The sequence below is a fragment of the Strigops habroptila genome, chromosome 6 (genome assembly GCF_004027225.2).
Source record: "Strigops habroptila isolate Jane chromosome 6, bStrHab1.2.pri, whole genome shotgun sequence".
NCBI classification, from domain to species: Eukaryota; Metazoa; Chordata; class Aves; order Psittaciformes; family Psittacidae; genus Strigops; species Strigops habroptila.
Genome location: NC_044282.2, coordinates 38,067,798 through 38,312,709, shown reverse-complemented (window position 1 = coordinate 38,312,709; position 244,912 = coordinate 38,067,798). Strand labels below are relative to the sequence as shown.

The following is a 244,912-nucleotide window of genomic DNA, read 5'->3' as shown; positions in this document are numbered from 1 at the left end:
TATTATAGATGCTATGAGGTGTCAATTTTCAATATTATGTCCTATAAACTGGATTATTCTTTTTTCTTTATGTCTATTTTGTAGGAGAATAGGATAACTCAGGTGCAAAGGGAGCTCAGGAGGTCTCTAGCCAAAAAGAGTATAAAGCACTGACAAGGAACATCTGAATGCTCATTGAACAAGTTCAGTTTTCCAGACAGCTTTTTAGCCATCTACGTGTCCACCACTAAGGCTGTCATGTCCCGGCATGGATATGAGAATGTTGTGGGAGACAGTGTGGAGGCAAGTAAGGGTAAATGACATCCACTGCTCTCCCCTTGTTCACAAATCCAGTCACTTTATCATAGAAGGCAATCAGGTTGGTCAGGTATGATTTCGCTTGGTAAATCCAAGTGCTGTTCCCAACCACCTGCTTCCCACAGGCAGGTGTTGGTTGAATTAACAAAAGACATCCCTGTCTTGATCCTTATCCACTGCTGGTTGCTTTCCTCCTCCCTGACCCCTGATGCTGAGCACAGAGGTCTGGAAGACCTTGTTGGTGAAGGCTGAGGCAAAGACATCACTGAGTCACCCTAGCCTTATCTGTACCTGCTTCCACCTTCTGTGCTGCCTTTTTGCACTGCAGGTCTGTTACAAACTCCCTGTTTAGCCACACTGGCATAAGATAAGTCTGCTTGTCTTCCTGAATATCAGCATGGACAGAGGTGGTTTTCACATACATGATGGCTTTCCCAAGCTCCATGTGTTTCCAAACTGTCTCCCATGGGATCCCTCTTACCAGCTCCTGGATAAGCTGAAGTCAGCTCTTCTAAAGTCCAGGGTCTGTTCTCTGGCACTGGCCTTCCTCAGTCCCCCACAAGATCTTCAGCTTCACTATTTCTCAGTCACTATAACCAAGCCTGTCACTGAGTATCACATCCCCAGCCACTTCTTTCTCATTTCTGTATAAGAGATCCAGCTGTGCATGACATTGATTGGCCTGTTTGGCGCCTGTATCAGGAAGCTATATTGGGCACCATCCAGAAATCGTCTGGGTTGCTTGCATCCTGCCCTTTTGTTTTCCAGCAGGTGTCAGGGAAGCTAAAGTCTCCCATAAAACCCAGGGTCTGTAATCCAGATACTTGCTTGTGTTTTTTAAGGAAGTTGTTGTGAGGAACATTGTCTACTTCCTCACGCCAGCCGTGTGGTCCTTAGCCCAGTCCCACTGTGATGTCACCCTCACTGACATCTCCTCCAATCCTCACCCACAAGTGCTCACCTAGTCCTGTTGTCCAACCTGTACAAGAGCTCCTCACACTCAAGCTGCTGCTTCATACAGAGGGATCCCCTTCTTACCTTCCCCGTCTTTCTGAAGAGCCTGTGTCCAGCCAATGCAGCACTATAGCCATGTGAGTTATCCCATCACATCTCAGTTATTTCTATGATGTCACAGTCTTATGACCTATATATATTTATGTGTATAAGAAAAATCTTGGGTTTGTATACTTTGTTACAAATATTTCTACTTATTTTCAAAAGAACAAAGTCTATATAATCCTGAAAATATTCTGATTGCAGTGTGTCAATTAAATAGAGACCAGTTCATGCTCAAAGTATAACACCTGTAAAGGACAACCTCACAGACAGTTTTATTAAATGGTAGTGTACCTTTACATTCATTGCTTACTCTGAATGAGACAAGTAATATAAAATTCTCTACCACTTCAGGCTATTTCACTTAACATTTGTAAATTTATTGTTAAAGAACTCTTGTCCTTGCTTCCTGGAGGAAAATTCCATGGCAGACAGGATCCTGAAGAGAGTCTGTGTGTGGAACTGGCTGTGGTAATGGAGGGCCCATTTTGTGATGTGAAAATAGAATGACTCATGGTAAAATACATTGGACCAAGCAGATGAACTCAATTTTCCTTTTCATAAAGGATTTTAGCATAGCTCAGAAGGACTGAGTAATTCTGGAGTTCTCCTGTTGAAATGACATCTCAGCTCAAAATATTCTGTTTATGTTTTGAAGTTCTCCTCCATTAATGCATATTGCCTCTATTATTTGAAATCATTGTAATTATATTTCACACTTGTCTGTTTCCTATTTGATGTCTTATCTCCCTGTGAAAGTACAGCACATGAAGTATACCATTTAAAATTATGTTTATATTGGTATGGTTAACAGGGAACTTCTTTATAAGGGGTTTTTGTTTGTGGTTTTTTTAGTTTCTTGTTACATTAAATAGCGATAAAGAGAGAATAGATTAAACCAAATGAATATATGGATCAGAAAGAATGCCATGCACTGCTTGAAATGGCATTAAGATTAGCTTTTGGATGAGAGGGTAGACTCTGTAAGAAAGAGCTGCAGGACTTCATGCAGAGAATTAGCATTTGCTTTACACAAACAATATATGGATACAGCTCATACAGAGCAGGCAGTTCAGATCAAGACTACACAGGAGAAACAACGGTTAATCTTTGTCAACTGCTAGCAACGGAAGGAGCCCTGTCAAGTTCAGGTCCTCTCTGTGGGAAGTAAAGACTCCTCAGAGAAGACAGTTCATTTCCTGAAGTTTGTCACCTAAGGAAGCCCAAAGAGAATGAAGGATGGTGACTAATACGGTGATGACTGTCCCTGCTGCAGGTTTAGTTGTTGATTCAACTACGTGTAAACCAGGTGAGAAGTAAATATGGGACGGGAAGGGTTGTTTGAAGAGCAGAAGAGGAGAGGAGGAGAGCTGGGTGGAGGCTGGTGTGAGTGGGCATGGCAGGAGGTGCCAGGTACAATCACCCTCCCCATGGGGACCTCTTCTACCAGGTCACCTTCTCTCTTGTGCTGGTAAGGGCTGCTGCCATACAGGCAGAGATGGCAGCACAGCCTCGAGGCTCAGGCTGTCACTTCTTAGCCAGGAGCAGGACCCTATGGTTAGTGCTCTGTCACACTACCTCTGGGTATGCACCGGGCTCCCATAGCAGGTACTGCTGGCTGCCTGATAGTTGCTGCAGTACTGAAGGGACTGAGTGAGCAGGGGTGGCTGTACTACTGGTCACATAGGCCTTAGTGCAAAGCAGCAGGGAAGGAAGGGGAGTTGAGGGAAGGGTAAATGTTTTTTTTTGTGCAGATAGAGGGAAACAAACGCCAAACAGCAGGATCATCTTTGGCATCAGGAGAAATCTCTACAGTTAAGTAACAAAGAGACTAGCCACTTCTGCCCATGGCACTGGAGAGGAACTGTGCTTATGCCTGTACGGATACCAACTTCTCCCAGTTTCCACAAGCAAATGCCCTTCCAGATTCACTGCAGTGGGTGGGGAAGGAAGCCTGGAAAGATTGAGGTGGGAGGAAGAAGCTTGTGGCTCAAGTGAAACAACTTGTAGGTGCTTCAGCAGGTTACACTTGTGAGAAAGCCAGTGGCATGTATACAATGGACTGCCAGACACAAATACCTCGTCCTTTTTTGCCTCTTCTCTCCTCTAACAGCGGACAGGCTGGTAACTGAAAAGCTGCAGACCTATGTGGTTCAGATGAGAGGGTAAGGTGAGAGGTAAAATGAGAACTTTTTTTGTTTTTTTAAATTCTCTTTATTAACTGGTTTACTTTACACCTTGACTTTTCTACTTCTGTTTCCTTTAAGAACACACCTACCTAGAAAAGAAACTCCTAAAAATATATTGCCTGCCTGAATCCATTCCTCAGTTGTTTAATTCCGTACTGAAGTATGAGCACCATGCTCATATCCAGCATAGCATATGAAACTAAATTAACACACATACTTACTGTAGAGTCAGAAAAGGTTTTATGTGTGTGTACATTTAAATGATTCCTGTTTATCTAAGAAGAAAGCTGTATTCTTTCTGCTGGAGGTTGCTTGTGGCCTCCTCTGGGAGCTTCTGTCATGCTGCTGAGTTCAGGTGGGTGAGTTGTCACACTTACGGCATTTTGTGCTACTTTGTCCCGGATTAGAGCAGCCTCAGCTGAAAGGGTTGGTCATGGGAGACACTTTCAAATATCCCTGAGCTCTGAAGACCAGGACTGTGCAGAGGCATGGATTACTCCAGCAACTGATCACCCAGGGGGAAGGAATAAACTTGGAAGCTGCAAGTAGCAGAATATTTTTAGCACTGTTGATGTGACATTAAGCAGGAACAAAGCAAGCAGGAAACACTGAATCCTGGTCTGTCCTCCTTTCTAATCCTGTCACTTAGCTTTCACCTTATTGAGCTAATGATACCTTTTCTTTTGCCTAATGCCAGTCATACAAAGGCACTGCTGGAATGCTTGAGGCAGGTTTTGGTTGTATCAGTGGGGAAAAATGCTATCTTGGAGGAGTGTCATCAGCTCATTTTTGGCTGGAGGTTATGTGGAACAAGGCCGTGCAATTTCATGCAGGGATTCAGAAGAGGAGGGCAGCAGATTCCTGCAGGCACTTGAATGTGATACTAGAAGAGGCTTTTTAGGAACAAGTAGCAATAGCATATTTGAACTTTCTGTGGTGGGGAAAGATAAGACTCCCTGTCTTATCAGCTGGATCAGCTGCCGCAACAAAGTCATGCAGGGAAATTCAAATGATTGCATTTTGGGGAAGGCAGCAAAGAAAGAACTATTAGCATGGAAAACCAGCCCCTGCTGATAATAGTTCTGGGAATATATTTCTAGGCACCGGAACTCTCTTGAATTCAGTTAAATTGAAAGATTGGTCTGTGGTGTGGTATTGTTTGGTACTTGCCTGAATGAGACCTATGTGTAGCTTGAAAGTTAGAATGGGTGAGAGACCATTTCCAGAAATAAGTTTGGATGTAGAGACCATTATTGATAAAAATCACATTTTCACAAGATATTTCTCAGGAATGTAGGAGTGAGTTATGGGTGATACTTGGAAAGATGTTCAGTCTGTTGCTGCTGCTGACACTGAAATTCAGGATGGACACTAGGAAAATCTCTTTGTTAGAAGTGTAGGGCAGCACTGGAACAAGCAGGGAATTTGTAGAATACTCTCCCCGGGAAATTTGCAGGACTCAACTATATGAAACCATGGCTGACTTGACCTTGCTTTGGCAGTAGACTTACCTTGATCTGGATGCTGGAATGGATGACCTCCAGAGGTCCCTTGCAAACAACTTTTCTTTCATTCTTTGATTTTGAAGCTGCACTACTGCATTTGTCACGAAACATGCTAACAGCTTTTTCCATCTGCAAGACACCTTTAACACATTTAACACGAATGCACAATGAGACTCTGCTTATCATTAAGACCTCCTCATTCCTGCATTATAAACAAACTGCTTTCAATTCACTGTCCTTTGAATTCTGAAAGCACTCAATAATGCAGCAGTGGCATTAAAGCTGTTACTTTGATATGAATTCTTGGAAATAGAGCTGCTTGACAATGAACAGAATAAAAGGAAAGAAATGATTAGTGAAAGGGAGGAAGAAGGTGGACGTTAAGTGAGCTAGCCTTTGAGGGCAACAGGTAGACAAGCAATAAAAAGCTTCTGTGTTTCCTTTGTGTTAACTATGAAATGTGTAACATTTCAGTTGTTTTGCCCATATTGCTCTCCATGGATACACCATTAGATTATGTTTAAAGGCTGGTAATTAATGATTTCTTGTCAACATAATTTTCCTAAATGCATTTTAGTCATGGAGTCTAAACATCTTGAGCACTAACTTAACCAGAAAAATCAAAGTCTTTCAAAGAAAATGATTGAAATATCAGGGCATCTGTTTCCTGCTTGTCTTTGAAATAAGGCAGCAAATGCTGTTGTGGCAGCAATGATGCAATAATTTCATTGATATTTCTAAAAAAGGTGAATGTATTAACTTTATCAGGGCATTTAATTAAAAATCTCTCCCAAGGGAGGCAGTGGTTACTTTTTCTCTCTTTTTTTTAAAATAAAAAATATGTTCATATAATGTACTTTTGTTTATTAAAGGAACTCTAAATAAAGCATTGAGTCTCTGTCAAGTGATGATTGTTTTTTTTCATTTCTCCTTGAGGAGAAGATTCAACTGGATGAGGAGAAGTGGGAGTAGGGTGACTGTGTATGACAGGAAAAAAGAAGTGTGTAGCTTATCAACTCACCGCATTGCGTGGTAAGTTCTGTAGTGGGACTCCGCAGCCTTCCCCGCCTTTCTAAGAGCCAAATATTGTGCCAGTCCAAGTGGAGAGAGACCAGGGAGCACATTATGGTGTGCCGAGGCAGGGGAGTCACTGTAATGCAGCCCTGCAAATGCCATCACAGTGTACACAGTACTGCACAGCTAAATCTGCAGGGCAATGGCTGTTCTAAAGTAGAAGGCTTTCCATGATGGTTCTGTGTTTTCACAAGAAATTTTTGTTCACATCTGTTTTTTTAATGTTTATCATGAAATAGATAGCTGAGCTATCAGTTGTCTTGTTCAGCAGCAAAAACTGCATCTTATGTTTTGGCTGTGGTCATCCCGTCATCAGATCTATTTGATGATATTGTTTTAAGACAAGATTGATCTTGGTTAAATGTCAGGGTCATACAGGAAACCTTTGTGCATTTAATACTTCATTGTTGAGAGTTAACTGGTAGCTTTTCCAGAGGACCAATAGTGACATGTAGTACATACTGCAAAATACTTTCTGATGACATTTTTACTACATCCAACCCTACCTCATAAACTTAAAGGGATTAATTAAATACAGATTGAACTAATGAAGATCCATTCTTGAGGAAAAGGGACAAAAGCAGATTTGCTGAGTTTAGATGAAAAAATAAATTTGTTCAATTGCTTTTAGTTTGTAAAGGATTCTGAATAGTGGAAAGCAACAGGCCAAAGCTTTTCACATCTTGAGCTGTATACAAATGAATGTATTCATACTACAGAACTGGCAGATTTACAGAAATTCAGAAACCAATTTCACATTTGTCTCTATGAAACAGAAATTGAATCATTGCCGTTCTGTCTTTGCCTTTTCATGTTTCTTGTCTTGATCATGAAGAAAATTTGGAAATCAAACATGGGAAAATTATAGGGATTTTTAAATGCTTTGTTTTTAAATGATGAGAAATAAATCAATTGGATTCACTTGAACCACTTAAAATCGAAGATTCTGGAAAGAGCCGTCAGATTTTTTTCCCCCATTGAGTAGATTTAAAATGATTTTCATAGTGATTCCATACATCTCATATAAGTTACTGACAGCACATTTATCACCATTTTACTGCTCCTTACAAATATAGCTGTTGGTGATAATTTTGTATGGCAAACACGCCAGAAAAAAATCATTAGATTTTTCAGCCTGAAGCAAGAACTAAATAATTTAATATCTTTCTTTAGTAACTGCATGTTGAAATACATACAGATCAAAAGCCAGACATCAACTGAACTGATAATCAAAGAGGTGATAATTCTTAGCAAAGCTCCTGAGTCAAAACTGTGCTTTTTCTGAGAAAAAAGCAAAATGTGAAGTATTTGTATTTGAAATCCCAGCAGAGAAAAGGATGTGATTTTTCTCTTTCCTCTTTCTCTGTTTTTCTTCAGCAGATAATGTTTTCACTTGTGATGAAACTGATCTCAGTTGAAAAAACTGCAGCCTTCATTACAGTTACATTGTTTGCAATTTATTAGGTGAACTAACACTGATATTTGTGTATAAAAAAAATTCCCAGGAAACTGTCACTGTTTTTTGTCAGGAGAGGAGTAGCTAAAGCTAAGATCCTAGTTTATAGTATCTTTTTCTGTGAAAGAAAGAGTATGTGCTGAAGGATTACGGTGATATAAATTATTTCTGTAATGAAGTCAACCTTCAGTTCCTCCCCAGTTTCTCAGGAGCAGAAGTCAGGGCTGAGGGGCTCCAAGGTTGCAAACCTTGCCAACAATTTGTGGTGGTGCAGTGCTGTATCATGTGGGAGATTGCCTGGGGTTTTCAGGGGTCCAGTACTTATGGCTTCTAAGAATCTACATCTGAAAAAATGCACTTTATATTCTGGAAAATAGGATTATCTGAGCAAATTTAATTTTCTTTTGTTTTATTGGCTTTATGACATAAATGCCAATAAATGGATTATGGGCTATTTATTTCTCCTCAAGTAGTGATTGTGCTTAGGGATCACTACCACCAGCTAAATCAGGATATGATATGATCAGAGCAGTTACCCTCAGCGATAAGTAAAATATGATAAAATGCTATCTAATATTTCATCCTTCTGTTTCGAATTGACTGTTTTTGCATTTTTCAGAACATGTGCTTCCTGACATATGCAGAAAACATAAGTCAAATGGTCAGGATGTCCCAAGAAAAGGAAACTTGGCATTTTCACCCTCCCATATATTGGCAGTATAGAAGGGATGAGTTCAAAAAACCGTTCAGCACACTGCAAAGTGCTCTCAGAAATTACCCACTGGCAGGAACGGGTGTAGGTGGCGTTTACTAGGGGCAAGTTAAAGCAATTTCTCTAAAAAGAGCAAAATTTGTGGATATCAGAGATTTTAGTGCTCCAGCTTCTTGAATGTAGAGTAAAATGAATCAGATAATATTCAGGATTCAAACTGGTTGTTTTGGAAACCAGTGGAGACTCTAAATAATTGCATAAGTATTAATAAAGTTTGCATCATCTTTAGCATTACTAATACTGTAATTTTATATGATGCATGTTGCAATTTCACCCATGAATCATCTACATCGGGGCCTCTGAGCTCAACATTAGGAGCAAATACATAACCAATGACTACTCTTGTCTCCTGAACACACTGCATATGCTATTATACGCTAAATTCTTCATGTGAATTCTTTGTAAATGTCTTTCAAGTCAAGTTCAGATGTTTATTTAGAGCTACTATTGAGTATATGGAAAAAGCACTATTTCATGTGAACTTGATTTGTTTCAGAAGACAGTAAAGAGCTAATTTTTTCCCTTCCCCTCATTTTTCATGACTAAACATCCCAACATTTGTTATAGTCTTGATTTCAATAAATAGTTCTCTAACTAAATGTATGTAATTTAAATATTTATAATTTACATATTAAATATGTAAATTTCATAAACAGAAAGTTATTGCCATAAATTAGGATTTATGTGTTGATTTGTACTGGAAAATGAAGTATATTTTAAATGGGTTTTAATGAAGTTTTAAAACTGTAATTATAAGTTTAAAGTGTATTTTTGCTGTTGCATTCATTTCAAGGGAATGAACATATCTGACAAAAATTGTCAGAAAGTACATTTATGTCTGTTAGCAGTGTATTGAAATCAGTTATTTAGAAAATGACGGAAATGACTAGCTAGGTATTATGTGGCGCAGTGAGTACTTTAGGGTATTTGGAACTATTAACCCACAAAGTAATTGAAAGCTACTTTTTAACATTTAAAAAGAGACATGGAACAACCATTTATTTCTCAGTGAAGGTTATTTGCAACAGCCTGTTATTCCTCAAATTTGTTTCATTATATTCTCACCTGTTAAGTTTACATTTTTGATCTATTAGCACAATTTCTCATCCTGCTCTGCCCTCCTCCAATTGAACAGCAATTCTGCACTGCCTAAAACGCCTCTGGTGCCTGGGTGTGCTCCAGAGTCCCTGCTTTTGTTATTTGGCATCTCTGTTTTTCCTGAGTGTTACATGTTGCCTATCAGGAGATGTGGTCTGTGATACCTTATTAATAATCATGGGCTGGCTTTGGGCATGAGATGAGCACCTCAATGTTGAGCTGAGCTAAGGCAGTAGCCCCTATGGACAAGCAATAGTGATAGGACAAGGGGAATGGCTTTAAACTGAAAGAAGGTAGATTTAGATTAGATATAAGGAAGAAACTCTTTCCTGTGAGAGTGATGAGGCACTGGAACAGATTGCCCAGAGAAGTTGTGGATGTTCCATCCCTGGAAATGTTCAAGGCCAGGTTGGATGGGGCTTTGAGCAACCTGGTGTAGTAGAAGGTGTTCCTGCCCATGGCAAGAGGGTTAGAACTAGATGATCTTTAAGGTTCTTTCCATCCCAAACCATTCTATGATTCTATGAATAATGGTAGCATAAATACCTAAGGATGTTTTAGTTCCTGGATTTATACACATGTGAATTTGCAGATGATCAAAAGGTCTGGACATTGAAAGGAGGAAGAGAAGAGGGGTTGAAAGGTTGAATTTAGAAGCACTTTTGAGGCATCAGTGCTGTTTTGAATTGCTAAATTGCTTTTGGTGGCAGCTTCAGTACTTAGTTGCTTCCTGAAGCAATGGAACTTAGCTAAATTATTTTAATCCTTCTTTGCATAGGCTAGTGAAATCAGTGCTGTAGGGAAATCCACTGGTGAAGTAAAAAATGGGGTGAGTCTGGGGGGGTGGAGTGCCTTTGCAGTCAGAAGTGCTGTGGCAAAATGTGAAAATTGCATTGTTAGTAACTGAATTAATCTGCTTGAAGTCCTAAGCAATGTGGTGTATACCACAAACATTTCAGTACTGCACTGCAGGTTACAGGCATAGTTGTAATGCATATGTTAGACAAAGCTTGGGAAGAAAGCTGACACGAAGACTGGAGAGGTAGGGAGTCCTAAGAAGCATTATGAGAAGGTGGAGAAAAGGTAATGAAAGTCAGAAATGGGAGAAATGGAAGAAAAGAAAAAAAAAGTAATTACTATTGAAAAATTACTATTGAAAAATTATTAAGAGGTGATGTGGGTGAGAATTAATAAATAAGTGTGAATAAAAAAAGATCAAGAAACATGGGAATCAATCTAATACTTCATCATTTGCACCTAATATTAAGTTTCCTCAACCTTTTGGTAAATAATGGTGTAGAATTCACAGATTACTTGGCAGAACACCTGTAAGTAGCTTGTAAGCATGGCTTAACAGGACAATAGACTTCTGCTAATGTGTTTATAACAACCTTTCCCACTGTTGTCTGTTAATTCCCCACTCGAAACTTATAAGCCTCTTCCAAGAAAAAGTTTAGTTGTGCTTTTTCACATATTGCAGGATAAAGGATTTCATTAAGGAGACTAAGACCTTCCTACTGTTGCATTTGCTTGCTGGCTTCATTATCACAGCTTTCCACATGACAGTGATACTAGGGACAACTCTTTTCTTTCTGTACAAACAAGTTTTGCCATTGACTCCCACACCTGAGCCTAGCTGAACTGTAAACAAAATTTCCCTCCTTTCCCTCCAGCACTTTTATATAAAGCACTTGACTGCACTTGTTACTCAGCCTCACCCAAATAATTATATGTTGATCTATATAACTAGACATAGATAGGTATAAAGGAGACTTTTACATCCCAGGATGGCCTATTCCAGTATGCTAGAAGATACATTTCTGCTCAGGAAGCCAGGAATGCTACTTTCCATCAGATTGTCAAGTGAGAATTCCCTAGATCTTTGCTTGATTTATTTTGCTATTATTATTTCCATGGTTAATATCTCTCCAGCATGTGCAGACAATCCTCTTTTGCTGCCGTTCTTTCAGTGAAGGGGTTGCCTTCTCACTCATGAGCACTAGGCAATATGTCACATTTTTGGTCAACTTCTTGTTCTCTCATGTCTTCTGAAGTGTTTACAGAATTTGTGTCACTCCAGCTCGCTGCACACCGGGCACATGAGACAGCCACACTGCTCCAGCCTGACAGGAGCTTTGGGCATAACAGCAAGAGTTGCCCTTTCACAGCTTTGCAATGCTTTTCAGTCCCGTGGTTGGGTCTTTATTTGACTCTAGAGATAACCTCACATTTTTTTTCAGCATCAAGAAGCCTGGAGTAATATTAGATAACACAAATTAGATTGTGCAGTTGCCCTAGTTGTTTGTGGGAACTGACAAGGTTACGTTTTGGTTCCTTTATTTTCCTTTCGATTGTCTTCTGTCACTTACAGCAGCAACAGGCTGACTGGTATTAATTTCATTTCTGACATATTATTATTATTTTTTTGGCATCTGGTTACCAGCCTGTTTCTGTCTGATAAATACTTGGGGCTATGGCTTTGTGCGGGTCTATGCACACACTTCATTAGAAGCACTCTGCTGATTTTGTTTGGATTGCTTCTGTGATTTAATCTCTGTAGGGATCCGAGTTTGCAGTTGAAAAATTTGATAACTCTGTGACAATGATTGTTGTAAGTACTGTGTGATTGGCTGCTAATACAGAGAAGAATGTAAGCACTGATTGTATTTGCCATTACAAAAAGCGCTCAGAGTCTTACTTGCTAGTGCTCAGTTTCATGTCTCTCTTTCTACAAATGCAGCCAGTTTTGATTATATACCAACCTGTTTGATTAAAAAACACCCAACCAAAACCCAAACCCAATAACAACAAACCCCAAACCACTGAAACTTCAGACATTTTCCTGAAGCTTACCACTACTAAACACAGGTTTACCCTAGCCAGCTGACTTGCATATTGAAATAGTCTCTGCTCCTGGTGCTGTCTGTTCTTATGGGCTCTCTATACAGGCTTGGCTGCAGCAAACCCAGGCAAAATTTGGAAAAATCCCTAGCAAAACAAACCATAAAACCCCCAGGAAACTTTGGGTGTGCTTTTTTTTTTTTTTTTTTTTTGAAGGATTTTCTTGTAAACTCCTGTAACTATTTTCTGGTTTTAGCAGCATTTGAACATTCCTGTTTTGTGGGTCTATTTCTATTTAGTTTTGAAATAATTAACTTACACTGATTGTACTTGAAGATAACAGTAATTCATAACTCTCTGGATTAGTATGGGATGAATGGAATAGTAGTTACTTAGTGCAAAATATTTTTAGGATTCTTGTGCTTATTTGGATCTTTCCATTTTTTTCTTTTTTTCCTCTGTAGAGCTGATTTGAAAGGACTCAAAAGAGATTGTCTTAGCCTAATACGAAAAATTTTCTTCCCTAACATACTTCTCTCAGTTATCTAGAAGTACTTAATGTGAACAATATGTATCAATTTCAGTTTGTCATAAGAGTTCAGATTTGGTTATGCATAGCAACAGTCACTGCTGAAATACAGTAGTTAAACTGATGGCTAATTTAAAGGAAAAGGAGGAGGAGAGTTTGTAATGGGGAGGAAAAAAAAGGGTATGCCATATGCAAAATATTTTTTATCATAAACAGGTCAGAACATATGTGCTATTTTGTGCTGCAATAATAGCTCATCACTGAGTTCCAGATTATTATTGGGAAATCCCCATATGTCTCATTCTTTAGAAAAATAGTTGCAGGAGTTTTAGGAGAGGGTTTTGTGTAATGGTTTGGTATTTCACTGCCTTGAAATGAAGAGGCAGGGTCAATGCAGTAGAAAGAAGCATTATAAAAGCCAGCTTTATCTCTTATTGTTTATATTCTCCCTTACCAAGATGGAGGTAAAAATTCAATTAGCAGCATTAGTCACAGATTTGTCACATTTAAGATTTTAGTTCCCTAGAAAAACACTCGGCAGTCAAGTTCTGCTGCTATTCTTAGCAATTTTTCAACCTTGCCCAAAAGGATGGAAGATGAGACTACTGCTGATGAGTCATATTGATGACAAACAGAATGGATAATGTCAAGTAGGTATTTGGCTCCTACATTAACTGCCCTCACCAGTTAATATCTGTACTGAAATAATGTATCAGAAATAAAGAATTGGACCAAGCACAAACGCTACGAAGTAGGATTGTAAAAGCCGGTGGGGTGATGGTTTGCATTTTGCATTTGTGCTTTGGGTGCGTTTCTTGGTGTGAAACTGATGCTTAAGCTGCATTTGGTAACCCTAGGAAAAAATGGTATGTGTGAGGCAGGGTTATATTTCATGGCTGGCTTACTTCCATAAAGAAAGTGGTGTCAATATTAGGCCAGTAAATAAGAATGGACATACTGACCTCATGGGTGGTCTATCTAGCCCAGTATCCTGTCCCCACTGTTGCCTGCAGGTCATGCTTAAGGAAAAGAGGTGTGGAGAAAAGGATCGATACTCCTATGCCTTCCTAGTCCTTCTGGCCCTAGTGTAAATTAGTGGATCAATTCACTGTGGATGTATTTTCTTGTTTTTCAAACTGTTTTTCTTTCTGGCATCTGGAACTTCCTGAGGCAGTGGGTTTCTTAATGTAATTATGTGTTATATGAAACCCTACCAGTTTCAATTGTACGATAAATTCATGTGGTGCCTCATGGTAATTTTGGTCTTCTACCACTTATACATGACATTGTAGTGAGAACTGACCTTTATACATATCTGCTTTTTGACACAATATTGGTTTAGGCATAGTCTTGCCCTAGGTAACACTGGCTCATGTTTGCAGGGAATCTTGCCTATGAATGGTCCAATTAATGTTGCTTGGACAGGATTCATGTCTCATCTTTTAGCTGTCTGTAACATACATCTGAGCGAGAAACTCATTGGAGTTTCTATTACAGTCTATTATAAAAAGACAAGCACAGGAATTATAGAACATGATTAATCTGATCCATATTAAATATTTACCTTTGAGTAGGATGAACTACACCTCAGAAATGCTGATTTCTCTATATTGCATATAAAGAGAGCACAACTCAGATGTAGATTTTTATTCTGGACACTTTTGCATTTGAACAGATGAATATCTGTCTTAGAGAGATCATTCACTAGGGAAGAAGGAATATATATAATCTTGGGAAACAACTGTGCTTTAGGAAATCATTCATGAGGTAATAGTCTGGTAAAGTGTATTTTACTTGCTGTCCTTCCTTGGACACCCTTTGGGCAGGTGGTAGCTAGGCCTTTTGGTCACAAGCTGAGGCACCTCCACAGTAGACAAAGAAATGGAAAGAAATTTCATCTAATTCAATATTCTTAAAACAAATTTTTTTTTTTTTTTTCTTAATACCTGACATGATGGTGCAGGATTTTATTTTATTTTTTTTTTTTTTTTGTGAAATTGCCTGTAATCTCAAAAGAGCCCATTCCTGGGATGATGTAAGTGCTTCATTTGGACTGTAAAGAGGGTTCTCAGCTCAGTGTGTCTTAAAAGGTTGCCCAGAACATTTTGATTAATGCTATCTTGTTTATGTTTGGCAGCTAGCAAAAGGGAGGAAAAGAGAACATGAAAAAAGCAAGGCAAAGTGAAGAAAAACACTTTGCTCCTTTAACTAAAGCAAGGTGTCAGGTAAATGTTATCCTCGCAAGCATATGGTATGCAGTGGGCTGGAGAATAAGAGATGATCCTAGGGCCTGGGGAAGAGAAGAATTGGTCCCTGCGCCTAGGAGGTAGTGAGCGTCAGCCTGCAAATGCCTTGTTGGTGTGCCTTTAGCTAAGAGCTTGCCATCTCAACCCCATTCCAAAAATTTAATCTCCCTGATGGCTGAAGAATCTGTCGCTGCTATAATGCATGTTGGCACAAACATACTGCCTTGCGATTGATGTCAAGTCTTTCCTGATCCTGATGCCAAATGCATAGTGTTTGATTCCATTAGGCAATTGGAAGTGATATTTTGATTTTAACTATTTTCGAGTGAAAAGGTAGCAGAGGAAAGTTAATCCAAGGGCATAAACCATCCTAGATTAAGCCAATAAGTAAGTGTTCAAGAACTTCTAGCATTTGATTTACCCTGGTTTTGCAGTTTCTGTAACTAACAGCAAATGACATTTAGTTTCTAGTAATACTTTCCAGCATTCTTGTGCTATGCTTTCTTTAAAACAAACAAAAAAGACATTCATGCCTATTTCTTGGTTGTTCTGGCATTTCAGCATTCCTTCCCACAGAAATTTCAGGTGCCAGCATGAGATTTTGGTACAGAAATTGTAAAGAAACTAAAGAAAAGTACCATTTTGAGTTTATTTAAGACCTATGCTATGAATTTTGGAAGTCAAGCTCTAGGTGTTAGAGACCTACAGGAGATTTTAATATTCTACTTGCTAGTCTTCTGATATAATGAAAGATATGAGTGTGGGTAGGCCCTGAGTTACAATCCTTTTTCTCCTACTAATATAGAGTCTGATCTTGCTTTAATTACCCAATATTCATTCCCTAAAATTAGAAATTTAGAAATTGTTATTTTAGTCGACATGGCTAGTCAACAGGTTATGATTCATCATCTCTCCTGAGTATAGACAGCTGCATTTACATCTCAACAGGTTGTCTAGTCTCCTGGTGTAGTCAGTGGATGGAAACAGGGACTTCCTGGACATTATTCTCTGCTGTAGTTTAAATGCCAATCTTACAGTGAAATGAATAATTTTTCCAAGAAGTGCCTATTCTCATTCCTTTGACCATAATGGAGCCTTGAACAAGCTCAAATGTATATGTGATAAGTACTTAAATTTCCTTAACTATCTGTACAGGAAACCGCAGTTTAAGTCTGCAGAAACTGGCTTTTCAGATTATTGCAATGCTATTTTGTTGCCTTTCAAATTATTGCATTCGTTGTTCAGAGTTATCTTTGATTTCGAACAGAGGTATCAGCTGACACACCAAATTTTAGATGGGAAGTTCAAGATATACATGATTGAAAATATAGAAAAAAACGTAGACTGAAATCTGGGCAAAGTCCTAAGAAATACCCAGTGACATTCCTACTCCTGTGAAAAATGTTAGACTATTCTAAGAGCCACTCTTTTTGATTGACAGCACAAGGCATTTCAGGCTGAAAGAGGACTTTCAGCATGTTAAGTATGTCAGTGGCATTTATTATCTTACAGACTTTTGTCTTTCATGAAGTCATTTACACAACCTGGTTAAATATTCTACTACATCCTGAATATTCTTTCCGGGACGTTTGGCAAGCTAACAAGGCTCTGCTCATATTTCTCATTTGAAAAATAAAGGATAAAATCATTAGGAAAACATTCAATTTGTACTGTTCATTTGCAAATTTAAGTACTGCAGTTTCCAAGCTGTAATAACCATAACTCCTTCCTGTTAGAGAACATTGCCATTTAGACACCACCACAGCAGTGGGATTGACCCGCACAGTTTGTATATTCCTTTATTCTCTAATCAAAGAGAATAGTCCAGGAAGGTTACTCTCTTTGCTGTATTTGTAAATTCAGGATGATCTCTATGATTTAGTAATTAAGAAAAGAAAAGAAAAAAATGTAAAGGGACATGATATGGCCTGAGAGAGGGCACTCATAAGTTCAGAAAAAAAATGACTGAGTGATAAAAGGAGCTATCTGTTTTCTCCCTCGAAAGTCTATTCTGTTTTGGGAAAATAGAATTAAGAAATACAGAGAAAAGGTCATTATACTGATGGGATGAATTACGTATACTTAATAAATGCTTTTCTCCCATTAGTAATTTGTCAGAAGGTGATTCAAAGTACTCAACTAGAATATACTCATAGATTGCACCAGTCAGTCCATCTTCCTTCAAGGAATCAATGAAAGCTTCATTTGGGCTGCAGAGAACTTTTCTACTCCTTCTTCATGAAAGCGAGGGACAGAAATATGTCAAAATGTCCCACTCTCATTGCTTAAATTTTGCTTCACTCCATAGTGTATATACACTGTTGAGTATGAATTGAAGCAGTAACATTATGCAGGAACTCTGCATAATTTCTTGCAAGAATTTACTGGAATTACAGCAACAGAGGAGCCAGTTGATTGTTCTCGTTATTTTTCCATTTCTGTTAGAAAATCATAATGCAGACAATTTCGTTCGAGAAAAGAAGTGCCTTCCAATCTAAAATCTTTACAGAAAGAGTAGCTTTTCTCATTTAAAACAGAATAATTTCACAAAGAACACTGTCTACTAATAAAGAAGTAAAGACATTCTTTTATAGAAAGGGGGAGGGACTAGGCTATATCTCACCTGATAGACCTATTAATGCACATGGCCATGCTGTGCTGCATCACTGAGAGTGATGTACTCTGAGTATCTCCCCAACAAGAAAATACTAGATATGTTAGATGCAAGGTTAAGCTGAAGTGTGACTTGCCTAAGGCCACACAGTGACAGAGACAGGAATGAAACTTGTAGGATGGCAACTGGCCATATAGTCCTTGGTGGCTGTCTTTGAGAATTATTTCTTTAGAAAGACATACAAACTCATGAACTTGGCCGTTATATTCTGAGAGGAGATTCATTGGCATGCAAAATCTCCTGGAAATGCTTTCAGAGACAGATAAGATGAAAATGGCACAAAGAGTTATTGAATAGCCTAGACTGGCTGAACAGCCTCTGTGCTTTTTGGTATCATAGCCCTTCATCTGCACAATGCATAGAGCATAGCTGGTTTGGGGTAGAGACAGTATTTACCTCAAGTTTTCTAACTGACAAGAAGTACAGAGCATCTCCAGGGCCCATTGTACACCAGTGGGCAGAAGCATTTGCTACTGTCATACCAGTACGTCATTTGTTTTTTGACTGGGTTTGCTGTTGGAGTCAGGTTGCTTTTCTTCATCTCCAAAACCCTGTTCTGAAGTTCCTATAGACCTTAGGATAATGTATCAATAATGTAACAAACCTTGTAATATTATGGCATGTAGATTATATTTAGTCTCTTTAGCCTAAAACAAATTTGGTCTCTTCCTATTTATTTTCCAGATTTATACCACAATTCTTTAACTAGAGATGGCAAAAGACAAAAAAAGCAAACAGCTCTTATGGACCATAGTTGCAAGCTAGCTTACTGCAGTGCAAGGCAAGGAAGTCTCCTACTCTGGGGCCTGAGCTGAAAAGCCTTGCACTTCACAGATATAGAATTTAAATGTCCCAGCCAAAATTCTGGAAAAGCTCATTTTTACTTCCCTGCAAGTCATGGGCATCTATCACCATAAAGGCATTCAAGTCTTTTTCATATTAAAATTTCCCAAGCACATCTATTTCAGCTTCAATGAGTTTGCTTTACAGTATAGTCTGAGTATTCTGATGCCTGTCTGAAACCACAGCCCCATCACAAATGCAGAAAGCAGGAGTTATTTTGACAGGTCTAAGCCCACCTCACAGAACAGAAGCGGGTGAGGTGGCCATTTCTGTTTTTCTGTTTTCCTTTCCAAAGGGAAAGGCAAAGTCATTGGCCCCTTTTAGAAGGCATCCTGCAGGGATCGGGCTGTGGGTGGGGGGCCTTCAGCATCCTGGACACCCAGCCATTGAAAAATTTCTTTAAAACAACCTTAAGGTGCTTCCCAAACTCTAAATTTCACCCTGTATTAAGAATGTGTCCTGACCGTCAGCGGACAAAAAGGGATCATAAATGTTGACTATTTTCTGAATAGAAAGCAGCTGTAATAGACAAAGGAATGAGCATTACCTCTTGCAAGAACTGCTTCTTTCCTGGTGGTTGGGGAATACTTACATGGGTTTAAGTTTCTTCTGGCACAATTTATTCAGAAAGTTTGTTTTAAAAGGAAACACAACTGTCTTTATTAGACACCAGCGTTAATGTTTAGTAATGTAACAATCTCTGTATTGTCAGGCTCATCCCTGGTGTAACGAAGAATAATTTAGCATTGCAAATACTTGTTGAATCACACAAGTTATAAATAGCTTATGAAGGATATTAATTGGATTTAGCAAGTGTTGCGTGAAAGGGTAAAATAATTTGGCAGAAAATAAACCCCCTTGCTTTCCAGCTGGTCCTCAGATATTAGAGGGGCTGGGTGCAGCTAGGTTTAGATTCTGAGTGATGCCCAATTTGCCACTATCAGTCCGGTTGCATTCAATATATTGAATAATCACGATTCCAGATGCACTAATAGTGCACTGCACCTTCAGTCTAATCGTGCTCACGAACTAGCACGGCCACACTGAGGGAGCTGGTCGCGTTCGATGAGAGATTTACGATTAGCTACTTAAACAGTGCAGTTTATTAAAGCAACAGATACAGGTTCTTGTGGATTGCCGGTGATAAATACACTGTCTGCAAAAGCACGTGCAAATAATAAGGTATACAACCGCGCAACAAAGTTATGAATAATACAGCCTGGCTTTAAAGTATAAAAGTAAAAAGTAACTCTATATAGAGATTTCTAATTTTCCCGGGGAAGCACTGGATACAGTGCAAGTCTTACCCAAAGGTGTCCCTATGGGGGGGAAGAAAGGTCCAGCCCGTCGACTGGTCCCGGGAGTCGAGAGTAGTCAGCTGATGGGGTTTTCCTCGGCTCGTCCACGATGATGTCTTCCCTAAAGCCCCCCCACTTTTTGGGTCATTTTTATAGTATTTTTCGCTTTCAAGGCGGAGCTTGAGTGACTCTAGTCATACATACCTTTATTGTTATTGGTGTAAATTTTCCTCGCTTCGCTTTTAAAGGTATATGCCACAAAAAATTCAAAGAGCATGCTCAAAGAGGGGTGGTCTCACTTTGGAGGCAGGTAGCATTGGAGGTGGAGGTGTGTTTTCGTATTAAAATGCATTATAATGAAGCAAAGTTCGCACAAAGGACAGCATTTTGTCAGAAGATGACAGGCCGTTGGCTCAGGGCAGCAAGTATGCAGCTTATCAGTTTTAAGTACCACCTAGTTCCCATCTCTGCTGGTGTTGGGACAGAGTTTGGCCGCAGAATCTCCACTCTGCTCCATCCTCCGTCAAGCAATGTTGCCACGGGAACCGCTGTGAAGTGAATTCCTGGCATACCACGTGCAGCTGCAGCTTACCCTGAAAGTCCGTTTTTCCTTTATGTGTGAGCCATGCTACATTTTTAGATATAAGTTTAATTTTCAAATCATATTCAGTAATCATCCCACAGCAAGGTATTTAGAAATGGGGTATATGCTAAAGGAAAACATTGTAAGAAATAAATAGTAGTTCTTACTATAGATTCATGAATATTTGAGATAGGAAATACCTTTCTGCACCTTACCTACTTTCCTTTCTTAGTAAAAACCTGATCTCTGCAGCTTGGCAAAGAATTTGCATTCCTATCCTTGGGGATTATTTCACAGAGTGATAGATGGGAAATATTTTGCTGCTCTATTTTTTTTTCCCCCACTGGTTCTGTGGTGTGGACCATTGAAGTCACAGGGAGATACAAGGGGTGGTGTCAGTTTACACCAGCTGAAGAAGCAACCCACAGTCCCTTCATCTTCCCTCAGATGAGTTTTACTCCTGTCATGAATTTCTCCTCAGATTTTTATGCCTTCCTGAAGCCATAGGAATCATCCTGTCTAGCTGTACAATTTCAGCTCTTCATAAACTTTGTCCCATCTTTAATTTAATGCTTTCTCCTAGGAAAAGTGGTGTCAGATTTTGTTTATTTATTTATTTTGGCTTACTACTGACAATTTATCTAGACAGTTTTAAAGAAATAAGAAGGGGTTCGCAATATCTTATAAAATCTTAAACTGCTGTGGCTAGAAAATCATTTACTACTTTCTTCCTGTGTTGATGTATAGTTTAGGATTTACCTACAAATCATGGGGACTGTGTCAAAGAGTACGCTGTCATTAGGATTTCCTTCTCTCAATGTCATACCATTTGTCAGGTTTGAGGCTATTTGGTTTATTTTAAAATTTTGTTTCATTACAATACTTACTGCATAGATCAAGTATGTTTTCTGGAATGCTTTTAGAGAATTAAGGTTCAAGAAGGTGCAGTAATACTTACACATATTTACATATATATAAACATGAAATTGATTCTGTTTGGAGATAATGGATAAACAGATCCCTGAGGCTATTGCCTTTATACTGTTGGTATTCTGTATCACTAGGAATGAACTTGGCTGGATGTCATCAAAAACCTTCACTTCCATAACAGGCAGAGAAATATAATTAATTGCTTTTGCAGTATTGCATACTGTAAGCTCAAAAGCTCTCAGTGTATTTTATTACAGTTGCAACTGACTGATGGAGATCAACCTTATGTTAATTACTGTAGATGTAAAATCTGGTCTCAGATGGTACTTAGTACAAAGACTACTGATGTAATTTATTCATACAAACTTAGTAAGTTTTTTTTTTAGTTAAGCAGTCATTTTAGAAACTGACAAATTAATACACTACTTCTGACCATCTATAATATTTATGGTGCACTTCCAGTCACCACAAGACATGCAAGCTGACTCCATTTAAACTCTTTAAAGCAACTTCTTCAAGTAATAATATTATTAACAACTTTATCAGTGATTTGAGCACCTGTCATGTGCCTTACTTAGCGATATGGATACTCATGCCAAAAATAATAACAAAAAAAAAGGTGGTTGTTCTGGAGGCTCATGTAAAGAGGAAGTTATAATGCATATTTTACATTCAATTCAGAATGTCTCATAGTAATAATGTTTAGCCTTGTTAACAGTGTAATCTGTCTCATAATTTGGGAGGATTTTGCCAAGGATTTGTCTAGGTCTCCATTAGGAGATCCCACTACAATAATTTCACAGTTAAAGGAAAATTAGTATGTAAGTAGAGAGAAATCACATGACAGAACACAAGCCAAGTCCACCCTGTGCTTTGTTTTCTCATTAGAGAAAGCAAAACCAACAGATTTTCATTTGATTTTCTATAAACATTTTAATCAAAGTAGTTTGGATAAAATTTGAGGACATGTTGTTTCTTCACTGAAATCAATAGTGAAAATCTCAGAGGCACCTCTGGTCCCAACATTTCGATTACCTCTCAACATTTCCAACACCTCTGGTCCCAACATTTCCCAACACATCTTCTCACCTCAGAGCTCATTCACTGATCTGGGCAGATAGATTTCTACATCAGCACCCTTCCATCTGAGAGACACATGGACATGCTGGTTAGTGACTGTGATGTGAGCTACCACTACTGTAGGCAATGTTCACTGGAGCTTGTTTAAGTAGAGGTGAGATACCAAGGAGTACTTCCAAGTTGTTAGAGATTTAGGCACTAGTCTTTCCTGAAGGTGATACTTGGGCACAGAAAACCTACTGTCATTCATATGAATTTTTTTAAGGGGTATTTTTATTTTATGAAGGCTGTCACAGCTGGAAAACACTAGTTAGGCTAGAACGATGCTACACAAGTTTTTTCTTTCCTTTATTGATAATGAAAAATGCAACATATCTCTTGCATATTTATGCTGGGGTTCTTTAAGTCTTACAAATTCTTCTCTGGGAGTAAGTCTGTAAAATGATTTCAAGGTCTTGCATAGATTATCAAATATTTCTACTACACTGCCATTATTGTATTAGTAGGTGCTACATGTGCTACTATGAAGCTGAGGTATTTTGCTAAGATAAAAATAATTTGAATGTCCAACTGCAACCACTGTCAGTCTTTACAATATCTACAATTGGAGGAATCAGTTTGCTCGTAATGCTTGGAGGTTTATTATTTATTCATCAGCTTCTTAAGTTAGATAGCCTTGGTATCTCAGCTTACTGTAGCAGAGCATGTTGATTAGTGTTTTCTAGAAAGATTTGACATGTTAGGTTGATGTTGTGAGAGAGAGGTGGGTAGCATATGTAGTGCATTGTCACTATACATTTTAGCTGTTGACAGTTAGAGAAGCAAGCTGACATTAATATATCTTGATAAGTGATACTGCTATTACTAGTGTCACTTTTATCAGCAACCACACAAAACATTGACCTAGGACTCTGATTTGATGTTATAATAAATTTGGCATGTATTAATACACATATCACATCGACTTCTTTATGACACATTCCTTGACAGGAATACGATTATTATATATTGCTTCAGTTCAGTTGTTAACATTGCCCTTAACATCTCCCTCTATCTATCCCTATCTCCCTCTATTTCCCTCCCTCCCTCTATCCCTTAATGATAGAGACAGCATTTATTGGTTTGGATATGAAATGTTTATAGGTAACATTTTCTTGTGAGAGGCTGTCAGGCAATTAATTTCATTGCCAGAAATTCAAGATGATGTGAGCAGAGTCAATGTCTTTCAAGGCTTTTTCCTCTTTCAAAGAGTACAAACCCATTTTGGATGTTTCATTCAAAATTAAATGCCTGGAAAAACATACATTTTCTGTTGAAAATGGAATTGTGGTATTACTTATATAACTGGCACAGGCTCTGAATGGATGATGGAAATCTGAGCTGGGAGGATTTAACTTGCGCAATTCTACGATGACTCTAGATGCCACTGGAATTCATTTGTCCATAGACTTTTACTTCATTTTCACCATGTGGGTACTGTGGAAGGATGAAGCAAGGCGGGGTTTTCTTTAGACTGGGACCTGTGAGTCATTTGGGGTGGAATCTCAATGGCTCTTAGTCCAGTGTTGCCTTTGCAGCATTAATCTTTGGGTGCTTTGGAGTCTCTTGCAATCTCCAGGCTGTGCTGCATGCATGATCTCTCTACAGCTTGTGGGACCATGTTTAAGGGAAAGGGTGCAAGTGCCTCTCAGCATGTGGATGGAAGCCCTTTTGGTGTGGAAGATGACTACAAAGCTGTACTGTACTTATTAAATGAAGTGACATTCTACACAATTAGCTTGAGCTTTGCATGGCTGCTGACCCAGTCCGGCTCAGGTCTCCTGAGCTCAGGAGCTTAAGGGGTCACTCTGATCTATCTGCAGTAATCACCCAAAGTCACGATAGGGAGCTGCCTCAGGCAGCCATCAAGAAAAGGCAGAAAAGAGCCTAAACCCTGGCCCTTGAAAGTGGTGAGTATCTGATGTTGGGCCACAGGGAAGCAGCTTGCCTTGTTCAGCATTCTCAGCTGTGACTCTTTCCGAATTTAGGCCTCTAAACTAGACACCAGCTTCTTATGAGCACAAGACTATAAAAACACCCATGCCGGAACAACCAGAGTCCCATTTTGTACAGTTTCTTGTCTCAGGCTTTGGCTGGTAGCTGTTACCTAGAGAAAAGTGCAAGAAAGGGGCAAGCATAGGAACTGAACTCAGGACTCCTAATTTGCAGGAGAATTCCAATACCTTATCATTAGGCACAAGGCATGTGAGTGGGTTTCTCCAAATGAAGTTCTTTTATGTTGTTTAACTAATTGAATACTCACTGGGCCAGAGTGGGGAAACTAAACTGTCCTTTTGATTCCCATGTCCTGGTGATCAGCTAGTGCTTAGCTGCTTCTGCATTGCTCTAAATATTATTAACATGGATGTTTTTGTAGTGTTTCTATGTGTTTTTAAATGAATCCATCTGTGCTACTTCATACTAAATTAGTTTTTGTTGGTATTTTAACATTTTTTGTTTCTATATGTTCTTATTATGGGCTTTTTTTTTTTTCTTGAATGATTCAATTTTCTTCCAATAATTTTAAGAACCTTTTAATGGCTCTTAAAATATTCTTCACTCTGAACAGAATTTCGTTTTGTGTTTGAAAATCTTTTACATATGATGGCAAGAACTAACAGAAAACTAACATTTGGTGGCTTTTTTGTGCACCCCTATTTGCTGCTATGTGAGTAAACTGCATTCTTTACATATTCCGTTAAAATGTTGTTCCTTTATTTTATCTTCATTTTTATATTTCATTTTTCAATAATCAGATTGTTATTTCATAAAGAAAAAGAAAGTTTGTGCATTGAGTCAGCACTCATTACGCTCCCAAAAGGTGTGTGTTTGATAACCTAGTAGACATTGTGTGGGTGCTGCAAAAGTGTGAACTCAGTCTGAATAGAGAAGAAATATGAAGCTTTACCAGAGGGTTTATCTTGCCCATCAGTTGCTATGAGGGGTACAGTCTATAAAAATTCTTACCCAGAATATGCTTTCTAAGCGTGTATTTGTGTGCTGGTTGTTTTAATGTGGTGACAAACAGCTAAAGAGGAGAGCTAAATATATGAGAAGTGATGGAGAATTCAATGGTTCTGACTAAAAAATCCTGCCAAAGAGTTTTCCGTGATGTTTCAGGCTTGTTTTATCAGATATGAGAGGTCACATGGTTGCAAGTGTTCGATTAACATCCAAACAAGCTATCCGATGTTAGTGGAGACACATTCTCATGCTGTCCACAGGAGAAAGTAATGGTAGGCTATTTAAATAAACACGTTTTCTTCATGGTCATTTATTTTATTTTGCAGTCACAGATGTCCAACAGCCTATAGATGGTTGATTCACTATCTGTACCTCCGTTGACAGATAACAACCTTTTAAAATAGACTCACAATCATGTGCACATGCTCCAAGAGAGATAAGCTGAATTTGGATGAGAAAAGCAACTTCTGAAGTGTGCCACTTAGATAATTATGAGGGCTGAAACAAGCCGATCATTTAGAATTTGATCTTCTGATATGATGCAGCATAATTCTTGTGGGACTGTGCCTTTAACTGGTCTTCATGTAATGAAGTATATTTTAAAGTAGGCAGGTGCAAATGTACCACAGCATGGATTTTTTGTTGTTGTAGTTTTTATGTCATCTCAAAAACTTCATAAAAAATGGCTCAAAATCTACATTTTTCCCAGGTAACCATTAAAAAATATAAAATTTCATGTGAGTAAGGCCTGAGTTAATAGAACAACTATATAGCCTGCTGACATAGCTATCTGCAAAAGCAAATCTCAGATTCTTGACACTTCACCTTCACCCACTCAGCGTTCTCCTGTCTTTCATTTTAAAACACACACACAGACAGACACACACTTTCTACAGAAAGCATGCCAAAAACATCTTAATCCTGAATACTCTAATGAATGTTTAAGGTTCTAGTAAACCAGAGGGACAGTGTAATGAATAAGAAATAATTTGTGCCTTATGTAGCAGACAACGAACTCTGAAGCAGACCTGATTTTGGTTTTGTGGCAGAAATCCTCTGTGTAAGCCTTTTTTGCTGTTGAATTCTGCCAAAACCAGCTGTGAGCCAGTGCAGCCTTAAAGTTTGTGTTTATTTATTGATAGTAAGAAGCCAAACAAAAATGCCTGCCAATAACTTCAAATCTATCTGTGACCTCAAATGCATTACTCAAATGCATTGTTGTGGAAGAATAATAAAGGCCAATGACAACCCCTCAATCCAGACCCTTTATCCGCACTCTTCTGGCTTCTTTGTGAGCTTCAGGCGCTGCAGTGGATCTTGGCTGCTCAATGGCAAAAGGCAGGTGCCAGAGTGTGATGCAGAACAAAAGGTGCCCCCTCAAAGTTGCCTAAAGCTCCTTGCTCGCCCCTCAAATCCTTCACCCAAGGCCTTATCATCAGGACTTTTGTGCTCATTGCTCCCCTGACCGTAGGTCCTATCACTGATATAATGTTCAGTGACTGGGTTTGACATTCCTGGCTAGGAAAAAACTTCATCTGAAGGAAAGTTTCAACATTTAGCAATTTGTTTCTTGATGCTAATGGAGAGAGACATCTTTCAAAGCTTATGCTGAAAAACACATCTGAGAAAGAGACATCTGAAAATAGCCTGGTAGCTGGGGTATTCATCGGTGCTGTAGGAAACTTGAGGTAAGTTTCCATCTTGTCCTGCAAAGAGAGGCATATTCAAAAGCAGTTCTGTCTCTCCATCCTGGTGTTTCTACTAGTCACTCCATCCTGGATTCAAGGAACCTTCCAGATGAAAAGTAACTAAAAGCAAATATATTCTGTTAAGAGATTTTGTTCAAGCAAATTGACTTTTTTATGTGGAAGAAAATACTTAAAAGAAAAATTCCTTGTCCTTTTCAGAACTGCAAAGGACATGAGATTTCCTATGCATACTGGCAATAGAGTCAGCCGAGGCAATACTACACACAACAAACACAGCATTTGACTTCTGCTGAAATTAAAGGCAACCTTTAAATTAAATTAAATTTTACCAGCTACTAGTATATTTGGTAATGTCCTATAAGGATCTTTTCTGGGAAGCAGAGTTAAAAATAAGTACTTGGTACAAGAGGGCTTTTGTGTCACTTCCAAAAATAACTTGTTTCATTTCCTTAACTTTCAAACTCTTTTCTATGTGCCAATTTCTGGCTAGTTAACAAACAAGACCTAATAGGCAGGGCAGATGCAAAATCGGAGACTGGAACTGTAAGACATGAACTGCATGAGGTAACTACTATTTTTGGTAAAATGCATGTCTTTTATTACACTTTCTTTAAAAGTCAGAGAACGGGTGTTTCAGAGAAGAGGACTGATCCTGTGGGCACATCTGCCTTGTGCTTTTCTTGAGTGCCTGAGCTCTCCCTTTGACCTGTAGTCTCTGCTGTAATCAGAACCTCAGCTGGATAGTGTTGGCCAGACTGAGCTCCTAATCACTTTTTTTTTCCTGAAGAAACAATCATAGTCAGTAGGAACATAAACATAAAACACCATGAAAAAGACAGAATTTGACATAAATAATACAGAAATGCCCTTTTCTTAAAAATAATTTAAGATGATTTTAAAATAACCTGCATATTTAATACAGAGCATGCATAAATGCAATTAAATTGGATTTGTCAATACATTGGTGTTAAGATGTTCTTGATACAGGACTTACAGTTTTAGGGTTTTTTAATTTTTATTTTTTATTTTAGTTTGAAAATAGATATGGTTTTGTATTATGTAAACCAGTGAAGCTGTTCAGAAGACATTATGAAGCTTTCAGATTGCATGATGCCTTGTGCATACAGATGTGACAGCTTTATTAAAAATGCTTGTGAATTCTTAATATTGTTCACAGGATTTAGATAATCTCTGGGATAAAGAATCCTAAAATGAGTAATTTGCTGAAACGTAAGAAGGATTTTTATGAAGTCCATTTCTGCTTATTATCTGTAAATCATCTAACTTGTCAAAACATTGGGTGAAAAAGTATTATATGAATTATAGGGTCTTACCTGTTGAATTTAAATGAAAGATTCACATTTGATGTCTGGTCTAATGATGCCTGCTCTTGGAAATTAAAACTTTGACTTATATTTCAAAACAACAAAGTAATAACTGAAACACTTAAAGTTTTTTAAATTTTATATTAACCTTGTAATTTACATAATTTGAATTGCAATATAATATTATTTTCCAGAGTTTTGAAGTTGACTTTAACTCAGAGTTGAGTCTCTTTTTGAAATAATGTACATTGTTATAATTGGGACGATGATGGTAAATGGTACTGCTCTATTGTTAGTAATGACAGAAATAATGTTTAATTGACATCCAAGATATATTTTTTTCCTCAAAGCAAAGATCAAGTTCAAAAATCACATGCATTTCAATTCAGTTCTCAGGTAAAATTTGAATTATTTCAAGTAACCCTCAGCAAAAAATGGTCCAAAGTGATAAAAAACATCAGCATATCGTTTGAAGTCTCACAGGACTCTCCTTAATTTAGACATTTTATAACACTACAGTAAGCAAGCAATATTCTCTCTGAATCTGGCAGTTCAGCTCTTAGAAGACTGCAAAGTCATCTGCTACTAAAGCAAAATGAGCAAAAATCTCTTTGAAAGGCTACAGAATTTTGGAATCTAACCTTACAGTTTAAAGAAGAGAGCACACAACACTCTTACCATAATCAAAATGCTAAACCGTTAGAGAAGAGGAGAGAATATATCCCAATGTGGCACATGTGAGTTATCTAACTTCATGCAGAGTTTAAGGGTAAGCAGTTCTCCCTGGTGATTAAGGTAGTTTAAGGATCTGTATGGAATATACTGGAATTACTGTCAGGGTCAACCTTGATACTGAATTTGGTTTGGGGTATTACAAGAAATATGGGCTTTGAAATATTTTAAGGTGATAAAAATGTTTATAAAATCTCTGCAAACGAAGTTCTGACAATAAACTCAATTGCTTCTTTAAAGTAAATGACAGTGTGCAAATCTTTGTTAAACTTGAGCCCTTTTTATAATACTGTGATCCTTTTAGTTCATAGTATCTATAAATATAGCGTTATTTACACATTTTCAGCTGAAAGTCTAAAGTATTTTTTATAACACTGACAAGGGGTTGCTTAAGTTTGAAAGACTCTTCTTTAGAAGTCTGACATTAGTAGCACACTTTATCATGAAGCCAAGCCTAAAACCACTGTGTTTTCTCACTTTTCTAGAAGTCAGATGTAAACTCTGCCATAATTCAAAGGTAGATTGCAAACTGGAAATGGAGAGAATGACAAAAGAAACCTAGGTGATGAAAGATTACTAAGAACAACATAGAAACACAAAGGAAAGAATCACTGGTCTCTAGATGTGTTAACTGACACTGAAATACAAGACCAAGAGCATAAGGCTAGAAAGAAGGAAAACCTGATTTTGAAAGGAAACAGCATCATTTATATATTTGTTCTGTCAGGAATAAGACTTGCAGGGCAAAACCAGAGCTTGACTTATGTAAAAATGGCCATCTGAATGGGATAGCCCTAGATATGAAGAGCTGTTTGGCTGGACTCATTTATGGGAGCTTGGGTAGATACCACATGTCACCTTCAGGTACAGAAACTGTTGAAGTGAGAGTTGTCCTAAATTAAGGCTGGCATATGCTAACTATACATGCTAATTTCACCCAAACTAGTCAGATAATGTCATGCAGATGTAGGATATTGAGCTTTTATAGAAATTAGTTACCCATGGACTGTCAGAATATTTTAGTATAGACAAGGTTATAGGCACTTAGTGCTGCACAGGAAGCCTGAGGCACTCTATAGATATCAGTTTTCAGGCTGCCCAGATTAGTTGGCTAAAGAAATTATGCTTGTTCTTGGTACAAAATGTACAGTCCACTGTTCTACAGTTCTCCATTTCTTTCTCCTACACTCTAAAATATCTGAGGAATGGTACATGACTCTATTTAGCTGCATGATTATGCCAGAGTGCAAAACTCAAAATGGTTTTTTTTTTCAGATAAGACAAAGTCAATTTTGTAAAACGACAATTTTTCACACGCACTCTTTTCTTGGAAAAAAAAATAATTTAGTTAATTGGAACAAGTGTAGTCATTTCTCTAAATAGATGAAATTGTAGGAAGATGACCCTGGTGCTGTGAAACGTGCAGTATTCTTGACATCTGGGAAAGCTCAAATTGAAAGTTTAAGGACAGCTGGTTTTTAATGATTAGCATGGAGAAGAAAACAATATCCTATGTTTATCATCCTGCTCTCCTGTGAATGTGTGGAAGAAGCCAACAGCCATTCAGCTTTACCTTTTTGTTTGTTAGTAGCTGAGTGCCAGAATAATTACTCTTTGTAACCAGCATTCTTCTGGGCCCACACAGACCTACTCAGAAATAGCTCATTAAAAGGACCTCTGAAAATCCTTGCTGAGAAGGGGAAAATGTGACCTCTTCTTCAGTTTTATCACATACATTTCTTCAGTACTTTTTTATGTTCATTTTTTATTTATCTCCCACTATGCTCTGCATACTACAGACAGAAGCCTGGGGAAAGAGGCATCTGAACTGTCAGCCCCCTGAGTTTTATTAGCAGAGGACAGGTAAGAATGCTTACAGATGGGCTCATATTGATTATTCATTAAATCCCTTGCGCAGATGACTGTAAAAGGTGGCGTGGCTTCTGATGGGAAGCCTATTGCTGATCACATAGGATGAAAGAATCCATTTTTTAATGATTAAAATACCAACAGCCTCCTCTTGTGATTGGTTAAAAAGCTGAAAATTTAGCATCTGACATTTCCAGAATACTCTGTGTGTCATTAATATACCATCAATGAGAACTCTATTCTCTTCCTTGTGGAAGGGAGCTGAGGAATCTGCGCTAGCTGGTATTATGAGACTTTCACTGCTATCTGTTGAAATGGCAGCAGAAAGAAAGGGCAGCAGAAAAAAATGGCAGCAGATAAACTAGCAGTCCTCAGTCTGGTCATATAAGAGTGGATATAGACTGTTTTAATTTGCTTTTCATTAAATCTATAAACCATATCTTTTTTTTTTTTTTAATACCTTTTTCCAATTGATAAAAAAAACTACAAATCCAGATGCCAGATGGCTTTTTGGATCTTGAAGATCATATTTGAGAGTATGTCGTGATCAACTGGTGAGATAAGCATGAAAGATGTGCTATTATCTGTCATTGATATGTGGGTGCTAGGTGCATAGCCTTTGAAAATTTAAGCTGTACATCTCAATTTGTTTCTTTATATCCTTTGAATACCTGCTCCAAAAGCATAGCTCTTTAGCAAGAGAAATGCCCAAAGAGAAGATGTAGTAGTTTGGGAATGGAAGTATCTATTGAAAATGTCATGCTTCAGAGATTTAAAAGAAATAAAACCAGAAGTTTTTATAATAATAATAATGGAAGAGTCCGAACACAGGAGGCAATTTGACAGGAGCTGTGCTGCCAAGAGCAGATCGCATCAATGTTTTCTTTCCGCCTGTTAGATCAATTATTTTTAAATGAAAAGTTACTTTCCAATTAAACCAAACTCAGCCAAAATGTTTTAACACTCAAATCCCCTTTACCATTTACAGTTTTCAAAATTGAAAATATTTTTAAAAACTAACCTGAAAAAAATATATATGTAAAAAATAAATGTACTTTTAACATTGTTTAGCTGAACACAGATGAAAGAGGGAAATGAGAGGTTTTTCCTTACTGAAAGTGTTGGAAGTGAGAATGAATTTGAGCCTGAACCTGTAGTCTTTCAGGTTTGAGGAGAATTTTTTTTAGAGTACGTGCTACAATACTAGGTGACCATAGTATAAAGGGTCATGGTTGTTCATTTTTTGCTGTCTGACTTGGATGATAGAGGTGTTCACACTCTGTGTTGTAGTGTTCTGGATAGAGTTATACCTGGGGAAAGAGAGAGACACTGTCAGTGCTGTTGTATAGGCCAAAATACTGCTAAAGTGCTCTTGGTAACAGCAGGTTTGTAGTGAAGCACTTAGAGCCCTCAATCCAGCACTTCCTCATGAGAGTGCATGAGGGATTTCACATACAGCTGTTAACCTGGAGCTGTTTAAAGCATAACTCAGCTGCTAATGTGAGGCTGTACTGTCTTCCTTCAGTTGTGTGTAAACAAATCAGGAAGACAGTTCTTCAAAAGTGAGCAGAAAAGTCGCACAAGTGGGAAATGCTCAATCTCAGCCACTGCATCCAAATCACTGATAAGCCTGAAGGGTGTGGTGAAAGACCAGATACCTTGTGCAGCTCATGTGTACTAAAGAAACACATAGAGAGATGCAAAAATTTGTGGTAAAATTAAGTGTTAGCAGTCTAATAACAGTTATAATGTTGTTAATTCCCTTTTTGCTGACAGGTGGTTGAGTTGAATAAGGCAGTCATCAAAACCAATATTTATCAGAACACTTTTTATTAGCCAAGCTATTATCATTGATAGAATGAAGCTGTTCTTATTAACAGTGGATAACTATTTACACAGTGCATTTAGTTACTCATGCAAGTCTCTTCTAAGCTCATGCACTAACTCATAGCTACCCAGCTGGAGCCACAACTGGGAGGGCAACCCTTTGTACAGAAGCAGAAAGTTCTACTGCCATGCTTTTGGCTTCTAGGCAAATTGTCATAAACTTCATTTAGGGGCCTCTTGTTACTTTTTGTGTACAATCCCATATAGTCCATGTAGAGCAGCTACAGCACTCTTGGACGGGGTTCAACTTGTTCACTGTTGTGATGCCAGTGTGTCCTGGTGGTCTTGGGCAGATTGGGCTGACTATTGATATTATGAATTCATCATTTCTTGCGTATTCAGCTGGAGTTTATGAGTTTAGAAAAGACTTTCATGCACTACCTCTCATACTTACCCTGTCTTCAATCTACTGTTTTCTCTTATCATCTCTTCATTGTACTGTTCACACAAATGCACACAAATTCACATATACAGGTGGCTTATATGATGATTACTAGTCCAGCCACAGCCATTCTCAGACTTAAAGTCCAAATAGTCCAGTTATTACAACTCATTCTCAATAATTACATAGTTCAAACTGACCTAGACAAACTTTATTTTTACCACTTTTTTTTCATACTCGTTATGGAAGCTGCCAACATCTCTAGCTGTTTGCAAGGAGGTGTATGAAGTTGATGGTGAGGCTTACTTCCCCTGCACTTCTAGCCCACTTGAAGTTATTTTTCTGTGTTTGCTAGCAGTTCACTTACTTGTGTTTTCTTTATTGGCCAACAATTTCTATGTTGTATACGATTTCTATCATGTTCGTTATGTTTTACACATGCTGGGTACTGTTTTTTTTCCTTCCTCTATTGTCCTTAATACCAGCACACAAGGCTGCATTCACGTAGTGAGTAATAACTGGTTATTAATGATTTTTGCTTGTAGCCCTAGGGTTCCTATCCTATACTTTCAGTTTCCAGGCTTCTGCTATTATCTTGTGCTTGTACTTTTGGAGGCATCTGTTAAAATACTCTGGTTTTCTTCAGAAGCCTTCAAGCTATGGTTTCTTCATAACATGACATATATTTTATTAGAACATATATATCCTTTTTCTGGAGTCACTCACTAGTTATTTCACTGTACAAAAATAATGGTCCATTAGATGTCACATGCAGGGGTATGTATAGGCACAGATGTGATGCTGGTTTCCACCTCCTGCAAAAATATGTTGCTTGCAGCAATATCACTGGTTTCTTACCAAACTTGATTTATGATGCGTCTCTGAAAGGAGAACTGATGAGGTGCTCACCTGTGGTAGCAGCACCACCTGAGCTTGATCATCCTCTAGTGGTGAGGGCAGGACTGGCAGTGCTCAGTGGTGTGATAGCAAAACCTCACTGCACGTCAGCCTTATCTACATGAGGAGGGAGATGATCTATCTGAAATCCCTCTGGCCCTCAGCCACTCAGACATCTCGAGAAACCAAAGGAAAAAAGGCTGATGCATGTTACTGTTAAACTGGAGTTCCTTGCTAGCATCATCCCACAAGACTGATCTCTCAGCTCTGACGTAGGGATTTGTTTCTATTCCCAGTGCTTGATTTGAAACTTCCACCTGTTTACTGATAGATGCAGCTTTCAGGAAAAGAAAATGAGGGGAGTTATGTCATCCACATTAATGAGAATGTGTTCCAAGACTGCTGTGAGGATGACAGCAGCATTCTGGAACTCTCAGCGCTGAAATTGCAATAAACTTTTATAGGAAAAAGAATAAATTCAAGTTAACTTTCAATTTCTCACTGAGTAATTGAGATGGAGTTGTTCAAAAAAGGACTGGCAAAAAAGGACTGGGATCTATAGTGCCTTGCTGCTGTTATACTAATGTGACTAAGCATTCTGCAGCCTTTTGTTGGGTGGACATTGTACAAGCATAGATTATGTACATCAGAGTGTGTGAATGTCTTTGTGCATACACTAGTATGGGTATTCTACATACAAACTCTGAAGTCCTTTGACCTTGTAAGGACCTAAGTTTAGGTGCAGAAATTTTTATGTATCTACAGGCTCTGGGCTTGGTCTGAAGTCTCCCATTTCCCACAGAGTCTTCTGACTGCTAACGTATATCATAAGCGGTCCATGTGCATGCAAGACAGCACCATTTATTTATTTTCTTTAATTTTCATTTGCAATCAACCTTCAAACTTTTTCAGTCTACTTTCGCCAGTCCTTGACTTCCTTCTGTGCAAGACCAGATGGCAAGCCTGGCCATACTACAAAAAATCTTGTGCAAAATCAACAGCAATATTTTTGAGTTTTTTCTGATTGATCCATGCAGTAAAATGAATGCAGGACAGACAGAAGGAAATGGTGATCACCTGCTGAGGAAGTCGCTGGAGGCAGTCTGGGTGTGGGTGACCCCGATCACCCCTAGGGTCTAATGTTTTATGATAATTTAGTCAAAATGCATTTAGTTAAATCAATTAAACAGAACAGGCAAGGTATTTTACTCCCTCTTTGCAAAGGAGGAAATTAAAGGTTATCTTTACTTACTTTTCACCATGCTTAGCTGCATATGTGTAGACCAATATGAAAAAGCAATTATAGCCATATAAAGTCTGCTGGGCTAAAGAGCTAATTAAAATTATTATTGAAATTAAACACTTCAGCTGAATGAGCTTTTGCATTTTAAATAACAGATTACAATTTATACTATTATTCATCTGCTCTTTCTAGTGCTTTACACAGTAAGTTTCAAAAGATACTTGCCTGTGTGTGCATTTTGGTGTGTACTGCTGTACTAAAAGAAGGAAAAATTATTTGCTGAAGGTGATACAATGGGCACATCACAGGCCTGGGGGAAGTTCCTGGACCACAGCTGTCAGTGGGAATTTTGGTACAAACTTCATCTGGGCTGTAATTTCATCCTGGATTTTTGGATTAGAGTTAGCTTTTTCCCCTGAAGTTTCACAGATATGAAGTTGGTGTTCAGATGATCATCTGCTGCTGCTTGTAGAAGGTTTTAGATAAGCCAGAGCTCATATTACACAATAATCAGTTAATCTGTATTAGGTTATCGTGACAGCTATAAATCAGGATATGAAAATATGCTGAAGATTCTTACATCTCATGAACTGATAATTTCATCTGTAGGAGACTAGCCCTTTTCTCTGTCTCAAGGAGGAGATAATGTCTCTGTGTGCTTTGACTTTAGTCCAAGCACAGAAAAGGAGTTTAAGGAGAGGTTACACAACCCAGATCGTGTTTTCGGATGGCCCCTCTCTCTGGCTGGGTGAGTGGTGTTAGCTGTGCTCGCTTTGTGAGCTGTTAGCTCTCTCTGTGTGTTAGAGCTATATTTAGTACACAGGAATTGTGGGCATGTGAATTTATGCTCTGACCAAAACAGCGCTTCAGTCATGTTTCTATATCAAGCTGCACATGCTTATTATGTTATTATTTATGTATATATTTCCTTTTTCTGCCCCTTAAACAAATAAATAAACAGCATCAAAAGGAAGAACTTGATATTTCAAGAGTGAGGTTTTCTCAGGGCATCTTTTTATTAGTGAAATGACTTACATTAGCAAGTCAGTGGAAGAAGTGGTAATGCGAACCAGCATATTCAATTTCACTTTAGCAATCTTTATTCCAGAAGGAAATCCTGGGAAGCAATCACTGGCAGTGGAACCTCTATTTAAATTACAAAATATGTAATATGCTGAATGTATATAGAACATGCAAGACATTAAATGGAAGTGTTCATTTGTCTTCATAAGGTAACTAAGACAATAAAAATGTGCTCTACAAGTAAAGGCTGTAGAAGCTGTGGTAATGAAAACAATAATTGATATAATTTAAGTTACTATCCCTGGGGCAGTTGTAAACAGATAGTATTAATTATGCAACAAACCTGTTTGTAAATTGATGGTACAGGAAGTCATGGAAATCATCTAGAATAAGTTTCATTTTTGAAGCTATTCAGCAATGTGTACGCAGCAGCTTATAGACCTCAATGGATGTTTAAAGGTTATTGATATTACACTCTATAATTTATCTTCTTCAAAGAACTAAGCAACATGAAAGGATACAATTAAAAACAATCAATTATGTAATTGTTCGTAATGTTGATTATATAATATAAATCAGAATTTATCAGTATTAACTTGAGTAGGCATCGCATATGGTATTTTTCTGCCACTGTATCTCTATTGATTCCAGTAAATTACAGCAGGGAATATATGGCATTGAATTCCTTTTACTGTTTCTACTGGTTATGGGGAAAAGATGATAACCTGAATATGTTTGAATTTGAAGGTTATATATCATAACATAGAATCACAGAATGGTCTGGGTTGGAAGGCACCTTAAAGATCTAGTTCCAACTTCCCTGCCATGGGTAGGGACACCTTCCACTATACTAGGTTGCTCCGAGCCCTGCCCAACCTGGCCTTGAACACTGCCAGCGATGGGGCAGCCACAGCTTATTTGGACAACCTCACCACCCTCATAGTAAAGAACTTCCTAATATCTAATCTAAATCTATCCTCTGTCAACTTAAAGTCATTCCCCCTTCTCCTATCCCTACATGTCCTTGTAAAATGTCCCTCTCCAGCTTTCCTGTAGGCCCCTTTAAGCATTGGAAGGATACTCTAAGGTCTTCCTTGAGCCTTCTTTTCTGCAGGCTGAACAAGCCCATCTTTCTCAGCCTGTCTCCATGGGGAAGGTGCTCCAGCCCTCTGAGCATCTTTGTGGCCTCCTCTGGACTCACTCCAATAGGTCCATGCACTTCTTGCATTGGAGGCCCCAGACCTGAACGCAGGACTACAGGTGGGGTTTCGTTCCATTTCCCCTTGTCCTGTCACTACACACCCTTGTAAAAAGTCACTGTCCAGCTTTCTTGTAGGCTCCCTTAAGGTACTGGAAGGCTGCCGTCTACCCTCTGTAGGCTTCCTTCTTGTGTTGGAGTTTGTCCAAGAGCTCATTGTTCATCCATCCAGGCCTTCTGGCTTTTTGCCTGCCTTCCTCTTTGTTGGGAAGCATCGCTCCTGAGCTTGCAGAAGGTGATCTTTAAATATTAACCAGCTTTCTTTGGCCCCTCTTCTCTCCAGAGCTTTATCTCATGTTATTCTACCAAGCAGATCCCTGAAGAGGCCAAAGTCCACTCTCTTGAAGTCCAGGCTAGCTGGCTTGCTATGCACCCTCCTTAGACCCTAAGGATCTCAAACTCCACTATTTCATGGTCACTGCAGCCACAGCTGCCCTCAAGCTTCACATTCATCACCAGCCCTACCTCTGTATATCAGAATGGCTATTAGTAGATGTAATTAAATGCAGAAAATCCAAGCTGTTAATTTCTTTCAGCTCTTCAAGGGCAGAAACATCAGCCAGAGATATATAGTAAATTACATGAGTATACTAAAAAAAGTGCAAAAATCCTTTCTCTACCTTTAAAAAAGAAAAAGTATGTAATGGTTCTTTCTACTTCACATTTTCTAATTAATATTTAATTTTTAAAATGTCAAAGTATTTTTATCTATTTTTTGAATGGTTGCTTTTTCTGAACCAGTGTTATGATACTTGATTGTTGCCTAGGTTTCTGTGATGCAGCCTAGATTGCATGACCAGTTTTACCTGCTAGAAGTTCTTGTTTCTCACTTGCTATGAGTGAGCCTAAGAGGAAGGCATTCTTGCACACTGCCTCATGCAGTATCTGGCAACTTAAAACTTTCTGAAATGCAGTAATTCTATTGTTTTTTATTTCTAAACTCTAGGAAAAATAAAATATACTAGGGGAATATAAATAGTGCCATGTTTTAATGGCACCTCCCACCTGAAAAAAATATTCTAGCTTGCGCATCTTTTTATGTGTTTTCAAATGTTACCTTTGTCTTGCAAACAATTTTGGTGGTTATTTCCACAATGTGTTTAGGCCAAGTATAGCAAGGTTTTCTTCATTTATTCTTTATTTTTTCCACCAAAGCAATAAAATTGGAAGTGCAGGGTAAGACACAGTACAGAATTGGGTACCTAATTCTGTACATTGCAAAGTAATGATCTTCCCATTACTATGCAATGGGCTGGAGCCTCATAACTTGGCTTTTTGTTTGTATTTATTCATTATAAACATGCAAATAAAGTGCTGTGAGTTTAGCAGTGCTACCACATTTGACTGGAATTTTCTATAAATCTGTTTGTGTGTGGGCTTTCTATTTACACACTTCTCTCTTCCTTTTTATGAGGAATATTTTGTGCTCTGACAAAGAATACTCACTGATACAGAACAGTTGCTGTTAAGTGTCAGACAAGAGCATGAGAAGAGGGTGAGATAGAGGGGGAAAATGTTAGTAAAGATGACTGAGGTAGCCAGAGTCACTAGCTGCATTTCCTAATTAGAGATAGAAGATGAAAGCACAGCTACAGATCTGCGGGAAAGCAAAGACCATCTCTAGCTGATTTTGGTGGAGACCCAGGTGCTGTGTAAGACTGCATTGGATAGTGTCAGCCATACAGAAATCACTAATGCTAATATGATGGGTGCTCCTGCTTGTATGCAGGTAGTCCTGCTTCTTCAGGAGCACCTCTGGGTACAGCAGCTCCTTGGGTGGAGCCTGCATCCTGGCTGCATTGTAGGGACTGGTGGCTGCTCCCTCGTGAGCATGTCCTTGAGTACCGATGTTACTCCACTGACTTATATCAGGAGAAAGCACTAAGTGTTTACTGTGCTGGCTATTAATATTTAAAACCTGTGATGCTTCTTTATGAAAAACAGTGATCAGACTCAGGTACCTTGCCTGCTGAGAGAAGGACAGAGCTATGTTATTTCTCCCTCACATAAAATAACATCCAGAGATCCTGGTGCAGTGAAGCATTTAGCAGTCACTTTTTTTCTAGTGATTCAGGCTGTGCATCATGTACTTCAGTGCTTGGCCACTTGTGTGAAGTGGAATGTGGGCAAAGTAGGAGACCACCTTGCCCCTGCACCTTTGCAATCTCTAACTGGGTAGCAAGCCTGCAGTGTAACGTAACCTGCTCATATGTGTTTGTGAATATAAAGGCACAATTTTGGAACTGAGATGGCTGCCATTTATACAAATTTTTCACTTTCAAACAGGAAAAAACCTTATTCTTTCAGAATTCGAGGTGGACACATGGAAATTTGTTGTGGGTGTGTCTGAGAGAGCAGAGTTCTCCTGAATTGTGGAGAAAAGAGCAGTTGGTAGTGTTTGTAGAAACAACCTGCCCCTGTTTTGCCAAAGCCCTCCAAGAGACAGCTGTCAGTGAAATTAACGAATATTTGCTTAGATATTATTATTTTTTTAAACTGGAAATCTGTTTCTATAATTTTAATGTTCCAGCCACAAGATGATATATAAGGAGAATAGTGTGAATGTATTCAGTAATTCCACTCTGTTCCCTAATTACTATTTACTTACGGATGCAAATTACAAAGAAGCATAATGAGAGCCACAGTTCTCCAATTTGTTTCAGTTTAAACAGGCAAGCAAAAAAACAGAGCCCATGCAATAGTCCTGTTTTTCTGTATGATTCATTCCAGTTCAAGGCTCTGCATATTAATGTTCATTGAATACACAATTAATTGCCATAAGCTTTAAATCAGATGATAACAAAAAAAAAAAAAAAAAAAGGAAAAAGTGAAAATCTATGCATTCTACAGTTTTGAATCAGAAAGAACGATTTTTACATGAACAAGTAATGAGAAAGTCAGCATGTCAGGTTCCGTGGTCTGGGAAGTAGTTCCCTCTATTTACCTTGCCAAGGCCTTTGCAGTTCCTCTCCCTGGTATCTGGCAAAGCAACTGAGAGTTTTACCATGGTGTGGACTTCTTTTTCCTGTTCAGTATCTCCTGTGAAGGAGATGGAATAGATGGAAGAGCACTCTGGTAAAATTAAACATTTAGGTGAAATTGCCCTCTCTCAGTCTCTTCTTTCAGCGCATTCAGGCTCTATGTACACAGTCCTAGCAAGAATGCTAGGTGGGGAAGGAGAAATGAGCAGACAGACACACAATTAGTTGGTGCATGTGGCTGAATGACCTAAGGAAACCAGGATAAGATCCTTTCCTTGAATCGGAATTCATCCCAGATGTTGTTCAGAATTAGCTGCATTTGCATTGGAAAATGTAAACATGTTTTGCTTTCTTTTTGCAGAGCAAAGGTTTTTCAAATTAGTTTTAAGTTGTTAAGCAAATACTCTAGAGGCTGTAATATGTCTAGATACAGTGGTATAATTACATTGTTGTTCTACTAAAGTAGAGTTAAACAAAGATAAAAACAGCCTTGAAATGAATTGAATCTGGCTTTCTGATTCTGGTATGGAAAATGGAAAGAATAACAAATTATTGAACAAATTTTCTCCCGTCTGCTGTGCCACGCCACTAAGATATATAGCATATTGTTTGGCATAATCGAGACAATATTCTGTCTGGTAAACAAGACCCTAATATTACAGAATCATAGAAGCATAGAATAGTTAGGGTAGGAAGGGATCTTAAGATCATCTAGTTCCAACCCCCCTGCCATGGGCAGGGACACCTCACACTAAACCATGTCACCCAAGACTCCGTCCAGCCTGGCCTTGAACACTGCCAGTGACAGAGCATTCACAACCTCCTTGGGAAATCTGTTCCAATGCCTCACCACCCTCACTGTAAAGAGCTTCTTCCTTATATCCAACCTAAACTTCCCCTGTTTCAGTGTGAACCTGTTACCCCTTGTCCTACCACTACAGTCTGTAATGAAGAGTCCCCCTCCCAGCATCCTTGTAGGCCCCCTTCAGATAGTGGAAGGCTGTTATGAGATCTCCACACATCCTTCTCTTCTCCAGGCGGAACAGCCCCTACTTTCTCAGCCTGTCTTCATATGGGAGGTGTTCCAGCCCCCATCACCAACCACGTTGTTGTTTTTCATGTGCCTTAACATGGTTTCCAGGAGAATCTGCTCCAAGATTTTGACAGGCACAGAGGTGAGACTGACTGGTCTGTAGTTCCCCACGTCTTCCATTTTCCACTTCTTGAAAATGGGGGTTATATTTCCCTTTTTCCAGTCATCAGGAACATCACCTGACTGCCATGATATTTCAAATATGATGGACAATGACTTAGCAACTTCATTCACCAGCTCCTTCAGGACCCGTGGATGGATTTCATCAGGTTCGACGGACTTGTGCACATTCAGGTTCTCAAGAAGATCTTGAACCTAATTCTCTCCTACAGTGGGCCTAAGGTCTCCATTCTCAGATACATATATATGTGTATATATATATATAAAAAACATACTGTGACCCAATAAAAACCCACGACTGGTATGATTAATAATATGCTTGTAAGTTAGGTAGATAAATTAATTGATGTTATTTCAACTCTGACTAGAATTATCTTTATTTGGATAAAAAAGTTGAACTAATTATGCATTTTTTAGGTGACTTCTCAAGAATCTGGAACCAAACCACTGACCTTCACATTTGTACCATCCATTGGACGACTTCCAACTCATTGTGAGGTTGTGGATGTCTCTAAGTTCCTTGTGACAATTCCAGAGGAACCAAACGATCTGAGCGATCAAGAAATTATAAATAAGGTAGATTTTTGTTTGCACTAATTTTTCCACCCTTTCAAAGAATATAGATAATTTTATCCTGAGCATCACTGAACTGGTGCGCTTTCCCTTGAATTGTTCCTTGGCTTGTGCTTGATTTTAATTACCAAGCCTACCAGAGATGCAGAATCATTGCGCAAGAGAAGGCTGATACCTGCTCAACAGCCTGTTTCATCTTTGGCAGAGTTTGCACTGGAAGGAAACCCTTGCCCATCTTGATACTCCCCTCTGTCAGTTATGTAAGGCTATATTCTTGGCAGACAAACCGGGATGCCTTCCTGATCTTCATGGGAGCAAGGGTGGTGTGCAAGGAGTGTTATCACATGGGAATTGACCAAGAATTGGTCACTGGATCCTGGTTTCATCAAATTCCCATGTTGTGGCTTCCAGCAAAGGTGCCAATCCCTTTCATAGCTACATAGTAATGCATCAAAGTGGAAGCTTGTATTTTGTTTCTGGAAGCTTGTCCCCATGATTACTTATGACAGTGAAACCGCCAGCCCAGCACTGCTGGTACTCCTTTCTTTAGTAAGCCCACAGTGTTTGTTACTACTTTCCTGCCTCGCAACACTTAACAGTCTCTTGTTTTATTCCATGCTGCTTAAAAGGGAACTGCAGCCCTCTGGTTAATATTAATGCTTATGGTGATTCAGCTCTTCTGGAACAGCTCCTTCTCTGGGACATTGCTGGTGCTGCAGTTCTGGATGTTCTCCATGTCAAACTTTTCACAGGAGTTCACAGCCCTCTGATCTGGACATGTTCCAGCATTTCCAGTGCCCTGTCTGTCTAAAAAAAGGATTAGGTCTGGGCAGAGAATAGACGTACTTGAAGAGACATGCATTGCAATATTATCTTCAGGATGTTTAACTTAATAGTTACATTTCCAGCCACTCAGTGTTGGTTTTGCTGTAAGTAACACCCTGGGTAAAGCAGAATCAGGTTTTCCTCACATCTGTTTCCCTGTGATTCTCTGTAGGCAGAGAAAACTTTCCTGGCAAGTGAGCAGTACTGAGGCCTTCATAATGCAGTTTATTTCCTCTTCTAAAAAGTCTAGAATCTGAACAATATTTTAAAAACCAAACCAACATCAGATAATGAAAATAGCACTTCCATAGTCATATCCCCCTTTCTAGTCCAATATTTTTTTCAACAACTGAGCTCCAGGGACTCCTGGAACTGCAAGTGAAGTTGAAATTTGTAATTATTGTATTCCTCCAGCTGGATTAAAAAATGAGCCCCATCTACAGGCTTTCTTTTGCAGTCCACAATATTGCTATCCTTTCACCTGATTCCTGCTGCAAGAGAAATATGATTTACCATAGCAGTTTCAATATTGAATGATTTGCTGATCTGAGTGTCATATGCTCAGTTTGCACTACTCCCTCTCTCATCCAAAGCGTGCTTGAGAAGTTACACAATGGAAGTGGAAATTGCAGAAAATGCGAAGAACAATTGTAGTCTGTGCTGACAAGCTTGAAGATACAGTAAAGCTCGCTGACCTCAGATTCTTTGTCTGCTTTCATCAGAGAATGCCCTGGCATAAAGGCCTTTGTTTCTTCATTAATATGTATAGGTTTTGTCCCAGATTTTTCTGTCAGGCTCCTCTGAGGAGCATTGTCTGCACCCATCGATCCCACGGTTGGGATGCCTTCCCATCATGTCTGGCATAGTCTGCTCTGACAGCTCATTCGGCTTGACTGCACCCTCCTTTTTGGTTCCTGCACCAGTCCCAGGCTTGGGCCAGCATTGTGCTCAGAGTCCTCTGTTGCTCTGTGAAATGCTGGGAAGGCAGCCCTGCAACGTCGGCTGGGGGGCTGGAAGTGGGGTGCTCGCCGGGCAGGTTGTTTCTGCTGGGTGCTGATGCCCAAATTCCATTTGCCCTCTGCACTTTTGGTAGTGTAGTGCCAGCCACCACTGCAAGTCAAAAATACTTTGCATTTTGGGGGAGCGGAAATAAAATGCAGCTAATTGGGATTTTTTTCCTTCTATCTTTTGCAGTCTAATGCAGTCTCTGATGAGCTGGCCTTAAAGAGTGGGGCCAGACAAGACTGTGTGTTGGCCGTCCATACAGACAGCATTCGAACAGTTTTCCAGTCCCCGGTGTGTAATTCAAGCAAAGGAGAAATGCAGGAGAATGACCTTTTTAAGGCTGAGTTTATTCTCATTACGGACTCTGGTGAAGAAGATGAAGTAGCTGCTGCCTCGAACAACGCTCATCGGCCATCCAATGGCTATGGTCCCATCAGCGCTCAGCTGCTGGCCACATCCCATGCTTCCCCTGGAACTGGGGCAGGAAAACCTCCTGGTGATGGGCATGTTCCAGGTGCTGCGCTTTCCCACAACACTGCTGATCTGCAAAAACATCAGGTAACCTGTTCATTAAAATCTGGAGCAAACCTTTGCTTTTTAAAGCTTTCAAGACATGGATACAAAGTCAGTTTGTAAAGCAGCTTGGCCAATTTATTTTTTAATTAGCATTTTTGTTGGCCATTCCTGTCACATTTGGACGCTAAGGTATTTTCCCAACCCTTCTGACTTGCTGCCTCTCTATGGTTTTGGTGTATACATGGAACAGGTAATGAAGACCTATTGTTCTTTCCTTTAAGAGCAGCTCATCTCACGGCAAGTTAATCAGAAGATTTTAGATTCCTAGCTAGTCTAAATGGACTAAAATCAGTGGAGCCTGTTGATTATTTGAATTAGTAGCATCAGATTTTCCAGGCCTAGTTTTCGTTCTCAGCATGTGCTGCAATCCTTTATGTTTGTGAATGCTCCATTCTTGGCGGTGTTCAAGGTCAGGTTGGACAGAGCCTTGGGCAACATGGTTGAGTGTGACGTGTCCCTGCCCATGGCAGGGGGGTTGAAACTAGATGATCTTAAGGTCCTTTCCAACCGTAACTATTGTATGATTCTATGATTCTATGTTAAAGAGGCTGCAAAAAAATCCGTTGTTCTGATTGTTAGCACTGACTTTGCACAAGTGTAAAGAACTAATGACGATGAAAGGCCCATTTTATGCTGATCTTTTTAGGGTACATTTATTGATTTATTTAAATTTTAAATTGTCACTGGGACAATTCAAAAAAGGTCTTTAAAATGTTTCATTTTCAAAATGCATCAATCCAATTTACTGCATGAAAAGTTAATGTCTCCCATCTTGGAAAGAGCATGGATGGTTTTCAAGGGTGGAAACTCTACCTTTAGCAAAATTACAATATCCTTCATACATGGAATAAATTGAGACATTTTCTTTGACCTTGACAGGGTTTTCATAATTTGAAAATGCAATTCTTCATTGATACTTAAAAAAATAAGATTTAAGCATGGCTACTTCGTCTCTGAAAATGAATAGGACTTCCTATCTTCTGTTGAAATACTTGTGGTAGTCAATTTTTCATCAAATTCAATGTGAATTTTTGATTGAGGAAATTGTGAATAATAAATCCACTCTGGTTTTGGATTCACAGCATTATGAGATATCCATTTCTTCTGAGAAACTTGCAGTAAAGTCAGTGGAATTTTACCTGAGGAAGGTATAAAGGCACAGATAAATCTGTGTAGAGGAAGCAGCCCGTAAAAGAATAACTGTCCTTGGGAAATACAAATTTATTTCAGCAATGTTTGATATACAGATTCTGCCAGGCTTACTTGGGTAGTTTCTTTAAAACGTATTAAAGAAATTGGGTGGATTTTTTGTAAGACTATATAGAAAAAAATACTATGCTGTGGCTTTCTTAAGCTTTCTTTCTTAAGTTTCCAGAGGTTTTGTCAGGTTTTCCATAGTCTCCAGTGCTTCTTTCTGACTTTCTGGTTCTCAGGTCACAGGCTTGGTAGGGAATTTATTTTTTCCTATTATCAAATTCTACTGGGATCTTTGGGCCAGCATGGCTAACTGGCCCCAGGACCAGGTCTACATTGAATCAAATCTTCTCTCAGACACGAGTTTTGCCTTTTGGCCCCTCAGTTTGTCACACTATCCCTTTTTCTTTTTGACCTGCACGTTTCAGGGCCTTGCAGGTGTAAGTAACCACATTTTTTGTGCCCTTTCAAAGCAATGTGATCTCACAAGACCACTAGTCTTGTACCCAGGTCAGCTCTGCCACTTCAAATGTGCTGAAGATCTCCCGGACAAGGCTCAATACTAGAACTGTGACCTCTTTCATGTTTTTGGAATCATCATCCATGAGGCACCGAGATCTTTTTCAAGTTCCTTGATCCCTTTGTGCTAAGGTAACATTGCCACCTATTTCAACTTTCTTTATACATTTTTAGGAAACGTGTATCTGAGGTGCACCTAAGAAGAGAGAAAGGCTTGCAGTTGAATCACGGACCAAAGAAACATAAATCTACTTTGGTCGCTCCCTTCTGTTGCACTAATACAGTACAACTACAGAAGCATTTTAAACCAGCAGAGAAACTGAACAGAAAAAAAAAAAGGCAAAACAAATTCCACTGACCAAGTCATTTTATCTCACCTACTGGCACTGGTGAGGTTGTACCTATAAAACCATGCTCAGTTTGGTGGCCAGTCAGCCCCAAATTCAACAGACATGAAGAAGGGAATGGGGATCCAGCACAAAGCCATAAAGGTGGCGTGGGCACATATGAGCTGAGGCTAAGAGAGCTGGCTTTGTTGATTCCTGCCAAGAGGCAGCCAAGGAGGTATCTTGGAACAGCCCACGACTACTTGAAGGGCATTTACAGAGATGACAGAAGCAAAATCCTCTCTGCAGTGGCAGGTGAGACAGCAATGGCCGCAAACCAAATCGTGGCAGGTCTCAGCTGGACATGTGGAGAATCTTCCTCACAGGGAGGTGGTGCAGCACTGACACAGGCTGCCCAGGGGTCCTGGAGCCACCTCTGTTAGGGGCTTCAGAGACTTGGTGAGACACAACCACAGCTGACCAGACCTGCTGGTGTTGATGACAGCCCTGCTCTGAGTAGGAGACTGGACTAGGTGACCTCAAGAAGTCACTTCCAAACAACTTTGATTATGATTCTTTGATTCTGTAAATAAGAGGGTGATCATCTATAGATGTAGTTAATACTGTAATACAATAGCAGAATCTCTTCAGAAGACTTGAATAATGGCTTAATTATCACAGGATGTAAATGGTCAGTGGTGTTCAAACTGGAAGAAGACTGCTGCAAAATGTCTTTATCATACTCACAGGAGCTAATTTATCATCTGCTACCATGAATATTTTCCTAGCTGCTTATAAATCTTCCTTATTAATTTTTAATTAATTAGAAGTCATTGCACATCCTATTCTTTCATTATGGAGTTTCATATTAGCTCCTCATTTTCTTTTAATCCATTTTCTTTGTAAAGAATATTTATCTATTTTATTTTGGAATAGAGATTTCATTTGCTTGTTCTGCTTTGTTAGTTGATCAACATCCAGAACTCATTATCAAATTCAGGAGGCTACTCCAATTTATCAGATGTATTACTATGCTGCTTTTTAACTTGTTAAATAATTTTATGTTTTGTGACATATTTAAGAATATTTTTTCAGAATGATTAAATGTTGGTAAATTATTCTCACTTTCCAGTATTTTTTATTAATTAGCAGCTTTTTCAAATAGAGTTACAATTTCTTAATCCAATAGAATTTATGGCACAATATCATTGATATTAATTTTCGTATTCTGATATTTGCCTTGTATACATCTATTGGCTTTCCACTTAGAAATGGGACACCTTAATGCATGTATAAAATAAGGGGAAATCAGTGTGGTTGTAAAGGCATTCTGATTGTTGATATTTATTTCTATAAATCAATGCATAGCTTTGGCTCTTCTGACATTATCTTATACAGACAGTATCTTCAGTTTACAATGCTTTCTATTTATAGAGTATTATTAAGTAGGGAGAGCTCACTTTTTTAAGTTATAAGGCCTAATAGGGTTCTGATCTGAATATATAGCCCATATTTAGCCTTTTACATACAGGTTAGCCCTTAAAAGTCTCAAAAAGTCTTGCTCTTCTGTTACAGATTCTTCCAACATCTGCCTCTCAATTTAAAATTATTTGATTTGTTCTTATTTTTGTTTTGTGATGTATCAATATGATGTGACATAAAAATAATAACCCTAATAATCATAATAATAATTCCTTTATCTTATGGGGAAGATATTTTTATTTAAAAATATAATTCATAATCTGAGCCACAGCATTGCGCAAGTCATGTCTGTAGGAACTAAGTGTTATAATTGTCTTGTATAGAATTGCATAATATTTTCAGGGTATCAAACAGTAAATAAATAGGTGGGTTTATGTTTGTATGAAGTTTGTAGGGATTAGAGTAAATGTCCTTGCTTTCAAAATGCTCAGTCAAAAGTTAGGTGATAATTTCTAGCCTTCTGGTTTTACAGTTGACTTAGCTCACTATTTTATACTGATATGTTTTATTCATGTTGTGTATACCCCAGTTTTTAATTTCAGCATTATAAGGACTTGGAAGATTTTGAGAGAATTTATTTCTTTAGAAGCATAAAACTATATAAAAAGTTGATAATATACTTGTACACTCTAATTAGTTTTGACAAATCCTAATTAGAATAGACCTAAGAAAAAAGGCACCCATGAAAGAGCTCGTTACTGTTTTATTAGTGTATTGTAAGACTGTGGAAAAGGGGATAAGGTCTCTCATATTCCTGCAAACTGTCAAATGCACTGCTCTGTGAATAACAAGAAAAGTGAAAAATGAACTGGATGTCTGATTTAAGTAGTTCTGAGCAAATTTCTTGTTCCAATATCACAGTGCTTCAGAAGGTTTTTACTGAATAAGAAAATGAGTACTTGACTAGAATCTCATTTACAGAAAGACTACTTTCCACTGAACTGGTAAAGTGAGATGGGACGATATTACATTTTTCTCACTTTCTGTTGTGATTATACAATGTGAATGGTATCACATGATTCTGGACACTGATGGTACAACTGTCTTGGGTTTTACCTGAAATGAAAAATACAGTAGACTTGAACCTTGTTTATGTCAACAAAACAGAAGTTTGGATAAAATAACACATAACTTGTCTGACGCCTCCCCTGAGAGCTTTATCCGTCAGGCTGTATTCCCGAGTTTAAGACAGCCCTATGCTTTTAATCCACAGAGCAGTACCAATGGAAACACTGTGTGCATGACCACAGGACTGAAACGTGGGGTGCTTAACAGTTCCACAGGTTTCACCTATATTAATATTTCTGTTTTTCTTTTTTCTCCAGTTAATTTCTACTCTTTCCAACTCTGATCATCTTTCCTCTAAACCACCTGCTGTCCACTTAATTTCTCAAATTAATCAGAAAGTAGTGTGTGGTACCAAGGTTAACCTGAATCAAGCATCTTCGCTGGAAGACTCCTGTAACAACTGGCAGCCAGCAACTGGGTTTTCTGAGCAAGATTCATCTCTCTACTTTCAGTCTGCTTCTGCTCCCCACAGTTCACCTCCCCCCACATCTAAAACATCGTCTTCTGCATCAGGCAGTTGTTACTCCACTCCTCAATTGTATGATAACCTACAAACACCAAATGTCTATACATCTGGCTGTGATTGCAAAATGGGAGGCTTTACCACATCCTCTGTTCCAGCAAAGAGTCCAAGTCCTTCCCCCAGACCGCCACATTTAGCTGATATTCAAGTATCTTCAGCTCAGTATTTATCCCCCAGTTCTTCCAAAAGATTGAATGCTTTATCTCCTGTCCCTGTACATATAATAACACATTCACTATGTCCTAGCCCTAAACCTTTGTCTCCACCCTCTCTTTATGGCTCCTCTTCGACCATATGTAGCATAAATGAGCCTTTCACACCAATGTCATCTAGAGGAAATTTAGTGAAGTCAGGAGCCAGATCCCCTCTGCCAACCAGACTGACCCTCTTAACTGCTATTTTAAGATCAGGCTCTTCCCAGAGGAGACCAGTTTCTCCTGTTTCTTGTCCCACGTTTTCTCCTAGCCCCCTTAGTCCTTCAACACTTGCAATAGATCAAAAGTCCAAAACAACTTTCCCAACCCCCAAGAAATCTGTTTCAAGCTCTCCTATAAGGCCAGATCTTCCCAGTGGAGAGGAATATTGGCTTTCAGGATGGGCTCAGCATCAGCCTTTACCCTCCAAGCCTCATCCCACCCCTCAGTCAGGGTCTCTTTCTCCTAAAAGCCATGTTCCAGGCAGAACACTTTCTCTGGATTCTCAAAGTCCTCTGTCATCCCCCATCTTCTTCCATAGAAAATCAGTTGCCTCTCCAGGTTTGCAGTCCACACTGCCTCCTCCTTGTGCCCCAGCACCCCCTTCCCTTGCACACCCTATCTCTCCTTCCCCAGAAGGGTGGCAGTATGCTGCCTCTGAGTCCCGGGCACCTCAGAAGTCTCAGCGGGTACACACTTACTCACCCATCTTTACCTGCCGGTCATATCCTTTACTTTCTTCTACCAGTCTTAGTGGTGTATTCTCCCCCACCTTAGAAAAACACTCATCTCCTTCCCCAAGTCTTTTACATCCAGCTTCTAGATCTAAATCAAATTCACCTCAAACTTCTGTTCAGGAGATGAGTGCCTCCTCTCCTATCCCTTCAAGTGCCTCAAAGCAGTGGTCTCTCTCACGGCCTCATTCTACTGCACCGGTTCCACAAACTGGCAATACTAATTCCTACCCACTGCAGTTTAATTCTTCCTTGGTGAACAAAAGTTATAGGTCTAATTCATCCTCTCCAAGACCCGAGCAATCTGCCATCTCACCAGTGTTAAAGTGCAGATCTCCTGTCTCAGACAAGTCACCAGGCACACTGCCATCAAGACCCAGAGAGCTGACTTCACCACAGTCTTTTTCCCTGCCTCCTGACCATGAAAACATCAAACCCAAGGTACTCTCAGTGCATGCTTATTTTCTAAGTTCTTTGCCCCTGTAGGAAAAATCACATCCATGTTGCACAAGGCTAGTAAAAGAAATGAGCTGTGGAAAAAAAAGTTTAAAAAGGAACCATTTTTGTATTGATAGTAAAGATAGCGAAGACCAAATCCTACCATATCAGATTGCTATCAATGTGTTCTGTATTATGGGGAAGATGCTGTAGGAATCCTTTAGCATAAAAAACAAACACTTTATTCATGAGTGGGAGGAAATAGTGCTGAAACTGGATTTGTGTCCAGTAGCCCTGGTATACATTTGGTGCACTTATTTTTGAAGCTCACCTAAAACACTAGTGTGTCAAAAATAAACACAAACCATATTCTATACACCCATGCTAATGTAAATCCACATGTATTCCCACTGAAAGGAGCAGAAACCTGGTTATCTTAGGTGCAGGGCTGAGCTAGAAGCAGTCTAATCTGATTGATGTGAACTGACTGGTCCAGTGACAGCTGATTCCCCAGCACCTCATCCCACCTGTCCTCCCCACTCCCCAGGAGGCTGCACTCACCAGCCCAGAGGCATGGCTGAGCTCAGTCTGAGCTGGGACTTTGGGGCTGAGAGCCAGAAAGGGAGGACAAGGACAGTCTCTCACTTCTTCCCTTTCCTTTGTACTTCTCTGATCTTGTTGTGCTAGACAGCACATGAAGGAAAAAAACCCCAACCAAACAACAACCAACAACATGAGCTACTGCAAATACGAAAGTCTGACACTCAACGAATCAGGCACACTCCTGCTGTTTGTCCTCCACCTAAAGGTAGGGGAGTCCCAGTGGAGTGAGAATAAGCAATGACAATGACTGCTGCAGGAGGGCTTGGGAACCAGCCACACTTTAAACCTAAGGATAAATCTTAAGAATGGGAAGGGGGAGGAAAGAAAAGCTGATCAAAAAGCATGCAGCAGGTAGGTGAAAACAAAAGGAATTGCTATGTAAAAAGGAAGAGCTAGAAGACATCAGAGATGCAGAAGGCTTTCCAACCTGTTTTATCTGTGCACTTTGTGCTTCCTTTGTGCCTCCTTTTGCTCATATCTGAGGTCTGCCCATCTCTGAAAAGCTATCATAGTTTACTGATTTATTTGTTCGCAGCACAAAATTACAGCCTGGTCTGCCAGATCAAGTTGTGTCAGATGTATTCCTAACAACAGCTTGCCCATGGCAGGGGTGACTTGAACTGCTTGGAAAATGTTAATTGAAAATGAGAGGTTTAAATCAGCACAAAGTAGCAATTGTCATGAATAGTTCTTTTAAAAATCAAACAACCCAAGAGGAACTGTTGTGCCAAGCACAGCAGTACAATGTCGTTACACCCTGTCAGTATTACTTAATGAATCAAAAAGACAAATGAAATATTGTAGAAATTCCAAGAAAAAAACCCCAGGACAAAAATGAAAGGCATGACTGAGCCTGCAGATTGCAAAGCAGTTGCAGTTTCTGCTAGTCAGTGCAATGAGGACTGTGAGAGCCTCTGGCATAAGGAAATTCTCTGCTTGTGACACAGAGCTATTGCCTAGATTTATATTTGCAGAGGTTATTGATCCCTTTCTGTCCTCCCTACTGTCCTTTTCCTGCTAATCCTACTTCACCATGCGATCTGGTGACACTTTTGAAACTGCCCCAGCACCCCATGGAAACAGTGAGAGTGTCCATCAGTTTAACAGACTTGGACTGCTAGCCGGGTGCAATTTTTATCATGCCAACAAAGCTGGCTCCACCGGGGATGTGGAAGATCTGAAATCTCTAAATCAAATGCAGCTGGGTATTCAGTGCAGGAAAGGTATCTTGTGGCTTTAAATGTGAGGCTGAGATTTCATTTACAGTTAATAATAGTGTGCATTCAACACCCCCCTTTCCTCCTGCTCTCATTTATTTCCATACCTAGTTTATGGCATAGCTCAATGAGCTTTACTGATTTGTTAACAGTATCAAGCTCTCTGAAAACTCTCCAGCCTCAAATCCCAGTATATTTCCACTGAAAAGAAGAAAAGATTGAGGAGACATAACATTTAAATCCTAGGCATCATTTAGGTCTCTTTAGTGCCAATCAACTCAACTTCAGAACTAGACAAAAGCAAGATGCTTCATCTGATGACTGTTGATGCATGACAAAATTTTTGCATGTATGAATGTGCTAAGTGAATATCAAGGGAAAAGCACAGCATCTACAAGTGCTTGACTCTGGCATGTGTGATTTATCTCTCTTAATGTTGCTTCAACAGTGGTTAACGTTGAGACATGCTTTAAACCGATGAACTTTAACTGTTTGCATTTTTATATATGAACACGTGCTTTCGTGTGCTTTACATATTTATGATCACCAATGATTCAAAAATATGACTGCTTCGCAAAGTGAATATAAACATAAATCCACAGATCAGTGTGAACTTTGGGTGACCAAAGGCAATAAAAACCCCTCTCCCTGGCCTTTGCAGACACATTAATAGTGTCCTTATGGACCTAATATAGAAAAATTAACAGTAGGATGGAGCAGAGACACAAAATTGCTGATTCTGCAGGAATCTTCTGGCTGTTGTTTGAAAGCTCTTTGCAGTGGTTTCATGGGGTATCATTTCTACATATTCTTTGATTTTTCCTATTTGAATGTAGCACAGGAATGCATGTAGATCTACCCAAAACAGCTGGGGAACAAACTAACTAACAATATGGAGCTCAGCACAGCTGCAAAACCTACCACAAAGCAGGAAAGATTACTCCTGAGGAGCTCTACAGTACCAAAGTCGCTGATTTTGAGGCTTTATAGGTATATGTCTAGCACACTTTGCAATGCCCTGTGGGTGTCCTGGGTTATCATTTGAGCAAGAAAAGTAGGACAGTTCTCTCAAAACTCCCCAGGCTGATATTTGCCTGAGCTTTCATATTGGAGTTGGTTTGCTTCTGGCTGGACTATGGTACAAGCTGGCAGACCTAACTGCCCATGACTGTTTAAAAATACTGCTAGATTCCTGTGAACCAGATTATTACATGTATTTAGGCATTGAATAATAATTTTAAATAACATGAACTAATGAGTCAGTTAACATGTTCATATAAACGAGAAACTGAATTAAAGACTTTCCACGCATCTCAGACACTGTGACAATAGCACATTGCTCACAGCTGCTACAGTACCTGGAAGCAGTAAAGCACCTTTAAGTGGTATAGAAAATTTACTTTTTAACAACCTGATCTGCCTTCGTTTAGTTTATATAACAGTACAACCGCTTCAAAATGGTCACTGCATTCTCATCATATATGATACCCATCTCTTCATATGTAAAAGCCTGTGGGCTAGTAAAGATGTTGCATTTCATTTACATGCACGATTTTATAAATTTCTTGATTGAATATCAATTATAAGCAAACAAAGATACATTTTGTGGATATGCCATTTTTAATACTTGGAATTTTGGTCTTCCATCTTTACTTCAGTGAGCAGTATTTTATATCTTATCTGCATATAGATTTTGTACATAGATATATATATGAATGTACACATACTTATAGCAGAGTGTTGCTCTCTACATGTTTAAAGGGTAGGATTCAACTCACGTGACTTTTGACATTTGAAAGTTAAATATCCAAATACAATTTGGGCAATTCTATTATAGCTAATGGAAAGAATATGGCATTTTTATAGGATGATTTTATTTTACCTTGCTAGATGCATATTTTGGGATGAAATGAATTATAATGCAAAGAATCCTAGCTCTTAAACTCATGTAATGTAGAAGAATCTCATCAATAATTTTAAAACTACTGAATTCAACCTTCATAATTAGAAACGAAATGTTGAAAATATGGTTTCTAAAGAGTTAAAAATAACTGGTAAGCTAAAGCAATCTAACATATAAATTGTTTTAAAATAAGAATTCTTAAGGCTGATCTTTGAAGTTTTATATCCAAACCCATACATTTTGTATGATTTAGATTGCCAGTCCTATATGCTTTGTTAGAATGTGAAAGTTCCTACAGTTGTTTTGAAATATTTGTTTGGGTGGTAGAGTTACTTAGGCAGGAGATGAAAAGCTGTGACATGACTTAAATGACTTATCCACTCATATAAATAATTCAGCATTTAAGGATTCTAATCAATCTCATTAAAGCAAATCACAGAAATCCCTCTGACTTAGTGGTCCAGGATAAGACTGCACAGCAGCAGTTGTTGAAGTGCACGTACTGGCAGAAGTAGCTGTGCATTATCATATCAAATCACAAGCAAACTTGGAAAAACTTCACAGCCTCTCCAGATATTAATTTAAGGATAGTAGTCAGCAGAAGTAGTCAAAATCACTTTGGAAGTTATAAGCTGGTACAGAGAACTTACTTTGCCCTACTTCATTCCTAAAAGCAAAAGATGTACATTACAGTCCTTTAAGATCTTAACAGAAACACAAGATGTTAAGAAATAGCTTTCCTAGGTAATATGTTAGCATTGTATTGTTGCAACATGTGTGCAAGACAATTGGAATCGTCTTTCGTTCTGTCGTACCTTTCCCCTCTCTTCCCACTCTCCCCCTCTTCCTCTTCTACCCTGTTTTATTTTTCTTCCTGATTTCTGGTTTACCCTTTTAGCAATACAAGATCAAGACAAGCTACAAGGCATTTGCAGCAATCCCTACAAACACATTACTTATGGAACAGAAGGTTAGTGTTTGCTCAAAGACATGGGAATTGTGTTGTGTATTTGGCACCATTCAGCTTTATGCACATATTCTGACATTTCTCTGGGGGATATTGCAGAGTATAAGCCCTGGGAACTAACGGCTCAGGATTATAAATCCAACCATTTTTTAGGGTCAGTCACTTTCCACCAAAGATCAAAGCCTCCACTAATCCGAATTTCTGAAAAAAAATTAACTGTAAAAAAAAAAAAATGCCCTGAAGGAATTGCCATTTATGGCAACAACTCAAAGTCTGTTTTATTATTGGAAAGTGTCTGGACCACTGATTTTCTGGGATGTACCAATCATTAGGTCTCTGTCGGTTAATGGTTATTCAAAGACTATGATTATACTAGTAAATTTAACATCCCAAAATACACAAATTTGACCCGCCATATTGTTAAACTGTGGGAACAGTCCTGGACGTTGCCCTGGCCTCTAACTGCCATACTTCCAGACAACTTCCCTGAGCACTTCAACAGTTACCATGGGCCAGAGGTCTGTCCCCAGGATGTAGTTTTGGGTAAAACTCCTTTTCTGTAAGGTAGGATGATAGATAAAAAGAACAGTCTTTAGTGCATTTGTTTACTGCCAGAGACACGTCCAACAAAGGCTGGGTTGTATAGTCCTTATTTAGATAATGCAACTTTGGAAGTAAATTGAAAATTTAAATTTTGCATGAAGAGTTCAAGGTACCTACCAATGTCTAGTTTTATTCTGTCTCCTCCCAATTAGTTTTGCACAAAAGAATAGAATCATAGAATGGTTTGTGTTGGAATAGTCCATTAAGTCGAATAAAATTCTTCTGTGATTAAGCAATACATACTTAATCACTCTGACATCCAGTTTATAGCTTTATCAGAAAAAAACAGATTTCTGTCCAGGACCTAGTTCAGGAACCTAGCCTCTGATTAATTTCTGTAAGATTAAGCATTCCTAATTACATCTTCAAATGTGTATTCACATACATAGCTCAGCTAATTTCACTAGAAGTTTGCAGAGCCTAAAGACACTGGAGAGGGTGAACTTAACTGTAATAATTTTGAAGATGATAATTTTGTCCTGGTTGTGATCTAGTAGTTATTAGTTAACTGCTTAAAATAATTTTTTTTTTTCTAAAAAAGGGACATTCAATTATTTTCCAATGTTCTTTTAATTTTAAATGATTTTTTTAATCATTTGCATAAAACCTGATTCTTCTATTACTTAAACCTTGAATGCACTAATGAAATTTATGTCTGCTTTAGCATGCAATATGGTCCAATAGAAATGGCTCTGTAGAGGAAAATAGCTAATGCAGAGGATCCTACACCCCTACAGAATGTGTTTTGGGTGGGTTTTGTTTGGGCGGAGTGTCTGTTAGTGACTGCAAGCATTTGGTGAACTCATGATTGATTTAATCTGAAAGGCACCCAGTTTGTGCACTCCACCACTCTGTGCACTAAGCCAGGTAGGTGAATTAGAGCAGGGTATTCACTGTAAGACCACACTCCTGATGTAAACTTGTGGGTTAACGTCAGCCATCTGATTGTGCTTATTCAGAAGAAAAGGGATTCCTTTTCATGGTCTCACTGATGCTCTCTGGGGCATTGACTCACAATCCATATGTTAGTTATCCCCAATATGTAAAACTGAATAGTACATCTAATGCCAGTATCTGTGGAAAAAGTAATGACTCAAAAGACATCTCTGTTTAGATAGACATTTGGTTATCCACCACTTTATTGGAAATGCTAGCCTTCGTGTAGCCTTCAGTAGTAAAAGTACGGTCATGTAAAACTAATAAGAAATCAATTTTCTGCTATAGGATTTGCCTCCAGGAAAGGCTTTTGGCTAATTTAATTTGTAAACTGTATGTTTCAGCATGGCCTGACTACATGCTTTCTGTCATCTTGGGAATTATGGATAATAATCTCCTATTGATCTGTTCCAGCAGCAAATTACAGTGCTCCTAAGTTAAGTCCTGTTGTGCTAGCTGACATGCATTTAGAGTACTGGTCTTAAAGGAAGCATGAAGGAGCCACACACAGGCCCCATTGCACCAATCTGTAATATCCAAGTTTTCTCCTCAAAAATACTGGGGAGTGAACTGGGAAGGAACTCATGCTAGTTTGTAGTTCAATGACATAAATTATATTGCTCCCATTTTATGTAATGCATTTTATGCACTGGAGAAAAAAAGAGAGAGAGATTTTAACTCTTAGAAGAGAGTAAGATTTTAACTACATGAGTGATGTTTTATGAACATTAAAATCATGGTTATGGGGAGAAGTTTTCTACTGGTTTGGTTTTTTCGGTTTTTTTTTTTTTTTTTTTTTAGCAAGTAAGGAAGACACATAATAGCTGCAAGGCACGGATATTACTGAGCTGAATGCATGATTAGGAGTACATCATCTGCCTCAGGTGCTAAAAAAGTGTTTTACTATGCAATTAAACTAGAGATGCATATTGTCAGAAGTCAAGTTTTTCGACTATGTGGATAATTATATTACTTAATTTGAGTGGTCGTGAGACATAAGACACGTCAGAACTGTGATGCGGGTGATCCTAGTGACAATTCATATGCAGTATTAATTAGATTTCATGATAGAAAACTGTCATTGATATGTCATGCAAGTTACAATGCTTTGTCTGCCTCTAAATTGTCTCCTTGTGTCTAACTTTCTTTCTCAAGTAATTTTTTTCCTTTTATAAGTGTGTAGACGGTTTAATTTCAGCCAGCATTTTTCATCATCTTATGAAACCAGTAAGCTATCATCATCTTAATGGTTTTTCTAGAGATGTTCTTATCCTCCAGTACTCTTACTCCAAGCAAGTTTTTCAAATCTGTGCCCATCAGCAGAAAAGAAAAGGCTTATTGACTATGTATGTGTATACTTTGGCAACCGCAGAAGTGGCTTAATCTCATCAAATCTTGTAACTGGCATGCTTTCCAGCTGTTTGAGTTTGTATGAACTTGACGTTCTTCAGGTCACCTGCGCTCTGTTCAGAAAAAGCCCAATCCAGCACTACTTGGACCTTGGAAGATCAGGCAGTAACTTCTTTCAAAGGCAGAAGAGGAAAAACTTGTTTTTTAAGAATGTGTCCTTAGCATGATCAGGCTCTGTAAGGGAGTAGCAAGAGCAGGCTGCTTGACAGGGAAGGTGAACTGGGAGCCAGGGTGACAGCAAGGTTAACAGGACAGTTGTCCTCACCAGCAAGGGCATAGGTCCACAGTGCTTGAGCAAGGAGAGCAGAGATGGTGATAATGAGGTGGTGGTAACCATGGCCACACACCACTGCCATCATAGCAGTGCCACATAGCAATGGGGCATGTGCACTGAGGTAATGAACTGAGATAATGAACTCTTCAGCCCTGCAGATGATAGGATCCACTGGCTAGAAGAGGAAGCTGGACAAGTTTAATGTAGGCATAAGGCAAAAATTAAACTGAAAGAATTAACCATTAGAAAAATTTTCAGGAGACTGAAATGGGTTCCTTATCACAGAAATTGAAAAATCAAGACAAGACACTTTTCTGGCACTTCATACAGTAATTCCAGGCAGTTCTGTAGTTTAAAGAGGAGGTCAGACTAAGTGATCACTGTGGTTCCTTCTGGCCTTATTAATGTTGAGTCAGTGAGTCAACCCTCTACTGACACTCACTTTTGTATCGCTACTACAGTTACACAGATGTGCCACAGTCTAATTCAAAATTCCATTTCTAATCAGATAGTATTTAAAAAGTAATTAATCTCTTATATAAAGATCATATTTATCAATTTTTTATAAAAATATCTTTCAGTCAATATAGGTAGTGATGAAAAGTTTATTTCAGGGAGCCACAGGAAGACTCTTAACTTTAAGTAGACATCTCCTAAACCAGATCCTACTTGCATCCCATCACCTGTACAGCAGACTGCCAGCAGTGCAGTAAATTCTTCTTGTGGAGGAAAAAAAAGCAGAAGGAAAAAGAGAGTGTTTTGGTTTGGGGTTTTTTTTTCTTTTTTTTTTTTTTTAATGAAAAGAAGAAAATGAAACTAAGGAAATATGGCAGTGATCTGCTACATTGGAGACCTAGCTCTAAGTCCTTGCTTTGAGGAAACTCTTAGCTATCATATTATCAAATATCCACTGGTATAGAGACTGATCACGGCAAATGGAAATTCAAGTTGCTCCTTGAAATCATACAGCAGGAACTTGGAAGACCTTTTTTTCCTGCTTTCAGATGGTAGACCCAACTGCTGGACAATTGGCTATTATCAAGTATGTCAGGATCTTTCTGGACCTGGAAAGCATTTCTGACAACACTTTGAAGAGAATATTTTGATAAAACCCTCCTTAATCTTCCCCACACACTTCTGGTGTGCACTTACTAGGTGAATTTCTTGCATCCAGGTCACTTACTCATGTCAAAATGCTTCTCAAGGCTAGAGATAAATACCTAGTGGTATGAAAGAGAGGAAATCATTTGTGCAGTTGTAGAGTGATAAAGGACCTAGTTTGTCTGTAATAATAACCAACTGTGTCAATGTAGGAGCAGGCTATGAGCTCCCTCTTTTGAGCTCCCTCTTTCTTTCAAAGGCCTTGCAGCTTTTAGTATTAATTATTTTATATGAGGAAAGGTAGCCAAGTCTTTTCACTACCATCTCCTAGGATCTTCATGGAACAAGTTAAAGGAACTCCTGGTATGTGAAGTTCCATTATACAGAGGGATTTTTTTGCATGTGCTGAGGACTTAGGAAAAGATAGTGATGGGAAAAATACACAAGAGAAATAAAAGAAGAAACTTCTTGGCTTTTGCTCAGCTCAGGGTTTTCAAAATAAATTTAGCAGGAGGCTGTGTCACATCCAGGTTACAATATTCATTTTTTTCTCCTACGATTGTGGTTCGTTGGTGGATGAAACAATGTTTTAAATTTCCTATATGTTGTCAAGAGTTTTTATTCTAAAAAAATATTGATGATCCTGTTTGCATCATTTACCAGTATCTTTTCAGCTCTGATACAGCTTTAGCACACATATAGCTTGGGAGAAGGAGGAGGAAAGGTTTGTAGTTATCGCTGACGTCAATGGTGTATATGCATCACACCCCCGAAGTTGCCCTTTGCAAGGAAAAAAATTAGTGGTTCCGCAACTGACTATTTCATCTGAACATATTTAAATTCTGTCACAAACACATTTCATTCTCTAAATTGCACTCTTCTTTTGAACTGTGGTCTTACTGTTGTTTTTCATATATAATAAAAAAAATCGAGTACCTAAATAGGAATGTTCCACTTTTAACATAATATTGTTAGACCGTCAGCAGAGAAACTGAAGCTTGAATACTGTTGGTAACACTAATCAACAGTACTGTAGATAGCACTAATGCTTTAAATTAATCATAACATTATTGCATGATAACTTGAGTAATGAGTTCAGAAATGCTAGTTATATTTTTTTAATCTCACATTTTTCTCTATGTGGAAATGTAAAAAAAAGGCATTGCTGGAAAAAAAAAAAAGAGTTTTAATTTGAAAAGCTAACAACAGAACCTTTTTTCTTTGTAGAAGTGTTAGGATGCTTTTGGATGCCTAAAATCTAGTACTCCTTGTTCTTTGCAAGGCTAGAGCTGCTTAAATAGAAAATAAATAAATAAACGAGATAAAACAGTGAATGAAATTAGTTTGATCACTTTAAAGATTAAATTTTTCCTTCCCCAAAGAGTTCAAAAAGGAAGAAGAACACAGCAGCTTTCTCTGGCATGGGTCCTGCCTGATGGCCGTATATCAGGGGGACTGTGGAATACATAGACCTTCGCGCTAGGCTCACCTGAGTTCTTTAGTCAATGAAGGCTCCAAAATGCAAAGAAATTTGAGTACCCAATTTCTACTGAACCAGATGGGTGTTAGGTTCTGACAGAGACTTGTGTATGCGTCTGTAGTTCCTCTAGACAGTATCTTCCGGGTAGTTGTTTCTTACCCTTGGTTACATTCACCCTCTCCCATTGCTCTGGTGAAGTAAATATGAAACAGAAACGTGTTTTTTCATAACAATTACTTTATCATGCTCATTATCATACTTGTTTCTTTGAGGTTTTGCGAAGCTTAGCAATTTCTGCATTCTGGTCCCGTGTTTGGTTAAAATTTGTTGGTTTTCCTAACTTGCATTCAGACTCATCATCTGTTTAAAACAGGGTGCTTTGGCAATCCTGGCCCTAATAGGTACTGGAATGACTCTTCTACTTCATTTTATCGCTTCATTTTGTGTTTATCAGGAGGACGTAATCTCTACTGAAGCTGAATGAGGGACACAGTAGTTGAGTGTAATGCTGAGCCCTCTTTAGCTGAGCCCTCCTCTTCTATAGGACTGCCTGTTGATCTGAGCATTTAGCTGGGTAACAGTGATGAGACAGCAGAGTTGAGAAAGATGATCTTTTAATCTTCTGATTTGGGATAAGATTACAGTAATTTCTGTATGTCAAAAATCATTCTTTTACTTTTTTCCTTTTGAAATACAACTACTCTAAGGCAAACAAGTTTGTCTAGAGCTGGAGGGGAGGGAAGAAACCCATTTCGAAAGAAGCTACTCTTCATTTTTAATTACTGTACTCTCAGATAGAAGACATAGTGTTCTGTAAACGTGCTTCTGTTCAGGATCATTTGTGGATAGTATTAAAATAATCTTAAAAGTAAACTGTCATTAACTTTTCAGTTATGCATACATAGATGTATGCTGCAAGTAGCTGGACAGGAAACAAGAAAAAATGTACTGAGCAAAATTAAACTCAGAAATAATTACTTAAGTATATGCTTATTTATTTTTTTATTTAAAAATTCTGCCATTTTCCTACCAGCTCCACATATGCCTTCTGTGACTGACAGCCCTCATACCCCGCTCACTGAGATCAGTCCATTCCTACAGAATCCCACATGCATGAAAAAGTGTTTTACTGGAATGTTCTTTTGTTCTTTTATTATATATTTCTTTTTCCAATTAACTAGCAAAATGAAACTTCAGAAAAACAATGTGTTAAACAAAAAAATCCATAAACCCTGCAGGTCCCTCCCCTGTAGTCCAGCTTCACACATCAGCAGGCTTCCAGAGTAACTTTTGGTCTCGGCACGGAGCCTGTTTGAAAAACACTTCAAAGCAGAAATGGGTGGTGGCAGTAAGAGTGTGCATCAGAGTCTGGATGAAGATGAAAAGGGAACTGAGCACTGGATTTTGGCTTTTGAGGGTGTTCTGTGAGTTTCCTGATAAAGTCGGGTGATCAGCAAACGGATTCACACTGCTCCTAAATGTGCTTGGGGTACAGCTGTAGAAAAACAGGAGGTATACCCAAGCACAAGAATATTGTGGAAAGATTGCACACCTGCTTAGTGTGATATCACATATGTATAGCACATATTTCGTGTTATACATTTCTGATTTCAGGTTAAAATCCAAAAATATCAAGCATTGGTTTGTTGTAATATGGAATCACCAACCTCTTTAAACAGGAGGCACTTTCTAAGGAAAATGTCTACTGGAGGAAAAGAAAGGGTCTCCTATGTGCTTGGACCCCTGACTCGTCCACCTGCTTACAGCCTGTGGCTTTCCTCTGATGATGCACGACAGGCAGCCCCCTGGCCCCTCTTTGGCACATGGCACACGGCACACATTCACAGTGTTACATTTACTGTGAAGGAGGGGGACATTGTCAAAGGAGAAGACAATTTAAACTAGTAGTTTTTGATCTCTAAAAGCAGAGACAATTCACCGAACTTGAATATGCTCTCTTCCTCTCTGCAACCATGCAACCCCCCCCCCCCCAGCTCAGAATCAGAAATCGGTAACTTGAAGAAGCTCATAAGACCTGTAATTTCATCTTTTTCCATCTTTCCATAGTGAAACAGAAAGTGCCACCTTTGGAAACACAATATTGCAAAAATTATGTTTGCTTGGTTTTTAAAATTATGAACTCAGTATCACACCAATATCTTTTTAATTGCAGGCATTAGAAGAGCCAATCAAGACTACTAGTGTGACTGAAGGCACTGCTTTGGACACCCATTCAGAGGTAGTGCTGTTATATGACTTTCAAATCTCTATTTGAAAACAAAACGCAAATGTTAATTGAATGATTCATCCTCCTTTTTCAGATGTGCTCCCCTGCCGAGCTCAGACAACAAACAGAACAGCTGTGTGCTGTCATTGATCAAGTTCTGCAGGACCCATTGACTATGGTAACTCATCAGTATGGGGGATTGACTTTTTTTCTTCCTTTCCTTTTTTCTCATGTCATTAATAAGTTCTGTGTTGAAAATAATTTTACAGCGTCGATGTGAGTCTTCTCCAAGTTTTCTGCAGATGAGCACGGAGTCAGATGTTGGCAAGGTAGGTGAATAAGCCCATCCAGACACCAAGGACTCTTTGCAGGTAGATATCAAGGCAAGCAAAATCACAGTAGAGCCTATGACAACAGTAAAGCCTATAGCAATGAAAGCTGCAGCTGGGACATCCAGCATCAGTAGAAGTATCTGGTGGTTTAAAAGACATGGAAGGATAGAAACGTAGCCCTAGAGTCAAAGCAGTCTTTGTTGCAGGATACTTTCCTGAAGTTAGAAGGGGTTATGTTATGAATGAGGAACTGTTTATTAAGGCTTCAGAGGCTGGGATCCGCTATGAAGAAATCCTTCATACCTTGCCTTCCGTACTGCGACATCTCTGGCCAGCTCACAGATTTTGTCCCATCTATATGTCCTTACTACAGAAGAGCCAATGTTTCTAGCTTCAGCGATTGGAAATATCTTTCAGAACTTTTTTTTTTTTCATGTTAACTATTTATTTTCAAATAATGGGATAATTAAATGAATAAGTAGGCTTGTTCTTAAGGGCTGATTTCCTTTTAACTCTAGCCCCTCACAGTGGGGGGATGTCCACTGCATCCATTTACCCTGAATAACTCAGAAACATATAGTGAGAGGCAGGAATAACTTTCCATATTAGTGTTAAACTTTCAGTTTCATTAAGTTATATTGATGTGCCTTTTATGTTAAGGATGACTAACCAAGGGAAAGGGATCATACTCAGTTTGCCACAGGTAAATTTAAGTTGGTTGTGGTAGCTCTAGGGAAGTGAAAATGGCAGAAATCCAACTGGAAACAAGAGAAAAGGGATTTTTGGCATATCAAGAAATTAATGCATTCAAAATATCTTGCACAATGTCCAGTTCATCATGCAAAAATAGGGCATAGAACCAGCATTCCTGAGTGACTATGTTCAATATACACTTCAAATTTAATTTTCATTTATGAGATTTCTTCTTCTGTCAACAAACACGCCATGGTGAATCAGGCTTCAGGCAGCTGAAAGACAGAAACATAAGAGTAACATGAAGAAGCAGGCACAGACAGTTGCTGAGAGACTGTTTTTCAATGCCTGTGCAGAATCCAAAGTAGTTAAAATGCTGCTACTAAGTTGAGCTGTAGCATCCAAAACCTACTTCCTTGGGCAATTGAGAATTGAGCCTTGACCAAGTGGAAGGCATCTGTTAGCAGTCATGAAACCAAATAAAAAGGGCAAAAGGTGAGTTTAACAAGATGCAACATAGGGACCAAGCTAAAGTGCTTATAATAAAAAGCTTTAAACTGAGGGTAGAAGAGGGTCATAGACAGGAAGGGAAAAAGAGTGTATAAGTAAATGCCATAGAAATAACATGGATTAGTCAGATGAAAGCAAGTTCTTGCAAATGAGAACATGGAAAGGTGCCATTTCAGGTTATTTTGTGAGTTAATTTAACTTAAAATTCATGGGGCAACCGCACCTATGGCTATCTACTAATGGCATTTTGTTATGAGAGTTCTCAGATGTAATTTGAATGCCTTTAGAGTGGGATAATTTTTTTTAAGCAGTAAAAATTAAGTAATATTTTCTACAATGAACATATCAAGCAAAACTTTAAAATAACTTATTCTTATGTATTGCATTAATCTTTCTGGAAAACGAAAATTTCTTGAATTTGAGCAATTAATAACTTTGTCACAATGATGAAAATCTCTTTGGGCTACTTGTCAGAGTAACTCTTTGCTCTTAATATATCTATTTATTTTGTACAAGGTGTCAACAACACTGCAAAGAGCAGCTGGGCGTGAAACCAGATACGTAAGTACTTTTATAATTACATTTTGCATACAGAAATGTCTAATTTGTTTGCTTTTGCTACAATACTGAGTGAGTCTGCACGTGACAAATGGTGTTGACAAGTACAGAGAAGCGAGTGTGGTAGAGCACTGGCAATTGAGACTTGAGATATTTTCCCACTGCTGCAAACCCATCATGGCCAGAATCTCTTCACTGCGGTGTATATTGTTAAATTTACCTGTATGAATATGATGTTAAAACTAACGTGTTCACACACTTTGTTTTGGTTTTTTTTTTCTTCTCGAAGTGTGGGGCAAGAGCTCAGCTGATTGGGAAACAGACAGTTATGGGTGCTGAGAGGTGCAGTTCTTTGGACTTAGCCTAAGCCCTTTATTCTCGCCTATCTATCAGAATTTGGGGTTGACCCAAACTTTTCTTTGCAAAGTATAGAGCTGGCTGAAAACCCATAGTTTATCCTTAAGTGATGAGAAGCTGCTTTGTCGCTTACGCACATATTCCAACATATAAAGAAAATCTCTATATGGAGTCATCTGTTCCATTATTGAAACATTAAACCAAATTAACATTTTAATTCTTACTAGCATACACAGTTACTGCAGGTTGCATGTTTTACTTACAACTGATTTAGTCCTGTGGTGAGAAATCTCTGCTTACTATTCATCATTCAGCATTTCTATTGAACCTCAAGTCAAAGCAGTGCTGTCAAAGCAATAGAGGCCTTCCAGTTTTATGCCAGCACAATGCTTGACTGATCAATTCAATTTTGCTTCTTGAATGTGGTGGTATGCATATTTTGTTGCATACTGTGATTTTTGCTTGACAGATTGTGCTGGCTCATACTAATTAGAAAGAATATTGGAAGAGAGCTTTTCAATGAAATAAAAAAGTGTGTTTCAGATGCAGTTTGTGAGAACAGAATATATTTAATACCACTCCAGTGCACATCTCCAGCTTCCAAAACTGTGGCTGACATATACTATCAATTCAGAAACACTGTGTTATCCAGTGGAGCTCCTGCAGTGCTTGAAGAAGTTGATTGGAGAGATCAATGCACCAGAAATTCTGAATATCACCACTGCATGAATAAGCATATGGCCCATGGCTATTTCATATACATGCACAAACACTTTGCATTCATCACAATCACCTAGATTGGGGTAAATAGGGCTTCAATGTATACTCAGAAAAAAAAAGAAAAAGTAATGCTTGAGTAGGATTGTTCTGTTTTTCATAATGTAAAGTCAGAAGGATGATAAGGTTGGACTAAGGTCCCAATACAACTGATAGTATAAATAACATTGATGCTGTAAATTAATAAACAATGGCAGGTAAGAAATGTCAGGATTTGTATTTTGAGATTAGAATGTGATGAAAAAGTAAAATTTTATTGCACTTGGAAAAAAGTATCTCTGAAATGTTAATGATAGGCATTTATATTTGATTGTACCTAGAAATAAATTGGAAATGACAATACTTTAACTTCTCTTACCAATTGCATGTCATTGCGTAAAAGCTTCCATGCTGCTGTCCATGGATTTTTCTTCTGTCATAACTATAATCACTATGATATTGTAGGTAATACTGTATATATTTACCTTTTTTGCAGGCCAACCTTTACAAATCGGCACCTATTGTAACAGAGAGTCAGCTGGTATGTATTGCACACTGTGATACATTGTTTTTCAAAATTTGCCTAAGCACAAAATCGAAAGTAATTATTATTACTTTCTCAGTACTTTGAAATAAGCTGCAGTAAATATCCTCCTACAAAGCTGTGTTGCTTCTACAGACTTGTATTGCTTTCTTCTGTATTGAAACACCTGTTTCAAGTAACTGTAAATCCTGGCAGTACCTGTAAACCCATGGATCAAATGATCAAACTAGAGAGTCTTGCTGAATCTTGAGGTCTATGACAACTATAGTTCTCGGACTCTTTTAATATCCCACTTCTACAATTTTGTTATATGCAACAGTGTTCTGGCATCTGTTTTCTTCTTACACCTTGGCTTAAATCAAAGCTGGCTTAACTAGTAAAAAGCAATGGTAAAATCAAATAAAGCAAGGGAGATTATGCATCAAATATTCGTTTTAGCTCTGATCACAATTTAGTCCTGTTGGAGCCAAACTTTCTGAAGAACAGTCAGAAGAGAGGTCATGGTTCCTGTCCAAGTGACAGTGACCACAAATGGGGAAAAATGAGATGTGGATTAGCAATTTTTCCCATTGTATTTCAGCTAATGGAATTTTAGGGAATTCCTGAATCAATTTCTTCTGTTTAGTAACCTTTGACCACTTCTTCTTTAATGACTTTTTTCCAGTTACTTTTTGAATCTTGTTATACTTCAACATTCTGCACAAGTCTGTACAACATTCTGCCGCAATAGGGTTTACTTTTTAATTATGCATTGTGTGAAATAGTACTTTATTTCTTTGTTTTAAACCTACTACTTGACCTCAGTTCTTGTACTGAAACATCAAATTACCGTTTTTTCACTTTCTAAATAATAATTATGTTCTAGGTATTAACCATAATACCCAGTAACACCCCATCAGACAACGTTTTTATACAAAAAAGTCAAAATAGCGTAGTTGTTCTTTGAGAAGTGTGAATACTGTTCCATATCCTTGGTGAACCTTGCTGTCCTTTCCTGTATGTTTTTCAGGTTTTTGTTTTTGAGATTGGGAGACTAAAACCATAAACTGCTCTTGTCTAGCTCTGAACACAGTGGTCACATGATAACATAAGAGTATTGTTATTTCTATTCCTTTCTTAACAATTCCTAGTAATTTATTTAGTTCTTCCTTGTATTGAGCAGTAAGCCAATGTTTGCATAGTACTGTATACAACAAATCCAAGATATATTTCCTGAGTAGTAAGAGCTAGTTTTGGAGCTAACTAGATCTTCACTGCCTGTGTAAATTTACGATGTAGCTTAGTTTTCCTGGTGAAATGTATCAATGTTGAATTCAGTCAAGTTTCACCTGCCTTTTATCATTCATTCACTCAGTTTCATAAGATCTCTCTGCAACTCTGTGCTGATATTTTGTTTTTACTCTCCTGAACGATTTGGCATAGCTAGAAAACTTTGATACCTTACTGGCCACTCTTTTCTAGCTGACCTCTTATCCATAACTCAAAGTCCAGATTCCAGAGCATGTTCCCAAGGAACTCTATTAGTGGCTTCCCTGCAGTGTGAAATTTGAACATTTATTCCATCCTTTTCTTTCCTATCTTGTAATTTGTCCCCAGGAAATATTGTCTTTTACTCTGTAGCATTTTCATTTCCTTAGTAGACCCACTGAAAGACCTTCATCAAAGCCTTTGGAAAACCACATGCAGCGTGGCTGCATACCCACGAACATTATAATCTGTGATGCAGCCTCATTTTGTTATCCCTGGCCATACATTTAGGACCCGGTGGAAAAAAAACCCCAAACACTGAGCCTCATGTAAGATGTTGTGTGGTTTCTCACTTGATTTTCTGTAATGTGTGTTTCTAGATGCTGAAGGGCTTTCATATTGGTAGTTTAAACACAACCTACATCTGCCGTATCAGCCAGCTTTCTTGCATCATTGATTCTTTAAAATAACAGTAAAATATTTATGAGGCACAAGTGCCCTTTGAAAAGTCATTCCCTATTATTTGTTCAAAAATATACTAATCCTGTTTTTTACTATAATTTGTACTTACTGTGCACAACTTGAAATGTCATACATAGAGATTGGTGATTCCTTGTTCCCTTCAGGTTTCTGTAGTAAAACCTGCCCCATAGTTGCCACTTCTCATTCTTCTGGAACTGATTATGTCTGAAGGAGCATGTTAAATACCACAATTCATAGTTTGGAAATTTCACACTGGAATTGCTTTACAGCTTTATTTATTCCTTGCACTTTATTTGCTCATTTTATTGATTTGTTCTCAGATCTGTCTTACTGACACTGTACTTGAGACAGTTCCTCCAAATTACTTCTTTGCCAGTGTGAGAACCTCCGTAAGTCTTCCTGTGAGGAGAGCTGAAGTGAGGAATTGATTTTCAGCCTTGGACTCTTCTTCATGCATCTGTTTTATGTCTTGATTATATCTACTGGCCTGATAGCCTGTTAGTTGTAAGGAAATTTAGCCAATTTTTTTTCTTTTTCTTGATGTAATTTATGGTATTTTTATATTATGGGATAGATAATTTTTTTTTTTTTCTTTCTGTAGACTGTATTTGAGTACAGCTTTCTGCTTTTGGATCCTTTTCTTCCTTATTCTTTTTTTCACTTCTTTGCATTTCTTTGATGCTCTTTAAACATGAGTATTTATTGATCTCCTAAAGTCTTATAATCTGATGCATAGCTTCTCTGAAATGTTACTGTCTTAAGTAGCATTCAGATCACTTATAATGATTTAATCATTTTGGCAGCTTCTTTGATTTTTTTTTTTTTGTTTTTAAGTATTTTGATTATTTAACTATATATTTGAATTCACTTGTTTTAAACTGTGATCACTAAAGTGGAATTCTTGTGTGTTCAGACAGAAATCCTGTCTCTGAGCACATTGTGATCATTATGCATGAATGATTCTTCTTATGACTTAGAAATTTTGCAGGATTTATGATTCAGCTAATTACTTCTCTCTTGGAGTCTCTGACTAGCTATACCAGGGACTGATTGTTATGATGACCAGAAATGTATCTATACCTCTCAACTATGGGACTTGAATCCAACGGACAGGCGAAGCATTGGGCTTGCCACTGTGACTCTTATCAACAGATTTTCTACTCTTAAAAGGTGACTATGAATGATTTATGATAACAAAATGCAAAACCATACCTAGCACACCAACACAACACATAATATTGCCATCATCATTCACTGTAGCTTCTTTTTCTTTATATATTAAGCAAGTAAGGCAAAATTCATGTGGGACCAGTCTTGCATACCTTAGTACCTAAATATTTTAGGTTTACACATTTTAATGCTGAAACAGTCATTTGTGGGTTTTGAGTGTGCAGTGGAAGGGTTTATTACTGTTACCCCCTCCCTGCCACCAGCCTGGGCAGTGAGCAGTGCCTGGGCCAACCTGCTCCCTTTTCTGGTCCCAAACTTGCAAACTTGCTGCTCTGCTGGTTGCAGAATAGCAACAGAGGTGAGTGCCTTGTTCACACTACTCTTATTGTGTATCTGTCCCTTTTCTCCAGCTGTCGAGGAAAAGGCTCATCCCTGTACTGTGAATAGAATGGAAAGGGGCTAAATACGTTGATTTTAATTTTGGCTTAGTTTAGCGCACAGTATAGTACCAGACATCTTGCTGAAAATCTTTTTTCTTGAAATGCAATCATTTCAGTATGAACAAAAATAAAGATAACTTGTATTTCAAACAGGTGACTCCTTATTCTCTGTGCTCTGGTGTAAGACCTGATGCTGCTTCAGTATGCAGGCGAAGAAAGTAATTATCTTTCCTTCTTAGGCTTTCAGTGATGTGAATGATTTACTCTTTAGCTGGAGGAACAGGAAATTCTTTTAACTATAGTTATATGCCTTCACACCTTCAAATGTACTGAAGGAGAACTTTGTTATAGACTGATACACTGCTTGGAATGTTTTATTGCAATTTTGCAAGTGTAAGCCTCTACAAAGGAAAATAAAAAGAAAGTAATATGTTCAATTACATATTTCCTTTTGTGAAGACTAATTTGTAGCAGAAAGAAATAGAAGGGGAATATTTTAAGGTGTTTCACAGTTCAACTAGACAAAGCCTCTGTGTTTGTATTGTTAGGGCAAAACCCATCTTTTTGCTGACAGTGGAAACTGCAATGCTCCTTCATGACAAGGGAGCCAATTCCTCACTATCTGAAAGCAGGTGTTCTTAACAGTTTAGAGAGGCTTCTTAGGTAACTTTGGCCTCTCAGTGCTGATAAAAGATGACTGCATCAGCCAAGGCATGCTGCATCACATACTAGCCCCATCTGTCCCACGGTCCCTTTCCCCAAAACTAATGATTTTGTTGGAAAGGACTGGAAATGGTTCCTCTGATTACCCCAATTGAAGCAGAAGGCTTCAAAGACTGCCAGAGATTATTTGTACAGAAAATAAAGACTATGCAGGCAAACAGATGGACTTGGTGATTGCTATTTGTCAGGAGGGCTCTGATGGACTCAAAGTGGAAAGAACGAAAGATGGCAGCTAAGTTTTATGACAAGGCTAGCTCTCCTGTTTTGTTATGTATTTTTATCTGATCATGTCTTTGTTAATTATTTGTCTGGTTGTCTCAAAGGCAGGCTGCTTCAAAACAGCACTGCATTGTTAACATAAAAAAGCCAATTCCTCGTTAAACACTAAGAGGCAACCTCCTTGTTTACAGAAAAGCTATTCAGGTATCCAGAACAACTTAATGTCTGTGTAGTGACACTGAGCACCACGAAGAGTGGCTGCAGTCATTGCTAGCTAACAAAGGAAGGTCTGGCTCTACACTGGTAATCTCTGAATACTCCAGATAAGGGGAAGTGACAGTGATTTAGACAGGGAAAATGTGAGACTCAGAGAATTTTAGGCCTCTGCTGAGGGGAACGGGGTTGCAGCTGGGACCTTACCCACCAGTTTCAGCAAGATTTCAGGGACGACCAATGTCATGATAACAGAGGGAAAAGATAGAGTTGAACATACCCATACACCTGCAGATGAGAAATTCAGTCTTCTGACTTTTGAGGGAAATGTCTTACAAGGCTCTTTTTTATACAGCCAAAATTCCTTCTGTCCCTGAAGAAGGGTGGCCATGTCCATACTGTCCATACTATCAAGACATGCCCTGGCCCAGCCTATCCTGCTATTTTTGACTGTGTGTTTGCCAACCTGAGCCAAAACCATGCCAGGGAGCACCCTGACACCAAATCAGTACAACTCATTATGGGTCAGCTCTGGAGCCTGTGTCTTGGCCCTGTGTAATTTGCTATTAGAGGAGTAGCCATATAATGGCAGTCCATTGCTATGATAACAGCCTTTACCATTTTTCAGTGCTGTTTTAGGAAGACCAACACTTCCTTGACAAAACTAAGTTTTAGCTTGTTTCTCAGCAGTGTCAGTTGTGCTACCTGCTATTAAAGGAGAAGTTCAAGTTTTTAGGTTTGGATCAAAGATTTTATATATTTTGTCAGGGAGCTAATCGAGTATTTCATATTCTGGTTGCTGGCTGATATCTGCCACTTTGTTAGCAGAGTCAGACATAAACATATGACTCAGTCACCACTTGAGTGTGTGATGTTGTTTAGAAAATGCTTCTTTAAAAGCATTTCTACAGAGTGCTTTTGGAAGAGGTTTCTTACATAAGGAGAGTAGCTTATCTTTGGTGATTTCAGGTACCTCAATAGGCTTTTAATTGCATGGTTACGTGGTGTGGAGGAGTGCTAGTAGGCCACAGGTCCTTTGTCTGTGTGATGATGACTTGATAACAACTGTAGCTTTCTTTTTATTTTTATACTTACCTTCCTGTTGAAAGCCAGGACCCTTTCCCTTTTGCAAACTCTTCTCAGAAACCTTGGAGAGGAAAATAAATATTTTATAGTGAATTCTACAAAGAAATAATCATGAACTACGGACTATAAATTTATTAAATGAACACCGCAGCTTTCACTAAGTTGACCTTTGCAGTGAAAGAGTTTTTAATGCAACTTGGTAGTTATTACTGTTTTTAAAATGTGAATATCACCTCATGGCTGATTTTTTGCTTTCAATTGAATATGTTTCTTCTTATTTGATGAGGCAGATGAAAAGGCCCCAACCTGGAAATGAGGGAGGGGGATAAACCACAAAGATAAAGGAAGATATTTTGCAGCCTGGTCCTTGCTCTTCCCAGGTGTGTTGTGCTTTTCCACTCCTCTGCCACCTTCACCTCAGCATCTGGGCACTGCTTTGTCCTTTCCCAGGGTAGAGGCAGAAACACAAGATGTGGAGACATCTCTTGCCTCCTGTGCCCTCCCCTCTGATAGGCACCCCTTTTGCCCTGTCCTTGCTGGATGCCTGCAGATCTTATTTGAAGGTGATCCATAATTCAGTTTACATGATACATCCAGCAATCTCAGATGCCGTTATAGTAAGCATCTCTTTTTTTTCCAGATACACTGCTTAAGTGTATTGCTCTTGTAAATAGGCAGTATGGTGTCATTAAATGTACATAGTCTGAATCTTATAAATAAATCTAATAGCGAATCAAGTTTCTTCTTTGCATTTTTATACCCTGCTGGGTAGTGAAGATGTGGAGCTATGACAGCACCTCTTTCTCAGTCCCAGCCGGGCAAGCTACCCCTCTGGGCTGCAACCACAGAAGGAGCTCAGCAGCAGTCCTGTTGTTGTCTGTATCAGTTGTGACAAAGACTGCCCATTTTCTGTGGGGTAGCTGTAACAGAGAAGAATAGAATTGACTTATTTAAAAGTTTAAATTCAATCACAAATCCCTCCAGGACTTCAATACTTACCAAATTCCAGTGAGAATGTAAACTATTTTCCTTCTTTTCTTTGTTTACCGAACAGGTTGTATATTTTAAAATTATCCCGTAGCCTCCATTTAGAGTTTATGCCACAATCCATCATGTCGGACTTTACAATAAGAATTCTGAAAATCACAGATGTACTAAATTGACAAGTCAATACCCAATTTTTTGGTTGGCTGGTAGCTATCTAAGATCTTTTTCTTGATTAAATAATCAGATCTGTCTGAAATGGGGGGTATCACACATCCATGCTAATTAATGCCTCTAAAACGGCACTTTTCCAAGTGAACTCTTAAAGATACTGTCACTCAGTTGCTAGGGTGAGACGCTCTGGTGCCAGCGTGATCCGCAGCGAAGTGCTGTAGCATAGAGCTCAGCAGGGTTTCCAAACTGGGGGAAACTCAGGGGATCTGGGAGAGCTGCCAGGATCTTGCAGCTTGTGTGACAGTGGCTGACAGGACTTGGGGAGGGGGGCTGGGAGCAATGACAACCAAGCCCTGCCATGTGTAAAAGAAGCCCTTAGGGAGCACCAGTGACCAGAAATGCTGCCAACAGTGCAGGCAAACAGGGCATGAGGGAGTTCACGCGAAAGGCTGTGCAGGAAGGTGCTGAATCTCTGCCAGCTTGACCAGGGAGCAGCGGTATCTACCCTGCAGAAAGCCATGACCTCTCTAAGCTCTGCATCCACCACAATGGACGCAGCTGCCCAGGCAGAGCTCCAGTGGGAACAGGTTGCCACCCCGGTGTCAGCTGTAGCCTGTGCCTTGCAGTTACACCAGTATTGTACAGCAGCAGTGACCAGACCTATGGGAGGTGCGTCCAGGTAAAGGAATTGCTCTCCTTAGTGACAGAGCTCAGGGAGGAGGTGAGTAGGTTGAGGACTATCAGGAAGAGCTAGAGATCTAGGCTGCCAGAATCCCACTCTGCCTTCTCTGAGACATGCCCAGCAGGCAACAAGATGTACGATATGGAGGATTCCCTGTCCCCTCTCTGCCTGGCTGAACACAGTGACTTAAGGAATCGGGGGAAATTGTGATGAGTTCCTGCCCAGTGCAGTTGGAGCATCCCCTCTGTGACTGCCCCACCTGTCCAGGTGCTCCTGCATGATGGGTGTGAGGCTCTGCAAGTGGAACCAAACAATAAGGAGGGTGATAGTTCATCTATCATGGAGGTGTCGCCAAAGTCAAGTTATCCTGCATCAAAATTGCTTCCATAAAGTTAAAAAAGATGGGTCACTGTCATAGGAGACTCCTTTCTGAAGGGAACAGAAGGCCCAATACACAGACTGCACCCACTTCTTAGGGAAGTCTGCTGCGTCCCTGGACCCTGGGTTAAAGATGCAAACAGAAAACTTCCTATGCTAGTACAGCCTTCAGATTATTATCCATTATCAATTTTTCAGGTAGGCAGCGAGGAAGGTACAACAGGAAGTCCAAGGGCAACCAAGAGAGTCTTCAGGGGCTTGGGATAACTGGTTAAGGGATCAGGAGCACAAGAAATGTTCTCCTCCATCCTACCAGTTGCAGGGAGTGAGGAGGGAAGAAACAGGCAGAGCCAGCAGATCAACACCTGGCTCTGAGCCTGGTGTCACCAGCAGAATTTGGGGTTCTTTGATCATGGGTCAGTCTATATAACACCAGTTGTGCTAGTAATGGATGGGGTTCACCTGTCTCAAAGGGGAAAAGATCTTTGCACAGGAGTTTGCAAGGCTCACTGAAGGATCTTTAAACTAGATTTGAAGGGGGAAAGGGATAAAACCAGGCTTGCTAGAGATAAGCCTGTGGGTGGCACGCCAACGTTTGAGAGATGACATGCAAGCGAGGTCCTTTGGTCTGCTGTATCAGTGGAGGTAGGAGATGAAGATCCATGTGGCAGCAAAGACAAGGGGTTATTAACATGTTAGAAACCATGGAAGCACCTGAGAATGGTCATGTAGGAATTAGGGCTTCTTCCCCTTAAAAGGTAGTGGGATCAATAGCCCAACTGATGTGCATCTACACCAACGCAAGCAGCATGGGTAGGAAACAGGAGGAGCTGGAAGCCATTGTGCAGCATTAAAACTGCTATGATTCTATAAAATTCAGCATGCAGTCACTGATATTATTCCCCAGAAAGACTTTGCCCAAATCTATTGCCAAAGCCTGAAGCATCACATTGCCCTTCCTTGTTTCACAGTTACTGTTTTGAGGAGCCCAGAAAGGAATGTGCAGCATGAAAGCAGATGTGTGGCTGTGCATAAAGTGAGATTTGATGAACTTATCAAGATGCAGCTGAACAGCTAGCATAAACAGCCAGTAAACCCCACAAACCATAGTCTGACAACCCAGCATCTATTTTTGTGTTGATAGTAAACAGATGTCAGTGGTGAGGTTCTGGGCTTAAAAACAGCTCTTGCCATTTTTGTCCACAGTCAGTAGTAAAAATAGGCCAGGCAGCATGACACCTGAATAATTTCGGTGGTGAAATAAGTTACTGATAAAATTAAAAAAATTTAGTCAGTACAGCTGCGCTGGAATTGACTTGTCTAACAAATAGTCTGTAAACTGTATTTTATTTTATTTTTCTTCCATCTCTTTTTTCCTGGCTGTGCTATGGGTCAAGACAAAACCTGGTGTCATTCGTCCGGTGCTGGTGAAAGGAAAGAGTGCAGAGCAAAAGGAGGAGCCCTATCAACCCAATCCTTTTAAAAAGTACCTTGAAGAAATCAGTGATCAAAATACTGAGCAGGTGAGTAACTCTCACTCTGAAGGATTCTGTAGCTTCATCTAGTTTTCTTAAAGATGATGGAATAATCTTAGGTCCTTATTTTGTCCTGGTCTTTTCTTTTTTTTTTTTGTGAAGTTAAATGATTCTCTAAGGGGCACTGGCTCCTGGAGGAGAGTCTCCAGGCTGGAGATGGGCAGCTGGACTTTCTACAGGGTCATTTTTGTCATGTGATCTAAAAACCTGCATGTTGAGGAAAGGACCTTTTTACGATGTGTGTAGGAAACACTGTACGAAAGAAAGTAGAAATCCTGTGCTCCCTTGTCAAGCAGGTGTCTGGATCAGCTCTAGTCGAAAGTGCTTCCTCCATTTGAGGTCCAGACCTGAATCCTCTCTAAAGAGAAATGAGGACAGCAAGGACTGGGCAAAGTTCATTCTTCCTTCTCCATGGGAGACTGGAGAGGAGTCTCAGTAAGTTTCTGTGTCACTCCCCTGCCCATTGCTACCCCAGGTCCATATTCATGTCCTTTCACAGCTTGAGAGGACAGGTCTCCTACCACATGTGATAGGCACTAAAATTCAGCCCATGGGCCAGCAAGAGTGCTGTCTTCTCCCACAGACCTCTGCATAAAGCCACAGGGTCACTTTGTAAAAACACATCTTGAAGTTTGCTGACCTATAGAAGGCATTGCCTCAGAGAAACCCCAGATAAATGGTTCTGTCAGCCTTTTCTTGTGCATTCGTGTTTGTACATTTTTGTGAATTAAACCTTAACTGCGATACATAATCTGAATGTCCTTGTAAGAGCTTATTATTAACTTATCCGGCATGTTTGGAATTTTACATCTGTAGGGTAGTGAAATGAAACCAATAGTCCTCTTCAGACACGAAGTGAATGAAATACCTTACTACTCAAATTTCTCTTCTATGTCTCTCACATTAGAGACTTTAACAATGGAAGTCCTCTCTTCATTCTTTCAAAACTGACTTTTTTTTTTTTTTTAACATTTTCCTTTTGTTTCTTCCCATTTCTCCCCATAGTTCTGACTTGCTGTAGGACAATCCTAGCATTTCTCAAGAGTACCACAGCATTACAAAGAGAGGAAGATTTGTTTGTACTATTAGTGGGTTCCAGCAACACATATGGGTGGCATCAGAAGGTTTCTCACTCTACAGATTTTTATAGAATGTAGAGTTTCCATAAAACGTAAGAAAAACATAATAAAAATTATGATTTACAATTTGTCTCTGAACTTTCAATGCTGAGAGTGAATATTTGAGTTCAGAGAAGACACATGAGTTCATGGTTAGTTTTTCACGCTTTAACTTACTGAAAACCTTCTCGTGCCAAGGCACTGTGCTGCCATTCACTGGGATGAAAGAGGAAAAGAGCTGACCTGGAGCTGTTGTTAGGCCATGTCAGTGGGGCCTCTCTGCAAAGGCAGGGGCAGCTCATACCTTCCTTTCGTCAGGGCTGGGCACTGATTCTGCTGGCTATAGTTTCACTGATGAAGGAAGGATGCAATCACCAAACTTGTATTTTTAGACAAATACAAACACAGGGTTATTGCCAAAGCCTGAAGGTTTCTGACATGTGAAGCTAATTGTGAAAATCAAGTCTAAAGTACTTATGGTACATATTACTGAAGTACTGAGGATGCAATAAGTCCAGGAATAAATGTGGTAGTTATAGCAAAAGCCAAAATTATTTTACATAAAATCTACATGTTAAAATGAACTAAACATATTGCACACTGACTTTGGTAGGTGGAAAAGTTAATTTGACGATGAATATGTTAAGTTTTGCTTGTGGTAAGAAATACCACAGGTTGCTGTAAAATGCTTGTTACTTTGGGAGATGTCTATAAAGACGACTGTTCTGAAAAAGGAAGTACTTGGACCCGTATATAGGTGGATTCACTGACTTAACAGAAACCATTTTTTTTTGTGTGAGAAATGGTTAAATGATTCTAGTGGTGGCGTAATACAACAATTAGTTTTACAATAATAGGCAGATCTGGGGAAAATGCTAAAGTGGTGGTCATGACAGCATGTTTATGATTTCAGCTTTTGCCTCTCAGAGTAGGTTTATGGTGCTGACATAAGTCTCTTGTGAGTGGAGAAAACTTGGTTGCCCACATGAGGATGTTCATAATCTTATAGTATCTGTGAAACTCTCCTCAGCAGTTTTAGTGCCTGTAAGAGAGTGGAACTGGGCTCGGTGCCCAGACAACAGCTTGAAACTTGCAGTGTTCATCTCTAAGCATGGGGTTTTTAGCCTGTAAGGACTCTCAGTCTCCTTTTTCACGTGCTCTCACTAGTTAGCATTTTTGGCTGCATAGTGGCTGGCTTCCAAAGAGTGGGAGGTGTTCTCATTAATATTACCCCAAAATCAGGTAAATTGACTGCATTCATTGGATGTGAGGGCTGTGGATTAAAACCAGGAGGCTAGCAGTTAGGCTTTCTGCTTTCTGCAGAAGAGATGGTACTAGTGCACTTGTCCTCAAATAAGAGTATCTACTTCGGCTGAGGGCAAAACTGCTCATACTCTTACTGATTTTCCCTGGATTTCTTTGGAGATTTTTCCAGTCCTGCTGGGAAAAAACATTTCTGTTCTCTCCCTATCTCTGTTTTTTCTTTTCCTTTCTCTCTAACAGCATTGCTAATAAAACTCTCACTATGTGATGTTGCTGCCCTTTTTCCACCCAGCCCATCTTGAAAGGATAGATTTTTTCAGGCTGCATTGTCAAGGATGGTACAGACTAGATGAGGTTCCAGATGGCATCAGCTTTATTGTCTCTTTTGACTTTTCTTAGCCCTCTTCAGTATCTCCTCTCCCTGCCAATCTTCCCAGTGTGACACTGAGCACTGGTGACTATGTGGGTGACATTCAGTTTGAGACATAATGATGCAGCCAGCCGTAACTACTGACCTTCAGCTTCATGTCCCTGTGTTGAACACACATTTTTTTGCACAACAGAGAGTAGCTTGTTTGCTTTTCATTTCATTAAGAAAAGTCCCTGTGTGGAAAAGGCCATTTGCCTTGTAAAAAAAAATAGTAATTTTTGCTTAACAGGCAGCTGTTCTCACACAGATAATCCACAGTAGTGGATGCAGACAAAAAGAGATTTCTGAATTAGTAAATATCATCTGGAAAGGATGTTGCTCAGCTCACAGAAAGCTCTTCTTATATGTGTTCTGGGTACACTGTGTGTAGACTCACACTCATGTGCCAATAAAATTTATAAACAAGGGAAGAATTTCATTTTATTTTGGCTTTTTCTCATGTTAGCTTTTTCCTGAGGACATATGCAATTTGTAACACTGGCTGTTCAGTTGATACCCCCCCATCAAGCACTTGTTACGGACAGTGGTACAGCCTGAGGTTCTGATATGAGAGTATTAAACTTTCTACATTTTTAGATACCCTTACTGGAGATAGTAATTTCCCCATTATGAGAAAGAATTCTCTTCCTCTTGCTTAGTACATTTCAGTAATGTTTCAGAAATTTTGCAAATATGCGCCAATTTGTTCAAAAAAACACCATAAAATGCACTGAAGTATATGTAACTCATGGGCAGTGCTGATGTGACTGATGGTTGCATGAAGATTTTAATTGGAAACTGGGGAAATAAATAGAATCTTTTTCAGGGAAAAAATAGGGCATCTTATTTCACATTAAAATGAAAACAACTCATAATGCACGTTAGAGAATTCATGTGCTTTCAAGTATATATTAACAAGAATGTACATAGGCTCCTTTGTCATTAAAAAAAAGTAAACAACTTTGGGCAATGGAAGAGCAAGATAAAGATGAACTAAGGAGATATTAGTTACACTTGACATGAAGTTATGAAGCCAGCTTGCCAAGGTTTTTCATTAATAAATAAGTAGGGCTGGTGCCTCTGAGGAGGAGTGGCAGGAGGCAAGGTCTGTGTGAAGTGTCTGCTGTCTGGTCCCCTTCCAGCCTCTTGCTGCTGCTGAGCTCTGATCCACTTGTTTGCTTACTCTAACTCTTTTGGCAGGTGATACATTAGCTTTTGCTGGAACTCATCACAGGCCTTGTCACAAATTTTCTGGGTCTGGAGCTCAAAGGCACAGTGTACAAGGGAGTTTCTGGTCTAGACTTAGCCAGTCAAGTGGGTGAGAATTTGGGATGAATTGTGTCAATGGCCTTGACAAAACCTAAGCACAAGATTTGTGCCAAAACCTGGGTATGCCTCCTTCACTCACAAATTTTTAAAAAACTTCTTTTGTTTTTATTTTTTAAAGGATTTTGTTCTTTAAGTGCAAACCCCCATATGTATTGTTTCTTATTTTGGTTTGTTTTTGGTTTTTTTTAACCAGAAACACTAATTACTGCTGAGAACTTGCAGTAGTGAAATACACTGTGCATGCATCTTCACTGGTTTAAATGGATGAAAAGGCTTGTTATAAAGCCTGAAATGCTCCAGCTAGTACACAGATAAGTCAGACTTTCTTTTGTACTCTTAAACACTGTTTTTGGATTGATTTTGTTTCCAATCTACCCTCCCAGAAAATGTCCCAAAACATGGTTATGCAAGGAGATGCACTGGTCATCGGCCAAAGTGTAGCTGGTTTAATGGGTCATCTATAGCAGGTTTTTTTCGTGTGTGCTTTCATGCCAATGAAAGTGTTTAGTGTAGAACAATTATATTGGCATGAAGGTAGAGTGTCTTTCCTAGTTAATCATCAAGCCCTGTGAAATATAAAAAAGATGCAAGGTGAGCACTTTGCTTTCTGTCCAAAGCTTTTTTCTTGCATCCATTAATCTTTTTTTGTTGAATTTTCTTTTTTTGGGGTTTGGTTTTTTTTTTTCATAGGAGATTGCTCTCCTACACCCTCTGTATCCAACTAAACTGATCCCTCCAACTGAGTCCAGTGCGTGTCCTCCGTCTGTCTCCCTTGCTGTCTGTCTAAACCCTGGACCTTTCAGCCACTTGTCTTCCATCATGTGTGATGTTCATGAGAATCCTTATAGCCCTTACAGTCACAACTATTTGTACAATAAGGTGAGCATGAAGTGTCGTGCGATTCAAGAGCTTTTTCAGGCTTTTATCCTTTGAATTCCAGGCAAAATTCAGGATTCAGTCCTGGCAGGTGCTCTGGGGGTTGCATCTCTAATGAGCTTGTGTATCCAGTGTCCCTGGAGATATTGCTGCTTTTCCTTCCCTTGGAACAGCTTGTGTCAGGGCTTGCTTCCTCCAGACCAGACAGGACAGGGCTTCCATTACTCCTTATTCAAGCTATTTGCTCTCCAAAGGAGGAATAATCTAATTCATCCCTCATGCTCTGATTACGTTTGACATTTACCCATACTAAAGTAATGGGCTATTTCTTTCTCTTGGGGTCTGAGGGAAAGGAGGCTAACCTCAGACAAATACAGGCTTTTCCAGTGACTTTATCTGTCTTTCTGACAAGCAGTTGTCTCTGTCCCATACGTAGGGAACCACAGCCTTGCTGACATTGGTGTCTTCATGAAGAAGCTAGACAAAATCTCTGTGGTCCAAAGTGTGAGTGACAGGGCTGGCTAATGAGCTTTGTAAGGTGAAAACTGGGCCCTGTGTCTTAACTGAAATCTTTTCAAAGAGCAGCTGACACAAGGTGTTTACAATATGCCAAGAGAACTCCTGCCTGGTGTTAGAAAAGCATTGGTTGTGGAAAACTATAAAAGATGCTGTTTGGACCCCCGAGATGCGTTCCTCTCATGTCCTCTTTTTGTAACAGGATCTGGCTGGAAATGCTCAAACCTTGATTCCTGGAGAAATAACCTCACTCTAAGATGTATAGTGTGCTTTATTTAGGATGCAAGAGGTTAAAACACAGGCATTAGGTGCTGTATCTTTAGGCTATGTCATGGTTTCCTCTTCAGAAGAAGCACAAGGTGAAATACGAATTACTATTTTCAGACAAATTGGGAGCCAAAACTGCTTAAAAGAGAAGTTATCACCTCTGCAGAGAATGTATGTTGGTCAGCCACTGGACTTTGAAGAAATGCCTGGAAAAGCCTTTTTATCTCCATTGACTAGAAACATAATTTAGGTTAATAGGCAATGTCAACAGTGTCCAGAGTTGGCCCCTCCGTCCTCTGAAATGTATAAAATTTACCATTCTACCCACTTACTAGGGTGGACTAAAACTAAGACTGAAATCAACTTTCCATTCTGTCTTTGAGTCACCTTGAACAGAAGAACCTTTTCACATCTGCTGGACTGGGTTTTGGTTTGTTTCAATTTTTACTAAACCAGACTGACATACTTATTTAGGCAGCAATGATTTTATGATTAAGTATTTTTCAACAAGTTTCCTGGTTCATTGCAGGGCATTCAGATGAGCAAACAGTTCATACGACCATTGAAGCCAGCTTTTATAATGAAAATGGGTATTTGCTTTTGCTGATGAAAACACTGCTAGAAACTCAGAAATCTGTATAGGAAGGTGAGTGAGTTGTCTAAAGATAGTAAGGTAGTGTAATTTTTTGGTGTATCATGTTAGCTGTTTTCTCAAACAGGGATAGTCTTGCTGAATAATTGCTGAAATAAGGAATTTTGAAGCTGCTCTGATTTCCCATAACACTGTGCACCCAAAACTCTTCTCTTGTATGCAGAGGAAGTAGGACAGTCCAACCTGTATATTTGCATTTCACCCATATGGTAATGATTATGAGGCCTTTTCATCCACAATTTTTTATCTCAAGGAACTTTTGCCATTCCAGGCAACCTTCGTGAGCTTTGCAAACTGATAAAGTTGAGTCTGCAACTTTCCAGGATTAAGCATCGTCATCCATAGGTCAGAAGTCACTGAAGAGTGTTGTATTCTGTCAAAGAAACGCTTAGACGATCGTTTAATTTTACTTCAAATCCTTCTACATCAGCATTTTGAATTGTTATGTTATCAGGGAGCTAATTGGGAGAGCAGTGTTTGAGATGAGGCCCAAGTACTGACCTTTCAGCAAAAAAGTTCACACATTCCAGCTTCTGGTTAATTTTGCACTGCAATCCCTCTTGCTGTGTAAGTGAAATAGGCTCCTGACTTTGGTCAAAACCACACCTAATGATAATGCTTGTCTTTCTCCAAATGCATGCCTTAATTTAGTTAATGTAGGAAGTTCTCTCTTCCACCCCATAAGATTTAATGAAAATACATGGTAATCTATAATGTTAACTATGACCAGTACAAAAGATTCAATAATTTGATCTTCTGAAGCAGGATTAGTGAGAAGGACAAAGATTTTTGAGACTAATATCTTTTTTGAGATTTCTTTGAAGAATTTTCAGTGTAACTCAATTTACCATTGATTGTTTCCAAATGTTTACAATAATTCTAGTTATTCAATTCTTTGCAATAATTTTGAAGATGAAGATGAGGTTAACTGGTATAAAATGACACAACTCAATTGTCAGAGGTAGGTAAGATTTTTAAATCATTACTGGTAGTGCTAGTAAGTACCTTTTGTAAAACGTACTGTATTTCTGAACATGTAGGCCCCCTTTAGGTACTGTAAGGCTGCTCTAAGGTCTCCCCTGAGCCTTCTCTTCTCCAGCTAAATAAGCCCATCTCTCTCAGCTTGTCTCTATAGGAGACGTTCTCCAGCCCTCTGATCATTTTTGTGGCCCTCCTCTGGATTCACTCAAGCAGGTTGTCCTGGGACAGGTACATGTCCCTCTTGTGTTGGGGGCCCCAGAGCTGAAGGCAGTAGTCCAGGTGGGGTCTCATGAGCGCAGAGTAGAGACCTCCGTCATCCTGCTGGCCGTGCTCCTTTTGACGCATCCCAGCCTGTGGCTGGTTTCTGGGCTGCAAGAGCACATTGCAGCTTGTATGGAGCTTCTAATCAACCAACACCCCCAAGTCCTTCTCCTCAGGACTGCTCTCAATCTAGTCTTCACTCTGCCTGTAGCTGTGTTTAGGATTGCCCCGACCCAGGTGCAAGACCTTGTACATGGCCTTGTTGAACTTCATGAGATCTGCATGGATCCACCTTTCAAGTAAGTCAAGGTCCCTCTGAATGGCATCTCTTCCCTCCAGTGTGTCGACTGCATCACACAGCTTGGTATCGTCGTGAAACTTGCTGAAAGTGCACTCGATCCCACTTTCCATGTTGCTGACAAAGATGTTAAACAGCACTGGTCCCAGTACCGTCTCCCTGAGGAACACCTTTTGTCATTGATCTCCACTTGGACATTGAGTCATTGACCACAGCTGTTTGAGTGCGACCATGCAGCAAGTTCTTTATCCGCCATATGGTCCATCCACCAAATCCATGCCTCTCCAGTGGATATCATGTGGGACAGTGTCAAATGCGTTGCACAAGTCCAGGTGGATGATGTCAATCACTCTTCCCTTATCCACCAATGTCATGGCCCCATCATAGAAGGCCACCAAATTTGTCAGGCACGATTTTCCCCTTGTGAAGCCATGCTGGCTGTCACCCATCATTCCCCTTATTGTCCATGTTCCTTAGCATGGTTTCTAGAAGGATCTGTTCCATTATCTTGCAAGTCCCTCAGGTGAGATTGACCTGCCTGTAATTCCCTGGGTCTTCCTTTTTGACCTTTTTTACTATGGGCGTCACTCCCTAGGTAGGTGTGGCCCAATGCTTTGGGAAACAGAATAACCAGACTTAAATACGGGGCTAGTTTAATACAAAGAGAAGTTTATTTACACAAGAAGTAAATATTCACCACTTACTTACAATATATTGTTAATCTGTTTTGGTCTTTAGTATCAACATTCTTTGGTAACCAAAGAATGATTAATTTAGACCATATTCACATAATCAATATTTAATATTTGAGTCAATATATGTTGATAAAACCCCTGACAATATTCGCCCCATTTCTGGCAATAGCCCTGTCTTGTGCACCACCCAACTATAGTCTGAGCTATTTATGTTTTTTAAGATAAATTATTTAATTTATTTTCATATATAATTGAAGTAACAAAAAACACAATACAGTAAACACAGTATCAGGTGTTGAAATTTCGAACTGTTAAACCTGGTCTGTAAACAACATCCAGACATTATGGGAATTTCTTTCCATTCTCTCCGAAACCTGGCCCATCATCTCTGTAAACTCTCTGGCGTTCCCCCTCTTCACTCCTCATTCTCTGGGATAAGGGATAATATGCAGTGTGACTCACTTGTTGCGTCTCTAGCCATCTAGTAAACACATGGTCAGTGTCCATATGGTCGATCCATATATATTATATGGTGCCTCCAGGAAAAAGAGGAGGGTCATAGTAGTAGGGGACTCTACTTTGAAAGGCACAGAGGCGCTCATCTGCTGGCCTGATCCAGTCTCCAGGGAGGTGTGTTGCCTGCCGGGGGCTCGGATCAGGGATGTTGCTGAGAGGCTGCCTGCTCTAGTAAGTCCTGCTGACTATTACCCCCTTCTAGTCGTCCATGTGGGTGCTAGAGATATAGACAGCAGTTGCCTGGAGGACATTAAGAAGGACTACAGAGCCCTGGGAGAGGTGGTTAGGGGCTCTGGAGCTCAGATAGTTTTTTCATCGATTCTCCAGGGCAAAGGGGAGGACCTTAAAAAAGCTAGGCGTGTCTGGCAGGTTAATAAATGGTTAGAAAGCTGGTGCCATAGTCAGGGGTTTGGCTATTTAGAACATGGGGCTCCATTTGGGAAGCCAGATCTACTGGAGGCTGGTGGAGCTGGTCTGACAAAGAAGGGGAAGAGCTGTTTTAGTAGGAGGCTTGCCAGGCTGGTCAGGAAAGCTTTAAACTAGATGTGTTGGGGGAGGGGAGCATTGATCCATCCCAACATTCCTGGTCAGTTGCCAGCACCTGTAATAAGTGCTTGGAGAGATGTAGAGATGTTCCAGATGCCCCAGCCATTGAGTCGGCTTCATTTGGAGCTCGGCTAAGGTGCCTCTATACAAACGCCCGTAGTATGGGGAACAAGCAAGAGGAATTAGAGATGTGTGCAAGGCTACGTGAATATGATGTCATTGGTATCACAGAAACATGGTGGGATGGCTCCTATGACTGGAATGTCGGAATGGAAGGTTACAGGCTGTTTAGAAAAGACAGGCCAGGCAGACGGGGAGGGGGCGTTGCTATCTATGTCAGTGATAGGCTAGAGAGTATGGAACTCTGTCTGGGGATGGGTGATGAGGTAACAGAGTGTTTGTGGGTCAGGATCAAAGGGAAAACAGCAACGGGGGACATTACAGTAGGGATCTGTTACAGGCCGCCTGATCAAGAGGACTCTGTGGATGAAGCGCTCTACAGACAGATAGGAGCAGCCTCACGCTCGCAGGCCCTGGTCCTCATGGGGGACTTCAACCATCCTGACATCTGTTGGAGGGACGGTACGGCCCGGCACAAGCAATCCAGGAGGTTCCTTGATTGTGTGGAAGACAACTTCCTCTTTCAAGCAGTAGAGGAGCCGATGAGGAGAGGTGCCATGCTGGACCTTGTGCTCACCAACAGGGAGGGACTGGTTGGAAATGTAACGCTCCAGGGCAGCCTTGGCTCTAGTGATCATGAGATGGTTGAGTTTGAGATCCTCAGGACGGTGAGAAGAGCGTGCAGCAAGCTCACTGCCCTGGACTTCAAGAAAGCAGACTTTGGCCTCTTCAGGAACCTCCTTAGTAAGGTTTCATGGGATACAGTCCTAGAGGGCAGGGGGGCCCAAGACTGCTGGCTGATATTCAAGGATCACCTGCTACGTGCTCAAGAGTGTTGCATCCTGACTAGAAGAAAGTGCAGCAGGAGGGCCAGGAGACCTCCATGGATGGACAAGGAGCTGCTGAGGAAACTTAGAGGGAAAAAAGAAGCTTATAGAAGGTGGAAGCAAGGACAGGCGGCCTGGGAAGAATACAGGAGCATTGCCCGAGAAGCTAGGGACCAGGTTAGGAAAGCTAAGGCCCAGCTAGAATTAAGTTTGGCAAGGGATGTAAAAGATAACAGGAAAGGATTCTATAGATACGTAGCAAATAAAAGACAGGCTAGGGACAATGTAGGCCCTCTCCAGAAGCTATCAGGAGAACTGGCTACCATGGATTTGGAGAAGGCTGAGGTTCTTAATGACTTCTTTGCCTCAGTCTTCACCAGCAAATGCTCTGACCACACAACCCAAGTCTTGGAAAGCAAATGCAGGGACTGTGAGAACGAAGACCTTAGGCCCACTGTAGGAGAGGATCAGGTTCGAGACCATCTTAAGAACCTGAACGTGCACAAGTCCATGGGACCTGATGAAATCCATCCACAGGTCCTGAAGGAGCTGGCGAATGAAGTTGCTAAGCCACTGTCCATCATATTCGAAAAATCCTGGCAGTCAGGTGAAGTTCCCAATGACTGGAAGAAGGGTAATATAACCCCCATTTTCAAGAAGGGGAAGGTGGAAGACCCGGGGAACTACAGACCAGTCAGTCTCACCTCTGTGCCTGGCAAAATCTTGGAACAGTTTCTCCTGGAAAACATGCTAAGGCACATGAAAAACAACGAGGTGGTTGGTGACAGCCAACATGGCTTCACTAAGGGGAAATCCTGCCTGACCAATTTGGTGGCCTTCTATGATGGAGCCACGGAACTGATGGACAGCGGCAGAGCAGTTGATGTCATCTACCTGGACTTGTGCAAAGCATTCGACACTGTCCCACATGACATCCTTGTCTCTAAATTGGAGAGACATCAATTTGATAGATGGACCACTCGGTGGATAAAAAACTGGCTCGATGGCCGCATGCAAAGAGTTGTGGTAAATGGCTCGATGTCCAGTTGGAAACCTGTAACGAGTGGTGTCCCTCAGGGATCGGTGTTGGGACCGGTCCTGTTCAACATCTTTGTCGGTGACATGGACAGTGGGATTGAGTGCGCCCTCAGCAAGTTTGCCGATGACACCAAGCTGTGTGGTTCGGTTGATACGCTGGAGGGAAGGGATGCCATCCAGAGGGACCTTGACACGCTTGTGAGGTGGGCCGATGCCAACCTTATGAAGTTTAACCAAGCCAAGTGTAAGGTCCTACACCTGGGTCGGGGCAACCCCAGGCACTGCTACAGGCTGGGCAGAGAAGAGATTCAGAGCAGCCCTGCAGAAAAGGACTTGGGAGTGTTGGTTGACGAAAAGCTTAACATGAGCCGGCAGTGTGCACTTGCAGCCCAGAAAGCCAACCGTATCCTGGGCTGCATCAAAAGAAGCGTGACCAGCAGGTCGAAGGAGGTGATCCTGCCCCTCTACTCTGCTCTTGTGAGACCCCACTTGGAGTACTGCATACAGTTCTGGTGTCCTCAACATAAAAAGGACATGGAGCTGTTGGAGCGAGTCCAGAGGAGGGCCACGAGGATGATAAGAGGGCTGGAGCACCTCCCATATGAAGACAGGCTGAGAAAGTTGGGGCTGTTCAGCCTGGAGAAGAGAAGGCTGCGTGGTGACCTCATAGCAGCCTTCCAGTATCTGAAGGGGGTCTACAAGGATGCTGGGGAGGGACTCTTCCTTAGGGACTGTAGTGGTAGGACAAGGGGTAATGGGTTCAAACTTAAACAGAGGAAGTTTAGATTAGATATAAGGAAGAAGTTCTTTACAGTGAGGGTGGTGAAGCACTGGAATGGGTTGCCCAGGGAGGTTGTGGATGCTCCATCCCTGGCGGTGTTCAAGGCCAGGTTGGACAGAGCCTTGAGCCACATGGTTTAGGGCAAGGTGTCCCCGCCCATGGCAGGGGGGTTGGAACTAGATGATCTTAAGGTCCTTTCCAACCCTTACGATTCTATGATTCTATGATTCTATATGTTATGTTTCTATGTTGTATTTTGCTTCATCTTCCACTAGAGGGCAAAACTTACTGCCATAAATTCTTACAATCATTTAAAATATGTTTTAAATACACTGTTGAGAATGGATACAATGTGTCAGTGAAAGGCATTGCTACCTTTCCCCTGAACTTTCATTAAATAAGTCTTCCCTTAGAAATGGGAAATGGGACATGGGAAAAAAAAACAACCCAGAATGATCACCTGTGTCTTTTATTAGGGATGCTAGATATGGTGAGCTCCTAAAACCAGAATAATTTCATTTGCTGGTTCAGCGTGTAAGAAAATAACAGCTGTCTCTATCTGAAATGCTTTATCAAAAAGACACTGAGGTCCAGGTTGTTTTTGTTTGAAGCTCCACCAAGTGCCTGAACCTTCATAGCTGATAGAATTACACAGATGCAGCTGAAAGATAGACCTGGCAGCGTTTGTAGTTGTAATTGTTCAGAGTGATGGAATCCATAAGCTGTGGCCCAAATAATTTCACAATGTAGTTTTAGCTTTGATGGGAGGAAGCAGTATGAACAAAGCTATTGTGCCTATCCTTCTGCTTGGAGAACAGAGAAGGCTCTCTCTCCCGGGCACAGGCTGTTTCTGAGGTAAGAATGTTGCCCATTCAAGTGAACCGATTCTGGTTTTGTTTGCCCTTTTATCATCTCCCTTGTCCTCTCTTTCTCTAATCTGCCTCCAGGCACCAGGTGCTGCTGCTCTTGTTTACACTCCTTCGTCTCGAATAATTACGTGAGTTGAACTTTTTATTATAGAAAATATAATTTTCCTTTTGATTGGAATAAAACAGCTCAGGAAGGTGGACTTGAGTACAACTGTTGCAGTGATGGAGAGCTTGTGGTAACATTCAGCACTATGGTTAACTCCAAAGAGTGCTGCTTCTGGGATTCCTTCCAGTTTTTAGCAGAGGGCTGGGTGGAAGAGCACAAAAGATCTGCATCTGGAATACTATGTCCAGTTCTGGACCCAGCAATTCAAAAAGGGTGTGAACAGACTGGAGACTATCCAAAGGAGAGCCACAAAGATGATCAAAGGGCTAGAGAATCTGCCCTATGAGGAAAGACTAAAGGAGTTAGGTCTTTTCTTCCTGGAGAAGAGAAGGCTAAGAGTGTACCTCATTACAGTATTCCTGTACTCAAAGGGTGGCTACAAAGAGGATGGAGGCTTCCTCTTCACGAGGAGCCACATGGAGAAGACAAAGGACAGTGGGTACAGCTTGTATTGGGAGAGGTTTCATCATGTTGCATGAAGAATTTATTCACAATGGGAACAGTCACTGGAACAACCTGCCCAGTGATGTGGGGAGTCCCCATCGCTGGAGGTTTTCAAGATGTGTTTGGACAGGGTGCTAGGTAACCTCACCTAGGCTCCCTTTCCCCAAAAAAGGTTGGACCTTTCCAACCTGGGCTGTTCTGTGATTCTATGATTCCTATGGGGCACAACTGAAGTAAATATGTGTCAAGGCAGAGAGCATTAGATTTTGGGAAATCAGCTGTCATTTTGAAGGAGAAAGGAACTACCTGCCCAAGTGAAAAGGCAGGGGATGAGCAGGTGTAGCTCCTTCAGCTGGGGACTGTCTCTCAGTCTTTACTGACTCTCAAGCTGCCTCTTCTTTCTGTCCACAAGGACTGAGAACATGATTCATGTACACCCCTGTGAAAGTCTCTCTGTCAGCTAAATATTTAGCAGCACTTCCTTGAAAATGGATTGGAAGGAATTGGCTTTTTGCAAGAAGTACAAGAATTGTTAAAAAATTGCCATTTCTGTATCTGATCAGACATTACTTATAAGAGTAAAGCTCTAAGCTTGCACAGGACAAGTTTTCTTTAATGTCCGAATTTGGACTCAAGCCAATTTATTTTTTTTTTTCCTGGACCTAAATGGAGCTTTCTTGAAATCACTAAATGTTGTTGTGTCAGCCTTCCATAATCACTTTTAGATATGCAGGCTTATAGGTAAGCAGAATATTTAAAAGGAATCTTTCTTATTTTTGAGATGAAATCAGTGGTGTTTACTTCACCATCCAATCTCCTACTCATTGGAGTTTGTGTTTGATTAATAGTAGCATAGTGGGGATTGATATTCTGTGAACACGGCAGCCTTTCAAGGTTGCCATGGAAAAGTACCTTTCTCCCCGACATCATCGCAGATGCTTTTATTTCTAGAACAGAGTTTCTTTCTCTCTTTTGAATGTTGATATTTAAATGCTGTACTTGTGTAGGTGTATTGTGGTTGATCAACCTTCTACTATCTGTGATCCAGAAAAATTGCTTTAGTGTAGAAAAAGAAATCAGGGGCAAACAAGCCAGTTCATTAGTGCTATGCTACAAATTGGACCTCCTCATTGGGAAAATGTTAATGATTAGTATTGTTGTGACTCCTTTGTAGATCCTTTGATGGCATTGCTTGGGCTTAGTGAGTTATTTAAATCATATCATACTTAAATGACATTTCTATCATTTTGGGCTTGGTTTGATAATGCCTGCAGAAAATATCTCTAGAGTTCTTGCTCAGCTCATTCTTTAAGGGAAGGCATTTCTCCTAGAGCACTTTAGAAGGATCATAACCTGGTAATCGATTGCTTTCTTTGAAGCCATCAAATTAGCAACAGAACATGAAAGTAACTTCGGCTCAACAGGAAACACCGCAGCATGCACTTAACGGGAAGATGTCTTAACTCTGGTACTGCCTGAAAAGAACTCTCCTACCTACTCCTTCAGAGAGAGCTTTTCCAAAGGAAAAGAAGGAATTGATTACCATGTCTCACTCCTTTTGGCCAGGGTAGGTAGGCAATTTTGAGAGCCTTGCTGTCTTATTTCCACCGTTAATGGTAAGACCCTGGTGTTTCTTTGGTGTACTTCATTTAGAAAACATGCACACAAAGAGTTGTTTTCCTGAACATGGTTGCATCAGACCCCAGCAGGCACTTTCATTAGAAATCAAAATGCGCTTCCCAGTGAACACTGTGCCCAGAAGTGTCCTGGTTTCTTTGGAGCCTACTTACAGCCACTTCTGCTGCTTTCTGCCTTCTCGTTTATACAGGTTGTCTCTGCTGGGATGGCTTAAACCAGTCTCAGGCATCAAAAAATACTTTAAAATGCTTTTGTTTCATTCTTAAAAATCTCTATGTAATATAAAACTTGATTTCAGTCTTATCCATGGCTTTCTATGATGATTACATCTAGTCTTCTGCATAATGTATTTCAGCCAGAGATTTTAAATGCATAAACCAATATCAAATATAACAGAAATTCTGGCCCTAGCTAACAATTACAAGATATCTTTATCTTAGCCTTCTGCATTTTCAGATTAATATGTGAGCACACATCTTAGGAGAACAACCAAAGGAAACACAACAGACCAAATACAACACACCTAGTATCTGTTTCTAATGATGGTGAAGGGGATTCTATGACATGCCCATGGGGGTGGGGGCAAGTTTGCGATAGATTGGAGGCTGCTTCTGGGATCCTGATCCATGACTGGATTTGGACTGGATACAACTCCATTTCTAAGGGAATTTGAAAGCATAGAAAATGGGAATGTTAAGAAATAATCTCTATTAATGATTTGGCAAATGGGAACTGCAGTGTGAGGACGTGTCTTTGCTTGTAATATAGTAATAAAAACAAAAGACAAAATTACAAGGAACATATCATACTCAGAGGTAAATGTTGTTGTTGTTAACAACAAAAACAGAACTATGCCATTGAGTGAAAAATATCAAAAAGATTTAGTTGGCATGTAACCTGTATGAGACACAGAAATAATACTTGTATGCTTTTTATTAAAGACAGTGAGAAAACAAAGTCTGAAGGAAAAAAACCCCATAGCTAATGGAAACTATCCCAAAACACCCAAAGCTGTAGAGAAATTCAGATCTTAGATGTCATCGAACACATATGTTTCTAGACAATTTCCTGCTGCTTTTTTAGATTGTAAAAACTATTCTGAGGTATCAAGGAAAAGTAAACAGTGAGCTGACTTAGAAACTCTGCATTTTAAAGGACAAATTGGCACAATTAGAATTCACTTAACTGTTATGGCAGGTATTGATATAATGAGTACTCTGAAATACGGCCTTAATTAACTCCTTTTCCAGTTACGTTAGAAAAATGTATAAAATATAATTAGTTCTGTGAAATTCCAAATATGTACTTAGAGTTTTAATTAAAGAAGTCAGTATTTATGTGTGTTACAAAGATGTTACGAACTTCAAGGCATTAGTGGTTGGTTTTTTTTTTTCTTTTTGGCTATGTGTTCTGAATTTTGATGAAGTGGTCATATACAGTAAGTTGTAAATTACAGTACTAGCTTTCTCCTTTTCTCAGTTAAACAGTGGCTATAATTTTAATAATTATATGATAGCAGAATACAATCTTACTACAAATTTTAATATAGCCAATGACAGTTACGCATATATAGTCCTGAAAATTCAGTCAAAGTTTGTGGTTTGGATATACAGTAGCTAAGGTCAAAGATCATTGTTGCATGAAAAGCTTACTCACAAAACAGGACTTATTGAGTTTTGCAGCTAATCTGGGAAGAAAATTTGTGGGTGGAAGGTCAACTCTGAAAATTAAATCCATTTCATTTCACACTCTCACCTGGAAAGCAGTTAAAGTTCTTTGGCTGTTATCAGTCAATGAGCAATGATCCACTTCCTGGGGCAGGGAAGTATTGTCACTTCTAAGCAATGACTCAGTTTCTGTGAGTCCATAAATAGTTCACAGTCAGTATGATGAGGGAAATTTCAAACACTGGTGTTGTTGGAAATTCTGAAATGTTCTTTCCAATATAGATGGAAATCTGAAAACATTTAAATACTCCAGAAATCAATATGCATCATTTGGGTCATATGAACTAACTCAATGCAGATAGTTCTAATCCATGTGATTAGAAGATGTTTGTCTCTGCTGCCTTACCCTATAGGTGTGCAGGTTGTGGTTTTCATTCCCCAAGTCTTCGTTACAGGCCTGGTACCCTGGCTGGCCACAAGCTCCTGTAATCACCTATAGTGAAATTAGCCCTGTGAGGAACTGCACAGCTTGATTAACCCACAGCAGAAAACAGAGGCTCTTATCATGATTGCCACAAAGTGAACTGATAGTGAAATATATTAGATTATTTTATGGAAGTGATATAAAATGAAGCATCCAGGCCAGAAAACACAATATTTCAGTTACAGATGGGATTTCTTACAATTAAACACTTCTTTTTAATTTTCTAAATGACTAGTGAGAGTTTACAAAAGATCAAAATATTTTGCTGAAAGCTTCTTTTTTTCTGTTGTTAGTATTTTTCATTGAAAAATCATTTTGGCACAAAATCCCCAGCCAATTCCATCGATGATTAGCCCTGCGTGAGATGTTCAACTTGGCCTAGAAAAGGCAGCCCAAGGAAAATTAATGCACTGCTGCACTTGTGTGCATCTCCCTCTCTCCAGCTCCACTTAAAGATAAGGAATCCCTACTGCAAAGCCCTGTAACTCCTCCAGCCTCTGGTATTCTGATACAAGTCTTTCAGTCTCACCCCATTCTGTTGCCCTTCAGGCCTGTGTCCTGTGAAAACCTGTCAGGGAACCATGTCTGTGCGTGAGTTGTCTGTCTTGTGCATGTACTTATCAGTATCTGGAGAGAGGCTTAAAATCTTCAAGTTAGAAATGCACAATTGCGGTACTGTAAAACAATGATTTGCAAGTCAGTCAGGACATTCTATTACATAGGTGGCTGAAGGCGTGTTACAAATCTTTGTTGTGAACAGCATTTCTGCTTTACATTTCCTTTTATAGAGAGGTGAAAAGTGCAAAAGAATTGGGTATTTAACTGACTGAATCTTTGAAATGGATTTTGTACCATGTAATTTCAAGAGAGACTAAATTATCATAATTATAAATTGTCCCTTTACCTTACATATTTTATCTCCCCTTAATTGAAGGTAGTCCTTGCTCTGCTGCTATGGGTGTTTTACCATTTAATGGTATCCTAGATTTCATGTTCTTGCATTCAGAAAAAGTAGTTATCTATAAAATTGTTTTATTAAAAAAAAAAAAAGTTTGCTTGTTATACGTGTATCAACAAACATTTTTAGTCTTTGAGAAATTAGTATTTTTTCATATTTTGAAGACATGACTATGTTAGAGTACCTAATTTATTTCCAAAGAAGTGGATTAACTTAGTGGACTTAACAGAGTAGTTTGAAAGAATAGTGTATACATGAATGTTCTCTGGTTACTATAGTTGAAACATTCTCATTTTCTATGTACCTTATCTCTCACTGGTTCCTAAGAGTTTTAAACTTGTGCCTCAATCAGCAAAGGTTGCAAACCCTCCAGAGAGTCACTAATATTTATGAAAAAGGTCTTACCTTGAGAACACTCAGAAAGCTTTATATTATTCAGAGGCAGCTGCGATTCTTAGCACAATAAAGATAAACTGACCTTTTAAAGCCAAGTATGTCTTGCTGATTATTCTACAGAGCTAAATGAACAAAGGTCTAACTAAGATGTTATATAACCACCTTTTTTGTAAGCCTTGGCTGAATCTGAAAGAGGTTATTTTGGCCAGGTATATAATTTCTCTTTGATCTTACATGCTGCAAATACCTATATATTGTCAGGATATCCACCCTCTTCAGTACAATTTTTGCAGCCACAAGAGCAGATTTGCCTATTATTTTTCTCTTTCACTGTTCTCAGAAAGAATAAGGAAAATATCACAATATCAGAAAATGGACAGATATCTGGAAAGTTAAAATTATTAATTAACCTTGTAAGAGTAATGTAGAATTTTGTAACTGGCAAAGGCAATAAAAGTACAAATTATAAAAGCAGTATTGTCATCTTCCAACATCAACGGATGCAATTCTTTTACATTTGCAGGAGAAAATAGGGCTTCTTGCCAGCTGCCTTGACCTGGAGTTGAAAGACTGCCAGTGACAGAGCTTGATGAGGTCTCATTAAGACAACACACTCATAAAAAGTACATAGTCCAAGCTGAATTCATACTTCAGAACTTGTGGACATGAGCACATTCCTATATGACTCTGAGGGATGATAGTCACACAGTGTCTAGTAAGGTTATTAATCCCACCTCATTCGGGCTACCTTGCTTTCTGGTACTTTTAAGTTGACTGTCTGGTCTGATTTTGATAGCTCATCTTTGCAGAGATGATCATTCTCTGTGAAGATCTGTGAGGATCATAAGTTGTACTATGATTTAAGTACAAGGCTGAGTTTAATCAGGTAGGCTATCTGTTTTGTTAAGTGTCCTCCCAACACCTCTGGCTAACCACCATGCAGAGAAGACAACATGGAGATGCCAATGCCCTCCTTTAATACTTGCCCAGACAATGAGAAACCTGATTACAGTGCTTATCTCATCCTGCAGAGATTCAAACTCATTCTCTCTTTTCCAAGAGTCCACTCCTTACCCATGGAGCTGCAGAAAGAAAATGCACTGGGACAGCAAGTTCCATCTTGTTTGTGGGATTAGCTTGGTGTGCATTCAACAACACAAGAATCATATACGTAGGGAAAAATAATGGAGGAAAGAGTAAGACTGTAGCCTCTTGATCAGACTCTGGGAGGACAGGCATGGGACTTCTTCCATGGCAAGGCTGACACATTTCAGATTACACCGACACTTGATAGAAATAACACAGAGAGAAGGCCTCCAGCTAATTAGGATGAAATCACCCAGGCCAAGGCACTCAGCTTCTTTACAGCTGGCAGAGGCATACCTGTATGATTTCAGGAAAAAAAACTAACACCCTCCTTGCAGGGATGGAAGACTAAGCATTATTTCAGCAGAAAGGAGGCAGCACTTGGCTTGTGTGCTTCATATTCACTAAAGTACTGCTTAAAGTTTTTTATAAATGTAACCATACGTGAGTTCCTTAAGACTAGACCCCATGTCATGACAAAATCAGGACTCCAGACACCTGACTATAGAATGTATAGACTTTTCTAAGATAACTTCAGGGGGTTTATGTCAGAGAAGCCTTGTGCAAACAGAGAACTTTATATTGTTCAGCTTTTCTCCAAGTCTTCAGCCTGTATTAACTTTTTTCCCCCATTACTAATCAGTGAAATCCTTGTTTGCCTCTCACTTGTCTTCTTTCAATTAAGCCTCTCCAAATTAGTAAATGTTAAGTGTGTCTGTCCAGAAAATACAGATAATTTTCCCTCTCTACGGAGACTGTTACATGTGCTGGGTCCTTAGATTAAAAGAGGAAATAAAGGAAGCAAATATATTTCTTGGATTAAAAAAAAAAAGATCATTGGTTTTGTCAGAACTAAGGAGGAACTTGAGACCTCATACTCAAGGAACAAGGTAAGGCAGAATTATGACTCAGAGAGGCATTTCAGGTCAACATGATAGGCAATGAATACTAGCAAGAAAGGCCAGGATGAGATAACACTATAAAAGTGCATTTTTCATTGATTGGTCTCTGTGCAATTTGAGAAAAAGAGCTGTTGAATTCTCAGATCACTACCTGACTAGGGAGCTTTTCTTTATCGCAACAAGCAGCGGACAGTTCTCAGAGAACTTAGCTGCACATCTGAAAGTAAATAGAAAATGACCAACACTTTTCATTCTTCTCTTTGTGATTGGCCCTTCTTTCCCTGGAACAGGGAGATGCATATTCTGGTGAGGCAACAGGTAACGCCAGGGTTTATTTGAATGAAATAAGCTTGCCATGACACTGCAGGTGTTGATAGAACTTTGTACCTGTGTATCACTAAGGATTGCCCATCCTTGGTAGCTGCAGGGTGGTTGGCTTGGAAACAGGACTTTGGTCTCCTGCTTTAGGCCATTAAATTCCACCTGTGTCTGTTGTGAAGAACTGTGCTGCAGTAGCGGCATGGTATAAAGTCTAGGGGCTGTGCTGGCTGAAATCAGGAGCCAAGTATGCAGCAGAGGGAGAAATGTTGCTGATGAAAGGATCTAGGCTTCTTACTCCTTTCTTATTCTTTATTTGCCTAAAATTATTCCCTTGTCTACATTTACTGAAGGAATAAATAAATGTGGTGCCTAAAGTTATTAATTTGCCTTTTCATTTGGGTTAACAAAAGAAAAAAAAAGGTAAAATGAGTCAAAGCTTCTGTAACTGCTGCTCTTATTGCTAGAGTTGATTTCTGCTTTGCTGAAAATGAATCAGGCAAATTTACAAAGAGAGAGAACAATACATAGCAGATCCATAATATAATTGCAGAAAATTAGAGTAGATTCCACTTCTGTATCCTTCTTTACATATAGGGCCAGTTTAGCAGCTCAGTTTTGCTTCTCAAAAAACACAGTTTCAAAATTAATCTTCTTAGGACAAGAGCAATATCTTTTTGAGCAACACATCATTTGTTAATTTACTATTTGATCTAAATACCAAAACAAAGTAATGCCTTTGATACATTGAAAATAGGCTTTTTCCAACCTTGTTTTCATAGAATTCTAAAATATCCAAACCCCAACACTTTCAGCTAGCTTTTCTCTAAAGAGGACTTGTACTCTCTGTCACCGTATAGGAAAACGTCACAAGCTTATGATCTTAACATAGCCTTTATAAGCTCTGGCTTATCTATTTACCTGTATTCTAATTAAAATCATATTGAAATTGGTGCAGTTGTTCACTTGAGTCACATCCATCAAACTTCATTGCTCAGATGCAAGTCATATAATACTCAAAACACTGGAAAATCACTGTGATCTCAAACTCCTTTCTGCACATACTAATTACTGTTAAACAGCATTTTTTAGTTAAGTGTTTGTATGATTCATGTCTATGAAATTTAAGATTAAGGAGAGCTCTTTTGGAGGAGGTTTAAGAAGAGGGATATTCAAAGAGACAGAGATACAGTTGCAGTTTTAAATAACTTTACATGCATTATCTCATATGAGATGTATTATAAGGCAGGTGCCCTTGCTGTGATTTTTACTTGAGATCCCTCCTTCAGGTTGGAAAGTGATCTATCCCTTCCCCACCCTTTTAATTATGGGAATATGGTATAACAGAAAACAGGCCATACCTTGAAATGGATTTTCATACAGATAAAGAGTAGTAAAAGGGAGCCTGTTCAGCAGGAAACCCGTTGAACACAAATAGGATTTCATTGCCTTGCTATCCTTTGCAGGACTGAGGGTATTTGCTGCTTTCATTATTAAACTGTAGTGATAGTTTATATAGAAATTGAACTGATAATTAATTTCTTTTTCCTGTTTTTAACCTCATGCTCTCTCCAACCTGTGACATCTTGGCCTGGCAGCCCAGTCATCCCACAGTGCCTATCCCAGAAAATGAAACACTCAGCTCTAAGGAGGTAATCAGTTGATATTTAACTGGGTTAAACCTTTGCATGCTAGCTTTATCTTTCATTTATGTAGTTTGTGCCAACTTGGTGAGCAAAAATGTGCTGAGCTCCCAAGTGTGCTTTTGTCCATTGCGTGGACTAGATAAACATTAATTGTTCTTAATAATTAAGAATAAAAAACATCAGAGTTGTTTTGCAGACTGTGTTGCTTACGGGAATTTGGAGTAACCCTAGGACTTCCACTTCAGGTTCCTGATATGTGCTGCTGGGATTTGTTAGCAATCGGGTTTTGTTAAATTATGTTAGCAATTGGGTTTTGTTAAATTATGCAGTTAGCCCCATTTAAATCACCCATTCCTTGATTTGCAGTCACTGTCATAGCTTCTGTTCTAAACACGACAGATATTTCTGTTCTAGATACGACAACTACCAGAAGAGCTTAGGAAAATCAGTGATTGAGAATTTCATAAAGGACTGTCAAGAAAACATAAAAACATATAGCTCAAGTTTGCCTAGTATCAAAAATCAGTACCAGTTCTATTTGTCTTTGAAGAAGGACACAAATCTTAAAATCTAAATTCAGTGGCCAATTCCCTACTGCTTTTACATATCTAAACTCTAGGACCAGAGTGGTTACCACCCTCGATAATTTATTCAGTAAGAGCAGAAGTGATCTGCTACACATGATCAATTTTCTTTTGAGGCAATGCAGATAAAAATTAAAAAGGTTCTGCTGGTACAGGCAAGTCTTTTTTCCGAAAAGGTCATGAACATGAAGCTGAATTATAGCCTCTTTGTTGAAATAAACATATGTAATTTAACTAACTATCATGTTTTTTACTGTAGGCTTTTGAATGTAATAGAATATCTTTATTTAAAGGACATTTTCAGTATAATTTTATAAATTTGCATAGGAATGCATAACTTGCAACCAATAATAGCAGTATTAGTTCATTAATGCCACAAGAATGAATTTTTTACTACCAAGACCTCTTTTGGTTACTGGGTGCATGCTCATAATTATTTCACAAGTCTTTTGATGAGTTTAACAGTATAGGTAGGAATGATAATTACATTTTTGTAACACAGTTTATTGCAGCAAAATGAGCACTTAAATAAATGAAATGGATGTTTGGCAATAATGTTTACTGAATGAGTAACTGCCTTGTTGTTTGGAAAAGTATCGAGGGAGTTTTGAGGTCAAGTCCTTCACATGTTGGAAGCAGTGGGTTTGCCTGAATTCCGAGTTTGTTGACAGCTTGTCAATATATTGTCACAGTTTATCTCAGTTTCCACTGGAAAAAAAATGTTTAAAAAAAAAAAAGGAAAAAAAAAAAAGACATCTCACTTGCTGGGTGGATCAATGGACTGATGTTCTGTACCGGGAATATATGGGGCATGAACATAGACTTCCCGTGCATTTCTGGTCTCTCTGTGCAGGATGTCAGAGTCTTAGAGCTACTTCATATCTCTTTTTGTTTGAATCTCCATCTCAGCATTTCAGCCTCCTCCCTTTTTTCTTGCCTTTGACCTTTATGCTTGTTTCTACACCATCAATCCCCTTTCCTCTGTGTCCCAGGAGCCACTTCTCAGTTCTCTCTAAAGCAGTTGTTATGGTTTCTGCTCTGGATCTACCCAAAGAAAGCCACAGGATGATTTCACAAAGTGAAGCTATAAAAAATCTACCTTGCTGAGCTCAGATAGGTTGGTTATTTATCCATGTCATCTGTAAAGTTTCTAAACCATTATTGAAGTTAAGGTACTTCATTAGGAGGTGGTGTGTGCCACTGAACAGTTTTGAGGATAAATTTGTTGTTGAGCTGGAAAAGATTTGCACTATGTCAGGCACTCTAAAATGTATATATATATATACATATACATCATAGAGCCACAGGATCATAGAATGGTTAAGGTTGGAAGGGGCCTTAAAGATAACCTAGTTCCAACCCCCTGCCATGGACAGGAAGACCTTCTACTAGAGCAGGTTGCTCAAAGCCCCATCCAACCTGGCCTTGAACACTTCCAGGGATGGGGCAGCCACAGCTTCTCTGGACAACCTGTTCCAGTGCCTCACCACCCTCATAGTGAAGAACTTTTTCCTAATACCTAATCTAAATCTCCCCTTTTTCAGTTTAAAGCCGTCCCCTCTTGTCCTATCTTTACATGCCCCTGTGAAAAATTCCTCTCCAGCTTCCTTGTAGACCCCCTTTAGTTACTGGAAGGCTACTTTAAGGTCTCCCCTGAGCCTTGTCTTCTCCAGGCTGAACAAGCCCAACTCTCTCAGCCTGTCTCTACAGGAAAGGTGTTCCAACCCTCTGACCATCTCCAACAGGTCCATGTCCTTCCCATATATATATATATGTGTGTGTGTATTTGTATGTGTATATATGTAAGTACGCATGTGTTTATATATATATATGCAGCCTCTGATGATGCTGCTGATTTTCCTGTGTTTTAAAAAAATTATAGAGGAAAGCAAACAGCTCAATCCCCATCTCTCATCCTCTCATCCACATCGAAGGAGAGCTTTGTAGATCTAATGGAAAGTCAGATATTTTAAAAAATACTTGTTTTAAGAAACAAGACTAATAATTTAACTGATGCATTAGTAAAATCACTTCAGAAAGTGAAGCATCTCACGCTGTCATAATAAAGTTAGACTACCATGACTGAAATAGTCTTAAAAACATGAGATATTCTTAAAAACGAATTGACAATGACAACAAAAGTGCAGAATTTCTTTGGTTAGAGGCCAACTTGGTCTGTTCCAAGGCAAACAAAATATATAGTACTGTCTTCAGAAAGTTCCCTTGATTTTGAACAAACACTTTGAACAGTTTTAACAAGCAATTTAATAAAAAACTTAAATGTACTCCAACAGTTGGAACATTTGTACAATGACCTTTAGAATGAAATTGTGGTTACGTTTATAAAGACTAAAGACAATCAATTGGAAGAAAGAAGATTTGTCAGGGCTATTGTCAGTACTCTTTGTATTTCCATTGATTATCATCTTACTGGGTGACAGTTATTCACCATGCATCATTATTATGTTAGGTGGAGGCAAATAGCTTTAAAGTTGGAAAAGAGTGTCAAATACCATTTGGTTCAGCTGAGCAAGCTGAGTATTTGTGCTGGTTCCCTGGGCCCTGTCACTAATATGTGTTTTGTAACTGAATATGTCTATACAGGTGTAATCCAGTCCACATATAGCAGGAAGAATTGTGTCAGGCTCACCACAAGCTGGTCAGGAATTAACATCAAGAGACGACACATTTTCTGTTTTCTCTATTACATATCAAAGAAAGTCTTCTCCAGTGAACTTTTCAAAGTACTTGCATAGGGAATGTAATGTAATTTCCCACACTTCCCCCTCCCTTCCCAAACCCCGCTCCCATTTTAGATCTTTTTTAGCAGGAGGAGGTGACCAGGGTACACCATGCTGGCCATGTTGAGGCTGAGCAATGTCTTACCATGTTTAGGAAGGGGCAAAAAAGACACAGATTCCTTCAGATATGTTGTTGTTGAGCTGTCTCTGAAGAATCCCCAAATTTTCACCACTTTTCTCTTTTATGTGTTTGATTCTTCAAACCTGTGTGTTATACTGCTTTCCTTTTTTGGTGCAGTGAAAAAAACAAGGTAGGCCTTGGTTGATGATTTTTGATATCACAACATATTTCAGGCACCTGTATTGTTCCTTCTTGTTTAGGAACCTATCTAGGAACTGTTTATACTGAATTTAGACTTTATGAGTTTATGTAACTCACAGGCGTCCACCTAATTTAATATTTCCCTTTTATCAGTGAAGTCCTGTTTGGATAAACTGATTAGGAAAAATTCTGTCAAGTTATAAGCCCAGCATTACTCCTACTGCTGTAATAAGAACTTTAGATCTCTGTCCTGTAGTCTCTGCCCTCACCAAAATGCTCTTCTGTATCTAAAATTACATATAGGCTCATACTGATTCTCCCACAATGTTCCTCCCTCAGAGCTAAAAACACAAGGAGAAAAAGTCAGTGTGATTTATGCAATTCCAAAAAAGATTGGGCAGATGCTCTGTGAAATGCAAGCACATCCTTGACCTTTAGGAGGGAGTGAGAGAGGGAAAGAAAGGAAGGTGCTGCTAGTTTCTGCTTAGTAATTTGTATTGCTTTCCTCAGAGCAAAGTATTCCAGGGGGAGGGAGGAAGGGGGAAAGAGTTACCTTTGTATTCAGAACAGCATTCTTGTCTTCATGCAACTTTTGCTTCAATCTGTAACAGCATGAAGCAAATCAGATCTGTCACTTCCCTGCTAAAGCAGGAAAATAAATAAGGGACATTCTCCTCCTTGCAAAATCCTTCTCTACAGCCAGTGTTTTTAATTGGAAGAGATCTGAAGGATGCTCCCTTTAAAACCTAACCAAGACATATAGCAGTAATTTCCAATACCCACTGTCTTCTTTTCAAGTAAAGCTAGTGTTTGCCCAGGTTACGATGTTATAATCATTCTCAGAATTGTACTGAGTCAGAATCTTACTGAATCAGAATCTTTAGAAAGAACAAGTGGCATAAGTTCCCATATAGTCACAAAAAGACATTGCATGCAGGTTGACATTCATAAAAAGACCCCATGAGAAGAAGTTGATTCCATTGACTTCAATGGTGACAGGATTTCACTGATTGTCTTTTGTGCAAGAAGCTCCTTTTTGTTTTTTTTTTTTTTGTTTTAGTTCGGTTTTGGGTTTTCTTTGGGGGGAGGAGAGGGTTGGTGGGTTTTGGGGGTTTTTTTATTGTTTTTTCTTTTTTGTTTTATTTTTTTACAAGAAGTAACAATTTGCCTTGCTCCATTTTAAACTGCTTCAATAGCAAGAGCCCTTGAAATCTGAAATTCTATGAAAATGAAATGTCAATAAAGTTCAAAGTTCTGCTATACATTGCTCTTAATCTTTATTTTCTAAAGGAGTGTTCTTGGTCAGAGGTCAGCGTTAGTATTAATCATTGGTAGATTCTACATATAAGAAGAAAATGCACCCATTTATGAAATAGTCCTTGTAGTAAAGGATTTATGTAAGGGTTTTTACATTAGACCAAAGCTCCAACACCCAACAAAAGTGGCACGATCAGAGCACAGTGATGTTCTTCCAGTTAAAAAAACCTGTCGTTGTACCCTGGATTTACAAAGAAAATCCCAGAGCTTACGAAGTCCCCCCCCAAAATTGCTTGGCAGCATGATAACCAGGGAGCAGGGATGGATGAGCATGGGCTGTGCCCATAGCAGAGGCTTGCTCTCCCTTGCATCTGGTGGGAAGATACGAGGGCAGGGTACAGTCTGCTTTCTCCTCCAGGTTATCCTGACAGCCTGAGTGAGGCTGCTGGTGGTGCTTGGGTATTCTGGAATGATCCAGCTCTCGTGTAACATTCAATACCTTTTCAACTTACAAAGAAGACGCCTGTCAAAGCAAGAACCGGGGTATGGTAGATACCTAATAAACCTAGAGGCAATTATATCAGAAGCCACTCGTACTCACATGTTCAACTCCTTTGTTCAACCACTTTCTTCCATCTGGTACTGGGACAGGTCCTACCCTGACATACTGGGGCAAAAGACTGTTGCTCCTAGTGCTTTCCTTGGAGACATAAACATGGGCTTTCCACCTGTCACATCAGAGACACACTGTTCACTTTATACTTTCAGTCTTGCACAAAATTACAGCCGTCCTCCAGACGGTGGAAAGATGTAATAGACTAGTGCGGTAGAGTATCGCTGCCAGCTCCATAGCTAGCCAGGCCACAGAGTATGCCTGTGTTACACTGCGACACAGCCAGCATCAATTCTGTTCCCACACCTGGGATGCAAGGTCAGAGCGATCTTTACAGCACTGCTGATTTGCAGAGTTTATGAATTATCTAATGAACTAGGGGACATTAGATGATTCATAAAGAATGCTGCACATACTGAGTCTAAGCATAGAGATTAAGCCAGCAAATAGTCAGGCATAGGGCAACAGCAATACATATTAAAACAACTCTTGGATAATACAAATTAGAAAATCCTTTGGTGCTTTGATGTCACTTAAGTCCAAAATGAGAACTGTTCTCACTTGACCTGTGATATTCCAAAATATTTTGGAACAAAATGAACAGTACCTCTCTGAAGTGATATTGTCACCAACCATTAGTTTATTTTGAGCAAACCAAAGACTGCAGCCCTAGGCTGTCTCCATATCATCATAACAGTTCATTTAACTGAAAATTTAATGACCCATCAAACGAGCATTAAAATTAGGAATAACTACTTTTACTAAAGGAATAAGAATTTCAGCTGTTAGCCGTAACAAATTCTTTAACCTGCTAAACGGGTGGGTGACTAAGTGGGAACTGTAAATTGCAGTCTTCTGATATTTATAAGTAGAAAGGTAGGTCAAAACAATGCACATTTGTAAATTCTCTAACAAAAAACTTGAAATATCAGCAGACATACTTTCTATTTACTTTATTCTTCAGCAATGCTTTAAGTTTTTTAATTTTTAATACTTTATATGTACAACAGGAAATTTATGCTTGCAACGGCTATTTGGGCAATACTTTTAGCGAGCTTCAATGATACTTCCTTGTTTTAAGTAAATTATTTCAGTTATAGCTTACTGACATGAAAGGGCATATTAGATCACCACGCATTAACAAGGAAAAACATTTTATGCATTTATAGGATTTTATTTCTAATGTGATAGCTATAAAAAGTATTACTGTAAATGTATTACTTATATGGTAGATTTACATTTAAAAGTCTGAAAGCATATATAATAAAAATTAATAATAAAAATGTGATACAGGGAAAGTATGAAATGTCAGTATGTAATTTAAACGGCAATTTTAATCTGATTATATTTGGCTTAAAGAAGGAACTCTTGTATTTTGTCCCCTTTAAACAATGGCATATTGCTGCATAATAGTTTTAGAGAAAAAGAGCTTGTCCTGAACAGGTAGTCAGAACACAGTTGTAGTTTGAAGAAGCTTTTTTGTTATTCAATACTTACGTAATGCATAAGTAATTAGAATGACAGAATCATAGAATTGCAGAATGGTTAGGATTGGAAAGGACTTGAGATCACCTAGTTCCAATGCCTCACCTTAGACCATGTCACCCAAGGCTCTGCCCAACCTGGCTTTGAACACTGCCAGGGATGGAGCATTTACCTCTTCTTTGGGCAACCTGTTCCAGTGCCTCACCACCCTCACAGTAAAGAACTTCTTCCTTATATCATCTAATCTGAACTGCCCCTGTTTTAATTTAAACCCATTCCCCCTTGCCCTATCACTACAGTCCCTGATGAAGAGTCCCTTTCTGGCATCCTTGTAGGCCCCTTTCATATACTGGAATGCTGCTATGAGGTCTTCACACAGCCTTCTCTTCTTCAGGCTAAACAGCCCCAACTTTCTCAGCCTGTCTTCATAAAATTATTTGTAGTGTTTGACTGCTCATGATAACAAATATTTTTCCTTATGGCTAGTTATAATTCCCCAGTTGTTGCCTCCTTTCCTTTCACCGTGCAAATCTGAGCTGTCTATAAACCCTTATTAAGTAGCTGGACAGGGAAAACAGATACCCCTTAACCTACTCTTCAAGTTAAACAAACCATGTAGCCTCCCCTCAAGTATCATATGCCTTTCTCAGAAATCAAGGAATGCTCACCACCATCCTGATGGTCCTCCACTGTGTTTTTCTGTTTGCTTGACTTAAACTCCTTTCTATTGGGAGGGCTCAAAAACGGAAACTGCGTTCCAGATGCAGCCTCACTAGTGCCTAGTAGAGGGGAATAATAACTCTTGGCTATGCTCTAATTACTGCAACTGTAGATGAGATTATCCTTTATCACAAGAAGGGTGGACTAACCCACATTCAGTTTGGTGCCAATCTGACCTCAGGTCCTTCTCTGCAGAACTGCTAGCAAGCCAGTCAGTCACTGGCCTGTACCTTTGCATGAGGTTGTTCATTTCCTCCGTTCACCTCGTCCCCCACGAGATGCAGGATTCTGTATTTGCCCTTGTTCACAAAGCTCCTGCCAGCTCATTCCTCCAGTCTGGAAAAGTCCTCTATGTGGGAGCCATACCCTCAGTATATCAGTCTCTCCCTCCCCTCCAAGTTAGCAACATCCAAAATTCCTGGCTCTTCTACCACCCAGGTCCACCCATGTCACCCTAACATCCTCTGAAATGCCATGTGGAACAGAGACTTTGAACTGTTGACTACTATCTTTTTAGACAAGTAGTCCAGCCAGTTATTCATCCATGCTGTAGACCACTCTACTTCTTGGTTTGGATACCAAGTTGCAATAGGAGACTGTGTCAAAAACCTTGTTAAGGTGGAGGAAAACAATATCCATGCTGTGATGCATGGTTGGCCACATGCTCTGTCCTTCCAGGATGTGGTCCAAAAGAGAATTGACTCTGAAATGTCCTCTAATGTGCATTTAGCCAAGGTGATGCTTGTCTGTTGAAATTTGCTATATGCAGTGCACTTCTTTAAACATGTCAATGCCTTAAAAATCATCCCCAGTTCAGTAGGCATAGTTATAAATTAAGAGTGCAGGAAACCAACGTTTTTAAAAGGCACTGTGCCGTATGAAGCTGTCCACCAATGTGTAGTACTGTACCTGCTTAACATACTGCAGTTTTTATTCTCCTCTCCATTTTGTTTTCACCTTTTAATTCCCTTTTTCTTACAGGTTGCCAATGAAAGAGGTTCTGTTTAGCTATAATGGTGAGTATTACTATTTTTTGGAGTTGATTACAGTCACACTCGAAATAGGTAACTACATCTTTACTCTCACTTTAACAAATTTTTATGGTTCTGTTTAAAATGATAGGATATTTTAGCTACAAAATTAATGTTTGGATAATCAGCTGGCTATATTTGGTGAGTGATTTTCCATTAATAATTACCAATGCAGAATAACTCAACTTCTTAACATCACAGAATAAAGTCACAATTGAATTAATTCTAAGTGGGATGCAATCAAACAGTTGGAAGAAATTGAGGTACGGTCTGGAATTAGATTGCCAAGTAATGTTGTAATGTTATTGAAATAAGATTAATAAGATTAATATTATTTTATATTTGAGCACATAACCACATAGTGCTATTAAAATGAATGGTTTGCCAGAGTTAAACAATACTATATTGGAAATCATGAAATCACTGAATAATAGAATGGGTTGAAGGAACTTTAAAGATCATGTAGTTCCAATCCCCCTGCCATGGGAAGGGACACCTTCCACTAGACCAGGTTGCTCAAAACTATTATTGAGAGCAGATATAATGTAGTACTTAATGGGAGAGGTCAGCAAACGGGTGAGAGAGAAAAGACTGAAATGTTTAATACCTTTTTTTTGTTCCAGTGCTCACAAAATAGGTTAATTGTGAGTAAAATTTTAATTCAGTTATTATTAAGAATTTGGGAGTAGGGTCATGAAAAGAAAAGGAAAGGAATGCCTAAAGGAATACTGAGATAAATTGGAGTATTCAGGATGGCACAGTCTAATGAAACCTACCCTTTTAATACTTAACCAAACTGATTTCTCAAATACTAGTGATTAGCAGGATGAATAAGTTCCCAGAAAACTGGAGAAAGGCAAACACAATGTCATATCTAACAAAGGAGGAAAGGAAAAATCTAAAGAATTACAGAAAAGTCAGCCCTAATAACATTTCCAAGGCACTGGAACAGTCTTAAACAACGCATTTGTAGGTAACTACCTAATAATGAGATAAGATGACTTGCTCAGGCACATGTTAGAAATAAATCCTATCAAGTTGACCTCATTTCCTATTTTGACAGCAAAATAGATACAAAGGATGTGTTTGACACAGCACATCCTTGACACAGGCTCATGTGACATTCATAAGCAAGCAAAGAAGGTACAGACTAAATTAAATCCACATAAGGTAGATATGCAACTGATTGCAAAGCTGGACTCTGAGAGCAATCATTTACTGCTAAAGTGAGAGAACATCTCACACAGGCTTCCACAATGCTGTCTTCTATCTCTAGTACTATAAAACATTGCCATTAATTACTTGCTCAATCACATGGACATGTAAGCATACCAAATTTACATATAACGCCTATTTGGAAGGACTTGCAAGAAGCTTGGAAGGCAGGATTAGAATTCAAAAATTGTCGCCTTCGAGAAATGCTTAAAATCAATATGATAAAATTCATTGGAGACAAATTAAAAAAATACATAAAAAGCAAAACTGAAAAGTAGTTACAGTAATACTGCTGGAAATCCCTGAAAATTGCAGAGGACCACAAACTGAATCTGATTTGAAGAGGTGATGTTCTTACAAAAAGTTATATTCCAGGGAGATGTTGAAGGGAGGGTTATAATATGATGGAGGCAATTACTTGTCTCTGTTCAGTATTAGTGAAGAATCAGTTGCATGGGATGTGGGAAACAAATGGGACATTTAGGAAAGTTCTAAAGGTTTCAGTGTCTTCACACAGAAGATCAGAAACAAGGAGAGAGTAGAGACACAGCAGTTTATATCTCTTCATAATGGACTGTTACAAAGGGATATTAGAATCATAGAATGGTTTGGATTTGAAGGTACCTTAAAGATCATCTAGTTCCAATACCTTGCCATAGGCAGGGACACCTTTAGAGCTTTTTTTCTGTCAAACTGTGAGTTACATTTGTTAGTTAGATCCTCAGGTTGTATAAATTAGGAGAACTAAGTGACCTCAGTGCATGTTATACAGTTTATTAATCTGTATTTTTGACAACTTGCGTTCATGTGAAAACTCTTCTTTTGCAGCCCTGGATTAGGATCAAGAGCTAAAACTGTAGAGTATTTTGAGGACTGTTTCTGTTCTGAGAAGGAATCCACAGCACAAATGTTATTTAAAATACCATTAAAAAAAAAAAAGGCTTCCAGTATGCTAATTGCAAAGCAGTAATAACCATCAAACTCTTTCAAGAGATTATCTTATGTACTAGCATAATTAACCCCAGAGATGCACACATGAACATGACATATTTTAATATCATTTTCTGAAGTGCTTGCTGTTTTAAGAGATGCCTGATATAGCACAGCTTATTTTCTTTAGAAATAATAATAAATGTTGAAATTAAATAAAGCTGTATTTTTGTTGCAAAGTGTTTGTTGCCATTCTTATTTTCAGTAGTGTAAATCTAGCTCCACGTATTTCAAGCAGCTGAGAATGAGTGTCAGCATTGCTGGAAGAGAACACTCCCATGCTCTTAACCTTGGTCACATTTTGTCACCACGCACTTAGTTTTGTGAAATAATCAGGGAATTATTCACATTTGTGTCAGCACCCACAGTAATCAGCATGCACAGTGATTGTTCCCTGCCATGCAATATTCATAGTCATTTTGGCCAGGCAGTGTCTGTGCCAGCTGGAGAATGCAGGCAGATTTGCCAGCTGCAGTCCTGGCCCACATGGAAGAATCACCACCTTTATCTCCAGTTTATTCTGCTTTTTTATTTTTACTCTGTGCTGCTCCCTCACAATGCTGCCTGAGCCTGGATCTTAAACAATTTGCTTCCAAAATGCGTTCTAAGTTGAAGGAAGCAGACTGTCTATGCTTGCATGAGTCAATTACCTTCTTCCTGATCCTTTGATCCTTTGAACAACAAATCACCTCACAGGTATGTGCGTGTTCAAGACCTTTGCGTCACAGCCCTGTCTTGGCGTACAGCAGCATTTTGCCTTCTGACACACTGCTATGTATTGTGGTTAAGATTAATATTTTAATAAGAATTGCTGCTGCTTTCATTAAAATGAATGTGATGAACTAATTTATAAAATATTATCATCAGTTAAAACATTAAAACTAAAACCAGTTTAAACGGAATAGTCTTCAGGCTACTCAGCCTCTTGCACTATTGGACCTGGTGTAATTTCAATCCAGCCAGCATTTGAACTCTTGAGTTGTGGAACTGTGAGAACAAAAGTTCAGCAGTCAGTGGGTCTCTATCTACAGGTAAAATATACATTTTTCTCTTAATACAGGGACACACACATCCTTCAGAATGTCATGAACAGATTGATAGAAATATAAGGTTTGATTTTGTATTAGTTTCTTTTCTTAATGGAAAAATAACAGAAGTTAAGTGTGTTCATATTGTGGATAACATACCCATTAACCAGATGGTGGAAAAAAAAAATATTGAGAAAAGCATTTCAGTGAGTTCAAGAGAGAGTTCCTGGGGACAGAAATGAATATGTATAGGTAAATATAACAAAAGAAGTATTGAAAAATTTTAAAAATAGATATACATTTTTAGACCTAAACACATCTAGAACTATAAATGTGTTATAAATACTGTGCAAGATGTAATAGATCTACCCATCAAGGACCTAATAGTATTTTGTGTTTTCAGTAAAGCACTGAAGTGGGAAAAATTCATGTTTAGAACCAGTGTGATCTGCGTGATTCTCAAAAGTTGTAGCAAGCTTTCCTGCCCATTTTTTCAAAAGATTTGCTCTGTTCTGAATTTGTTCCAAACCCAACTTTCTTTTCCTCTTGAATTCCATTTTTGTGAAGCACAAATGCCATCTAGCATGTCTAGCCAAAAGAATAATTTCCATGGTATGGATTAGGTTTAAATTAGCACAGGTGATAAACTGAATCCCACAGGTGGAAGGAATACAAATAAGAGAAGGAACTACTGGGATTATAGGGAGGGGAAAAGAGGAATTTTTTCATTGACCTCTGGGTTTGTAAGTTTGTTCATCTATGCATATTTTAAAAAACAGTTGCCCTACCTGTTCAGAAAGCTTCTGTCTATAAATGGAAAATGAGAGTATATTGGCAATTGCGGTCTAAAAAGTATCTGAGAAACCAATGGAAAAATTATTAAGAGAAAAAAGTCTTTTAAGAAGAAATTGTAAAGAACAAAACTCAACATGGAAAATTGAAAGCTTTTCTAGTAGTACTATAAAATTAATGGATGTTTCAATAGTACAATATATTTAGACCAAGTTCTGCTGCCTTTACCCTGCTTTTGTTCATTATTTTTCTGGTAAAATGCACATTTTTGTCAGGATCACAATGTCTGCCTACATTTAGGGCTTATGGTCCCTTTTTCTCCTCATCCTCTCTGGCAGTCTGATACAATGTGTTCACTGTACCCTGTGAGTGCGTGAGGTGATTCTGTTGCCATGCGCTACAACTCAAACTGGCAAAAAAAAATACTTATTAAAGTTGGCCCAAGTGGTCAACAGGAAGATTTGCCTACCACAAAGCATGTATCTGAGCAGTGACATAGGCCATGGGAGGGCGGTCCAGAATTCATTACTTCAGAAGATTTGGTTGCTGGATCAGACTAAGGGCAGCCCTTTGCCCGAGGGTTCAGTTGTCTGGGATCTGAAGTCTAGTTTGGTGTAGCATCTCTGTGGTCTTGGCTCAGTTTTAATGAGAAAATTGCTTAAATAGCAGGAAGTGCGGAAGCTAAAGCTATGCAAAGGGAGGGAAGTAAAAGCAGAGAGAAACATTTTATTAAAAAGGTAACATTAACAGCTCAAGGATACAAAAGGAAAAAATCTATACCTTAAGGTATAAAAAAATCCTTAAAAGCAAAGATCAGAAAATGGCAACTCAGCAACACCGAGAATCATCTTGTTATGAGAATTAAGAAGCCAAGTCTTTCCCCGCCTGGCCGATGCTTACCCTGCACAAGCTCACTGGCTGCCTTACTGAGGCTGGTGAGTATACTAATAGTGGCTATCTAGTGTGTGCATTAGCAAAGGCATAGTTGTTTCATATGATTAAGTTGCATATATCATTCTTGCAGCATCTCTTTGTACATTATAAAAGATGTCTGAACAAAAATGAGCTGATGATTTCTACTTAGGACTGCTCTCACTTATCCAAGGAGTTGTATCTAGTTATACACATGGTGATGCTAGGTTATTTCTACACTAGTCAAGTCACACACCCCAAAACAAATGGCATGGTGTAGCTTACAAGTTTAGGGAAGAACCTGTGCAAGCTAGCTTCTCTACAAGTAGACTGGTGACAATCGCCTTGCAATAATGCCAAACTTGATATGTATCCAAAAGTGCCTATAAGCCTGCCTGATGTTAAGACTAATAGTAGGCATATGGACAATATGTTCAGGTTTCTAATACTGGTTTGGGAGGCTACCTCTGCCTCTGCCCTTGTCAATCTACTCATGATCAAAAGAAGAGTTTGGACTTGGAGTGCAAACATCCACTGCTGGGATCAGACAGAGTCACATGTTTGAGATGAACACCACTATGTACACTTCTGCCATGAAACACCTGCACAACACCTTCTGAGAGCTCAAACTGACAGTGGAATACAGTATGTTCCCCTCGTCACCTCTAACTGGTTGGTGAGGTTTGGGATTGGCAAGTTTACTGCAAGCATCACCTCTCTGAAGCTGTGTGCAGCCATGCACAGGCTAATCTGTCCACAGTAATCTACACTGACAGCATAACAAAGGTGGCATGTGGTCCATGATGTGTTAGTTCCACTGCCAAGATTTCCATGCCTGGTTGTGTCTCGTGAGAGGTTCCTATCCAGATATAAGCCACAATAACCACTCTTACCTGTTCTGCAAGCCATAGTGAAACACTGTTTAGGAGAATGCTTGCAGCTGTGTGGTTGCATGCATACTGTGTTGGTTCATGCACGGTTTTCCCCATTCTTCACATGTATTTACTTGGCTGAACCCAGAGAGGACTGACCTCAGGGCAATGCTGGAGTATGGCCGGCAATAAGAAGGACATGGCACCTGCTGCCTTCAGATTGACCAAGTGATGTTGCTGGGGTGGGAAGCATGTGTGGTGAATTACTGTGTTGAGAAGAGTGTAAAGGCTATGAGGCTGTAGCAACCACTTAGTACAATGTAGTGCCTGTAAAGTCACCTTTTACCTGGGGCTGTTGATTGAGTGCTTGAGCACTTGTGTGTGTGAATCTGTGTGTGTGACGAATGGGATTTCTTTGGCATGGGCAATTGGGGTCAGTTTCTCTACCTCTTACTTTGACCCTAAATCTGTTGATTTAAATCTCTGTGGAACTGGGCATGCTGGTCACAGAGGCAAGTCATACTGTGGCAGGACTCTAGTTAGACATCTGATGAGTTATATCGCTTAAACCACCATTATTCTAAATTACATGTAAATCTGGATTAGCATCGTAAGAATTGAGATAGGTAGCCTGAAATGTCTGAATTAAAAATGGCACTGCTTGATACTATGCCAACGACCCACAGCCGTGAGCTGCCAGGCTGTTGTCAAACAGGGTGAAAGCAACCACATTCCTGCTCCAAACATATGGAGACCAAAGTGACAGTGAGAAAAGCACTTTAACACGTTGCTTTTCTCTGCATAAACACATCTAGGAGCTAGCCACTCGCAGTTTGGGAATCTTATTCTGCCATTAGTACATAGGAGAGAGAAGACATTGCGGGATAATACTTTAGGTGAAGCGTTTTTTACTGGATTACTTACATTGCACTGCAGCCATTAGTAAGAAAGAGTAGTAAGTGCAAGCTATGGCAGTCATTACAAATTAGTGATATATTTTGTGCAAGTAGTCACCAGTCAAATTTCGGTTTGAGTTCAAAGAAAAGGATGGCCTGTATCATTGCAGAGTTTAACTTGCAGATAAGCAATTACAGGGCTTCTCTTATGCATTGTGTTGTGCCTACTGGCAAATGACTGAATTGGGGTCTGGTGTCCTGGTTTCTTCCTAAATGTGCCGAGAGTCACCTCATTTTTCTGGCACAATTTAGCAGTACTGCAATTCTCCTGGATCTGTGCACAAACCTTGATACCAGTCTGCTTGCCGCAGTCAGAAGTGAAGGTGTTGTGGTCTTCTTTAAGGGCTTGTCCATCCTGGAGGTGACCTTCAGCACCCAGAGCCTCAGTGACCACTGCTATTTCCTGTGCTCTGAAGATGGTTAGAAATGAGATTCTTGTAATACTCAATAGGCTCTTTCAGATAAATATGAGACTTTTGAAACAAAGGCTGTGGAATAATCCTGCTCCAGCTTTAAAGAGATTCTTGGGCAATTAAAGCTGGTTTTTATCTCTTACTCCACCAGTTCAGTGATACTAATATTTGAATTTCTGTACAATGTGTGGTGTTTTTTGAAGCGCAAGGGTAGAAAACAGGTAATGCTGAAACAGGTACAAGTCAGATATTTTTGTATTTAACTGTAGAGACTAGAATTAGGACTAGGACCCTGGCTCAAAAGCTTAGCAGAGCTGCTATGCTTGGAATAGGTTAATCTTCAATAGAGAAAAAGGATCATGTTTAACTGTTTCTAAATAGTTTCAGGTAAATCAATGTATGCTTTTTTACAGTGAGCAGAGTTACTTTGCTTACAAAGGAAACTACTGAAATAAAAATATTTGCTGGATCACAATAAAATAGATTAATGGTTTTGGCTTTTTTTTGGTTTGTGTTTCGTTTTTGATTTTTTATTTTTTTAAGGTTTGAACACATGCCAATAACTGTGAAAAAGTAAATTTTATCAAGTTTCAGCAGTTTCTTGTGTCACAAAACAAAGCTGTTTAGAAGTACAAGTTACATTTTTCCCTCTCCTTTAAAAGAAATCTCATTCCCGTGCAAACTAGCTCATTTCCAAGAAAATTCCTTGCCTCTGGTTTATCATCAGCAAGTCTTCCAAGTTGAAAATTAAAAACAAAATATCAAACAAACCAAAATGAAACCAGAGGTCTATAACTTAAAACACAGATATGCTTGTTCGCTTAATCCGACTGGCTGGCAACATTTATCACAGATGGTAGCTTTTTTGATTTCTTGTGCTTCCAGAGCAAGGAGATAACTTTGTAAAAATATTTCCAAAGATCTGTGCTAACAAAGAAGATGTGCATTTTGACAATGTCAGTGCAAATCACGAGTCATTCTCTTGGAACTGATGGAGCTTAGACATAAGGAAAAGAACTGGATTATCATTTCTAGTGACCGCTTCACTTGTGTTTCCACGAATATGTCTTTTCCCATTTTCCTCATGTTATGTTTGATGTAATATAGCAGCCAGTGACAGACTTAAATGTTGTCCAGATTTCTGTCTCATAAATAAAACTTTATATAAAAACCCCACACACACATTGTGTGATGTACAGTGATTGCATGTTGCTGACCTTGGCCTTTCTATTAACTTCCATACAGAAGATTGCTTGCAAAAGAGCAAAGTAAAAATTGTGTGGTTTGATGCAATTTCCCCTCATTCACAGTTCTTTAGCTCTGGTGGGGACAGTGTGGGAGGCAGGTCCAATACAAAGCACTGCTGGCAAGAAATGGTATTAAAGACTTGAACATTTTGATTACAAGCCCATACATATAAACATACACACACACATATGCACATTAAAACTTAATGTCTCTGCTATTCATGGTAATGCATCCAAACCAGCTGTGCTGCCAGCTGTGCTTTCAAAAGTAGCTATCCTTTGATCCTCTGACTTCCTGCAGCACTGAAAAGCCTAGCTGAACTCACAAAGGGAAAGATTCCCTTCATTCCCTAGAAAACAGTCTGCCATCTCCTTCTCCAGGTTCCTCTCATTTACTACAAAATGGAGACAAAACGATGACTAGATTTTTCCTCTGCTTATTCAGCTTTGGAGCCTTCAATCGTCTTGTAATGATTCAGATTTGAAACTATGATATTTTTTGCAATTTAGCCTTACATGTTATCTCTGTTAAGAATGTCAAAGTTCTTTGCTGCTTTTATTTTTTATTCTTTTAAGTTTTGGCAAAAGTACCATGCGTATTTCTTTATGTCTGATGTTCAAAAACCTGGAGATCAGAGATCAAGTAATAAAGGCTGTTAGATTTATCTTTTGATATCTGCTTTGGTTTTCTTTGTGGTTTTATAAATACAGCCATTTCCTTTTTAAATAAGAATGGACACTCACCAGTGGGTATTTATTATGCTTTCAACGACTGCCAAGTTCATTTTAACTAAAGAAATGTCAACCTTCAAGGAATATCTTTGGGTAATAGATTATACTGAATCTCACCTGACTTTTTTCTGAATTCACACACAATAAACCAGTGCAAAATGAAGCATATAAAGCTGACCTAGATCACTGGAAGCAAGATTGAAGTGGGGAATGCAGGATACATTTAATGCAGTGATATAGCTCTGCATATCAGAAAGGCAAATGTAGATGAAATTACAGGTAAATGAAGCCAGAAGGAAAGCGAGCTTCCTTTGACTTACTCCTGATATTGTTTTGATTTCAGAAAAGTATAGAACTAAAATATTAGACCATGTATATTCTTTATATTCTGAAAACTTTACTATAAATTTTCCCACTTGTAAAAGAATGCACCCAACGTTTCATGAAGATTAATACATAGTTATGGCTCTGTTTCCTGTATCTCTCTATCCTGGGAAAATAAATCAGTTTACAACGAGACTGACTAATAATTAACACATACAGAGTCTTCCTAGAAAACCTTAGCCTGTAGATTTCTGCTCAGACTTCTTTCTGAATACTAACTGAACTAATTGCATGTACAGTAAATGGATATTTACTGCTAAAGTGAAGCACAGAGAGCCTGAAATAAGGTTGCTAGAGGTGAAAGAATGTGTCTCAAAAGTCAGATATTGATCTTATATTGCATTGCAAGTGAAGTTTGGATGGCAAAGCAGCTTGACTCTAGCAGAAATTTCTCCCGAGGACTTTACCGTGTTGAAGATGATGGTTCTGCAAAGTGGAAAAGGCTAAAAAGGAGTCTGTATCAGGGAAGATCCTGCAGGGTACGAGGCTGTTGCACAGGAAGAGATGATGACTGCAGCTTTAATATTGTCTCCAGAGCAGCTATATGTTACTGTGACCAGTTCTGTGCCTCAGGTTCTCCTGGCCCTGTAGACTGCTGTGCTGACTACTGGGATGTCTGTGACCACCGTGTTGCGCCCACCAGGTCAGATGAACCTTGGCCACCTCTGACATCAGGTAAGCATAGAGAAAATGTTCAGTTGACATTAGTGCATCATGATAAAAATATACTTTGAAGCAAAATTACTGATCAGAGTGCATGCATCCTAAAAATGTGACTAAAGACATAGTGGAGAAAGACAGTATGAAACTGAAGTAAGAATTATACTTGCTGTTATTTCTGTGTCTCTAGCAACATATTTTTAGCATTGGTTAAATTGGTTAAATGATATTTTTGTTGGACAGAATTTCTGTTTTACTTGCAACTTCTCAGAGACAACCTCATGGAGTTAAAATTAATGTAATCTCAACATTTTCAATAGAGCTTCACAGCTCAACAATAGGTGAACAGCAAGCTCTAAATTATCGTATCCAACAGTACATACAAATAATCAAGAAAACTGAGGGTTATTCTGAATTATACTGCTCTGAAGTATTATGCAATGGTTTTGATCCAGCATAGCTTTCATGTGGGACAGCACAGCAGCAGGAGTAGGTAAAGGGATGTGGTTAGATCAAGGATTTCTGGCATATTTTAGTTTCTTACTAGTTAGTTTGTAGTGGAAATTCCTCCGGGACTACTCTAAACTAAGTCTATTTTTTTTTAGAACTAGAGATTGCAAAAATATGGTCTACAGACAGCTGGTCCTCCCTTGGTTCCCTTTTATGTCAAATCTCTGCTGGTGAGAAAAGCTTAGAATTGTGGATTCTACGACTACGTAGTTTCTTGCTATTGGTACACCAAACCTGGCTGAAAATTTAGAGACTGTACCAAACTTTCAAAAGCCTAAAATCAACAAAAATGATACCATGACTCCTTAAAATTAACTATTTCTTCACAATAACCCTACAGCTTGCATTCCAGCACTCAGACCACAAACTGTTCAGAAGGCTGTGTTTGTAAGCCAGGCATGCAGCCAAAATATGATAAGTAGGAGTGACAGAAATGCTGTAAACCAACTTTGATTTTCCAAAGTGTTTCTAATCACCTAAAAGAATGTCCTTTATCTATGTAAAGACATTTCTTTCATATTTGTTTGGCGCAATGATGCATGTTATTTCTAGCAGATCAGGGGGTTGTTGTCATAAGCTCTACATAAACATTTAGCAGCATTTCTGCTCCAAAGCTGACAGCCTGCAGCTCTAGTTTGATGTTTCATGGAAACAAATCACTACGAAACCTGCAGCATTTTTCCATGTGGGACCTGCATGGAGGTGTACCTTTAAAAGGTATAACAGAAGGTTTAGATAAGGGAATAAGTGAGGCGTAACATGTTTACTGCCTTTCTTAATCCAATTTTTGTATGTGTGTTCAGTGTTTTGTAACACCTGGACTGTACATACCTGCAAGAGGTAGCAATTATATTTACTCTGTTTAAGCACCTCAAAACAAGATCCTGTTTTTCTGATCCTTAAAGTGCTTTATGAAAAATCTGCAGTTTTTTTAAAATCTCTTTGTTGGATATTTTTTATGTAAATAATTTGGGGGTAAAAGGGGAATAATAAAGCAGCCAAAATGTGGAAGGAAAAAAAAAATCCACAACTCTAAAGGAACTTTCTAGAACTGGAATATCTGAGGAACAGGGAAGAGAGAATCTAATTGGAGGGAAAAAAATAGAAAAAAAGGACTGAATGCCTGAAGATTAAGCAAACTATGAAACATTTTTAGAAATGACGTAAGTGTATTAGCTGACTTTTGGCTACTGAGATTATACTTCCGCCTTTGGATAAGAATTAGTTAAGCACCAGAAGACCACTTATGCCAAAGTACTTTTCACCTGGAAGATTTTGATCTTTTGGTTGCCTGTGGTTTTGCTCTCAGTGTTTTCTGAGTCATATTTCTTTAAATAAAAATAAACTGAAGTGCCTTACTTGGGCTGGAATGAGCAGCAATAAAACTGCTCCATGCTTTATTTCTGGATTGCTGTCTATTCACTGACTTGGTGTACGGCAGCAGTGAGCTACTTGGCTTTTTCCATGGGTGTGCACTGTGTGGAGGGCCAGTTTTGGTTTAACTGTATGGAACTGCTTTGACTTTGCCTTTATGAGCCCAGCGTTCAGTGTTTTTTGATGTTTTTCCTTGTAGTTTCACAAGAAACTGTGCACATGCCTGCCTTAGATACCAAATAGAAATTCTGGATTTTTAAAATTATTAATATTTTAATTTTTGTCATTAGAAGAACTGTTATAGTTTTATTTATTGAGTATATTTATTATTTATCTTTTTCTTTCAATTACTCTGATGGTACAAAAAAACCCTGTCAGATTCAACACACTGGGTCTCACTCTGGTGGTGGTATAGAAGTGACATCCAGAGAGTTTGCAAACTGCTTTTGCACCACACAATCAGGATCTGGTCTACAATTGAAAAAACCTGGAGACATTTCTCTGGCAGAAGTACTTACACCAGTACTGGGGGCAAATTAAGCAAGACCTGTAAGGGTACAGGAATGCTGGACTGTGAGGGAAGTCCTTGTTCATCAAACATGGTCCTTCCATGATTTTCATATCATATAATCCCATTCACAAAGTCATAAGGCTGCATCTTCAAATTAATTAATTTCCCACTTAATATTCCAACTGAATATGATCACAGCCGGACAATCTTGCTGTGTTCTCATGCAGACAGTGTCTTTTAGCTTAGATATCTCTGCCCTCTGCCACTGATGCCTCAGGCAGCATTCCCTTCCCTCTTAGTCTTAATTTGGCTGGACTAAAGAAACTGTATGGTTTTAATCTTCAATCCCCTAAGTATTTACATTATTAGAAAGATTCTTCTATACTTGTCCAGGTTTGCATTTTTTCCCAGGCATGGTCGGTGAAGCCTGCCAGCAGAGCTCCAGTGAGTCTCCGTCCCTCAGATGCTGCATCAGTACTTCCTTCCCTTGATATATTTGAAGTATCTTGCTTGATGCCTCCTTCCAGCTACTGCCTGATGCTGATTTTGTGGCAGACTGTGACAAACTGTGACACTTGAGTAATTCACATCATGTATTCTCTGAAAAATGCTCTCAGCAGAAGCGGAATTAGAGCAGACACTTGGGACGTTAGACTGTGTAGGTGGGATGTCTGTCATACCTGCTCTAACATAGCCTGCTGTATGACTAACAGGGAAAGACAGGCACATATAATTAATTCATCATCTCTAGTCTACTTTGTTATGAAATTAGCTACGGCTAATGCCAATAAGGGATATTTAGGCAGCCGAGGCGCACATGGCAGACAGCCCTCACCATGAGAGGGGTATGGCCTTCCTCACACCTGTGGTAGGGAAAAAGCATGATATACTACTGTAAATGCAAGTCAACACTATATTAATATGAAACATGGTCTAAGCTTCTTGAAAATGGAGAAGAAATCAGAACTTGAGGGTTCTGGCTTCAAACCTTTTCAGTGGGGGAGGAACCACGATCTCTACCTGGCTAGTAAACAAAGACCCATATGATAAATGTACAATGTTAGCTATAGACTTGATCCAAAGCTCTGTGCAGACATTCTTCCAGGCCAGGCTGGATGGAGCTTTAAGAAACCTGGTTCAGGGGAAGGTATCTCTGCTCATGGCAGGGCAGGTTGGAACTACATGATCTTTGCAGTCCCTTCCAACCCAAACCATTCTGTGATTCTGTGATTCTGGATCTTTGTTTTATTGAAGTTTTGACAATCAAGCACACTGAAGAAAGAGTTTGTGCAGAAGATTTTAAAACACACACAAAGTCTTTTCTCATATAACTGTTATCCAAGAAAAAAATTAGGAAGCATGCATTTGTTTGGAAAAATTATCACTCAATTTAGGTTTTACATTGGGTTTGGAGAATATATGAAACACATGTTTACTTGAAACATAATTGATCTACCTGTTTTTCTAAAAGAAATTAAACTGGGAAGGAAGAAGAAGATATTACAATAGGTTTGGAGTGGTTATTAGTTTTTAAAATTCTATAACTGGAAAATCTTATTTTTATTTTAATTGAAAAATGGAAATTTATTTTTATTAGAAATGGATTCTATTGAATTTTATTACAGAAAAATAACTTTATTTGAAGAATTATTATTTTTACATGTAAGATAATTTTTCAGTGGGTATTTTGAATCTGTTGCTGATTTTATTTACTTTGAATGATAATGTACCTGGTAAAATATTAAAATACATCAAACTGCCCTCATTACTTGGAAGAAACTGGGGAAAAATGTTCCTTTCAACTAAATAATTTCTGCACATTGCATACAACTAATTAACTCAATAATAGCAAGAGTTTTGAGTTAATTCACTTAAATGATAATTTTTTTCACACATCTGTATGTTGTGTTGGCAGGTTGTTATAGAGCTGGCCGATATTACGGAGAAGGAACAACAACTAAAGACAACTGCAATTCCTGGTAATGTTTTAGAGAACAGCAAATTGAATTTTATTTAGCATATTTCATGAAAGATGAATTAAGGTAGTCAGCATCCTTAAATTCATACTAAACATGTAATCAAATCAAAATAGCTGGAAGAGGAGTGCTGTACTAAGCTATTGTAGAACTAGATTACAGTCAATTTAGAAGAATGGCAAGAGTTACCCCATGGGCTTTCTAATTAACATATAAAAATTAGAGTATTAAAATCTCCACCTCCCTCGCCTAATTCTGCTCCTGCTCAGTCAGTCTGCCGGCTCTGACTTAAGTCAAAATGGTTTCAGGCTAGACTTGCCTGAATGCAGACAAAACAAATACCATTAAAGTTTAGGGGATTATTTTAGGATGTCTTCCTCTGTTTCTTTGGCATGGGTGATGAAACCTGACATTATTTCACAAAGGAAGAATATATATGTATATTTATGTAGGAAAGGGATGAACTGTTTGAGCACCCCTTTCCCTGCTTTGCGACAGGAGCAGGTGGTGCAGGCAGGGGAGCTCTGCTGCCAGTCCTGGCAGCTGGCTGCCTGAGCTGCCTCTCTGCTTTGTTGCTCCAAAAACCAGCTCTGCACCTCCAGCCTCAGGGAAGCCCAGGCGACTTCAGCAGCACCCAAACAGAGCTGGGGCCCCCGCTGCCCTGACTATAGCCCAGGGTCCTTGGAGCAACGTGTCTACTGCCACATGGCTCCGTTCTGGATTTCCAGAGTGAAGCTTTCTCAAAAGGTCTCATTTACAGGACATTGTTTTTTACACCTGGTTTGGTCTAACAAAGATGGAAGCAAAATTTTTCAAATACAGCCTTTCCCATAAGCTGTAAACCTTCCCACCTTGTTCCAGTTACGATTCATTAGGTAGTGAAGTAGCAAGAAGTAGCATCATGTTTTCATAAATACTGTGCGACATTTATATTGTTAACACTTTCGTTTTTCTATCCATCTTCCTTCTGTTGTTAAAGTGCATATTTTTCATTTGACAATTTATTTTCTGCTCAGTGACACTCTTTCCCTTTCAGCAAATGCTTGCAAAGTCTCTGGAAGTGTTCAAAAGAAATATGCCTTGTTCGCCAAGACTTAATTCAGCACATTAATTCTGGAGACTATGGGTGAGAACACTTTTCATTTAAGGTTTTGTTGTAAACCACTGTATTGCTCACTGTACGTATGTGCAAATTGCAAGTTATGCAATCCTCCTCACCCCTCCCTCCCCCTCGTACATTACAGTGGGTTGACTGTAAGTGTACATCTGTGAAAATTTCCAAAATCTCTGGCAGATTATCAATTTTAAATGGAAAAACACCAAAAGTCTCATGCTGGTAAGAGTCAACATTGTAAACATTTATCTAAAGCTTTCTCCAAATGTAGTACAATTTCTTTTCCTCCCAAAATGTTATTTAGACAATATTCCCTTATTCTTCACTTTATTACTTGGGATAGATATTTAAAGTAATTTTTTTCTCCTCCCTCAAGAGCACTGTTCCACATAATGCGACTCTAGGTAATGTTGGAAGAGGAGAAGATAGGCCAAATGGGGACCAAGGTATCAGAACTTTGTGAGGCTCGGTGTTTATCTTACTAGCAGTTCTTATTCTCCCCAGGTAGTGCAGAGGGATTAGAGACACCCCAGTGCAGGAAGTGTGCTGTGGTATCCTGTTGACTATTTCCGGATAGATATAGGGGTTGCCTTCCTAGAAGCTGAGGTGCTAAATTCACCACTGAGCCCACCCAGATTTCAAACAGTGATTCAATGCTAAAACATTTTGTACTTCATGAGAGACGTTCAAACCAACTGATTCAGGATAAAAAGTTAAGTTAGGCACCCAGAGCCCTTCATCTGCCTCTTGTCAGTGGTCAGTGGTAAGGTTTGCCACAGGGTGGTTAAGCCCAGCTGAGATATGACTCAACTTCTGCAGGTGCTTGCACTCTTTACTGACTACAATGAAGACCAAGAGTAGTGAGGCTTCTCATTTCGGCAGCATGAATCCTGCCTCCTTGCTCCACATACACAAGCAAGAAAGAACTGGGTAAAGATAATGTTCTCCCCTGTGGTCCAGCTATTTTCTAGTAGTAACAAATTTCAGTGTGTTCTGAATGTATATGGCTTCAAGGTAATTCTTTTTCCTGTTGTGCACACAGTTTGCAGTTGACACTGCAATCTCAGTCGAGTCTACTTGAGAGTAGGGAGAGGATAATTAAACAGCCATAGAGATCCCTCTCTTTCAACCTGGCTATTGGTGTAAAACTCAGGCACAACGTGTCAGATGGGCTTTCTGCTTGGTCCAACAGTGTCTCGCTACTGGTGTGCCAGAGCTTGAAGGCAATGCAGCTCACTACATGAAGCTGTTAGTTCTCTGTGGGCATCTGACCTGAAGCATAATTTGAGCATAACTTCAAGACAACACTAACTGTCATGATCAAGCACCTTGTTTTCCAGTGTTTCTCTGAAGTATTGCTTGCTTGTCTCCTGCAGGCTGACATGATGCTGACCTCAAATCACCAGTTTCCATACACTGCTGCATTGCTCCATCCTACACTCATTTGCAGTGGAAGAGCCTGTACTAAACTATAGAGTCATAGAATGATTAGGGTTGGAAAAGACCTTAAGATCATCAAGTTCCATCCCCTCTGCCATGGGCAGGGACACCTCACACTAGACCACGTTCCCAAGGCTCTGCCCAATCTGGCCTTGAACACTGCCAGGGATGGAGCATTTACCTCCTCTTTGGGCAACCTGTTCCAGTGCCTCACCACCCCCACAGTAAAGAACTTCTTCCTTATATCTAACCTGAACTGCCCCTATTTAAGTTTAAACCCGTTATCCCTTGTCCTATCACTACAGCCCCTGATGAAGAGTCCCTCTCTGGCGTTCTTGTAGGCCCCCTTCAGATCCTGGAAGACTTCTAGGAGGTCTCCATGCAGCTTCTCTTCTCTAGGCTGTTTTGTCATGTGTATTGAATACAAGGTTTTGAAATGTAAGTGGAAAGATTTATTTCTGGATGTTATTGTTAGTGGTGTTCTTACAAAGAAGCAAGTTATTAATGTGAATGGTATCTCTAACCTGGGTTTTGGTTATTTGTTTTCTGTCTGTGAGGAAGATGGAAAGCTGCCAACTACACTCAGTTCTGGGGAATGACAGTGGAAGAAGGTTTCAAAAAGCGCCTGGGCACCTTCCCTCCATCTCATTCCTTGCTGAATATGAAAGAAGCTCCAGTAAGTGTACAATTGTTAATTTTTAAAATAACTTTATCACATGGAAAAATAAATGTGGACAATTATGAGATTATGATTCAGGGATTTAACACTAATTATATATGCTAAATGCTTCTGTGTTGAATATGAAGCTCACAGAATAGTTCTCTAAGCCACAGAGTGTGTGGTCCTATTGATGGAAATCAAACAAGGAGGAGCAAAACCAAATGTTAACCCTTGGGAAGCTATGCACCAATATTGACTTATCATTGTAAATCACAGGTGTTTGAAATCTTTGCTTCTTTAGGATGCTTCCATACTATTGTCTCCGTTTGTTAATCATTGCACACATAGCTGTAGCCATTAAAAAAAAAAAATGTCTGGGCATAATTCATTAGCGCTAACAGCTGAGACTAAACACCAGTCTTTGAAAGAAGCTCTGAAAGCCCATAGGATAGAGCAATGTAAAGATGCAGTAAAAGACTGGGGGTTTAGCAAAATGGAAGGAAAAATGAAGAGAAGACTGGGAAGATGAGATGATTCTCTACTACCAGCTTTCTAAATATCTTTGCAACAGCCATTTTCACAGCAGCCTAATTGAATTTCCTATTATATATTTATGCTCTTATATTTAGTTCTGCAACAAAGCAAATATGCATTAAGTTGTGTAAGTAGGATAAGCAATTAAAAAAGAAATGCATAACTATTGAATCTGGAACAGGTTTTTAAATTCTTTGGATCAGTTTCTTGGCTTCTTTCTTAGAAGAACCAAAATTGCAGTACAAAGCTAACACTTGACAGGGAATTTGGGAGAAAGGAGAAAGGCCATGTGCCTCTGCAACAATTTTAACAATTCTAGCCCTTTTACTTGATGCAGACTGGTTCTTTGTTCCACATAGTCATCTTCATGCACTAGCATGGTGAGGTATTGGGTTGTGGCCCACACTGGCTATCTTGCTCAAAATTACACTATGGAGGGTTATCAGAGCAAGAAGTTGGCAGATATTAAGCTTTGGAGTTTTGCTTTTTGTGATTTGCTAGACTATTCCTAGCAGCCACAGAAGGATCCACTTCAGTTCAAGATGGTAAGTCAAAATAAGACAATGACATAAAAGAGTTTAGTGCAAATTTAGTAGGTATCTGCTACAAATTACCAGTTAACTGCATTGAGGCTAAAGATAGTTGGGATTGATTTGTTGTTGTTTTTTTCCTTGAGGAATGCAGTGTGATGCTTATATAGGAGAAGCAAAAAGTGGATATCGTGTACCTAGTTCAGAGATTGACATCCACATTACTAGATATTTAGTTAGATGAGACAAATCCCACCTAGGAAAACAAGAAAGAGAAAGTTACAGAAATTGTGTATGATATTTCCTCTTTTCCATTCAGTTTGGGGTAGCTGCTCACTCAGTGGTCCTGCATTATGTCCAGCCTATTTAATCATTGTTATTAAGTTTCCCGTAGCTTCTTTGACAGCTATGCTACTTGAGGTCTTTGTTCCACTGATACATTTCTCACGCAAATTTTCTCTACCTGTCATATTTTTACAAAATCTGTGAGCCACAACCCAAATACCTTTGGCCCTGCCAGACACCTGAGGAGCTTCAGTGCGTTATTCTCTAGAAATCCAGCTTTGCGCACTCATGCATTTGGCCCTCAGGAAGTCCTACATATTGCTGGACACACAAGATTTGCACAGGATTCTAAGAAATATTTCACTGTACTTACAAAAGCTAAAAATACAAAATAGTAATCTCTAAGTTTCTCAGTTTCTGGACAATTCTCTGAGCTTGCAGAAAATTACTTTGAACTGTAATTGTACATTTCTATTATTTGCCACATTTTAATACTTCACAGAAATATTAAAAAAAAAAAAAAAAAAGGTTTTATTCACTTATAGCCAGCTCCATAGCTATCGTCACTGCATGATCAGGCAATTTCATAGCATGGGTTTGACTCAGCAGGGGTACATTGGCAGATTCTTCCAAATGGCAAACCAGCTGTAGCCATGGAGTTAACTCCCAGGTGCTATTTAAGATAAGTATCTTATCAGATTTTCAGAGACTCTTGCCCCTGCTTCACCTTTCACAAACTATTTTCTGTCACTGCTATTTGGTGAAGCATGCTAACACATTTACAGAGCCCTAAGTGATAAAAAAATAAAGAAGTGAGTTTTCATGACAGTGTTTCCGTTAAGTTTCACCTGTAACTAGGTGACAACTTAGAAGAGAGTAAAAAGATATAAATGACGATATTCAGGAATAATGACTTTTAAACTTTTTTCAGATATTCTCCAGACCTTAATAGCTTGACCTTTAAGTGGCTTTGCTGAGTACTAATTCACCTGCAGGCCAATGTACTAGTTACTTATTGTGGATAAATTGGCAGTAATTAAATATTCATGTATTCTCTGGGATTATTACTGCCTTTCCCATTTTGCAACTGAGAAAACTGCAAGTCATTTGCCCAAAGTAATATACTTAGTTGATAAAAATGTTACAATTAGTGTTCAGAAAGTTTGGGCTCTGTCCTGTGCTGACCTGATTAAAACCCGGTAGGGTTGCTAATGTAGAAAGAGAACCATAGTTACCCATTCATTAACTACAACTCTTTTTTTTTTTTTTCACTTTAAATGAAAATAATTTCTTCAGCATGCTGCTGATCTACTATGTTACTCTTTAGAGAATAAACGACAGTTTCTGGCTGTTCTGATTATTTTCTACTGTCTTTGGAGGATGCTTGAGAAAAGCTTCTTTGTATAGGAAGGGCTGCTTACACAATTGCATGGAAAAAAGGATTAAAGAATGTAAAGCCCTTTTGTGTTAACCATGTTACATTTATGGCAGAGTCCTAGTTATCTGCAGTCCTGAAAGGTTTAGTTGTAGAGTAGAGGCTTTTCCAACTACAAATACAGCTTCTCTAACATTACTTCAAATTAAATGGTGTGACAGAGCTACATTTCATCTTAGGGAAAACACAAACTTCTTGACGTTGCTTATAGAGCTCTTAAAAGCTCTGCTATTAATAAAAGACTATAACTGCTCAATAAGGTGATGCTTATGTCTGGAAGGGTAGTTTAATGTGATGTCACAATAGAATACCTAAAAGACAATGATATGGAACAAGAACTAAATCTGAACTGAGTACCCTCTGCTGCAGAGTATGCCTAGACCTGAACATAGACTGGCAGCTAAATACACCACTAAAACTGTTGTGACTCCTGACAGAACTGGAGCTCCTGATAGTCTCATGTGTGTTGTCTGAGAAGGCATTTTGAAAGTGTTTACTCACTGCAGGGGATAGTGTAACCATTCTTGAACATCTGTGTAGCACAAAAATAACTACCATGCCTTTAAATCACATTGTGATATATGTTTAGTGATATTCTGTCAGTACGTGTTCTGGTAATGGTGGGGTCGGAACCTGTCAGCAACAAGGTACTCACCTAAGTGCCGTCTTACAAGAAAATGGAATACATAGTTTAGTAATAAGGCACCATTTTGTGTTAAGTATCAAAGAACTTGTAAATAAAATGTGAAGGTGTAGAAGGTACACCAGCTATTCCACAGATATATGGCTTTCATAGTAAAAAGAATCAGCAGTTGTAGATCTCTCTTTCATAAACTGAAAGTCATGCATGCCCCTTTTGTCTTCACAAACCAAATAATGTACAGAACCTTTTTCCTATTTAAAAAAAAAAAAAAAAAATTGCTTTCCCTCAGAAAAACTATTTCCACATTTGCAAATTCAGTAATCTTCAGCCTTTTTTTCTCTGAAGGGCCGTCTAACTCTTCTGAAGTCGTAGCTGAAGTATGAGTGTTCTTTTACATCCACTTACCTTCCTGCTTTGGCCTTGCTTGACTGCAGGGAATACATATGGAGGTTTAAAAATAGTTTGCCACTCATTCACTTTGCTGATTGCATTGTGCTATATGATGCGAAACAATTGTCTAGACTTAATATTTGTCACAGAACAGCAGTGCTTCTCAATATCAGGATAGGAATTTCTCATATAAAAAGCTAATATTTCTGGCTACAGGTCAATCCTGCATTTCTAAATGATAAGGCTGAGGGTTAATGAGGGATTTGCTCTGGGATTTACGATATGAGGCTTTAAAATACTTTGGCAGTAGTTTAGGAATACATAAACTAACACATTTTTTCAGACCAAAGATCTATTTAGAATTTTATTTTCTCAACTGCCTCATTTGTAACATTGTAAGCAGTCACTGCCCTCTTAAGCGTGCTAAACAGCCTTTGCCAAATTTTGCTTGTTTACTGGTTGATAATGAGCAGTTTTATCATTTAAAAGAAACTCTATTTGTCTAGGATTTCACCTATATGATTTATCTCATCTTTAGAGTAAATCTTGTGCTTGTGCTTGCTCATTAAAAATGAACATAACAATTTAGCAAGATATTGTTTAAATTAGCTGTTGCTTTGTGTGTGTCATTTGAGGTTGCAAGTCCCATGCATGTAACAAGCTCTTGAAAAATCAGACTTTTGAAAGTGATTAATCAATATATTGAGATTAATATTTTAGCAAGATTTAAAAGATTACTGGTTTTTATGGTTGGAGGTAAAACTTTCAAAAGCACTTAAGTGACTTAACAGTTTGCAGTGTACTTTAATGGTATTTAGGTCTCTGCCAGCATCTAACATAATGAACATAGAAGCACTTGAGTGTTGCCAGGTCTAGGCATGTCCACAGACTCTATCAATCTCTTGGGTCGGTATCCCAATTTAATGTCAGATACAGAGCTGAGGTACAAGTTTCTTTTATCTCTAGCTGCTTCTCAGTCATGGGTTTCTGTGGGAAATCCAGGTGTACAAGCTAGATGGAGGCAATGCTGTTTCCTGGCGTACACAACAAAGTGATCTGGATACAGCCAAAGTGGTAAAGTTTGGTTCCCCAGAGTGTCCTTAAATAGTTTGAAAGAACTGAGCTCAAGTGTTTAAATCATTTTAGGAACAGGTATGTAGTCTTATAAGTCACACAAACAATTTAGAAAAGTGGTTCAGCAAGGACAGAGTTAGCAGACAAGTAAATAAAAGTAAAATAAAGGAATTTGAACAGCATTGAAGCTACTGTGCTTCAGGATATGAGGCTGCTTATAAGAAAGAAGCATCAAGGAATGTTTTGCTTAGGAACAGGTTATTGTAATTTGTATATTGTATTTTCCTCTGAAACAGATACTATCAACAATTGTTTGAGACAGACTGGATGGACTAATATTGTCATTCTGTGTGGCTATTCCTATTTCCCTGCACAGCAGAAACAACCATTCCATAAATTTCAATAGCAAAAAAACCCACACCCAAACATGGGTCAATGGTTTTGGTATGTTGAACACAGAGCAGATTAATAGCAGTTGTACCAGATGGTTCTTGCATATGCAGATATACTAAGCTTGGAGGATATAAAATGAAGGTTGAGAGATGAAGATGCTAAAATTGGCTGTCCAAACGGCTTTAGTGAACAGACCACGAATTTTCATCTACTCAACATTAGAGTGCAATGCAAAAGGAAAATCACTGATTTTTATTCTGGAATGAGAATAAGTGCTGGAGATTGAAAAACCTCTGTGCAACAGACAAATCAATGATACACAATGATCAATGATACACTGACACTTCCCCCACAGGGTGACTAAAATTTCCTACCTACAGCCATGTGTCAAGGAGAATAAGGTAACAGGTAGATAGCTTCACTGCTGTTTGTAGCAGAAGGCTTTTCTTTCCAAAAATGCCATAATTAATTATATGGGTCATAATTAACATGTTTCATAGGGAATTGCTGTTTGAGATAAAAATCGGAGAGAAACTAAAGAGGTTATTCAGGTTGGCAGTTGTGGAGCTTAGCTTTCCAGCTCAGCTAGGGGAGTGCCAGAACCACCTACTCTCAGGGGGTCCACAGCACTCAGCCATAGGGTAACCATCACATTGGTGCTCGGGAAGCCACACGTGCCAATGTTTTGGGTTTCCTCATTTTAAAATTTAAGAACTTTAAAAACAAAATTAGGGTAAAATTTAAAATAAAAATAGATATTGAAGCGTATACAGATCTCCTACATTTTGTTTTAGGGAAATTCACTTCCAGAAGAAAAATTTCCTGCATTTTTTGCAGCCACTTATGCATGGCCTGAATGGATTCATGATCCTCTGGATCAACAAAACTGTGGAGCATCCTGGGCTTTTTCAACCGCAAGTAATATTGGTTTTTTTTCTCCTTTAAAAAAAATCTTTGATGTTAGATGTGTGATGAAAATTTGTAGTGATTAGTAATGAAGTAGCTTCAGCTTGTTGTTCACTTTTAATCAGCAAATAGGAACATTTAGAACATCATAAGATCATCAATTTCTACAGCTTTCCCTATAAGTCGTCCCAAAGTCTTAAGAAGTCAATCTAAGCTGTAGAGCTTTGATTACTTTTCATAAGTTCATGTAACACAGGGAGGTGTTTTGGTGACAGAAAGTAGAAAATAAATTGACTAATGCACTTTTTTGTAATTGATTGATAGAATGAAAACCTGCATCCCTTTCTTGCACAATTGCATTCTTAACTTGAAAGCTTAAAACAGGTGGGCTTTATTTTCTTCTTTTAATGTATGTTTACATTTGTGCATTTACCATTGTCCAACCCTTACTATTTCAGCAAATTAAGTATAACCTTTTCAATAATTTTATGAAAAGAAGACCCTGAAACTGCTCAGGTATTTGTGGAAGTAACTGTTTTCAGATTCTGCAGGCAAAGAAATGTCAGTAAGGCAATTCAACTGCATGTGCTGCAACCTCTGTTTTTAGGAGAAATGGACACAAGTGTTTGTGTCACTTTCTCGAAAGATGGTACAACGATCATTTACAGTCATTTTTCTCATGTTGCAGTAAATCTCAGTATATATTGGTACATACAAAAAAGAGAAGAAAAATTATGCAATCAGTCTTTATGACTTAATCTGACCAGTGGGTCCTCATGGGTGCAGGTTTCTGCAACTGCTTCTTTAAATCAGAGCAGTAAGAGAATGAAAGGAACATTTAGTTCAGCTAATCCCAGCTCCCTGGCAAAGACAGACTGAAGGCATTCTGTTGTCAATATGTCTTGTCCAGTGTAGTTATAAAAGAGAAAACCAAGAAAGGTCATAACAGCTCTCTGGACAGATTATTGCAAAGATGAACAGAGCTCAATGAGGGAAAGTTTTTCCAGATCTTCAGTCTAAATTTTCCCTTTCACAATTGAATATTTTGATCTAAATTCACATAATTCTTTTCAATGCTAAATACTATGAGATGCATTCCCATGTTGTTTAGGTGCATCTAGCATTTTCAGTCTGAATTTTCAATACTTCTTTGTAAGATTAATTGTTGCTCAATGAATAGACAAACACTACTGTATCATTTTTCTTATCATAAGTAATTCCTATAAGTATTCCAAAACTCTTCAGTAGAAAGTTTTTACACCTATGAAAACAAATTCACCTTCATGTCACACCTCGCAAAAGCAAAGAACACAGTCGCTGTCAGCTGCCATCAGTAGATTGGCTTTTCTGAAATCTTGTCCAAATTTCGCTGAAGTTAGTGTTGATTTTGATAGGGCTTTAGGTTTCCAGGTGGGTGTTTTTTATTATTTTCAGGTTGAAAAATAAAGGCTAACAATAATAAAAATATAATTTAAGCACAAGTAATGACCACGATTGGGGCTTAATAATTGTTTCATTGTCACTCGTTAAAGAAATGAGAAGTAGCTTAATTTCACCTACAACTGAATTAACCTAGTCTGCCTTCAAATCAGTGCATAAACATATTAGTACTCAGAGTTATGACTATCTGAGTTCAGACATCTAAGGTCTATCTCAGAAGAATAGTTTTGTGTGATAAGGGAGGGTGGTCCAATGAATCCCACTTCTACACATTATTATGAGCATTTCCAAATATTCTTTGCACTACAGCCAATACATACTTTCAGTCTTGAATTTTCTTCTTCATAGGACTGTTCATTTTTGCCTATCTTTTTTTCCCAACTAAAGGAAGGGAAGGTAGAAAAGAAAGAAGAGAGATTTGGAGATTCAGCTGCAGAGAGGTGGGGGAGTATTTGCGTCTTCTGCTGAAGTCAACCAGAAACAAATATGCATTTACAAACATACAAGAGACTATCAGACTAAATTATGTAAATGCCTCATCTGATGTTTAGATATGTGGGACTTTATGATAACCAGTAAATCTATTGATTTGTAATATTACAGCGAAGTTGCTCATGATGATTTGCAGTTTCACAATCCTCTCTTGAAAGTCTGTACAGATCATATCTGTATTGTTTTGTAAAGATATCTGCACAGTTAGAAAATATTGAAGTTGTGTTTCAGTCCCTATTTCACAATCACCAATGTGAAGTTGTAATTATTTGGTTTTGATAATGGAAAATTTGTTTCAAAACAGGTGTTGCAGCAGATAGAATAGCAATTCGTTCTGATGGTGAGATCACAGACAACCTTTCCGCTCAGAATTTGATCTCTTGCGATACCAGGAATCAACATGGATGTAGCGGTGGAAGTATTGATGGTGCTTGGAGATATCTGAAAACACACGGGTAAATATTTAATCTATCTGTCTAGGTTATTTTAACTTGATCCAGTTGCTTAAATTACAGTATTGCTTGTGTTACAATGATGATTTCTGACCTTTCAAAAAAGAGGCATTTACCTTTGCCCTTGGTCAGACTAAGCATATTTCTTCATCAGGACTATCACTTTCTCTCATTTACACCTTCTTTAAATCACCTTTATGAAACCCAGGAACTACCAAGCATTTCTGAAGAAGTGAGTGAAGATTATTTTGAATGAGGGCTCTCAGTGAGAAAACTCTGCAACCATCCTGCTTCTGTTTAAGCCTCATTACATCTAGATGTTGTTATTAGCTGTAATACACCTGGGGAAAATGGTATCCTCTCTAACAGCAAGACAAACAAGAGATGTTTTTATGTCAAAGACAGTACTGTAAGGGGCTCAAAACTTCTATGGTTCTTGGGCTACAGGGTTTTCACGTTAAACAACCTTGAGTAAGCAGCCAGTTGTATGGACAACATTCTGTCTTTCTATAAAGCAAATAGTAATCACCCCATCCCAAGATCGTGCCAGAATGCAATACTATAGCAAAGAATATATGTAGATCCTTCTTCCTTCAGGCAGGACTATGCAAAGTTAAGAGCTCTCAAGCCCCACATGAACAGCTAGATGCTTTTTAAAATGATGCATATAGAATCACAGAATGATTTAGGTTGGCATGAACTTTTGGAGGTCACCTAGTCCGACTTTCTGCTCAAAGCATTACTAACTCTGAAATTAGATCAGGCTGCTCAGGCCATATCCCCTGCCGTATTGTTATATGGAGAGTTTACATCAAGTGTTCCTCTGTCTTTCTGTCTCAGGGTTTAAATGCTACAGGTTTTAAGAGTGAGACCCTTTAGCTGGGTGATTACTGTGGGCACTAATGGATTCAATCGAACAAAGGCCTCTCAGCAACTCATGGGGGCTTTACCTCATGTGCAAACACTTATAACTTAATATTTTATAACTTAATATTTTAACTAACACTTTTCTGTAAGTAGAAGAACAGACTCCTTTTAGTCAGTAGCTCCTGCTCCTAAAAGAGTAAATACTCTTTCTCACTGGATTGTTTGCTTGTTTACCATGTTGAGGGCAGGAGCACAAGAATTGCCAGTCTAAATAAGATAAGAGATCCATTTTAATGAGTATTATCTCCACGACAGTTGGAGCAATCTAGTTTTAGAGGAAAAGCCATAAAGACTGCAACAATAGGAAAACTGCCTAGTCTTCTGTTCCCTCTGACTGTCATGCCTGCACAACCACCATAACCACATAATAGTAAGATTCTTCCTATACTAGAAAGCTGTATTTCTTTTACCTGAAGCAGTGTGGTTAGTGACACTGCCTGTTCTGCAGAGGCAGATTAAGTATATAAGGGTTAGCTTATTGCTATAAGGAAAATGTGGCAGGCTGAAGCTGTATGGGGCACTTAGTTATCAGCCGAACTGTACCCACGCAGGAGCTTGTGCTGGTGTAAATGCAGTAGTGAGAAGATTGCTCCCTAGCTGACCACAGAGAACCAGTGTGAAAGCGGTGTGCAGAGCAGGCTTTCTGACTCCTGTAAGGCCGGAAGCATACAGACAGGGCAACTGAGTTCACCAGAGCACACCTGGGTACAGTCTTTTCACCTCCAAAGTCCCCAGTACTTGCATTATTGCTCAGTCACTGGAGATGCCTTGTAGTATTCACCACCTTCTTGCAGCTGACTGATTAAAGAATCTGCCAGGCAGCTGTGAGAGCAACCACAAATTTTTGGAGACTATAGATCTCCAATAAATCTCCACAGTCTGAGACTATTTTCTTAGTCATTCATCCAGCTTTCTTGTCCCCATATAGCCTGCTGCAATATGTACAACACCACTGAGCTCTTACAGACCTTTGTTTGCTATCCATTGTTGTCCCTGATCATTGATTCCTCATCAATGTACTACACATGAAAATATCTCTACTCAACTATTTTTATAAACAACATTCTTAAATCCTGATTTTCTTTCCTCAAGTTCAAATGATATTTCAAGTCCTCTTCCCACAGTTCCAGACACAAATAAACACCTCAGGGAGAATATTCAAATATTTGTGAGGACAGATAGTGGAAGAATACAATGGCTATACTGGATCTGAGAAAGGGTCCATCTAGCCCAGTATTTTGTCTTTGACAGTGGCCAAGAGCAAATAATATAGACAATAACAAAAAACAGAATAAACATTTTTGATTCACTGGATTGATAATTGAATCATTTTTGTAGCTGAAACTCCTTAATACGTAACCATTTACCTTTGACAACAAAAAAAGGTGTAAATTCATTATATAAAAGTCTGAAGTGTCTTTTGAAAGAGCCCTGTTAAATAGTGCTGCTTCCTTCTACTCTCTGGTAACTCTTTTTTTTATGAACCAATTGCAATCAATTTTTTTCATTATCTCCATTCCTTGCAATAGGGAGAAAGCACATTGATTTCCTTTGTGGGCTTGTAAATTTTCACAGCAGGTGTTCAATGCTGTTTTATATCTGTTTTCCCGATTTCTGAAGTATGCTTATCTCCTGTTTTTGATAGATTTTGGGGAAAATCAAGTGCTGACTTAGGCTATCCTCACAGAAGTCAATGAAAGACCTTCATAAAGCTCAATGAGGTTAGGCCAGTCCTGAGACCTGATGTTTCAGAATCACTGAGCACCCAATTAATAGTGAAATCTCTCTAAGTGGATCTGAATCGCTGTTAAACTCACTATCTCTGTCTTTCTCCATCAATCAAAGAACAAATCCATATTCTATTTCTATTTATTAATCATTTTAGACATTTCAGTTACAAGCCATAATTTGGGAGGAATCAGTGTTCTTTGAAAACACCTATTTTATCTACTAAGGGAAATTAAAAGACAGTCTTTAAGAATGAGGAAGAATTATTTCATTTTCAGATAGTAAAAAGGTTGCACATTTGAGCACAAATACTGCTTCTAATCAGAGCTTGATCTGATTTGTACCTTGGGCTTTTAGCAATTTCCAGGTATGATAAGGATGTTATTGTTCTTAGTTTTGGTCAACTTGCTAATAATATAATCTAATATTTTAGATTATGTTCTCACCTCACAATTCAAATGTATAAATATGGTAAAACCACAAAAAATTTCACTAGATTGAACATATAGACATGACTTCAGATAAATTCTGTCAAGAATGTAAGAACACACTGCAGACTTTTGCTGCTTCTCTCTGAATGCTGCTTGCTCGTGGTAGTATTTTCCTATATGTGTATGTATACACACACATAAATGCATTTACATTTAGTTCTGTTTTTCCTCTATGATTCTTCTGGCAAGGTCTTCTTGAAATGTTTTTAATGTTTACCGTTCTGATGCTTCAGCATGTACAAACTCTTGTTTCAGTAAAGAGCTGTTAAATTCTGCTAATTATGACTGCAGAATATGGTTAGTGAAAGGATTCAGAAGTGACTGTTAGTCCAGAATCATTGTGTTTGGATTACCACACAGTTCCAGTTTGCCAGTGTGTCACTTGGTGCTTCACTCTTATTGCCATAGAAGTAAGACCCATTCATGCAGAACCTGTGACAACTCCAGAGCCTAACAACCTAACAACTTTGGGTGGTCAATCCCTTTTCATGTAGGCAGAATTATTGCTTCTGTGTGTGCTGGTCTAGTTAAGGCAGAAAGAATTTGGTAAGCAAAGAGACATTCTCTTCAGGGTCAATTTTTATACCACCAAATGTTAATGGTAAAATGCCATGTCTTATTCAAAGTAGCTGAAGCGTATATGTGCTCATCTTGTAAAATTCCTGGCAACTAAGTACACACAGGCAAACATAATTTCAAAAAAAAAAAAAAAAAAATACAGTTTTCATTTCTTCAGGTTCAGATAGTTCAAGATAATTGGTGAGTTACTTAAGTGCATACCCTTTTTATAGGACTGCCTATTTTAAAATATTATAGAATTTTAAATATTATAGAGCCATAGAATAGTTAGGGTTGGAAAGGACCTTAAGATCATCTAGTTCCAACCCCCCTGCCATGGGCAGGGACACCTCTCACTAAACCATGTCACCCAAGACTCCATCCAACCTTGCCTTGAACACTGCCAGGGATGGCAAAATATTCTGCTTCAGTGAGCTATTTAATTAGACTCTTTAAAAGGAACCCTCTTATAAGCCTCCATAGCATTGTATAGAAATGTGTATATTGTTTTGGAAACATATAGCAGTACAAAGTAGAAAACTAGAAGGTTGCAGTATCTGATAAAAAGGATGAAATAAGTGGAAGATTCAGTGTGCCTGCGAGATTGTTGGTAGGTGCGATTTAAATACATGCTTTATTTCTTTCACTTTATTGAAGTAAACAGGATGTCCAGTTAAGCCAAGCAGTCAAAATGGCTGAACAATTCATGATAAGCTACTTGAAACAAACTTACTGTATGAAACAGCAGTTTATTTGATATGTTGTCAAGGTAAATAATTAAAACACTTCCTTACCTTTCCTTGAAACCACCTCTTATTTTCATTGCCCTTCTTCATTCTTGGATGCAATGAGGGCTCTTAACCTATGCTTCAAATCTCATTTGATCTGACACTTTTGGATTTTCAAATCCAAAATTAATATGGGTTTAAGTCACAGGTGAGTTATGACAACTCCTCCACAATCACTCCTCTGTCAACGTCAGTTAAATGCCTTTAAGTCTTTGAAGCCTGAAACTAGAAGCATGTTGGACAGATGAAATCTTTGTTATTCAAAGATTTTTCCTTGTTTCATTTAAAAAAAAACAAACCAAAAAAACAACAAACAAAAAAACCCAATATGTAGAATCACAGAATGGTTTGGGTTGGAAGGGGCCTTAAAGATCATCTAGTTTCAACCCCCCTGCCACAGGCAGGGTCACCTTCCACTAGACTAGGTTGCTCAAAGCCTTATCCAATCCGGCCTTGAACACTTCCAAGGATGGGGCAGCCACAACGTCTCCGGGCAACCTGTTCCAGTGCCTCACCACCTTCATAGTAAAGAATTTCGTCCTAATATCTCATCTATATCTGCCCTCTTTCAGTTTAAAGCCATCACCCCTTGTTGTATCCCTATATGCCCTTGTAAAAAGTCCCTTTCCAGCATTCTTGTAGGCCCCTTTGTAGGCACTGGAAGGCTGCTCTAAGGTCACCCCTGAGCCTTCTTTTCTCCAGGCTGAACAATCCCCACTGTTTTCACAGGAGGTATGTATTTGCTATCACACATTTCCCCCATGATTCTTTTCATAAACGGATTTTTGTCCTTTTGAAATCCTTGTTAGAATAAACTGCCCAGTGATTATTTGACTTAATATTTTTAAATTAATATCTTTGTAGAATACAGAATTTAATTTAAAAGTGTAAAAATGACTCATATTTTCTGTATATAAACTCTAAAACCTTGAAATTGAAAGCTTTACTGCAAATTTATAAGAAGTGGTAGGAAAAATTAAACTGCTCTATGTGTGAGCAAAAACTTTCTAAGCATTTAGAAAACAGTTTGAGATAGATGCTTTTCTGAAAAATAGCCATCATATTTTCAGGAGATGTAGATACCCCTGTGATATCATGGCACAATCTGTCATTTATTTTCCCTGAGAGGCTCATTGCTGTCAATAACCAGGAACTGACAGAAGGAGCCCTGTGGCCTGAGCCCCCTGGGATAGTCCCCAGGCTTTTGTGCACACTGGATGTCACATGTTTATAAGTCACAAAGTTTGTCTCTGTTTGTTCTTTGGTCCACATTCACTCCCAAACACAAATCTGTCTTTCCATTAAGGGTTAGTCTGAATGTTACTGCAAAATAATGAAGTTGTAAAATTGCAGTAAGTCCCACCTCTCTGATACCTACCCACTCTCACCTGTTTTGTCATGTATTTTGTCAGTGTTCCAACTTGAAATAAAACGGTAAAAATGTTTAAGCAAGCTTCTTATCAACATTTTTTTTTTTTTTTTAAATATATGAACAGGGTTGTGTCCTATGCTTGTTATCCTTCATTTTGGAAGAGTCACCTGAAGCCATCAGGTGAAAATCACTGTTATGTGTCAAGTGAACACGGAAAAAACCATACAAATGGGCCATGTCCTAATGCTTTGGCAGAATCCAATCAGTTATACCGGTGTGCTGCTCACTACAGGGTCTCCTCAAAAGTAAGTTCATGCTGTTCACCCATTGTCTCACTCAGTTTTCTCCGCTGGGGCTTGAAAATTATCTGGCATATAGAAATATGTTCACTTTACTTGAAGACTAGAGCTGTGACTTTTTTCCTGTGTATTACCCTTGTATTTTCAGAAGAGTTCAAATTCTTTATAGCTTCTCAGTTTTACATCATGTCTTTAAAGCTGCTGCTTCTGGTACTTATTAGAGATAGAAAAGAAAGTATGCAGTCATAACCGTGTGTTAGTGCTTCTTATACATGTTTTGGAAAGCTTTATTCATTCAGCAAACCAAATATTGTCTAGCAGAAATACAAGAACAATGGTACATTCATATCATCCATATATATATTATGTACACAATGATAAATTAGTATGAGTTTTAATTTTATGTAATAAAATGTTTTATCTTCCCTTGCCCTCTCTGCTGCTGCTCTCACTTTCCTTCAGGAAACTGATATAATGAAAGAAATCATGGACAAAGGACCAGTGCAAGGTATGGTAAGTTTGGAAGATGATAATATTATTATTAGTTGAAGTGTGCAATGTCCTTTTATCAAAATACGAGAAAACACAATTTACATTCCACAAGGAGTAGAACAGACATATGCACTGTAGTTCATCCAGGGGCATTTGGTGGGCAAGTAGTGCCCCTAAAGGTGGCAACATAGTCCATGATGAGTAAAATGGCCTTGAGCTGGATTTGTTGAAAACCCGTGCAAAATTTGTGTGCTGGAAATGTGCCTTTTTCCCATGACAGATTCTTGCTTACTGATGAAATAGTAATTTGGGGATGTGCAGGAGGAGGTCAATGTTAGCAAAGCTCTGTTCTTTAGGGCTGATATTGGTTCCCCACCGGCTGAGGCTAACCCACCAAGCCTGTTCTTGTCTGAAGGCAATGCTTCAGTATATGGGCCCTCCAGCAAATTGTTCAGTGCTGGAATACTCCCAGAATTCCCTCTTTCAGAACCCAAATGTTCTTGTTGGTTGTAGAGGGCTACCAGTTTTGAAATTTTTTGCTGAATCCTGCAATGAAGATCCCTGACCTCTTAGAGAAATAAAGAGATTTCAGCAGGGAGTGAGGGACTGCAGAAATGTTGTTTAGCCTGAATACTCTCTGTTTGGAGTCGTGGATGGTGCTGGCAGCACCTGAAAATACAGGTTCCTGCTCACACCCCAGGCCAGTGTAATTGGAAAGGTTGAGGGCCGTGGGGTTTGGGGTGATGGAGAAAGGTCATAGTTCACGATGCTCACCCCTCTTGAAGTAAAACCAAAGCCTTTTACTTCAGGTGACTTCTGTGTTTCTACTGCCCTCAATTATATAGTAAATTATCATAACCTTCAACTTATTATCAAAATGGTCTTGATTCTTAGATTTAATTCATTTCAGTATATCATGCAGTTGAAATTACTTATTAAAGCTCTTCATGTGGGCAGTTGCAATTAATCTGAAGCTCAGTCTTAACAAGATCAATATCATCAGTCCTTTTTGTTCTACCCAATTTTATTTGCTCAAGGAAAATATTCTTTCCCATGCTGCATTTGATCTAGAAGTGAATGCCGTAATTTCTGCTGGTTTTAAGAAAATGAAAAAATTAGTATCCTCAAGATAAAATTTGGGACTTCTCTCTAATACTGCATTCATAGTCTATGTATATACAGTTTGCTGGATTAATCTGTCAGTACTAAATCTTCCACATAATCTACATTCAGCCATTTTTATGTTTTAACCACTCAAGAATTCACACAATTTTTTTAAATGTCAATGCTTTTTCAGAGAAAATGTCTATGTCAGGTTAAGGTAATGCATGTATTGTAGAAAAATCAAGATCCGAAAAAGAGTATATGACTGATAGCGTGTATGACTGAGTAAAATCACATTCCATTTTTTCTTTTTGCTATAATGAAATTTTTAAAAGAGTCCAAATTATGACTCAATAATTTGTCACTGATTCTTTCTTCTATTTTCCTGTACTACAAATGCAATCAGTGCTTACTTCTAATTTTCAAATCATATATCTGTTTTTCCCCAAAACATCCTACAAATGATCTGCTACTGAAAGAGATTTTTCCACTATTTATTCACTTGTCATTCCTCAAGAAGTTACAAAGTGCTTATAGCCAGTCTTATCTAATGTACTAAGTAATGTTTAATAGCTGGAAAATATTCAAGATCCTTTCAAGATCATGATGTAGAAAGTCATCCTGTGCTGCATCAAAAGAAGCATGACCAGCAGGTCAAAGGAGGTGATCCTGCCCCTCTACTCTGCTCTCGTGATACCTCACTTGGAGTACTGCGTACAGTTCTGCTGTCCTCAACATAAAAAGGACATGGAGCTGTTGGAGCGAGTCCAGAGGAGGGCCACAAGGATGATAAGAGGGCTGGAGCACCTCCCGTATGAAGACAGGCTGAGAGAGTTGGGGCTGTTCAGCCTGGAGAAGAGAAGGCTGCATGGAGACCTCATAGCAGCCTTCCAGTATCTGAAGGGGGTCTACAAGGATGCTGGAGAGGGACTCTTCCTTAGGGACTGTAGTGGTAGGACAAGGGGTAATGGGTTCAAACTTAAACAGGGGAAGTTTAGATTAGATATAAGGAAGAAGTTCTTTACAGTGAGGGTGGTGAAGCACTGGAATGGGTTGCCCAGGGAGGTTGTGGATGCTTCATCCCTGGCAGTGTTCAAGGCCAGGTTGGACAGAGCCTTGGACCACGTGGTTTAGGGCAAGGTGTCCCTGCCCATGGCAGGGGGGTTGGAACTAGATGATCTTAAGGTCCTTTCCAACCCTTACGATTCTATGATTCTATGATTCTATGATCATGGATTTTTGGGCATATTGAATGTTAAGGAAAATGCATATTTTTTAACAATTGTGAAACAGTATGTGTGGCAATGAAGTTGAAAATTTTCTGCTATACAGCTTTCAAATTTGAATGACAATTTGTCTCTGACACACCTCATTGTTTTAATGGGTCAGGAACTGAGCAATTAGCACTTTTAGATGCAAATAATGAGACACTAGTTTTTTAAAAAAATCTGTTTTCAAATAACCTCAGTGAAGTTTCATCAATGCTTTAAAAACATTCAAATGGACAATCTAATGTTGCCCATTTGTCTTTTTTTTTTTTTTAAATGGACTTTAAGAAATGTTCTGATAGTTATAATGCTGATGAAGGAAAACAATCCTTCCTGTCACAGGAGTCAGTCTCTGTCAAAAGAAAAGGCAACACACTGTTGGTAATACACCAAAGTTTTGACCCTGCAAAGCTTATACTTTCAACTATTATGATATTGGAAAGAAAAGGGGTATTTAATTTGCTAACACAAGAAACAGATCTGGTGAAAACACTAGGCTACATTAATGTACAGCGCTACTCTTTATTTCCTTTTGTAGCAACTACTTTTAGTTTTTTGTCTCTTCATATGTTTTTGAAACGCAAATTCTTATTTAAGAATTTTATTCAGAGGAATCTGTAGTAGAATGAATTTTATAATCTGCTTCATTTATATATAGAGATCTGACAGCTCAGCATGACTGTGGTAGCTGATACATGAGTTACTGTCAACCTTATGAAAATTACTACCTCTACTGATTCATTAATAATTAATCCATTCATTTTGGAAAATACAAAGTCTCTTCTACATGGGAGGGAACAAAGCTGGCTGGTGGACTGTGATCATCTCATTCTGTCCAAGTCACAATTCATATCAGGACAAAGTCACAAAATAAAATATCTCAGTGCTTGATTTTGAATTATCATCTCTCTGTTTACCTTACACTTCATGTACCCAACCCACTTAATTCCAAAGACTGTACCATTATTTAGCTCCTGATTGCAGGGATAGATAGATAGATAGGCAGATAGATAGATAGATAGATAGACAGATAGATATACAAACACACAGGTATATATATATTTACATATACTCATTCATACACACATACAAAATGTAGATATGTAATAATGGATAAAATTCTCTCACATAGACTAAAGTTATTCTGGAAATACACTTCAAAATTTTCTATTTCATTTTAGTGGAAATAATTTAGATATGTTTCTTCACAGAGCCAAGAACATGTTTTTGACTTAGAGTTCCTGATAAAGAATAAATTGTTTTCTGAAACCGAATATATAGAACTTGATTTCAAATAACAATGTGATTTAGAAATAAAACTAGCTTCTTCTGTCTCAGTGTGATGATAGATGTGATCTTCTAACCTCAGACCTACTGTGCGAGAAGTGAATTTTGCAGTCCTTGCACTCACCTCTGTTTCTTTGACTCCCTTTGACCAAGATATCAAAACAAGATCCAGGGAAGATTTTACAGTAATTTTTTAAAAGATCGATCCCCTTCACTTCTCCTCTGACACCCTCACCTGGACTAAGGCCAGTGGGAGTCTTTTTTCATCTTTCTGTTCTTCTGTACTGTTTTAAAGCTCTCCCTCCACAAGCTTGTCTGCAGCTCAGAAACCTCAACAGCTGGTATTTTGCATAGCAGTGCAGGGACAGCAGCAGGAGTTAAAATCCTAGCTCTGTACAGTGGTGAGCCTGAGGGAAAGGAGGGAGTAAACCTTTGCAGAGAGCTCTAATGGAGTCCTGAGCTTGCAGCTAGAAACCAAGAATAAAGTTTGTGTTATTTTGCAGTGTTGCTGTCAGTATGTGTGAGCTCTGGTTCTACAGGCAGCTTGGCAAAAACTGTAACATTATTCATTAAAAGCATTTAACTATTTTTCTGATTTAAATGGTATAGCTGTCCCCCAGACTTGCCACCTAGGTAACATCATGGCTGTTTATTCCGCATGCATTGCTGTTGGCATACATTTTTTATGCGAGAGACCTCATTAGCAAAGTACATTTTTAGCCAGGATTCCCAGGCATATAGGCTCATTTGACCATGCTTTTAGCTGTTCTTTTTCAACCCCTAAAATTTGTGAATGTTTTCTGTGTTCAGCCAAGTACGATAGAGGCCAAGAGGCTGTAAAGATAGTTAATTTCCTTTGAGTTTAAACAGGTAGGAAAAAGAAATTTGAAAGTGTGTCAAACAGAAAAAACTGCAGCATGAGCTCACCTTAATGGATACTGCAGATCTATACCAGGCACATACGTCATAAATCATCCAACCACATAAAAACGGTCAGTACAGTAAAAATTGTGCTTGATGGGACTCCCAAAGTGCAAGACTTTAGGAAACTGGATTTTACTAATTCTCATGTTCCAAACTGTGTGGCAGTCTAAGATGTTAAAATCATGCTAAAAGTATGTTGAAGTTAAGCTCTTATGTAATCCTTCTGATTCACTGGAATTTAAAGGTAATGTAAACCTGGAAATATTTTCATTTCTCTGGATCTGGTAGCCCAGATATAGCAAAACAAATTATATTAAATGGAAGATCAAATGTGGAAAATAAACCAAACACATTTTTCTTATAAGACAAGTGAATGATATTCCTAGGAAATAATGAATAGAAATAAAATGCAAATTGTAATCTTCATTCTTTTGCATAAAATGTCAAGTCCGCCAAAAGTCTTACACTTTTATGGACACAAAGGAGGTTTTTTCCCACACTTTTAGCTGAAAGGCATAATGAACACATATACAATTTAGTTTTCCATAAGGAGATTGCTGTGTCCTTAATGAACTCTATCTGAGTTTCAGAGCAAGGCATACAGGTTACTCCACTATATTTCACAGGATATACATTGTCTGTTAAATACTTCTCCTGAATATGCAGGTGCTTGTCAGAACTGAGAATTTTGTACATGAACCTTGAAATTTGTTTTATTGAATTGGATTTCAATGGAACTGTAAAAAATTGTGTAAACCTACACAAAGCAATATTTCTTCTCACTGTACTGGAAAAAGTCCATGATAGGGAGTATTCATGACAGAGAATCCCAATTAATTTGGTAAGAAACCTTTGAGAGAACTCTGTTAGAATATTTCCCTTGGTTCACTCGCAACAGAGAACTTCTGAAATAAGTGATTTTAGGGTAACTACAAAGTACACTTACACAGTCCGACACACAACAAAAATCTCACTGGTAAAATGCTAGGAGCAAACAAGAATAGAAGCAATATTTGCTGACTGTGCTGATTTTTCCTGGTTTTCGTTGTTTGTTTGGTTTTTTTTTAGCTATAATGAAAGTGTATGAAGATTTTTTCCTTTACAAAGGGGGAATCTATAGACATTCCCAGAAAGCAGGATCTAGGTGGAAAACTCATTCAGTCAAACTCCTTGGGTGAGTAAAGTGTATTCTTTTCCCTTTTTCTCTGTCAGTTATGAATGCTATAACATGTCAATGACCAGTCTGGAACTCAAAACATTTCACTGCCAGAGGAGGAGCACTGTTAGCTCCCAACATAAAACTGTTGTTTCATTTTTGCATAAATGAGAATTTTAGAGAACATTGGAAAAAGGTATAGACCCAATGTCTTTTAATCTACTCTAATGTTTGAGCTAAAGCTTCAAATATACTGGTTTATAGAACAAAATATTTTGTTGATTAATCACAAATATTGCATGAACACATCAAATTGTGAATGAAACAGAGAATTTCCTCCAAACATGCCACCAAGCAGAATGCAAATGGAAACATAGAAATTGACAGTGACCTTCTAATTAACTAACACAGTTTACTGGCACAGCAGTCTGGGCTTTCTATGCCCCAAACAGAAATTAACTGCTGCTGGGGTGCTGCTGATTTTATTTGGTATGCACAACAAATGCACGCTCAGGACTGAAATTGCTGCAGAAGAGTGGATTTCCACTCATATGTAGACCAGTGCCACTATATTAAAATGACAAGTACCTAATAATGTGCACAATTGAATTACAGGACACACCACAGGGCTTTATTCTTTGACATTGAAGGAATAAGCAAGGATGAATTTATTAAATCACTGCATAAGTAGTTACATAGATAAATGGCTGGGGAGTCTCAAACAAATATTTTACAGGTGATCTAGAATATCAAATAAATAATGATTTAGGAAGATTATTCAGCATATCTTCAATGCGTAGTTCAAGAAAAAAAGTCACAAAATAAAATGTGCTTTGTGTTTGTGATCTTAGTGAAGATATCCTTGTAAAGGACATGGAAATGCCGATGACTGTGAAAACTGCTGGCTATGAATTACAAGAGTGTGCCTGAGAGTGGCACAGCAGCATTGTACTGACTCTATACTGTTACAAGAAGTATTGATTCAGACTAGTTAAGGAAAAGTTCCTGAAGTAAGCTTAGAGTGAATGTTGTGAAGCAATGAAAGAAAGAAATTGTAATTTAGTGTGGAAGAAATGGAAGACTGAATTAGTAAGACATTTATGAAGGACAGTAGTGGTATGTATTCATTTATGTGTATTTAAAATATACCTGAAGGCCATGAGAAACCCACAAAATTAAACAGTAAAATTTGCAATGCAATTTGAATATCTCAGTTGAGGAATGAGCTGCTGTGAGGTTGTGAGTGCCAGTGTTTGGAGGGCTATGAAGCATGCTTGGTGCAAGCATAAGGTGATGACAGCTATTCCTTCAGACATGCAGCCCCAAATATATGCTGAAAAACCTGCCACGGTGAATGATTAAGCAGGAATAGCACAGGGGGACAAAGTGATGGCTGAGGAAGAGAGAGGAGGAGGGCTATTAATGTGCTGATGTGGAGGCTGATTTAAATGGGAACTGGTAGCCTGTGCAAGGAAAAGAAAGCTGCCCTCAGGCAAGGAGACACGAATAAACAAAAAACTGAGCTCCCTGACTGAGACTGGTAGCTCCCTACAGAGGATTGTATGAATGGTCAGTGCAAAACACCGAGTAGGAGGAAAGCCAAGTGGTCTGATACACTGAAGAAGGACATGAGAAGTGAAAGAAGAAAACAGGAGGTGATGATATTTAAGAAACCTCAGCCTTGTTTGGAGTTTATTATGTGGGAAATGTGTTTACTTACTAACTTTCATAGAACATTGTTGAAGTATCCAGTGGATCCAACAGTATAAAGAAGTACCCATCCTTTCATTATCTGATGCGTGTGTTCTGACCTCTGAGAATATGCCATATAAAAATATCTGCAGAGGGGTTTAGCTGTAAAAATTGAATTAAAGTTTGACAAGTTGGAGGTTGTTTGAGCCCAAGGCTAGATGTACTTGAGTTTCTAGCAATGACAAATCCAGCCGTAAAGTGCGAATCTTCACCACTAAACCTAAACCCACTCTTTTGTATAGATTTTAATGTCTTCAAGATTAAACCATCACTTTTTCATGTCATTCGTTTGTATTAATTTGAATGTAAAATATCTGGCTCAGCTATAAAAAAACCCCACCCAAGCTATATGTGCTATATGTGGGTTTTTTGAGCAAAGAATAATGCAAACTCCTTGACCTACATTAAATAATTATGAGAATCTCTTCGAAGTTGGACTTCAAATAAAAATATTGATGATTATTGCATTCTGCTTAGCTGAGATGGTTCCTAGAGAGAGAAAAAGGATGACACATAGGGTAAAAAATGTGGGGGTTTTGTATGGGTTGGTGTTTATTTTAGTTGGATTTTTAGTTATAACTGCTTCTGTAAAACAGATCAAATATTTGTAAAAGGCAGACATAATAGTGAATGACCATATTGAACTGGTATTTGTAATCTCTCAGAAATATTTCTGAGGTCTTAAACTGCCCATGGATTTTACAACATATAAGGTCACAGAGTTATAAAATGAAAATAAATTTTGTGAAGCTGTTTCTACAAACCCTGAAATGCATATATAAACTAATTTATCATTTGATCATAAGGATTGTAAATGCATTGACTGACTTCCCTTGTTCTGCAACTTGAAATTGTTAGTTATTTTCTACCATTTGAAGGCTTCTTATTTATAAAATCAGCTCTGGTGGGACTATATGTCTATCTCCAGTGAGGGACTATGTGACCTCAGGCTCAGGGAGAGAGTGGGAAAAGAGAGAACAGCATGGAAGCAGGAAAGGAAAATGTGGAACAGCCAGCTGGAGGCTGTGGTTGCAGATAGCAGACAATTTAGGTTTGATCACAGTCTACATGGACAGTGAAATAGGGCTTTCAGCAATTCAAAGGCAGGATGGACTGACCCCATTGACATTTAGAGAAAGTAGGATCTCTCAAGCAGTTTCCATGTCTGTATTCCAAAGAGAGAGAGGTAAGCAGAAAAAGAAAGTAATGGAGATTGGGATTCATAATAGCTACTAGTTAGATTCCTATGTCACTGCTGAGCACCCATGGTTCCCACTATCTTCCATGGATATTCTTCTGCTCTGTCCTGGTATCTATCTAAAGATGAATTGAATTGCTTTGTTGGATCTTATTTCTTTCTGCTGACTATAAAAGAACCTGTGGAGTAACATCAGACTTACATAGCTAACATTAAAATGTTTAGGTCAAACTAGAGGAATCCCACTAGTAATAGAATCATAAAGTAGCTTAAAATCAAAATGACCATCTGAATGGTCATAACATTTGTAGTAAGATAGCGTTTTCAGAATGTCTTGTGTATGTATGCTTGTGTATATGTACACACACATATACATGGGCCTATGTGTACATACACATATATATTACAACTCTTAATGGCACCAGAATGAAAACAAGATGAAAAGGCACAATGAAACTGCAAATCGTAAGTGGGACTAAGGAAGACAAATGGGCCAAAGTTTGGTAATTTTAACTTTTTCAGCTGTGCTCTGTTATTTTAAGAAGACTAATGACTGGCATGTGAAACTGTCATCTTTATCTCAAGGTCTCTCAATAATAAAAGTAGACTGAATTCACATCAAAGATTAATTTGCTAGCAGATATTTGTCTCAGATCTATACATTTCACCTAAAGTTGCTGAACAAACCTGTCAAGTCTGTTCTATAGCAGAGCCTCCATAAAATAGGTGCATCTTTTTTTTTCAAGTCTTCTTTTCCTTCTACTCCTCTGGCTTTCTTAGTTCCACCTAGGAAAAGATGATAGAAGAGAAATGTAGTATCCAGAGGGAAAGAAAACATGAGGCAGGTTTATTAAAGGTGTAAAGGTGCCACATTCTATTCAGCATAGAGAAATTACATTCGCTTATATAGCTACAGTTCTAGTTCAAATATATCTCTTTTCAAAGTTGGGCATAGTGAAGTAAAGTATCCATCATTAATGTCTGAAGCCTGTTCAGACAATCTTCTCTCAGACTCACTCCTCTGCATCACTTTATTATTGTGCCAAGCTATGATATCTGACCCATACCTTCACTCAAAAAGCTGTGTCTGTTGATCCCCTGACACTGAAAAATTCAGAAAGGCCCTAAACCCCCAAGACTTTGGCTACAATCAGATCCACAGACTGTCACCTCAAGGCTTGAAGGGGACAAGAACAATTTTATTAAAAGTGTTAGATACCGTTCCATGAACAAGATAGATTTTTAGGTGCTTGGAAGGTGGTCAGAATGACAAAAGACTTTCATAAAAGGACATTGAGAGTTTTACATTAACTGGAAACACTTTTCCCCTTCTATTTTTATCAGTGATTCACTGGAAGCTTTAAATTCAACAGTGAAGCAGATTAAATGGCATTGAAACATCTATGCCCTGAAAAAACTTTGGTTGAATGTTACTTAACACGAAAAGCCACACTAATGGAGATAAAATTGACACATGAGGCAAAACCTTGTGTTTTAGTGTTGAGGAAATAGCCAGACAGAGCAATGGCACTCTGAGAGAGATTTAATACACGATTAAATGACTCACCTGTGCAAAGTTCAAAGGCTTGAAAAAGATACCAGTGACTCCTATTAGTGACATGTCATGTTTTGGCTTTGAAGACACTGTTTTTCTCTTCATTTTCCTCTTCACTTGTCCTCACTGAGCTTAGACTCACAATAACGAACAAGTAACATCTTAAACCACCAAAAGTCATGACCCAAATTAGTTTTTTCCTGACTGAAGAAATCTTGGGTTGAGTTCTCTTTTTTACCATGGGGGGTGGAAATCTACTTTGTTGATAGCACTTTTGTCAAACAATCAACATCAGATATTATAGTTTAAAAATTAAACAGCAACACCCCAAAATGTTTTACAACAAAAATAAATAAATTAGAAGATCATGAGGAAAAGATACACAGTGTCTGATGATTCATGGAGTTAAATCCATGAGACTCTCTCCAATATAATTCATTACAGTAGATTTGTGGGAATGATTTAACTGTTGACTCACTGATAATTTGACTCACATCTCATGCTGAAAACTCCAGACAAACCCATAGTTTCAAATTCCAACAACCATTTTCTAGAAAGTTTTATCTCATGGAGAACACTAGTCAGTGACCCCAACCACCTTCTTATTAATAAAAGATTAAGAACTAAACTTTTGTCTTATTGAGTAGATGAAAATCTTAGTTTTTGAAAGGTACTAGGATTTTGTGTAACAGCATGAAGAATAGGACATAACCTGCAATAGCTATACCTTTTTTTGTCTGGTAGTATTATATCAGTTATATGACCAAGTGTTCTCCTACAAAACACCTCAGTTTTGAAGCCACTGCTGATAAGCCTTTTTGTTGTGTTAGGTTATACTTCCAGTTTTTTTACTATTTTATTTTAAGATATTTATCAACTACTATGTTTTTTTCTGAAAATATTCTTTATACTTCTCTTGTGAATTATACTTCCACTGTACTAATATAGTTTCTTGAAAAAGAAACTAGGAAATGTTCAAGCAAAACCAATTTCCATTCTGTAGAAGAATACTGAAACTGTCTCCATATTCTGTTTTTTTAACTGTCAGGCAGTGCTGTGCATTCAGGGCCTACCCCTACAGAGCTAATATCAAGGGAAAGTTATTATGGAAAGGGACAGCTAAGATGCCTCCATTACACAAAACTAGATACAAAATTATGAAAATCCTTTTATGGAAACATGCAAGTCCTCACCCTTTTATCTGAAAGAGCACCAGAATTCTCTTCATAGAGTCAATTGGAGCTGGTTTCCTTTGAGTAAGTGGAAATACCTTGCTTACTTTTTCTCCTGAAGGGGAAGGAATGCAGTTCAGTGAAATTGTTTCTTTTTGTTCAAGGTTATTTTTGATTGAAGATCATAATGGCTTATTTTGGAAAAGCTGAGTCGTGCGTTTCTTACAGAAAATTTTTGTCAGACAGAAGAAAACTCCCCTTTTAAAATGTTTTTTGGTAATTGATAGGCAGACCTTCTCCTTAATGATTCCTTAAAATCTCTTCTTTTTCTTCTTAAAAAAAATGGAAATTTTGGAGGGGGTAACATTTAAAGCTTTTCTTAAAAATGTCAAAGGTGGGGGCTTTAGTGGTCTAAACCTTAGTAAGAATAACCCTAATAGATTCCCTGTCTCTGTGAGTAATGAGGTCCAGCATCTGTTTGCTTTTCAAATGTCACTCATTTGGAGTAAATATCAAGCTGGAATAATCAAAAAAGCAAGAGACAAAAAAGTGCTATTGGATTGTTTTGATGATCTTCCAGAAAATATAATATTGTTCTCTAATGGATGTTGTCCAAGAAAGTGTCAACTCACTTTTAAGTCTCTGTCATTTCCACCTGGGAACCAATTCCACTAGGAGTTAAGTTACTTCATTGCTGGGATACTTTTTTTCTTGTTTTCTTTCCTGGACTTCCCAATTTTCTATTTATAGATGCTTATATATGACAATTTCCTACTTCTGCTTGGCGTTTGAGCCCTACATTCATCTAGGTTGTTAGTGTCTATATATTTTGACTTATTATTTTCTCAATTTGTCACACAAATACCTGTTGCTATTGCTTTTTTTACCAGTAACATATCAAATTTAGTGTAGTGCTCCAGTCATATACTGTATAATTCTTTACTCAAAAGAGGCATGATCTTGCATACTTTTAATCCCAGCTTCTCATGCCTTCTTTCTAATATTGTTAACATAGCTAAAGCAGACTCCATGTCTATTTTGCCACTTACATCGATTAGCTTTCAAGGCCTTATCTTCCCTGGAGACATTAGAAATCTCTGATTGCTTTCAACAAGGTTGGGATGTCATGAGTTAAAAACACGTAGTTTGGGTATGTCTACTTTAGGAAAAATTGGTAACAACTACATTGGTTACATGAACTATGGGAACTCAGGAACAAGAACAGCCTGAGAAAGAAAAGTAACTGTAGGAGGAGATACTATATTGAGTATATTAAAGAAATTACATCAGCTAGCAACTCTGAAAGTGTCAGTTTTTTATGAAGTACTGACGATCATTTATTAATTCCCATTGATTTTAACTTATAGTCAAAATGTTGATACCTCTCAGATTCATGAATAGATCTACGTTTCTTTTCTTCTAAGATTTCTTTCTGAAAGCAGATAATGGCAACAGGATTTTCTTTTCTACGAAGTCATTTTCACTTACAATGCTCAGCACAAAGGTTTCTGTTCCATGGTTAAGACTCCAAGACACAGCTGTTTTACAGGGAAGATTAACTAAAGTGTCATTTTCCGTTCCAATCTGTTAGTCCCTAAACCAGCTCTTGATCCAAGCCACGAGGGAACATAAAATGCATCCCAGATTAGTTTAGCAACCTTTTTCACACAATGCATTCCTGGTTTAATTTTTTTCAACCAAACTGTAACATCCATGATTTTGTGCTATATTGTGGAAAATTGGTACATATCAGAACATCAATTTCCGTATTGTTTATTACGATAGTTTTACCCTCTTGTCTAAGTTCTTTGATTTTATACCTGATTGTTTAAGATGGACAGAATCCATCTGTAATGTCTTAATTCTCCTAATCATTTATTCTGAAATCATGTGTTACAGTTCCGTAGTTCTGGAAGCTGATGCATTTTATTGTCTGCTGATTCCCATTCTAATACTTTATTCACTATATATTTCCTAGAAACTTCCAGTCTTCTCATTTGCTCATCTCATGCTTCATTAGGCAATTAATTATGCCAGGATTCAATTTGAGATTCAGGCAGGTATGATGTGCTAGATATTCAAATTCTCATGACAGGTGGTGATCTAGTCCACAAAGTCAGTGGAGACTGGAGGGCAACTCAGCTACAACTGCTTATGGATCAGTTAGTTGCCCCAGTGCAAATATTTGATGTTACCAGTAGTGGGAATAGCCTCCCACCTAGCTGTGTCTTCAAAAGGATGTGGATGTCTCATAGGTCCTTTGTCATGTTTCCCAGAAACACATGGATGTCTCAAGCACTCTGAGGCATCTCAAATAGCCCTAGACACCTGCATTGAAGAGAGTGAATGGCTGACAATATACTCTGTTTACTACTGTGGGACACATACATTTAGATATCTTAAACTAAATCCCACAGTGTTTTACCGTCAGGAAAAAGACAAATTCTAATTCCAGTTCTGACGTTAACATTTACATTAAGGATAATAATGCCAGTGTATGGCTTCAATCTCAGAAGAGACCAGTAAAACAGTAGTTCATGGTATTAACTCTGGTTTTGAAAATATTGGAAAGGAACTGTTATGTATTCTGTTTCTCCACAGTATACCCAAAGCAAAAATTTGCATTGATTAATAATATCTTTGTCCTACATTATACCTTTCATAATGTGTACAAATGTTTCACTTTTCTGGGGCAGAAGCGGGTGGTATGGGTTTCACTTTTAAACCCCAATGGCTTACTTAGCTCCTTCAGGATTATACTTCTAGTTACTTGATTTTTTTTTAATTTTAGTTTTGAGGATTTTGAGGGACCAATCAACACTTCCTCTGAGCTGCTGCTACTCAGGGAAAATTATCTGGAATGCTATCCCTTTCCACAATTGCTGTCAATGATACACCAGGTTCCTTTTTACTCCTATAGTGTCTTCCATGAAGGCTCCTTTTTAATTTATTAATGAATAAAATTTTGCAACTAGTTTCTATTTTAAAATATGAAACAAATGAAGAAGTCAAATTGCAAAAATTACCCAGATTCAGGTAAACATATTTGTACAGAGTCCCATCTATGTAGGAAAACATACAGGACATGAACTCCATCGAAACAAGACTGTTTTCTGAATTGCGGAAGGAAGATGACATCCAGTTTCCAGTCAGCCTAATGGATGGCTAAGAGTTTTAGAAGGTTAACATTTCCTCTGAATTTATTTTCAAATTACTAAATATTATCTGATAATTTTAACAAATTCCCCTCAGTCAGTCATTGTTCATATTTCAAGGAGTAGTACTTACAGCAGCAAGTAAAACAGCACTGAAAATTTAAGCTGAATTTAATATTATTCATTTTTATCATATATTTCTTTATAACTCAGAAAATTCACCCTCAGATGCCTAGCTTAGCAACCGAAAGGATATTTAGAGATTTGTTTTCTCAGGAATCTAAACTTAAATTAATCTTAAAGTGGAAGCTGTGCTTGAACGCCATAATGTTTGATAGGTGCAGCTAAGGGATACAATGCAGAATGAAATTATTCCATCAATAAGGCTGAAAAAATGAAAACTACTAAAGTAGTTTTCTTTATAGCCAGGAAAAGGGAAAAAGAGAAATTGTAAAGATAAAATGCAATACTTACGCTGAGAAATCTATTTTAGAAAATTGAGAAATCTATTTTAGAAAATATGTCCTCCTTTCCTAAAGATACCACTGCAGAAACATTTTCCACTGAGGAGTTTTTTGAAAGAATCCCTTCCTCTTTAGAAAATATATTAGTATGAATGAGCCAAGAAATACCCAGAAATGCTCTTGATAGAGCTGGCATTCATTCCCCAAGGCAAGATGTCAAATCAAACTGGCATGTGGCTACAAACACTGCACCATTGAACAATATATAGATAGTGCAATTCACAAAACAACAGCTGTTTCCATTACAGACAATGCCTTATCAGACTGAGAGAAGCACTTTAACCTGGAAGAAATGAGAATTGGTAAATCTCAGCCAGTCTTTGAGACAAATGCCAAGTTTTAAGAAAGGCTTGGTAAACAGGGCTAGGAGCTCATGCCATAGTTGCTGCCAGTAAAGGTCAGCATTGATGGAGATGATGTTCCACCTTTGCTGCCAGTAAAGGTCAGCATCGATGGAGATGATGTTCCACCTTTTCTGCTAAGTCCTGCTCCCGATTCATGCGCTAACCCCAAGACTGGTTTTGATCAGTAAACTGCGTGTCAGCCTTATTTTCTATCTTTAGACTGAAGCCATTAACAAAAATGGCAAAATCACTTGCCTCACCACAATCTATTAGTATACTTAGTTATCTGTTACACAAAATCTATACATTTAATACAAAATTACTAATTTGTAGAACTGTAGACTGAGGCTGGAAGTTGTTCGGTCCAACTCTCTGCACCCTAAATTGCCAGGGCAGTCTTAGATCAAGTTGCTTGGGTCATTGAATACTTTAGATAAGAAGGGATCTCTGAAAGTCATCTAGTTTAATCTGCCAGCTGAAGAAGAGCAAACTTCATGGTTAAGGTTCATGGGGCTTCTCAGGTTGAGTTTTGGATACTTCTGAGGACACATATTCCACAAGCTGTCACTTCAGTAACACCTAAATACTCCTGCTGTTAAATACTTTTTTTTCCTTATGTCCAGTTGAAATTCCCTTCCTGAAAACGGTGACTGTCATCTTCCGACCACTGGCTATGCTTGTATCAGGAGAGTCTACCTTTTCTATACTCGACCTTTGAAAAGCAAAAGGCAACAAATAGATACCCCTGGAGCCACCACTCCTGAGGGCTGAACAAAGCCAGCTACATCAGCCTTTCCTCGTACATCATGTGCCCAGATCCCAAACATTTCAGTGGACTCATGCTGGTCTTGTTCCAGCTAACATCATTCCTGCATGGGGAACCCCAAAACTGGGCACAGTGCTCCAGATGCAGCATGGCAGGTCCTGAATAAAGGGGCTTAGTCATTTCTCTTGATCTGCTGGCTTTATTCTCGTATAGTCTAATCCAATGTGTTTTAGTTTGGAGTGTTTGGATGAATGTCCATGGGCATCGGTTACTGAGTAAGCAGCTTTTTTTTCTAAGTTGTAAGATAAAATGCATGTCTAGTACCTCTGTATCTGACTATGATGGAACAAAACCTGGGAAATTGAATTCGTGGATATGTTACAGGCAAGGATCCTTTTAAGGACCGACCGTATCTGAAATATATTTGCAAAGAAATTGCAAAGATTATTAATAATCCCTGGACTTTCATGTGCCATCATGAGGCCTTTTTAAAAAACAATTACATTCTATGGCCATTATGACCAACATTGGTTTTATGACTTTTTTTCATATAATGAGCAGTAGCTACAACTTGTGCTTGCAACAGTAATCCAGACTTCACCTTCCTGCTAGTCACTAATTTTTTTCACTTCTTTTTTTCCTTTGGCTGGAAGTGCAGATAATCCACATACGTTAGGGTTTACTGCCAACCAAGGAAAATTGATGTCATCTTGGCTGTTCAAATTTGTTTTACAAAGATGAGACAAAAATCCTAACTTCCCATTCTCAGTGTGGGATTTCTCATCATGTTTTTGCTGCTTGCCTTTCAAATGGAGCACTGCAAACACAGCTCAAATATGTGGCATTGGTGGGGTATACACAAATAAGCCCCTTCTCAGTGGCATTCAGGATATTCTAGGATTAACTTTATACTATGGAAAAACCTGTAAAAGTTCACTGTCGTGGTTTGAGCCCAGCCGGTAACTCAGAACCACACAGCCGCTCGCTCACTCCCCCCCCCGCCCCCCCCCTTCTTCCTTCCCCCGCTCCCGGAGGGATGGGGAGGAGAATGGGAAGAATGTAACTCCCACGGGTTGAGATAAGAGCAGTCCCGCAACTAAGGTATAACACAGAACCACTACTGCTACCACCAATGATAATAACGATTAGTGAAATAACAAGGGGAGAGGATACAATTGCTCACCACCCGCCGACCGATACCCAGCCCGACCCGAGCAGTGATCTGGGCCTTCCGGGTAACTCCCCCCGGTTTATATACTGGGCATGACGTGCTGTGGTATGGAATACCCCTTTGGCTAGTTTGGGTCAGGTGTCCTGTCTCTGCTTCCTCCCGGCTTCCCCTCCTCCCTGGCAAAGCATGAGACTGAGAAAGTCCTTGGTTGGAATAAACATTACTTAGCAACAACTAAAAACATCGGTGTTATCAGCGTTGTTCCCAGGCTGAAAGTTAAAAAACACAGCACTGCACCAGCTACTAAGCAGGAGAGAAATGACTGCTATAGCTGAACCCAGGACAGTATCCACCCCTTATTCCATACCATTCACGTCATGCTCAGATCCCACATCTCTCAGCACACCATCACCCCTGTCCCATATATACACATATATATACACCCACACCCACACACAGAGAAAGATATCGTTCCTTAGTCCATGGACCAATCCCTGTAAAATTGCTGAACTCATCCAGTCCATGATGTCAGGCTCTATCTCTTGTAATAGTCTTTCAGGGCAGGAGGGACGGTACATAGTGTTGGGTTGTTGCCTGCTGATGATACAGCCAAACTCATCTGGTCACTGCTGAGCTCGTCTGGTTTCCTCAAAATTCATTCTTTGTTGAGGTGATGATCGGGGGGAAGTCAGGGTCAATGGCTGGTGACCTGAAGATATCTAGCTGGTGGGCTATAAAAGTGTTATAGAGCAGGCAACAGCGTACAATTGAGTTCATTGGCTGTTTTCCCCCAAAATCAAATCCCCTTGAGGTACACATCGGACTTCCCCATCTTCCCGCATTACCCACCAAGTATATCCAGGTCCCTGAGCAAAAGCAACCCCACGAGTGGGTTTGCCTTTACCTGAAGCAGGAATAACCCAGACTGTCTTCCCCAACAAATTCTTTCTGTGCACCACAGGAACTTTATCCCCCTCTACAGTACGTAAAAGTTCTGATTGGGCTGGGCCAGCCCTGTTGGCAGATCCCCTACTGTTGACCAACCAGGTGGCTTTTGGTAAATGTGTATCCCAGTGTTTGAAAGTCCCACCACCCATTGCTCTCAGTGTAGTTTTTAACAGCCCATTGTACCGTTCGATTTTCCCAGAGGCTGGTGCATGGTAGGGGATGTGGTATACCCACTCAATGCCATGCTCTTTGGCCCAAGTGTCTATGAGGTTGTTCCGGAAATGAGTCCCATTGTCTGACTCAATTCTCTCTGGGGTGCCGTGTCGCCACAAGACTTGTTTCTCAAGGCCCAGGATAGTGTTCCGGGCAGTGGCATGGGACACAGCGTATGTTTCCAAGCAGCCAGTGGTTGCTTCCACCATGGTAAGCACATAGCGCTTGCCCTGGCGGGTTGGTGGGAGTGTGATATAGTCAATCTGCCAGGCCTCCCCATATTTGTACTTCAGCCATCGTCCTCCATACCAGAGAGGCTTTAACCGCTTGGCTTGCTTAATTGCAGCACATGTTTCACATTCGTGAATAACCTGGGCAATAGTGTCCATCGTTAAGTCCACCCCTCGATCACGAGCCCATCTATATGTTGCATCTCTGCCTTGAGGTGTCATGGGCCCACCGGGCTAAAAATAATTCACCCTTATGTTGCCAATCCAAGTCCATCTGAGCCACTTTAATCTTAGCAGCTTTATCCACTTGCTGGTTATTCTGGTGTTCCTCAGTGGCCCGACTCTTGGGTACATGAGCATCTACGTGGCGTACCTTCACCACCAGGTTCTGCACCCGAGCAGCGATATCTTGCCACAATGCAGCAGCCCAGATGGGTTTACTTCTGCGTTGCCAGTTGCTCTGCTTCCATTGCTGCAACCACCCCCACAGGGCATTTGCCACCATCCATGAGTCAGTATAGAGATAAAGTACTGGCCATTTTTCTCGTTCAGCAATGTCCAAGGCCAGCTGGATGGCTTTCACCTCTGCAAATTGACTCGATTCACCCTCTTCCTCAGCAGTTTCTGCAACTTGTCGCAGGGGACTCCACACAGCTGCCTTCCATCTCCGATGCTTTCCCACAATACGGCAGGACCCATCAGTAAACAAGGCATATTGCTTTTCACTCTCTGACAGTTCATTATATGGTGGGGCCTCTTCAGCACGCGTCACCTCCTCTTCTGGTGACATCCCAAAATCTTTGCCCTCTGGCCAGTCCATGATGACTTCTAGAATTCCTGGACGACTGGGATTTCCTATTCGAGCGCGTTGTGTAATTAGTGCGGCCCACTTACTCCATGTAGCATCAGTTGCATGATGTGTAGAGGAGACCCTGCCTTTGAACATCCAGCCCAGCACAGGTAACCGGGGTGCCAGGAGGAGCTGCGCTTCAGTTCCAATCACTTCTGAGGCAGCTCGAACCCCTTCATAGGCTGCCAGTATCATCTCTTTTTCAGTGGGAGTGTAGCTGGCCTCGGATCCTTTATATCCCTGACTCCAAAAGCCAAGGGGTCGACCTCGAGTCTCCCCTGGAGCTTTCTGCCAGAGGCTCCAGGTAGGACCATTCTCCCCAGCTGCGGTATAGAGCACATTTTTCACATCTGGCCCGGCCCGGACTGGTCCAAGGGCTACTGCATGAACTATTTCTCGTTTAATTTGTTCAAAGGCTTGTTGTTGCTAAGGGCCCCATTTGAAATCATTCTTCTTCCGGGTCACGTGGTAGAGAGGGCTTACAATCAGACTGTAATTTGGGATGTGCATTCTCCAGAACCCCACGACACCTAAGAAAGCTTGTGTTTCTTTCTTGTTAGTTGGTGGAGACATTGCTGTTATCTTGTTGATCACGTCTGTGGGGATCTGGCGGCGTCCATCTTGCCATTTTATTCCCAAAAATTGAATCTCCTGTGCAGGTCCCTTGACCTTATTCCGTTTTATGGCAAAACCGGCCTTCAGCAGGATTTGGATTATTTTCCTCCCTTTCTCAAAAACTTCTTCCGCTGTATCACCCCACACGATGATGTCATCAATGTATTGCAGGTGTTCTGGAGCTTGCCCCTGTTCCAGTGCAGTCTGGATCAATCCATGGCAGATGGTAGGGCTGTGTTTCCACCCCTGGGGCAGTCGGTTCCAAGTGTACTGGACGCCCCTCCAAGTGAAAGCAAACTGTGGCCTGCATTCTGCTGCCAAAGGGATTGAGAAAAATGCATTGGCAATGTCAATTGTGGCATACCACTTGGCTGCCTTTGACTCCAGTTCATACTGAAGTTCTAACATGTCCGGTACGGCAGCACTCAATGGTGGTGTGACTTCGTTCAGGCCACGATAGTCTACTGTTAATCTCCACTCTCCATTAGACTTTTGCACTGGCCATATGGGGCTATTAAAGGGTGAGCGGGTCCTGCTGATCACTCCTTGGCTCTCCAGTCTGCGGATCAGCTTATGGATGGGAATCAAGGAGTCTCGGTTGGTGCGATATTGCCGCCGGTGCACTGTTGTGGTCGCAATTGGCACTTGTTGTTCTTCGACCTTCAGCAACCCCACAACAGAAGGATCCTCTGAGAGACCGGGTAAGATGGACAGCTGCTTAATTTCCTCTGTCTCCAAGGCAGCGATACCAAAAGCCCATCTATACCCTTTTGGGTCTTTGAAATACCCTCTCCTGAGATAGTCTATGCCAAGGATGCATGGAGCCCCTGGACCAGTTACAATGGGGTGCTTTTGCCACTTCCTCCCAGTCAGGCTGATTTCAGCTTCCAGCATAGTTAACGCTTGGGATCCTCCTGTCACTCCAGAAATAGAAATGGGTTTCACCCCTTGATACCTTGATGGCATCAGAGTACACTGTGCACCGGTATCTACTAGAGCCTTATACTTCTGTGGGACTGATGTGCCAGGCCATCTGATCCACACAGTCCAGTAAACCCGATTATCCCTCTCCTCCACCTGGCTGGAGGCAGGGCCCCTCTAATAGTGATCACAAAATTCTCCTCTTCTGTCTTGTAGAAAGGGATTAGTATTCCTTATCACAGGAGCTGGAGTAAAATCAGCTCTTTCGCTCCATCTGGGAAACTGCTCGCCAGAGACTGGAGCAGCAGCTTTCCTGGGAGGATCATCCTTGACCATTGTTCTCCTCTTCAGTTCACGCACCCGTTGCTCCAGAGCTGAAGTAGGTTTTCCATCCCACTTTCTCATGTCTTCTCCATGATCCCGCAGGTAAAACCATAGGGTGGCCCGTGGCGTGTACCTCGTATATTTTCTTTCTCGAGCAGTAGGGCGCCTTCTGTTAATAGCTGAGACATGGGTTGGTACGCGTGGAGAGCTGGATAGATCGGATAAATCGTCTCTCAATTGTTTGAACTCCTGGGACAGTTTTTCCACAGCTGAAATGATGGAAGGGGTGAGATTGTCTTCGAACTCTCGGAGTTGACGAATCAGGAAATCCACTGTTGGTGATACTCCGTCATTCCAGGTCATTGATGCCAATGTGTGGGCATATGATGATGGCGCACTCCGTGTAAGTTTCCGCCACATGGGTCGTGTACATTCGACTTCATCTGGGTCTACGGATGTGTTCCTGGAATCCGGCCTACGATAGATCATCTCTATAATGGCTGATTCCCTCAGGGACTGGATGCCTTTCTCTATCGTGGTCCAGTTGGCTGAGCGATTCGTAATATCGTCTTTGTAGGGAAACCTTTCCTTCACAACTGCCAGGAGCCGCCTCCAAAGACTGAGGGCTCGCTTCTCTCTTGCAATCGCTTTGTCAATTCCTCCTTCCTTAGCAAGTGATCCCAGCTGCTTGGCTTCCCTACCTTCTAGTTCATGACCGTCGGCCCCATTGTCCCAGCACCGGAGCAACCAGGTGACAATGTGCTCCCCTGGAAGACGGGTGAAATCTTTTCGCATATTCCGTAGTTCGGTTGAGGTCCGGGGTCGAGAAGTGACCTCTTCTTCTTCTTCCTCTTCCTCTGACCCACGTAGTAGTGACTCTTGTTCAGGTGCTGTTGTATATAGTAATGGCACTGGGTCTTCATCTTTCTTCGCTTCGCGGGTTGCTCTTTGTGCCTTTCGTTTGCTTTTGCTTACAGGGGCAACAGACATTGTCACAAACTGGACATTTGGTTTAGCTGCAGTGTTTGTCACTGTGGTTGGAGTGGCTGCAGTGTCTGCCACTAGGATTGGAGTGGTTGCAATGTCTATTGCTGGGGTTGGTGCAGCTGTTGTGCTTGGGAGTTGAGTAACACCAACAGCTGCATTATCTGTTGCTGTCGGGGTTTGAGTAGCTACTGTGCTTGTCACTGGGATTGGTGTAGCTGCAGTGCTTGGAGTAGCCATATTGTCTGTTGCTGTCGGGGTTTGAATAGCTACTGTGCATGTCACTGGGGTTGGTGTAGCTGTGGTGCTTGGAGTAGCTATATTGTCTGTTGCTGTCGGGGTTTGAGTAGCTACTGTGCTTGTCACTGGGGTTGGTGTGGCTGCGGTGCTTGGAGTAGCCACATTGTCTGTTGCTGTCGGGGTTTGAGTAGCTGTTGTACTTGTTCAGTGGTGAAGTTCCAAAGCACTGGAGGGGCCCACTGGCCTAGATACTTGCCCATACTATCCCACACACCCTGCCACTCATAACTGTCCAGCCTCAGGGAAAATCTCCTGGTGGTCCTCCTATATCGCCGTCTAACCCTAGACCAGATTCGAACCTGATACTGCTGAATTTTTGACATTAAACGAAATAGGATGTTCCTACGACGGGATGGCCGTGGGTAAAACACACTCCGTATGTTTGCCAACATGCTGATCCCCAGCACAATCAGCAGGCAGGTTTCAAGGGTACTCAAAGGCCATCTAAAACCTTCAGAACTCTCAATTGCTGTTGCAAATAGGCTGGTGGGGGAACGGGGGGTGAAAGAGAATGCTTCCTTCGTAAGTTTACCCCCCGAGGAGAAAAAAAAAGATATGCAATTGCTAAAATATTTCATTATATACCTCCCAATGTATAGTGGTGATGGCCACGCTGGAAGCACAAACCAGACCAGTTTCATGATCAATGAGTCTATTGTATTACAAGTCATTACCATGAAGTACAGTGAAACAAGAACCTTAGCCCAGGCCCCCCAGCCGATAAACGCTAAAACAGCAAATAGTGGCTGTAAGTAAGGTACAACATGCTGAAACTCTGAGATCAAGCGCAACACGTCTGAGAGCCAAATAATCACCATTGTGACGAGTAGTAACAATGAATGCTTATCACAAATATGATTAAACACACTCTGGTCAGATCTGTCGTTATCTCAACCTTTCGTGCCCCATGTTGGGCGCCAAAAAGAACTGTCGTGGTTTGAGCCCAGCCGGTAACTCAGAACCACACAGCCGCTCGCTCACTCCCCCCCCCCCCAACCTTCTTCCTCCCCCGACTCCCGGAGGGATGGGGAGGAGAATGGGAAGAATGTAACTCCCACGGGTTGAGATAAGAGCAGTCCCGCAACTAAGGTATAACACAGAACCACTACTGCTACCACCAATGATAATAACGATTAGTGAAATAACAAGGGGAGAGGATACAATTGCTCACCACCCGCCGACCGATACCCAGCCCGACCCGAGCAGTGATCTGGGCCTTCCGGGTAACTCCCCCCGGTTTATATACTGGGCATGACGTGCCATGGTATGGAATACCCCTTTGGCTAGTTTGGGTCAGGTGTCCTGTCTCTGCTTCCTCCCGGCTTCCCCTCCTCCCTGGCAAAGCATGAGACTGAGAAAGTCCTTGGTTGGAATAAACATTACTTAGCAACAACTAAAAACATCGGTGTTATCAGCGTTGTTCCCAGGCTGAAAGTTAAAAAACACAGCACTGCACCAGCTACTAAGCAGGAGAAAAATGACTGCTATAGCTGAACCCAGGACAGTATAATACAAAACCACTACTGCTACCACCAATGATAATAACGATTAGTGAAATAACAAGGGGAGAGGATACAATTGCTCACCACCCGCCGGCCGGTACCCAGCCCGACCCGAGCAGTGATCTGGCCCTTCCGGGTAACTCCCCCCGGTTTATATACTGGGCATGACGTGCTGTGGTATGGAATACCCCTTTGGCTAGTTTGGGTCAGGTGTCCTGTCTCTGCTTCCTCCCGGCTTCCCCTCCTCCCTGGCAAAGCATGAGACTGAGAAAGTCCTTGGTCGGAGTAAACATTACTTAGCAACAACTAAAAACATCGGTGTTATCAGCGTTGTTCCCAGGCTGAAAGTTAAAAAACACAGCACTGCACCAGCTACTAAGAAGGAGAAAAATGACTGTTATAGCTGAACCCAGGACAGTATCCACCCCTTATTCCATACCATTCACGTCATGCTCAGATCCCACATCTCTCAGCACACCATCACCCCTGTCCCATATATACACATATATATACACCCACACCCACACACAAAGATATCATTCCCTAGTCCATGGACCAATCCCTGTAAAATTGCTGAACTCATCCAGTCCATGATGTCAGGCTCCATCTCTTGTAATAGTCTTTCAGGGCAGGAGGGACGGTACGTAGTGTTGGGTTGTTGCCTGCTGATGATACCGCCAAACTCATCTGGTCACTGCTGAGCTCGTCTGGTTTCCTCAGAATTCATTCTTTGTTGAGGTGATGATCGGAGGGAAGTCAGGGTCAATGGCTGGTGACCTGAAGATATCTAGCTGGTGGGCTATAAAAGTGTTATCGAGCAGGCAACAGCGTACAGTTGAGTTCATTGGCTGTTTTCCCCCAAAATCAAATCCCCTTGAGGTACACATCGGACTTCCCCATCTTCCCACATTACCCACCAAGTATATCCAGGTCCCTGAGCAAAAGCAACCCCACGAGTGGGTTTGCCTTTACCTGAAGCAGGAATAACCCAGACTGTCTTCCCCAACAAATTCTTTCTGTGCACCACAGGAACTTTATCCCCCTCTACAGTACGTAAAAGTTCTGATTGGGCTGGGCCAGCCCTGTTGGTAGATGCCCTCGTGTTGACCAACCAGGTGGCTTTTGGTAAATGTGTATCCCAGTGTTTGAAAGTCCCACCACCCATTGCTCTCAGTGTAGTTTTTAACAGCCCATTGTACCGTTCGATTTTCCCAGAGGCTGGTGCATGGTAGGGGATGTGATATACCCACTCAATGCCATGCTCTTTGGCCCAAGTGTCTATGAGGTTGTTCCGGAAATGAGTCCCATTGTCTGACTCAATTCTCTCTGGGGTGCCGTGTCGCCACAAGACTTGTTTCTCAAGGCCCAGGATAGTGTTCCGGGCAGTGGCATGGGACACAGCGTATGTTTCCAAGCAGCCAGTGGTTGCTTCCACCATGGTAAGCACATAGCGCTTGCCCTGGCGGGTTGGTGGGAGTGTGATATAGTCAATCTGCCAGGCCTCCCCATATTTGTACTTCAGCCATCGTCCTCCATACCAGAGAGGCTTTAACCGCTTGGCTTGCTTAATTGCAGCACATGTTTCACATTCGTGAATAACCTGGGCAATAGTGTCCATCGTTAAGTCCACCCCTCGATCACGAGCCCATCTATATGTTGCATCTCTGCCTTGAGGTGTCATGGGCCCACCGGGCTAAAAATAATTCACCCTTATGTTGCCAATCCAAGTCCATCTGAGCCACTTTAATCTTAGCAGCTTTATCCACTTGCTGGTTATTCTGGTGTTCCTCAGTGGCCCGACTCTTGGGTACATGAGCATCTACGTGGCGTACCTTCACCACCAGGTTCTGCACCCGAGCAGCGATATCTTGCCACAATGCAGCAGCCCAGATGGGTTTACTTCTGCGTTGCCAGTTGCTCTGCTTCCATTGCTGCAACCACCCCCACAGGGCATTTGCCACCATCCATGAGTCAGTATAGAGATAAAGTACTGGCCATTTTTCTCGTTCAGCAATGTCCAAGGCCAGCTGGATGGCTTTCACCTCTGCAAATTGACTCGATTCACCCTCTTCCTCAGCAGTTTCTGCAACTTGTCGCAGGGGACTCCACACAGCTGCCTTCCATCTCCGATGCTTTCCCACAATACGGCAGGACCCATCAGTAAACAAGGCATATTGCTTTTCACTCTCTGACAGTTCATTATATGGTGGGGCCTCTTCAGCACGCGTCACCTCCTCTTCTGGTGACATCCCAAAATCTTTGCCCTCTGGCCAGTCCATGACTTCTAGAATTCCTGGACGACTGGGATTTCCTATTCGAGCGCGTTGTGTAATTAGTGCGGCCCACTTACTCCATGTAGCATCAGTTGCATGATGTGTAGAGGAGACCCTGCCTTTGAACATCCAGCCCAGCACAGGTAACCGGGGTGCCAGGAGGAGCTGCGCTTCAGTTCCAATCACTTCTGAGGCAGCTCGAACCCCTTCATAGGCTGCCAGTATCATCTCTTTTTCAGTGGGAGTGTAGCTGGCCTCGGATCCTTTATATCCCCGACTCCAAAAGCCAAGGGGTCGACCTCGAGTCTCCCCTGGAGCTTTCTGCCAGAGGCTCCAGGTAGGACCATTCTCCCCAGCTGTGGTATAGAGCACATTTTTCACATCTGGCCCGGCCCGGACTGGTCCAAGGGCTACTGCATGGACTATTTCTCGTTTAACTTGTTCAAAGGCTTGTTTTTGCTCAGGGCCCCATTTGAAATCATTCTTCTTCCGGGTAACATGATAGAGAGGGCTTACAATCAAACTGTAATTTGGGATGTGCATTCTCCAGAACCCCATAGCACCTAAGAAAGCTTGTGTTTCTTTCTTGTTAGTTGGTGGAGACATTGCTGTTATCTTGTTGATCACGTCTGTGGGGATCTGGCGGCGTCCATCTTGCCATTTTATTCCCAAAAATTGAATCTCCTGTGCAGGTCCCTTGACCTTATTCCGTTTTATGGCAAAACCGGCCTTCAGCAGGATTTGGATTATCTTCCTCCCTTTCTCAAAAACTTCTTCCGCTGTATCACCCCACACGATGATGTCATCAATGTATTGCAGGTGTTCTGGAGCTTGCCCCTGTTCCAGTGCAGTCTGGATCAATCCATGGCAGATGGTAGGGCTGTGTTTCCACCCCTGGGGCAGTCGGTTCCAAGTGTACTGGACGCCCCTCCAAGTGAAAGCAAACTGTGGCCTGCATTCTGCTGCCAAAGGGATTGAGAAAAATGCATTGGCAATGTCAATTGTGGCATACCACTTGGCTGCCTTTGACTCCAGTTCATATTGAAGTTCTAACATGTCCGGTACGGCAGCACTCAATGGTGGTGTGACTTCGTTCAGGCCACGATAGTCTACTGTTAATCTCCACTCTCCATTAGACTTTTGCACTGGCCATATGGGGCTATTAAAGGGTGAGCGGGTCCTGCTGATCACTCCTTGGCTCTCCAGTCTGCGGATCAGCTTATGGATGGGAATCAAGGAGTCTCGGTTGGTGCGATATTGCCGCCGGTGCACTGTTGTGGTCGCAATTGGCACTTGTTGTTCTTCAACCTTCAGCAACCCCACAACAGAAGGATCCTCTGAGAGACCGGGTAAGGTGGACAGCTGCTTAATTTCCTCTGTCTCCAAGGCAGCGATACCAAAAGCCCATCTATACCCTTTTGGGTCTTTGAAATACCCTCTCCTGAGATAGTCTATGCCACGGATGCATGGAGCCCCTGGACCAGTTACAATGGGGTGCTTTTGCCACTTCCTCCCAGTCAGGCTGATTTCAGCTTCCAGCATAGTTAACGCTTGGGATCCTCCTGTCACTCCAGAAATAGAAATGGGTTTCACCCCTTGATACCTTGATGGCATCAGAGTACACTGTGCACCGGTATCTACTAGAGCCTTATACTTCTGTGGGACTGATGTGCCAGGCCATCTGATCCACACAGTCCAGTAAACCCGATTATCCCTCTCCTCCACCTGGCTGGAGGCAGGGCCCCTCTAATAGTGATCACAAAATTCTCCACTTCTGTCTTGTAGAAAGGGATTAGTATTCCTTATCACAGGAGCTGGAGTAAAATCAGCTCTTTCGCTCCATCTGGGAAACTGCTCGCCAGAGACTGGAGCAGCAGCTTTCCTGGGAGGATCATCCTTGACCATTGTTCTCCTCTTCAGTTCACGCACCCGTTGCTCCAGAGCTGAAGTAGGTTTTCCATCCCACTTTCTCATGTCTTCTCCATGATCCCGCAGGTAAAACCACAGGGTGGCCCGTGGCGTGTACCTCCTATATTTTCTTTCTCGAGCAGTAGGGCGCCTTCTGTTAATAGCTGAGACATGGGTTGGTACGCGTGGGGAGCTGGATAGATCGGATAAATCGTCTCTCAATTGTTTGAACTCCTGGGACAGTTTTTCCACAGCTGAAATGATGGAAGGGGTGAGATTGTCTTCAAACTCTCGGAGTTGACGAATCAGGCAATCCACTGTTGGTGATATTCCGTCATTCCAGGTCATTGATGCCAATGTGTGGGCATATGATGATGGCGCACTCCGTGTAAGTTTCCGCCACATGGGTCGTGTACATTCGACTTCATCTGGATCTACGGATGTGTTCCTGGAATCCGGCCTACGATAGATCATCTCTATAATGGCTGATTCCCTCAGGGACTGGATGCCTTTCTCTATCGTGGTCCAGTTGGCTGAGCGATTCATAATATCGTCTTTGTAGGGAAACCTTTCCTTCACAGCTGCCAGGAGCCGCCTCCAAAGACTGAGGGCTCGCTTCTCTCTTGCAATCGCTTTGTCAATTCCTCCTTCCTTAGCAAGTGATCCCAGCTGCTTGGCTTCCCTACCTTCTAGTTCGTGACTGTCGGCCCCATTGTCCCAGCACCGGAGCAACCAGGTGACAATGTGCTCCCCTGGAAGACGGGTGAAATCTTTTCGCATATTCAGTAGTTCGGTTGAGGTCCGGGGTCGAGAAGTGACCTCTTCTTCTTCTTCCTCTTCCTCTGACCCACGTAGTAGTGACTCTTGTTCAGGTGCTGTTGTATATAGTAATGGCACTGGGTCTTCATCTTTCTTCGCTTCGCGGGTTGCTCTTTGTGCCTTTCGTTTGCTTTTGCTTACAGGGGCAACAGACATTGTCACAAACTGGACATTTGGTTTAGCTGCAGTGTTTGTCACTGTGGTTGGAGTGGCTGCAGTGTCTGCCACTAGGATTGGAGTGGTTGCAATGTCTATTGCTGGGGTTGGTGCAGCTGTTGTGCTTGGGAGTTGAGTAACACCAACAGCTGCATTGTCTGTTGCTGTCGGGGTTTGAATAGCTACTGTGCATGTCACTGGGGTTGGTGTAGCTGCGGCGCTTGGAGTAGCCATATTGTCTGTTGCTGTCGGGGTTTGAGTAGCTACTGTGCTTGTCACTGGGGTTGGTGTAGCTGCGGTGCTTGGAGTAGCTATATTGTCTGTTGCTGTCGGGGTTTGAGTAGCTACTGTGCTTGTCACTGGGGTTGGTGTGGCTGCGGTGCTTGGAGTAGCCACATTGTCTGTTGCTGTCGGGGTTTGAGTAGCTGTTGTGCTTGTCACTGGGGTTGGTGTAACTGCTGTATTTGAAGTTGGAGTAGTTGCGTTGTCTGTTGTGGTCAGGGTTTGAGTAGCTGTTGTGCTTGTCACTGGGGTTGATGTAGCTGCTGTACTTGGAGTAGCTGTGTTGTCTGTTGTGGTCAGGGTCTGAGTAGCTGCTCTGCTTGTAGTTGGCATAGCTGCTTTGTCTGTTGCTTTGCCATCAGATCCAGAGACATTTTTTTTCCCTTTGAAGGTGCTGGATAGTGTTGAGCAGGGCTCTGTAGGCATAGGCCAAGCCCCAGCACGTTGCCAAGATTTGTCCCTCTCTGGTATAACCAGGACGACAGCACACCTTGTTTAAGTGTTTTACTAGTTTTTCCGGATGTTGCACTTGTTCAGTGGTGAAGTTCCAAAGCACTGGAGGGGCCCACTGGCCTAGGTACTTGCCCATACTATCCCACACACCCTGCCACTCATAACTGTCCAGCCTCAGGGAAAATCTCCTGGTGGTCCTCCTATATCGTCGTCTAACTCTAGACCAGATTCGAACCTGATACTGCTGAATTTTTGAGATTAAACGAAATAGGATGTTCCTACGACGGGATGGCCGTGGGTAAAACACACTCCGTATGTTTGCCAACATGCTGATCCGCAGCACAATCAGCAGGCAGGTTTCAAGGGTACTCAAAGGCCATCTAAAACCTTCAGAACTCTCAATTGCTGTTGCAAATAGGCTGGTGGGGGAACGGGGGGTGAAAGAGAATGTTTCCTTCATAAGTTTACCCCCCGAGGAGAAAAAAAAAGATATGCAATTGCTAAAATATTTCATTATATACCTCCCAATGTATAGTGGTGATGGCCACGCTGGAAGCACAAACCAGACCAGTTTCATGATCAATGAGTCTATTGTATTACAAGTCATTACCATGAAGTACAGTGAAACAAGAACCTTAGCCCAGGCCCCCCAGCCGATAAACACTAAAACAGTAAATAGTGGCTGTAAGTAAGGTACAACATGCTGAAATTCTGAGATCAAGCGCAACAAGTCTGAGAGCCAAATAATCACCATTGTGACGAGTGACGAGTAGCAGCAATGAATGCTTATCACAAATATGATTAAACACACTCTGGTCAGATCTGTTGTTATCTCAACCCTTCGTGCCCCACGTTGGGCGCCAAAAAGAACTGTCGTGGTTTGAGCCCAGCCGGTAACTCAGAACCACACAGCCGCTCGCTCACTCCCCCCCCCCACCTTTTTCCTCCCCCCGCTCCCGGAGGGATGGGGAGGAGAATGGGAAGAATGTAACTCCCACGGGTTGAGATAAGAGCAGTCCCGCAACTAAGGTATAATACAAAACCACTACTGCTACCACCAATGATAATAACAATTAGTGAAATAACAAGGGGAGAGGATACAATTGCTCACCACCCGCCGACCGATACCCAGCCCGACCCGAGCAGTGATCTGGCCCTTCCGGGTAACTCCCCCCGGTTTATATACTGGGCATGACGTGCTGTGGTATGGAATACCCCTTTGGCTAGTTTGGGTCAGGTGTCCTGTCTCTGCTTCCTCCCGGCTTCCCCTCCTCCCTGGCAAAGCATGAGACTGAGAAAGTCCTTGGTTGGAATAAACATTACTTAGCAACAACTAAAAACATCGGTGTTATCAGCGTTGTTCCCAGGCTGAAAGTTAAAAAACACAGCACTGCACCAGCTACTAAGCAGGAGAAAAATGACTGTTATAGCTGAACCCAGGACATTCACATCCTTGGTTTTCTGTTTATTTGTGCCTTTTTATAGGCACCAAAGCATCATGACCTACAAATAGCAGCTTGACTAACATTCATTATAGAAATGGAAAATAAGAAAGAGCTCTGAGCGGTTGGTAGACATACCATATATACCTAGCTACCTAAGAAGTGCAGTGCAGCTTTTGCTCATTGAACTACATACAGACAATTGGTTTGGAACTTCTGCCCTATACACGAAGTGAGGTTAACAACTCAGAGCACTGTGCAGTTCAGCCACAATACACAATTATGAAAGTCCTATCACCTAGCAGGTGGGGACAATCTCTTCTGTTTTCATGGATGTTGCCACAACATTTAGCATGTCCTCAAAGATGTTGAAGAAATATCAAGTAAGTTTACAAGTCATCCCCCACACTGTGCCATAAAACAGATTAGTTTGTCAGCAGTTTAATTTGAGCTGAGAAAAACTGGGAGCATTTTCAGTCCCAAATCACCAGCTACTTTTTTAAAGGTCTTGGATGAAATCTTTAACAAAAATGTTCTGAGGCATCTTCAGTTGAATTGAAGAAATGTGTTCACATTAATTTTAGTAGTCTTGTGCAGTTCAGTTCATCTGGCAAGCTCTCCAGAGGAGAGAGCCTGTCAGTGAAAAAAGTTTTTTGCAATGACAAACCTAAACTACGCTTGCATTAAGTTTTTGTAGTCCCTAATGGTGATTTGGCTTGTGGCTAACAGGATACTTATCTTCATTTTCATCATCAGAGTTTGTTATTTAAACATGGAGATGTCTATCGGTCACGCTTTGTTCTGATACTAAGACAAGCTTTTATTTTCTAGTTGCTTGTTTAAAGCTTCAAAATGTGAACATATGCAGGAAAGGTTTCACTCATACCATCTGTTGTAACAGGTGGGGAGCATTAACTGACAAAAATGGACAGAAACAGAAGTTCTGGGTAAGTGAATCCTGAGTGCTGGGTTTTGAAGAGAAAGAAACAATCACTACAACACAGATTATCTAAAAATAACTTCTTTCTTTCATTCATTCTCTCTGCATCTATTTTTTTCCTTCACCCTCAAGTTTCCTGCATAATTTTATTCCCTTTCTGTCAGCTTTTATAATGTTGACCTTTGAACTATAGCATCATCTACCTCAATTTCAAAGCCTGTTTCATTTGATGTCCTACCTATATCTGTGGTTTTTTCGTATACTGTCTTTTCTGTTTTAAATTTTATTCAAACTCTCAAATGTTATTCAGATTTCCCATGAAGACTTGGTTCTTTTTGATGCCTGCAAATGAGACTTAATAAAAGTAATGTATTACTTGTTAAAAGGTTTGGAAAAGACAAACTATCTATCTAAACAGCATTGGCAAATGCGATTCATGTATCAGAAAAAAAAACCCCATCAATTTCAGAGATTTAGAGTAAGTTAGATTTTATTACTTTGCTTGCAATGAACAGCTCATCTCATTATTCCTGTGTTTAATAGAGGTAATTTGGAGTTGATGGCAGGGCTTATAGTAGGTAGTTTCACTGACATGTAGGGCAAAACTTTTACTGGCTTCATTAGAAACTAAATTGCTCAGTATGTCAATAGCTACCTGAATGGAACATAATTTATTAAAAGTCAGATTTTTCATGTCTTGGGTCTCTCTTTAACAGATTAGTTGTAATTGGAATTTTGACCATTGTTTCAATGACCACTTTCTCCAGCCAACAGTTAAATTACCAAATGATTTTTGCTTCACTTTATGTAGCTGCCTTGTAGAAATAGTATTCCATTTTTATTAACCCTGGTTTCAGAACTGAAATTTTGATCAAAGCAAAAAGGAACAAATGATTAGAAATCAGAAAAAGATGCATTCTGATTCTCAGCACACAAAATCTGAGAAACTCTGTTTTTTAAAAAGGAAACTAACAGGAGATTCATTCTGCATTTTACACCTGCATTTTTAAATACTACTTTAAAATTAAATTATTTTTTCCTCTTTATTTTTCTTTAGGTTGCTGCAAATTCGTGGGGAAAATCTTGGGGAGAAAATGGTTATTTTAGGATTCTACGTGGACGAAATGAGTGTGATGTTGAGAAGCTGATTTTAGCTACTTTGGGATAGCCCATAGTCTTCCACTCTAGTTATATTGTACCATACTCTGCTTATGTGTCTCTTCTTTCCATTATTGTATATTGAGTCTTTCTAGAGAAAGAAAAATGTCTTCTCTGTAAGTTACCTTTCTTTCTGCTAGGGCTCATTAGGGCTTTCTGACTGGAACAGACTGCAACTATGGCAACACTCTCAGATCTCACCTGGTACAAACACTTCTTTATGCTAATAGCAAGTTGTATCCAGGACTACTGAAAACCTGGTGTCTTTCAGGAAATTCCCTCCTCTGTTATTTGCTTTTCACCACTATTTTGTTGTATTACTAATGGTTGATTGAACAGTGCCTAAAATACATGGAGTTACATTGTTAATATTAATCTTCTTACAATACATACTCTGGTCACAAATCACTTTAGAAATATTATGCGCTCTTTTGCACAATTGGCTCAGACAACTCATGGTCACACTGGATAAAAAAAATCCAAAGAAATCTGAGTTTTAATGCCATTGCAAAACAATTATTTCCTATCCTAGCTTAGATAAGTTGTATCTATGTATCATTATTTTTTCCTGGAAATTAATTTTTTAGTAGTAGATTCCACAAAGTTGATGCATTTAGAGTAATACAAAAATTACTTGCAATGAAACAGCATATTACTATTCCCACAGCCACAATTAAAAATGTACAATTTTAGAGATTTGTTTACTTAAAGGAAAATAAAGAAGAAAAAGTAATTTCTCCTCAATTAAGTCTAGACTAGACTAATACCTGAACTGCTTGCCTTTCAGTCACTGTTTAACCTGCGAACAGGCATGTGTCACCATTCCCAAAAGTCTTGATTCCAGTGGATAGACATTGAAAAGATGTACTGTTGTTTGTCTCCACTGACATATCTGTAGTCCAGTCATAGTTCCTGGTGTTGGCCAGCAGGATCATTAGTGCAGGCAGGACACCCAGAGCCTCTTTCGCTCCTAATGCTCCCATAGCTGTTTCTGTCTGAAGAAAAAGCCTACTGTCATGTATCCAATCCTATGAGCATTTCTACAAGTCTTGACAGATGTAAGGACTGTTTTACTTATTTGTTCATTAAAATACATATATCGCAACTATCAATATAAGAAGAAATTAACTACTTTCTACCCCTTTTGGTTTCAATTAACCCAGAGGCCAAATGCCCACAGGAATCATCAGTCATAAAATTGTCTATGAAACAACCCTAGCACATTAAATAGGTGGGGAGAAAAAGCTGCCATGAATTTCCAGTGACACCTTCACGGTTTTTAATGGTCTATGCTTCATTCTTTCTAGAAAATTAAGAACTTGACTTCTAATGTCATTAACGAAGGAGCAATAGCTTTTCTTTCAAGAACTTTTCATGGTAGTGGTATACATCCGATGTCCTTCCTCCCGAAATAACGACTCTTAAATTAAACTTGGATCACAATTTATGTTGCATCACTACTGAAAGAGCTATTATTAAGATGTTAGTATCATACTGCTGCACAACAAGCTCTTCCGTGGCCTCCAGTGTCACATAATAAGTTGAATTTGAATGTAAAAACCTTTATCACTTGAAATTCATAGCAAATTGTAACACAAGCAATTTTAGCAGAGCTGAGTGCTCTGAGAGAATAAGAAGCTTTTCTAGATTTAGTGTGCTAAACCAGTGATTTAGAAGAAAACATACTGAGCCATCTACACAGCTGCTTCCCAAACTGTTGTCATGCATCGATTCTATAAACATCAAGACTTCAAAAGAGTAGAATTTAGTTCTGAAATGAATGACACTGTAAAAACATATTTGGCCAACTCTAGGGTTTTTTGTTCAATTCAACTTCAAGTTGGTTCACACAGCTGTATCTCTTTTATCAGTGGTTGTGGCTACTCCAGATTTGCTTGTGAGATCTTTCTAGGATCTGGGTCGCCACATTAATTTTCTTCAGTGATGAGAAAGCTCAAAACTAATCTGCTAATCTAACTTTTACCTCATCAAAGGATCATCTTGGCTTGAGCAAAGCAAGTGAAACAAATCCAACCATGCCAAAACAATATGATGACTTGAAAAGCAATACTGCTCTACCCACCTTCTGAGGTGGGCCTTTGGTGATCTGAGTGGTGTATGTGTGCACCACATTCTCCATATTCCCTTGGTTTCATAAAGCTGCTGTCTCTGGAAGTGCGACAGTGCCCAGAACTTAGCAGGCAGACAAAAGTGTCTGTACCTGGAAGCTGATTTGCTTTTTGAAAACAACCTTGTTGAGGCAGCTATTCTGCTGCTATTCAGAGCGCAATAAAAGGTTTCCTGCTAGTGCAGGTCCTCTCACTTAGAGTGATCAAGAGATGGCAGGGCCTACGAGCCACCAGTGGCTCTGTCTTATGCAGACCACCAGGAGACAGATTGTAAATGTCAGAAGAGCTTTGAGATCTTCTAGTCCATTGTTTGGTGAGAGTATGAGGAAACTTGTTCTTCATTAAGATGCCACCTCTCTCATTTCTCTTCCTTTTTTTGGCCTCTCCATCACTAATGTTCAATTACGTCTGCTAGATTGGACTACAAGTGTCATCTAGCCTGAAGCTTTTTCCTGTATGAATAGGAAAGAACAATATGTGGCTTAGGTTAATTCAATAGAGAGTTCATCAGCTTTAAATCATTGGTATGTGTAACGGTTTGTGGGAACTGGAGAAAGGAGTGGTGCTAGGAAGGGAAGGCAATGCAGGAATGGCCTTTGTGTTTGTGACACAGTGTAAATTTCCTTTACCATAAAAACAGGAAGGTAACATTTTTATGACAAACAAAAAAATAAATCCCCACTCAGATTACACATTACTGTATTTCTTGTTAACAGCATGCTATATGAAGTTTTGATTAGTTGTCAGTCTAACCACAAAACTTTAAAACTGGGTATTACAATAGCTGGAAGAGTGTATGTCTTGGGACCTAGTACCTGATAGTATTCATAACCAATGAAAAACTCCCTGTCTAAATTCCTGCATATTTAGAAACAGTTTCAGCTAGAAATCTGAACAGAAATACCTATGAACTTTGGGAGAGTTTGAATCTTCCCAATATTAACTGAGCAGAAGAGGCTCCTTTTGCAATTTATATTGGTCATCCTTCAGTGCTTTCCCACAATCAGATCCTAAATGTTACTGACAGTATCTAATAGATGAACTCTGTTAGTGCCCTTCAAGATGGCTTTAAGTGGAAATTAATTTTAAAATTAAAACAGCTAACAAGCCAATAAAGAAACTCAGCCTTTTTTCACACTATTGTTATCCCTGTTTTTTCCATCCTATTTTTACAGAAAGATTGTCCATTTGTTAAATGATAGCAAATCATGCCCTGAAGATTGGCTTCCTATTTAATGGAAAACGCTATCAAGCTTGTTATTATTCTACAGGTGAATCATTTTGTTTGCATAGGGGTGCAAGCAATGAATTCTTGAAGGCAATTGCTCTGCTGAGGGGTCTGAGTCATGAGTGGACAGATGAGTCACGAGGAGCTGCCTCTACACCTGGATCCAGTCAGGGATTCTGGGGGGCTGAGAGGCACAGAAAAGTCTTTCCCTACCTCACTAGCAATCAGTGCACACAACTTGGCAAGGCCAGGTTTCCCCAGCTCCCAAGTCTGCTCATCATCATTAAGAAGTCTGAAAAATTGATGACACTTGCCATAGCAGGGATTTTAATTTCATGTTACTATTTCATAATCACGCATGATGAAAATGCTTTCACACAGCAATACAATAGCATTAAAGCCCAGCATGTGTGTATTCCTGCTAAAATTAATTGAGAAGAGGGGTGTTTGAACATCTCACCTAATAAACACAATTGTTTGAGAACAAAAAGCTAAAGGCAGCCAGGCTGCAAAATGAGGTTGGAGAAAAGGGAAAGGTTTTACCAGTGTGGTATTTAAATGCTTCAAATTATAGGAGAAGTAGGGCATATGGACATCCTCTTGAATGCCATCTTCGGAGAACTGAGGAGCTCTCGTGCCAGCACTATGTCGCTTCTACCCTGCCTTTAATTAGCAGATGTAATATGTGGTTTGAGTTTTGCCTGTCTGCTGGTTACTGCCTATTCCTTTCCCTTAGGAAGCTGTGGTTAGGTAAAAAAAAGGGTTTTTTTGTGTGGCTTTTTTGTCCTGAATGTCCAGAGTGAGGTCCCTCTAGGAAGAGCTTCCCCTGGGCATGCTGAGCGTAGGGAGGCTTCTGGGTTTTAAGCTGGCAGCCAGTGCCGGGTCTCAAAACTGCACAGCTCTATGTGTAGCTTAGTACAATAAATGACATGTTCTAGGGGAATGCAAGCAGAAAGGGAAATCCAAGGGAAATAAGGAACTTGCATCTGGAGCAAGCTCTGAGACAAGCTCTGAGAGGAATGACAAGGGGACTACTCTTCTGTAGTTCCAAGGATCAAGGAAAGTTGCTAGGCTGAGAGCAAGCAAGAAAAGGAGCTACACTTCTACGAATCACAGATGGAGGGAGATTTGCTTGTAAATCTTTTCAGCTTAATGTTTTACTAGAGACATGACAGGAGTTGCAGCTGGACACTAATGCTGTACCTACCATTTGGTAGCTGTTTCCTGTATGAACAACTGGCTTACATCTTGGCACTCACTGCAACAATTAAGCTTTTAGCAGGATGGAGAATGTGTCTTTGCCTGAGTTAACAGCAGATTATGAGTACCATTGGTTTATTCTGAAGCACTCTTATGTCCCTTCAGCCAAGATATACCTATATCCAGTTATTATGTTTATTTGCAGACACATTCAATGTGGGGACTCCCAGCTGCTGGAATTTTCTTGGTCTTTAACTCGTGGTCCCATGTGTTGTTCAGCAGTCACTCAGAGCCAAGGAGGTTGGTGGAGCTCAGTGAGCGAGGGCTGCATAGCAAGAACCTCTGTTTCATATAACAGCAACTTGTTTTTAGGGAATATTAAAAGCAGAATGAATGTAATGAAAGAAATCGATTTTTGCTTTTATTTATAACAGTGTAGCTGTCAAATACACATACTGTATTACTTACATCTGTGAATGTTATTACTTCATCTATAACACTTTATTGCTGTGCCTGGAAATCTTCATCATGGAGCAGCACCATGCAAAGCTGTACCCAGAGAAGGCAGGTGAGAAGCCTGAGGCAGTTGGTTAGATTCTCCTTACTATTGAAATCCTCAGTGCTTTAAAGTTTTTGGGGCATTTGAAGCCATGGACCGCCTCAGGCTGTGTACGAAATGTTTTAGAGTTATCTGGAGGTTTCACTCAGCTGTGCAAACAGTGACAGCCACAGAAACACATAGATAGGAACTCATGAATTTAAACTACTGATTTGATCTAAGCACAACCACGTTTCCATTGCAAAACTCTGAATGCTATCCTCTTTTCCTTTTCTCTGCAGCAAAACCAGAATAAAAGCACCGATTTAGAGCATTACACATATCAAATCATGATATACAGCACAATATTTTAGAAAATTTCTAGAAAACTTATGTGTTAAAGACAAATATTTAGCCTCAGTGTGCTGTACTGTCATAGTGTGAAGAACTCAGAGAGTGGTCCAAATTCACTGGCAATATGGCTTTTGTATGTAACAGTAATACTGTTCACTGAAATAGCATAAATTACCCAATAGGGCTTCTGCTCATCAAGAAGCTTGCAAGCAGGGAAACTGGGCAATCAAGGGGTTAGAACCAGCATATATCTTCTTTTTTCACCCTGTGCTCCTAGCTGACATGATCCACAGCCCGCAGAAAATTGTATTAAAAGCATGTGACCTCAATAGAAGCCAAATTGCTGACGCTTGTGAAAGCTTTGACATTAGGAGAAAGGCAAAAAGGGCAGAATTAGAGAAGGCAAAAAGTGGTTTAATAATTCTTCCTATTTTCCACCAGGTCTGAAAACAAAAACTAATTGTACTTTTGTCTTGGAAACAAGACTCAGCAAGTCTTTATTTTTTTTTTTTTTTCTGGGTTTCAGCTCACTCTAAACCAAAAATTATTACAAGTTATTCTTAGAAATACTTACTTACAGATTTTTTAGCAAGTCTAGGCCAAGCTCTGAGAAAGCCCAAAGCAAGAGTATGTTTCTATTGGAAGCTTTATTACACATCATCTTGTAATGGTTCTACTCTACCCAGCCTGGCTTGGAACTCACCCCATCTCACTCTGATTGCCTTGTTGTCCAAACATGAACATGTCAAATGAACTGTGACAGAAGATTAACACAGCTGCACTGGAGAGCATCAAGGTTATTATTATTTTTGTTTAAATAAAGCATGTTTGATGTCTAGTGAATAGATCCTGCTAAGTTTCATACAACGCTACTACAGACAAAAATACTAGAGCACCATGGGGGAGGCTGCTCTAGTGCCATTTTCAAGGTAAACCATTGCATAATGATTCATCACAGAAAAAAGGCTTCATACAGGGGAAAAAATGCAACCAATCACTAATTTTTTCAAACCCTGAAGAATTAATTATTCCAGTAAACAGGAAACCTTCTGCTTTTGAATGAAGCCGGGATGAACAGATGGCATTTCATTAATTTGCTAGTTTTAATGCAGATTTTCATTCACTGTTCTGATGCTTTTCTGCCTTCTCATGGTGTGTTCTCTCTTAATGTGTTTGCGTTTCTGCATTACCTTTGTTATTACTGACATGCTGATGCTTGGGACAGTGACGTTGGTATTTAAATAAGATTGCATGCAAGCCATCTGTGAAATATTGTGGTCCCATAAATTTCCATGGGGTTTCAAAAAGGCTGCTGAAATTTACTTCAGGAGAGCATAAGTACAAGAAATTTAATATAATTCCTGGGTACTGAATTTTCTCAATGGACAGACCACTCAAGTGGCAATAGCAGAAAGGGAAAGAATATAAACGGGCATAACAACAGTTTTGATATCACCTATCAGTCTGATTCTGTTCCATCTTCTTTCAGCCTGGGTCTCTGCCAGCTTCTCTTCTATACATAGCAATACCTGCTCAGTCCTCACTGAGGTACTCTATTCACTGAGTATATAGCTCCAACAGCAGAGGCTTTTTTCCAGCAGGGGCTCACCTTAAGAAAGAAACTATTGGTCATTGGAAGATGAAATCTTGAGAAAACTAGGCACACTCGGATAAAGATGCTAAGAAAAGCCTTTGGCTTAAGCCTGAAAGTCCAGATGATGCTAGGAAGGCAAGATGCTTGGATAATTCAGATAGATTGATGACCCAGGACAATGTTGTGCATGTATGGCTTTTAAGGATACTTACAATTTCCTCTGTGTGAGATAGATACCCTGAGTTTTCACATACATAAGTTAGGCTCCAGGGAAAGTTAGAGGCTGTTTGGGATGTGTGTGCTGGGATCACACTAGTTGGCATGACAATAGCTGCAGTACATGTGTGCATCTGTGGATGCATGGACCTGTGTGTCTGGATAAACATGGTGAGAACTTTTTCTCCAAAGCACTGTCTTGGGTCTTGGGGTGTTTTGAAGGAATGCTAAATCCCAATGACAGGTAATTCAGGCAGAAAGGTTGAGCAGAACTGCATAAATCTCAGGAAAGAGAATAAAATTTTCATTCTAAAGGCAGGTTGCTCAGTTAATCTAAAGACCATGAAGGTATCTGCAGAGAGCAGGTGAATTTGCGTTGCTGAGAAAACTAACTACACAAGATGGGACTGTATAATCATTTCTTCCTGTAATATCTTAAAAAAAAAAAACAAAACTAAGCTCATTATACATGAATTAATATTTATCCAGAGGCCAAGAACTTTATCTTTTCCTACCACAGGGACTGCTCTGCAAAAACATCACTCTCTTCAGTGTCAGTGGTGATGCTCTAACACAGGAGGAGAAAAGGAGGGAAAGGGGAAAGAAATAATTCTTTGTCCATGTATGTTCTTGAATACAAAGATCTGCCTCCTGTGGTGTTGTAATGAGAGAGATGTGCACTGGTTTGTTTTATTCACCAGCTTCTTTCTCTCTCTGCAAATGCATACAAAAACCCAGAGGAGCAATGTTGGCATACTTAGTGAGCACAAAGATTGTTCTCTACCTAGGTTTTAATGAGGCTGATGGTCTGAATGCAGACTTAGCTGCATTCGTTTTGTTTACTTTGAAAGTCTCCCTCTTTCTTTGAGTCCCACTTTTGCTCCGTTCTTCCCAGTGCTCACATTGTTCCGAAGGGATTCAGTTGTATTGTCCATGGGATTGATATTAATATATGGCCTTAGAGCAGTGTCAGTCTGAGTGGTAGTACTTGTCTTTATTCAGAGGGGTCAAATGCTATCAGAACCAGGTGTAACAATCTCTATAGGCCTGTGTACATCCACACGTGGAAGCTATCTCCAGGGGAATGCTGTAAAGATGTGTGTGTTTATACAATAAAGGAAGTTAATTCCTTTGTTTATGCGGGTGGGGAGGGAGAAAATCATTTATTTGCCTTAATATTTGCTTTCCAGTCTAGGAAGATGTAGCAAATTTCCATATGTATGTAGCATTTCTTTTTCAATTATGATACAATTCCTAAGAAAGTACAGTACAGCTATAACAGCATGGCACAAGTAATGTCAAATTGTAATTGCTGAAAAATAAAACTTTTCTTGACCCTTCACTGAACAAATGTCCTTTAGTGTCTGCTTAACCTTTCAGTTTTGCTAATCAGTGGTTATTTGTATGTAAGAAATCTATGACCTCTGTATAAGGTCTATGACCTCTGTATAAGAGTATGTTTCTTACTGGTAGCAGGTTAAAAATATTGTAAAGACTACCACTTTTTCCCATGGAGAAAACCTGAAGACCCTTATATGTTGTCTGTTAAAATATCTTCAAAGAAATCTTCCCTTCTGAAATAAATTCTATCCCAGTGTGGTCCTTGTTTTCCCCTTCTTTAAGTGAAGTAGGATTCTCCGGGTATTGGTCTTCCTCTCCTGGGCTGACCTGCCCACCTGTAATCCACTCCCATCCTCCCAGAATTAGGTAACTGGATAGAATTTCCAGAGGTGCAGTAAAACTTTTGACCATTCAAAGAGTGAGATAAGCCAGGAATCAGCAGTTTCTTTCTGTTAATTTGCTTTCCAGGGCTGACGTTCACCCAGAGTAGAATGAAGAACTGCCTTTGCTCAGGGCTGGAGCAAAGATGGCATGGCAGTGGCTGGAGTGCCCCTTTGAGATCTAAGTGCTGGCCCCATATTTCATGTGTTTTGCAGCAACCCAGGCTCCAGGTCCATTATGTTAAAGCACTTTTTGGAGTTTGAGGGTTGATGCATCTGGCAGTGTAGACAGAGCTAACAGAGCCAGAGGCATTCCAAACCATGTACCACATTGGTCAGAAGTTTGTTCTTTATTCGAAGATACTTTCAAAACTTCTGCTTTCAACACACAGAGAAATGCGCTGTGAGTTATCGACTGTCTTTTTTTTTCACAATGCTGTTTCTATTGCTGCTGTATTCAGAAACAAATGGGCTGTCTATAGTATAACTTAGTCATGATTGATACATTCAATACCAGACATCCAGGTAAGGTTTTTTTGAAAGTGCTTAAGAAAGCTGCAAGTCAAGTTCTATTGATGCACAGAGGAGTCGGGTGAATTATGTCTGGGTGAAAAGCCCACTTATGGGTATCAGAAAACTGATTTATAGTCATAAAACTCCACTCTTCGCAGACACAATGTGACTTAAAAGAGCTTCTTAATGGAGTCTAGCTAGAACCTAAAAATCAATATTTCATTTCTCTTAAAGAGAGCCTTTACTTTCTAAAAGGCACAAAATAGTGCCTAGAATAAGGAATCCAGAAATTCTGCCTGATAAGGTCATGCAGTCCTTCATCCACTAGAATTACCACGTGATACCACTCATTTTTATTATTTTGCCCTTTACACTGTGCTTTCTTTTGATATGAACAAATTGATATGTGATTTCCAGCTCACATTTAAGCACTTGATTTAAACTTAGAGGTACACAATTCATGTATGAATTTACATACAGGTTCTTGTATTAGTGGTGGAAACCAACATAGCATTGCTCCAAGGTTAGCTAGGTGAGTTTACGTCTCAAATCTTTTGTGATACACCAGAACAAGGGTCGTCTTGTTCTGCAGAAGATGGCAGATGACTATGTGTTTTGTATTCACATGTGGATGTGTACATAGCTAAAATAAGGGATGGTAAAAGAAATGTGACCAATGCTTTGAACAGTATTGTATAGTGAAATACATGGAGGCATTGATATAACTCCTTGTGGGTTATGTATCATCCCTGTTTACACCCTTTATTCCTACTTTGACTTTGCTAGGCATAGTAAATGGGTACGTCTTAGATTCTTCCACCTCTTTATTAGTGCTCTTTACTTGTCACATACACACTTCTTGAAACTATGAACATGCCTGCTTTTAGATATTCTTGTTCTCAGAAGGACTCAGATTGTTTCAACACACATGTAGCGTACATTCATCTAAACCGTGTGAGGTTGGGACAGAAGATGAACATGTGTGCAGCATCCATAGCAATTCATAAGGTCCTGATCGAGGATCAAAGAGGTTGGAATCATTCGCTATATTAGCCTGAAGCAAAAATACATTGTTTAAGTTTATAACCATTCAGAAAGAATCTTTTAATGCAGGATTTCCTTTTCCAGGTGAAATGAAACTTCCCACAAAATGAGTTGTATGAAAGAAGTTAAAAACCAACCAACCAAACAAAACTTAACAGCAATGTTTTTTGAGCCTAGTGTAGCACTTTATTCCCTTTGCAGTCTCTTATGTTAAATTCCACATATACAATTCCCACAATGGTAACAGGACACAGGGATATAACTTCCTTTTTCTTTCTTTCAACCTATAAAGCTCTTTATCATAGAGAGATAGAGTTCTTCAAAAGGGCTACTATAGGTTTATTATTATCAGTGAACATTGTAATGCAATGGTGTCTTTCCAAAAATTACTTATAGCTACATTTCCATTCTCTTTAGACTCCAGAGAGGCACAAGAACTAGATTTCAAGCTGGGGGTTCTATTCTCAGAAGAGCAGTAAGTTTCATTAGCAGTTTCTCCAGGTTGGCTGAAATCCTGTCAAAGCTGAATGGAACTGAAAGAATGAAGTTGCCTCATTCATTGGTTTCTTTAGATGTGAACCATTTAAAATGGCACTGGTTTGCTGGGATTTATTTAGCTTGCCTGTAGTTTGCACTCAATCTAGCTGTAATAGGAAACAATAATCAATGTTGCGTTGCAACATAAAAGCAACCTTCACCCATTGCATTCTTTAGCAGAAGTGTCTTGCTAAATCCTGCAGCTAAATACTTATCAGACCTCAAAAAATCAAGAGATTGATGTAAATCATAAATACCTTTAAAAAACATGGTTTTTTTTCTGACAGTTTCGACTTTTTGTTTACATGTAGACAACATTTTAAACCCCTTCTCTGTAGTTGGGTGAGCTTTGCAATCTCACATTAAAAATGGTAAAATTAATCTGAATGTCTCCCATCTTCACTTGATATTAGGAGCCTAAAATACTTGCTAAGTCTCCAGGATGTGAAATTTAAAATTTAAAAAAAAAAAAAAAGGTCATTCTGTATTTAATAATGATATGTGCATTTATTATATGCATATTTGTTCCTCAGTAAAGATATTATTATGAATGTGAGTGACTTTGGCGTGTTCATTAGGAAATATTGTAGTATGCTGTGGCAATTTTAAGTTTACTGATGTCAATAGTTATTGGCATTTCCATTTGTTCCAGTATTAAAAGATTGAATAAACAGGAATTTATTTTTTATGTGCTTTCCTATTTTGTGTGGTGTCACATCACCCTTTCTCCAAGACTAATTAAAGCTCACACACTGCTATTAGGAGTTCTTATATCCTTGTGCTTAGGGGAAAGCTTCTTACTGGAGGAGAAAAGGTCTTTTTTAATGACTATGATCATACCTGATTCACAAAAATGTAACAATCACTTAAAGTGGGGAACTTCGTTCCTATCTCATTATAGTAAAATTTTCCTGTGACAGCTGGCTTTTAGATGGCAAGCTGAGTTATATTTCAATTTAGAAGATAAAAATATAGCCTGGTTATCAAATCCCAGAGTTCACCTCTGTCAGTGTTATTTGTGCCACTGTGAGGAACTTTGCACATTGATTTCCCATGTATAGAAAAAAATTGTTATTCTTTTACCTCACAGTGCACAAACATATCCCATGTATAATCCTTGCTCACAGTAATAGATATGGTTAATCTGATGACAGTAATATAGGTCTGAATGATTCTGCTGCCATCCAACTAAGCAAAATTTTTCTTACTATTCTCACTTTAAACAAATTAGAAAAAAGATATGGTAACTTGTAGGAAAAAATGTGGTCTTGTAGGAAAAAATATGGTAAGTAGTATAAATCCAACAGCTCTGACACCTACTAAAGAGAGGTGTTTCTTGTGTAATATATCTTTAGTATTAACTATTTGAAAATTGATTTTTCTCTTGCATAAAGCTCTTACAATTCATACTTATGAAATATTCAATAGGATTAATGAAACAGATCACTAAAAGCCACTAAGTGACTCACTGAACTTTCAAAATTCTTCGGAACATAAATTGAAAGTCCTTAAACATGAAAATATGTTTCATGAAAACAGCTGTACTGGGTCAGACAGCTTTTGTCTCTGCTAATGGCAACATTACGTGCCTGGGAGGGCTATATAGTGATACATATTTTTCTAGGTATGCATATGTTTGATAATTTAATGACTGATACTTTTGAATGTAGAGTTGACTATATAACTAACTATTCAATAACCCCAAGCAGATTTCTTCATTCTGACTAATTAAATGTACCAAATGTACCAATAATTAAACGTACTAAATAAATGTACCAAATGCCAATCATATAACTTTCATAATATCTTGAAGCTATTTTAAAGTATTGATGAATTAATATTCAGAAAGTACAGAAGCATGATGTCATTTTTAAAATGGAGGAAAAGTGAAAAATAATGACTCATCCTGTCATACGGAAGTTTGGTAGAAAAATAGATGATTCTGTTGTAACGATACAGGAGACCACACTATCAGTAGAATACCCCTGGAATTGATCTACCAATTAGAAGAAAAATAGTCAGACCTTATCATGGATCTTTGAACTTTACCATTATTAGTGTTGTGTTCTCTTAAGTAGCTCTTACTTCACTAAAATGCGGTTCTCCCGTTGCTGTCTTTTAGCCTGGTTTCCTAGTGAGTGAATTACACTCTTTCCTTAAAAACTTACTGCCACATGCAGCGTCATTCAATGGTAGAAGATTCATTGATATTTTCATTAAATATGTAGGAACTGAATCCAGAGGCGCAGGTGGAGGCAAACCTTATTTCTCACCTTGCTAGGGTTGAAGCACCCCTTATTGCACAATGGATAAGAAACACTGGGAGGAAACTATTGAAAATGCCTCAAGATCTTTCAAGGAGGATTTGTTGGACTTCACACATACTTTAAGAACAAGGAACTTAAGCAAAAAAAAAATAAAAATTTAAAATCCAAAGACATTGACTGTCCTTAATTCTACTGCTCACACCCACTCCACCTGCACAGATATTTTTGTGAGTTTCTGAAGAAAGAGCATGTGGCTAAGACACGGCTCACTGAGGTGCCATCTGACATGGTAGCATTTGCATTTAAATAATAAATCATGGTGTAGTAATTCTGTGTACAGAAGCCTGTGCCTGGGTTAAGCCCAATCAGCTGCCTTGTTCCTTCTCACTGTACTGTTTCAATCACTTCTCAGCCTACCAGTCAGGCATTTGCAGAAAAATCCCAAAGCTGTTTCAGTAACCTGAGCAAAGTCATGTTCAATAGACTTCTCTCAGATGCCATTTGCTTTTTCAAGCCATGCACAGCTTCAGTCATAGTGTCTCTTTTGAAAACTCTCTTGATCCATTTCCATACAGTTACTCTTCTTGCTGTGTTTTTTTCTTCCCAGCATTCTTTAGATCAGAATTCACCATGTAGCTGTCCACTGCTCTCTGCAAAGTCCCGTTACACTGTAAAAAAATGCACCACTAAATTGAACTACTGATTGCACTGTGAGAAATAGTACTAATTAGAGTTAATTCCTATGTTACAATCATTAATCTCATGAGGCAGTTTCTAGATGAGTAACACTATGCACTGCCCATTATAAGACATGTTTACCCACCTTTCTTCCAAGAGAAAGTGTTGCTAAAGACTGAGCATCCTGGTACACCATGGCTGCTCTGAAGAGTGCTACTGGGTAAAGTGAGAACCTTTCCCTTTTGAATATCTCAAAATCAGTGTCCTGCAAACCAGTTTATGGCAAGTATAAAGGATGTAGTTGCAAGAATTAAATGAAAATACAGGCAGTTGCCAGGAGTGCATGGGAGATGGCAGCACTTCTTTCCCTTGCTTAGCTGGTGGCTCCTGTTCCTGGGGCAGGGAGAAGGTTGGCTGCTGCATGTTCTGCAGGCATGCTCTGCAGGCGTGCTCTGCATGCCCTGCTAGGCTTGGCAGCCCTGCCCTGCCCACCTCCAGAAAAAGCAAAGGGCTGTTCTCTGAGAGGTGCCCAGTCAGCTAGCAACACAATTACATACATGGTGTCCTCCTCAGGATTTGACCAGAGGGCTAGGGGCTGAACTCCCTTAATTGTATTAAAGGCACAACAAAAAGGAACTTTTGCTCTTTCTGTTCTTACACTGGGCAATATGGCTTTGATACGGATAATATTCCTCCCCTTTCCAGTAATGAGTAATATAAAAGATAAATGTTTTCATGGGAGCCTCTTCCCTCCCCCCCACCTGCCCCACCGCTCTATAGTAACAATTACAATCTTTTTTTAGAAATGATGTATTTGACAACCAGTTTTTAAAATAAGTATTTCTAAATATAATTTATAAAATTAATAAGAGAAGAAAGTACACTAAGGAGGGATCATTCTGTATATATTCTGTATATTCCATATATATGTATTCTGTATATAATCTGTATACATACATTCTGTATATATGTTTCTTATGCTTCTTCCTAATCCACCTGTACCAGTTTCTGCGAGAGACAAGATGCTGCACTAGGTATTCTGCACATAAACATTAAAAAAAAAAAAGCATATGGGATAGTTAAGTGATCTTCTATTACGCATTTCCTGTGGCTAAGAGAAACACATGCATTCACTGTAAGTACTGCAGGTTTTTTATACGTATAAAAGCTGTGCTATTCTTTTGAATAAAACACAAGTGAGAAAACATCATTGGCTTGGATTATATGATTTTCTGCAGAATGAAACACAAGTCAAACTATGCCAGTGAATAATATTCTCAAGGTTTTGAACAAATGTGGAACATTATTCTTGTAGTTTTAAAAAATGCATGAAGCTCTTTCTTTCTTTCTTTGATGTAATGAAATTGCCATCAGGACAAACACATTAGAGGTACAGAAACAGAATTCACATTCAAAGAGCAGTAGCTGCTTGCATGCTATTAAGATAAGGAAACAATATGTTTCCAACTGAGTGACCATACTTCCTTGTGATCCATTAAGTAAGCAGAACTTACAGCTCATTCCAGTTCACATGTAATTCCAGTAAAAAAACAATCAAAACAAAACATGATGTCAAAACTGGGGAATCACAGTTGGCCTTAGTCCAGCACAGGAACAAACTTAAATGGGTCTGACAGTACTAGATAATATTGTTTTAGATGTCAAGGATGTTTACTTCAAGTAAAAGTCTTTTTGAGGATACTTGGAATGGCAGTATGATTCTTTCATTACACTGTACAAATACTATGCTGTACTGCATGAGAAATGGTTTCAAGCTTTCAGAACTACAAACTGGTCTGAGCTAAAAAGACAGAACTGAGCAGCTGGGAATATGTGCTGGAGACCCAGGAATAAATACTGGACTTGGAACTATGCATAAGACACCTGCAAAGTGCACAAATCTTAGTGGAAAAGCAATGCAGGAAATGAGTATTTCCTATAATGACACCAGTTATCCAATGTGGCCTACTGGTATTAACCTGTGTGCTCTTTTCTCTTTTTTTATGGTAGAATTTTGCTCAGAATCACAGAAAATAAGCTGGGAATCAGAAAGTCCATCTCACTTTTCCTCCTCATTTGAAGCAAGACTGTCTGTATCTAAACTATTCCTGACAGATCCCTGGCCAGTTCTTCAAACCTGCAGAGGAAGATGTTGCACATTACCCCTAAGCAATCTGTTCCTGTCTCTCCCATTAAAGGCTTTTCCACTTGCCTCACATACACCTCCATTGCTGCAATTCTAGTCCATACTACTTGTCTCATTCACAGTAGACATGAAAAAAGTTTATTCCCTTTTTTTTTCAGCTTTTTAAGCTGTCATCATATTTCCCCAAAGTTTTCTTTTCTCTTGACAAACCAGATCACATTTTCATGTTTCCACATTTACTGTCTCTCTAATAATTTTAGTGGCTTCATCTTTTTGATGTGTAGCATTCACAATTAGAAGCAGTAGTCCTGGGGAGGCCATATTAGTGCTGAGTAGAGCAGAATGATTACTTCTTGTGACTCACTTTAAACAATTCAGTTTATTGTTCAGTATTTCGGGTAACACTATTTAATTATGATCAGTTTGTAAAAAATCATTATCCAAATTCTTATTTGCACTGATACTATGTGCTGTTGATTGCTGTGTCACTGATTTTTGACTGTCACTATTTCCTGTCTAGGACTGCTTTTATGTTGTTTTGATTTTGTTTTGTTGGTTGGTTTTTTTCTTGACGGATTCTCCAATTTGTCAAGATGTTTCATTCTCATCTTCCTCCTACACTTTCCACTTTCCACTTCTTGCACCTTTAATACATAGCCTTTTGCTCAGGTCCCTAATGAAAATATTTAAGATTATAGAACCCACAAAATCCTTGTATAGTATTTAATTCACCTTTTAACTTCTGACCTCTTGAAAAATTTTTCTCCAGTTGCTTACCCATTTTGTGGTAAGCTAATCATGAGTGTACTTTTGGAGGAAGTCAAGCGAATATCCTGTGGGACAAGGTCAAAATTCAATTCAAACTATCTCTTTCACCTAACTACCAGGTCTGTTGTCATGTCAGAGAAATTGAACTGGTTTAACAGGATTTCTTTTTGTCAAACTCATACTGCTTATCATTTTGGTATCTTCTAGATGATAAGTAGACTTTTTCTATGGTTTTGCTCTAATATTTCTTTGAGATTTGAAGTTACATTTATTTCAGTAGCTTTTTGGCCTATCTTATTGTTTAGTCTCTTTTTTTCTCTAGGAATGAAACACTTAACAACAACTAAAACATTGGTGTGTTATCAGCATTATTCTCAGACTAAAGCCAATACATAGCACTGTACCAGCTGGGCTAAAGGGATGGAAGAACATTGTCACTCCCAGATTCTTGACTCTCTTTACCTCAGGCTCAGAGCCCATTGTCACCTCTGCTCAGTAATCATTCATGCCACAACATGGCAGTCAGAGTGAGACTTTCTGAGCCTTGGTAATTCTTCATTGTCATGGCTATGAGCGCCTGGCAGGGAGAACCTTGATGCATCCATCCATTTTAAGGGAGACTAGTCAACCATTACCACTATTTTATTTCTTTGCACAGTAGTCATAAGTCTCTTTAGGGACAAACAGCTTTTCCTCCTTGCCCTTCATTGTAAGTAATCCTTCTTTGGTGGTGCAGTGTGGGGGTTGGATGGAAAGGAATTGACCTGTTGAATAGCAGGTTCATTTTCCTGATGTTGCTGCATCTTGTCCTGCCTAACCATTTCCCCCTCCACAGTGCCTGACCATTCTCCCTTTACTCCCTTTCCCGCACTCTCCCAGGGATTTGTATGTGCATTATGTTGATGAGCTTCTGGTCTTGAAACTCATTAACCTAATTCAATCCAATCATCCAAGCTTTCCCACTTCATTAATCTGACAGGAGACATCCCTCACACCAGCTGATCTTCCCAACATTTTTTCTTGGCAAGAAAGTGAAAGACACACTGTGTGGAAACCTGGACGAGGATGCAGTCTGAAGAATTTTGCATTTTCAACAGAAGGCATTTTAACAATACAGCAGTACCTAGACAATTTCGTTCTTCTTCCTGGAATCTTTGCAAACTTGAATGATTGCTTCAAAAGTTATTGCTGTGAGACTCTATAACACATGGGACTGGAGTGGGGGATCCTTTTTTTTCTCAGGAAAATATAAATCCAGATCCATTGACATTGTTAAATTATTTTTTTTAGACCAGGTAGTGTGGGAAAACAGCTCTATAAAATAGTTCATATCCCAAAGAATTTATTTCTGGAAACATGTAGCATTTAAATGATGAGAATTACTAACAGATGTTTAATAACTGCAAGAGATAGCCATTAGCCATGATTGACAATCAGCTGGAAAACTGATCTTCTTTATCAGTTATAACTTTATGGCATAAGAAAGAAAACATCTCTTTACAGAGAACATCATTACTCAGATGTTTTCAGATTGTAAAATGCCCCATTGAGTTAATTTGTATTAAAACATCCCCAAAAATAATACATATAACCAAATACATTTTATTTAAATTTGTTTTCCGAAGGGTGTTTTAGTCTCTATATTTATGGAAAATACCTTTAGGACTTCTCTGAAATTTTAAATAGCACAAACAATAAAATTTTATATTGGGGGCTGATAATTGCTTCTTTATCACAACAGTACAGATTACTGTCTTAAAGTAAGGAAAGTAAATTTTTGTTTTGAGAAGCAAAACAATGAAAACAAAATGTTACAGAACCTGTGGTCTTGGCATATTCAACTCCTCGTTGTAAAATAAGAGTATAAATACACAGCAGGTCTCGTTATAATTTTTTATATAGTAACTGATTTTAGACAGAATATAGCCAGGGGAAATGCATAACGGAATCAACAAGAGCTAGCTGTAACTGATGAAGAATACAATATAAAAAATTCAGTGATACTATAGCATGCAGAAAATATGCTTCATTATTGGAAATAGAGGTCACTGTAGTAATAATTTTGAACCAGCTAGCCTATGCCTGAAACCCTCTGGGATCCGTCATGCTTTCATTGATGCCAAGGTCAAAGATAAGGGCTATGCACTGGAGGCATACATCAAAAGTACAAATTACTGAGCCACTTGTTGTAGTGGTTTCTGGATAACTACTGCCATCACTGGGATATAGGTCAAAACAATTATCATTTTGAGCCCCTTAGATAGCTGTTATGTTACTAAGTATGTCCTAGATATCTAAGAACCAGACTCAAAAGCGTACTTAGGCCTTAGAGGAAAAACAAGCAAGGAATATGAATTAGTGAATTCGTGTTTAGAGCTCTTAGATGGTAAGGCTGAGTCTTGCACACAGGTCAAGCTCCCATAGCTATTACTATTTCTTGTTTCTTGTCCAGTGTTACTGTGAAATGTATCCCAGGGAGAGGATCAGGGCTCCTTTCTTCCTGCTCCCTCGCCCTGGTATCACTGCCACACACTTTTAACTGAAAGCTCCCCAGGACAGCATCTGCAGATGAGAGCAGAGGTGTCTGACTGCAGTAACTTCTTGAGGCTCACTGTAGGCCACGGAGCGTTCTCACCCCTCTTCTTCCAGGGACCCTCCAACAAGAGAGATGAAATACGCACATCTTCCTATAAAAAGCTTGTATCCTTCCACTCGGGGAGTGCCAGGTAGCTAGAAGTTAGGCATTGCAAAGTGTTTGTGCCTGAATCCCGAGTTTAATAGAGAGGGAAATGTGTAAGTACAGAAGTTGTCCAAGCACTGCAGGAAGTTGAAAAGCATTGGTTTGTTATAAGCTCTAAAGATAACATCTTAATTTTACAAGTAATGTTAATTAGGAAACCATTAGGGGAAAGGGCTGAATTGTTATTAAAAATCACTGAAGGATAAGCAATTGAATTTGGTTTACTGAAATCAATAAAAAGACCTCTAAATAACTTTAGGGCTTTGACACAAGCCTTTACAACGGTTGTAAGTTGTGGCAAATATTTTGTGTCTTCCAAAAATGTAGAGGCACAGCTAGGACTTTTCTCAGATATCACAAAGAATAAAGGAAGCAAGCAGTAACATACACAAGGGACCTAGACAAATAGAAGATTTCAGTTGAATGTGGAGTTAGGCTCCAAAACTGATGTTGAAAATATCTCCTTAAGCTGCCACCAGATGCTGAAGGTACCTAGATAAAATACACTTGGACTTCAATTTTCAAATCAAGCTGCCAAACTCTTTAACCACTCACTGGAAGGTCTGTTTCTAGTCACATGTGGTATCCACCCTGAGGGGTTGGGTGCCCAGATCCCACATCTCATCCTGCTTTGGAGCTTTAGAGAAGGGTCTCTCCACCATGGCCCAGCAGGTCACCAGTCTCTGAGCTGCTACCAGCGCCCACCCTGCTGTGCACATGCATAGGACTGGCATTCACATGCAATTGGGTGGTATCTCCACCTGGGGAGGGAAAGTTGGCCTGGCTTTAAGGGAAAAGTATGACTTTCTGTCCTAACAGTTTGGACAGTCATTCAAGGAACAAGCAGCCCCCAAACCAATCCCCATTCCCACAATTTAATATGTCTTATATGGTGACATGATGACTTTTTCAGTCACTGGCCAGCGGAATAGTTTCAAGAGGAGCAAAGGAGTATAACATCCATCTTCTGCTACAGCCAGATGACAAAAGAGATGGAAAACAGGCATTTTCAAGGGTTATTCTTTCCATGCTGTCCTCTGCTGAAGGCAGAGCAAGGCATCCCACTGAATCTTCACTGACAGCAGATCTGAGAGGAGGATCAACCTTGCTGCCACTTCAGGGTTTCCTGGGTTCTACAAGGCCCAAAGAGAGGATGCTTTGTGAAGCATTTATTGTCCTTGCTCTCAAGAGAGGCTAGCACAATCTGTTTGGTATCTGTGAACTTCCATTCCTTTCTATAATGTAAGTCAAACCTTTGTATTTCAGAGGCATAGTATGTAGCTAAGTTTAATAAAGCTGGTGAGGTGTTTTTTTACATATGTCTGTGGTTTGAGAGACTGTAACTGTCAAAAGTAATGTGAGTGGAATGGAATAGAGTGGAGTGAAAGCATGGGATGAGTAATAGAGCCACAGAGAAATGTAATTTAGCAAAATAGATAGAAGAACACAGACCAACCTGTCCAACTCAGGGAGCTGCTGGCGGCTTGCTTCTCTCATGCTGAATGCTGCTCATTGTTTAATCAGTCAAGATATAACTCCACGGACTGTGTTTGGGGAACTGAGTGAAGAAACATGCAAAAAATATTTCTCTGGATTCATTTCAAGGCTCAATTTTGACACCTTTTTACTACTGTCATATGTGACTTTCATGTGTAAGCTCAACAATACAACACTGTTATTCAGGTTCAGTGTATTCCTCGACAGGCTTACAGACTGAAAAGGGAAATTGCAAGAGAGTAGAAATAGGGAATCAGACATAGGACTAGCCAAGCAGCAATTTTCCATCAGCAAACAGGCAATGCAGCAGTAATGGTGCCCCTGTTAGCATGTTCCAATAAGACGTTTTAGAGTGTGATCCCAGTGACATCAATTTTAGGAATATGGATGCACTAGCAAAGGCTCATGTGCTGAGCATGCAGCCAACACTACTGGCTCCCATTAGGCTTGCACTTCCTACGTTTGAAGTATAAAGCCATATGTTTTTTCCATCTCTGAAACCTTATATACATTTCATTGCCTCTGCAGTCCAGTGCACAAAGGATACTGGAAGGGATATTAGAAAGGTCTCTAACAGCAACCTAGCATGAAATGGGCTCCCAGTCCTTGTGTTTGCACTCACTGGAAAGTGCTCTATCAGTCATGGGACATAAAGGAATGAATGGGGAATGTAAATTACATTAATTAACCAGGCCTGGCTTTTCTTTAATAGAGATCAGAATTACATTTTCTTTGTAATTTATTTATGCTTACTGTTGGTAATCCAGATGAGTCAATGTTGTCTCTTAAGTCCAGGTTTTTACACATACTGACAAAAGAAATGCTTATGCAGATTTCAGCCAACCTATTTCCATGCTGGAAAATTCTGCCTACTTCACCTTTATACCCTCTCTGATCCTACCCACTGTTGTATTTCACAAATGGAAGAGATAAATGTAGTGAAAATACCATCACTCTGTGTCTCAGTGCTCTTCCTCCCCCTTCAAAAAGAAAAGACCAAAGGCTCTTTCATTTAAAGGCTACAAAGATTCTAAGTGAAATCCCAGTGTTATTGAAGGCAATGTCAAAACTCCCACTGAGTTCAATCAGGTCAGGATTTCACTGCCTGTTTTTGTAAAATTGATGAATAAGAGGACGTGGGATAAGGATATATGAAGCAATCACAAATCACAGAATGTGAATCATGCACGGTATGAGCTGGGCTTTTATAATTCAAGAAATAGGGTTGTCCTGGGAAACTGAGACTTGCAAATCTAAGGGAACTGTTTTTATCCCATGCATAGTTACTTCTGGAACAATCTTCACATGTCTGAGTGAAAGGCTTAGACAGAGTCACCATTAGCTGCTGAATAAAATTGGGCTTGAATTACAAGCAATGAGCATAGAGATATGTGGTAGGAAATAAGCATTATAAATGTCTATGTATCAACAAAAGAAGATTAAACCAAAAGTAGATGAGCTTTGGCAAAACGCTTAGTTGTAATCACATGCTTTTGAAAGCCAGGAAAGTGACAATTATTGCAATACTTTCTCATAAATTATTCCTATTTGCCATCTTAGCTGGAAGAAGAGAGTTATACTACACAGAAGACATTCCACTGATTCTGTTGAAAATAAATGTGAGCAAAGAGACAATGCTGTGAAATTAATGTGCACGTTATATGCCCCAGCAATAGACACAAGGGTGTAACACTGAGCAACTGATGTTTCCGAATGCGGACAGGAACTGTGTCCTGCCACTTACTGTCCCATCTTTGCAGTGTGGCAGAAGCTTAAAGAGAAAGCAAATTTACTTGAGGCAAGCAAAAATTCAAGCTCTTAATTACAAACTTTGAAAGAAAGTTAGAAAGAAAGAACAAGACAGGAGCAGGATAGGTGACCAGACATCCCTTCTGACCCAAATTATATTTTGTTTCCTATGACAACATGGGAAGCTGCAAACTCAAACTGCATCAGATCTCAACCTCCTGTTCTCATTGTGGTAAGAAACTTCTCTGACGACTTTCCTGGCTGCTAGGGCCTGATCATACTGCTCCTTGCATCACATTTGCAGAACATCCTTATTAATCTGCTATCTAAGGGATATCTGTACTGTTGCTTTCATTTAGGTATCTGGCACTTGTGAAAATTTTAGTGGATTACTCTTCAGCATATCTGAAAAATAGTGAGATTCTCCACTCCTTAATGCTGATTCCTCTGCCCATATAATCCTTTTTCTTTTAGAAAATCAATTGAGTTGATGTTAAAAATCCACAGTTGCAATGTTTTGCAAATTATGTATATGAAAGGTATGGCTTTTTTTCTTCACAATGGTCTTTATGTCTGCTGGATTTTACAGAGACAGTTAATGGTGCATGAATTCATATCTCTTACTTTAAAAGGCACTCTGTCACAATGTTATTGGCCTCCAGATCAGTAAAATGCTAATAAATTCATCCCATTAACAGCCAGAGCAAGATGGACAAAAAACAGAAAAAAATAATAATTAAAAAAAACCAACACTTTTTCATCAAAAAATCTCACATTTTTTACAAACTTGAAAATTCCATCATTTTTCAAGCACTCTAATTCAAAAAAGATTTCTGAGGCCACATGATAATGTGTCAATTACCTTAATCAGTGATGGCAGCTACTGAATAGTAGCTTACAAACAATTTTCTCTTTCCATTCTTGCTGGATTTGTCTCGTTCTGTCAGAGAAAGAAAAAAAAAAAAGATGATGATTTTATCTTTGGTTTACTTGCACTTAACAACTGAGATGTTTGTCTAAATTGGATGCTCTAATGTTTGTTTCCTGCCATGTTTCATTCCACAAAGAAAGCATCAGCACTGGGATTTTACCCAAAGACCTTGGACCAGGTCCTGGAGCCCTCTGAGTCTGTAATAGCAGGCTTATTCTATGACTGATTCAGCTTTGATTTAGTTCAGAGTGTCTGATTTTTAATTGTAGAGAAATCCGTAAGCAAGGAGAAGGGGGAGAAAGAATCATTGTGACTCATCTGAAGAATTAGCAGAATACTTTTGTGGATCTTTTCTGCATAAGACTAACCTTGCAAATGTGAATTGATGTAATCCACTTGCTAAAGGAGGACTCTCTCCTTTAACCCTGGAAGCACGTTATCAAATTATAGAGAACACCTCCACTGCAGATAAATCAGTAATTGAAGTTACTGATCATGGTTAATTTACTGTTTAAGAAAGAAAATGCTAATGAAGAGGTAAACCCAAAGGAGTGGGTAATAAAAAGGGCTCATTCGGCTACAGTCATGTTTTGGTACTTCTGCTTTAAGAACTTTGATGGAGAATATTTCTTTCAGATGGCTCCCCTCTGAAATAGGATAAAAATTCCTTATTTCATAAATTAATGGTGAGTGTTATCTTGCTATATTACAGATAATGAAAATTGGGCTGTATAATTTCATGCAAGGACTGGGAAATTCTGCTTAGAATATTCATGGATGATTTAAGAGAATTTATGAAGGGGAGAAGTATACTTACCTGAAACTATGACATCAAAATAAGTATCAAAAAGCCATTATTTACAAAAGCTCCATTTTTGAGATTGTTCAGGAATAGGCAAGCCATTCATATCAAGAAACTAAAATATGATTAAATTCCTCTCTTTCAGAGGAAATCAGTCAAGGCATCCTTTTCTAAAATAAGTTGCCAAAAGGAAACATGATTTAGCACAGTAAGCAAAAATTGATATGGCTATTTTTATTCCAGAATATTCTGGAGCTACAAAATAATGTCAAAAGAGCCATGTTTCTTATAAATCGTACTTGTTATCATTTAAGACATGACCAAAATGTATTATTTTGTCATCGCTTACCCTCACAAAAAACACCCAAACAAACAGAAAAAAACCAAACCACAAACCAAAACAACCCCAAAGCCCTAATAAGTATTAGCATCTTGGAAGGACCCTCAATATAGAAATAAATAAGAATTTGAGTGGGATGATGCCTGTACTCTATTTTATTCAGTATGCATTTTTAAAAGGTTAATGAATTTTTCAGCTACATACACCAGAGTTATCTGATTTTACTTACATAGAGTTATCTTTCTAAATTTTCTTTTTCTACCAGTGCTTTCAAACTCCGGTAGCAATTACTGCTTCGCTTCACAAGGCAGACTCAGGTTGTGTGTGGTCCTCTCAAATTTAATATTCTCTGCTTCCTTTTTTATGATTTTATTTGCTTTTAATAATTTTTCTGTGTATTAGTTCCACTGAAACCTGGTCACTTCTATCTTTTTTTGATGACATTTTATAGCTCTTCATTCATTTCCTTTTTAATTTTGCAGCACTAAACAAGGTGAGATACTGTCATCAGCTAGAACTATAGCCATTGAACACATTTCTGATGAAAGTGCACTAATTCAGCATATTCTTTTAAACAAAGTTATAATGATATTTATTAAATAAATAAGCATAAGGATCAAATTTCCATAAGATTAGATTGCATCATAATAGGGCTTAAAATGAATGGAAAACTGTGTAGGCTTCATGGAGCTCTGAATGAAACCTTAATCATAAATTCATCTAATCATTCAAACCTTTCTTTTTTTTTTTTTTTTTATGACCTATTCCTTTATCCTCTTCTGTGAAGAATGACACTTTCCCCTTAAGTGACTGTACCCACTGAACAGATACAAAATCTTTTTGGTATTGTTAGAAATCATAACGTTTGATTAACAGAAGTTTAATCAAGTTTTAGTCAATATATATATATAGTATTTAGTCTCACTGATTTGGTTGATTTGTGTTTTGTTAAGTTTGTTACCAGGTCAGAAAGGCCTAGTACCTAGGATGTGGACGTAGATTTATGAGACTATTCAAGCGATATCCTTATAAGGTGGTGGTTTGGTAGGAACAGTACTTTAAAGATTATTCAAGTAGAACTTCTAATTGTGTTAAGAAACAGAGTTATATACTAAGAACCAGTCAAGGAGAGAGAGAAGAATACTGGCGCAAGCACAATCGTTGGGATTTATCCAGGACTCTAAAAGGTAAAAAGGACATAGCGAGGAAGACGTCTTATTTCATCTGAGGAAGACTACTTACTTCATCCTGACGACCACCAGAAGGCGGCTGCGCAAGCACAGAAACAACTGATGATGTAATCAGGAGATGATGCAATTTATAAATACATATGTATGAGAGGAGGATGTAACCTGTTGAATATACATTAGATTGTGAAATCTCAGTAGGATAAATTGCGGGCGCGTTGTGACGGTCTTTGGAACCAGATTTGGGTGCGTACCCCTGGTTCCCGGGGCCTCGAAATAAAGCACCACATATAACCTCCTTAGAGTGGTTATGTGTCTTCTCTCGGCTAACAGTATTGTTCTAGGTGTTTTGGTTTTTGTTTGTTATTTTAGCCATTTTCACAGGAAAAAGTGACCCACTATTTGGGCGATATTAAGGGCTCATTATGTTTCACAAAAACTTAATATCTAAATGTGGAGACAATTCTCACTCAGAGGGCTCAAATATCCTTGAAACTTGGACAAAATATTTGTTAACTTTTGTTTTTTTCTAGGTTAAAATCTTAGCATAGTCCTTTTTTAATGTTTATGACATGCTGGTAAATGTACTGTAGCTGATGCTGTTAAATATATAGCACTGTCAGCTTCCTTTTTTTTCTCTGATATAATCATTGGATGCATTTTTCATGGAAGTCACTGTTTCTACATTAGAGGTGAAAAGTTATTAATATCAAAGCCTTCATAGGCTGGCTGAATATGTCTAAAGTTATAAATACTGTCTTCGACTTTTATCCATGTTGAACAGTGGAACTGAATCAAATATTGCTTCAGGCTCTGGAAATACCTGGAAGCTTCATTTTCAGACTCTTGTTTTCCTGTATCTTTCTACCAGGTAAGATCTTGAGGTAGCATACATTTGTCTCTTAGGAATTTGCTTTTTTAACACTTAGGCAGCAGTTCATGAAAGAATTGAAGCTTGGCCTCTAAAAAACCTGTCAGATATTTGCAAACTATATGGCACACAAAATCTGAGCATGATGTTCTTCAGGCTTCACAGGTTCATACAAAGTGTCCAAGGTTTTAATAAGTATGCAAAATATAAATATTTGCCTCATCAGAAACCTGAATTTGGGGGTAGGCTACTACTAATCCAACTTTACTGTTTTCTTTGTCTCTTTTATATTCTCTCTTTTCAAGACTGTCTTATTGCACCTCTTCTGCTTAATTGTATGAGGAAAGCAAGTCCATTTCTATAAAAATCCCTTTCTCATCTGTACTTCCAAGGCTTCTCATCCTTGTCAGTGAGTACTATATATTCAAGTATATTCTGTAGAGATTTAAGCAACAAAGAGAACATAAGCAAATTACGGATTTCTGAGGAACTGCCAGTCATTGCTGCCTTAACAAAACAAATCTGTTCTCTTTCTCTTACAGTTGCCCTTTTCCTCACGTACATTGCGTTTCAGATGTTTATACGTTTAAAGGCCAAACTGTGCCTTGACATACAGCTCATACAACCTTGGGCCGTGAGATCATACAATATGACACATTTACAGCTGTTTGCGCAGCTCGCTAAAGAATGATGACAAAGGGGGTCAGTATTTTAAGATGAAATCTTGCATTAAAAAAAAAAAATCATTACATGGTGCATAACATTTGTTACTGGTGTTTGGCTCACCCATCAGGGAGGGTTTAGCTGAAAGGCAACAGTGCTGACCGACACTGTGTCTCTGCCAGAGAGCACAGACCGCAGGAAGCAGAGGAAATCTATCCTGAAAGAAGATGATACCACAGTGTAAAAATCCACCTTTCCACCTGCCCAAGCAGAAGATACGTCAAAGTAATCTAAGCTTTTAACTTCTGCTTGTGTTCAGTGGTGTGATGGCTGTGAGATATTTTCTGACATTCCCAAAGGAGGCTGGTAAGCATAATGAAAACTCAAAATACCAAACAGGGACTGAACGAAAAAAAGGGCTGTCAGTGATGGCTTTACATCTGGAACAAAGCTGGGCACAGTCAGACAGCTGGGAATGGGAATTACTCATGCCTGCCATACCCATCCAATAGGTGTGCACAGCATATGAAGGAGAGAGAGAGGAGAGTGCACGTGGAATCATGAAAACACTCCTGAAGAGCACACTGGGCAGTGATTGCAAGTTGCATTGCCTGAAAGTACTCTAGAGACAAATGCCTTTGCAAACAGGATGCATTTTCAACTAAGTGAGAATTTTTAGGATTGAAACATCTTTGTGTTCTTTTGCCTAATAGTAAGGACTATCAAAATAATATATGATTAGGAAATTTTTATGATTTTCTCTGAAATAACTTACTCATTTTTAAAAGCCTTTCTTACAACTTCTAGACAAAATGAAGCAGCCACAGTGTGCTGAAAGACATTCTTACATGCTTTTTCTCCTTAGCCAAGTGTGGTGCCTCATTCAGAGTTAATATTTTAACATTTCAGTGTTAATGTGCAACCAAGGGCGCAATGACCACTTTCTGAACTTTCTTCACTGTTCTTGACAGCATCCCCTTTATATATTTTTACAAACCCAAGATTTTCCAATTGGCAAAAATTGATCAAAATTAAAGCTAATTAGTCTACATTTTTGTACTGTATGTCTATAGGGCACATTTTGAGCATTATATTATAATGACAAACCTCTAGCCCCTCTGATTTCCACCAAACATCTCCTCCATCAAGTATCTTGATATTAGAACCACCAATTTTGTACCTTTTTTTAACCCTACAGAGAAGGCATGTTTCAATGAGTAAGCTAGTAATGAACATATGAGACACAAAGATACTTCATTTGATTAATATTGATTTCATAACTGTATGCTTTTCTTAAAAAAGATAACATTCTGTGGCTTTATAAGAATGTGCTTAGTAAGTACTTGCGTAGGACCCATGAACATGACTTATGGTCTAAATGTGCTATGATTTACTAATTGTTTGGGTGCAAATGCTTGGGATTTCTATTTTCCTTTATATATCAGCAAAAGACAGGAAGGAAAGAGGACAAAAAAGTAGAAGCAGAAGAAGGGAAGAAAAGAAAAACCAAAAAGAAAAAAGATGCTGTAATTTCTGGAGCAATCAAAAAGTAGTGAGTGTTTTAAGGAAAGTGGGATGATGGTGATGATGATCTGTTTCACGTAGTTTTTAAAAAATTAAGAAACAACCTGGAGGTGAAAAAAAAACTCTGGAAAAAGACATAACAAAACCCAGGACAGGTTGTAGAATGGTCTCTGTCATGGTTTGAGCCCAGCCGGTAACTCGGAACCACGCAGCCGCTCACTCACTCCCCTCCTTTTTCCTCCCCCTGCTCCCAGAGGGATGGGGAGCAGAATCAAAAGAATGTAACTCCCACAGGTTGAGATAAGAGCAGTCCCGTAACTAAGGTATAATACAAAACCACTACTGCTACCACCAATCATAATAATGATTAGTGAAATAACAAGGGGAAAGGATACAATTGCTCACCACCCGCCGACCGATACCCAGCCCGACCCGAGTAGTGATCTGGGCCTTCTGGGTAACTCCCCCCGGTTTATATACCGGGCATGACGTGCCATGGTATGGAATACCCCTTTGGCTAGTTTGGGTCAGGTGTCCTGTCTCTGCTTCCTCCCGGCTTCCCCTCCTCCCTGGCAAAGCATGAGACTGAGAAAGTCCTTGGTCGGAGTAAACATTACTTAGCAACAACTAAAAACATCGGTGTTATCAGCGTTGTTCCCAGGCTGAAAGTTAAAAACACAGCACTGCACCAGCTACTAAGAAGGAGAAAAATGACTGTTATAGCTGAACCCAGGACAGTATCCACCCCTTATTCCATACCATTCACGTCATGCTCAGATCCCACACCTCTCAATACACCATCATCCCTGTCCCATATATAAACATATATATACACCCACACCCACACACAAAGAGAAAGATATTGTTCCCTAGTCCATGGACCAATCCCTATAAAATTGCTGAATTCATCCAGTCCATGATGTCAGGCTCCATCTCTTGTAATAGTCTTTCAGGGCAGGAAGGACGGTGTGTAGTGTTGGGTTGTTACCTGCTGATGACACCGCCAAACTCTTCTGGTCACTGCTGAGCTCGTCTGGTTTCCTCAAAATTCATTCTTTGTTGAGGTGATGATCGGAGGGAAGTCAGGGTCAGTTGCTGGTGACCTGAAGATATCTAGCTGGTGGGCTATAAAAGTGTTATCGAGCAGGCAACAGCATACAATTGAGTTCATTGGCTGTTTTCCCCCAAGATTAAATCCCCTTGAGGTGCACATCGGACTTCCCCATCTTCCCACATTACCCGCCAAGTATATCCAGGTCCCTGAGCAGAAGCAACCCCACAAGTGGGTTTGCCTTTACCTGAAGCAGGAATAACCCAGACTGTCTTCCCCAACAAATTCTTTCTGTGCACCACAGGAACTTTATCCACCTCTACAGTACGTAAAAGTTCTGATTGGGCTGGGCCAGCCCTGTTGGCAGATGCCCTCGTGTTGACCAACCAGGTGGCTTTTGGTAAATGTGTATCCCAGTGTTTGAAAGTCCCACCACCCATTGCTCTCAGTGTAGTTTTTAACAGCCCATTGTACCGTTCGATTTTCCCAGAGGCTGGTGCATGGTAGGGGATGTGGTATACCCACTCAATGCCATGCTCTTTGGCCCAAGTGTCTATGAGGTTGTTCCGGAAATGAGTCCCATTGTCTGACTCAATTCTCTCTGGGGTGCCGTGTCGCCACAAATCTTGTTTCTCAAGGCCCAGGATAGTGTTCCGGGCAGTGGCATGGGGCACAGCGTATGTTTCCAAGCAGCCGGTGGTTGCTTCCACCATGGTAAGCACATAGCGCTTGCCTTGGTGGGTTGGTGGGAGTGTAATATAGTCAATCTGCCAGGCTTCCCCATACTTGTACTTCAGCCATCGTCCTCCATACCAGAGAGGCTTTAACCGCTTGGCTTGCTTAATTGCAGCACGTTTCACATTCATGAATAACCTGGGCAATAGTGTCCATTGTTAAGTCCACCCCTCGATCAAGAGCCCATCTATATGTTGCATCTCTGCCTTGATGGCCTGAGGTGTCATGGGCCCACCGGGCTAAAAATAATTCACCCTTATGTTGCCAATCTAAGTCCATCTGAGCCACTTCAATCTTAGCAGCTTTATCCACTTGCTAGTTGTTCCGGTGTTCCTCAGTGGCCCGACTCTTGGGTACATGAGCATCCACGTGGCGTACCTTCACCACCAGGTTCTGCACCCGAGCAGCGATATCTTGCCACAGTGCAGCAGCCCAGATGGGTTTACTTCTGCGTTGCCAGTTGCTCTGCTTCCATTGCTGCAACCACCCCCACAGGGCATTTGCCACCACCCATGAGTCAGTATAAAGTACTGGCCATTTTTCTCGTTCAGCAATGTCCAAGGCCAGCTGGATGGCTTTCACTTCTGCAAACTGATTCGATTCACCCTCTCCTTCAGCAGTTTCTGCAACTTCTTGCAGGGGACTCCACACAGCTGCCTTCCATCTCCGATGCTTTCCCACAATACAGCAGGACCCATCAGTAAACAAGGCATATTGCTTTTCACTCTCTGACAGTTCATTATATGGTGGGGCCTCTTCAGCACGCGTCACCTCCTCTTCTGGTGACATCCCAAAATCTTTGCCCTCTGGCCAGTCCATGATGACTTCTAGAATTCCTGGACGACTGGGATTTCCTATTCGAGCTCGTTGTGTAATTAGTGCGGCCCACTTACTCCATGTAGCATCAGTTGCATGATGTGTAGAGGAGACCCTGCCTTTGAACATCCAGCCCAGCACAGGCAACCGGGGTGCCAGGAGGAGCTGTGCTTCAGTTCCAATCACTTCTGAAGCAGCTCGAACCCCTTCATAGGCTGCCAGTATCTCTTTTTCAGTGGGAGTATAGCTGGCCTCGGATCCTTTATATCCCCGACTCCAAAAGCCAAGGGGTCGACCTCGAGTCTCCCCTGGAGCTTTCTGCCAGAGGCTCCAGGTAGGACCATTCTCCCCGGCTGCGGTATAGAGCACATTTTTCACATCTGGCCCGGCCCGGACTGGTCCAAGGGCTACTGCCTGATCTATTTCTCGTTTAATTTGTTCAAAGGCTTGTTGTTGCTCAGGGCCCCATTTGAAATCATTCTTCTTCCGGGTAACATGATAGAGAGGGCTTACAATCAGACTGTAATTTGGGATGTGCATTCTCCAGAACCCCATAACACCTAAGAAAGCTTGTGTTTCTTTCTTGTTAGTTGGTGGAGACATTGCTGTTATCTTGTTGATCACGTCTGTGGGGATCTGGCGGCGTCCATCTTGCCATTTTATTCCCAAAAATTGAATCTCCTGTGCAGGTCCCTTGACCTTACTCCGTTTTATGGCAAAACCGGCCTTCAGCAGGATTTGGATTATCTTCCTCCCTTTCTCAAAAACTTCTTCCGCTGTATCACCCCACACGATGATGTCATCAATGTATTGCAGGTGTTCTGGAGCTTGCCCCTGTTCCAGTGCAGTCTGGATCAATCCATGGCAGATGGTAGGGCTGTTTCCACCCCTGGGGCAGTCGGTTCCAAGTGTACTGGACGCCCCTCCAAGTGAAAGCAAACTGGCCTGCATTCTGCTGCCAAAGGGATTGAGAAAAATGCATTGGCAATATCAATTGTGGCATACCACTTGGCTGCCTTTGACTCCAGTTCATATTGAAGTTCTAGCATGTCCAATACGGCAGCACTCAGTGGTGGTGTGACTTCATTCAGGCCACGATAGTCTACTGTTAGTCTCCACTCTCCATTAGACTTTTGCACTGGCCATATGGGGCTATTAAAGGGTGAGCGGGTCCTGCTGATCACTCCTTGGCTCTCCAATCTACGGATCAGCTTATGGATGGGAATCAAGGAGTCTTGGTTGGTGCGATATTGCTGCCGGTGCACTGTTGTGGTCGCAATTGGCACTTGTTGTTCTTCGACCTTCAGCAACCCCACAACAGAAGGATCCTCTGAGAGACCGGGTAAGGTGGACAGCTGCTTAATTTTCCTCTGTCTCCAAGGCAGCGATACCAAAAGCCCACCTATACCCTTTTGGGTCTTTGAAGTACCCTCTCCTGAGATAGTCTATGCCAAGGATGCATGGAGCCCCTGGACCAGTTACAATGGGGTGCTTTTGCCACTTCCTCCCAGTCAGGCTGATTTCAGCTTCCAGTACAGTTAACTCTTGGGATCCTCCTGTCACTCCAGAAATAGAAATGGGTTTCACCCCTTGATACCTTGATGGCATCAGAGTACACTGTGCACCGGTATCTACTAGAGCCTTATACTTCTGTGGGACTGATGTGCCAGGCCATCTGATCCACACAGTCCAGTAAACCCGATTATCCCTCTCCTCCACCTGGCTGGAGGCAAGGTCCCTCTAATAGTGATCATAAAATTCTCCACTTATGTCTTGTGGAAAGGGATTAATATTCCTTATCACAGGAGCTGGAGAAAAATCAGCTCTTTCACTCCACCTGGGAAACTGCTCACCAGAGACTGGAGCAGCAGCTTTCCTGGGAGGATCATCCTTGACCATTGTTCTCCTCTTCAGTTCACGCACCCGTTGCTCCAGAACTGAGGTCGGTTTTCCATCCCACTTTCTCATGTCTTCTCCATGATCCCGCAGGTAAAACCATAGGGTGGCCCGTGGTGTGTACCTCCTATATTTTCTTTCTCGAGCAGTAGGGCGCCTTCTGTTAATAGCTGAGACATGGGTTGGTACGCGTGGGGAGCTGGATACATCGGCTAAATCGTCTCTCAATTGTTTGAACTCCTGGGACAGTTTTTCCACAGCTGAAATGATGGAAGGGGTGAGATTGTCTTCGAACTCTCGGAGTTGACGAATCAGGTCATGCACTGTTGGTGGTACTCCTTCATTCCAGGTCATTGATGCCAATGCGTGGGCATATGATGATGGCGCACTCCGTGTAAGTTTCCGCCACATGGGTCATGTACATTCAACTTCATCTGGATCTACGGATGTGTTCCTGGCATCTGGCCTGCGATAGATCATCTTTATAATGGCTGATTCCCTCAGGGATTGGATGCCTTTCTCTATCGTGGTCCAGCTGGCTGAGCGATTCGTAATATCGTCTTTGTAGGGAAACCTTTCCTTCACAGCTGCCAGGAGCCGCCTCCAAAGACTGAGGGCTCGCTTCTCTCTTGCAATTACTTTGTCAATTCCTCCTTCCCTAGCAAGTGATCCCAGTTGCTTGGCTTCCCTGCCTTCTAGTTCGTGACTGTCGGCCCCATTGTCCCAGCATCGGAGCAACCAGGTGATAATGTGCTACCCTGGAAGACGGGTGAAATCTTTTCGCGTATTCCACAGCTCCGTTGAGGTCTGGGGTCGAGAAGTCACCTCTTCTTCTTCTTCCTCTTCCTCTGACCCACGTAGTAGTAACTCTTGTTCAGATGCTGTTCCGTGTAGTAATGGCATTGGGTCTTCATCTTTCTTCGCTTCACGGGTTGCTTTTTGTGCCTCTCGTTTGCTTTTGCTTATAGGGGCAACAGACATTGTTACAAACTGGCCATTTGGTTTAGCTGCAGTGTTTGTCACTGTGGTTGGAGTGGCTGCAGTGTCTGCCACTAGGATTGGAGTGGCTGCAGTGTCTGCCACTAGGATTGGAGTGGTTGCAATGTCTATTGCTGGGGTTGGTGCAGCTATTGTGCTTGGGAGTTGAGTAACACCAACAGCTGCATTGTCTGTTGCTGTCGGGGTTTGAGTAGCTACTGTGCTTGTCACTGGGGATGGTGTAGCTGCAGTGCTTGGAGTAGCCGCATTGTCTGCTGCTGTCGTTATCCCAACCCTTCGGGCCCCACGTTGGGCGCCAAAAACAACTGTCGTGGTTTGAGCCCAGCCGGTAACTCGGAACCACGCAGCCGCTCACTCACTCCCCTCCTTTTTCCTCCCCCTGCTCCCAGAGGGATGGGGAGCAGAATCAAAAGAATGTAACTCCCACAGGTTGAGATAAGAGCAGTCCCGTAACTAAGGTATAATACAAAACCACTACTGCTACCACCAATCATAATAATGATTAGTGAAATAACAAGGGGAAAGGATACAATTGCTCACCACCCGCCGACCGATACCCAGCCCGACCCGAGTAGTGATCTGGGCCTTCTGGGTAACTCCCCCCGGTTTATATACTGGGCATGACGTGCCATGGTATGGAATACCCCTTTGGCTAGTTTGGGTCAGGTGTCCTGTCTCTGCTTCCTCCCGGCTTCCCCTCCTCCCTGGCAAAGCATGAGACTGAGAAAGTCCTTGGACGGAGTAAACATTACTTAGCAACAACTAAAAACATCGGTGTTATCAGCGTTGTTCCCAGGCTGAAAGTTAAAAGACACAGCACTGCACCAGCTACTAAGAAGGAGAAAAATGATTGCTATAGCTGAACCAAGGACAGCCTCATACAATAAGCACGGTCTATTGGAGATAAATAACAGCAAAAAAATTAGATGATTACAAGCAGAAAAACCAGTTATATCAGGTTCTTAAATAGCCTAGGACCTATAGAATATTCTTTGATGATTGTTGACCTGAAAATCCTACAGCCTATTTTATCTGCATTGGTTCAGTTGCACAGTACTAGAAAGCCAATATCTGTGTCCTAGTGCAGCTTTTGTATATTGTTTCTTTTTGTGCTCCTGGGCCTACAACAAGCCGCTGCATTTTACAGCAATGTATAAAGGAAAACCCAGATCCTTAAGAGTATCAGGTTGTTCTATAGAAAGACATATGTCAAACCAAAGCAGGCATGTGACTTGACTTTTTCTTCCAGTTAGTTTATTTATAAAACCTGACAAGCATGAAACAATAATTTTTGTAGAGGGTGAAATGATACTCAAAACTAGATTTGCACAGAATTAACACTCTGATAATCAAGAAATTAAAAGAAAAATAAATTGAACACAAGCATAAAAAGACTATCATACTTATAATGTCATGATACCAGAAATAAACTGTAGGTCATTCCAAGGACTGGGATCTCACATTCTTAATGACTGGATTATTTATTTGAGATGTCAACCTAAATGATGATCTGTACACAACCTTGCAGTAAAGTCTGCATTAAACCTTTTATCATCAATTCAATCATTCTTCAGAAAGTTATATTGATTTCATTCTTCTTTTGTAAATTAAATTTTTCTTAGAGGAATTATTTGAAATAAAAATATTTACTGTTTTATTTTAAAAAATGCTATTGTTAAGTGGGATTGTCCTTTCAAAATCACTTAATTTTTTTTTCTGTTTGGTTATTTTATTTTTCTGTGTTCTCATGATGGTACAGAATAATGCATCAGTCAGCAGTAATTCACAATAATATAAAAATATTGATGGTCTTTCTTTATTACATGTCTCAAACTTTAAAGGGTAGCTGTTACTACTGACTGAAACCTCTGATTTTCTAGAAGTAAACATGTCTTGTGTTTTTTTTAATTTTCATAGTGAAAACAATTCAGCATCTATCTTGCTTCCTTCAGGATAACTGGCGTGCTCATATCATGTAGTATTAAACCCGTAAGTTATAAGTCTAGTCATTCTTTCTGTCAATATAGTTTAGGGACAGAGACACATAACTTTAAAGAGTCAGTAGAAGCAGAAGCTTAAAGTTCTCTAAAATGCTCCTAGCTCACATTTCACTGTAAAGAGATCTTAGTACAAACAGGCTGCTAATTTAATGACCTAAACTGAAATGCTTATTGTAGGCAGTGTAAACACTCACTGTCTTCAGGCAGTATTTACAAATACCTAGCCAAAAAAAATCTAAAAATTAGAAAAAAATATGAATAATTATATTATGCTGTAGTATAGTATTGCCTATATAATGATATATTGAGTTATATGGCTGCTGGTATAATGTGTCACAATGTGATGAAATTTAATGTGACAGGAGATGTCACCTTATACAGCAATAATGATGATACGTCATGAAATATTGTAATAACAATTAATATAAGGACAAAATATATATTTCAAAAATTGAATATTCTTCTCATGCAGAATTACTGTTTTTATCCTTAAATGAAGCAACTTCAGAAACTCTTCTTTGTGAAAGCTTTTTTGGTGAGATAGCCTTGGCTAGAACAGCTGTGTCCAGCACAGGGCAGCCCCGGCCTCTCCTGACAGAACCCACCCTGAAGCCCCCACTGCCCAGAATCTGGGCAACTGCACCCTGTACACCTTTATAGGGATAAAACCAGATTTTGTGCAACTAATAGTGTCAGAAAAATTGAGCAAAATTTCATCAGTTTCCATATATAGCAATGATATTAAAAAGCACATGATGCCCAGTCACGTCAACCATAGATTGATAGCCTAAGCAGGACTCAGACTAAAATATTTCTCTTTAGCATAACATCAGTTAAATGCCAGGAGACATATTATAAGGACCGCGCAAGGGAGTCCTGGAGTAGACTAATTTTGTGTTGCTGTTTAAGAGCAGCACAGTTAAACAACTGGTACTGCTGGTCAGAAAATATATTCTCCAGATTCAAATTGGCTGGCTGGCATAGAGCACCACAAGTCTCTGATTTTGAGATGGTCTATGGCTTTTGATGATTTACAGGCATAATACAGATGCACTGCTAGACACAGTAGATCATTGACAGTGCTTTGCCAGGCAAAGACCACCCATCCTTTCTGAGAGCGGAAATAATCACTAATTTTTCTGTTTCAATAGTCATTAATTTAATGTTTAATATTCCTACATACTTTTGAGTGGGTGGTTCTGCTCCTCCAGATCTTGTTTTAGGCTATGGATTATATGTTAACATAAACATTAGCGTGGGTTGTCAGAGAGAGGCTGTCAAACCAACCCATGCCTTGGTTATTATGCTCTACTGCCATAGACACAATCTTTACACTGCATTTTCATTTTCACCTTTACCCAGTGGATTTCTCTGTTAGCTGTTACTCAGTAGATGTGCTCTTGAATCATGGTGGTTTGTGTGAAAAGATGCGAATATTGGAGAAAAGAGGTGGAAGCATTTATTTTTTCTTAATGTAGCACAATGTTGGGAGACTTTTTGACAGGCACCTGTACTGTTTTGCCAGGAAACAAAAAAATCTTTCAAGTTATTTAGCATAACTATCAATGTATCAACAGGTGTGTGTTTTTTACATTTTCTGAATAACCAAAATCAGTTTATTTATTTCCTTTGTTACATACTGTTCTATATATCACAAGTCTGATCTCTATTGACTTGTAATTTAGGAAAAGAAAAATCATCAAGCATCTCAAATACATGCTTTGTAATGTGTAATATGGTAAGATATCTCTTTTTAACGTTTGAAAGGTAGAAAACTTACATTACAGTATTATTACATTAAATGGTAGCTATTGCATGGGAAAGCAATAACTAGCAGGATAGCATGAGATGTGTTTTCAAACACATCTCATGCTATCACAGCCTCACAGGCCATATCTTTTAATGCTTTTATGTGCTCGACTTGTCCATTTGTAAAGCGTTGTTTTTTGTAAGCCTTCATAACTCTGAAAATGATCCCCAGATAAATTCTGAGTGCTCCTACAGGTACATTTCCAAGTCCATTAGCATAAATGTTTCTTGGGAGTCATATCCACTAATATTTTCTTCCACATCTAATATCCTATTGAGAATACAATGATTGCTGGTTAATGTACATTTCTGCAATGATTGCTGGTTATGTATATTTTCAATCATACTTGTAGCTTTTCTGAGCAGCAAAAGTGATGGCTAAAGTTAGACTGTGAATAATATCTCTCAATCCCACTTCGAGCAGGTGATAGTGGTTTATAGGAGAGGTGTAAGATCAGTTCAGGAAATACAAAGGAAGTACTTTACAAAGTCAAGACAGTGGAAAAGGGCTGTAGATATAGCTGACAGATTGCAGAAGAAAGGAAAATGAGGATAAGGTGTTTTATCTCAGTTCAGAAATAAACACAATACTGGGACCAATACTTACTTAATTTCTTCACTAATGGCCTAGATGAATGGAATGGTTGCCCTAGTGGCAAGTTTGTGGACAATCCCAAGTTAGAGGGAATGGTCAATATGTGGAAGCCGGAGAAACGAACCAACAGGAACCTAATGAACATCCTGCAGCTAGGTAGGAATAACCTTCCACACCACAGTAAACTGTGAAGCAGCTCTGTCGGGAAGTGACAGGGGTCCTGGTGGGCAGCAAGGTGAGCCTGGCCCAGCAGTGAGCCCTTGCAGCAGAGATGGCAAACAGTATCAGGGGCTGCATCAGCAAGAGCTGCCAGCAGGTCCAGAGGATGATCCTTCCCCTCTGCTCAGCACTCTGCTCAGGACTAGCACCCTATTATGATTCTCATAATGATTTTGCAGTAATTTTTAGCATTTTTGATTAGAACAACAAAAAGGTCATTTTATTAAAATTTTCTCTATTTATTTAAATGTTCAAATTTTTGTTTCTTCTGGGCAAATCCTTGTCCAGAATTCTGATACACTAGCTGAGTTTTGATTTAGTTTGATTTTTTTTCCCCCTGTGTATCATTGCAAAACCAGTCTTGTCACTCTGTTTAGTTCTGAATTGGCTTATCCCACCTTATATTCAATATCCTCTCTTCTGCAGTCTGACAACTATGTCAAGAGCTCTTTTTTCAGTGTTTTGAAATTTGTAGCAATTACTTCATTTGTGTTTACCTGAATTTACCTCATGCCGCCTCTCTTATAAATCACCATCACCTTCTCAGATTGGAAGTGACCTCTCATGAACCTCTAAGTTTGGAATCAGTCTGGCTACAGCTCTAGCAACAGGCTCAGGATCGAGTCTGACCTGCATAAATAGATAGATAAACTTCCCTAGCCTATATTAATTGAAAAAGTAAGAGATGTTACTGCTTGTTAAAATGAAAACAAAATGCTGGGAATTCAGTTGAGGTTTAAACAGCCTCACATCTTTCAGTTATTAACACTATCTGAGAAGGCTTAGGTGCAACTCTTTTGCACTGCAGTTCACTCCTTTAAAGCACAAAGCAAATAATGCCCCATCCCTGGTAGAAAAAGAGAAGAAGAAGCTGGCAGCAGTCCAGCAGTTTCCAGTCATTGGTGACTGTTTTGAAATATATCTCTTCCAACAGTAGTTCATTTTAATATCATTCAGGTTAGGTTTCCTTAATTTTGACTGGGAATCACTCCCATCAAAACTTCTCAGCATTAAAGAATGCGATATAAATGCACTGCTATGCCTAAAGGCATAATCTAGTCCTAAATACATTTGAAAGATTCGATTGTTTTCTTGCTCTGAAAGGCACATGCACAGCAGAAAATAAATTAACAGTATAGTGGAACAAGTGACTGTACAGCAACAGCTACTAGAATTATGGGAATACATATTGAAAAAAAAAACCAACAAACAACTTTTGAGATTTCCATCTTTGAGGATACACACTTTTCTCCAAAAAGTCACCCAGAGTAGTAACATTTGACATGTTGAAATCTTGCTTGATACTGGCTCTCTAGTTCAGTGGAGGCTGCACTTCAACTCTCTTTTTGTGGTTTATTTTACAGGGCAGAGGTTTGCTCTGCTGTTGCTGATCATATGGAAAGCTTACTAGCGAAAGCCTGATTTTTAATATTCAATAATTGATATGCATTTCAAAAGTACTAGAGATAGTTTTCAAATACAGGAATCAAATATGTACTTAGAGCATAGTAATATTCATTCTACCTTTGAAAGGCTGCCTCAAGGCAGAGTGTTTTGAATACACCAAACTGTTCCTGGGCAGTCCCAAGAGAAGAGATGGGTGAATTCTCCAAAGTGGATGAATATAGAGAAATATAGATAGTGATACACAGATGTAAAAAATTTTTAATTAATCCTGACAGAAAAGCCCAGCAGTGGAAGATGCTATATACTACACACTGACCCAATACATACCTTCATATTACTCTATACATATGACAAGTATTATTACTTGAGGCTATTTTGCTGATATTACTCAGCCTTTCATCAACTTTAGAAGTATGAAAGAAACCTTGAGAGAAACAGCTGCAGTTACTCCTGTGATAGCTGGAGTACTTCAGAGACTGTGGGCCAGGCCGTATCTTCAAGCTATAAGCTATGAGGAAAATACTACAAAACTAAACCCGGAACCACATGTTATTTTGAAGACTACTGCAAAAAGCCAGTCTTCAAAAGAAAAATGAGTAGTGTGGATGCAAACCTAATAATTCAATAGCTATCATCACATTTTCCAAATTACTTCTTGTTACTGTTTGCATCACATCTTCTTCCCCACAGCTCTGTCCCACTACTTTTACTTGTCTCAGCTGCCTGCTATATCACCTCTTAGATACTTTACACATTCTTTGAGCAAGGGAAAGGAAATGTTTCTTACTGCCACACCATGTGACATGTAGCTCAACAGAACTTAAGTGTAATGGGAGTCTCTAAACACTAGTGGAATATTAGTAATTAAGTATACTGTCTACTTTTTATGCCTCTGGTTCAAAAATCATTGATACCATTTTTATCTTCCAAGTCCCTCTTCATTTTCCCATGTTCAGGGTTACATTTTTCCACAGAACTTACTAAAGCTCAAGCAGTTGTCTTATCTATCAAACATACGTCTTCTTTATATCTGCAGATGCTCCATTTGTAAAAGCAGTACAGAGCAGAGGTGCAAAGTGACTCATATCAGCTTGTCTTTGAGCTGGTTTTGTCTGGAGTAAACTTAGTTTTCTTCATAGCAGCTAGTAGCAGGCTACGTTTTGGATTTGTGCTGAAAATAGTGTTGATAATACTGAGCGGTGCTCACACAGAGCCAAAGCCTTTCTTGTTCCTCACCCTACCCCAACAGTGAGTAGGCTACGGGTCCACAAGTATTTGGGACGGAACACTGCCGGGACAGCTGACCACAACTGACCAAATGGATATTCCATATACCACGTCATCATGCTCAGCATATAAAGCTCATGAAAGAAGAAAGAAGTGGGGGTGCATTTGTCTTCTCAAGTAACGGTTACACGTGATGAAGCCCTGCTTTGCTGGGGACTGCTGAACACCTGCCTGCTTATGGAAAGCAGTAAATGAATTCCTTGTTTTGCTTTGCTTGTGTGTGCAGCTTTTGCTTTACCCTTTGAACTGTCTTTGTCTCTCTCCATGAGTTTTCTCACTTGTACCCTTCTGATTCTCTCTCCCAACCCACCAGGGGGTAGTGGCTGGGTGGTGCTGAGTTGCCCACTGGGGATAAACCACAATATTATTGGGGTTTTGCCCCTTCACTTCTGTCCAGTTTTGCCTTTCTGTGCTTATCTCACATTTTAGATGGCTCCTCAATACCTCCACTCAAGCAAGCCCTCTTGCAGGACTGAAGCCTGTAATACAAAACCCTCAGGAACACTGCTCCTTTCAGACTGTGAAACAGATGGAGCACAGCAAAGGCTTTGAACATGATGAGAAGCACCAGTGATAATATAAGTTTTTGGTGAGACCAACAGGTGTATGCATTAAAGAGGGATTTTGTGGAGTTCATAGAGAAAGCTAAGAAGACAACAATTAGGCTTTTCCCTCTACAGAGAAGTATGTAACTAACAGCTATCATATGCATCAGAGTGAAATATAATATAATTATAATAGCTCAATTTTTTTCCATGTTCAGTATTGTGAGCAGCGTGGAAAAAACTGTAATGAACACTAATATCGTTTTTGCAGTATGGCATATTGCAAAAAAGAAATCCACAGAATATTATATTACCATATAAATTGTGTTTAAAATGTCAGATCTTAAGGATAAAAACTAAGGTAATTCTAGAAATATTGCTTTTCAAAAGATGCTAGATTTAAACAGAGTTTTTACAATTTTAGCTTTAACCAAGATCCATTCTACAAAGCTCAGACTAGACTCCTGTATGTCTATGGGTAAGCTGTAATGGCTAGATATTTTATGTTTAAATTCTATTAGCACAATTTAAGCCTTCTTTCATTTATAACATTAAGAAATGTTAATGAATGGGACAAACACATTTAAGGTCACGTTGCACAACAACTTAATTTTGATAGCGGAGTCAAGCAATCTCTTCTTGAGGCACAGGAATCAGCAAGTAATCAGAACAACATACATCTCTTTATGATGTTTCTTAATCACTGCTTTCTGGAAAGTCCATACTTTGAGAGATCATAAAGGTTCTAAAAATGAGAAAACCAAGAAAATGTGGTTGTTGGGGTTTTTTTGTGAATCTCCATGGGCCTAAAATGTTTCTGGCATTGCAACATCTTCTGCGGGAATGACTGTGTTTACACAGACTATATTTTATCTGCAGAACCTTACACGTTGAAGAATTTATACATTTGTATAAATTTTGATGATATCCCAAAACTGGGATTAAATAACGAAGAACACCATATTCAGGTTGCCATGTCTGTTCTAGACATCATATGAACTTCAATGACCAATATTGGTGCTGGCTACTGGTATCTGTTCTTAAACTGTTTCCTGCTTCTGTTCCATAAGACCTTATTTCCATTTGTCTTCTATGAGCATCTTTCTACTCACCTCCCTGTCATGCATATTAAAATAACATGAAGGGGAAAAGAAAATTACAGAAGCATCAGAAACTATTTCAGGAATGCAGTTAAAGATGGGCTTTGTTCAATAAAGTATGACAGTGTTTCTGAGTGTGAATAATTAGATTTTCCCATTTGCAAGTGTTAAATAATCACAATGTTATAACAGAATCGTCAGGGGGAGGAAAGAAGGAGGCAGAGCTCTTCTGGAAAGCTGCAGGATTTAGGGTGTACAGAGCATAATGAAGAGCAATAGGACAGAAGCAACAGAGACAAGCGAGACTTGGCTTTCTTTTTGAAGTGCCTGTGGTCAGCAGTGTCTGGAGCCTGCAGTAAGAGGGACTGGAGAACTCTAGCACAGATACAGACCCATCCTCTGCCAGGCTGACACCAAGTATGCTCATCACTCTCTGCAGACCTGATCTTCCAGTCAAGAGAGTGAGGTTTATAAGGGAATGGTTTTACACCTTGTGGAAAAGGACAGTACGTCATATTCTATACACTGTCTGCTCTGTCATCTATTTGGAAAATGACAGCTGCTTACATTATAAAACGCCTGTTTGAAAAGACACCAGACTGCTATCAATCACAGTAGGCAATTTCCTTCATTCTTCAAGTAGACAATGTACATACAAATACTGTAAAGACAGTTCAAATATAACTGAAGGCTTATCCAGTTTAGTTCCATTTACTATCTATGAAATCACTTTTTAATGCTCTTCCAAAGCTACAAATCTCTCTACATGATAAAAGACCAGTTGAATATCGCTTTGTTTTTCTGCAAGATGTTTTGCTGTCCTATTTTTAACACAAACGAAAAGCAACAGCTAGTTTTTCTTTGCCCGTACTTCATTTTTCTACAATAACTTGTCAGCTACATATCAAGATGCATGCGAAATCTATTGTCTCGTCTATAACGTCCCAGTCATCTAGAAAACTGAAAAGCTAGACTTAAAAATGAATAGTAAATTTTGGGTGGGGTAAGCATATAGTATTTCAAAGACAGTGTCCTACTGAACCAAGTTCCTGAGGTATGCCAATTTCTTATGCAGTTTTAATTTCTCTCTTTCTTCATTTAAATGCCATCGAAAAAACCTGCTATATTTATAATTTCCTTTTTTAACAATAAACTTAATATATAAAAAGCCAGCAATTAAAAAAAATTTAGAAAATAGAATTTATAAATGTCCAAATTTCACCTGTTTTGGGGGAATACAAGTGAGATCATTTTGATCTGAGGATATGAAACAATACATATGCAAAACTGCTTTCAAAATTTCAAATTAATCAGAACATTGTCTGCCTCTTGTCTTCAAAACAATCAATTAACCACCAGACTACACTCTGAATAATTGATACATATTAAACATGGTGGTCAGAATACAGATCAGAATCTTTTAGCAAAACTTATTTGTAGTGTGGCATTGAAAACAGACCTTTTTTTATGTTAAAACATTTCAGTCAATAGTTGAATATATGATAAGCATAGAAGTCTTGAATACTGATGATCAGAGTATTGATTAAAATTTTTTTGCAAAGTTTGTTTCTTACTGAGACAATGTTATCTTAATATGTCACAAGTCCTTACTGGAAACTTTATAGACATTGATAATTTTATTTGAAATGTCTTTCAGGAATATATGTCTAGCCATTAGAATGCTTCAATGGCCACACCACAGCTGATCATCTCATCATGGTTATATGTCTATACCTACCACATTCCTTTGAGATGATAGAGAAACCACATGACCTTTTACAAACAAAGCTGAGTACCTTAAAAACCCAAAGGGTTTTTAAAGGAATCTATGTCTAAAATTGTGCTTCAGAATAATGACCATGAGCCGCTTAGCTTTGAACATAAGTTTTTCACACCAAAGTCAATGAAATTCTGAAGTGCCCGTAGTTGTATTTATGCCCAGACCAAGTATGGCTTAAGAAATCAGTATTATTAGACTCTATAAAATTAATGGTAATGTGCCTAAATTCCCAAGGGACCAAATTCATCCAGCACACTCACAGAATCACCACTCTTTTCTCCCAGTACAACCAGACTTGCTCCACACAGCATAGTTGTGCACCTTTGGCAAGAGAGGGAGCCAGGGAGTGACTGTCTTTTGTACTTCAGGCTAATCTGAAAATGAAGCACCTCTGACTAGTTATTTCAAAAAATCGTTGCTGATATTTATAGTTTTGACTGGTTTAGGGATTCTAGAGCTCAAATTCATGTATGTTTTATGCAGAGAACACTTCAGTTCTTGACCAAGCTCGAGAACTGGGCAACAGCTCAGGTATACCACCTACAAGCACCTCCTAGGGCTAGACAGAGTAACATCAGCATGGTCAAGGAAGGGACTTAGACATGGTCTCCCATAGTACCAACAAACGATCTCACAGCTAGGTATGTCTGAACAAGGGTGCAGTTAAAATGCCAGTGCAGTACTTCCAAAAAAACCAAATAATTTCTCAGAACTTGATTAGAACTAGAAAAAATGACTGTAAACCAATGGGCTTCCAAACAGAACATTTCAAAGCATAGCAGTGGTACGGCATCTTCTTTCCCTCCTTTGTCTGAGAGAAATGAGCTCTTATGGTTATACAGTCAAGTTGGGGTGGATTTCATCCTTATTCTCTTTTTCATGGACTTTCAGCCCTATAATTTAAAGTGCTATAAATTGGCCTTGATTTTAAATTTGGGTAAGTAAACTACATACTACATTGTGATATATATACTGCAGCCAGAATATACTGGGCAGTCATGATGAAGGTTATGCTGAACCTCCAAATTCATCTCATTAATGATGAAAATTGAAATGCGCCTTTCATTTTTTATCCCTGTAGCTGATGTAACCTTTAGTTTTGCATGATTTAACTTAACAATTTAACATAACAGAGTGGTTTTAAATGCAGCTGGTGGGAAAACAGACCCCCTTAGTAAGAACAGCACAACCTCATGAATTACAGATCCCGTCTCTCAGGCTGAGAAGCAGCTGGTTTATTGCCAAGTCCCCATCATTAAATCACAACTACAATACTTCAGACTAATCAAGCAAGCAAACAAAAAGCAAAACTAAGAAAGAAACCGTTTTTTACCAGAATTTATTGTGCTGATAGGTCATGGAAAGCCCACACTGAACATTTCATTGTTCGGGTACAAAACATGAAGCTGAAGTTGTGTCATTTAATGTGAAATCTCATGGATTTTCCTTATTTTGCACTGTGGAAAAAAACGTTCTCTAGATTTTTCACCCCTCTCATTCCTCTCAGCACTGCTTCGTGAACATACTGCCTTGCTGTGGTGGTGTGGTGTGTCTCCCCATAACTCTACTCGAGTGATAACCATCAGTGGGGGTGGTAATTGATACATCTGGGTCCTGATGACCCCATCCAACTCAGCTGGGGGAGACAGATAACAACACAATGGTCAAGGGCTAATCTGAACAATGTGCACCACCACTCCCGCCTCCTAACCATTATCGTGGTCAATTGGACTCAAGTCAAGTTTCTTCGGTCTGTATGCAAACATGACTATGAGTTTATTATCTTACTACATAAAGAGTGAGCAGCCCAGGGCCTGCTAAGCTCTTCTGCATATCAGGATCTCCTGTGGAGCAGGGACACCTCTCAGGTTACTCCTCAAGGTTGACAGTTTCCTTGCTGCAACAGATTCTCAGCAAGTAATTAACAGCATGCTAAATTTTGAAATTTTAGCTAAGTGATATAAAGGATTGATTGTGCATGTATAATCCTTCAGACAAACTGTTGACTACATTTGAGACTAAGTCTGGATCCAGCTGCACATTGGATCCTCTCTGGGGAGTTTAGAAAGCAAGGAGGTCCTTTCTGAACCTCATAACAGAAGGTTCTCCCTGTCAGTTTTGTCTGACCCTGCCCTCTATGCCGTAAATAATCAAGTGCACCTCGCCACTGAATCTTGTTAAACCACTGCCACATTTACCATTGAAATTTGTTAAATCGCTGTTTTATAACAATAAATATATTATTACTCCTCTCTTATGAGGGAAGCGCATCACTACACCCACTTGTACAAAATTACCTTAAAGGTGACCTTACAAGAACATTAAATCAAAAGCTAAAATCCACCTGACAAAATCTGTAAGATTTTTTTTGAAGACAGAGTAGTCTTCTCTTGCTTCTCCCTTCAAAACAAGGTAGAAGCTGACCTTGACAATTGCAACCTACAGAAAACACCTCTGAACTTGAGAGCAGTTGGAAACAATGCAGTACAAAGATATGGAATGTAGAAAGACATACCTTTTTTCACACAAAGCGTTTCTTGCTCCATACCTTTCTTCAGTTTATTCAAATCACTCAGGACCTGCAACACAGCGAGTGGCCAGAACCACTGACATGCTGTCTCTTCTCCTTGTAGCAATGCCTGTGAAATGGAAAGTGGGATGCAGAGGCAGGTTTGTGAAGTCCTTTTGCTGAAAACTGAATAGACATGGCTGATTAGTTAACCTTTTAAAAAGGGATTTGAGAAATTAAAAGAAAGGCTTTCATAAAAGTTGGAAGTATTCTATTCCATTTCTGTATTTAAACTGTCCTGTCCTTTTAAGTTGACAGACATTTGTACCTTTAAAGGCAGCAATGAGTTTTAAAATTTATCTCTCTACCAAAATGTATGTAGAACAATGATTGTGTTCATGCTCATCTGTGGTTATAAGCTGAAAAATTGTTGTATTTATACTGCAAGACACATGATCTTTCTGTGAAATGCACTAAGCACTGGGAGCTTTTAATGACTCACTAATTCTCACTGCATTACTAAAGGAAATTACTGGAATAAAGATTTGATGCAGGTTATGATTCAAAAAGAATGCACCCAGATTTTCTCAGGTACAGAATGACTTCAAAAAACATTCAGAGAATTTATTTTATATTGTTTCCTGCTTTTACCTGCTGATGGTGGATAATCCTTGGAGTGAAGCAGGTGAGTGTGGCTAAAACAAAATATGCATTCAAAGAGGTACAACAGAAATGATCCTGTCACATCTGCCTCATTATCATCTTTACCTCTTGGAGCATCTGATGTCTGATTTATGTTTGAGGTGGAGCATCTCAGTGCTAAATGAAATGGGTTTTTAGTAAACATCGTAACAGAATCAACATCTGTATCTGTTCTCATATTCGGATCAATCATCTCATAAGCAACTGCCAACATTTTTTTGTGTTAGCTGGGTGCCTGTCACAGTCTTGTGTTCAAATGGAAGCAATTAGCTTTTTGCATGCATTCAGTTTGCAAGCTATCATATAATGATTCATACTATTGATCTTAATGAAACCCGCCTTGTAAAAGCAATTTTGATGGCAGACTCCCAGCTGTCATCCCATCCTTCCCAACAAGGTCATGCAGTTTGTTTTATGCCATGAACATGATGACCTCAGATATCGTGAAGTTAACTGAATTATAAAAAGAACCCCAGAACTAGATTGTAAGCAGAGATGTTATAGCCTTATTGTTGTACTTCCATATTTCTTAATCAAGTGAGATTCTCATGAACTCAGGTGCAGAACTCAGACACTGAGTCAGGTCTAAATGTTGCTGTATTAGCAACCATGTGAAATATGTGAATCTCCATCCACTTGTTCCTGTTTCATTGACTTCTATCAATCACTTTTCTTTAGTAATAAAACTAGAGGCAGTTACTTCTTAACGTGTGTTTCATGGTATTACTTTTGTGCTCAATTAAGTCCAGAGCTGAAAGGAAAGAGTGTAAACATACTCATCCATTTTACTACCTAAACTACAGTTCAGAGTGTCTTCCCTGAGTGACTGCTTAAGCTTATGGATGCTTCATCATTTGCTGATGTGCTACACTTTTTTCATTCTGAGCTGTAGTGGGCAAACACAGACTGCCTATTTCTTTAAAACATGAGAATAAACTGCCAGTGTATCGAATACAAGTGGCCTTAGCCCACAAATAATCTTAGATCTTAGTGAATGAGTGAACCCATAACACTAAAAAGAAGAAAATGCACGCTTACTTTTCTGTAGAATATAAATGAACAATGCCATTGTTAAATTTCATTCCTCTTTAGTCAGATCTTTTTTTCCCATCATTTTGCCAACACCATTTTGTTTTACCAGATTTTCTTGTCTGTATGTTTTCTTTTTCAAGGACCATTATTCTTGACTACAGCAGCCCAGAAGCTTAGCTTGATAGGCATTTTAGAACTGTGAATTAATTATAATCTGGGTCTGCAAAACCTCTTCCTTTTTATTTTTTTTCCTCTCTTTCTTTCCTTTCAATTCATTTTCTGTGTTTCTGTTTTCTTTATTGCTTGCAGAAGAATCTTAAAACTACAACTAAAGTGTCAGTTTCTTGCTTTCAAAGGTATTAAAAATTTATTTTTTAAACAGAAAAGTAAGCTGAAGCCAATTGGTGTGTACCAGTATCACCAGTCTCAACAGGATCAATATTTTCTTAAATTCAGTCTATGACAATAGCATAGTCTCACAGAACGAATGCTTATGCATTAACATAATTGTGATCCTTAATCATGAACATGTTTTTCTTTATTTCAAAGTATAGAAATCAAACAGTAAAAATAGTTGTATGCGGACTTGGAATCTGCATTCTTGAACTCTATGTGGAGCAAATTTGTTAGTTCTGCTGGAATACAGCTGAGAACTGCTCTTTCACCAGTTGAGTGCATTGAATGACTCAGACTAATAGTGCATGTACAATCATTATATGAACAAGAGTAATGATGTAGATGATGAACAGAAGGCTTAGCTCTCCTGAGTAGAAAATATGCGAAGCACTGATGGTTTTTTTCCTTTCTTATTATGTTCCTGATGGTACTACGTAGTTTTGCTTTAGCTATTGGTTATTGGACAGGGACGTAGGACAAGACATTCTCTAGAAAGTTCGTGTTGGAAGTAGACATTATAAAGTTAACTGAACATTTATAGATTTAATATCTTAGTAAAATTTATTATATTACTTATGCGAAGTATGCCTGTGAGATAAGTGAGTAGTTCAGATTGCAGGGGGAAAACTAGCAGGTAGAGTTCATCAGAAGCATATGGAAAAGTCCTTAATAATCTGAAATTCATCTTTCCAGGAAGAACTATCCAATAGCATTTATAGAATTCACATGCTAGTCAGTTTTGAGAAACCGCACTTAAGCATCTATATAACCTGCTTCCAGTCAAGAAAGCTCTATTGATGTCCAAAATCCAACCCTAGAGGAAGTAAGCAGAAATAGGGAGCTGCTGGGGAAGCATAATGTATCCAGGAGTCCTCCAGCAGATATTTGTAGACATCAAAGGATATCTAGGAGAGAGAGAGGTACCAAAGCAGCTGGGAATGATTCCTGTGGGCTAAAATTATATCTTACATTTCTGAATTTTAACATTTTCCTTGAACATGTTGCTGTTAAGAGTTACCTCAAGTAAATAGTTCTCTGCTCTACTATTAAACTTGTTAATGCTGAGAGAGACAAGAAATAACCGTCAGATCCCAGCTTTCTTATGGGTACAAACTAACAACCATCTACAGAAGCTAAGGAGTCCAGTAAGAATTACAATACACAGTAATTAAGAGATTAGAAACATTTTAATATTTAGTTTGATCATATTCATGGGCAATTTATATTCATCTGTTCTTATTCCAGCATTGTTGGAACTTTGGCTTAAATTGTTATCGTTACAGTTACTCACCTTTCATTGCTCTTTCTGCCTTTCTTGTTGTCGTGGTTTGAGCCCAGCCGGTAACTCAGAACCACACAGCCGCTCGCTCACTCCCCCCCCCCCCCGTCTTCCTCCCCCCGCTCCCGGAGGGATGGGGAGGAGAATGGGAAGAATGCAACTCCCACGGGTTGAGATAAGAGCAGTCCCGCAACTAAGGTATAACACAAAACCACTACTGCTACCACCAACGATAATAACGATTAGTGAAATAACAAGGGGAGAGGATACAATTGCTCACCACCCGCCGACCGATACCCAGCCCGACCCAAGCAGTGATCTGGGCCTTCCGGGTAACTCCCCCCGGTTTATATACTGGGCATGACGTGCTGTGGTATGGAATACCCCTTTGGCTAGTTTGGGTCAGGTGTCCTGTCTCTGCTTCCTCCCCGCTTCCCCTCCTCCCTGGCAAAGCATGAGACTGAGAAAGTCCTTGGTTGGAATAAACATTACTTAGCAACAACTAAAAACATCGGTGTTATCAGTGTTGTTCCCAGGCTGAAAGTTAAAAAACACAGCACTGCACCAGCTACTAAGCAGGAGAAAAATGACTGCTATAGCTGAACCCAGGACAGTATCCACCCCTTATTCCATACCATTCACGTCATGCTCAGATCCCACATCTCTCAGCACACCATCACCCCTGTCCCATATATACACATATATATACACCCACACCCACACACAGAGAAAGATATCGTTCCCTAGTCCATGGACCAATCCCTGTAAAATTGCTGAACTCATCCAGTCCATGATGTCAAGTTCCATCTCTTGTAATAGTCTTTCAGGGCAGGAGGGACGGTACATAGTGTTGGGTTGTTGCCTGCTGATGATACCGCCAAACTCATCTGGTCACTGCTGAGCTCGTCTGGTTTCCTCAAAATTCATTCTTTGTTGAGGTGATGATCGGAGGGAAGTCAGGGTCAATGGCTGGTGACCTGAAGATATCTAGCTGGTGGGCTATAAAAGTGTTATAGAGCAGGCAACAGCGTACAATTGAGTTCATTGGCTGTTTTCCCCCAAAATCAAATCCCCTTGAGGTACACATCGGACTTCCCCATCTTCCCGCATTACCCACCAAGTATATCCAGGTCCCTGAGCAAAAGCAACCCCACGAGTGGGTTTGCCTTTACCTGAAGCAGGAATAACCCAGACTGTCTTCCCCAACAAATTCTTTATGTGCACCACAGGAACTTTATCCCCCTCTACAGTACGTAAAAGTTCTGATTGGGCTGGGCCAGCCCTGTTGGCAGATCCCCTACTGTTGACCAACCAGGTGGCTTTTGGTAAATGTGTATCCCAGTGTTTGAAAGTCCCACCACCCATTGCTCTCAGTGTAGTTTTTAACAGTCCATTGTACCGTTCGATTTTCCCAGAGGCTGGTGCATGGTAGGGGATGTGGTATACCCACTCAATGCCATGCTCTTTGGCCCAAGTGTCTATGAGGTTGTTCCGGAAATGAGTCCCATTGTCTGACTCAATTCTCTCTGGGGTGCCGTGTCGCCACAAGACTTGTTTCTCAAGGCCCAGGATAGTGTTCCGGGCAGTGGCATGGGACACAGCGTATGTTTCCAGCCAGCCGGTGGTTGCTTCCACCATGGTAAGCACATAGCGCTTGCCCTGGCGGGTTGGTGGGAGTGTGATATAGTCAATCTGCCAGGCCTCCCCATATTTGTACTTCAGCCATCGTCCTCCATACCAGAGAGGCTTTAACCGCTTGGCTTGCTTAATTGCAGCACATGTTTCACATTCGTGAATAACCTGGGCAATAGTGTCCATCGTTAAGTCCACCCCTCGATCACGAGCCCATCTATATGTTGCATCTCTGCCTTGATGGCCTGAGGTGTCATGGGCCCACCGGGCTAAAAATAATTCACCCTTATGTTGCCAATCCAAGTCCATCTGAGCCACTTTAATCTTAGCAGCTTTATCCACTTGCTGGTTATTCTGGTGTTCCTCAGTGGCCCGACTCTTGGGTACATGAGCATCTACGTGGCGTACCTTCACCACCAGGTTCTGCACCCGAGCAGCGATATCTTGCCACAATGCAGCAGCCCAGATGGGTTTACTTCTGCGTTGCCAGTTGCTCTGCTTCCATTGCTGCAACCACCCCCACAGGGCATTTGCCACCATCCATGAGTCAGTATAGAGATAAAGTACTGGCCATTTTTCTCGTTCAGCAATGTCCAAGGCCAGCTGGATGGCTTTCACCTCTGCAAATTGACTCGATTCACCCTCTCCCTCAGCAGTTTCTGCAACTTGTTGCAGGGGACTCCACACAGCTGCCTTCCATCTCCGATGCTTTCCCACAATACGGCAGGACCCATCAGTAAACAAGGCATATTGCTTTTCACTCTCTGACAGTTCATTATATGGTGGGGCCTCTTCAGCACGCGTCACCTCCTCTTCTGGTGACATCCCAAAATCTTTGCCCTCTGGCCAGTCCATGATGACTTCTAGAATTCCTGGACGACTGGGATTTCCTATTCGAGCTCGTTGTGTAATTAGTGCGGCCCACTTACTCCATGTAGCATCAGTTGCATGATGTGTAGAGGAGACCCTGCCTTTGAACATCCAGCCCAGCACAGGCAACCGGGGTGCCAGGAGGAGCTGCGCTTCAGTTCCAATCACTTCTGAGGCAGCTCGAACCCCTTCATAGGCTGCCAGTATCTCTTTTTCAGTGGGAGTGTAGCTGGCCTCGGATCCTTTATATCCCCGACTCCAAAAGCCAAGGGGTCGACCTCGAGTCTCCCCTGGAGCTTTCTGCCAGAGGCTCCAGGTAGGACCATTCTCCCCAGCTGCGGTATAGAGCACATTTTTCACATCTGGCCCGGCCCGGACTGGTCCAAGGGCTACTGCATGAACTATTTCTCGTTTAATTTGTTCAAAGGCTTGTTGTTGCTCAGGGCCCCATTTGAAATCATTCTTCTTCCGGGTCACGTGGTAGAGAGGGCTTACAATCAGACTGTAATTTGGGATGTGCATTCTCCAGAACCCCACAACACCTAAGAAAGCTTGTGTTTCTTTCTTGTTAGTTGGTGGAGACATTGCTGTTATCTTGTTGATCACGTCTGTGGGGATCTGGCGGCGTCCATCTTGCCATTTTATTCCCAAAAATTGAATCTCCTGTGCAGGTCCCTTGACCTTATTCCGTTTTATGGCAAAACCGGCCTTCAGCAGGATTTGGATTATTTTCCTCCCTTTCTCAAAAACTTCTTCCGCTGTATCACCCCACACGATGATGTCATCAATATATTGCAGGTGTTCTGGAGCTTGCCCCTGTTCCAGTGCAGTCTGGATCAATCCATGGCAGATGGTAGGGCTGTGTTTCCACCCCTGGGGCAGTCGGTTCCAAGTGTACTGGACGCCCCTCCAAGTGAAAGCAAACTGTGGCCTGCATTCTGCTGCCAAAGGGATTGAGAAAAATGCATTGGCAATGTCAATTGTGGCATACCACTTGGCTGCCTTTGACTCCAGTTCATACTGAAGTTCTAACATGTCCGGTACGGCAGCACTCAATGGTGGTGTGACTTCGTTCAGGCCACGATAGTCTACTGTTAATCTCCACTCTCCATTAGACTTTTGCACTGGCCATATGGGGCTATTAAAGGGTGAGCGGGTCCTGCTGATCACTCCTTGGCTCTCCAGTCTGCGGATCAGCTTATGGATGGGAATCAAGGAGTCTCGGTTGGTGCGATATTGCCGCCGGTGCACTGTTGTGGTCGCAATTGGCACTTGTTGTTCTTCGACCTTCAGCAACCCCACAACAGAAGGATCCTCTGAGAGACCGGGTAAGGTGGACAGCTGCTTAATTTCCTCTGTCTCCAAGGCAGCGATACCAAAAGCCCATCTATACCCTTTTGGGTCTTTGAAATACCCTCTCCTGAGATAGTCTATGCCAAGGATGCATGGAGCCCCTGGACCAGTTACAATGGGGTGCTTTTGCCACTTCCTCCCAGTCAGGCTGATTTCAGCTTCCAGCATAGTTAACGCTTGGGATCCTCCTGTCACTCCAGAAATAGAAATGGGTTTCACCCCTTGATACCTTGATGGCATCAGAGTACACTGTGCACCGGTATCTACTAGAGCCTTATACTTCTGTGGGACTGATGTGCCAGGCCATCTGATCCACACAGTCCAGTAAACCCGATTATCCCTCTCCTCCACCTGGCTGGAGGCAGGGCCCCTCTAATAGTGATCACAAAATTCTCCACTTCTGTCTTGTAGAAAGGGATTAGTATTCCTTATCACAGGGGCTGGGGTAAAATCAGCTCTTTCGCTCCATCTGGGAAACTGCTCGCCAGAGACTGGAGCAGCAGCTTTCCTGGGAGGATCATCCTTGACCATTGTTCTCCTCTTCAGTTCACGCACCCGTTGCTCCAGAGCTGAAGTAGGTTTTCCATCCCACTTTCTCATGTCTTCTCCATGATCTCGCAGGTAAAACCATAGGGTGGCCCGTGGCGTGTACCTCCTATATTTTCTTTCTCGAGCAGTAGGGCGCCTTCTGTTGATAGCTGAGACATGGGTTGGTACGCGTGGAGAGCTGGATAGATCGGATAAATCGTCTCTCAATTGTTTGAACTCCTGGGACAGTTTTTCCACAGCTGAAATGATGGAAGGGGTGAGATTGTCTTCGAACTCTCGGAGTTGACGAATCAGGAAATCCACTGTTGGTGATACTCCGTCATTCCAGGTCATTGATGCCAATGTGTGGGCATATGATGATGGCGCACTCCGTGTAAGTTTCCGCCACATGGGTCGTGTACATTCGACTTCATCTGGATCTACGGATGTCTTCCTGGAATCCGGCCTACGATAGATCATCTCTATAATGGCTGATTCCCTCAGGGACTGGATGCCTTTCTCTATCGTGGTCCAGTTGGCTGAGCGATTCGTAATATCGTCTTTGTAGGGAAACCTTTCCTTCACAGCTGCCAGGAGCCGCCTCCAAAGACTGAGGGCTCGCTTCTCTCTTGCAATCGCTTTGTCAATTCCTCCTTCCTTAGCAAGTGATCCCAGCTGCTTGGCTTCCCTACCTTCTAGTTCGTGACCGTCGGCCCCATTGTCCCAGCACCGGAGCAACCAGGTGACAATGTGCTCCCCTGGAAGACGGGTGAAATCTTTTCGCATATTCCGTAGTTCGGTTGAGGTCCGGGGTCGAGAAGTGACCTCTTCTTCTTCTTCCTCTTCCTCTGACCCACGTAGTAGTAACTCTTGTTCAGGTGCTGTTGCATATAGTAATGGCACTGGGTCTTCATCTTTCTTCGCTTCACGGGTTGCTCTTTGTGCCTTTCGTTTGCTTTTGCTTACAGGGGCAACAGACATTGTCACAAACTGGACATTTGGTTTAGCTGCAGTGTTTGTCACTGTGGTTGGAGTGGCTGCAGTGTCTGCCACTAGGATTGGAGTGGTTGCAATGTCTATTGCTGGGGTTGGTGCAGCTTTTGTGCTTGGGAGTTGAGTAACACCAACAGCTGCATTATCTGTTGCTGTCGGGGTTTGAGTAGCTACTGTGCTTGTCACTGGGGTTGGTGTAGCTGCAGTGCTTGGAGTAGCCATATTGTCTGTTGCTGTCGGGGTTTGAATAGCTACTGTGCATGTCACTGGGGTTGGTGTAGCTGCGGTGCTTGGAGTAGCTATATTGTCTGTTGCTGTCGGGGTTTGAGTAGCTACTGTGCTTGTCACTGGGGTTGGTGTGGCTGTGGTGCTTGGAGTAGCCACATTGTCTGTTGCTGTCGGGGTTTGAGTAGCTGTTGTGCTTGTCACTGGGGTTGGTGTAACTGCTGTATTTGAAGTTGGAGTAGTTGCGTTGTCTGTTGTGGTCAGGGTTTGAGTAGCTGTTGTGCTTGTCACTGGGGTTGATGTAGCTGCTGTACTTGGAGTAGCTGTGTTGACTGTTGTGGTCAGGGTCTGAGTAGCTGCTGTGCTTGTAGTTGGCATAGCTGCGTTGTCTGTTGCTTTGCCATCAGATCCAGAGACATTTTTTTCCCTTTGAAGGTGCTGGATAGTGTTGAGCAGGGCTCTGTAGGCATAGGCCAAGCCCCAGCACGTTGCCAAAATTTGTCCCTCTCTGGTATAACCAGGACGACAGCACACCTCGTTTAAGTGTTTTACTAGTTTTTCCGGATGTTGCACTTGTTCAGTGGTGAAGTTCCAAAGCACTGGAGGGGCCCACTGGCCTAGGTACTTGCCCATACTATCCCACACACCCTGCCACTCATAACTGTCCAGCCTCAGGGAAAATCTCCCGGTGGTCCTCCTATATCGTCGTCTAACCCTAGACCAGATTCGAACCTGATACTGCTGAATTTTTGACATTAAACGAAATAGGATGTTCCTACGACAGGATGGCCGTGGGTAAAACACACTCCGTATGTTTGCCAACATGCTGATCCCCAGCACAATCAGCAGGCAGGTTTCAAGGGTACTCAAAGGCCATCTAAAACCTTCAGAACTCTCAATTGCTGTTGCAAATAGGCTGGTGGGGGAACGGGGGGTGAAAGAGAATGCTTCCTTCGTAAGTTTACCCCCCGAGGAGAAAAAAAAAGATATGCAATTGCTAAAATATTTCATTATATACCTCCCAATGTATAGTGGTGATGGCCACGCTGGAAGCACAAACCAGACCAGTTTCATGATCAATGAGTCTATTGTATTACAAGTCATTACCATGAAGTACAGTGAAACAAGAACCTTAGCCCAGGCCCCCCAGCCGATAAACGCTAAAACAGCAAATAGTGGCTGTAAGTAAGGTACAACATGCTGAAACTCTGAGATCAAGCGCAACACGTCTGAGAGCCAAATAATCACCATTGTGACGAGTAGTAACAATGAATGCTTATCACAAATATGATTAAACACACTCTGGTCAGATCTGTCGTTATCTCAACCTTTCGAGCCCCACGTTGGGCGCCAAAAAGAACTGTCGTGGTTTGAGCCCAGCCGGTAACTCAGAACCACACAGCCGCTCGCTCACTCCCCCCCCCCCCCTTCTTCCTCCCCCCGCTCCCGGAGGGATGGGGAGGAGAATGGGAAGAATGCAACTCCCACGGGTTGAGATAAGAGCAGTCCCGCAACTAAGGTATAACACAAAACCACTACTGCTACCACCAACGATAATAACGATTAGTGAAATAACAAGGGGAGAGGATACAATTGCTCACCACCCGCCGACCGATACCCAGCCCGACCCGAGCAGTGATCTGGGCCTTCCGGGTAACTCCCCCCGGTTTATATACTGGGCATGACGTGCTGTGGTATGGAATACCCCTTTGGCTAGTTTGGGTCAGGTGTCCTGTCTCTGCTTCCTCCCCGCTTCCCCTCCTCCCTGGCAAAGCATGAGACTGAGAAAGTCCTTGGTTGGAATAAACATTACTTAGCAACAACTAAAAACATCGGTGTTATCAGTGTTGTTCCCAGGCTGAAAGTTAAAAAACACAGCACTGCACCAGCTACTAAGCAGGAGAAAAATGACTGCTATAGCTGAACCCAGGACACTTGTTTAGAAGGCTACTTTTACCATCTAAGTAAATTGGCTCTGTTATGGTGTATGTAATGGTGTAAACTATTAGAAAACGAGAAGAGTATTTAAAATAATAACCTAAAGTTTTAAACTTGTTAAGTGACCATTAGATTTGTCCGCCTGCTCAAACAGCAAATATGTGTCAACAGAAGGACAAGAAAATAATAATTAAAAAAAATTAATAATAATTATGGAGTCCTCCAAAACCTATGAAGCAGCACAGAGTTATACTACACATTTAGAGATCTGTGATGAATCTAAGTAAATTATGCTAATGATGAACAAGAAAACTCCAGGGTGTAATTACTGATAACCAATTTGCCTCGGAAATCTCATGTAATTCTTGAGAACACTGGTATTACCACTCAGTTACTTAATTTCCATTATGTGGATGTATAAAGAGGAAAAAAGACTGAAATCATTCAAGAACAGTCAGTTAGAAGCTAACTTAAATATGGTAAGCTAAATAAATCTCACTAGAAAATATGCATCTTAAAAGCTTTTAATCGCTGTGCATCACATCTAATACCAGCTACCAGCAGCAACCTAAGTATGACAATATTGTACAAACTCATCAGGTAGCATGTAACAAGGGAAACTGGCTCTGTGAATAATTCCACACTATCAAATAATATCAACTGACTGCGATCATGAGAACAGATTTGTGAGTCTTCACAAAATAGGACCTAAGGGGAAGGATTTTATAAGCTTGTGAAGCTACAAATAACTGTTCATTCATTTCGGAGTTCAGAGAGAAGCTGGTAAGTGAGAGACTTCTGAGCTTCAGGAGTGTTTGGTGTAGACTCTATTTTGTACCTTGAAAGACAACTGCGATGGGAAAAAACAGAGCATCAACGTAAAGAATTCACGTTATTAGGCCAGCCTTTATGCTCAGGTTCACAGCTCCAGTGCTGCAGTGAAAACTCACTTTCTTGAGCTCCCCAGGACACCTGCCTGACCTGAGGTTTTATATAGGTAGCTACTATTTCTTAGACACTATCTCCTGATTGTATTATATATATATGTAGATATGTATAAAATAATTTGGCTATAATATTAGTTCTGCCTTTGTTGGCACAGATGGAAAGCAGGTAATACCCTAGGAAAACAGTAACGGACTTTGCTTGTGTTTGACTGAAGTCTATTATCAATACTGTGATCAGATAGGTGAATCAATTGGCAGGAGAATATGTGAACTGAACTCAGTAACTATTTATACTCTATGAGATGTGGCCATAAGGTAGCTTAAGAAACTTTGTTTTAAGCTTTTGGAGAGAGACTATTAAAACCGTGTGAGGCATTGATACTGGTTTTCGTCACTGTGAAATAAGTACTTTGTTGAAATTTTTTCCTAGCTACAGTTGGAAAAAAAAATAAATCACAGGCTCTGAGGATTTGAACTAAACTACATATTAATAAAGCTTCTCCTTTTTTATTTTCAGTTCATTAAACAAGGTATACTTGGATTTTTTCCCACATGCATTACCATTTTGCATTCCTCTAACATGATGGATAGCATTCCTTTCAACATATATTATAGAGTGAATGGAAGAATTGACATTGACAAGGACATTAAGCTGTAACAGTATATGAAGATTAGTACTGCATCTATCTCATTAATACAGTGAAGAAAAATGCAGTTTGTGGAACCTAACTCACTTGGATTCTCCCTCCCCCCACCTTTTAATAGAAATAGAAGAAATAAGTAAGCAAACATACTTGAAAAGATAATAAGCTGAGGGAACCTGCGTGGACTTTGCCCATGATTAATGCATCAGACCTTGGGTGAACAAGCTCTTCAGGGGTTTTGGAAAGGCAAGTTCTTTGTCAAGTACAAGTCTCACAGCTCTGCATGGCAGATGGAAAGGACCTGAAAAAAAAGGATAAAATGAGGTGGGACTGTGTGTGTATTGTTAGGGTTTCAGTGCATATCATTCATGTATGAACAGGCACACAGCCCAGTGGCACCCCTTAGGTAGATTTTGGGTCTGCCTCTCTGCTTGTGTTGTTCTTTCCCAATATATCACCAGTAGCTGAGACTCTGCCAGGACACTGTGGCCAGACCCATCATGTCTGCAGCACCTCTTTCCCCTACAATCCTCTTTGGTACCTACAGAGCTTTCATCTTCTTCCGTACTTGGTCCCATGCTCAGCTGCGTGCTGCATTGCTCTCACAGCTGGGCGGCAAATTGCTGCCACACCACTCTCATATGCCCTCCGTCCCAGACACGGTGCTCCTCCTCCTGGTGCTCCACTACAGTCTGTACAGAGGTCTGCCCTTTAGAATAGAATCGAATGTACATATATGTATATACATGTATATCTATGTATATACAAATATATACACACACTCTCACACACACACATATATACACACTCACATACATATATATATGTTACTGATTATGATTAAAGGGCTTTCAAGCAGGGGCAGTGGGAACAACTGTTCCTTTTAAAAAGAATATAAAGCTGACTGGTCCCGTGCTATGCCTGTGGGTCCATGCTATGGTTTCCTGTAAGAGTAAAATTGGGATGTGAAGACACCTCGTCATACACAAAATACAAATGAGGAAGCCAGAGGAGAGACAGTGCTCAACTCTCTAGCTTTGATTTTAGTAAGGACAGAAAGCAGCACAAACCAAAATTTCCTTCTTTGTATCAAAGCTGTTCATGTGAGAAGTCACAGGGAACAAACACATCTGTGCTTAATTTGCAAAGAAACCCACAGAGTACCTTGTGCTTTGCCAAAACCAAGCGTGGCAGTTTCTTTACTGAGCTCCCAGTTTTCACATTTTGCTTTCCGAACTCCCCTTACGCCTGTGATTGAAACAAAATACATACGTGTGGCTGTTTCCAACATCAGTCTTCCTTGGGTGACATTTAAAAAGGTTTTGAAATTGAGTTGTACTGGCTCAACTAATTTCTGCTTGATGCCTGCTTTGTTCCAGCAGCACTGGTGGGTGTATAAATAACAGTTTGTATCCCCTGACAACTTCCTGAATTAGAACAGCACTCGTGGTCAATCACAGCAGAAAGAGCAGCAGGGAAATACTGTGGTCCCACAGGCGCAATCATGCAATTTGTTGACTAGTAAAGTGGGTGCTTGTGTTGCAAGTGATTGGTTTCAGTGATGTCTGTTTGCTTGTTATAATCACTATCAGCTTTTCTGTTGCGCTTCAGAAAGATGGTCCATCCGCTGTATTATCTCTAGATAGCTGTAATCTCTTGAAGGGAAAAAGTACAGGTAAGAAGAACAGAGTTAGGCTGGAAAAGTTGTCAAGCATTGGAACAGGCTGCCCAGGGCAATGGTTGAGTCACCATCCCTGGAGGTATTCAAAAGACTTGTGGATGTGGCTCTTAGGGACATGGTTAGTGGTGGACTTGGCAGCGCTAGGCTTATAGTTGGACTTGATGATCTTAAGGGTCTTTTCCAACACAAATGATTCTATGATTCTATGATTCTCTGACTTAATTTCTTCTGAGCTGAGATTCAGATAAGCCTTTTAAAAGATAGGTTCTTCTCTCCTTCTTCTTTTCCTTTGCTAACCTTGACTTCTTGTGGCTTCAGGAAAAAGACAGATCTGTAGCTCTTGCTGCTTTTCTGTCTCTAAGTGGCCAGTTCTCCATCAACACTACCTGGTAACTTCTCTGTTTAGTCCTTCAGGGATTCCTAAGGAGACCCTTCTGCAATACTGCAGCCAATGAGCCCAAAATTCCTGTTCTCTTGTGGGTAACATGAGCTGGCAATGTGCACTCACAGCCCAGAAAGCCAACCATATCCTGGGCTGCATCAAAAGAAGCGTGACCAGCAGGTCGAAGGAGGTGATCCTGCTCCTCTACTCTGTGCTCATGAGACCTCACTTGGAGTATTGTGTACAATTCTGTATCCTCAACATAAAGAGGACATGGAGTTGTTGGAACAGGTCCAGAGGAGGGCCACGAGGATGATAAGGGTGCTGGAGTACCTCCCGTATGAAGACAGGCTGAGAAAGTTGGGGCTGTTCAGCCTGGAGAAGAGAAGGCTGCATGAAGACCTCGTAGCAGCCTTCCAGTATCTGAAGGGGGCCTACAGGGATGCTGGAGAGGAACTCTTCATTACAGACTAATGATAGGACAAGGGGTAACGGGTTCAAACTTCAACAGGGGAAGTTTGGATTAGATATAAGGAAGAAGTTCTTTACTGTGAGGGTGGTGAGGCACTGGAACAGGTTGCCCAAAGAAGTTGTGAATGCTCCATCCCTGGCAGTGTTCAAGGCCAGGCTGGAGTCTTGGGTGACATGGTTTAGTGCGAGGTGTCCCTGCCCATGGCAGGGGGGTGGAACTAGATGATCTTAAGGTCCTTTCTAACCCTAACTATTCTATGATTCTATAATTCTATATAGAACTGATAAAACTTATACATGATATTCAGCTAGAAAGAATTTAGAGCTTCCATATTTTGCATGTATCTCTCTCTTCTGCTCTAGCACTGATCATATTTGTCGAATAAATATGGTCTCAAGACCAATATTAAAATGTGCCATAGACACAGAAAAAACAAATTAGTCAGAAAGTATAGATTTTAAAAATAAATCTAGTTATGGGTAACTGTAATAAATTATCAACTAATAGTTTAACTGCCAGATTTGAAAATTAATTGTCATTGCTATCTTTTATTGTTTTTTCCAGCAAGTGCATAGAGAAACTTAGAAGTCCTCATTTTTCCCAAGTTTTTCTGTTTGAAGGGAATAAGATGGGTGAAGGAGGTTTGTGTGGACTTCCATGAGATGTACATATTCTGGAAGTTCCACAACAATGTTGTGTTTTAAAAATGACAGAATGTCTTAACATTTTAGCAGTCTAACTCCGTCATATGTAGTTAGGAAGATTGACATTTGTATATTATTAACTTTGCTGACTAGCAGTATGATAAAATTCCTTTCTTCCTGTGATTCTATTTTATTTAACTAAACAACTCTCAATTTTTCTTACCTATGTGTTGACTTTAATGCAGAAATTAGGCATGTGTTGTGTTTTAGCTGTTGTGCATTAACTCAATAAGGGAATGGGGTAATATCATAATTTGCTTCCCTTCTTTGCTTTGACCCAGTCATGCAGAGACTCACTGGAAGATGATGTCTGTATTCACATTCCTATTGTCCCATAAAATTAAGAAAATGAAATTTAATATAGATAGAATACTTTGTATAAATTCCCCAATCAATGTAAAAGATTTCAAGGAGCATCTGATTTTATATTGTATTACAGAATAGAAATAAAATAGGACAAGCTGAGCCTTTGTAATTATGCAACACAAAAATTGCTTGCAGAATTGTTTCCTGTTGGTGATCTGTTGTAGCATTTGCCACAAACCCAGATCTTTCTTTATATAGTTGTTACCTTAGAGCAATAAATAAATAAGCAACATATGACCATGGGTTATATGTATGAAGATACATTAATATAATGTCCATTAAGAAATTTTATATTTATTTAGAAATTACCTTTCAAGAAACTGATGTTTATTTCTTTTAACCTCATTTACAGAAGGCTTGCGACAATAGAGCATTGTATTCTATATAGTAAATACCTTCCAAGCCTGCACAGGAAGAACTTTAAGTGACAATACCATTTTCCTTTAAGTTTTATTTTGTACAGGATTTTTTTTTTATTCTATAGACAAATACTGAATTAAATAGACTAAATGAATTCACTCTGGGTGAACACTACAAAGTTGTTTGTTCAAACAGTACTAAGCATGGTAAAACACAATTTAGTGTCGTCCATACATGCATAGTTCAGATTCCTTTATTTCTTAAATGTTAGTCATTTGAAAAATAAAAATAGATTAGCCCTTCTGTTCTTTGTTTTTCTGAAAATGTCAGGGTTTATTTTGACAGAAAAAAGAATACCTTGTATCAGCAACGTCTGCTTTCAAGGCAATTGAGAAACTGAGATTCAAAGAACCTCATTCCTAACACTTTACACTGCCAATAGTGAGAAACCAGCCAGGTTCTGTTTTGAAGAAAATGTCACTTAGATTTACATATGTTTTAACAAATCTTATTAAAAAAGATAATGCTACAAAAACTGAAAAGATTTATCATAACTGAGCAAGAAAAACAAAACCAAAGCCCCTTAGTCAAATACATTGCCATTTTAACAGATCGAATTACTATATTGAATCATGACTCATTCTGAAGTGAACTGATGTCTTTTAGTTACTAACCTCAGATGGGCAGGGACATCTCTGCTGCTGTCAACTGGTGAGAATCTAAACAGTATATTTCATATTGTATTCAATAAAGATGTGGTAGGGGTCTAGAAAGGAGCGTGAAGAAATTAAGTGGAGAAACAGAGTAGGAAGAAAAAGAGAAAGAGAGGGGGAAAAAAACACGATAAGCAGAATAGATAAAGATAGAACACTCTCTCATGTCTGGCTTGCCCTTCGTTTTTCTATATCAAACCCAGAGTACATTCCTTTTGTGAGAATGCCCTTCTGGAGTCGCTCAGAAAAAAATCACTAGCTGGGCTAAAAGATAAGTATTGACAGAACTTCAATGTAGTGAATAAAAAGTACAGGTTACAGCAATAACAGAAGGCATGACCTTAATAAAAAACATGAAATTGCTGTCTATATTCCAGCTTCTGTGCTTTTTAAATGGCACAAAAATATGTAAGGATAATACCTTTGTGATGCCAAAGTTTTCCAGTATTTCTGTGCTTCCACTGAATACTGGCTCTGATACTGTAACTGCTCCTTCTCAGTCTTGTTTTGGGGGAAAAGATTTTAAGCACACTCATGCATAGCTGTATAGGAAAGGAAAATAGTACATTTTCGTTCAGATAGAATATTTTCTCTTTAATAAACAGGTGTCTAATTTTAATACCTCACAGTATCCGCTTTCTGATCAAAATGTTTGTCACAATTTCTTTGTGGTCTTGAATCTTAGTCATTTTTTGAAGGTTTTAGCTTTTTTGAAAGCTACGAACATTCAAGCTGACAGTTCGTTAGGTGGTTCATTTTATTTCAATATTATTGGAATAAGAATTACAGTATGTAGATATAAGCAAGCAGCAAAAGAAGTGCAAAATTATCTCCACTGTGTTTCAGACTTGAAAGGGACCCTTGCTTAGTCTTAGGGATGATGGCTGTAAAAAAATGAACAGCGCAAAACGTAATTTTTAAATTCTCATAGAAGTGAAGTCTGAAAAGAATTTAGGGGCCACCTATGTACAAGGCACTATGTAATAATGTTCATATGAGTCACTTAACACTTCCTATTTGTAAAGTCCAAGTAATTTTACAAATGTGTAACCACTGTCACCTCTGCCTATATAGATTTGCTCACATTCACTGTGACTATACAACACAGCAAGGATCAGGCTCTAAGATATGGTCATACTGTGCTGCTGTAAAGTTTCCAGCTGAGTGTTAAAATAGTTACTGAGCTATTTACCAGGATGGCAACAGTAAATATACTGTCTGAAATTCTGCTGCTGTCAGTGTTTATGATAAAACTCCCACTGACTTTAATAAGGCTAGATTTCACTTCTCCTATGCTTCATTTTCAATTAGAGTCTGTACAGAGAGTTTTAATGTGACTAGCAATTAAGACCTTAAGGAGGTGTCCTGGGTTCAGCTGTAGCAGTCATTTTTCTCCTTCATAGCAGCTGGTACACACATGGAGACATTCAAAGCAACTTTTTCTGCTGTCCTCTTTAAAGTTTTATAGAGCTATGCTGCTTTGTCATTATAAACTCTTCTGAATCCTTCCTGGGAAGAGGGGAAAAAAGGCAGAGGGGTGGGGGAAGAGAGAGCAAGACACTAGGCTTGGGTTTGTTTCTTTGCTTTTGTTCTTTAAACATCTCTTCAACTACCTAGGTGGTGGTGAGTCACAGTTCTGTATATAGCTTTTTTGAAAAAGCTGTTTTTTAAAAGATAACTTTCCTGAAGTTTTTCATTCCTATGTAGGAAAATGTGACTTCCTGTGGTATCCTTGGAGCATGCACAACATCAGTAATCCTACAGCCCTTCTGAACCATTTAGGACTGTCTTTTGTTATTATCTAAAAATAGTGGCATCTTCAATTGACCGTTTTTTCTTGAACTACTGTTAAGATGCTTAGTTTTATTCTCTGTTTTTCTCTGAACAGCAGGACAATCTGCCGTCTAGTGCCAATCAATGTGGCCTGTCGTCAGGAAGCAGCAGCAGAAGAGGAGACTGCAGTTTCGCATTTGTTCACTTGGCCTTCCATGAATCTGCAAATTCCTCCTCCTCCCATTTTTTTAATACAATTTTTCTTGTCCTTTTGGGGTTCTCAGAAGGAAGCTGTACACAAGCTTTCCCCTGGTGCAGATAGAAGCTGGTTAATGGTAGGAAACTTTGTCTTCACTGGAAGTGGAGCCTTTTGCTAGGTAAGCTCAGGAAAACTCTTGTAAATGAGCAAGAAAAAGCCCATTTGTGGTGACCTGAAACCTGGGCAAGAAAGAGAGATTAGATGTCTTGCCTCAGTAGATAAATGACTTATAATAATTTCAGTGGGCTTTTGGTTAGTCCTTAGTCTATATTTAGCACATTTAATAGAACTGGAAAGGTTTCATAAACCCAATCATAATTAAATTCTAGAAAGATCTTTACAGTACCTGTAAACACTCATTTCAAAGAGTGTGTAACCAGCAAATTTGTTATTGTTTATTAAATTCTATGAAATATCTCTACCATAATGCCCAGCACCAAGTAAATAAAATGCTGACCTTGCAAGCCGGGACACTCTTCAAACATTTCCTGTCTTGCATTTTTTGTTAAATTCTTCCCACTTGTAAAAATGTCATGGTATAAGATGAAGAGATTTTTCTTCATCTTAATATCAAATCTATACAACTAGTTTACGATGAGCAGGAGTTCTGTGGTTTTGGGGTTTTTTTTTGTGTTTTCCTAGAGGAAGAATCACTAGGTCGTACTGTTGCTATTCTCAAACTGGTTTTGCTGATAAATATTAAATTATTCCTCCTTTCTGCTTTCAGCAAACCTGTCAGAGATTAAACACATATACAGGAGATGGCAGAAGCAGCACACAAAATTTGGATGGTGTGCTTGGCACCTTTTAAAACACTTGGTGGAGCAGATGACAGTTTAAAGAAAGCACCCTAATTAGTATTAGTCCGGGACAGATGCGGAAGAACTTTGAAAACTGGAAATAGAGGAAATAATTAAGAAACTTGTGCTAAAGAAATGGAATTCTCTCAGCTGGGCAAAATTCCCCACGTAAGCCAAAGTCCGCATCGTATTATGCAGGAAGTTTTAATGTTAACATGTAAAAACTCTCATATGTCATCTATCTCTCCAAACTTAAATGTACCAACCTTTTTCAGAACAATGAGGCTTTGAACCAAACAGCAGTGGAAACACAAATTGTAGAGATTGAAGGCACGGACTCTGGCAATCTGCAGACCAAAGACCTTTATTGCTTTAACAGAGCCTTATTTATACAGTAATAAATGTAAGCAGTTGCCACCAGGCAACTCCTGGTAGGGTTTAGCCTTTTGTTCACACACCCCTGCTATACGTTGATTGGTTAAGCTGTTACCTACACGCGCAGTCTCTGTTAGCCAAGTCCCTGCTTTTCTACTGACTATGTCTCCTCACTCAGATAACTTTCTCAAAGTTGTTTTTCTTTTCTCTTCAGAGGCACAGGGCTCTACCATCAAGGTCAAATACTCCTATTCTGTTGCCGTCCAAGTCAGGCCCTCCTGCTACAATTCCCCCTTTTTTTCTTTCTACCACTAGAACTTGATGAAGCATTTTTTGTATCATATTTTGCAAGCACGTCAATATGCAAGGTATTATAAGCACTATACAGATAATAATTCCTAAAAGAACCACAGCCCTCCTTTGACCAGTGATAGCAATAGCCCAGTTATGCCCCAACCCCTCAGAAGGCTGTCAATCCCAAAAACACCATCATCTTCT

General features: G+C 39.7%; 2 protein-coding genes across 2 annotated transcripts; both read left to right on the top strand.

Annotated features, from left to right (window-relative positions):
- The first annotated feature begins 28,773 nt into the window (after positions 1-28,773).
- Positions 28,774-111,679, top strand: MLIP (muscular LMNA interacting protein). The gene is made up of 14 exons (XM_030491168.2): positions 28,774-28,779; positions 42,411-42,569; positions 44,586-44,954; positions 49,819-51,453; positions 56,072-56,143; positions 64,118-64,183; positions 64,266-64,349; positions 64,441-64,500; positions 66,223-66,267; positions 67,874-67,918; positions 77,338-77,463; positions 100,495-100,548; positions 109,246-109,280; positions 111,339-111,679. The coding sequence occupies exons 1-13, from the start codon at positions 28,774-28,776 to the stop codon at positions 109,270-109,272; spliced, it is 2,748 nt and encodes a 915-aa protein (XP_030347028.1). The 3' UTR covers positions 109,273-109,280; positions 111,339-111,679.
- A 7,462-nt stretch (positions 111,680-119,141) lies between these two features.
- TINAG (tubulointerstitial nephritis antigen) lies at positions 119,142-176,122 on the top strand. Its single transcript, XM_030489835.1, has 11 exons — positions 119,142-119,511; positions 123,807-123,870; positions 124,904-124,993; positions 126,983-127,097; positions 133,161-133,284; positions 135,509-135,659; positions 141,645-141,825; positions 142,282-142,327; positions 147,963-148,068; positions 174,809-174,854; positions 175,905-176,122. The coding sequence occupies exons 1-11, from the start codon at positions 119,142-119,144 to the stop codon at positions 176,013-176,015; spliced, it is 1,404 nt and encodes a 467-aa protein (XP_030345695.1). The 3' UTR covers positions 176,016-176,122.
- Positions 176,123-244,912: the final 68,790 nt, after the last annotated feature.

Excerpts from the sequence above, each read along its gene's own strand:
- MLIP (XM_030491168.2), top strand. Across the intron at positions 51,454-56,071 it reads ATGAAAACATCAAACCCAAG|CAATACAAGATCAAGACAAG; the intron begins GTACTCTCAGTG and ends TTACCCTTTTAG. Across the intron at positions 64,350-64,440 it reads TGCAGGACCCATTGACTATG|CGTCGATGTGAGTCTTCTCC; the intron begins GTAACTCATCAG and ends ATAATTTTACAG.
- TINAG (XM_030489835.1), top strand. The coding sequence starts at position 119,142 with ATGTGTCTCAAAAGTCAGATATTGATCTTATATTGCATTGCAAGTGAA. Across the intron at positions 127,098-133,160 it reads TGAATATGAAAGAAGCTCCA|GGAAATTCACTTCCAGAAGA; the intron begins GTAAGTGTACAA and ends ATTTTGTTTTAG. Across the intron at positions 142,328-147,962 it reads GGACAAAGGACCAGTGCAAG|CTATAATGAAAGTGTATGAA; the intron begins GTATGGTAAGTT and ends GTTTTTTTTTAG.